The sequence below is a fragment of the Mixophyes fleayi genome, chromosome 12 (genome assembly GCF_038048845.1).
Source record: "Mixophyes fleayi isolate aMixFle1 chromosome 12, aMixFle1.hap1, whole genome shotgun sequence".
Taxonomy (NCBI): domain Eukaryota; kingdom Metazoa; phylum Chordata; class Amphibia; order Anura; family Limnodynastidae; genus Mixophyes; species Mixophyes fleayi.
This window is the reverse complement of record NC_134413.1, coordinates 11293657-11582014: the sequence shown is the minus strand read 5'-3', so window position 1 is coordinate 11582014 and position 288358 is coordinate 11293657. Positions and strand designations below refer to the sequence as shown.

At 38.1% G+C, this 288358-nt stretch overlaps 1 protein-coding gene and 1 pseudogene across 2 annotated transcripts; one reads left to right on the top strand and one right to left on the bottom strand.

The window, feature by feature from the left end:
* Positions 1 to 48161: 48161 nt before the first annotated feature.
* On the top strand, positions 48162 to 223586 carry LRFN5 (leucine rich repeat and fibronectin type III domain containing 5). Of its 2 annotated transcripts, none has more exons than XM_075193440.1 (4): positions 48162 to 50445; positions 159466 to 159536; positions 210850 to 212257; positions 222138 to 223586. In XM_075193440.1, the coding sequence occupies exons 3-4, from the start codon at positions 210870 to 210872 to the stop codon at positions 223072 to 223074; spliced, it is 2325 nt and encodes a 774-aa protein (XP_075049541.1). In that variant the 5' UTR covers positions 48162 to 50445; positions 159466 to 159536; positions 210850 to 210869; the 3' UTR covers positions 223075 to 223586. The 2 variants fall into 2 exon arrangements, with proteins under 2 accessions (XP_075049541.1, XP_075049539.1); XM_075193438.1 differs by having other exon boundaries at positions 159466 to 159568.
* Positions 223587 to 259774: 36188 nt separating this feature from the next.
* On the bottom strand, positions 259775 to 263414 carry LOC142108970 (protein kinase C iota type pseudogene; annotated as a pseudogene).
* Between the last annotated feature and the right edge of the window lie 24944 nt (positions 263415 to 288358).

Here is a 288358-nt window from a genome sequence, read left to right as displayed (position 1 = left end):
ATTTCTGGATAACCTCGCATGCATTGGATGTTTGCATCATGTCTTCAATATTTGCATTGGCCTTTTTTGAGCTCTCTGAGTTCTAATAACCCCGTACCATTCCACTGTGCTCAGCTTCGCAGGAACTTTAATATGGACTCGGAGAAATTTTCATCTTTTTGTCAGCAGACAATTTCAAATTTTCTCAAATAAATCTGCTGTGCTTTCCCTGAAGCCATCAGTTCACAAGGTCTAAGTGAGTCAGGTTCTATGGTATGGAAAATACCAACAAAATGAAGGGAAGCTAATAAAAAACCATATTTAATAATGTTACACATTACACTCCATCTTCAACTGTGAAATGAAGGCGTCCTTCTCATTTAAATGCCAAGCAGAATGGAGATATTTGCTTCAGCACAAATCAAATCTTACCATGCGTATTGCGATAATCCACATAGATATTATGTGTTAATTAAAAATGTTGTCATATTGATATCTCCAACGATCAATCTCATATAGAACTGACAAAGATAAGGTAGGACCGGTAGATAGTATAAGATTAGAAGCTGGTTAAGCAGCTTGTCAATATGTTTATCCTGAATTGCAAAGCAGCCCCTGCAGCTGTTGTTTTAATAATTATTATCATTATTAAAATATATATATTTTTTTATTTAACACTTTAAGGGTAGATTTAAAAAATCTTCTGAAAAGGAAAAGTGGAGGTGTTGCCCATAGCAACCAATCATATTCTAGGTATCATTCAATAGAATGTACAAGAAAAATGATAATTTTTTTAGATTTGTCATAAAGGAGATATTAAGGCTTATTTAGGAACCACTAAATACGTGCACTAACAATGCTTTTTATTTGTGCAACTGCCGCTACTCATCCGCCAAGAGCGATTAAGGCATACGCCGACATCACTGGGTTTGGAAATGTCCCTGTAAAAATATTCTAATTTTGTGGGTAGGTGGAGAAACCTGAGAATTTTGCAGAATGGGAACTGTGAACATGTGATGTCAACTTCCAGCTTCCCAACACTTTAATAGGAAGGTGAAGAGTGAAGAGTATACATTGCCTGGGCGTGCCCAAGCAATAATGACAGACAGTCAAGCAGCAATGTGTGAAGTACTATAAGTGGAGCTGCTTAGTTGGGAGGTGGGGAGTGAAGTGCTAGGACCTGATCAAGTCGCATCAGCACGGGGTTCCCAAGGGTGTCCAAGACTAGAGCCATGTGGCAGCATAAGATACTGCTTACTGCTCTACTGTAAAGTGAGACTTCAGTCACGTGACAAGTGAGAGAGGACAAGTAGAGGTATGTTATAGGTGAGAGGCAGACTGGGAGTGTGCAGAGGGACCTGATGGAGATCTTGAGACCATATAGAGAGACAGAGGTGGAACTAGTGAGTTTTGGGCCCCCGGTGAAGGGTGGCAGGGAGGTGGGAACTGGACCCTTATGCTCTGCATCTGCTCCATTATCTCCATGGGCCCCTTGCACAGCACTTGCTGCACCAATTTTAGTTCTGCCACTGCAGAGAGAGGGCATAGCTGACCGGCATCATAGTACAGAGAAACCACCCTTAGGGGTGGTGTAACTAGGGGCACAGGCAAAATAGAGAGACAGATTTGGTCTGGAAAAAGTCTGAATAATTGAGAGAGTTGTTCAACTACTGTTCCCATCCAAGAGACCTTGTGAGTCACATGTGATGCTGAATGAGTTAATCCTGTTTTATTAGCCATTGACCTATAAGAACTGTGCAGGATGAGTAATGAGAAAGAAATTTATATTCAACCACTAAGTTATGTGTTGGAGAAGGAAATTAAATTGACCTTATTCTATTTTGTGGTTAACTGTTGCTAAGTCATTCACTGGAGGAAGAGAATTGTAAATAAAGTTTCTTTGTTATTCATTTGAAAGATGGTTTGGTGCCCAGTTACTTGTGACATCTGTGATTCATACTGAGTTGCCACTGCTGTGTCCACAGGGTGAAACCACTTTCCACTTACACCCCTTGATCCTGAGGGGCTTAAAACAGAGCGAAGGTAGCTTGTGACGCATGCAGGGGGGGTTTCTGGGTCTCCAGAACCCCCCCCCCTCCGCTAACTAAGTGCCCACGATAGTGGCACTGTCCTATACAGCAGCCGCGGCGCTGTCAAAGAAGCGTCCGCGGCGGTGCTGTATACAATACAACTTTACAACTATTAATTCTGGAAGGATTACTTGTAAAATTATGTGTAAGTTAATAAACATGTTATAAAGATCACACAATCAGTTATGGATCGTCACACAAGACAAGGATGAGACAGCATAACATTCCTGCAGTCCAGGATATAGTAAATTATACATTTGCATAAAAGTTCTTGCTAATACAAAACTTCCTGATAATGCATTTATTTGCTCAACGATTACAATTCATTGCTCACACTTAAGAGCACATGTCCATGTCCCAAAGAAAATTTGATCCTATGCAGAATTGCTTGATTCTTACAAGTACGCCTGACTGAGTCTGAAGAGGTAGGATTGGCGGGGGAAGGGACGTGCTAATGCAGGCTGAGTACACTAATGAAGTGTTCACTATGGCTAATGTAGACCTGCAGAAGCACAGATATACGCCTGTTAGGAGGTATATATTTTGCACCTGCTATAGGACAAGTGCAAATATGCACTCATGATTATTTATCATAAACCGGGCGCATATGCTAGTAATGCAAAGGCGAATGGCTATTGAGATACATTCTGCTCTGCATATGTTCTACATGCTCTGTTTTTAAGAGGGTTTTACTCCCATTTTGCACCAGAGTGTATTAATAGTTATTTAATCAGGTATTTACCTTTTTCATCAACTTTTATGATTATGGCAGCCACTCAGGACAATGCAACTTCAATGCTAAAAAGTGCAGGTTTAAACAGTTTCATCTTCCAGATGCAGATTGTGATGGAAACTTTATGATAAGATTGCCTGAATTGTTTCTTCAAAAGCTTTTGATTTTCTCAGTCATATAAACTATAGTCCAGTTTTCCTAGCTATTTAGTTCATAGTTGATAAATCATTGGTTGCTGTGTGCTCGGTTTGGACTGACCACTCATTAGTTGTTATTCACTTGGTTCAGACTGACCAGTCTTTGGTTGCATTGTGCTCAGTTCAGACTATCTAGTCATTGGTTGCAGTGTGCTCGGTTTGAACTGACCAGTTATTGGTTACAGTGTGATTGGTTCAGACTAACCAGTCATTGGCTGTAGTGTGCTTGGTTTGGACTGACCAGTTATTGGTTGCAGTGTGCTTGGCTCAGACTGACCAGTTATTGGTTGCAGTGTGCACGGTTTGGATAGACCAGTTATTGGTTGCAGTGTGCTTGGCTCAGACCTACCAGTCATTGGATGCAGTGTGCTTGGTTCAGACTGAACAGTCATTGCTTGCAGTGTGCTCGGTTTGGATTGACCAGTTATTGCTTGCATTGTGCTTGGTTCAGACTGAACAGTCATCGGTTGCAGTGTGCTCAGTTCTGACTGTTTTGTTGAAGTGTGCTTGGTGACCAGTCATTGGTTGCAGTGTGCTTACTTTGGACTCACCATTTCATTGGTTACTGTTTGTTTGGTTTGGACTAGAGATGGGCGGGTCCGGTTCTCCGAGAACCGAACCCACCCGAACTTTGGGTATCCGAGTACCGAGCTGAGCAGCTCGGTACTCTCCCGCCCATTCCGAATCCAAATCGAGGCCGAACGTCATTGTGACGTCGTCGGATCTTGGGACTCGGTTCTCGCGATACTTCAACTTTATAAATACACGCCTCCACAGCAATCCATCGCCATTTGACAGAGGGAGAGAGCAGGGTGTAGTCATAGGCTAATTAGAGCAGGGACAGAGAATACCATATTGTTCTTGCAATTGCTCTAACCAAAATCGCTAGTGCAGAGAGGAGGATAGAGGTTTATTATTTTTTCTTCATATTTGGCACTCCCCAGCGCTTTTGGGGTGTCCCCCATAATTGTGCATTAATATTTCTGGCTGTCAAAAGTCATATCTGTCAGCAGTATCTACTAAATAATTTGTAGCACACCTCAGTGTTTTTGGGGTGTCCTCCCTAATTGTGCATTAATATTTCTGGCTGTCAAAAGTCATATCTGTCAGCAGTATCTACTCAATAATTTTTAGCACTCCTCAGTGTTTTTGGGGTGTCCTCCCTAATTGTGCATTAATATTTCTGGCTGTCAAAAGTCATATCTGTCAGCAGTATCTACTCAATAATTTGTAGCACTCCTCAGTGTTTTTGGGGTGTCCTCCCTAATTGTGCATTAATATTTCTGGCTGTCAAAAGTCATATCTGTCAGCAGTATCTACTCAATAATTTTTAGCACTCCTCAGTGTTTTTGGGGTGTCCTCCCTAATTGTGCATTAATATTTCTGGCTGTCAAAAGTCATATCTGTCAGCAGTATCTACTCAATAATTTTTAGCACTCCTCAGTGTTTTTGGGGTGTCCTCCCTAATTGTGCATTAATATTTCTGGCTGTCAAAAGTCATATCTGTCAGCAGTATCTACTCAATAATTTGTAGCACTCCTCAGTGTTTTTGGGGTGTCCTCCCTAATTGTGCATTAATATTTCTGGCTGTCAAAAGTCATATCTGTCAGCAGTATCTACTCAATAATTTTTAGCACTCCTCAGTGTTTTTGGGGTGTCCTCCCTAATTGTGCATTAATATTTCTGGCTGTCAAAAGTCATATCTGTCAGCAGTATCTACTCAATAATTTGTAGCACTCCTCAGTGTTTTTGGGGTGTCCTCCCTAATTGTGCATTAATATTTCTGGCTGTCAAAAGTCATATCTGTCAGCAGTATCTACTCAATAATTTTTAGCACTCCTCAGTGTTTTTGGGGTGTCCTCCCTAATTGTGCATTAATATTTCTGGCTGTCAAAAGTCATATCTGTCAGCAGTATCTACTCAATAATTTGTAGCACTCCTCAGTGTTTTTGGGGTGTCCTCCCTAATTGTGCATTAATATTTCTGGCTGTCAAAAGTCATATCTGTCAGCAGTATCTACTCAATAATTTTTAGCACTCCTCAGTGTTTTTGGGGTGTCCTCCCTAATTGTGCATTAATATTTCTGGCTGTCAAAAGTCATATCTGTCAGCAGTATCTACTCAATAATTTGTAGCACTCCTCAGTGTTTTTGGGGTGTCCTCCCTAATTGTGCATTAATATTTCTGGCTGTCAAAAGTCATATCTGTCAGCAGTATCTACTCAATAATTTGTAGCACTCCTCAGTGTTTTTGGGGTGTCCTCCCTAATTGTGCATTAATATTTCTGGCTGTCAAAAGTCATATCTGTCAGCAGTATCTACTCAATAATTTTTAGCACTCCTCAGTGTTTTTGGGGTGTCCTCCCTAATTGTGCATTAATATTTCTGGCTGTCAAAAGTCATATCTGTCAGCAGTATCTACTCAATAATTTGTAGCACTCCTCAGTGTTTTTGGGGTGTTCTCCCTAATTGTGCATTAATATTTCTGGCTGTCAAAAGTCATATCTGTCAGCAGTATCTACTCAATAATTTTTAGCACTCCTCAGTGTTTTTGGGGTGTCCTCCCTAATTGTGCATTAATATTTCTGGCTGTCAAAAGTCATATCTGTCAGCAGTATCTACTCAATAATTTTTAGCACTCCTCAGTGGTTTGCGCTCAGAATGGATTCAAAGCAGTCCACATATGATCTAAATGAGCAACCAGGTTCTGTCACCAGTCCTGATGTTAGTGTTCCCAGTACGTCATCTGGCCAAGGCGATGTCAAACAACAGAGTGTTTTCAAATTAGTGCAAAAAACAAAAACCAAAAAAAAATTTACTGTATTGAAGCGAAAAAGAAGTGTAACTGAGCAAAAGTTAAGTGACGATAAAAAAAAAATTGCAAGCATGCCATTCTACACACGCAGTGGCAAAGAGAGAATGAGGCCTTCACCTTTGGCTATTAGTGGCAGATCCCAAAAAGTTACCCAGGCTACAATTGGTGCACAACTACTGTTACGCGTCAAAGCTGAGCTGCAAGATATCAGTGAGGCATTACAGGAGAATATTTGCTCTGATTCACAAATGACAACAATCCCTGTGGAGAGTCCATCCAACAGTGGGATGTCTAATCGTGAGCATTCTGCTGATGTGTGCCTTAATAGCCCGAGTGTAGCCGGTGATACCCAAATTGAGGATGCCACTTTGGAATTAGAAGAGGATGAGGGGGAGATTTGTGTAGGCGACGAGGGCGCTAATGAGGATGTTGATGAGGATGAGGTTGTTTGTGTAAGTCCTGCACCAGTGGCAGCAGTTCTGGCACGTGACAAGAAAAAGGCCATTGTCATGCCTGGGCATAAAACAAAAAAATCCACTTCTTATGTGTGGAATTATTTCTACCCAAATCCAGACAACAATTGTATAGCCATTTGTAGTGTATGTGAAGCCACAGTCAGTCGAGGGAGGGACCTTAACCATCTTGGAACCTCGTCTATGTTACGCCATTTAACGAGAGTTCATGGCAAAGTGTTGGGAAAAGCTGAAAGTTCTTCCCAAAAGAATACAAGCACTCCCTCATCAGCTAAGACCCTCCGCTCACCGACATACCGACGGCTACAAAATACACCCACCACACCATCCTCATCAATATCCTCAGTAGCGCTCGGAGTTAGCCCGGCATCCCACTTAAGGCTGGATGACTCCGGCACTATTATTGATTCCTCTGAAGAAAGCGTTAGTCCTGCTGCTGCTGTTGCTGCTGCTGGGGGTGAATCGTCATCCCAGAGGCAGGTGAATAAAATGAGCAGTCCTACATTTCAGCAATTAACTGTGAAACAATCATTTGCGAGGGGAAGCAAATATGACAGCAGTCACCCAGTCGCCAAGCGAATCACAGACGCCATGGCTGCAATGTTAGTGTTAGATCTGCGTCCAATCTCCACAATAAACGCAGCTGGTTTTTCACAGTTAATTGAGGTTTTGTGTCCGCGTTACAGAATTCCATCGCGACACCATTTCTCCCGTAAAGCTATTCCACAACTATACCAAAAAGTGTGTAAAAATGTAGAGATTGCGCTGAAAAATGCCATTCTGCCCACTGTTCACTTAACCACAGATATGTGGACAAGTGGAAGTGGCCAAACCAAAGACTATATGACTGTGACAGCCCACTGGGTTGGTCATTCACCTTCACCAGCAGGAACAGCAGCAGCATGTACACCACTACGTAACATTTGTCACAGGCAGGCCACTCTTTGTATCACCGGCTTCACTAACAGGCATACGGCTGACAATTTGTTACGCAAACTGAGAGATGTGATTGATGCATGGCTTATACCACTCGGACTCTCCCCAGGGTATGTCATTTCAGATAACGCCAACAATATAGTGCGAGCATTACAGCTGGGTGATTTCCAACATATTCCCTGTTTTGCTCACACCATCAACTTGGTGGTGCAGAGCTTCCTACGAAATAACCGTGAGGTGCAGGAGATGCTTTCGGTGGCCCGTAAAATTTCAGGCCATTTCAGGCATTCAGCCACAGCATGTAGGAGATTACAGCAGCTCCAAGAGCAGTTTAACTTGCCCTGCCACCAACTTAAGCAAGAGGTGGTAACTCGGTGGAATTCCACCCTGTACATGCTTCAGAGGATGGAGGAACAGCGCAAAGCCATCCAAGCATATTGCACAAGTCATGACATTGGGAAAGGAGGGGGGATGTATTTCACTCTTGCACAGTGGGGAATCCTTTCAGTGCTGTGCAAGGTGCTGAAACCATTTGAAGTTGTGACATGTGAGGTCAGTGCAGACTCTGCTAGTTTGAGCCAAGTCATTCCTTTAATTAGACTATTGGAAAAGCAGCTTGAGAAAATGAAGGAGGAGCTGAAAGCAAGCAATTCAGCAAAGTATGTTGGCCTTGTCGATCAAGTACTTAATTCGCTTCACAATGATCCTCGAGTTATTAAGATCTTGAACTCGGATCAGTACGTTTTGGCCACTGTGCTTGATCCAAGGTTTAAAACCTACATTGAGTCTTTACTTGTAAATGAGCGAGATGTGAACTTTTGCAAGGAGCTATTGCTCAGCAAGTTGGCCGCTGAACTGGGCCTCGGCTTGACGACGTGTCCTCCTTCACTTTCTCAAGCTGTTGCTCGTAAAAAATTAAATTTCCAAAAAAGAAGCAGGGAAGACACAGGGGGCAGACGAGAACAATTTAACATCTGGGCTGGTTTGAAGGATTTTTCAAAAAAAAGTGTCACTTTGCCCATAAGTCCATCCAATATGAGTATAAACATGCAAAGGATGGTGGAGGATTACTTTCAAGAGGTAGTTGATATGGAAATGTCAGACAGTCCCTTTCCTTACTGGGAAGAAAAGCAAGCCATTTGGAAACCCATGTACAAACTTGCTTTGCAATACCTAAGCTGCCCACCCTCCAGTGTGTACTCTGAACGAGTGTTCAGCACAGCAGGGAACTTAGTCAGTGATCGCCGTAGAAGGTTACTTCCCAAAAATGTGGAGAAAATGATGTTTATAAAAATGAACTACATCTTCCACGAGGAAGGCCTTCACCATCCAAGACATCCAAGCACTGACTGTTCTCTAATGGCGGATTCAAGCGGCGATGAATTGATAGTCTGTGATGATGACGTACACACTGATGAGGGTGAGGATGAAGCTGAAGATGATGCCGATAACATCTTTTTAAAACTTTCTATGTAAGTGTAGGGTGCAATCTACCCCCAAAGAGGAAAGGGACTTGTGGCATTTCCATATCACATACCATCTTGAAAGGCTGCTGTTAGGGCAATTTATCCTTAAGGGTAGGGTGTCATAGACAGAGTGACCCTAAACTGGCTTTGTCCATTTTTCATAATATTGTACAGTCTATAATGGCTGAATTTTTTAGTATTTTATACAAGTGGAGGGGGGCCTAGAGAGACAGAAACCAAACTGGCTTTCTCCATGTCAATTAATATTGTACAGTCTATAATGGCTGAATTTTTTGGTATTTTATACAAGTGGAGGGGGGCCTAGAGAGACAGAGTGACCCCAAACTGTCTTTCTCCATGTCAATTAATATTGTACAGTCTATAATGGCTGAATTTTTTAGTATTTTATACAAGTGGAGGGGGGCCTAGAGAGACAGAAACCAAACTGGCTTTCTCCATGTCAATTAATATTGTACAGTCTATAATGGCTGAATTTTTTGGTATTTTATACAAGTGGAGGGGGGCCTAGAGAGACAGAGTGACCCCAAACTGTCTTTCTCCATGTCAATTAATATTGTACAGTCTATAATGGCTGAATTTTTTAGTATTTTATACAAGTGGAGGGGGGCCTAGAGAGACAGAAACCAAACTGGCTTTCTCCATGTCAATTAATATTGTACAGTCTATAATGGCTGAATTTTTTGCTATTTTATACAAGTGGAGGGGGGCCTTGAGAGACAGAAAGCAAACTGGCTTTTTCCATTTCTTTACATATTTAACTATAAGTGTAGGGTGTAATATACATTCAAAGACGATGGCTGCATTGCCAATATGCATAGATGGAGAGGAAGACAATCTGTTTTGTGTGTAGAATAGGCCTACCAACGAAGAATTAAACTGTTTTTTTGGATGATTTATTACCTCAACAATTAGATTACTTGTCTCTAAAACAGTTGGAGCACTAAATTGGGTTAATTTAGGCCCAAAAACATGGATTTTCCCAAAAAATAGCAAAACAAAACCAAACAAAACCAAAACCAAAACCAAAACACGCAATGGCGGTTTTGCAAAACCAAAACCAAAACCAAAACACGACGGTAATCCAGATCCAAAACCGAATCCAAAACCAAAACACGGGGGTCAGTGACCATCTCTAGTTTGGACTGACCAGTCATCGGTTGCCATGTGCTCGATTCAGACTCACACTACATGCAGTCACTGTGCAATCTTCTGTTGTTTTGATTCCCTATCCCTAAACCAAGAGTGAGCAGTACTTTTCTGTACGTACAGAAAGTAAAGAAAAGTCTATAAAACAGAAATTCTTTGTTTTATTAGAAATCATAATATCCAAAAAAGATTAAAGTATTGCTTCTTAGTAGGCAGTTAAAGTATTGATCCAGACTATTGACTTTAAAGGATATGGCCGTGAACAATTAGCAACTTTTCAATGTTTTTCTTTAAGCAAAACCTATTCTGGTAAATATGAATCACCTTCTACTGCAAGATATACTTTTTTTAAGTACTTAGTCACCATTTAAACGCATTGTTTTATTATGAAATGTTCCCTATACTGTTACTCTTGACATGTACTCCATGGCTTTCTTATGCTCCAAAACAAATAAATAGCTTGAGATTTTCATTCTTCTCCTAATAGCCTTTTAAAAAAATATAAAGGTAGAAGATGGATGAAAAGAAAGCGAGGAAATAAAACACGATACAAAGAGAACAAGCACAAAGAATGTCATAGATTGTTAAACTCTTCTAAAGTGTCTCTTGAATTCATTATTCTTCAAGCTAGTTAATGTCAAAAGCCTCCGATTCAACAGGGATAAAGACAGGTGGGGTGTGGAATGAATCAAATAAAACATTCGGAGCCGAGTCTGTCTCATCTATCTCCCAAACTCTGTATATAAACAATAAAGAATATCTTTCTGTGCTTTTATACTAGGAGAATAACCAAGGAAATATGTTGTTTTCAATAGATATTGTCATGTTTACGGTTTTAGCATAAGGCTAGATTTGATAACTGGACATTATGAATAGAGAATACGACTGACGGTGAGCTATAGTTTTTCCGAAAGTAAGATTGAGGTGTCTGCTGTACCTTTATTGAAAGATATTGTCCTGTTTTCTCTCCAGTTAAAAAAAGGAATTTAATAACTTCTGGGTTTATACTGCTGTAGGCTTTTGAATAGAAAACTGAAATTGCAATGTCGACTGTTATATTAGCTGTTTCATAATGTGGATCAAGGCTATTGCTTGTCGAGCTTTTGGGAAGCAGTGTTGAAAACCCGGAACTAATGAACCCCACAGAGGGGCGACCCGGGGGTGCCATAAATCTGCCTGCATGCACATGGGTGACAGAGCATGCTAGAGTTTGTGGAACTGCAAGCACCAGCATGCCCTGGCAGCCTGAGCTTGCTGTAACATGTAGTTCCACAGTAGTACCTAATGCTGGAAAAAACACAAACACAGCCATTTTCAGAGTTTAAATAAAATAAAAACTACCTTAAAATCTTTGTTTACCTCTTTGTTATATACTTAAATCAACAGGGAATATTCTGTCTTCTTTCCTGAAATAGCCCAAATGCATTTGCTCCTAGATTCTTGCATAGTCACGACAATAGGGTTAATGGGCAAACAGCCAATCAGAGCAGCTTGCTTCTGATTAGCTGACATTTGGATAAAGCACTCTGATTGGCAATCTGCATATTGAACCCTATAAGTTAAGGATGTTCCATCACTCTTGTTGCAGCTTTTACAAGTCTATATTATACGCGAGTGACATGCTATCAAACAGACTTGTTTAGAGGCACACAGTTCATGTGTGCCACAGAAATATGATTCTAATCTAAAGATATTTTGAATTATTCCACTCATCAATTTAACAGTTGAATCATCCTTTCTTTGAAGCTAGAAAAATATCACGATTACAGTTACAGGTCAACAGACTCTTATTAAAAAATCTTATTTTCCACAATTTTAAGACCAGGTTGAAGAGGTCTAGCAAATGTCTAGACTGTATTTGGATGACCTAATTAGAGGATATCTTTATATATCTACACAAACAAGTAAATGCATTGTTATTCATTTGTAGCTGAAACATTATAAACTTTTTGTAAGCAATGCTTAGTGCATATCTCATAGACTGAATTAATTCTATACAAACTGTTTAATAAATGCTACATATAGAACACATTTAACTGAGATGAGAGATTGGGTGCATGTGCTTAGGTGTGCCAATCATGCCACACTCTCATAAAATCATCATCATCAGCTGTTAATATATCGCTACTAATTCCGTAGTGCTGTACAGAGAACTCATGCACATTAGTCCCTGCCCATTGGAGCTTACAGTCTAAATCCCCTAACACATACAGACAGACACAGAGAGAGACTAAGGTCAATTTGATAGCAGCCAATTAACCTACCAGTATGTTTTTGAAGTGTAGGAGGAATCCGGAGCACCCGGAGGAAACCCACGCAAACACGGGGAGAACATACAATCTCCACACAGATAAGGTTATGGTCGGGAATTGAACTCATGACCCCACTGCTGTCAGAAGTGCTAACTACTAAGCCACCGCGCTGCCAGTAATCAATATATCAGGCAAATGGCCCAAATGTTGTACTCCCAAGATGAGAGCAATGTTAACTTATGAGTCACTTTTACCTTTGCAGTCTGGATGGGCCGAAATGCAAAATGTAGACTTAACCTCATGTATCAAACTCCCATTGTCCCATAGATTGTAAGCTTGCGAGCAGGGCCTTCTCACCTCTTTGTCCGTTTTACCCAGTTTGTTTACTAGTTTACTGTGTTTGTCCCGAATATGGAATATGTTGGCGCTATATAAATAAATGATGATGATGATGATGAATGTTAGATAATGATTCTATCGTACATATGAGTCGGTTAATCTATCTTCCTCCTCGGGCTCTGTAACTCTGTCATTGGTGACAAAAAGTATGATCTACCCACACAGACACAGATTCATGGAAGAAAAGCTTTTAGGTTTGTATTCATGCGTTAATAAATATTGCACTACACAGTATGTTAGTCTCTCCTCTTAAGCCTTTACAATCATGGGAGAATTGGGTAAACAATATCACCAATAAATACATAGATGGGCTATTAACTCCTGTGGCCTTGGTAGTATATGTACCAGGCATTACATACAAAAATAGTCCCACAAACTTTATCTGCAATTTCTAGTTAATTCTCCGGAGTGTTAGGTTTGAGTAGTCATGGTGACAATATTGTTCATCGTGCTTTGGTTCCTCTGAACACTCTCACGCTCAAAGTTCAAAAGGGTTAGAGAGGACAATAAACAGATCTTCCGAAAATGACATATCTTTGTCATCTTTACTTAACATGTCATTTAACAAATGATTCAGCTTTTTGCAATATAGCATTCAAAGAAGCTGGATTGGGAATAGTTTTGTTTCCTGTGTAGATTCTATTGTGACTCTTGACATGAGCTGAGATATGTCATAAAAATAAAACAAACTATTATTTTTAATATTCAGCTATTATTTTATGTTTAACACCACACAACAAATAATACACCATATTGAGGCTCACATCAACCATAAGCGAAAATTAACAATATAATAAAACAAAAGATAGCTTTACCCTTCGTTCTGTTCAAGTCCTTCCTAATGGGCCAACTCAGTCCCCATAACATACAGACACAACAATCAGAACTAACCAATAGTAGCAAATGACACACACATGGCTAATGGGGTAAAAACAAACTCCCTGTGACATTTTATTTCTGATCTTGTTTTGACACATCTAGTTATATCGAAGAGCAATTTGTTATTGGTCAGCTTTAAACTAGACTTTCTCAGGCTCGGTTCCCCGAGAACCAAACATACCCGAACTTAGCACATACGAATACCGAGCCGAACCAGCTCGGAACTTTCGCACGCCCTCGGATTTCAAAACGAGGCAAAACTTCATTGTTACGTTGTCGGATCTCGCGAGTTTTAGATTCCTTTTTAAGATCCAACATAACGGTGGGTGGGAGGGAGGTTGGTCCCAAGGATAGGTCCATCTTGGGAGGGAGGGTGGTCCCAAGGACAATTCCATCTTGCACCATTTTTCTTTTCTCCCACTGCTGTGTGCTAATGTGTCCTAGATGTGCTAGGAACTGCCATGTGTTTGTGTCATTGCTCTGTCGCTTACCATCCAGCCAGGTTGCTGCAGTATTTGTTTGAAAGTGTATGAAAATAATATTGTGATCTGTGAGGTGGTCAAAATTGACTGCAAATAACTGGAAATTAGTGTTATTGAGGCTGATAATAATGTAGGAACAAAAAAAGAGCAAAAATATGTGATTTTATCATATTTTAGGATTTATTCTAAAAAAAATACAAAACTAAAACCAAAACCAAAACACACGAGAGCAACAAAAAAATTGTGCATCATCTACAAAAGGCAATGAAAAATGAATGTGGAAACTGTCACAATACCAAGGCCCCTATGGATATTTTTACCTGGCAAACCAACAGGAAGTTTGTCTGTGGGTAATTGGCAATGACTCCCACACAAAGTCAGCGCTTACTAGACTATCCTCATCTCCTCACCCACCCGCCCCCAGTATCGTGGACGTGGAAACATATCGCTCACTTAGGCAAATAACCAGTAGTATCATATTTAAGATTTATTAATAAAAAGGATACCAAGAGTGAATAAAACACTATTAAGGATTGGAGTAAATAAAATTACAGCAATTATAGTACTTTCAAGGAAGGGGTTATGCAGTCATACTGCATTGAGTGTAAAAGTAACATATCAGACACTATACCTGTCTATCAGTGGCTACTGGGTACCCAAGATGGGCTTCAGTCAATGCTGTTGTGGCTCTTCCACTGGTGCTTCCAGCAAGACAGTGGTCCTGCTCCACTGCCACTCGGCTTTCGTTGCACATGCAGATCTACAAGACCCACAAAGACCGCAGTGAAGAAGGAAGACTTGCCAATTCTCACAGTCCTTCAGTAGCAATCTGATTCTCCAGTCAAGTCATAACCCCTCACCATCCCTGACAACCAGCTTACAAATAGCCAGGAGTACAAGATAGAACACACACTAGAGCAACGTGTGCTCCTTATATAGAGCTATAACTAGTCTCCACCCCTGCCATGATCTCAAATAAGCACTTGAAATGCTGCACAGATCCCAGTGGATGTTTGAACAGGGTAACCAATCTGGGAGAAGAGATGGACTGCTCCGAGTCAACCAATCAGGGCTTGGTTTGACTGAGGCAATGGGCTAGGCCTTTATGAGCATGTGCTTTAATTTTGTCCCTGGCTTTGCATTGAGATAAACCTCTTTACCTTAGAATATTCTAGCTTCAACACATAGCTTATTACATATTAATGTTTAGTGTCAGAGGGAAACTCTAGTCATAGGAAGCAATGAGTATCTAAAATCGGGATGCAAATAATATATAGCAATAGAATATAACAAATATACCATAATCTGTAATTTTTTTAAGAAATGCATCATTGGAACATTTCCACACTGCCTTTAACACAAACAGGAAAGCCCTTGATGTGAAAGAATGCAGTCATCCAGTTGATCCCCTCCCCCTAATTCTAACTTAGGCGAGATGCTAATTTACATATGACTTGTTGAGTACAAGCAGACTGCCCCTTACAATGCAGACCTTGAACTTGTGCAAACATGAATTACAGTTAACAACATAATATATATACATCCATGGTTAAAATATACACATAATACATGCATAGGTTTTAACAGGTAACTGGGGACCTAGGGGAACAGAAGGACTAAAAAGTATACTGCTCAGACTCTATACTGTATGCAAACTGTTTATTAGGAATAGGGTATGTGTTAAGTTTGTCAGTGTATGATTATATACTGATATGTGTAGATGCAGAGACAGTATTTTCTGCAGCTGAATGAAGAGTTATTTTATAAGCAGAAAAACCGAGGAGGTGTTGTTTCCGAATTTTGTCAGCAGTAGGCTAAAAAAAATCACTGGGGATTTCATAGGCAAGCATCCAGCCTAAAATTGATTAGTCTGCTGCAGCAGGGAAGACAACCTATATGTGAAATATTCTTCTTTTCACAACTAGAACAATCTTAAGCCTATAAAGATAGTTGTTATGTGTGCTGCTTAAGTGTTCTTACTGCTGATGTATTTGTTTATAACCATTTAATGACAGTATTTTAACTGTTTCCCACAAGCATTTTGCTGAATGGTTAGATGGGGTATATGTATTTACAAGTAAATGGAAAGAGTTTAATATATGCGTTATCATATAATATGTACACTTAACAAATATCATTGTGCATCCCTCCTTATTTCCTCAACCAACCCTAGTGCTAGACAACCTTGGATGATTCTCCTCTGTAAAAGGGAGATCCGTCTGGGTCCGTCTGTCCCATTTTAAGTCAGTGCAGGGCTGAAAATTTCAAATTATAAATGTGTCTTAATTTTTTACTTCTTTGGTATGACATGCAAAAGTCTTAGGCTGGGTACACACTACAGAAAACTTCTCCCGATGCAATGTGGTTAATGATTTTACCAATGACTGAAAGTCCCATTCAGCAGCTGATTCATGTGTACACACTAAACATGCTTGACAAGATTTACCTTCCGATCTGTGCTCTTCATTTGTCATAACCATCGGCTTAAAAGATCGTGGCTCTGTAAACTTCTTGGAGATCTGCCTACACTGCTGCTCCTGAGTGCATACACACTGCAGAATAGGAACGACATCTTTAGATCGCTGACCAAGATTTTTAACCTGTTTATAAAATCAAGTCAAACGATACAATGTGCTTTGAAACAATAATCGTTGATTGTGGGAGTGTACACACTAACACAATAAGGGACTGAACGGTCGTTTATCATGTGATTAGCCCGATAATCAAATAAAAAACCTGTAGTGTGTACCCAGCCTTAGCCCTTGGGAGAGAACACTAGGCGCACATTTTTTCACTGAGACACACTTTTAGCTTGCTGTGGAAAGTCCCAAGTGTGACTAAGAGGCAGTGCGTCTCTTCTTCATTCTGCGCTGGACAGTCCATCAACATGCAATGGCGCTAAATCAAAGGTATTTTGCTGGGCATCTTAGGAACGCTTCATAAATTGTCTCCAGTAGGTGTACATTATATACATTGCAGGATAGTAATATACATTGTTCAGTTGTTAACACACCAGGGGGTAAATGTATCAAGCTGAGAGTTTTCCGGCGGGTTTGAAAAGTGGAAATGTTGCCTATGGCAACCAATCATATTCTAGCTGTCATTTTGTAGAATGTACTAAATAAATGATAGCTAGAATCTGATTGGTTTTTCAAACCAGCCGGAAAACTCTCAGCTTGATACATTTTTATGTCTGATACAAAATATAAGGGAAAAAAATACAAGCAATAAAATACAACAATTAAAAAGAAAATGGAAAGACTAAACAATTGTTTACTTGTTATATAACTCTGCAACCAAGACAGCACCACTATACAGTAGATGCACAAAAAGATCTACTGACTAAGTCACATCTGATACTGAGAACCTATCATATCATACATTATATATCTAATAAACCTACAATGGAGATCAAATATCAGAGCACTTAGTGGGTTGTTATAGCATAGTATTTTACATTCTCTCTATGGAGACAATAAAGGTTATTTTACTAAGGGACCAAAACATTCTTGCAGATTCTCACAGTTTACAATACTGAGAGTGGGTCTAAGCAGCTTCATAAAGAATTATGATATCAGCAAAGGAATGGGACAGATTGTATTTAAGTGAAATATAAACACATTGGATATTTTGGGTATATTATTCATTCTAGTATTTCATAGGCATTCACAGATGTAAATATCCGATATGTTGCTTGGCATTTATAGAAATATTTTTAATCCGACTCAACCAATGTAATGAGAATCAAACTATTGAAACTTCACATTAATTTGAGCTGCTTTCTACCATGTGTTCCTCTCTAACTCTTGTACACAGTGGGTAGGCTTCGTTAAATTACCCATAATATACAAGGTGTCCATCTGCATGTGCTCATTCTTGAATTCTGATCTAGGCATTATTAAAAACTACTTTTCAGTTTATATTGTTATATTCATTCATTACAATATACAAGAAATGGACTTTTGGCGTTTCATAATCTTATTTTGAACCTTGCATGGTTACTTATTTATTATGAAAAGTACCTGTAAAGAAAAAAAATGAAAACTGGGGTACAAGAGGAGTGTGACCGGATTGTGCAAAGAAAAAAGCATTGATCCTTTGCACTCATCAAATACATTAGTATTGCTATTCTAGCTGCTTCAAGCTGTACTCTGTATTAAAAACAGGGAGTGTTAGTTCCACATATTGCAATACATACGTAGTCTTCACCATTCGAGCCATCCTACGTTGCAATCTTCAATCAAGTTTTACCTTAAGGCCACCTCCAGTGAAGTTGGCTACACTGCCATGGTCCTTAAACTACCTAACGGATGGTGGAAACAGGAATATCAAGGTCTCTGGAGATTAACTTGCAGCGTTGAGATTGTCCATGCTTGGCTAAAATCTTCTGTCTGACCTCCTCAGACAATTCTCTGTCTTTCTTTTCTCCATGCTCATTTCAGTACACACAGTGACACAAATCAGGAGAATGAGTCTTTTTCTCTAGTCAAGACTGTTTCTTTAGTGAGTTTTATATTGCAGACACCTGCTACACACCACAGGTGATTTCACTTCCAAAGTGAAGAAAAATCACCCGCTTGAAATCTAATTATTAATAGCCAATAATTTTGTTCGGCCTATTTAATGATTTTTGTGTGCAATAAGCAGACAATATTTTTCTGCTTATTTGGTGTTTTATTCCACTGCAAAGCAAGAAAAACATATGTGGATAGCAACATGTTTTTGAATTTCAACAATTTTATGCAAGAAATGGTGTATTATTAGAAAAAACATAAAGGCACCAATATTTTTGCATATTTTTCACGATGATGTACTCAAGCAGGTTTTTGACCATCTGCTTTAGTACATAATAGTGGTATATAACGTGTATATATATGTATATACCTTTCTTTTGTAATTAAATCCTATATCGATATAATATATTATTATTATTATTATTATCTTTGACTTATAAGGCGCCACAAAGGGTCCGCAGCGCCGTACATTACATATACAGAAAACAGAACCAAGACACAACATGATACACAAATATATACAAACACAGGTGCATGGGTAAAGCAAATCAGATTATATCTGACAGATAGTGAAAGGGATGGTAGAAATCAGCAGGAAGAAGGCCAAAGATAAATAAAACAGGTAAAACAGGGCTAGGGAAGCAGGCCAAGAGGTACAGAGGGTGAAGGAACAGTAGAAGGAGCACACAAGGAAAGAGGGCCCTGCTCATGAGAGCTAACAACCTAAAGGGAAGGGAGAAGACACAAAAAAGGGTGGTACTAACTAGGGGAGAGAGCCAGGACAAGAGAGTTAGGAGGACTGATAGACTTGAATAAAGAAATGAGTCTTAAGGGCACGCTTGAAGCCTTTGAGAGTAGATGCTAACCTGATGGAACGTGGAAGATCGTTCCACAGCAGGGGAGCAGCCTGGGCAAAGTCCTGAAGATGAGAGTGAGAGGAGGTGATCAGTGAAGTAGTGAGGCGGCGGTCAGAGGCAGAGCGGAGGGGGCGGGTAGGAGTGTAGGTAGAGATGAGATTGGAGATGTAGGGAGGGGAAGATTGACTAAGAGCTTTAAAGGTAAGGGTGAGGAGTTTAAATTTAATTCTGTAGGGTATGGGGAGCCAATGTAGTGACTGTTGGAGGGAGACCGCAGAGATAGAGCAGCGGGAGAGAAAAATGTAACTGTACCATTTGTAGGTTCTGTCCCATCTGAATCATTTTCAGGTTCATTTTGCTGTACAATATATGTCACAACATGGGTTTTTTCCATCAAAATCCAATCAATGCTAAACAAGAAACGGTGACTAGTGTCTGTTGAATATTAGTATATTTTTTATATGCAGTGATCAGAGCTGGCATATAATATTCACATGCATTATGTTATATATGCTATATTCTTATGTTAAAGCTAATATCATTTACATGTAGAAGTTATAACAGTTAGTGGTCAGGCACATTGATTTGTCTGGATCATTACAGTTCAGTTTTTGATTTTGCTGAAATGCAATTTACATAGAAGAAAATAAACCAGTGAATTATTGAATGCGTTATAACAGTTGAATTAGCAAAGGATTGGATTCAAGCAGTTTCCAGTTTCCGTGTTATAATATTTTACCTTTTTTTTTTTTTGTTCCTTTTTATGACATTAATTTATCATCTCAACTTTAAAAATATATTGAAATAGCAGCTAATGTCGGTGAATCTCTTCTTCACACTACTTATCCCTAAGCCTTAATTGCTATTTTACTTTTCATACAGTAACATAGATTTTTCCTCAGTAGAATTACTGTTTGAGCAGATAGGAACCTTATTAATCTATCAATTTGCTGATTTTAGAAGGGCAGCATAGTGGCTTAGTGGTTAGCACTTCTGCCTCACAGGACTGGGTTCAAGATTTCGATTCCTGACCATAGCCTTATCTGTGTGGAGTTTGTATGTTCTCCCCGTGTTTGTGTGGGTTTCCTCCGGGGGCTCTGGTTTCCTCCCACACTCCAAAAACATACTAGTAGGTTAACTGGATGCTATCAAAATTGACCCTAGTCTGTCTGTCTGTGTTTGTATATATTAGGGAATTTGGACTGTAAGCTCCAATGGGGCAGGGACTGATGTGAATGAGTTCTCTGTACAGCGCTGCAGAATTAGTGGCGCTATATAAATAACTGATGATGATGATAATGATAATTTAGAAGAGCTGGGTGTTCACATATAGATAATTGATATCTATGGAAAAATGAGTGCCCACACTGATTTATTAAAGAAGGCAATAGAGCCAGGCGAGGCTAAGTAATGCAAGTCCTATTTTATCTGCTCCACAGTCTGCTTTAGGAAATAACACTGGTACAGTTCAGTTATCTCCTTGGAGATCACAGTTCTCTTTGTGAATATCTGTCTCCCCTCCATTGTATTTTTTGACAGGTGAAAGGAGGAGACATGACTATAGATTAATGGATTCTCATGTGAACGTGCGGCTGTGTTTGTGGAAATCAGAAATATGCATTTGTCGCTGCATCCATATAGTTTCATTATGAGTTCCTATGAGCCTCATCTCACAAATGTAGGACTCCACTATGTCCTGAGGAGTTCTAAGTATTAAACGTTTTCCCTATAATTCATACACTCAATGTAGTGGGATTACTGCAATTAGTGGAAGAGATTTCTGTGATTGAATTATGGATTGTGGCACTAGTAGCATGTTGTCCAAGAACATAGAGAACTTTGCATCAATAGGGTGTCCTCCTTTTAAAAATGGGAGCCTATTATTAATTAGCATAAACTTTTGTCCTGAATAGTTTTTTTCTAATTTATGGATAAACTTCAAGACATTTGGTAAAAGTGTTTGTATTATTTTATAAGAACACCCAAAAGATTTTGTGAGTATACACAAATTGGTTTTTGTTTTTGGTAATTGGTTTTCACCCAATAATTGTGCCAATCACACAATAAACGACCGTTGGGGCCGATATTGCATTAGTGTGTACATCCCCACGATCATGTTTTATCATTCCAAAGCTCATCATATCATTTGATTTGATTTTATAAACGAACTAAAAATCAATATAAATGATGGAACAATGTCAGGCAAATCCTGCAGTGTGAATGCACTCATGACCAACAGTGTAGGCAGATCTCCATATAGTGTGCAGAGTCACCATCTCTTCAACAGATGGTTATGACAGGTGAAGAGCACAGATCTGAAGGTAAATCTTGCAAAACGTGTATAGTGCGTACACATAAATGGTGATACTAATCGGAACTTTCAGTCGTCGGTAAAATCGTTAATGATATTGCATCGGGAGAAATTTTCTGTAGTGTGTATCCAGCCTTAGCTGTTAAACTTTACTTTGATACCGTTTATATTTAAGTGTCCTTTTGTATCTCCTTTAAACAAATACTTATATTTTAGGTATCGTAATGAGTGTTATTACCTTCCAACATTTGCAGTACCTAGTTCATACTGCCAACATACACACAATATCATTTGTTGTCCTTATATTATTTATTACAGTTGCGCCTTGGACAATATATTTTTGTGTACATGACTGTTCTGCCAGCTACTGATGCCCAAAGTTCTCATCTCTCCAACTGGCCTTCAACATACCAACCCCCCTCCCTCCCCACCATTCCTTTGCTCTAGTCACCTCTGCTCATTGTAGTAGTGAGACACTGAGAGAAGTAAGGACACAAGAAGAAGATTGTCACTGTGCAGTGACAAAAGTGAGGGGGATGTGGAGAGAGGCAGCTTTAGAGGCACCACTGGACATGAGCCTGTCATCTCACCTTATAGGAGACAAAGTCCTGCAAATTTTATGGAAGGACAGGCCCTAAGCCTATGCACATCAAAAGTAATAGTATAAGAACACATTACACAACAGTGAAAGCAACATTTAGAATCTTAGAAAAACATCAGGAACACATCCCGAAACAGTGTTCACTCTAATAATTATTTACAGTACACACTAGTCACATATCTGTCATAATCAACATTTTGATAAAAGTTATAAGTATATATTTTAATGATGTTTCAGCTTTAATAAAGAAAAATGGTGCGGTGAGGCCAGTTTTGAAATTCATTGGATATTGGCCATTTTTGTCAAATAAACTTGCAACAGAAAATACAGGAAGTTTGCTCAAAGAGGATTATTCTAATAATGGAATTACTAAAACAAATGTTTCAGATTATGTTTTCTCACAATGCTGGAAAAAAGTTTTTTTTAACAAATTAAATTTTTTAAATGTTTTTCTTTATTTTTCCTGCTGAAACCTAAATAAAAATATATGTGATTTAATTTAACAGAAATAAATATATCCACTTTTATGAATTGTTCTGTAAAACCAACAGTTAACGGTTCACTAATTTTTGGGTAAAAAAAATGCTAATTTTTTACCCTTTAAGATCATTCAATTAAGATAAATTGGTTTATCTAAGCCCATTAAGGAACTGTAACCAATGGCTTAAATGTTGTGTCTGACTTTCATTTTTAACACAAATGCAAAGCATGTTAATAAAACCCATTCTATTCTATATTCCCATACCCATGTGTGTACCCAATTGAATTTGTGTGCATTTGCACTGTGGCACAAATTTTTGGAGGCTGATTCTTTAATTATAGCGCATTTAAAACATGACTCCAAACTTGAAAAAGGCCATTGTGTACATACCTGCTAGGGTATTTTTCCTTTCATGTCATTCCTATGGCCCATTCATTTCAATGCAGTTGTGTGGATGGGACATTGACATGTAAAGCCCTGGCAATTGTTTTTTACTTGCATCAATAAAGATCCAAATAATCTCTATTGATGTGTGACTGAAGCAGGGAGTACCCAGGACCCCCCTTACGTCTAGCCAATAACTTTGCAGTTAGCATGGGGAAATGATTGTAATTAGCTGAGCAGCTACTAAAAGTCCAGGTCAACTGATTCTTCTCTCAGGTTTATGTTGTTTCTTATGGTTTTCTTTTCCAGTGGATTAAAAAAGGATTAAGTGGCTTAAAAAAAGATTTTCCATTTGGATTAGAAAAGTTCATATAACAATTGGTTCTGTATTTTATTTACATTTTGATACTTTTTAGAATAATGGGGCATAGTGTTATGGGCCCCCTACCATACTATACTGGGACCCCCTGAGGTTGCCACTCCACTCTCAATATTTCTCACTAGCCCATTACGTATTGGGAAATGTATTTAAAGGTACACTTTTTATTTGACATTGCATTTTAATACATAAAATTCTTTCATTTAGCCACATACTCAAATTTATAATGCATTGCTATGCTGACTATTTAAAATAAATGCTATTCCAATCTCAATTCAAACAAATATAAAATATTTTCACAAACCAAGGGCTTTAGAGTAATATATTACTTTTGTATAGAAACATAGAATTTGACAGCAGATAAGAACCACTTGAAGCATCTAATCTGACCATTTTTTAACCTATGGTAACCTCAAACCCTATTTGATCCCTTATTCTTTATAAGGGTATCCTTATGTCTATCCTAAACATGTTTAAATTGCTCTACTGTATTAGCCTCTACCACCTCTGATGGGAGCTATTCCACTTATCTACTACCCTTTCTGTGGAGTAGTTTTTCCTCACATTTCCTCTGAACCTACTTCAGCCAGTGTCAGTGCATGTCCTCGTGTTCTAATACTTCTCTCCCCCCAGTGTCAGTACATATCCTCGTGTTCTAATACTTCTCTCCCCCCAGTGTCAGTGCATGTCCTCGTGTTCTAATACTTCTCTCCCCCCAGTGTCAGTACATGTCCTCGTGTTCTAATACTTCTCTTCCCCCCAGTGTCAGTACATGTCCTCGTGTTCTAATACTTCTCTTCCTCCCAGTGTCAGTACATGTCCTTGTGTTCTAATACTTCTCTTCCCCCCAGTGTCAGTGCATGTCCTCGTGTTCTAATACTTCTCTCCCCCCAGTGTCAGTGCATGTCCTCGTGTTCTAATACTTCTCTCCCCCCAGTGTCAGTACGTGTCCTCGTGTTCTAATACTTCTCTTCCCCCCAGTGTCAGTACATGTCCTTGTGTTCTAATACTTCTCTTCCTCCCAGTGTCAGTACATGTCCTTGTGTTCTAATACTTCTCATCCCTCCAGTGTCAGTACATGTCCTTGTGTTCTAATACTTCTCTTCCCTCCAGTGTCAGTACATGTCCTCATGTTCTAATACTTATCTTCCCTCCAGTGTCAGTACATGTCCTCGTGTTCTAATACTTCTCTTCCCCCCCAGTGTCAGTACATGTCCTCGTGTTCTAATACTTCTCTTCCCTCCAGTGTCAGTACATGTCCTGGTGTTCTAATACTTCTCTCCCCCCCAGTGTCAGTACATGTCCTCGTGTTCTAATACTTCTCTTCCCCCCAGTGACAGTGCATGTCCTCGTGTTCTAATACTTCTCTTCCCCCCCAGTGTCAGTACATGTCCTCGTGTTCTAATACTTCTCTTCCCTCCAGTGTCAGTACATGTCCTCGTGTTCTAATACTTCTCTTCCCCCCAGTGTCAGTACATGTCCTTGTGTTCTAATACTTCTCATCCCTCCAGTGTCAGTACATGTCCTCGTGTTCTAATACTTCTCTTCCCTCCAGTGTCAGTACATGTCCTCGTGTTCTAATACTTCTATTCCTTTGTAGAATGTTTCCCTCCTGCACCTTGTTATAACCCTTGATATTATGTATTAAATAGTTGGCTGGGATTGCTTTATCACTTGTATTTAAAAGTGACAAACATTGCTTTTAAATGAAAAGCGTTTCAAATCAATCCACTTTTGTTTGTATGTGCTCAACTCAGTTTACAATTCTGATTCAAAATTAAGGAACTAAGGGACTGATTCATTCAAAATTAAGGAACTTAGGCAAGAATTTAAGTAAGTTTTCTTACTTATGTTTTCTGGACAATAGCATGTTGCAATGCAAGGGGTGTAAATGAGTTTATTATTTTGCACATAAGTTAAATACTGGCTGTTTTTTCGTGTAACACACAAATACTTCATAGCTTATTTGTACACTGAAATTTAAAGTTGATATTTGTGTGCTATATGAAAAAACAGCCAGTATTTAACAAAATAATAAACTCAGTTACATCCCTTGCATTGTAACATGGTTTTGTCCAGAAACTTAAGTAAGACATCTTACTCAAATTCTTGCCTAAGTTCCTTAATAAATCAGGCCCTATGTGGTCTACCCCTTTAAAGAGAGGAAGTCATAGGTGGAGTCACATTAAAAGATTTGTCCACCTCCTAAACTCAGCCATTAGCAAGAAACTGGAAAATTCTCTTTTTAAGCTTTTGATATATACAAAATAACAAAACACATATTACAATGGATAAATACGGTTTACAGAGTTAACATAACAGAAAGGAATACCGTTCAAGTAAAGTAAGGGAGAATCTACTTAAAAGAACAGAAAGAAAGCAATATTTAAGAACGGTATAAAGTATTAAAACAGGTCACATACTGTACTATTTGAAACTCTTTGCTATGGATACATTGGTGTTAGAGTAATAAATCCAACAGCAGGATTAAATGCAAAAAGAGCATACAAGCTGTCTCATAACTAGAAAGGCAATCCAGCCCCCAAAGGGCCCCCAAAAATGAGGTTGACACTATGAATTAGACACTAAGGCATTCATTCTGCAGTGCGGGTGGGTTTTAATAACTCAGGTCAGCCGCTGACAACAGATGGGAATTAAATGCATTGATTTTAAAAATATTAATTAAATATATTGATTGGAAATTGAGTATTTTATAGCATAACACTCAATAATAGGAATAAAGAAATGAGTAAATAAGATTGCTGACTGCAGTACACTTAAACACGTGCATGCATAGACACGAAGACTGATAAATTACTCAGAACATTCAGCTTGATACTTAAAAATATACAAAAATATACAAAATATACAAAATTGTGGCAAGCTCTAGTTTAGTACAAGTTAAACAATAACAAATGTTTCGATGTCTAAATGTTTGCTATGGTTTACATGATATGTTATCTTCTAATAATATATCCTCATTTCCAATGGGCCATCCAGGTTTGTGGACTATTGTAACAAATAGAAAGGGAAGGTAAAATGGAGACACATAAATGCTTTACTGTAACTTGGAGTGATGTTTATGGCACCAGGTAAGTGGTTAGGTTCTTTTGACCATAGATCCACATTATAGTCACTTCTACCATGCAGACATTACAGACTTACAAGTGACACTAATAGACAACTACATTTCTGTTTATTAACGTTATATTGGTGCTGCAATCAATAATGAATGCTGATTTGAAACACATTTGTTACCCTTCTCTGTCAAACCCTACACTGGCTCCAATAAGATAAATTTCAAAGTGCTGACCATTGCCAAAAAATCCCTCCTCAACTCCTGTCAAACCTATATTTCTGTCATCATCCATAAATATTCTCCCAGTCAGCCCCTGTGCTCCTCAAATGACCTTCTAATCTCATAACCTCAATCCATTCCCGGCATCTATGGAACTATCACACCACATCAGACTCTGCTCAATCTGTACAATCCTTAAACAGTCCCTGAAGACTCATTTCTTTACAGACACTTATCCTTCTCTCTGCTTTCCATAATCAGTATCTATGTACCAAAACTTCCTTCAAGTGATACCAATGTTATTTCCCTCTATCGTATGTATATTGTTTCCCACACTTGTAACATGAAACCCTTAATGTAGTGCAAAATGTTAGCACTTCCGATGCTTCTTCTACAATGACCACTAACTGTAATAATAACAGTAGCAACAACAATGCTAATAAAAATAATAATAAAAAGCTACAAGTCAATTGAGAGGAAATGTAACAAATAACAATATGAGGAAGAAGAACAATAACATTGATAATAATAATAATAATAATAATAAGCAACAAATTAATTAAATAGAAATGTAACAAATAACAATACTAGCAAAAATGTTAATAATAATAATAATAATAAGAAGAAGAACAACAACAGCAGCAACAACAACAATACTACTACCACTACTACTACTACTACTACTACTACTACTACTACTACTACTACTGCAAATAATAATCATAAGAAGAAAAAGAAAAAGAAAAAGAAAAAGAACAACAACAACAACAACAACAACAGCAACAACAACAACAACAACAACAACACTACTACTAAGAAGAAGAAGAAGAAAAAAGAAAAAGAAGAACAGCAAAAACAGTAACAACAACACTATTACTACTTTGAAGAAGAACAACAACAAGAAGAAGAACAACAGCAACATCAACACTACTACTACTAAGAAGAAGAACAACAACAGCAACAAAAACAACACTACTACTACTACTACTAAGATGAAGAACAAACAACAACACTACTACTATCACAAAGAACAAGAATAAGAACAGCAACAACAAAACTACTACTACGAAGAACAACAAGTTCAGCAACAACACTACTACTAATACAAATAAGTTACCAATCAATTAAAAGGAAATGTAACAAATAAAATATGAATTTGGGTCCCATGTTTGAGACTGTGCCCCTATCTACATCCCTGATATGGACAGAGCCATAATACTGTAATTCATGCCCTAAGGCTACTTTTCTGTTGAATTAAACAAACCAAAAATGTTTATTGTATATTATTTAAGCCTTCTGTCATATCAGAAGTGTACAATGATTTGAAGACCGTTGAATTTTTGACTCTCTAACAGAATGATTTCCTCTGCTCTTTAATTATTGTTTGATTCTTTAATTTAGAAATCACAAAACTATTTCCCCACACATAAGGACAGGTACAATTAGCCGTAAGGTGTGGCCGGACATCGCCTCAATATCCAGCTGTGCACATTGCCAGCCAATACGGTACAGAACCTCCAGTAATTTGCTCCTCGCATCTCTATGGGACGCGAGGCGAAGTGTCTCCGCAAACTGTTCCAGAGTCCCGTGACAGCACCTGGCAGCTAATTGAATTCCCCTCTCCCCATATACTGCAGAAAATTAACAGGTGGTGCATGCATTGACAACCGTTGGTAGTCACTTCAGCGACTCCACAAAATCCGACAGCAGTTTCCCCGATAGGACAACTCCGATTTTCATGTTTCCTACCTTCAGGTGACATTGACAGCTTGAAATACCTCCAGCAAACAATTGCGCCCAATGAACATCCCGTTGTGTAATAATGACGTGATCTTCAACTGCGACACAGACATTCTTGCTATTAAGGTGGTCATTTAAGGTAGCACTGCGTGTACAATGTTTATTCTATGTTGTACACGCAGCGCTACCTTAAATGACCACCTTAATAGCAAGAATGTCTGTGTCGCAGTTGAAGATCATGTCATTATTACACAACGGCATGTTCATTGGGCGCAATTGTTTGCTGGAGGTATTCCAAGCTGTCGATGTCACCTGAAGGTAGGAAACATAGAAAATCAGAGTTGTCCTATCGGGGCAACTGCTGTCGGATTTTGTGGAGTCGATAATTAGTACCCAACACTTGACAACAATATAAAATACAAAAGCTCCCTACTTTACAGTTAACAAAAATACCAAAAGCTTTCTATTCTTCAAGAATATGTAGTTTCAATATAAAAACCTACACATATTTGTGCTACTCATGTCCATCCATCCTATGCTCCCACAATGCATTGCACTTCCTCCATTTTGTCCTCCTTGCTATTATTCTGCATTGATTTGGTCACCTTTATGCTGTTCATCTTGATTTACTTACAGGGATTCCTGTTGTATCATTAATCTCTCACTGCACATCTTTGCTCAGGGCAGAGGTTCTGTCTCACAATGTTTCCATTAGCATCAAGGTATTGATTTTTTTTTTTTATCCGTGTATATGTGTATTGCTATCAGTGTAGTACTATGTGTCCGGTGCTATATAAAAATAACTAGAAGCAAATTTATCGCAACAATGATGTAGTAGGAATAATTTATCTCAGATCAAGTATCAGAGTGATGAATGGGTCTATAATGAATGTGTGTACTTGTGAAATGTCACACACATTAAAGATTAGGTACATACTGGACTGCTCAATAATTCATTCCCCCTCTTCACGTTTCTGTTCACAATAGTAGGTGGCTGATGCTGTAGAGCCAGCATATAAACGAAGTAATATAACCTACATTTCCTGGAGTCTTTGGGGGTACTTTATTACTCCCCAAACCACAATCAGTGTTACTGTGATAAATTATAGTTGAGTGATTAAAATCTGTTGGGAGCTGTTCAACCTAAGGGGACTGTGGATTTATCAGCATGTCGGAGGATTGCAAGCTTCGTCTGTAGGGATAGGATGACTGGTGAATGAAGCTGGGATGTACAATTGCAGGCCAGACTAAATGGAAAGGCACATTAAAGAGGTGGACTGGAGTATAGCTGCATTATGCAAATGTGCAATATTGCTGTACAAGGGTAGTGTCGAGAGCAGCATTAAGCTTCATAGGGTTGTCTGGGGTCAGTGTGTGACATTACTGGATAGTGTGTGTCAGGTGCTGGTCAGCATTCATTTGGGAGTTCTTCAGATTGTGGGCTAGGGGCTAACTGGCAAATTTTAGCCCGGGGGTAGGGCAAGAGAGCTGAGTCTTGGTTCAGCAGCTTATTAGGAACAATTTTAAAGGATAATAATGCAGTCCAGTGACCCAGCCCAGGGTAACCCACTATGGCACAGGCTCTTGGGGCAGCTGTCCCTCTGGCCAGCAGCCCAGCCAGCCCCTGGTGTTTGCGGTGACAAAGTAAGTTAGATCTAGGTGCAGATTTTGACACATCAGGCTAATGCATCACTACAAATAACTTCAACATTTCGAATGCTGGCATTTTTCTGATTTATGCATAGTGTAAAGAGTGTCAAAGTCAGCAAATTGGATAAAGTCATTTCAATTAATATCGAGCAGATTTGGTTGTCTTTGTCTGAAATTATGCGTAGAGCACGCTACGGCGTATAAGGGCGTATCCAGCCACAACACGTGGCAATAACAAGTTTTACACTTTTACACACATGCACACGAACATATACATTTGTAATTAGTACACATTAATTGTAGTTGCAACACATAGTTATTTATGTGAAAATATAGCAGTATTTATGTTTAGTGTTATAAGTTATATGCATGTTAGTGAACTCAAAGGTTTAGGTTGCAGGTACAATGTCATGTTTGGTATCATTTAATCCCCTATTCATCAGCAGTTGTCCAGTTCGTTCACCGAAGAGATCGCAAATTGTGTTCTCTAGTTAGGGATGTTAGGGAGTAAATGTTTAAAGTGATTATGACTGTGAAATGCAAATAGACTAGTTGAAACTGGATTCTTGGCGGGAAAGTCGGAGCACATCCCCTGGAGAGTGGCACCTTTGGATATTTTGGTTTGAACTGGCCTATGACCTGCAGTACACTGGACCTTCCTGAAGCCTGGACCAAAAGAAGCAAGCCACACCATCTGCATTGTTTTACTGTATTTCTGAATGCATATAAGCAGGGACTCTGGAGCTAGTGACCAGTCTTCTTTGAACACAGCCTTCAGACCTGTATGACTGTTCACTCGATGCAGGGCGCCTGCGATAAGTAACGGCTGTACTTGTTTTATTTCGCATTATTATTCTGCTACTTTTGGATATTAAATTACTTTGTGCTTTGGAATCACAAATCGAGATACGACAATCGTTATTGAATAGAGACAAAACATGCATAACAAGAGATACGCTAGATTTATTTTAGGCAAGCAGGCAAAGCAAAAAAACAACTTTTGCATTCTTCCCACTAACTATTCCCAAGATTCCTTTACAATGGAAAAGGTTTTACTGCATTCATTTGTTGCACAAAATTCCAGTCTCCTGTGGCAACAATACAATTGGAGAAAATGTATTGCAGTGCAAGGAACTACATGACCATTGTTTAAGTTGATAATCTATGCTATTTTGTTACAGATCAGTGATTAGATTAGCTGTGAACAGCCTGGGTAATTTCAGTGAATTAAAAAAAAAGTGTTATAATGTCCTCCCTATTTATGTGACATTCAGTTATAATCAAATGGGCTGTCATTGGCAAGATATCTGGGTATTCCTTTATGCATTATTTTGCTTTGTGTATTGAACATTGAAGAAGAACACACCAATTGCATTTCTTACGTGAAAGCCTGTGTGCCTAATATATATACAGAACATGATACATTTTAACTATGCTCACAAGTATTACATTTCCCCAGTCTAAGGGTAGCGTCACGCAGGCCCTTTTCACGCTAGGTTTAAAGAGCAAGGTCTAATCGCTACATATTGAAGTAATTCATTCCTATGAGTAAATCAGAGAGGATGTCACGTGATCGCTGTAATTGCTCAAGTGGTTTTTAGAAAGCTGACCGCAGCATTACAGACAAGTGACCAGAGCGCAGTGCTGGATAAAAACGCTCTCCATTTAAACGCTATATACAAATACACTGGGCCTGAGCAGACCTTAGCAAACAGAGCATTTTAAGTGCTCATTATACACTGTGAAATTATAAGTATTGTGCTTTTCAAAGCTGTGATAAAATATTATAAGAATTAGGCATGGCCAATTCTAAAACCAGGAGAAGGGCATGCATGAAAAGTGCCCGCGTCTCTCCACCCCGTGGCTCACACAATAATTTGTTTTATGTCCTAAAGCAGGAGAAGGAGTGTGTGGGGCCATTGGAAAGCAGAGGAGTATCGTAGGTGAAACCGCTCTTCTTTGTTAAAGTGCACAAGTCAATACATTAACCACTTTATTGGAGAGGTCATATTGTAGTATTGTATGGTCTTAGTAAATGACCAAACATCAGACTTCTATGTGTAAATTCGGAGAGGAGGTCACATAAACACATTAATGGCTCAGGTGGTTTTTAAAACGCTGACCACAGCATTTTGAACAAGGGATTAAAGTGCAGTGTTCACCGAAAACGTTTTACTCCCAATCTACTGTCCCTTTGATCCTCATTCATTTGTGGGCAATGTGGCCTAGTGGTTAGCACTTCTGCCTCACAGCACTGGGGTCATGAGTTCAAATCCCAGACCATGGCCTTATCTGTGAGGCATTTGTATGTTCTCCCTGTGTTTGCGTGGGTTTCCTCTGGGTGCTCCGTTTTCCTCCCACACTCCAAAAACATACTGGTAGGTTAATTGGCTGCTAACAAAATTGACCCTAGTCTCTCCCTCTCTGTCTGTCTGTCTCCCTCTCTGTCTGTGTGCGTCTGTCTATATTAGGGAATTTAGACTGCAAGCTCCAATGGGGCAGGGATTGATGTGACTGAGTTCTCTGTACAGCGCTGCGGAATTAGTGGCGCTATATAAATAAATGATGATGATGATTCATGTTTCATACAACTGCCAATAGAAATATAGGAGATGTGTTTATTTCAATTCAAAACTTGTGTACTTGTGCCTCTGGGGTGTGTTGTTGCTTATATGTTGATCAGCGTGCAATATTCTAGGCCAAGATTTATATGCTGCAGAATTATGTGTCTGTATATGTTATATGTATGTGTGGCTCGCTAGCGATTTCTACAAGAACATAAGGACTCATCTGTTTACAAAAGGTGTTTGTGTGCGTTCTGTGACTGTAATGGCGTAGATTAATAAAGTATATATGTATTGCGACAGGCGAATAAATCCAACTCCAAGATTTATCCTACTACAACATGGAAGACAAGCATGCATTTTATTTCGGAGATAAGTAACTCGACACAGAGCATACACATGCATTTAATTATCCTGGGGTATGCGGCAGCGCCGTTGGGGTTGACATAACTAAGAAACTGTTCGCCCCAGACAGCGATTGAATTTGACAAAGAAGCGGAGAGAGTAGATTTATTATTCAAAAAACGCTGCTGCTCGATTAAAAGGACTTCCGCTCCTTAAAACTGACTGATATCGTGACCTCACTCAATGCAAATGTGGAAAAACGAGATGTGGCAGAAAAAGAAAAAAAAAATGATTTACAAACACATAAAAAAAGGTCATTATTAAATTGAGGCATTATCCTAACAAATGGAACCTAAGAAGTTACACGATATCAATAAACTTGCTGACTCGGCATCACCAAGAGGTAGAGAGAGAGAGGGGGGACTGCACTTAGCAGCCTTTAAGAAACAGAATACCGGGATTTGCTCTTTAATGGTTTTATCGGTTGGTTAAATGTCATGTGCATCTGAAACTGTGCAGAGAGCGGCAGAAAGCAAAGCTTTTTGTCTACAGAAGACACAGAACTCTTTCATAAAACCAGTTGTTTAGAAAATCCTCTTCTGCTTGCAGGTCACATGTAAAAGACAGACCTCCACTTTCTGCAGTAGTTGGTTATTTTACAGAAATTAGATGCTTTTATGTGCTTTCTTTTCCACCCCTCTGTGGAATGGATGAGAACGCTTAGACAGACGACCTTTATAATGTACTGTAGATAGCTGAGACTGATAATCTCTAGATCAATGAAGAATGGGGGTCTAATTAATCCGCCAAATTACTAACCTCCAATGGAGGGTGTCTTCACTTTTATTGATATGAATAGTCCCAGCCACCGAATTCATAATTTTTTTTAATGATCCTATAAAGGACAATTAAAGATTTTTTTACCTCCTGTTACCTCTCATTTTTTTGCACCCCCCTGCAACGTTCACTGATTATACAAAGCTTTATCCGGTTTATCAAGAGAACAGATGGTCTTATATTGACAGATAGCAAAGGTAAATATATTATCCTTCTGATGATAGAAATATATGTTTGAAAGGCACAGAAAAAATATATAGTCAAAGTTGGATGTCGTCTATAAAAAAAAATGATAGGAAAATGGAAGTTTTAGAAATGATCTGTTCAAGGCACATTGCTTGATAAGAGCGGGGAAGTAATTCTTCCATTTGGTCATTAGAAGCACTATTCTATTGGTGTATATTGCTAATATTATACGGTACATGATGTCAGTCCAACAAGAAATATGGAAGCTCCCCTTGATATTATAGGACTAAAATAAATAATGTGACAGAAATGCTGGAAACATTGTATGCAAATCCCAGGTTTCAGACCTATGTGTTTTGAACCCCAGGGAAAATTGTCGATGTTGGAAAGACAGTTTTTCAAAAACTTTGGGCTTAAGTAAGAGCAGGATCAAGGGTCCCTGGAGTGAATGTTCAGAGAGGGAGGGCCTCCATTCATTAGGTCCATTTCGGGTTAGACAGCAGGCTAAGTAATAATTGCACCTGCAAGCTGTAGTTTAAAAGAGTGTAAGTTTGCCTAGTCAGTCTCATTACCTGGAGAAAGAGGTTGGAATCCTAAATAAACAAATTTGTAATTTATTTGTAAGTGAACTAAGCTTGAAAACTGATATTTGTTACATTAGGTCCATCCAGACTTAGAGAGAGATTGTCTAATGTATTAGTAAGAGCCAGGCAGGCCAGGATATATTTTCTTGTTTTATTTTCCTTTAATAAAACTAGTTGAGGATAGTTGTTCCCTAACATTGGAAAGCTTTGACTTTTTATGACTACTGTGCGGAAAAGTGCTGAGTCTACCCGAGGAGATGGCTTCTGTACCCTGATCTTGTGACAATTGATAAATACAATTCTCTGTATATAGTTATTTTTATCCATATGATTTACTAAACAGCTATAGAAATTTAAATTGAAATGAACCCTTACCTATAACACACATGCATGGATTTACTGTTCTGTATCTTGTCATTTTAGGAAACATTTAAACATTCTAAATCTAAACACAAGTCAAATGCATCAATTAGTAAGGTGTGTTTGACCTGGTTAGAGGATGGTTGTAAGATGAGTTGACCTTATTATATTCAATTCTATATCGTTTACGAGTCCAGGATGTCCCTACTTTATTAGACTATCAGATCATCAGGGAGTCCACAGCAGCACATAGTATTTCAGCGGGTGGTTGTGCCTATCCTGTGGTCTACTTGTGTAACGTTGGGGTAGATTTACTAAACTTTTCTAAAAAGATAAAAGAACTCCAGAATCTGAATGGTTGATATTGGCAACACGTCAATTTTACCTTTTTAGAATATCTACCCCTAAGTGAGCATGTGACAGGGGCAGTGTAATTGTGGGAGGAGGGGGGATGTAGTCAAGCAGGAAGCCAACAGGCTGACAGAGATTTAGAAAGAGAAGGGTCTACCAATAGTGAATTGGAGGGATGTGAGACCCCTGTTAATTTATCATCATCAGCTATTTATATAGCCCCCCTAATTCCGCAGCGCTGTACAGAGAACTCACTCACATCAGTCCCTGCCCCATTGGAGCTTGCAGTCTAAACACATGGCAGCCAATTAACCTACTAGTTGAAGCCATGCTCAGGAATCAAACTCATGACCCCAGTGCTGTGAGGCAGAAGTGCTAACCACTAACCCACCGTGCAGCTCATTATCACTTCTATATCACATGAAGCTCATGCATACATTTTACTAAACAATTTGCATTCGGGGGAATGAGAGCTATGAATAATTTAACCACAAACAGATTTTTTTTTTTTTTTTTTCATAATCTGATGATTTTTAACAATCCAATCTTTTGTCAAAAAAAGAAATCCCTCCCACAAATAATAATTTTGACCTAGCACACACAGAGTTCTTGCAATTGGATATGACAATAGATAAGCTCAGGTATATACATTGTATCAAACTGTCTATTCAAAGCATTCTGTAAGACACTGCATAAGATGTTGGCACTAAGTAAATGATAAGAAAATTATTTAGCTATCTAGGTTTGATTGTATTGTATCAACTTTTATGTCATGCATACTTTAAAGAAGAATTAATTTAAAAAAAAAATATCATATTGTACAACAAAACTGATGTGTCCTCCGGTTCCATAGTAACTAGTATAGGGGATAAATCTAAAATGTTTTTAATCTAACAAAACAATTTTTTTTAAAGGTCATTTAACCAGGTCAAACATACCTTAAAATTTATGTATTTGACTTTTGTTTAGATGTAGCAGGTTCAAATAGCTCCTAAAACGACAAGATACCGTGCGGTAAATCCATGCATATGTCATTATAATAAGTTTAATTTAAATTTAAATTTCCATAACTGGCTAGTAAATCATGTGGATAGAAGTAACTATATACAGATAATTGTATTCATGTATTGTCAGGGTACAGACAATGTCCCCTGGGGTAGACTGGGCACTTATCCACACATCAGCCATGAAAAGTTTCTGCACATTAATACTTTTTTGAGGGTCGCTCTGGTAGGATTCCTGCAATGTGCTCAGAAGGCTCCTGGTACTTAGTGGTGATCTCTAGCATCTGTAGTCATATCTGAGGGACAGAGGTTGAATGCACAACTGGGAAGGATCGCTTGTTCAGATGTATTAGATGCCTTTCCAAGCAAGAGTAAGCTACCATTCCTAAACCTGTTTCAGACCCCTTCCCACTAATACAGGGACACTGAATCAAGTGGGAGTCCCAGGAAAGGACCCCACATTAAATTTGAGCCTCCGGCTCAGTTCACGACTGTAACGTTGACATTTGGGGCTAGATTTACTAACCTGCGGATTTGAAAAAGTGGGATGTTGCCTATAGCAACCAATCAGATTCTAGCTTTCATTTATTAAGTACCTTCTATAAAATGACAGCTAGAATCTGATTGGTTGCCATAGGAAACATCCCCACTTTTTGAAACCCGCAGCTTAGTAAATCTAGCCCTTGGTCTTTTTAAGCCATGGAGCATTTACAGAAGATCACAAAATATTTTAAACAGTTCCATCCTGGGACTAAAAAGCAGTCCTGGTATACAAAGAACATCTGTCCAAGATTAATGATGCTACAAAGGGCTCATCCATCACTCACTGAGTATCTCGCTCTTGGTGCCACTGCTGACTCAACACACCGGTAGGGTTGACTTGGCCTTTTTAATACACGTGAATAGGTCTGACAATAGAAACAAGTGTTTCTAGTGTAACCATACCCATTGGCATTTTATTTGACTATACCAAGAAGTAAATCCTCCTAACCAGTCCTGATATTTAATTAATAACATTCAAATTGTATAAATAGGCCTCATTTTCTCACTCAGTCCCAACATTAAATCAATAACACCCACATTTAATAAATACATCTATTTAGCCCCAGTCAGCCTTAACACTAATTTAGTAGCATTCACATTTAATAAATAGGTTTAACTCCCCCCAACCAGTCCCAATGTCAATTAATCAATGTAAATTAATAGAATTCTTTTTTTTTTATGACCCAGACATTAGAGGAGGGTGGGTCAAGCTGAGTTGAACGCAAATTGCGTTGTTTTGGTGTATAATATTAATTTTTACATCTGAACATTCGCACAAACCACCAGTTTCAGAATTTTGCATATTATATGCCAACAAGTGCAATTTGTGTTCAACTGTGCAAGAGCCCATTAATTGTTTGCTGTAACATTTGATACAGAGCACCCATCATTGCACTAATAGACCACAGAGTTTCTCAAAAGCCCAATGAACCCAACATTATATTAATAATACCCAATTGTAGTCAATATCCCATTGCATTAATTCTACCCCATATAACATTAATCGGCTAGGACCATACACACACCCCTGGGCTGTCCAGATTATGGTGCAGGGTCACCAGCATTTCCCCTTTATTCCTGGTTTATTGTTTTTGCTGTTAAACTAAAAAAACCTGGGACAGCAGAAATGTTTTAAAAAAATGAGTCAGGCAGCCCTATGACGTCATAGTGGGCGGCGACTTTATGGGGAAAATCCAGATAAGGCTCATGTCCGATCCACCACTATGCTCCAGATTCAATTTGTCCTAAATGACACAAGACTGATCTACCTCTCTTGTGGCTCCACATGAACAGCACCGCCCTGTAAATCCCTCTACCTCGTATCCTCCAGAATCTATTTCAAGTTACTTACGCTCACCTACAATGTCCCCAGCAACACCACCTCTTCAGACATATCAAATCTAATCCAATATACTTTCCCCCATGCCCTCTTTGCTTTTGATCAGGGCCTTGACTCCTCTTTGATAACCACCTTTCACTCCAGCTTACAATAATTCTGCACCATTTTCCAACTATAAGATACCGTAACACACAGCGATCAGACTGTTCCCCACCGTTGAAATCTTTAAACAGTCTCTTAAACACTCATCTCTTTAATATTACTCTTTATATTAGAGTTTACTGTACTCCTGACTATGCCACTCACACTAATGGGGAATTCAATTAGCCGAGAAGTGTCTCCGAAACGTCCAAGAGACACTTCGCTGCGGAGATTGAACAGAAATCTTCGCTCATTTGTCCGCACACCCCATAGAGATACGAGGAAAAATGAGCAGAGATTTGTACCGTAATGTTAATGGCACGATGCCAGCACGCCACACAGCCGGCAATTGAATTCCCTCCTAATACCATCACAACTGTCCCACTGTCACTCCTCTCATCTCTGCTCTACGCTAGATCGTAAGATCTCTCACAAATGGGAGGGGTACGGTTTCCCGATGTTTGGGATACTGACACCCACTATTCCTGCAAGAAAAAAATGAATAGTAAAATGACAAGATGATGAAAATATTCACTTAACTTCACAGCGGCAGCGTTGATTTCCGAAGAGTCTGTTCTGTGACGGCTGTGAATTCCGATGATGCTGCGGCGCTGGATTGTGACGTCAGATAAGTAACAGACGTTTGGCGCTGCCTATCCCTAATTCTAACCCTAAGATCAACATACCTCTTTAAATATCTTTGCTGACGGCACAATCCAACAAATTATTTTGTCTTCGTGTATGCCCTTTGTGGTATGCTTTTTTGCCCCCACTACCCGGCACCGCAATGCACTGTGGTGCCTTACAAATAAACAGCAATAATAATAATAATAATAATGTAATTATTTTTTCACATTGATTAATTAAGTGAAACAGTGGAACAGCTCAAGTTCTGTCTGAATCATTGCCATAAAAATTACTACACACTACAAAATTAACCAAACATATTTTTAAATATCTGCAGAACAGAAAGCACCTCTTCTAATAATATTTTAGTCTCCAAGCAAAAACAAATGTCGCCCTTACAGCTTCATAGTGGCGTTCTAGAGAAAGACACATCATTCATTGTGTCATACAACCATGACCTCACTGTGTTACATTATACGGCTAATGTGACCCCTGTTTCTGTACAGTGCTAGCTGACACCGATTCGGTAAGCTAATCACATTGCTGACTCTTGTTTTTCTCAGGGCATAAGTTAAGAGGAGACATCAGTTAATGATAAAATGCTGTACTTTGCAGCACTCCCCAATGAAACCTTCCCCTCAGGACGCCTCTGTCACTGCATAAACATAGACACATTAAATATTTAGCCAGTAAGAAAACAAAGGTCCATTCAAATTGAACATTTGCCCCGTTTAAAGTGAATCTAAATCCGGGAAACAAAAGTTCAAATAAAACAAAACATTTAGATATGTGGTGACGGAGAGATAAATTTATTCTCGATTTTGTTGAAAGTCAGAGCTTCATGATGTTTGCTCAGGCATGGATAAATTGCTTGCTAACCACTGCCATATTTCTTAGAAATTCTATCCCATATTCTAAGCAACCAACTCGGTTCAATAAAAACACTACCCTGTTAGTAGTATGTTATGCAATCAACATACTTTTTTAAACTAATTTGTTAAGCAATGTGTTTACATATTACTTATACATGCATAGAACAAAGCAGCGCCGTTATAGGATTGTCTTAGCTCTTGAAATACAACAAGCTGCTATCACTTTGAGAGAGATCAATTTAGAAGCCTACAGTAATTTCTTAGACTGTGGTGAGTATGTAATCATATGCAATTCAATACATTCTTTTGGCGTGTATAAAAATAGATGCAACTAACAGTACATTGAGTCTTGAAATAATGTGCAGGTTTCATTTTAAGTTAAAGAAATGTATCTACTTTTTATACAGAGTGGCCCAGAGCCATCTGAACAACATTATGGGCCCCCGGTCAAAGCAACGCACTGGGGCCCCAACACAACCACTCACAGGAATAAAAATTATCAATAAAATTAAGTTTATATTTATTGCTATCTGCTTAAAAAGTCAGTGTTTAAACATTAAAAAAACATGCACTACTACAGAGATTAATCCACATAAAGGGTTTTTTCTGTTTGCCCCCCTTCATTCTGGTTCTGGTCTATCCCTGTATTAGACACTGTGCCCTGCATTACGCTCCTGTTTGCCCCCCTTCATCCTGGTTCTGGTCTATCCCTGTATCAGACACTGTGCCCTGCATTACGCTCCTGTTTGCCCCCCTTCATCCTGGTTCTGGTCTATCCCTGTATCAGACACTGTGCCCTGCATTACGCTCCTGTTTGCCCCCCTTCATCCTGGTTCTGGTCTATCCCTGTATCAGACACTGTGCCCTGCATTACGCTCCTGTTTGCCCCCCTTCATCCTGGTTCTGGTCTATCCCTGTATCAGACACTGTGCCCTGCATTATGCTCCTGTTTGTCCCCTTTTATCCTGGTTCTGGTTTATATCTGTATCAGACACTATGCCCTGCATTACGCTCCTGTTTGTCCCCCTTCATCCTGGTTCTGGTCTATCCCTGTATCAGACACTGTGCCCTGCATTATGCTCCTGTTTGTCCCCTTTCATCCTGGTTCTGGTCTATATCTGTATCGGACACTGTGCCCTGCATTACGCTCCTGTTTGCCCCACTTCATCCTGGTTCTGGTCTATCCCTGTATCAGACACTGTGCCCTGCATTACGCTCCAGTTTGCCCCCTTTCATCCTGGTTCTGGTCTATCCCTGTATCAGACACTGTGCCCTGCATTACACTCCTGTTTGCCCCCCTTCATCCTGGTTCTGGTCTATCCCTGTATCAGACACTGTGCACTCCATTACGCTCCTGTTTGCCCCCCTTCATCCTGGTTCTGGTCTATCCCTGTATCAGACACTGTGCCATGCATTAGGCTACTGTTTGCCCCCCTTCATCCTGGTTCTGGTCTATCCCTGTATCAGACACTGTGCCCTGCATTACGCTCCTGTTTGCCCCCCTTCATCCTGGTTCTGGTCTATCCCTGTATCAGACACTGTGCACTCCACTATGCTCCTGTTTGTCCCCCCTTCACTTACCTCGCTATCGCCTTCTTCCCTACTTTTCTGTTTTCTTTCTTCCTCGCTTGCTTGTCCGTCGCATAGTGGCTCCTCTCGGAACGCTCCTTACTGAAAATGTCAGGCGTGATGACGTCACGGCCGACTTCAATGCGAGCGCAGAAGGAAGGAGCCGGATCGCCGCTGTGTGACCGTATAAAGGTACGTTTTTTTCTTTAATTACTTCAGAGCCCTGGCTATGGGGCTCCTATGCACGTGCACCTCCCCAGTGCAGTTTTATGGGAGAGCGCTTTCTAAACACATTTCATCATTTGTAGTAAAGACATTTAAGCACACAAAAACACCACATGTAATTAAGAAAGTTTTAATGTTCCCTGACTCTAATGGGCAATCTAAGGAAAAAAAAACATGCTAGACCTAGCAGATTTTAGGAAAAAAATGTAAAAGTTGAAATAAAGGAAAGGGGGCAGTGGGTTTTACTTAGTGGATTGTGATTTCCTGGGAGTCTTGCAAACAATTATACAGGCACTCGGCAGACAATTAGGTGCATTTGCACAGGTACAAAGCCTCAGCTCTTTTGCACTTTTATAAATGTTTGCTTTTCCAAAGATTCCAGCAAAGAAGTTACTATAAAAATAAAAACAAAAACTTCAGTACCACTTCTGACCACTAGAGGCAATGCAGAGACCTCGCATTAAAACCATATAATATACCAGGCAGAAATATTTAAAAACCCTTTAAAACTTGTGTGTATTTTATCTGTGTGCTTTGCATATATCAAACACGTAGAAACCCAGTTAGAGTGGAATGGCGTCTATGAAAATCATTTTGCTCAGCTGCTTTGCTCACTGGTTAATCCCTTATTTTATGGTTTTTCTAACTCATGATACACATAGTTGCTTGTATTATCGTCAAGTATGTTTTATTATTATTGCTGGGTACTGTTGTAATATTGCTGTATTGTAAACAGTTATGTAATTGGTTTTTTTTTGTAGTATGTGCATTGCTTATTTCATTTTAAAAGCAGAGCCCATGGGGTAAATTTATCGAGCTGCGGGTTTGAAAAAAAGTGGAGATGTTGCCAATAGCAGCCAATCAGATTCTAGCTGTCATTTTGCAGAATGTACTAAGTGAATGAGAACTAGACTCTGGTTGGTTGCTATAGGCAACATCTCCACTTTTTTTTCAAACCTGCAGCTTGATAAATATGCTCCCCATTGAAACTGTTTATTTGGGTAATGAACCAGTCCCACCAGCTAGCAGACCATGACTGGAACCAAGTAGCAGAACTACCATTGGTGAAGCAGATGCAATGCACAGGGGCCCATGTAGATAATGGGGCCCGCTGCATGAGCAACTATCGAGCTATGGGCTATGCTTCCCCGCACGGGACCCACAGCTCGCTAGCTCCACCCCCTGCAGTACCGGGAAAACTCCCCCTTACCGGCAACTGCTTTTCCCCAATCAAGCTGCGCTAACACAACTGCAGCAATTTCTTTTGCAAGAATTTGATCTTAATTATTCCCCAACCACACTACAAGGCAGAATAAATTAGCCATAGTAATCTCTTTTCATAGGCTATAAATTAGATTTTATGTCTTGTGATTCCCATATCTGAGCATGGCATCCATGGTTTCTTTTTCTACAAGAAAATGAGGAGTCTACCCCCCTCCCCTCCCCTCATTCTTCTGTGCTGAGTTTGTTTTCAACATCATCCTCATTTACGTATAAGATGCCACCGATCCCACAGCGCTGGTCATCGAACAGATACATGAATACAATATAACATATATACATATGAATACACATCAGCACAATAACAAAAACAATGAAGCATAATAGCAGACATGTGGTAAAAAACAAAACAAAACAATACAACTATGAGTAATGCTGGAGCAATTACAGATAGCACAAAAGCAAGTAGGAATTCCATTTGTATGAGTAATCAGCATAGCGGTCACATAAAGAACTCAGCGTAGTACATCACAGGAACAAAACATAGACAGACATGAGATAATACATTTGTAACATATCACTCCTGCACTTGAAACCATCATTCCACGCAAGGGTTTCTACTCTATTTTAAATATCTGAATTGCAGCAACCTGACCAAAACATTTTCGGCGCCAGAGGTCTACCCACTAAAAAAAATGATATTGGTAGGACTGATGCAATCCAGACGTTTTTTTTGAGAAACAGGATAATGTGCTACACAATTCTGCATCTTATGGACAGAAAATGATGGTACTTCCTCCTGATTGTCATCCCCTTGAAAAGTGTTAGAAAATGCTTCACTCTTGGGCAGAATTATCTAAATAAAATAATATTTCCTACCCATGTTCAAGTGTGAGTGCTGCTGGCTGAGTAGTTATGGAAACGAGTTTGGTTTTCATTCCAAAAATGTGAAAATGTTGACATTCCGAAAAATGATTCAAGAGCGTCAAGCCCTAAATTCACCGCCTGTGCTGTGCAGTTAACGGTAAACTATTGTTCCCTGTTCTCCACCATTTATTGCATAAAGAAGATAAAACAAACTTGCATTATAGACACAAACTAAGATGTGAATAGAAAAAGATCTTCCCCAATGACCAAATCTTTATTTTAAATATCTTCCATTTTCATACATAATGGAAATTGTTACATATATATTTGTGAATGTTCAAAGTATCTATTTTAAATGTAGGAACCTGTAGTTTGGTATTAGTTGCCTGAAAACCCCCTCCCCCTCCTCCGTGACCCAAAGCTTCACTTTCACATCTAACAGCAAGTGCTGGGCGCTGGGCGCTATACTGACTCAGAAAGAAACAGCTGCTTCTCTTCCAGGGCTGATCGGGGATGAGCAGCAATTGCCCCCCTAACCCAGTGCCTGGCTCCCCTCTCCTGCCTTCTCACTGACTGCCGGGCATGACATCATCACCACGTCCCGACACTGTCAGTGAGGAGCTGCGGTGGGAGGAACTGCAAACAGAAGAGGAGACCAAACCATACGAAGATAAGTAAAATGTTTTGTAATGAGGGGCACAGAGTAAAGAGGGGGACAGTGTGATGTAGAGGGACAGAGAAATGAGAGAGCAAAGGCATTGTAATTCAAAACAGAAACAATGAGGTAACATACTAGGGGGGAACCTCTACCAAAAAGTGATGGCGTTTGTTCTCTGGAAGAATTATAAGCTACCACTTATAAAAGAAATGGGGCTAGATTTACTAAACTTCGGTTTTGAAAAAGTGGAGATGTTGCCTATAGCAACCAATCATATTCTAGTTATCATGTATTTAGTAAATATATAGGGCAGCACGGTGGCTAAGTGGTTATCACCTCTGCTTCACAACACTGGGGTCCTGAGTTCAATTCCCGACCATGGCCTTATCTGTGAGGAGTTTGTATATTCTCCCTGTGTTTGTGTGGGTTTCCTCCGGGTGCTCCGGTTTCCTCCCACACTCCAAAAACATACTAGTAGGTTAATTGGCTGCTAACAAAATTGACCCTAGTGTGTGTGTCCATGTGTGTGTGTGTGTGTGTGTTAGGGAATTTAGACTGTAATTTAGACTCCAATGGGGCAGGGACTGATGTGAATGAGTTTTCTGTACAGCGCTGCAGAATCAGTGGCGCTATATAAATAAATGATGATGATGATGATGATGATGATGATATGCCCCCTGGTGTTTAATACCTGCCACTATTGTTTTGTATTATGTGCAGAGTTTGAAAGATACTGAAGGACCAGAAGCATACTGGGCCTGATTCATGAAGGCCGAATTTGAGCTTATCGTATACAAAATCAACCGGACAATACGCCAGTAAACGCAGCCATGTCTGCTCTGTCTTTGTACGCAAAGGATACTTGGTACTGCCTACGATTTCGGGGAGTCAAGGGAGCAGAGAAGAGGCGTTTGGCCGTAGTCAATTCGCTTAAGGGCGTGCCAAACTCAAGCACAAGCAAGCTAGTCCAAATTAATCTCCATCTCAAAGTTACTTGTTTTTCTGCTGTATCTCTTGCTCCAGCTACAGGGATAGTCTAAGTCCTGATTATTAGTGATGACGGTCTTATATGCTTGCTATAATATGTGTTTGCAATCAGGATCAAATGTAAAAATTTATTTTATGTTCAGTAGACATTAAGATCATCCTAATAAATGTATTTCATGGGAGTTTTGTTTTTTAACTGTTTTATCATTAATGCCTATATTATTAACAGGTGACATTAATTCAATAAATATTCATTTTTCTGTGCGTTCGTCCACAAATTTATAGTCCACATAGGTATTGGACGTATCCTGCAGTGTCTTGTGTAGTAGAGGAGAGCAGACCTACAGCTGAATTCAACAGTGCGCGTATCTTCATATCCGGTTCCTTGCTGAATTTACATGCGTTTTAAAACTAACGCAAGTTGCTCTCAGTGTGTGTTCTTTGATGAATCAGGATCACTGTATGGCCGATACTCTGCACTGCAATCTATGGCGCTGATGCAAAGTGGGCCGTGCATGCATGAAATCTCTCTGTGCATGCCCAGAAAGTTGGCGCACACATAGGCTCCTAATCAGACTTGCGTGATTCTGGCACTTATGCCGCCTGCCTACTCCTGGAGACGGTGGGGGTCGCTCAAATGCAGGCCCGAGTACACTAATGGCATGTTCACACAGCGGCACATGCAGACCTGCAGAGACACACACATATGCCTGTTAGGAGGTGTATGTTTTGCACCTGCTTTAGCTCTGCAAGTGGGTGGAAACATGCTTGGCTTTTGTCTTGTTTTTTAAGAATAAGTTACTCGGGTTTTTAATCCATATCTGCATCAGTCCCTATGTATACAGTGGGCCTGAGTCATTAGGCAAAGTAAAGCAAAAGAAATTAGTAACTTTGCAACTTGGCAAAACCATGTCGCTTTGGAGGGGGAGGTAAATTTAAAATGTGGGGACAGATTTATAGTTGGGGTAGGGCATGTCCTAGATCAACTTTAAATTTCAGTGTAAAAATAAAGCTATCAGGAATTTGTGTGCTACATGAAAAATCAGCCAGTATTTAACTTATGTGCAAAATAATAAACTAATTTGCACCCCTTGCATTGTAACATGGTTTTGTCCTTGAGAAATCTTCCTCATTTTTTTGCCTTACTTTCCTTAATTAATCAGGTCCAGTGACCATTTCACTGCAACACCTTTAAAAAGAAGGTACCTTATGACTCAATTCTGAACACAACAAAGTTAAACAGCAATAAATATATAGAAACTAAATCAACAAAATAAAGATTCAACTCTGATCATTGATTTATAGAACAATATGGCACAACAATAAGTTATTGATAATGTTTAGACAACCTGTGGTTCCCCAACTGGTATTGAACTACATGATTTAGCATAGAAAGGCATGTTGGAGTTTGTAGTTCCACAGCAACTGGAAAGCCACAAATGGCCTACTTTTGTATTAGATGAACACTCTAGCATTACCTCTGCAATTACAGAAATCATATAATAAACTGCAGACAATAATGTTGTGGAGCCAAGTATGATTCTGGTGCCACTTACATCTGTAGGAGAAGTATAAAAGTGCAGCCATTTAAGGATATTTGCTCTTATCAGTGTAACTTTAACTAGACCAATTAAATCCGATTTCACATTGTTGACATGTGTTAGAACACATTTGCAACTATGATATGTTAATAACCCATATCAAAGTGGGTGGAAATACTAAAGGATGCAAAGTGAGTGATGCAATTAATCTTAGAGTGTCTATTAGACAGCTGTTTTCAAAAGCCAGACAACAGTCTAATATACCTAGAGCCACAAAGTAACAAGTTCAAAAGTAAAATTAAACATGACTCGCAATCTCGGCTTACCAGCAGACTGGCATTTAAAGCTACTTTTTATCACAATAAACAAATACGGTACTAAAAAATGCAAACATCAATGACATAATTTATGGGGGGAAAATCTCATATAATACCTAAACAGACTCTATTGCATATCAATGCAGTAAAACCATAAATCTACCCATACACTGGAAACTTGTGTTTACATGTTTGTATGCTTTCACAGAACAATGTGTTTGCAAAGTAAAAGGAATGACAACCTGCACCATAGTTCACAAAATATACAATTATACTTCCAAGTCTAGCCCAAATTTGACAAAGCATAAACATGTAGCCACTTTCATAGATAAATATAAGAAATGAGTCAATATGTAGGTATATACATACAGGATTTTTAAAGGGAAAACATGATATCCTACCATGAGTTGTCAGATGTCTCTAAAACAAAGCACTTAGATGATATTAAAAAAAAAAAAACAATTCCTTTGGTTAAGAGGTTGTAGAAAAGAGGAGAAAAAATAATATTCCTCCACCTGCAGCTGCTGATCCATCCACTACATAGAAAAAAAAGGATAGATGCATTTTCAGCAAACACAAAAAATAAAGTTGGATCAAAGACGTCTGAAGTGCAGACCCAATGAGCATCCTTCCTTTTACATAGGATTTCAGAGTTCATGGGAGTCTAGTCTAATTGTCTCTGTAAGTGGCACAGTAGTCTAGGTGCACTGTTCGCTAGGAAGGAGGTTGGATACATGCATATAAGAGCACTCACTGCTTGTCATCCAAATACATACTGTATGTTACATTTTTCTCCACTGCCCTTTTTTCCTTCACTATGCACCAGTGCACACTTTTTTTTTCTGATTGGCTCCCTACCTAGGCATTAGCCCCGCCTGAGTAAGTCATCCGTGCGCACTGGTGCAGAGCTCAAGCCCGGCTGGCACAGGTGTTGTGTGACTTGCAAGGACTACGACTGGGTCAACGTGGTGCGCTCAGCATTGATTCTTTCTGCATTCATCTGCAAAGCGATGTTCCCAGTCGCCACCTTATTTTTATCTGCACACTAAGTTTTGGAATTGCCGCTTTTATTATGTGCTTCAGTAAATACCCTGATAATTCAGTTCAGCCAGGTGTTCTATTCTGCTCTCCCAGTCACTTTATGCTGACGCTTCCCCTGTGGCATTTTCCATGATTTTGTTTTCAACTTTGGAGACCCTTTGTTGCAGTTTGCACTTGGCGGTGTATATTCAGCTACACCAGGGAACCCTCTGATTTTTTTTGGAAGCTTGGCATTATACCGTGCGCATATAACATCAAGTGGACTCTACAATGTCCCAATATGTGATTATATACATCAAGAAGTGATTAAAAGTTTCCTACTGCGACAATTTGTATTTGGATGCAAAACGGATCAATAGACATTATCTAGACACTTAAGCATGCATCACCTCTATAGGTGTATTCAATTAATTGCAAACATAGGATGCATACGGGAATCTGCTACCCTCCCCATCTGCACCCTGAAGTTTTTGCATTGACAATCCAGCAATGGCATTGATTTATCAATGTGATTATTGGCCCATAATCCACATGTTGCTAAAGAGGTAAAAAAAAATATAAAAAAAAACGTTTGGAGATAGTCCCCCCTTTTTTTTTTTCCTCCCGGGGACTTGAGACACGTATGTGGCATTCAATCACTTTTAGGATTAACTCAGCGTGGAGGCTGTACTGGGGGAAGTACTAGGTGCAGCGGTGCAATTCTGCCTGCTGAGATCTGATCTGACTTTCCCATCTCAGCCACTTGATCGCTCTCACTGCAGAGACGTTGGCTGAGCCTTGCAGAGGAGGTTTTTTTTGCCTAATGCAGAGTGAAGCGCTCCCTCAATGCGCAGACATGGCTTTGTTACCGCTGAATGAGGGGGACCCACAGACCCGCATCCTACCCCAAGGGCTGCCGGAGCCTTGTGTGCAAGACTGACTTGCTCTGTCTACAGCATGTGTGTGTTGTTTTGCCGAGGCAGGGGGTGGAGGTCGGATGAGCTGCCTATGGGAAACGGATTTCTGCGTTTTATCCTCGACAAGTGGATCTGTCTCTGTGTCTAGTGGTGTCAGATCCTGGGAGAACAGCGGTGACTGGAATCTGATTCTGACAATTGCAGCCTTTAATTCTCCTCCCCAACATACATAGGAGAAGAGAGTGGTGGAATCGGGAGGGCTGGAAGCAGCTGGGATTGAACCTGCTGTTGACCTTCAGCACCTTGGACAGCGACATGGATAAGCGCATTGAATAGTGATCTGGGATCAGCACGTTGCACAGTGATCTGGATCAGTACCTTGAGCAAGGATCTAGCACAATAGGGATCGAGATCGTCACCCTCCCACAACAAAAAAAAAATCTGGATCAGAACCTCGGACAAGAATCTGGTTCAGCACCTTGGACGGGGGATCCGATTCAGCACCTCGCACAAACGCATCTGTCTCAGCAATCTCTACAGCATTCCGGGCGATTTCCAAGTTCCCATAATCTGATTCAGTACTGCTAATTGCATAAAGCAGATAACAAGCCCAGGATTACAAGTGCAAAACACCTAGGCTCAATGAATGGCTGCTAGTCCAGTGGGTGCTGTACTGGGCATGGGCATTTTGTTGCTTAACAAGGAAGCTTGCATTGAAGGAAGGGTTTAAGGATTAACCTGGATCAGGTACATTGCAAGGTCAAAGCCCAATCTTTTACCTATATACCGCCCACCACAGTCTCTGGGAAAAGTTAATTGTCTCTCTTGGATTTACTTCTGGATGGTGAGCCCTGAACGCCTTCTAAACTGTTGTTGTTGTTGCTTAATTATACATTATTATTATGTGTCATCCAGACCAAGTTGTTGGATTTGACCAGGTTGCGGGCTAAAGGTGTTTTGTCATGTGAACGAGCATACATACACAGGGTGTTCCCTGCCTTCATGTCTGTGTCGGGGATGGGTGTACCAACAGATTCTCATTGCAATTGCCCTCTTCCCCCTACGATTTCCACCAGACGTCGGTTTTAATGGAGCATTCTATTTGGATTACTTATAGTGAAAAATCAAGGCTAGAATTCTAGAATGCCAACGCTGGGTAATGGCAAAGGGCACCAAAGTTACCGGAAAACAATTGGCAAGGCTGTGAGATTCTCCCTAAGGCACCGTGTTATCATTTTATCTGCAGGTAAAAAGTCCGACTGCAATCGTCTTTACTCCAGAGGCGGCAGGTAAACACAAAGCTTAATCCTTCTATAAAATTTTTTGTTGTGATCTTGTGTCTTATGCCTGAGCTGCATTGCAGACTGCTTTACTTATTAATGCTTTTTCGCATTTGTTAGAGTGAGCTGAAATACCCAAGGGTTCCCGTTGTATGATGTACTAGTAGAATAATTTCTATTAAATGGAAAATAAATCTATACTCGGGCACTTAATCTATCCTTGGAATGGGAGATCAGTTACAAAGCTTCCTGGACTCTGGAAACCAAGTATCTAGCTGCAAAATACAAATCTGCTTTTGTAGAAAATCTGTTGTATTTTAATGTACATATTAGAAAAATAACAATATTAATGCAGTGCAATCCATGCTAGAGAATATGTTAAGGGGGGCATTTTCTTTCTGAAAACCCTATAGCACAATTTGGGTGGTGATCTATAGACTTGTATTGACCCACCACCTACACATATAGGGAATCATTGAGTCCACCATATTTTAAGCATCAACTAGCACTTATTGCCACTTTTAATGGAATGCATATGTGATTGCTCCAGTTATGTAATACAAGCAGATGACTTGGGGGTATCTGTGAAACCTTCAGCTATTGTACAGCACTATTGCATGTTTTTCTCATGGAATTGAGGTTGAGACTGTGTTGACTGACATAATCAAATAATCCATTTCATGTCTCTGAGATATATAATGGATAGCTCCCCAAGACAGCACGTTGGATATATTTTTATTTTTAATAGGCTAAAGTAAAGAAGATAATGCACTTGCCTTACAAAATGGATTCATCAATGTTTCATGTTTATGGAGAAGAACAGGTTAATAATTCAGAGGCATTATGCTTTATTTGTCTGGGTGTTTCACAGTAGTCAGATATTTAATATCCTCCCCCCCCCCCCTCGCTCTCTTGGCCTTGCACTCTTTCAGTCTACACTTTCCACGGCAGGGGAAAAACTGGGTGATTTTCTTTAATTTACAAGCAGCTGTTGGGGACAAAAAAAAAATTGTCTTTTTCATTTTCTTTAGTGGCTTGGTGCATTTTCACATATTTCCATGTGATGGCATGTTTTGGCAGTTGGATGTAGGAATGGAATGAGGCTATGCTGTTTCCAATTTTCGCAGGCTGGGGGTGCCAGTGGGCAACTTTTAAGGCTTCCCTGTACCTCTAAGCATTAACCTCTGATTTGCCAAGGGGGTAACACATGGTGGTGGAGAAAAATAACATTGGGGGTTGTTTTTTGCTCTTAAAATGCTGGTCTTCTTGAGCTATGATAGTCTTTATACTCTTGGCATCTCCTTTCAATAAATCTATCCTTGAGATATTCATTTTTTATTATTTTGTTTACTTGTTTTCCTGCTATTATGTCTGATATTGTAATGTTTGTTTGTTTTTTGGTTGTTTTTAATCTTCCTGAGTTTATTCCATAGTTCTATGTATTTGCCAGTGCACACAGTTTTATATAAGCCTTAGCCAGCAAGTTATAGGCTATAATTGAAGGGTGTGAACAACCCAGTTTTTAGGAAGCAACTCACAAATTATCACATTCACCAGCAGTTTTCTGACTGTAAATTCCAATATCAATGAAATGTAACTAGAGAAATAAAACGTAGCCTTTAGAACACATAATGAATGAATGTAATCTATTTTTGTTCTTAATTTGTGCTTTGTGCTTTGTGTATGTTGTAGCTAAAATATAAGGCAAACTAAAAATAAACTCTATTTTCCTTTTAGAATTTTACCAAGTGGCCTGAATACTGGAATCATGCCAGACACGTTGACTCTCACTTTATTTATTCTAAGTGAGGGAATGTAGAACTGTAGATACATACATATATATTAAGAACAGGACAATCCTTATCTAATGGATAGGGAATATAATAAGATGTGTTCTTTCCATTCTCTGTAAATAAACCATTTGGATCACTCACAGTTGCCAATTAGATGAAACTGTCTTTATGACATAATAACTGCTGCTGATTCTTAGTGCTATCCCCCCTTCCCCTTCAATTCTTATCACTCCGTTGTCCATGTGATTTGTTGCAAAATAAACTCACGCCATTTTGGGTGCCCTGTAGCTGCATTCAAAACAGGAATTTATATGGAATCAGAGCAGCCTGACATTTTTTTTATCCCTTGCCTCTAAAAAGGATTCCTGCAATATGCCAGTTATTCAGATTGTAGGATTCGCATTACACAGCTGCAGAGAGGAGGGAGAGAGAATGTAAGAGATAGTGATGAAGAGACGGGAAGGTGGAGTGTGAGAAAGAGGTAGAAGAACAGAGAGATAGAGAGTGAGAGAGATACAGTGATGGAAAGAAGAGCAAACTCTAAAATGTGCAGATGGGTGTACATTATTTTCTCCCTTGGCACATGGAAATATTTTAAGCAAACTTGTGACCTGTACACATTGTAGGCAGCCATTTTTGTGTGGGCTGAACCAATCTTAGCGAATGGGTAGGCAGCATTCTTATGAATGTTGGTTCAGCCCACAAAATGGTTGGCCAAAGATTCAACTGTAGATGTTATACCGTGCCCCCTCTTTATGCTTAAAGCACAGGACAAAACTTGAATTATATCAAGAAAGTCATTTTAAAAGGGTGATATATAATTAATAGAGATGCTCACTGACCCCGTGAACTGGATATGGTTTTGGATTTGGATCTGGATTAGCGTCGTGTTTTGGTTTTGACAAAACCGCCCTCGTGTGTTTTGGTTTTGGTTTTGGATTTTTTAGAAAAAAATCCTAAAATATGCTAAAATCACATAATTGTGCTCTTTTTTTGTTCCTACATTATTCTTAACCTCAATAACACTAATTTCAAGTCAATTGCAGTCAATTTTGACCACCTCACAGGTCACAATATTATTGTCATACACGTTCAAACAAAGACTGCAGCGACCTGGCTGGATGGTAAGCGACAGAGCAATGACACAAACACACGACAGTTCCTAGCACATCTAGGACACATTGGCACACAGCCACCGTTATGCTGGATCTTAAAAAGGAATCCAAAAATCGCGAGATCCAAGATCTGACGACGTAACAATGACGTTTTTCCCTCGTTTTCAAATCCAAAAAAGCGCGAAGGTACCGAGTCGGCTTGGTACTCGGATCTGCTAAGTTCGGGTATATTCGGTTCTCGGGAAACCGAGCCTGAGCATCTCTAATAATTAATACATATTAATGTACTTTAGAGCAGACAATGTATCTGGTGGGAAAAGAGGGTGGTGTTAAAAAATATATAGCACTGTAGTTATTAAAGACTTAATATTCTGCATGGTATTCCAATAACCAATGTGGAAACTTTTTTTTTTTGCCATCCTTAGAATTTAGATTGTTTACTAACTGAGATTACAACAGAATACACAAAACTATCATTTCTTTAACAGCTCTAATAAGATTTTTTTTTTCGTTTTACATTAAAAAAAAAATTCAATTAGTCCCTAAGCCAATGCTTTCATGAAATCAGCAATGGCTTGGAGTTAAGTTGGTCCATATTCCTCTTTTGTTGTTGAAGTAACCGCGGTATTGAAACATTTCTCAGGATTCACAAATTTCCAGGCCATTATTTCTGAGTAATAATTACGCTACAGACCTTGTAATAGATTTGTAACACACGTTGGTAATTTTTGAATTCTGCGTTGTGTGTTGTCTGAGACGGTGGAAGTCAATTTCCCGATGACTACATCTCCGACGTTACTTTAAACGACTCAAAATTTCCGATATCTGCAGTCTACACATGTTGTAAAGACAGACTTTCCTCTAAATACACAGCTAACATATCCGACAGGTGTGCTAAAATGTGCGACAGCACAAAGTGCTGGGAGTGAGGATTCATGGATTGCCTGTTTTAAAGTGGCAATGCCAGGACCCAGCGGATATTTAATCTAAAAAAAACGCTTAGGTTTAGGATTAGGGTTAGAATTAGGGTTGGGGTTAGGTTTAGGGTTGGGTTTAGGGTTCGGGTTAGGGATAAGGTTAGGCTTAGCATTAGGGTTTGCAGCCGGGTCCTGGTGTTGCCGCTTTAAAACCATAAATGTTAAGTGACGCAAATCCTCACTGCCAGCATTTTAGGCTGTCGAACATTTTGTCACACCTGTCGGATATGTAAGCTGTCTTTTTTGTGGCGAGTCTGTTTTTACAACATGTGTAGATTGTAAGCATCTGAATTTTCGAGTCGTTTAAAGCAATGTAGGAAACGTAGACCCCACCCGTCTGAGTAAAAAGGCACAGACAATTACTTATATAGGTTTTTCATTTAGTTAGTTAATTAACATGTTCCTATTGTGTGAGCTCATGAGGGGGGGGGACGTAATGGTAATAAGGGGACATTAAGGTTGCCAATGTGACCTAGGGGTGCAAAAATAATCTATTTATTGACGTGTTGCAGATATTTTGCAAGTTGTTGCGAAGCCATTTAGCTGAGCACGACGGTATTATGAGTCATGTCATGTGTTGATTTGTTTGATCAATTATTATAGGCAACTCAGCCCTCCAAGCAATATAATACCGTAGCATTAAATTGTAAGGCAAGCTATATTAATAATTACTGAGCTTCCCTTGTGCTCTGCTGAAAATTCACTTGGGTATATTTGTCAAATTGCAAGCAAAGGAATAAATGCTAAGTTGACATAATTTGCCTTTCTATTGTGGTTCTTAAATGATATATTGCTAATCAGCTCCGAATACATACGCCTAATGTCTCAAGCAGGAGATCATTACCCGATAACCGTATGTTATGTGTGTTGTTGGTAGGAATGTGATGGCTTCATTTGGACTTTATAATAGCCGCAGTAATTTAGGTTGACAGCAAGCCATTACGGCTACACCATGACAACTCATAGGTAGCGCAGATATGGTAAAGATAATTAGGAGACATAGCTTCATGTTTGTAACCTGTATCCATCGTGTTTCTGCTTTCATTGGTTGTTTTACATAAGGCTGATCAAGATAAACATCTGTACTCATATTAAGGGCTATTAAAGTGCATTAGTATCCTTTTCCGTTATCTGGTCTGCATGTTTTGAAATAAGCAGTGACATCTGAAAGATTTAGGTTGGAAAATCGTAAAATTAAATATTTATTGAAGGGTAACGCTTCAGTCTGCAGACGTTCTGCGGCTGTGTAGTAAATAGATAGAAATCCTTTATATTTTCCTTCCCAGCTTTGAATATTTTAGTTCCTCTTAGTGGAGATACATTTACCTGTCCATAGAGGAGGAAATAAAGAGAAAGTGGGAGAGAGGAACATACAAATATAAATACAAATCTGGGGTCTGATTCATTAAGGATCTTAACTTGAGAAACTTCTTATTTCAGTCTCCTGGACAAAAACATGTTACAATGCAAGGGGTGCAAATTAGTATTCTGTTTTGCACATAAGTTAAATACTGACTGTTTTTTTCATGGAGCACACAAATATCAACTTTCAATTTCAGTGTACAAATAAGCTATCAAGTATTTGTGTTCTACATGAAAAAGCAGTCAGTATTTAACGTATGTGCAAAACAGAAAACTAATTTGAACCCCTTGCATTGTAACATGGTTTTGTCCAGGAGACTGAAATAAGAAGTTTCTCAAATTAAGATCCTTAATGAATCAGGCCCCTGATGTTAGTGACAGAAAAGAAACATGGTAGTGTACGACTTTTAATGAAATACTTATAGAGAAAATCTATAGTATTTATTATCAGGGATAAATGTTAATTTGATCTATCTATCTATCTATCTATCTATCTATCTATCTATCTATCTATCTATCTATCTATATATATATTTATTTATTTTTTATTTTTTTTATTTCATTTTTTTTTGCTTTTACCAACATGAGTTTTAACCACTTTTTATACCATAAAGTCATAGGGGTAGATTTACTAAAGCCTTTAAAAGTGGAGGTGTTGCTCATAGCAACCAATCAGATTCTAGCTATCATTTATCTAGTACATTCCAAAACATGGGTGGGCAACAGGCAGCCTGCGGGCCGGTAGTGGCCCATTGAGCCTTCACCTGCGGCACCCAGCCGGCTACTCCCAATCTTATCAGAATGAAGGTAGCCAACTTCCTTGTCATGTGACCTCCTCTGCGCAGTCCGGAGGAAGAGGGAGCGCACTGTGCTTTCCCTCCTTTCTCTATATGGCCTCTTTGAAGGCTGGAAGGATGTACAAGCGGCACTTTTCCTCTTTCATGCTGCCCCTTACTGTTCTAGACAAATAGCAGTTAGAATCTCATTGTTGGCTTTGGACAACATCTCCAATTTGACTTTTTATAAATTTTAGTAAATATACTCCATTTATTTTGATTAAAAAGTGGAAGGCTTCATTACCATAAATATTGGTTCAAGCCAAAAAATGGCTGCTGTAACTTTGTGTAGGTAACCGGTACAGCTGTAAATGTTATACAGTGGGCAGCATGGTGGCTCAGTGGTTAGTATCTCTGCCTCATAGTGCTGAGGACCTTATCTGTGGGGAGTTTGTATGCAGGGCCATCTTAACAACATTATGGGCCCCCGGGCAAAGCAGTGCACCGGGGCCCCTACATATATAGATAGATATATATATATATAGATGTATAGAGATAGATGTATAGAGATACAGATATAGATATATAAAGAAAGAGATAGATAGCTGTACTTGCTCAGTGACCCTTGAAGGTTTTTTTGCAGGTGTTTTCTTTTGCAGGATTATTTATTCTAATTAAGAGCCCTGCCTATGGGGCCCCCGGGCACCTGCCCATCGAGCCCAATGGAAAAGATGGCCCTGTTTGTATGTTCTTCCCATGTATGCATGCATTCCCACCGGTTGCTCCGGTTTCCTTCCACATTTCAAAAACATACTATTAGGCTAATTTGCTGCTGACAAAATTAATTCTAGCTCTGCCTGTGTGTGTGGGTTAGGAAATGTAGACTGTACGTTCCAATAATTCAGGGAGTGATGTGAGTGGCAAATAATCCCTGTACAGTGCTGTGGATTTAGTGGCGCTATATAAATAAACAAAAATAACAGCCTGTGGCGAAACGCGTCAATTCAGAGATGGGTTTTTGATTTTAATCTCTAAACTTTTACTGCTGTAACAACTTATGCTAACAACATGCTCGACAAACAGAGAAGAGATTCAGCATAGCAGTAAGTGTATCATAGGACAGAACGTTCATTTAGGGATTCGACAGCTGACCAGGAAAACTCTCCCCTCTAGGGAACCAACCGCAGAGTAAGACAAGACAGTGCGCTTTATTATTCTACCTTAGCAGGACGAGTTGTCACTAAGGAACCACTTGTTTTCATTGCTCTGCTGGAGATTTGCATCTGCCTAAAGATTACAATCAGCGGAGAGTGAAGTGAGCTGGCCAGTAACCTCCTCTGTTTATTATTGATGCACCGAATACTATAATGATACTATGGATATTAGCTATACCAAGCTTCGAGTTACAAACAGCCAAAATATTTTATTGGTCCAATGTATTCTTATACATTTTGGACCATTTATCTGAGCACTAATAATATTTAACGGAAGCCCTCTTGTTTATACAACATTGCATTGAGGCTTTATAATATATACTGCGAGTGGTTTTAAATAAAATCTTGTTTGTACAGCTAGGAGCCTTTTATGTGTATTTCGTCCATATTCTACTATAATATATATACTTATAATTATTATTTTTAATCAGTTTACCTATGCTAGTTAGCGCTCTATTTCATTGGTTCATTAAAATAAATAAATGAAGATGATGATGATACAGTGCCCCCTTCTTTATATCAATAGCTTAAAACACAGGACACAATTGTCATTATATCAAGGGTGAAATTATAAAGAGAGTGAGATAATACAATTTAATGCACTTTAGTATAGAGAACCTTTGTGGTGGAATTTGAGCATGGCAGTAGTAGTCAAATTACAGTGCAAAATATATGTGTTTAATGTTTATATCTCTCTTTTTCGACAAATGTTTCTATGGAAAGTGCATCAAGGTGACATCATCTATGGCCACATAAGTATGTTCCCAGCTAAGTGCACACTGTGCCTGTTGAACACAAATGCAGGAAAAAGATTGTTTTTTTTGCAGGGTGTAGAGTCTGATTATCCAACAGGCTAACCAGGCTGCAGCCTAGGGTGGATGGCTTTTGGGGGAGCGGGCGCAAAATTTGGGGGGCTACAAAATTGTGGCAGTGAGAGATACAACCTGAAATTCATCTTAAAATATAAGAGAAAAGTTGTTCTCCAAAGTTAAAATAAATCAAGAAAAATATTTTTTTAAAAAATGGTTATAACTTGACGTATTCCCATGGTACAGGTTGAAGGCAATGAGTCATCCTTGGGCAGGCGCTTGAGGATAAGCGAGTGGGAGAGACACGGATGGCAACTGGCACAGGCGAGATAGCCCCCCCTTTTAACTTTCATATCCTCACCCTCAGTAGCACTCAGTCACGTCTCTGTTTCGCTATACAGTTGATTTTAATGAAAACAATTTTAATGACAAAGATTGCCATGACCCTTTTAAAAACCCAAATGGAGCTGACTTTTCAAAACACAGGGGGAAATATACATTGGTGGTTGCAGTGGGGGGGGGGGGTGAAGACATATGTGATTTTCAGTTAAGAAAGAGTTTGTTTTTTATCCACCACGTGTTAGCCTGACGTGGAAGGCAAGGAGCCGCAGTGACTACAATACAGCACCGCCGCAGACACTTCTTTGACAGCGCCGCGGCTGCTGTACAGTACAGTGCCACTATGTAGGGGAACTGTTTAGCCCCTGTTCTTTACGGAGGAGAGGAGTTCCTGGAGAACCAGAAACCCCCCCTGCGTGCACCCCTCTGTAGGGTGTCTTTCTCCCGACAAAGAGAGATGTTTTAGGAGGTGATGGGTTTTTGATCCATCCTATACTTTAAAAATAATGTCTTTTGTACCAGCCAATCACATTTTTGTAAGTAGACATGTTTACTGGCACAGAAATTGTCATGTAATAAAACATTTTAACACACAAGCGTGATATAGGTAATAGAGATATTCCTGATGTCCTCCCACACTTATGTACAATTTAATCAGTGAATGAGGTTTAATGAGAAAAATGAAGGCATTGAAATGAATAAAGGGTCTGGTTATTAAGCTGTCAACAGGTCTTTGAAGGGACATTCTTATAGTTTCCAGCGGATACAATTTTTATGCACCGAGGCAATCCAGCAAATGCAGATACATCCTCATTTCAAGGGATAGGGCCCAAAATAAATGTGGGCGGACACCTTCGTATGTGCTAGATGGACAAATAAGCACATTGGTGCATGAAATTATAATTAATAGCAAAGTTACTAGCAAAACAAGAAGAAAAACATTGTTTTTAATATGTGAATTATCAGTATAATGTACACGGACACATACCAAACTCTATAACACAATATAGTACTATAATCATTTGGTTCTTCTAAGGGCACTAATATAACCGATAAACTGACCCTTATCTCATGTCTAATAAATACAGTACTTTATTATAAACCACGCCTGTAAATCTAGCTTCTAATAGTACATATATTTGGTATACTTGCAATAGTAACAAATTGCAAAATAAAATGTTGGGTGTATTGCGGGGTTGAATCAATTGTGCAAACACTGTTAATTGTCTTTTTGCCTATCTTTCTCTGTATCATGTCTATAAAAAAAAACTCATCGACACTATCAAAATCAAGCCCAACCTGCCCCACAAAGAGCAATATAGAAGTGGAGGAAAAAAACTTAGGGGTATATTTACTAAACTGCGGGTTTGAAAAAGTGGAGATGTTGCCTATAGCAACCAATCATATTGTAGCTGTCATTTTGTAGAATGTACTAAATAAATGATAACTAGACTCTGATTGGTTGCTATAGGCAACATCTCCACTTCTTCAAACCCGCAGTTTAGTAAATATACCCCTAATAGTTGTTTCGGTCAACACCAACACAGCTATAACTAGTGAAAATTGTCCTCTTCCTGAGTGACATCAACTCAATCCTCTGGTGCTGGAACGGTTAATGTAAACAGGTTTTATTTCGGATTTTTTTTTCTTCTGAACGGTTCCTTTCCTGTAGAGTGACTCTGAATCTCAGTATTATAGCTGAAGGTCGCTGACCTTTATTCAACAAATAGCCAAGTTAGTGTTGTATAAACAGATTATATATTGATTGATTTGTCTAGTGTGAAATTCAAAGTTGAATCTCCGCTATAAATTTCTTGACTTTGTACTTCACGCTAAGAAAGGCTCTTCTTCCGTCGTGACCCGGCTAAACGATGCCTTTAACAGGGATGAACTTTTCACTTTGTGTAGTTGATACAATGTCATATATTGGGAAATAGGTCTTTGAAATACATTTTCAAAATGGAGCCATTGCTACATCTTGTAAAATACTGATGAAGGCCTCATACCTACTGGTGTTAGTAACGTGTGTTTTACTATCATTATTAATGGTAGAAGGTATATAAACTGGGGGTAACACTATAAATCCACTGCAACTGTTATTTGACTTTGCTAGCCTTGTGGTAGCTTCCCGTTTGCTCTCCAGTTTTTCGAAGGCATTTTGTTCCACCAGCCTATGAGGAACTCCAAGTGAGTTCCAATTGCCAGTAATATCAGTATTTAAAAAAAAAAAAAACCAATATATAGCATTTTTTCAGCCTAGCACTTTCCAGCTTCAAAAGGGGCTCATGCCTAAAAACTGAGCTTTTCTTGCAGCTGAATAACCGCAGACCCGTAATAACTCACAGCTTGTAATAAGCTCTTGAAGCACTTTGTGTGATGCGGGTTTGCTATAATATAATGGATTTTAATTGGAGAGCAGTTTTATCAAGCTCTTTGGACACTTTATTCATAGAAATCAATTTGGAGCAATTAGACGCTGAGTTTTTGACACCAACCGCATGATGCCCCCCTAAGTATTACCTTAGCTGTGCAATAAAGCATAATCGTCTATATATAGCCATTTATAAGGACACACATATATTTTTATGGTTCTTGTATGCTTTAGTTAAAGTTTTTCATTTCATTGTAATTTGAAGTTTTTACTGTGCCCATTGTCCATTAATGCTAAGGAATAATACATCATTTCAATGGGTATAACCATTGCTACACCCAATTGTTATGTTGTTATAACAATTGTTAGCTGTGATCAGTATGGTGTTACATTGTGAGTTGCCTTTTGACAATTTTCACCATGGTGTACCCACCTTCTGTTGAATTCTGTGCCCCACTCCCCACTATATTAAATATATTTTCAACCTTGCTACATATAAATTCTCTTCCATTCATGTTCGAATGCTCCAGGTATCAATACTTACAAGAACAAAAACAATACTTGTTCTGAGCATTAAAGAAATATATTGTATGCTCTTTGACTGACCCGCCCAGCTTAACAGTAAGTTATCAGTTAATGTCAAGACCATAAAAATTATCTTGACCTGATGCCTCAGATTTGGAAAATATCTCATTCTTTAAACCAGTGTTTCTCAACTCCAGTCATCAGGACCCCCTAGCAGTACATGTTTTCCATATCTCCTTGTTGGAGCACAGGTGTATTCATTACTGACTGATACATTGTAGCAGGTGGTATAATTATTTCATTGGTCACCTGGCAATCCTGCACTGTTAGTGGGTCCTGAGGACTGGAGTTGAGAAACACTGCTTTAAACTAATCTAACAGATGTTACTCTTGAGGCTTTACTAGATGTGTACTTCCACAACACAAAGTTTTGTCTGTTAATGCAAAATTTGTAGTGCTTATAAAAGGAGCCCTTAGCAAGGTCTAGCTCTGGCACAAAGCTTCTACTCCCAGTATTTGCCTGTAACTCAGCTGGCCTCAAAGTTATCTACCTATATTGCTAATATGACTCCTCATCCCCAAGTTTCAAGAATCTTTGTCCACTCTAAGCTGATCTGAAATGGTCTAACTCCTCCACCTACCAGCTTTTATCGTTTGGTGCCCGAAATGACGGTGTCACCAGATCAGCCCTGTCCCTGGCTACTCTGTTGCACTCACATCCTCTCTCCTACAGCTTGCGATCATCTACCGGCACCTCATCAAATACCTAAATGTAGAACAATCGCGGGTGTGCAAGACTTGTCATACACAGTCCCTAAATTCCTAAATATTGCAACTCAATCCCTCATTCGGTGTGTAAAGCAATCAGCCTTAAAATGTATAATCGAAAACATCTTCGCACTGCCAGTTATTACACCTAAACGAAACCTAAACTCATAACTCTAGTTGAATAATCATAAGTTATCTGTATCTATATCTATATCTTTCTTTGACCTGTTACGTCTCTTGCCCTTGTATACCATGCTGTTTCCTTAATCCTTATTTTTATATTTATATTGCATATTCCATTTTGTTTGTTGTTTTCATGTTTGTAAAAAACTGAAATTATTTTACTCTTTGACTGTTTCTCCCTGGGTCATGCCTATGTCTGATGCACCTAACCAGTGTGCAAAAGCAAATAATTTTAAACATACTACAACTTAAATAGATCTGATCCATAGAGTAGTCGCCAATTGTAAAGCGTTACAGAATATGCTGGCACTATATAAATAAATTATGATGATTAGGATGATTCTGAGTTCATTGACTCAAATATCTGTATGTGAATGGATCTTGTGCTTATACAATGCTAGTTGAATAGCTAGCCAATCATCCTTAACGAGTATTGATAAATACATGTACTTATTTATGCTGTAGATTTGTATATGAAATTACTTTCTTTTAGTGCAATTGCTGGAGAGTTCTATATTTGCACTCAGAAATCAATCAGCAAATTTAAATGTCATATTACACACCATGGGGTATATTTACTAAACTGCGGGTTTGAAAAAGAGGAGATGTTGCCTATAGCAACCAATCAGATTCTAGCTGTCATTTTGTAGAATGCAGTAAATAAATGACAGCTAGAATCTGGTTGGCTGCTATAGGCAACATCTCCAGTCTTTCTAACCCGCAGTTTAGTAAATATAGTCCCATATGTTAGTAAGGCTGGGTACACACTACAGAAAATTTCTCATGCTGCCATATCGTTAATGATTTTACAAATGACTGAAAGTCAAGATCAGCAGCTGATTCCTGTGTACACACTATACACGTTTTACAAGATTTACCTTCAGATCTGTGCTCTTCATCTGTCATAAACATCTGCTGAAAAGACTTTGACCTAGATTTACTTAACTGCGGGTTTGAAAAAGTGGAGATGTTGCCTATAGCAACCAATCAGATTCCAGATGTCATTTTGTAGAATGGGCTAAATAAATGGTAACTAGAATCTGATTGGTTGTTATAGGCAACATCTCCACTTTTTCAAATCCGCAGTTTAGTAAATATACCCCTTTGACTTTGTAAACTCTATGGAGATCTATGGACACTGCTGGTCCTTAGTTCATACGCACTGCAGAATTAGGACGACATCATTCCATCGTTGATATAGATCTTTATTCTGTATATAAAATCAAATTAAAAGATACAATGTGCTTTGGAATGATAAAACATGGTTATGGGAGCGTACACACACTAAAGTGATATCGGACTTAACGGTCAGTTGTCGTGTGATTGACAAGATAATTAGGTATAAAACCTGTACCTAGCCTAAGTTACTAAATCTGTTTCAAAAATTCTCGTAGTCTATCAAAACAACCTCACTTTAACCAGGCTGATATCATAAGTATTCAGTTGCTTTGAAAATCCTAGGAACAAATTCCCCAGCGCCACATGACTGTATTGTCAAATAACTGTAATTATTTCAACCCAAGTATTTGTACATAAGCCCTAATACAGCACCTTTTCTATAGCGGATAATAGTCACTTATTGACACAGTAATTTTGTCTGCAATGATTCATGTTACAGAAAAGTATTGTTAGCCCAGTAATATTTTCCACTAAAACAAAGCATTTGTTGTCTGCTGCCTGGCTATACTCATAAGTAATAATTGTATAATTCACAAGTGATATTAATATAACACAAATCACAAGTTTTGCCAGAAGAAAACGTGCATGGCAGCCGATACAAGGTGTGCATACATTTCTTGGTTTGTACTAATTGTACAAAATTAATTGTGAACATGTTATAAAATTTTCCCGAATGCAATAAATATTAAAAGTTATTCAGTTTAAGCAATGCATAAAAATGTAATATTGCTCTGTTGTGGAAGATTTAGAAGTCCCTAATGATGAAAGGGGTAAAGGAGTAAACAGATGTAAGCTTGATATTGATGTTGATATATGACTGTGCTGCCCGAGAATGATCAGATCAAAATGACTTGGATCCTCTTTTGGACTTGCCCATAAATGCAGTCAGCAAATGTGCGTGAAATCATTTTCTGAACACACTATCAGACCTTTGTGTCATGCAGCTGCTCAGAAACACTCTTGCCAAGCTGAACAATTAGTCTATGTTTGGTCATCTTAAGGGGGAACTAAACAAAAAAGAACAGAACTGTTGTTGTCAGTGCTTATCCTTACCAGGAGAACTGTGAATCGTCACAAAGATTGTAAGCTTGCGAGCAGAGTTCTCTTACCTCTCTGTCTGTATGTATTGCCCAGTATTGTCTTATTAATGTTTGTTCCCAATCGTAAAGCGCTACGGAACTTGCTGGCGCTATATAAATAAATGTTGATGAATAGAACAAGTCTGCACAATAGAAATAAGAAGTATTGGTTCCTATTTTGATCAAAACATTCCCCTAATTAGACTTATTGAAAAACAACAAGAGAATTTGAAGGAGGAAATGAAACAAAGCAATTATGTTGGACTTGTAGATTAAGTACTTTATTCACTTCGCCAGGATCCAAGAGTTATCATCATCTTGAAATCGGATCATTTCATTTTGGCAACTGTGCTTGATCCTAGGTTTAAGAGCTATGTCGTCTCTTTCTTTCCAACTGACCCAGATCTCAAGAGATGCAATGAGCTCCTGGTCAGCAAGCTGACAGGTCAAGTGGTACATGACACAATGACGTCTCCTCCTTCAATTTCTCTGGAAATAGCTGCTAGGAACAAAAATAGCTTTCCCAAGACACCCAGTGGTGATTCAGATGAGTCTGCAAAACATTTTGACATTTGGTTTGCTCTAAAAGAATTGCCCAAAACTCATGACAGTTATTCCGTAAAATGTACCACAAATTCCATGAGGAAGGCCATTAACAGCAATTACATCAAGTTTACACAGACTACTGTGATGGTTGATTCCAGCGGGGATGAATTAGTATTGTTTGAGGATGATGTACACACTGATGAGGGTGAATATGATGACAATGTAGATTGCAGCAATGACAAATAGCAATGGAGCAATGGAGCTCTCCTCTTTGTCTGTTACCTGTATAACACAGTACAATGTGACTGCAGATTCACACCTTGAAGGACACTGCCATCCCTTCTACTTCTTTTATACCTATGACACTGCCCAACTACACTAGAGACTGCCAAGAACAGTGCTACTCCTGCTGTGTCCCTCTGTGAAATGGCGCCGGATCACCATGGAGGGCCGTACTTGAAGTATCCAAAACTTGCGAGATCCGACGATGTCTCATTGCCTTGTTTTCAATTCTGAGGGCGCGCGAAAGTACCGAGCCAGCTCGGCTCATTACTCAGATCTGCTGAGTTCGGGTGTGTTCAGTTTTCAGGGAACCGAGCCCGAGCATTTAAATATGTGTGTGTATATATATATATATATATATATATATATATATATATATATATATATATATATATATATATATATATATATATTGGTTCCTTTATCCCCACGACTTCTAACCTGAAGTCTTAATGAATGACCAGGACATAAGGGTTAAACACAATAATGTATTCTGACCCTAGTCAAATGCACATTAAAAACAATGTGCTTTTGCAAATCGTGTAAGAAACTACTATGTACAGAATAAAGGGATACATCATATGAGTTAGGTTGCCTATAATATGAATGTAACACTGCAGCAGGGGTACTGTGAGATACACAGCATGATATATATGACTTCACAGACTGTGTCCAGTCCTCAAGGGCTGCACTACTGACAATGGTTCCAAATGTGTTTCATTAGCATTCAACAAACCAGCTAAAGTTGCTGTTTATATCATTAGCACAATGTTTAGATCCTATATGTGACCACAATACACCTGCCAGAATTTAAAATAGGTAATTATGGCTAAAGTCATCTTTCTGAAAGAAAAGTAGCAACTAAAATTTATATATACTGAGATCTGTACAATATATTTTGATTTGCTTGCAGCCGTTTTTCTACCTGAGTGATGCACTTTTTAATCTTAAACGTTAAATTATAACACTGGAAATTAAGACTACAGTTGAATTAATTGCATTTGTTTCTCATAAAAGACTACAGAATATTGTTAAAGAAAACATATAGAGGGAAATGTATCAAGCTGCGAGTTTCCGGCTGGTTTGAAAAGTGGAGATGTTGCCTATAGCAACCAATCAGATTCTAGGGCCTGATTCATTAAGGATCTTAATTTGAGAGACCACTTATTTCATTCTCCTGGACAAAACCATGTTACAATGCAAGTGGTGCAAATTAGTATTCTGTTTTGCACATAAGTTAAATACTGACTGTTTTTTCATGTAGCACACAAATACTTGATAGCTTATTTGTACACTGAAATTTAAAGTTGATATTTGTGTGCTACATGAAAAACCAGGCAGTATTATATACTGATTTGCACCCCTTGCATTGTAACATGGTTTTGCCCAGGAGACTGAAATAAGAAGTTTCTCAAGATAAGATCCTCAGTGAATCAGGCCCTAGTTATCATTTATTTAGTACATCCTACAAAATAAGAGCTACAATCCGATTGGTTGCTATAGGCAACATCTCCACTTTTCAAACCCGCCAGAAATTCTCAACTTGTCACATTCACCCCATAATATTTGTAAGAATCAAAATGGATCACTTCAAAGTAATTTACATTTTTCATGATTTACATATTAAATGCAGAACAATTGCACTTAAATCATATGACTCAGATACCCCGCACACTTTTACAAGAAGGAGAGATCATTTTTGTATGTGGAAGCCAACATTTCTTTTACTTTGAGATAATGTTCCGATTTCTACATGTTTAGTGGCCTTTGTAGCCCGTCAGTAGGACGATTGTTGCAGCAAGGGTTCAATGAATTCTGGTTAGAGGAATATTTGAGGTAACCTACTTGAGTGATGAAGATTAATTATTCAGAAATGAGGAAGTTAACAAGGGCTGTGATCTACCCACCATAATCTTTGTTGTGGGTGGTGAGTTTTTCCTTTAATTTTTACAGTTTTGTTGGCAGGTCCTCAGAGTTGAATTATATGAGCAGGATCGGGTAAGGATATAAATGGTGATGACGATGATGATGATTTCTATATTGTTCTGCTTGTCATCAATATCTTACTTCTGGGCACTACGCACATTGCGAGTTGTGTGTGTGTTGCTGAGCTGGCATTCTGGAATCTTTAATGCTGCTGGTTAATATGTTGGCGCTAGCTGCCAGCTTCAAGGACTTCTTCCCAAGTTGCCATTATTCTGTGAATTTAACTTAAATGATAAGATGACTTTGATGCGACATCCATGGGACATAACCTGTGCTGGCCACCCATTTATGTAGACAAAACCCCGGCGTTGGAAGGTAGTTAGTGTTGGTTGAAAATTATTATTATTGTTATCTTTCATTTATAAGGCACCACAAAGAGTTTGCAGCGCCGTACATGACATATACAAAAAACAGTGAGCCATGACACAATATGATACAGAAGGAATAAAAAATGAACAAAAATATATACACAGACACAGGTAACATGGTAATAGAAATCAAATTATTACTGGGACAATGAGTGAAAGTGATGGTAGAAATCAGCAAGAAGTAGGCTGAAGATTAAGAAAATAGGGCTAGGGAAGCCGGCCAAGAGGTACAGAGGGTGATGGAATAGTGGAAGGAGCACACAAGAAAAGAGGGCTCTACACCTGAGAGCTTACATTCTAAAGGAAAGGGGGAGACACAAATAGGGTGGTACTAACTGGGGGACAGAGCCGGGACAAGGGAGTTAGGAGGAGGACTGATAGACTTGAATAAAGAAATGATTCTTAAGGGCACGCTTGAAGCCTTTGAGAGTAGATGCTAACCTGATGGAACGTGGAAGATAGTTCCACAGCTGGGGAGCAGCCTGGGCAAAGTCCTGGAGACGGGAGTGGACAGAGGTGATCAGTGAAGCAATAAGGCGGTGGTCACAGGCAGAGCGAAGGGGGCAGCTAGGAGTGCAGGTAGAGATGAGATTGGAGATGTAGGGAGGGGAGGATTGATAAAGAGCTATAAAAGTCAGGGTGAGGAGTTTAAGATGCAGAAGCCTCAGCTAAAGATATTTTCTTCTTGCGTTTGTCTAGAGAGAATAAATTATATGTATGACCCTGATAATATACTTAGGATAATGCAATCGTATTCTATGTCTAAGTCTACAAGAAAAGAAAAGATAAAATGCTCAATCCCTCAAAGCACTTTAAATATAGTTCATAGATCATACAAAACAGAAGGACAGAGAGTCTCCAGGAAACCATCAGCTGAATGGAAAGATGAATGCGTAAGACAAAAGTTCTGGGCAGTGATTATTGCTGAATTACTATGTTTAGTTCTTTCATGTCACTTAGTAAACAGACACAAACATCATTTTAGCCATTTGATGACCAGAAGGTTTTCATCGATTCGGATCTAGACCAGTTGAAATGGGTCTATCTTATTTTTTGTACTTCTTCGTCTCCCAAATAAGTTTTAAATTGTTGTATTAAATCAAGAATATCAGATAGAGTTTTGAAGATGCACAATATATTTATACAAGTTAACCCGTGCATGATACTCATGCATTCTAGTCAAATCAAGCTACTTAAGGTGTTAAAAAGGTTTTTGTCATGCATTTGGGGCTAGGCCAGGCCTCCTCAGGGGAAGAGCGTTACTTCCCGACGTAAGCGCTCTTTTTAACGTGGTTTTGTCCACATGTCACCACCTCATCATTCTTTTCCATCACCTCATCCTTCATCTTCATCGCCACATCCTTAATCTCCATAGTCTTACTGTTCTAAAACCTCTCGATACACAACGTTTCTGCTAAACACCTTATCGCTGTGCTCAATCAGTCTTCCTTGAAGGGCAGTATTCATAACCTGCACTTTCACATCACTGCTTCTCCGTACTCATGAAAATGCGACATACAATTGTCCATGACCAAACACAGGCTCTGGTAAATAAATACCCACACGGTCAAGAGTTTGAGCCCTCAACTCGTAAATTTAGCCCTTACTACCCCTCCCACGGGAGGAAGGGGGGATGATGGAAGTTAACTGACTTCACTATTATAATTTTTTTGTCAAATAATGTCAGTATACCAAATTTCATGTCAATTTGATGAGCCCTTTCTGAGAAAATAGTTTTTTCCACACACACACACACACACACACACACACACTAACACACGCCGCTAGGCTTATATATATTAGATAGTAAATCTAGCCACTCATTTCCCTTTCTCCACAAACTACTAATTGACTCGTCTAGTAGATTACATGGACCTTACTAAAATTCAAGGACAAATGTAGAATTTTTATAGAAGGATCAACTGATTCAACTGGTACTTCTCATATGAAATGCTCCATATTTATGTATGAATATCATCTATATAATGTTCTCGCAAATATAGAAATAGAAAGAAACAGTACAATGTTCCATATATGTGTTTTGCCTAAAATATTATGCAACTTACTAAAGGGTCTGCAATTAATAACTAATAAATAAAATTGACTTTGCTCTACATGTCATAGATTGCCACATAATTTAGAAAGCTGTTTTTCCTACTTGGTTCATATTTATGATCCCCTCCCCCCCCATCCAGTCCCAAAGAGCCAAGAAAGCTCTTATCTTACGGTTTCCTTATCAAGATCAGATTCACCACTGTGCAATAAGCAATCTTAGAGGATACCTATCATCTTCTATCATCTTCCTTTTGGAAGCCAAAGTAAACAAAAATGATAAACACATCTATTTCTACCCAATGGCTGAACAAATGTCACAGTGTTCACGAAAAATGCAAAAAAGACAGAAAAATTTAGAGAACTTGTTTACTAAATTCATATTGTCCGACTGCTTCTGTCTAAACCTTGTTGGTAAAAACAAAATAAAAAAAATTATAGAAGCAATAATTGTGTTTTCAGTATATGTTACACAAATATAAATGTTTGTGTTAATTAAGATGAGGGAGTAATTACACCGTTCCACCGTGCTGTTACAAACAGTAGAATGCAAATGGTTATGTCAAATGTGTTTAAATATGGGGAAAATAAGCCTCTAAGTGAAAGATATCTAATGGCAAAAGTCAGGACTATCCTGAGAAAACCAGAACATATAGGAACCTATCTTATGGCACATCCTCTTCATCAAGGCCATATTTACTATTTACAGTTAGAGATGCTCACTGACCCCCGTGAACTGGTTTTGGTTTTCGTTCTGGATTTGAATAAGCTTCGTGTTTTGGTTTTGGCAAAACCGCCCTCGTGTGTTTTGGTTTTGGACTTTTTAGAAAAAATCCTAAAATATGCTAAAAATCACATAATGTTGACCTTTTTTTATTCCTACATTATTATTAACCTCAATAAAACTAATTTCGAGTCAATTGCAATGAGTTTTGACCACCTCAAAGATCACAATATTATTTTCATACACTTTCAGACATATACTGCAGCGACCTGGCTGGATGGTAAGCGACAGAGCAATGACACAAACACACGGCAGTTCCTAGCACATCTAGGAAACATTTCTACACAGTAGTGGCAGAAATGAAAAGTGGTACAATTAGCAATGGAGCTCTCCTCTTTGTGTGTTACCTATATAACACATCTAGAACAAATTGGCACACAGCAGTGGCAGAAAATATAAATGGGGTCCGCCCTCCCTCCCACCCTCTGTGATGTTGGATCTTTAAAAAGAATTCAAAACTCCCGAGATCCGACGACATCACAATGACGTTTTGCCTCGTTTACAATTCCTAGGGGGAGCGACAGTACCGAGTCGGCTCGGTACTCGGATCTCCTAAGTTCAGGTGTGTTCGGTTCTCGAGGAACCGAGCCTGAGCATCTCTATTTACAGTAAATTTTACAGACTCTTTCAGAAGGCAACACTTTACTACGGCTTTATGATAATTATCTCTGTTTTACTTCCACCCAACCATTCATCCAGTAATACTTATGTAGGGCAACATTTCTAAAGATAGCTCTGCTCTATATTCCAGTCTTAAGCAAGCATAGTTCAGCATTAAGGAGAAACTATTGTTAGAGCATTTCCATAAATCTGACAGAGTATATCCCGTATCACAAACCATCAGCTTGGATTAAATAAATAAACATCACTGTTTTGTGCATAAGACCCTAAAAACAATGGTCAGCTGCTCACCGGATTTTGGACATGCATGGCAAATATCCGTTCAAATTCATCCAATCGATTTTCAGGTATGTCAATCATTTTGGAGCAACGCGCTGCCAAGATCTGGCCAATGTGCTGATATCCGCGGTAATATTGGTGCACATGTGCCCAGCTTTAATTATTTCTGCAATATTCTATATTTCTTTCTGTGAAAGTCTAAATAGGTAGAATTAATAGTGATTGAAGTGATCATGAACATATATAAAAATGTTTATATTAAGGTGATGTAACCTTACTTTATTATCAATTAGATTAACCATTGTGTTTTGTGTGACACTGACTGAAATGATTTATATGTTATAGATGCAATATTAATAGCAAACGTTGCATGTACACCTTATAGTAGAATGTATATTGTTTTATTATTGTTATTATCATTATTGTTAATATTTTTGTTATTGCAGTATATATATATATATATATATATATATATATATATATATATATATATACATACAATTTTTAATGCATATTTTGGCATTGATTCAATATATCTTTATAATCTAATATTTACATTTACTATTTTTTATTTGCTATAGGGAAAACCTGCAAGTGATTTGTCTACAGTTTGTAATGAATTATTCTATGTGTGCTTAACTAGTTTGGGCATGGTCATATAATCCGCTTTTTTTTTTTACATCAGCATGCTCACAAACCACTGGCCTTGGAGCTATAACTTTATTCGCTTGCGTGTAAGTAGACAAACATATTATACGCCAGTACGCAATTTTCGTTCAACTCAACATGAGTCCTGTAATCTGTAGAGTAGTTTTGTTTAGTTTGGTTCCACCCGTTAAACTAGTGCATATAGGTCTGCAGGGATCGATGTTCAGAAGTGTTTTACTTGGCCAAGAGATTTGTTCGGCGACTATGACATTTGTAAGTGTTATTGAGTCAGATGATGGTACCACTTATCTGGTTGTTGAATCCAGAATTATCAGGATAACGTTGTTCGTTCGGATCCCCCTTCTGTTCTGTAAATTGGTAGCTGGTTCCTTTGTTTGAGACTAGACCGGCTGTCGCTGAAGTGTCTCCTGCACTTCTGGTGACTCATGCTGTCTGCCGCTCTCTCTGGATTTGTATCCTACCTTCTTCTATCAACTATACTTCACTCACTATTATTTGCTTTCACTTCAGCGATCCCTGCTCCTCCCTCTCATGCTTTCCCTCTATGTTACTTCGTCTGTCACTTCACTTTCATCTGAACTTCTTTTCTGACTTAAATCTCCAGTATCATGGAATCCTGTCACTATCACTTTTTTTTCTGACTACTATACTTGGTTTCAACGCATGCCCCTCAGAAGTTTATTAAATCATTTTCTCCTTTCTAATCTCTCTTTCTTGTACTTTCTATTTTTAATGGTTTTTGCTACTTTTCACTGTTTTATCTTTTCTTTGTATCTTTACTTTTACATTCTTTAAAACACTTATTTTACCAATCAGTAAACTATTTTCAGTTTATCTTCTAACAACTGTTAACTCTTGTTTATCTCACTGTACAGGTGTTCCTACCTGGACTGATTGATGGACTGATTAAATAACTATAGGTCTTTCTATTAATGTTGCCTCCTTTTCTCTCCCCTTTAACAACTTTTCTCTCACTTGTAACCACCTCTTGTGACTGCTCCTCACCTACTTTTTATAATGTCTCTAACTGCTCTTCCTTCCTTTCTTTCTGCTCCTAATTGCTTATTCCCTTCACTCAATGGCTCCTCAGGTTAACCCTGCTCTACCCACTCTTCACTCATTCTAATTGCTTTCCATTTTCTCAGTTACCGCTCTTCCCTCCTGTCTACTGGCTCCTCAGTCATCCCAGCTTCTCTCTCTCATTCGTTAGCTGGAGCTGGTCATTGTTCAAACTGCTTGCTCCCCATTGGCTATTCCAGGAAGGAGGTTTCCCCCAGGTCACATAGGATGAGTCTATCAGTAGGATACACATGGACGATGTTGGTTACTGTCTACCCAATCTATATGTTTGATTTTTTTATCACTCCTATATTATGGTATTTAAAAAGGGCTTCTAATTTTACTTTATTAAAAATAGTCAGTATTTCATAGGGCACTAGATATTTCACTTTATAATTTTGAACTGGGGGGGATAATTATACTTTGCTTTGCAGCACTTATATTAAAACTTTGTGTACAGTATTTGTCTAAGGGTAATATTAGTTTGTTTAAAGTGTGGGAAGGAGACAATATCAGTTGTTGCCTCAGGCAGCAGGACATATAGAGCCAATATTGATTAAATCCTTAATAAGAGCGATGCTTATAGCTTATCTTTGCCTGTTATTTATTTTATATCCCTAACAAATTACTTATACTGCCCTAGTGCTAGCAACATGCATGTTGATCTAACCAATTTTGACACCCATACTGTACCAATGCCATCAACTGCTGATCAGATTTTCCATGCCACCCAATAAGAGCAGATCAGATTGAATATTTAAGACACAATGGATCAAACCCTGTGCGAATGTTCTTGAATTCGAGAAATTTCGGCAAACATTTGAATTTTAGAACCGATTTGACAAACTGCTTCAAAAATCGATATACAGCTGCTTCGAGAATCACTAAAAATGACCGTAAAGGCAGTTTCATCAAAGGTAACACATTTTTTTTGTTTTGTTTCAGTATTTACGTTTAGAGCAATGTTTTGTGCATAATATTCATGAAAGGTACTTTAGCTCGTCAACACATTACTGTCATTTCAGCTGAACGACTAAGCATGATCAGTTAGTATTATTATGAAATGAGACATATCTGGGGAGGTGGCAGAAGGTAAAGCAGACAGGCAGAGTCAGATCTACATTAAAAACTACTTTATGGTGATAAAAGCTACATTTTAATGGACTGCATAGTGCAGACCAGATTCGTGGCGATAGGGAGATTGCATAATATTTCTGTCACATAGATTTCATTTGCATACACTGTAATTCTGTCGGGGAAATATCATCATTACAGAATGTACAATTTCCCATTTCCATAATTTCCTTAACAAGGTAGAAATTAGGTGTAAATGCAGGCAGTCTGAATCTAGAATTGTGTTAAGAATATTTGATGATCTGCAGAGTTCAAAAAAAAAATATTTATTATCATACAGCAATTCATGTTTGCAAATGTTACCACTAACTATGTAATGTATTATAGTGTTCCCATAATGAGTATTGGAATATTAAAGGCTCTGTCTATGTTTTATTTTTTACCTAATATAATAATTAATTTATCTAATATAATAATTATATAATTTATAATTTTAGCTAAAACATTTTTTAAATACATATAATATATAATATTAAAAAGGACATACTCTACAGTTTAGAAGGTTCTACTTTATCAGTGTTGCAGACTTCAGTTTTCCATCAAAGCAACCTCCAGGGTACATTGTCAGCTCATCTCCTCCCAATCCTGCAGCCCTGTCCTCACTAACACATCACTCATCTTCTGATATACTCTGTGCTGCTGTGGCACCCTGCTCATTCCACTATATAACTCTCAGTATGTGACTTCCTGCTGCCTCCATTCCCCTTCTCACATCATGTGACTATCCCTGTCACATGCAGCCCTGTCCTCACTAACACATCACTCATCTCCTGATATACTCTGTGCTGCACAGTGGCTTAGTGGTTAGCACTTCTGCCTCACAGCACTGAAGTCATGAGTTCAATTCCTGACCATGGCCTTATCTGTGTGGAGTTTGTATGTTCTCCCTGTGCTTCGGTTTCCTCCCACACCTCAAAAACATACTAGTAGGTTATTTGGCTGCTATCAAAATTGACATTAGTCTGTCTGTGTCTGTGTGTGTATGTTAGGGAATTTAGACTGTAAGCTCCAACGAGGCAGGGACTGATGTGAATGAGTTCTCTGTACAGCTCTGCAGAATTAGTGGTGCTATATAAATAACTGATGATGGTGATGATACTCTGTGCTACTGGAGGACCCTGCTCCTTCCACTATATAACTCTCAGTCTGTGGCTTACTGTTGCCTCCATTCCCCTCCTCATATCATGACACTGCCCCTGTCCTCACTAGCTAATCGGATGCACCTTTAAATTTAAGCAAATAAGACGCTACAACTGTATGGACCAATCAATGTATATTTTTACTATCAAATTCTATATTTGGTTTTTGATTGGGAAGAGAGAATATATAAATGATATACAAAATAAATTAATTCTTGCTAAAAGGGGTTTATCATTATTAAGTGTTTACATACAATGGATCATTGACTTCCAATGTATTTAGATGCAAAATGTGAACTGAAAGACATTAACCAATCAGTAATTAGCTTTTATCTGCCTAGTGCATGTTAGATAATGAAAGCAAGTGTCCGCCCGAATTGCTGCTATGGTTTATTGTAAAAAATGAGCCAGAGAAAAGGTTAGTAAAACTAGTATTTTTATTTGACACTGCGTTGACCTCTATATCCCATGTTTTCTGCACAAATATCTATTTTTGGCCAATATACGGGAGATTTGTAATGTGAGATGACTATTTTCTAAGACCTCAGAGTCATGATGCATCTGGAATTACTGCAGTGTTGAATTTCTGATAGAAAATGTACTTGGTTTCTTCATAAATAATTATCCACAAGACCTGACTGCTTATCAGCATGGCATGAATCACTGCTTAAAGGGGTCACCAACTTTTACAGAGATGCCCAAACAGATGTTGTTCATTGTCCCCAGATAGATAAACATAGGTCCTTACTTTGAATGCAATTGTTTCTACACAGCAGATCGGGGGTAGATGTATGTAACCTTCTAAAAAGAAAAAATTGGAGGTGTTGATCATAGGAACCAATCAGATTCTAGCAAACATTTTCTAGAATGTACTAGATAAATGTTAGCTAGATTCTGATTGGTTACTATGGGCAACACCTCCACTTTTCCTTTTACCTGGTTTGATAAATGTATTTTGTCTAAGCAAGCATCTTGCCATGGAAGATTGAATATTGTTGATTCTTTTATTTTTTATCTCTACATCAATACCATACAGTTACACGCCACATTTCACAATAATATTTCAATTGTATGTGAATTTAGATAAATATTACTGTCATTACCAACATATATGTGAGCATAGATTAGCAACAACAACATATTATTATTTTTATTATTATTATTATTATTATTATTATTATTATTATTATTATTATTATTATTATTATCATTATTATTATTATTTCTAAGTAAATACAGATATAAACATATTGGTGTATCACACTTCTTAAAAAGGAAAAATGCAGTTGTTGCCCATAGCAGCCAATCAAATTCTACCTATAATTTCCTACACTGTACTTGATCAATGATAGCTAGATTCTGATTGGTTGCTATGGGCAACATCTCCATTGTTCAAACCCACCGGAAACTCGTAGCTTGATACATTTACCCCCAGAACTCTGCTTTGCTTATCCGGTCTGGTTCCTTCCTTGCTATGGCCAACATCTCCACTTTTCCTTAGAAGGTTTGATATCCCATTACTGTACATCAAGATGTAAGAATATAAATTAAACCACACATTTGTCAGATAGAGCATTGACAAAAAATGTATTATTAGTATTACTCTGTAAATGTATTTAGGTTTCCTGTTACTTACACCGTTAACGTCATGTTTCTTTGGTTTACGAGAATTGATAGCGTAAGCTAAGAGATGAGCACAGCAATGGCACAAGAGGCCTCTCTCTGACCCCGGATAAACTGCATAATGATTCACTTACTTGTAATAAACACGTTTTAAATATCCTCTTAAAATTGTATCCCGGTTTTACTGTATATGAAATCAATTAATGAACAAGGGCACTGACATAAAACGCTTCCTGCATCCCCACTACCCAGCCTTCTTCCTTCCAAAGACAAACATTGTGTATAGATTTATAATAACTGACACTAGAGCCATTCATCACTAAGCTCTCCCTGCTGCACTTGATTTTACAGCTACTTATGAAAGCTATTGCTGAGAGTCCCTATCTCACGCTGCATTCTCATAAAGACTCGGATAGAGGCAATAACATATAAACTTACACCAGCCCAATCTGGAGCGGTCACGAGGTTCCAGAGATTGGGCGTCCTACATCCAGCATAATAATACGTGGAATCAATAGGCAGCATTCAGCCTCAGGTTTTCAATCCCATACATTTATATAGTATTTTTATATGTGACATGTAATTATAATCGTCATCATCAACATTTATTTATATAGCGCCAGCAAATTCCGTAGCACTTTACAATTGGGAGCAAACATTAATAAAACAATATTGGGAGTTTGAAACACAAGGGCACGTGCTACATCATATTGCAGTCCAGCTAGACAAATGTTTATATATGTGTCATACACAGCACAGCGATTGTGCAATATTTACAGCTATTGGGGTATAGTTTAAATAAATATACATTAGATCACAGCAGTGGTGGATCTTGTACCGGGTGTCATTTACGAAGACTAAGGGCTATAATTACTAAACTGTGGGTTTGAGAAAGTGGAGATGTTGCCTATAGCAACCAATCAAATTTTAGCTGTCATTTTGTAGAATGTACTAAATACTCAGTATGCTTAATGCGTGATTTCCTCAATAGCTCATAGGGCTGAATTAATATTTATAGGCTCTAATAACTTTGCAGGTACTTGCTAGCATGCGGACATGCCATATTACTTGAAAAACATGTATATATCAAGTAGGCTCATGAATCAGTGACATGAATTACAACACTCATAGTGGTTAGCACTTCTACCTTACAGCACTGGGGTCATGAGTTCATTTCCCGACCATAGCCTTATCTGTGTGGAGTTTGTATGTTCTCAGAACATACTCAAAACAGACTGGTAGGTTAATTGTCTGCTAACAAATTCACCCTAGTCTGTGTCTGCCTGTCTGTCTGTCTGTGTGTTAGGGAATTTAGACTGTAAGCCCCAATGGGACAGGGACTGATGTGAGCGAGTTCTCTGTACAGCGCTGCGGAATTAGTGGCGCTATATAAATAAATGGCGATGATGATGATTGCATTCTGCCCACTGTGCAATAAAAGTACAATGTTTAATAAAATATGCTTTATTTTCATCATTTTGCTCATGAAAAGTAAGTAACTTGCGTGGTATTATTATGTCATTGGTTTAACAATGGGATATACAAATATTACAGCATCTTTTATTGTATTATTATCAGGCTGTGATTGTTGTTACTATGCAAAACAGTGCGTGTGGCTGTAAAAGGATCCATGCATGTGCTAAAAACCTTACAATTATACCTAGCAATGACTAGCATGTTGTGTGTAAGAGTTGCGACACAGAATATGTCCTAAACATAGTGTCCAGCATAATATATAGCAGTGAGAATACATCACAGTAACATTACAACCTGAGTATATCATTTTCAGGATACTTTATCCAATAAAATACATAAATGTAGGAAGATGCGTATTTAATAATACTCCTAGTCATATCCCCAGTAGTAATAATATTGCCAGTAACATGACCAGTAGTATGGAGATCCACTGTAAAGTTGACTAAGAATAGAAATATGCATATGTCATATATTCAGTAATATATATGCCCATTACAAATCTTATGGCCAGTAGTATGCCCAGCAGTACCCAACCCTCAATGACATTGTGATCCATGTTATGATGAATAGTTTCAGAAGCCCTGAGTGATTGTGAGTATGGACCAATAAAAGACTGCCGATCCTGATCATCATCTGATGGGGAAACATTACATGTTGGTTGGGATAGATGGTTAATTCAATTGAACGATGACCACGTCTCATTATGATAGTTGTGCCCATTATGATCTATGTACGTATATGGCAAAATTTGACAGAGATCAGACAGTGGGGCTGACCAGTCGTATAGGCCAGAGTATGGCCAGCTTAAGTCTACCTCGAAACTAATTACCTTATGACCTCTGTTGCTACATAGGTCTTGATTTTTTTGCTCTTGCTAGCAGGGCCCCTTTTTCTTGTGATCTCCTTCTACTATTCCATCACCCTCTGCACATCTCGGCCTGCTTCACTAGCCCTGTTTTCATGAGCTCAGGCCTACTTCCCGCTGACCGTCACTCTCACTCACCGTATCCTAAATAATGTGATCTACATTAGCGTGTTATCTGTGTATGATTTGTTAATTCATCATACGGTCGCGCCGGCTTCTTCATTCATCGAGATTGCTTGCAGTTGGTGGACACATCAGTCATCCTGCAGCCTCGTCGGGAAGGAGCCCTTCGGTGTGAAGACGTCTGGGTAAATCTTGTCGAGATAGTCAACATCAATACGCTGACTACCATTGAGCCGTCATCACTAGTAGTCGACACTTAGACTAGACTTGTAGCTGATGCAAGTGATACGGATGAAAAACAAGTACCTGAGAGATGCCCAGAGCTTGAATCAGATTCTGCTTCATGTGAGCTTGGCACACCCTTACTGTACATTGACTACGGGTATATGCCCATTCCCTCCCTGAAATGGTAGGCGGTAGTAAGTGTCTTTTGCGCTCAAAGATGAATTAAATGTTGCTGCATTCTGTGGAGCATGATCAGGTTCTGTGCAAGAGCAGAAAAAATTGTGTGGATTATACGCACAAAATCGCCACTTGAATGCCATAATGAATCAGGCCCTATCAGTTAATTACCTTACTCCTATAATAAGTGCAATTGGAAGCTCATGGCAATATTTGTCACTGTGCACATCTTACTGCAACAATTTATTGATGATCATGGTGACTGACAATAGTAGGGGAGCGGCATAGAGATGTTGGGTGTAGAACAAGTTATTGGTGCTGTAAATACCGACACTGTTTAGTCCTACATAATTATTCTGGTAATGAACAGAGCGACATAGAAAAAATAACTACTTACCGGAAGAGAGACACAGAGGAAATCCGATGAGAGGAAATCGCAACACTTGTTTTTTTAAAGCAGCAATGCACGGACTATGGTAATATTAATTTTATTCCTAACCCGAACCCCTAACCCCTAACCCCTAACCCTAACCGCTAACCCCTAACCCCTAACCCTAACTGCTAACCCTAACCCTTAACCCTAACCCCTAACTAAAAGGTAATATTTATCTGGGTCCATGCGTTGCAGGTTTAAAAGTCAAAATGTCCAAGTCGCGCACGCAACTGACGTCATTTGGAAGTGTTGCAATGTCCTCTCATCGGATTTCCTCTATGTCTCTGTTTACTGGTAAGTAGTTATTTTTTCTATGTCGGTCTGTTTAATATCGGAATAATTATGTAGGAGTAAACAGTGTCTGTGTTTATAGCACCGATAACTCGATTACCACAGGAGATGTTAACATACAAAATAATCATAAAAGTTCAAGCAAGAAGATCTAACCACTCTCTAAGTGTTGTTCCAAGGTTTAGCAAAATGTCATTAAAGTACACTTGACTAAGGTTGGGGTGCGTTTTCATTTTCAATCTCCTGCTCATCCATAAAGTCCAAACATTGGAAAGCATTTGAAGAGACAACTCCCTGCAATAACCACATTAATGGTCGTTCTCAGCAGCAAACCTTATTTCATGATATTAGTGGAGTGATCTTGTGGGAGGCAATTTTCTGCCCACGACTATGTTAGTATGGCCAAGACTGCAGGTGTCAAGGGGGGCAGTGTTATGGTGTGAGTAGTGTATGGTGCAGAAAGTCAGACTAAGAGTTAGGCTGCGTACACACTGGAGAATTTTCTGACCGACGTGTTAACTACAACGACTTTACCTTCGACCGAAGGTCCGATCGCTTGGATTATTAATGCGTGCATAAAGTCATGTTTTAATGAAAGACTGATCGTCCGGGCAGCGACTTTTCACAGTCATATTGTCGTGAGCAAAGGTTTGAATTTTGTACACACTGAAGTGACTTATGAGGTCCATGTAACGATATCTCTAAGAAATTTAAATAAATGGCAGGGCATGTTCAGCAGTAATCACCCAAAACCTCATAAAAAAGTTAAGATAACTAATTTTCTTCATACATTCGTTAGCACATGTACAGTGTACGTTAGTTTGCAGCCGCACATCAACAAATCTTTTTACTAATATGGACACTGTTGAAGAACAACAAGCAACTGCTTGTTGTACTGGTACAGGCATCATAAATTAACATACACACGCCCCCAAAGTAGTCGCAGCTCGAGGAACTATCGGCAGTTGCTCGTGGATCGATCGGAAACTTATACGCACGACATGATCTTTAGGTGATTGGTCGAAAAATATTAAACAGTACGACCAACCAAATGAGCGGACAATCGACACTTTGGAATGACTTTTGTCTATCGTGTCACTATACACACCAACCCGACTTCCGACCGAACGGTGGTATGTCGGCTGATTTGCCCGATTATTGGACAAAAACTCTCCAGTGTGTACCTAGCCTTAGATAGTGCAAACAGCAAGGTCCTCTACAGCACAGAGTAGTGATGTAAGGCTCCTTTCAAACTGATGCAGAAATATCATACATCCAACTTGTCAAAAACATGAAATATGATCATCTCTGATAGGTAAATGATTGGGTTCTGGATAGCGTAAGTTTACAGATCAATAATTTTGGCTTCTGTAAGAAAACAAATCTACTTGTATCTCCAGGCGTTGATCAAATAAATGAATATCTTTTTTGAAACATTTTTAATTATCTTTGTCATCCGTGTTGTTTAGAAAGCTCCGGAAATTGGAATTTTACAGTATTGGTGCAATCAATTTCACAATATTGTGTTGTAACAGCATTGTTTAAATGAATCCTCTATCATAGCTAGGATCTTTATCTTCTATGCTCAATTTAATTAGGGTTCATGAATACAAATGGGGTCTGCTATCCGTGTGGAAAATCTGTATCTATTTTGCTCTGTCAATCGATCTCAAGAAATATGGATGTTTGTGTCGATCCAGGTTCTCTGCTCGGCTATATTTGCACATCCTGCATCTGCTGATTGCGCATCTTCAAAAGAAATATGTTTAATTGCACACTTGGGCTTCAGAGATATGGAGAGGCATAATTTTTAGCTTTGTCTTACCTGTGAATGTTTATTAAACAGTTTGCAAGGCAGAACTGTCTCCTAATGAGCCAGCATATCACCAAGCGACTCTGCTATTGATTAGCATCTAAATGAAGAGCAATGATCAATATGGGTACATTAGGAGAAAGATATAAATATACATAAAATGATGTCATGGCACAAACAGTAATGATCCATGTTCTTTACTGCCTTGAACAAATTTGGTCATATTTCAAGTGAAAGTTATGGATTTAATGGACGATTAGCCAGTGTAAACAGTGGAGACATTTCACTACTGTGCATAACTTTTTATGCATTTTTAATAAGGGTGCTGGAGAACTGCAACTGAATTACAAAATCACTTTAAAAAATAAAAAAGAAACTGTTTTAAATCTGATTATACTACACTTCAATTCACTATGCCAGTCATTTTGTTGCCTGAGAGGTCCCCTTGAATCCAATCCCCCATTTGTTCCTTTCTTCCTCCTTCTTTCCTTAACCAAAATTTAAAACTAAATGTCAAAATTGTTTTCTAAATTTACACTTTTGTTATTGGTTATATATTTGTTTGTTATTTTTTTTCACTTTGTTTTATTAGTTTATGTTTGAAGTTATTAAGAAAGCTATTTATAAAAAAAATAATAAATAAAAAAGCAAAACCTTTTGTTTTGCTGGTTGTGTTTTTCGGCTTCCCTTTGAAGATAGAGCCATGAGAGGACAAAAATAATCTATAGGAGATAATGGCTTACAATAATCTAGGTGGCCCTGTATCATAAGCAAATGAATTGGAGAAGAGCAAAATTAGGGGACCTTTCCCCATAACCTCTTTCTTGGGTTTCCTGCTTCCCAGACCCCCATCTTTACCTGACTGTATCCGCAGAAAGAGTAGAGAGTCGTCAGTGCAGCAGGAACCGGTGGCTCAGTGGTTAGCACTTCTGCCTTACAGCACTGGGGTCATGAGTTCAATTCCCAACCACGGCCTTATCTGTGAGGAGTTTGTATGTTCTCCCCGTGTTTGTGTGGGTTTCCTCCGGGTGCTCCGGTTTCCTCCCACACTCCAAAAACATACTGGTAGGTAAATTGGCTGCTAACAAATTGACCCTAGTCTGCCTGTCTCTGTCTCTCTGTCTGTCTGTCTCTCTCTGTCTGTGTGTGTGTGTGTTAAGGAAATTAGACTGTAAGCACTAATGGGGCAGGGACTGATGTGAGTGAGTTCTCTGTACAGTGCTGCGGAATCAGTGGCGCTATATAAATAAATGGTGATGATGATGATGAAATTAGTTCTTCTTTAAATCTCCAAACCAGTTCTCGCTGACAGCACACTTCTCCCCACTAGTCAGAGTTGTCAGCGAGTGACTATGAAAGGTGGAGGTTTTTTTGGGAGGTGTACCCCATGAAGATAATACAATGATGTACAACCCGTTCAAAGTAGAGTTGAACCAATTTAGAAGGCTTGGGGAGTTAAAAGAGGAAACTATGTCAGTATACGCAAATATAAGATCAGAGAATGCTAAACCTACTAAAAAAAAAAGCTGGGTGCACCATACAACACAGCTGACAAGTTGACAATCAGAGAACATTGGAAATAACTGAGATAATTTTTCCAAAAATTCCCCATGGCTTGCCTGAGCAAAAGTCTTAGTGGACACATATTGTCATGAAAACATGTTACATCTAGTGGTTTTCATTTGCCCACCTAGGATGCTGTGTTTAATGGGCACCCAGTATTCAAGGACTCCAAGCTATCTCCATGGATTCCAAGCTATCTCCAAGATCAAACCAAAGGTCAGGGTAGACAACACAGTAATGGAATCATAAATTCACCCCAATACGAGGATGACTGGAAATGCTAGCATGGTTTCAAGGCAAGCCAAATCCATATCAGAGACTATGAACACTATAACAAGGATACACTTGCTACTAGGGATAACACTGCAAAACCTGCTCTGGGTCAACAGACTGGGCAGGCCTCTACAGAGTGCCAGGACATTTGAGAGATGAATGCTGAAAGTATGAGAGGTGTGGATGAGTTGCCGGATTCTAAATCTAGCAGAACAGTGTGTTACAAGCAAGTTGGATGTATGAATGTGTTGTTTCACATAAAGGTGTGTTTGACACCATAATCTTCCTTCATCAGTGGTACAGAAACCTTACATCATTACTCTGTGCTGTTGGAGGACCCTGTTCCTTCCATTATATATCAGTCTGTGGCTTCCTGCTAACCTCCAACCCCACCTTGCATCATAACACTGCCCCTGTCACTTACATAAATCACAGTGTGTAGGTCACTGTGTCCCCCACTATGTTCACATTTACCTCCTGCTGCTGTTAAGGGAGTAGATATCACTACATAAAAATATGTCTTTAATGTGTGGGAAGTGAGAAATGCATAATAATGATAGTGATAAATGTAATGTAATGTTTGACTAGAGAAAAAGCACCCGGCATAAAATATTGTTTAAATATATTAAAATGTTTACTATATCCTTGGATGAATTGTAAACCGTGCTACACATTTTTGGAACATGCTTTGAAATGTCAGTTTGGTAACAACTCATACTGCTCAATTTGAAAGCAAAGTACAACATACTATATGCGTCTTCTTCCTTGTCTCTGCCACCGTGATTCATTTTAGATGCACTGTGGTTTCAGACATCTCCATAGGCACATGCACGCTGCTGGCTAGAAATTATAGCATTCCTAATTCATATATATACATATATATATATATATATATATATATATATATATATATATTCCTGTGCTGTTACCCACTTTATTCCCTACCACGCCCAATCAGACTTTTCAACACCCTTCAAATCTTTAGACACTCATCTCTTTCTTAGAAATTACCCTAAATGCACCTGTACTACTCACACTAATGCACTTTCACAATTGTCCAAATTCAACTCTGGACAACACTCATCATCATCATCTATTTATATATATAGCGCCATTAATTCTGCAGCGCTGTACAGAGAACTCACTCACATCAGTCCCTGCCCCATTGGAGCTTACAATCTAAATCAGCTAACATACATACACACACACACACAGACAGACCGAGAGAGACTAAGGGCAATTAAGTAGCAGCCAATTAACCTACCAGTATGTTTTTGGAGTGTGGGAGGAAACCAGAGCACCCAGAGGAAACCCACGCAAACACGGGGATAACATACAAACTCCACACGGATAAGAGCATGGTTGGGAATCGAACTCATGACCTCAGTGCTGTGAGGCAGAAGTGCTAACCACTAAGCCACCGTGCTGCCCACGCTCCTCTTGTTTCAGCTGTGCCCTCTTTAATCTCTTTCATGAGCGGGGCCCTCCCTACCCTTTGTTTTCATGTCTTTATTTATTTATTATTCATCTTATGTGTCCTGCTCTCCCTACTGTTCTTCGGATACCTCTATGGTAGTAATAATAGTAATAATAGGGTGCCTTAGTATGTCAGAAGCCAATTAAACTACCAGCTTGTTCTTGGACCGTGCAAGGAAACCAGAGCACCCGGAGGAAACCCACTAGGGAAGAACATACAAACTCCACACAAAGGGCCCGATATAGCATTGGATGCAGTTTACACTGAAATTGTAATTTACACAGGATTCCAAGTCGCACGGATCTGTACACTAAAGCACATCAATGAGGTCGGCCCTGTATAGCATATAAATTAATTCATAAATTAATGTAAATATATATATATATATATATATATATATATATATATATCTATGCGTGTATATATATATATATATATATATATATATATATATATATACATATATTATATTTCTCCCCCCCAGACAGCATTAGGGCTGGTTAAGCTGTTTGGAAGGGGGGTGCAAACATTTTTTTTTTAAAATAAATTAAATAATGTATTTCTTCTTTTAATACAGCAAGGTCTGTTGCACTAGCAGAAAGCACCCGCAAAAGATACGTCTCCTAAAGACCTATCTACAGCTCGCCCACTATCTTCCCCATTCCAACTCTCTAAGCGTGGAGAGGCGCAAGGGGGACAGACGTCTCAGTCTGAGTGCAAACTGAGAAGGATCCTTGGATAAAAGCGCTTTCTCGCTGATCAGTTGAACTTGCGTACGACCCTACGTCAGGCCCGGAGTTGGAATCGAACCCATGACCTCAGCGCTGTGAGACAGCAGTGCTTACCATTGTTATACCATGCTGCTATGCACATACAAAAAAGTTAAACTCAGTTTTGCAGAATATTATGAAGTGCAATTTCATACGAGAACTATAATAGGCATTAAAGCACTGGATGGGCTAAATAATTTTCATTAAATTGAAATTAGCCAAATTATATTTTAACAACTTCCCAGAGCCAAAAGCAAAATGAAAAGATCAATTAATATAGTGTATTGCAGCAGGAATAGTTTTACAGCTGTATAACTTCCAGTAGTACTTCACATGGTACTTCCTGGCCAAGTAATACGTTTTTAAAGATTTCATTTTTATGTTAAATAATTAAGGCTTTGTGTTTGTGCATAAAATAGTATAATTGAATGCCGGTGGGTGGATTTAATGAGGAGCATAATACATAGGTAGTGAAACATGATGCAAAGCCGTAATCTAAAGTTAAATGAGAAGGCTGGATTTTCTTTACCAGTATTATATGAATAAAATAATTATTCTCGGATTTACTACGTTACTAAACGTGACATCACAGCTCAGTGCCGCACTACAAGCGCAACAGTACCGTAGAGGAGAAGTAAGCCGGAACGTCACCGTTAAGAATCTGCTCCTCTGGCCTTTGGTTTGAAGAGCTGTCAAACGACAGTCAGCTATTTAGCCATGTGCCTCATATATTTTGATTAAAGCAGCAAGGAAGCAGGTCTGGGGATGACATGATTTGCATAATCATGGCTTTGCCCCGCAATGCAACGTCACAAATTGCGATGCATAGGCAGGGCATCGATAATGCGATTCGTGAAAAATTATTTCACCAAATAGCTGATCTAAGCAGTCAAGATTTACTAGAGATTCTCAATAACTCTTAGCAAGAGATTGGATAATCGATGCACCCGATTCTGACATCCTGCCAAATTTCAGAGATTCACGATTTACCATCTGCTAATGAATTTGCACATCAGTCCAGATATCACTCAGGACAGTTCTAGCGCATGAACTGTAAAGAACCCAATAAGCAAGGATCAACAAATGTGACGTGTATCTAGTAGAGATGCTCGGGTTTGGTCTTCTGAAAACCGAGCCCACCCGAACTCAGGGGAATCCGAGTAGGCTCGCGAGCCGGCTCAGTACTTTTGCGCGTCCTCGGATCTGAATTGAGGCAAAACGACATTAGTGTTGTCGGATCTTGCGGGTTTTGGATTCCCTAAGTACAAGTAGCCCACTAGGGGTTAATTGGCGCACACTAGAGAATCTAGCAGGGTGACTCTGGATATAGCTGTAAACCAGAAGGGACAATGTATAAAAAATTATTTAAATGTGCCTCAGCTGCTGCACGCCCGTAATGGTTTGCTGATAACCATCCGTGCTAATCAAAAGACACAAACAAACATAAAGTAAGGGCAGCGCTGCATGTGGATCACCAACTTAGTCTTGAATAGTGCTGGAATACTCTTGAGAGATAAACAGAACACTGGACAATTTTTAAAGCACAAATGACTTTATACAGTTTATAGTTCCAACACCAAGGTGGGGCATAGATATACAACATATAAATAAAACATTGAGAGAAGTCTCTCAAACACACAAATCCCACTAGGATACAAGGTCCAGTGGTATATTGATAGACAACCGCGGCTGTAGAGAAAAAATCAGTATACTGTTAAAATGTCCGATCAGAAAAAAAGTGTGGCCATCACTTATTTATCCGGTCCATAAAATATAACTGCATCGAGATTAAAAATGATGACGGTCAATTGCGTCTTGCTGTAGAGAAAATATATGGATACTAATAAGATAAAGGGGTACAGAGGCTGTGTTAGTTACAAGTGTATAAGAATTAATATAGCATAATTCTGAGTTATACAGTAGTTGAAAAGGAGATAAAATGAGGAGAAATCTCCACCTGATATCACTACTCCATTGAGCCCTGTTAATTTCCACCTCAAGCACCTGCCTTGGACACTCATTACTAATCTGCTAGCAGTGGTGATAAGATCACTTCTGTGAACCACTTGCAATCCTTGTTTCTCATTTAAATTGTCAGTATGTCCAGTCTGTTCATCTGTATTACCATATTGTTGTACCCATACTATGCTAACGGCTTGTCATGTCTATTTGTACCGCACCATCACTCCTCTCCTACCTCTCCTCCCTTGGTCCCCTCTTCCCCATTCTCCCAGCCCAATATCCTCACCTACTTAAACCTACTCTATCGCCACTATAACCCACCCTCCTGCCAGTGCGACTGTGTAGCCTCCACCTCCTCTGTTCCCCACCTGGACTGCTAAAACGAATGTTCCTTAATTTCCTGTTGTTTCTCACTACCCCCTCCCTCTAGAATGTAAGCTCTCACAGGCAGGGTCCTCTACCCAATGTCTTGCGTGCGGACAGTCTGTCTTGCTTTTTCATCCCTGTTATGTCTGATGCTGAATTGTTTCTGTATATCAGGATTTATTCCGTTAATTGCATGCATGCATTTATTATTCTTCTCCGCACCCATGTACTTGTTATGTCTGCTGTTTCCATGTGTGTCATATTTGTACTACTATGTCAGGCGCTGCGGAATCTTTGGCACCATACAAATAAATGATAGTAATAATACTTCACATGGGGACTAGAGAAGTGCTATGAAATTGCTTGGAATACGCTTGGAAATGGCTTTCTGTACGGAGTGTGTTTCATTAAAAGTATAGAATGATCTCCTTCTGTGGAAAAATGTTTTTCTATGATATTCCAAGCAAGGTAATTGTGACAAAGCTGCTATCCGAGATGGAATACAGTTGCCAGGGGTCAAGAATAAGCCAAGGTCAGTACAGCCTGGAGTGGAGAATAGTTAAACAAGCCAAAGTCATGTGCAATCATTGACGTAGCCAATCACAAGCCAGTATTCAGATAACAATAGCAGAAGCAGCACAGCAACATCACAGGTAGAAACCACAATAATCAGACCAGGGAAATAACAAGACACTGGGTATATAAATAGCCCATCGTTTCCTCTGCTTGGACACTGATTAGAAAAAGGTGAAGGCCTTTGAGTAATTAGATATCCCTGGAAACAGTCTCCCAAGAAAGGCGGCTTAGCAAACAACTGTTTCAGTGGCAGGCATGCAAGACATCAGACAAGTGGTGCAGAGACCAGGGTTCAAGGTTCAATTCCTGAAGGTAATAAGCTTTACATGCACAAAAGTAGCATATAATAAAAACAGTCCCCATGGCACACTCATGATTCATTCCAGCCATTAATAAGGCTAAACCGAGCAGCGTTTCAGTAGAATAAACTGAAAAGTTTATTCAATTGAAAGTGATAGTGTGTTAGGCTTTAATAATTTTGCACAGTGCCCCTCCTAAACATTGTCCTTCTCTCTGCACAGGGAGGCCCACCAGTACTTGGCGAAGGATGCTTCTCAGTACAGATAGGAGACGTACACCTTGATGTGTGCTGGGACCACCAAGTGCCAACCATAGATGACTGGTAGGAAGTGGGAGGGACAAATCAGAGTAAAATACAGACAATTGAAGCAATTAACAATTTGCAAGATGAGTAAAAAACATGAACACTCATGTGATTTGTGAATTTTAATCGAAAATCCATCCGAATCGTGGGGAATAAAATGTTTGGGGCTTCATAGTACCCTACTCTTAACCTCTGACAGAGTTTTAGGCTGGGTACACAATGCAGGTTTTTCAGCTGATTATCGGACCAATCACACGATAAACAAGCTTTCGGCCCGATATCGCATTACTGTATACACTGCAAAGATGAGTGATTATCATTCCAAAGCTCATCGTATCGTTTCATTTGATATTTAAACTCAACTAAAAATCTCGTTCAACTATGGAAAAATGTTGTTCCAATTCTGCAGTGTGTATGCACTCAGGACCGGCAGTGTCCATAGATCTCTATGGAGTGTGCAGAGTTTTTCAGCCAATGGTTATGACAGATGAAGAGCACAGATCTGAAGGTAAATGGTGTAAAACGTGTTTAGTGTGTGCACATCAATAGGCTGCTGATCGGGACTTTTTCTTTCTTTTCAGTCGTTGGTAAAATCGTTAACTATATCACATCGAGAGAAATTTTCTGTAGCGTGTACCCAGCCTTATTCCACATGTGCTATGTAAATAACATTGCTCATTGTTCTAAAAAATAATCTCTGTGAGACTTTTTTGTAAAAGCCCAGTTCAGTTCACATTGCTTTTATGGCCTTTAACAAATGTATTTCTGTCCTGGAGTTATGGTTGGCAAAAATTAATTTGCAAGATTGAAATTACTGAAATTACTGGCAAAGTAAGTTTTTTTAGAATCTATTTATAATACTCAGGAAATATCATGTTTCATGCGGTTGTCTGCTTGAAGGGTTATGCCTAGAGATGTTCTCTGACCCCCGTGTTCTGGTTTTGGTTTTGGTTTTGGATCTGGATTAGCTTCGTGTTTTGGTTTTGGTTATGGATCACAATTTTTTTTTTTATAAAATCCCTATTTTTTTATGCTATAATCACATATTTTTGCTTTTTCCCCCCCTACATTATTATTAACCTCAATAACACTAATTCAAGTCATTTGCAGTCAATTTTGACCACCTCACAGGTCACAATATTATTTTCATACATTTTCGGACAAATACTGCAGCGACCTGGCTGGATGGTAAGCGACAGAGCAATGACACAAACACACGGCAGTTCCTAGCACATCTAGGACACATTGGCACACAGCAGTGGCAAAAAATAAAAGTGGTGCAAGATGGAATTGTCCTTGGATCATGAAATGAGTTGTGGTTTATTTGATCGCTCCACCTATACCTTGGATAACTGCGGTAATTTTACAGCTAATACATGGCTACGAGTGCTGACCCCCCTGAGATGCGTGTTTTTATCAGACCCAGACCAATCCAGGGTGTCAGACAATGCACTAAAATGAGCCATTGTAATTCACAGAAAAAAGCAGGTTCATCACTGAGCTTCGAATCAGCCCCAATTCCCAAAACATTATAATATTGTTAGGTACCTTTGACGTGAAGTGCAGATTACAAACACTTTGTGCAATACAGTAAGGTAATACATATACACGTCTATTTAGACATCCATGCTTACATTACTGTGGATTTACAAACGCTACAAATGGTTAGACAACTGTTGTCAGGATTTGGGTAAAAATAATTCCACACATAAGAGGTGGATTTTTTGGTCTTATGCCCAAGCATGACAATGACCTTCTTATCATGTGCAGGAACTGCTTCCACTGGGGCAGGACTTACACAAATAACATCATCCTCATCAACATCCTCATTAGCGCCCTCGTCCGATACACAAATATCCCCCTTATCCTGTTGCAATTCCAAAGTGGCATCTTCAATTTGTGTTTCACCAGCTACACTTGGGCTAGTCATGTACACATCTGCAGAAATGCTGAAAGGGGCCTTCTTTATGGGTACACTATCATACAGGTCAGGATTACACATAGCACTCATGGATAGACTCTCCTTAGGGATTAGTGTCATTTCTGAATCTGAACATACATTTTCCTCTAATGCCTTACTGTTTTCTTCCAGCTCAACTTTTACATGTAAAAGTATTTTGGACACCACTTTTGGAGTCCGAATGACAAGGTCTTGTTTGGTCATCACTGACCTTACAAGAAGAAGCTTCTGTCAGGCGCCGTCCCGCACTCTTACCTGGTGCCGGGATGGACGCCTTCTCAATACCCGCTCGTCTCGTTGCTAGGCAACGGGACGTCACTTCCGGCCCCACAGGAAGTTCGGGCACAGACGCCCAAACATCGTGTTCCGTTGCTAGGCAACGGAGACGCTTAGCAGCAGTTCCTGTCGGCGGTCAGATCAGCTGACCGCCGACCTCCACTCCACCAATGGCAAGACTGGCGCTTCTATTTAAACTAGACTCTGGCATCACTAGGGTGCCAGAGTATCTAGTCTCATACCTTGTCTCTAGGCTCCCCTGTTTCTTCATATCTCTCCTGCCTGCATTCCCCAGATTTGACCTTTGCCTGTTTGACTACTCTTCGGATTCTCCCTGGTTCCTGTTTGGATTTCCTGGTTCTGACCCTCGACTTCCTGACGTTTCTTCTGTCTCATCCTTCTGTACTTCGTTGCCTGCACGGATTTGACCTCGGACTGTTCACTATGTTTGTTCATGTTACCTCACTGGTGGCTACCTGGGAGAACCGCGACCGACACGTCTCAGCAGCTGAGCCCAAAACTCCTTGCCGGGTTCCCTGGTGAAGACCTGGGGCGTGGTTAGACTCCGCGCCTCCTTGCGTAGCAGCGCTAATACCAGCAGGTAAGGCCTTCCAATTACTTAGTTCGTGACAGCTTCAGTGACAGTTGCAGAACTAGCACTCATAGAGAAAGGCAAAGGCCTCATTCTTTCCTTGTCACTGCGTATGTAGAATGGCATGTTGGCAATTTAATATTTTTCTGCAGATAACTTTGCCTAGATTACAGGTCTGCTTTTTTTTGACCTAGGTAAAAGGTGTTTTTTTACATTTTTGTTTTGCTGCTTGGTGCTCCTGGTGTTCTGTGTACTGCTGTGAATCCATTTTGATAACACAGTACAATGTGACTGCAGATTAAAAACAACACTGCCAGCCCTATTATTTCAATTTCAGCAATGGAGATCTCCTCTTTGTGTGTAACCCATCTAACACTGTACAATTTGAATGCAAATTCAGAAGACCAAGCCTGCCAGCTCTAGTATTTCTATTTCGGTACTCGGATCTGCTAAATTCGGGTGTGTTCGGTTTTCAGGGAACCGAGCCTGAGCATCTCTAGTTATGCCTAATTTGTGAGATAAACCTGTAACTTCATCTACACCCACTCTCTTGCCACTACAGCCCTGATTTTAGGTGTAGTTGCTCTTTAAATGTGAAATTTGTCTAGTGGATGCAATCCACCATTGCAAAGAGCCATAAAAAAAAACAAGCTAACAAACAACAATCATCTTAAAGGTTAAATAAGGATCTCTAAGAGCTTCAGTGGTAAATATAAACCAGCGCTCCATTTATATTATAACAATGTGCTTGCAAGGAAAATACTGTTAGACCTGATATAATTCAACCGGGTGTACTGAAAATGTCAGAAAATTTGGGCACCGAAAGGTCTTGTAGACCTGAATTCAGCCCATAGATCTCCAGTTACACAGCTGTGATAAAAACTAAAAGGGAATGATTATTTGCGACTGAATGCACACTGAGCGCCGTGCAGCACAAACTGCTACAATGGCCCTTTCTATAAGCAGTATTTATTCAGTATATATAATATTCTGGATGCTCGTGCCCAACAGTGCAGGTTAAAGAAGATAATATATTTTTTCTCAGCAGCAAAGGGCTGGGCCCCTGCTTTGCAAGCTGCCCACGTTTGTGCTTCCAGCTAACATCTGTTTGCTTTATGCAGGTTTAATCAGAAAATAGTTTGCCAGCCCAGCTCCATGTCATCCTGAGATTTAGAGTCCCCTGTATTCCTTTTTTTGCATACAGCATTTTGTTTTTCCTTTGTACTGGAAGAAAACCGAGCAGAGCCAGGATGACGGTGACAGCAGAACAGTTCACAAAATGCAGTGTGTGCTAATTGGAATAGTGGCTGGTGTGCAGCTGCTGGAGGAAAGTTACGGTTCTCTATGAAGTGCCGTACAACTACTAATGAGGGGTCATTTATAAGTTGCTTCTGTAGTAGTCAAAAAATAGCAACAGTCATAGTCTTAGGTGCAATAAATCTATAGGCTTGAAAGACATACATCTGTTGCACAATTGGTGGTTCAAAACACCCGCTGATCGAGACACAAGGCTCTGATCATATGTCGGTGCTTTCATTAGGGCCAAATCTTACCTGCGGGGTTCTATGGCAACATCATGGCTTATCCTGCCATGTTAAATGTTGACACACTCAAGGCTGATAAACCTTGCTATGTTTTTACAGACAGTGGATGTGATTTACAAAGAGCAAAATGGCCTTGGAGCTGATCAAAATCCTGTTTGGTAAGGCCGTAGACCTCAACATTTTCTTCAAAGGGCATTGGTTTAAAGGAGCAAGATGAGGCCGTTTGCAGAGGAGCAGGAGTTTGCACTGGTGGAAGGGAGGTGTGTTTTAATTAAAAGTAAGAAGTGGAGCACTAGTGTGTCTAATTTTGGGGAGCAGCACATAGACATGATTTCAATTTGTAGAGCAATATTATTGCAGTGGGATAAAGTAGCGTTACTAGTAGTGAAGTGGGGCGCAAAGCAATTGATGCTCAGCAAAATGACTTTTGCACCTTTTTGGAACAGACTAAGATAGGGTCTTTTTGCCTCGTCAAAGCTAATAGCGAAACGCGCGTCGGCGGACGCCGCATTCACTGCTCTTACACTATTACCCTGTTCTATGTTAACCCATTACAGTGACTAAGAAAGGAATGAGATAGGTTATTTACTACTATATACTTTAGGGCTGTTGAGGCTTAAAAGCGATATTTGATTAACCAGTGAATGCTGGCGGATACCAAGAAATCTTTTATCAGGCTACAATTGGGCTAACGATATTTCAGACCATCAGATTGAATAATAGGGACATTCTCTATTTAATAAGAAATGCCAGTAGATGATACAAGTAATCCGAACAGCTCTATTTGCCAATATTACAAACCACTATTTTGAAATCCACTTAGCCTGTCTATTATTTGGGTGCTGAATCAATGTTATCAAGAGGATAATTTAGGACTAAATTTTGAAAGGGTAAAAAAAAGGGAAATAAAAGGGGATTATATTATTCAAAGGCATAAACCATGATACATAATTCCAACCCAATTATTAATTAAGAGCAGTGAAGCGGCTAGACAATTGAATATTGTCTATCTTAACAGTGCTAACTCAACCTTACAGTATGTAATCCACATCATCATCATCATCATCATCATTTATTTATAGGCAAGATTTTGCCAATTTTAATATTTCGCTACTAGAATTTTTATTGATTTATTGAATAAAGGACAATTTTAGCTGAATCTAGAACAAATACTTTATGTAAATTTATCTATTCGGAGTGCCCCATATGATCATGCTTTTCTGTCCTCTTCAAAATTTTGTAATAAGATAGGGTATTGACCTGTACCTTTAACATATTTCTTCCAGTTGCACCTGAATGAAGAAGCGCACTTGTAGCTGCCCTGTGCCCAAATTAAAGTAAGGCTTCTCACACACAAGAGCCGTAAGAAAGACAACCACAAATTCCTCTCGTGATTAATTTAAACCATAGTTTATTTTTTAGTTTTGTAACTATAGTTTTAATTTATGAAAGGGGATTTTCTAAATAGGTGGGGTGCAGGACTTTTGATGTGTAATTTACACTTTATCATAGTACATCGTTTGGGATTATCCTTCTCTCCACACACCAAGGGGCACTTTAAGTTGGCGGGGGACTTTCCTAAAGGACAGATCATTTAGGTGCACAGGTACAAAACTAAGATACGTTACACTGAGCTTTATAAATAACCTCTAGATGATCATAAAATAACAGCTTCAAAACATTATTTTTATAAGTTTTATTACATTGTGAGATGGGATTAGAAGTTTTATTAGAAAATTTGTTTCTAATGAGTTCCCAACATGTAGAAAATAATTTAAACAAAACCCAAAAAGAACAGACAGTTTTTTTTTTATTTCTGTGCACTGGAGATTAAGATGGCGACCATTTGCATATAATCTGCATAAATCAGCCTATATTCATCCCTCTAGACCCGCACGCATAAACATAACATAATTACACGTTTACAATTCTCCATGTTGACGATGGTCATGTAGAGGCTTCACACTGAAAAAAAACATTTCATAGTCATTGTCTGAGACAGAGAACACATATTAGAACTACTTGGCTTGCACCCCTAAGGCCTAGTTGCACCCAAGGCAACTGCCTCTTTGGCTTACCATTTGGCCGAGCCCAGCAACTATAAATCAGGGCTGCTGTACTTACATAGAATCCTACATTGTGTGAGATTATGGCTAATGAGCAGGGAAGATTATGCAAACATTAAAAAAAAAACATTTTTAACAAAACTTTTGGGTTTCTGTGAATATTAGAAATTTACAGGCACCAAAATGGTTTGCAAAAGTCTACAAATTCTGTACATTTATAAAAAAAAATAATGTTATTCTGAAAGAAAAACTGTGTTCTTCAAACAGCAGTTACCCAACGGGCTGCATTCCATTCAACTAGCACTCAAAAACGCAGAAGAAAGTATAAATGGATAACAGTGCATTATGTTTCTATGTGCAATACGTGCACGGCCCTTGCGATCATCATTGCGATCAATGATCTCTTCTTTTAACTCCTTGCCTGAGATTCATTCTGCTGAATGTTAATTGAATAAAGCTCAGCGCACATGGAAGAGCTCAACAGAGATGTCAAACATACTTAAAATTGTATTTTTGAACAACAAATTAAAAATATATATATATAATTTTATATAAAATCTAAATATATAAAATTATATAATATTATTATAAAATATTATACTAGAGCGCAAAGGGAGATTGTCTCAGCAGAGGAGCCCACAGCTCTGAGGGATGTGCAGAGCCAGAATATAGTTGCTATCCCCGGGGCCCCCACAAAACAATCCCCCTTCTCATGCCCCTGCTTCCCCTGCCCAAAATATCAAATCATTCCTTGAGTTATGAATATCTGCAAACCGCTCTTGGGAAAAATATATCAAGCTGCGGGTTTGAAAAAGTGGAGATGTTGCCTATAGCAACCAATCAGATTCTAGTTATCATTTTGTAAAATTTACTAAACAAATGATACCTAGAAACTGATTGGTTGCTAAAAGCAACAACTCCACTTTTTCAAATCCGTAGGTTGATAAATTTACTCTTTGGACTTTAAATTAGACAAAAAATTGAGTGAATCTGAGGTGATTCGAACATGCTAAAGCTTAATACTTTATTGCATAGTATTTTTAAAGGTTTTCCATATGAGCTTTAAATTTCAACTGAACAGTCAGCACAGACTGCAAGCACCAACAGAGAAATGTAAACGCGTTTCGCCATTTGAGGTCATAGCACTTGAAGCTAGATTGAACTGGCCAATTATACTGCAAACAAGTTCAGGGCCCTCGACCTGGCCAAATTTAATCAGACATCAACTTGGTTCGAATTATTAGAGCCTAGGGACCCTCACCTACCCTGTACTGCATGGAGAAAAGCAGAAAGAAAGTCTGTGATGCGCCTTGTGGTGTACATTTGATATGTGATTGAGAATCACTTACATTTTTGTAACGACTACGGATATAAATGTAATGTTTCCCATACTCAATATCTCACATAGTATTTGTGTTTGTTATGCTATCAGGCAGAAACAGGCAAAAAAGAAGCCTTATTGCACTTTTAAGAAGCTAAAAGTGTGGAAGTCTGCTGTTATTATTATTATTATAATTTGTTTATAAGTCGTCACAAAGGTTTGGAGTGTCATAAAATAGGCAAAAAAACAATAACAAAATAAAAAAAAAAAAAAAAAGAGTTGCATTACCCGGGAGCATTGGTGGCAACAAACAGGGTATGAAATGCTATAGAGGGTGACGTAGAGAGCAGGTAGAAGATACATGAGGGGAGTGGGCATGATCAGGGTGGGAAGGAAAACAAGTGGCAAGACATCCCTTCCAGTGAGGGCTTACAATCTACAGGGTTGGTGGCAGACACAATAATGGGTGGGTAGGTCAGGGGGGGCCTTGGGAGGGGAGGTCAGAGGCAGTCGGATAGGCTATGGTTAAAAGATGAGTTTTTATTGAACGTTTGAAGCCTTGGCGACTGGCGGACGTCCCATTGGGTGTGAGAGAGAGTTTCTAGTTTCTAGAGAGAGTTCCAAAGCTGGACAGCAGCACGTGAGAAGTGTTGGAGGTAGAGTATAGGAAATAAAATCTTCAATCATGATCATGTCTGTATTTCAAAGAACTTTTACACATATACGTGAATGTTATTGGCAGCTGTTTTAAATAGATTTAAGTTAGACAGATGTTGTGAGCAAATGTGTCAATGGTGTTGTTCATGTCTATCCACGCAACTATTATTACTTATTGTAGTATGGTTGGTGCAGTGTGATCACATGTATGTCAATGACGTCTGAGTAGCCATATTCCGCAAATGGCTACTTTACTATAAATATTCTCCATCTCTATAATCCAACTTGCACTTTAAGTTTCCTGGTCTTTTTAAAACAATAAATATTGTATATGTTTTATGTCCTATTACAAAAAATAGAAATTAAAGATAGGCACACATTAAGAAATGCAAGTATGTGGTGACTATTTGTTCTCTTTGCAGAAGTACATCAGGCTACATCCATTACTGGATTTTTATAGGAAACAATTACACTACTCATAAATTGGGCATGTTTTCTCTGTAATATAGAACTGCTCATTTATGTGGAACTTCATCATCGTCGCTCTTGAATCCTTTCTTTTTTTTATGCCTGTTTTCCTGTAACACGCCCTGTAATATTAATCATTTAGAATAAACAGAACACTAAAACCACAAGCTATTACATCACCATGACTACATCTTTTGTGCAGTGATATATTGTTAATTGCTACACAATTTTAAATGTTGAGTTCTGTTAGCCTGGCGTAATGTATTGTTCGAGGTGTAAACAAAACATGGTCATTGTAAATGATTCAGGTGTAAATAAAAATACAAACGTTCAATGCATTCAGTTTGTTTTAAAACAGGGCAGTTATCAAGTTATATTTTTATAGATAGGTGCTATTTTTTTTTAATGTATTTTCTTATTTATAAGATCACATCTGTATGTGAAAAAGAAACACGGAATGTTATACATAGTAGCAAATGTGGAAACACCAGTTCTGGTTGTTCTGTGTGTTAGAAGGGCATACACATGTATAACTCTACTGACTTCGATACGACCGTCCTGAATCGAAGACCTCCATAGAGGCAGAGATTTTGGACAAATCAGGGATGAGATTTGGGCTGGTCTGGACTGGCCTATTTTGCATGTATGAATGTTGGGAGTTATGTACTTGTTATTATCTATGGCATACCCCCCCAACAATTGAAAATCCCAAATTAGGACACGAGCACTCCTCCTCCAAAAAGGGACTTGGCCGCGTCACATTATAGGCGAGACCACATCACAATCGGCATGGCAACGCTGCGGGGTAGTATCTAGCACTTGAAAAGCACTAAGCCAACACCCTTGAATTGCCATGCACTACAGGGGCCAAAGTTGGGATCAGGAAGCAAACCTTTTGCCTAAACACAGCATACATACAGTCAGTAATCCCATTAAATCACATTGCTTGTTTCAGATAGATAGATAAATGTTATTATGACTTTTCAGTAAGGATTTGTAAATAAGAAGAGTGCTATGTGAGCATAAAATAAGAATATATATTGCATGCTTAGATGGGAATATCTGAAGTTGTAATTGATTCTAGCAAATGTTATTCTCATGGTCAGTGATTGAAAAGGAAATTTAGAAGTGGCGGTATGAAAAATATAATAGGAATGTAAGTGAATGGAATAATATAGCGTAACAATGAAGGCGATTTTTATTGATGAAAACCAACTGAATACAATGGAACAGCCATAATCAACTCATATTACAACAAATGTCCAACTATTTACTAATTGGATACCGCCTTAAAAATTTCAATAGCAATATTTAAACAAAAAAAAAAACAAGATAAATGCACAACAAAAAAAACAAAAAACTGTAACTTAAGAGTTCATAGATGTTGGGGGAACCAGTGACCAGAAATATGGTCCTATTTGCCATTCTCTCTGAGCTTCCCTTAACTGCCCTATCATAGATAAGCGCGTCTCCTGTAAAATAAAACACATCTGCATCCAAATATTTCAGATTGTCATAGACTGCATGACTAGATTGCCTGACCTTAATGCTATTCACATTACTGGAGATCACTCGTGAAGAAAAATCTGCCATTACAGCAAGCAGCAAGGAAAAATGAGTCTCATCATTATAAGTCAGAGTCAGAGCCACCTTGCCGACCTCCCGTTTCCATATCGGACTCTATTTGCCCCTTCTCAGTAACAGACCTTCTGTTAGTTGGTGGGTCATCTTCTGACTCTACACCACATTCCTGTGCCACTCTTTGCATCTCCTGCTCCAATTCTAATGCATCCAACCACCAGGCATCATTATCCGACTCAGATAACAGCTCATATCTATTGGAAGTAACTGTTACTTCTACACCTACTCTTCCCTGAACCTTTTTCTTTTTCCCTGGTTTTTGAACAAGACTCCATTCACCTTCAGGCTTACGAGAGGATTTATCTTTTTTCCTCCTCCTATTCCCTATACCCTTACTCTCTTCACAAACAGACACTGTTGTAGAAGAAGATGGTTCAACTGGCTGTTGCTCAACCTGAAGAACCATTTCTGTTGGCTGTTAGGCACTTTCTGCTGGTGACGCTCTTGCCCTGTATCAGCCATCTCAAGCTGAACTTCCTGCTGTGTTACTATTGACCCTGACATTAATGCCTCCTCTTCCAAAGCCTCTTCTTCTACCACCAAACCCTCATCTGGAGAATCCTTACAAATGTTATGCCAGGCATCTGGACAATCCTTATGGGGGTGGCCAATTCTTCCACATAAACTGCATCTAACATTCACACATGTAGCACTTACATGGCCAACCTCACCGCACAGATTACACTTAAGGATTGTGCAAACATTGGCCACATGACCAGACTTCCCACATTTAAAACATGTCCTGGGCTGACCCGCATAAAAACATACCCCTCTTTCACGCCTAATAAAGAAAGAATTTGGCAGATGGTGGGTTACATGGTTATACTGCTGCAGTTTTACCAACACCCTCCAACCACCAGTCCAGACACCATCAGTATCTTTATTCTTTTGTCAAGTCTGACACTAGATCACAATGCCTCCTGAGCCAGATCACAATGTCCTGGGGAGTCACTGCTTCATTCCAAAAAAATATTGTTACACTGACTGTGTCTGGCTAGGAGATTGGAATAAAACTAAACTTAATCCAACCTTCTGCATCCCTAAATTTGCTGAAATTTGCCCAGAATCTATTCAGATCAGACATAAGTTTAAAACTCACATCATACCCCTGTCTATCTGGTAGGTTTATTACTGCCAATATGTTTTCTGGTACAAACCCCATCTGGTGACACAATAACTCTCGTAAGACATATCTTCTGTCCGGCAACTCCTCTCTGGTACCTTTGTTCCTGAATCTGACCACATTCCTCCTCCTAAAAGCCTGACCTGTATAGTTCGTATTAGGACTAAATGATGGTGCCCAGCGGCTCCATGCACTCCTAGGAGGAACCCGGCCAGATCCCCTATTTGTATTATTTCCTTGTGTACTATTCTGTGTATGATCCAGTACAGATTGACTACTCCCTGTTGTGGGTATATCTGCTGATACCTGAGACTGTCCCACTCCAGTTAAAGGGGGGAAATCTAGTGTAGTATTCTCTACTGAGACTTCCATCTCATCTATCTCAGTATTCTGATCCCCTGATTGCTCCACTGATTGTTCTATTTTTGTGGAGGGTTCAACATCCCATATTGATTGTATTCCTTCCTCATCCTCATTTACTACCACCTCTTGTAAACTACCATCTGTATATTCTATCTCATCGGTAGCAACACCATTATTGTCCACAATATATTCAGCACTATCACTATGTATAATAGGAGTCTCTTGTATACAATGCTCAGGTATTTCTCCTCTTTCCTGAGTCCCACTGGTTGCATCTCTCTGCTGGGATCCACTTTCCTGAGGTGTGCTGACATCTCCACTCAATGGTTGTTTAACAATGTCCCTCGGGACCGGAGGTGTTAGTACTTGATCTGCACTTTCTCTCTGCTGCTTTGCCACTGCCGTCTGTCCCATTTTGTACAAGTCTCCTTCCTTAAAGGAAAAACTGGCTTCCTGCAACACTGGTCTTTTCTGTAGCAGCTGCGCATCATCTGAGAGGTCTTCAGACTCAGATTCACATGAAGATCTGGACTCTGGCTCCATTTTCTGTCTGTACTTTGTCACCTCTTTATTTGCATCAAAACGCTCCTGATTTTTATATACTTCTCCAACAGGTCCCAGCTGCTCTAAGACAGAATCAATGTCTCTTACAACAATTGCAAGGTCTTTACCTAATGAATTGAGTTTACCATCATATAAAGCTTCTTTGCTTGGATCTGCAGCTTTTAGTTCATAAACATATTCAATCTGCTTTTGTATTGTCAGCTTTGTTTTCTTTAAAGCCTCCATTCTTTTTACAAGTGCAGGGATTTGATCTGCTAGTTGCAGCTCAGGTGCACGCTCTGCCCCTTTAAGACTCTGAGTCTGCCTTGAGATTTCTCTAAACTGTTTAAAACCACTCAGCCCCTTTGATGTTTCTGGCCTTGGAGAATGTCTTCCCTTAGTAATGTCCATTTTTCCTATATCACTGCTCTTTCCTGCCACATGTCTCTCAGTGACAGGTATACAAGAGTTTTGCAAGTTGTAACTGCTATCACTGCTGCTCCTGTATGGTTAGAATCTCCAGCTTGCAGCCTGGATCCTGGGTTTGTTGTAGCTGCAGCTTTACCAGCACTTTGCTTTACTGGCACCAAGTGCTTCTCTGCAGATTGCAGCTTAGGGGGGTCCACTGGCACAAGCTTTATCATTTTATTAGTGTTCCCAAGATCACCTCCACTTAACTGGGATCGAGTGCGACTTGGGTGCACCAGGCTGGTTACAAGTACTTGCTGTTGCAGATTTTCTTGCATAGTCTTTCCAAAGATGTTCTCCTTTGTCTCAGGGAGGGAGGCGCTGTTTGCACACCAGGTGAGTTTGCTGCACTTTGTTTGCCTCCTGTGCTCTTTGCAATTTTCGTTGTTTACTTTCCTTTGATTTATCCTGTATTTGTTGTATTTCTTCTTGAGGTTGCTTCATTCCCTTTGTTTGAAGCTGTTGCATTTGCTGTTGCATTTGTTTGCTACTAGTTTGACTTTCCAAACCTTTGTCTTATTTAGTAATTACATTTACTTTCTGTGTTACATTCTCTTTCTTTCCTTCATCTTTTCTTTTTTCCACAATCACTGCACTTGTACTGGTAACATTCACCACATTACCTGGCTGAGAAATAACTTGAGATTTTGAAAGCACAGCTGTTTGGGCCTGTGAGTTTTCTCCCAGAACAGGCCCAGAGGCCTGGGGCTTGCCTGGGGAGTTTCCCCGCCCAGGGTGGCCCAGCCCTGGGCTTGCACCAGACATCAGACAAGCACTAACCACACTTCCTCCCAGGAGCTAGAGGGAGGGGCTACAATGAAGGCAGTAGGAGAAGTGGCGGTATGGCGAACCACCTTATACACCCCCACTTTAACCACTGGTCCGGGTATAGCGGAGAGAAATAAAATAACTTGCAGAGGGTTTCATGCAAGGTCAGTCTTGATTGTAACAGAAAGGGAAAGTTAACCACAAAGGGAGGATAGGGATCAATTGTATCCATGCAGAAAATGTTTCTGATTATATAACAAACACAGAACTTTAAACACAGTGGTGAAAGGAGACAACTGGCTTATGTGGATTTATTATACTGAATCTAGGTGTGTACTTCAAAGTCTTTCTTGAATTTTGAAGGTTCTCAATCATGCCTGCCACATATTATACTGGCAAACAATAAGTCTTTGCGAATAAGTGGGGCATTTAGTAACTTAATCTGTCCCTGTTGAATTTTGCAGGGAGACAGTTTTCCTAGATACCTTCAGCATTTTCACTCCCGTTCCACACGAGAGCGGCTCGAACCTTAAGGCGACTCACCACAGTCATTGTTCTTAAATAATGAAGTTCTAGTGGAGACCTGAGAATATATATCACTGGCCATTGGCTGAACAAACCTGCCTGTATCTCTGTTTCTGTGACCCTAACTCATGATCACTAGGTATCTTGGTATCAAACAATACTTATAATTTTAGTTCCTTCTATACAACTGGTGAGGGTCGATTCACGGATATTTATAGCTGCTAGAATTTGCAAAGTGATCACAGGTTAAACTTCAGATTCTCCTTCCTAGTTATGCCTGGCTGCAGCTAGATAATTAGATCATTTCAGCAAGATTGAGCTGTGGTATTCCATCGATACAGACTGCTTAGCGTTGCATTATAGTAGATAGCAGAGGGGCAGATAACGTGACTCACATTGTAGTTAACTGTAGTAATATTCAGGGTGAAGTCAGTTTTTTTTCTATGAAAAAGAGGTGACTTTGTTCTTGAATAAGTCGGGACATAGATTGACGGTGTCTGATTGGTAAAAGAACAGTTTAGCCTGAGAATATATTCTATCAAAGTACAGATAGTGAGCTTTTTTGTAGAATATTGTGCAATCTTCATCATCATCAGCTGGTTATATAGCGCCACTAATTCTGCAGCACTGTACAGAGAACTCACTCACATCAGTCCCTACCCTATTGGAGATTACAGTATAAATTCCCTAACATACACATAGAACAAGAGAGACTAAGGGCAATTTAATAGCAACCAATTAACCTACCAGTATGTATTTGAAGTGTGGGAGAAAACAGGAGCACCCAGAGGAAACCCACTCAAACACGGGGAGAACATACAAACTCCACACAGATAAGGCCATGGTTGGGAGACAAACTCATGACCCCACTGCTGTGAGACAGAAGTGCTAACCACTGAGCCACCGTGCTGCCCTATATCTTGTACTAGTCACCTGGTGGGCAGATGTATCAGCAACAATTTGACAAATTTATTAACATTGACCGACTTCTATTTACTGATAGATTATTATGTTGTGTCAAAATGTGTCTAGAACTGAACATCGAGGCAGAATGTGCAATTATAATGGACTTAGGTATTTAAAATTGAAAACCTTACAAGCTTTTTACTCATCTGTGATTTTTGGAGCGACATGAGGGTGAAATCTGATTTTTACTGACAAGTATCTTATTTTATTGTGGGGGAAAATATGACTTTTCATTGACTGTGACAGTACTGACAGTTGGCAAATCTGTACACTGCTCGATATAGTATATTAATGCCCACTAAGGCTCAAAAAGATTGCGACCTTCATAGCAACAAATTACACAAAATAAACTAAATTTAATAAAAACTATCAACACAAAAACTTTTTTGAATGAATTAATGTTATGCAATATTATGCAATAATTGTTTTTGTTGATTATCATTCCTGGGGGCATATTCAATTAGCTTTCCAGTTCGCGGTAACGCGCATTACTGTGAATCCTGCGCACTATTGCCATTAATACGGTACCGCATTAACGCGGATTTTCGTACACAACCCTATGGGCTGCAAACGAAAATCCACGTTATTGCGGTACCGTGTATTGACTACGCGGCCCGTTTCGGCGCGATCCCGCGGACCGGAAAACTAATTGAATATGCCCCTTAAACTCATGCACATTGCAATAAATAATTCCTAACAGCTTGTAAAGGCAAAACGTAAATAAAAATAAGAAAATTATCTTTAGCTCACAGAGCTTACATTCTAATTTAGTACCGCGCCATCTGCAGTTGCAAGAATGTATGTAATATTTATTCCATGCTTTGCACTTTACAACAATGGTGAGAACTGCATGAAAAAAAAAAACCTTTTAACAATAATACTTGATGGAATAAAGGCAAGAAAGAAAAATAGAGTCAGCATTCATTTAACCTATTTTCTTTCACATGCTATATTTTCTATGCATTAAAAAAAAGAAAGAAAATATATGGCCCAGAAAGCGACTGATTTGCATTTGACTCGTCCTTTGTGTGTTTTGTATACAATAGATCGCTTGTGCAAATATATTTTCTCTTTAGCCTTCATAGATTTGTTTGCTCAGCTGGGTTCTTTTCAACATTTGTCAAAAGAATTCATTACAAAAATTGTGCATCATTTTAACCTGAATGTCTTATATTTAGGAGGCTGATGTACAACTTCCTATTGTAAAACGTTTTCACCTTGAATGAAGCCTGGTCAGTTTTTTTGGAATCTCAAATGCTAATTTTCAACTACAAATGTGAGTTGTTTCCTTCTTGAAGAAAATGCAATAAATGTTTACCTATGCGTTTACTTCCACCCCTAAATGAATCAAAATAAGGTTATAAAAAATACTATTCAGAAGATAAGCAGTGGACTCTATGACATGTCCTGGTCTGATATATTTGACATTTCTCGTAAGCCAATAAAAGAGCACATCCAAATGTTTTGTTCTATATAGTAAAGTACAGTACAAGCGGTAAGATCACCCTAAAAAGTCAAGTAATGAGTTTATTTTCATAAGACAGATGTGTGCATTCTTTGAGGGGGGGGGTATCCTTAAAAAGCACGGTGGCTAAGTGGTTAGCACTTCTGCCTCACAGCGCTGGGGTCATGAGTTCAATTCCTGACCATGGCCTTATCTGTGTGGAGTTTGTGTGTTCTCCCCGTGTTTGCCTGGGTTTCCTCCGTGTGCTCCGGTTTCCTCCCACACTCCAAAAACATACTAGTAGGTTAATTGGCTGCTATCAAAATTGACCCTAGTCTCTCTCTCTCTGTCTGTCTGCGTGTGTGTGTATATTAGGGAATTTAGATTGTAAGCTCCAATGGGGCAGGGACTGATGTGAGTGAGTTCTCTGTACAGCGCTGCGGAATCAGTGGCGCTATATAAATAAATGGTTATGATGATTCATCATCCCAACATATAACAAATTTTAATATAATATTGTCAATTGTTGAACATCCCCAAATGTATTTTTCTGTACTACAAGAGTGGAACAAAAGGCAGCTGGCAATTTGCACATCTCTTATAATTAAAGTTGATTCAGAAAGTTAAGTCACAAATGGAACGTTTGTTAATCAACACTTACTACATCTCCTTATACTTTGATCAAATGACATAGGTGACCTTGACAGCTACTCACATTTTACTGTAGTATAGAAATCGCAATCTTGTTTTATTTATTACTCACTAAGGGCCTGGTTCACCTTTGGACGTAAGTCCCATTGCCTGCCGTACCTTGGGTGAAATATCTCTGCGCATGCTCAGAAAATATTGCACCAGTGATCATAATTGCATGCAGTCCATGTCCAAACTCAAGGGACACTTCTGTCACTCCTTTAAGGTCGGAACGGGAGCGGAAAGGAGCGGATACGGGCGAGCCGAGGTCAAACACACGCACATTTGTCCTATTCAAGATATGGGCATCTCCTAGGAAGTTGTTTTTAGCCGTATCATATGCACCAGCTACAGGGCAGGTGTAAGTGCCGACTGATAGTGATGACTGACACACATGGGTGTCAGAACATGTATTTGCAAGCAAGAGAAACTATAAAAATTAATTTTATGCACAGTACGCATTAGGAACATCATGAACTATCTCTTTCATGTAAAACAATTTTATTTCTTTATATTTTTATTAATGATTATGATGATGATTATTACTGATGACAGTATTATAAGTGGTTAATTTATTTAGGAGATTTTTTTTTTGCATATGCTGTAATAGGACTTGATATTGCACATCTGAATGTGCACATCTTGCAGTCTGTTGTGTCTGTATGCATACAGCAATTAACATATAGCCAGAGCTTGCTTATACCCAAATTCAAATGGAAACGTTTATTGAGATCCGCTTGATTACGGGCGGACGTGCATGCAAGTTAATCCGACTATTTTAAATGCAAGTTGCGGTCACATTGCAATAAAATATGAATCAGTCCCTATTTCTCTTCCATTTTCTTGTTTAAGTGTGTATAATTTTCAGTACATATGGGAATATGTTCTGTCTTAATATCATCATCATCACAAACATAATATCATCATCATCATCGTTTATTTGTTAAGGCACCACAAACCTTGAATTGTCATACAGACAGATTGTAAAAAATATAAATCATACGTAAAAACGGAATAAATATATTTTATTTGGACAAAGGAGTTGCAGACGTGAAACAGAGATATGTATGCAATCAAACATTGTTTTTTCTATATATTAATATACTGTTATTTATGTTTTTCAGTTAACATAAATTGTATATTGCAGGAAAATAAATATTGTACATTGCAAAAGAATAAATATTTTATGATGTTATTATGATGTCTGTTGGTGTTTCCTGCTAAAACATAGTACTATTCTGTTTTGAAGCTATATTTTATACAGTTTAATTTGTGGGCAGCCTAGTCCATTATAAAAAAGGATCTACCTAAAGGATCATTTGGCTCCTCAGAATGGGGAAGGTCTTAATTGGCTTTCCTATTAATTGAGTCTGGTTATGGAAGACCTTAGAAGAGCAATCTGCAAAGTCAGGAGACCCCCTCCTGTTGCTAAAAGATTAATCCACATTTTCAGTTGCTGGATCAAAGTGATCTTAAGATCATGTGGCTGAATTAAACAAAATAATTTCCTCTGACTTGTAGTCACTGTACAAAACTTTACGAAGCCCAACTTCTAATACTGAACCTATCCCATCATTTCAGATTAACCAAGAACTGAAATAAGACCAAGCCATGATTCAAGCTTATGTACTCAGTTTAAATCTTAAGCCCTAAGATGATCATAAATCCTGCGAAAAATCCTCACACTGTGTTGCTTGTTGCAGTGGAAATGGTAAAGAAAACTATTATTATATATAGCTGTCATTAGACATCTTAATACACTATGGTTTTGGGATTCAGTTGCAAATTGCCCCTCATGTTTTGTAGACCAGTATAGGGGCTCTTTAATATGATCTTTTTCCTGATCCAACTTCAATCTTTTATGGTAGCAGTCCAAGGGTCATGCACAGCAGAAGTCTTAGGACTAGATTTACTAAGAATCGAGTTTGGTGGCGGTTTGAAATCGCCTCCAATCGCCGGTGGTTTATTGGTCCAAATCGCCACATTTACTTTAGGGTGGCTTGAGGCTTCAATTTAAAATGACTGGTGATGTATGGCGGATTGAAAAAGCTAAACCGGTTTTGTTCAAACCATCTTTGGTTTGGATGAAACCGCCATCCAAACCACCATCCATAAGACAGGACAGTTTTAATACCTGCTTCTGAATGGCTTCATAGCTCAAACATGCTGTTTGAACTAATTTGCCATTCTGAACATAAGAGAAAGCACCATTGACATTTAAATTATGTTGTCAATCAATATTTATTAATTAAGGGGCAAAATGAATTAAATATTAACTTATGAGGGGAAAAAACAAAATTCATTATATTAAGGGTATAAAATTATTTAATTATTATGTTATTCGGACAATATGTAATGACAAATTGTGCAACATAAATAATTATATCCACCATTAGCAATCAGTTAATAATATTATGTGTTCACATTTCCCACTTAATATAATGCTATAATAGTGTCCCTTTAAAAAAATATAAAAAATAAAAAATTCTCTCATAAGTTAATATTAAATTTATTTTGTTACGTTTATCAAAAAATCATGATTTTCCAAATAATTAAAATGTCAATGATGCTTTCTCTTATGTTCTGAATGGTAAAATAGCTCAAACAGCAGCAGTTTGATCAATTTCGCCATTGACAACCACCTCTTTCATTTTGGCCGTTTGGATGGCTGTTTTGCGGCGGCTTTGAAAAACCCAGCTTAGTAAATCCGGCTGTTTGCATGTTCATCATTGTTAAAATCGGGATGGCGGTTTGTAAAGTGGTGGTTTCGGAAAATGTCAATTATGTCCGTTTTAATGGTGGTTTGGGCTTTAGTAGATCTGACGGTTTAAAAAATGTCGGAAAAATAGCTGCAAACTGGCGGTTTGAGCAAACCGTCCTTTATTAAATCTAGCCTTTAGTGTTCCTAGAAGGAACAGTGGGCATAACAGAAGAATCTATACAAAAAAAAGTTTCATTATTTTGTATCTCTTTTTTAACTATTTGTTGTTTTATTAATTTTTTATGAATGAAACTAAAAGGCCACATCTGGGCTCTAAGTTCCATTGTGCATGCGCAAACTGGCTAGCCCGATTACACATGCGCATACCCGAGACTGGCTTGGCGAAGCAGTAAGTAGAGCCTTACCGCTACCACCCCAGTTTTGCCAGGGCACCTGATTATTGCTGAGATTCCCAATGATATTTTATTGATAAATGGAGGCGGTAATAGATTTAAATCATCATTATCTCCACTTTTTGATAAATAATTCCCTATTATACTGTGATTCTGACAATCTTGTTCCATAATATTCTGTTATCTGCTGTGCAAGTGTAATATAAGTATAATGGTTAGCACTGAGTGCATACGTTTTAATTGGGATCCTTAAAACTAACATGTAAAACCTCAGAGCCATCTGTCCTGTCATAGAACAGCATTTAGGAGATGTAAGAGAGGAGCGGACTGTCCAATCTACCTAGAGAATAATTAAAATGAATTTGATGTGTGGGCTAGAGGTCAGAACACAGGATAGAATTACTAGAACCAGCTAAACGTGGTTTTTACTTCTAGCAACCCCCATTACTTTAGAGCTTGTTGTGTTCACCAGTCCTTGGTTGCCCCAGGACTTAGTATAATCTTATCCTCTGTAGACCAAGTAGCACAACAGAGTATTAAAAGCACATAGAGACTGTATAGGTATATATACAAAAATAGAAAGACTTCTGGATATCCAGCAAGTGGTAAAGAGATTGTGGTCAGAATTCTATGCAGGGCCAGGAATCGAGAGACCATGAGTTAATAGTTAATTAGGTTATAGCCTTCTCCGTCAGTGTGACCGCTCAGCAGTGTGTCCCCATTTTCAGCATCTCACCCCCAGCCTGCTTAATACCACCGAGAAATTCTCCCTGTAACACCCTTGTGTGAAAATATGCCCATGTTGTTTGACTATTGCAGCCAGGATTCACAAGAGGCATAGGTAAGGCTGTGTGTAAATTTTGTACTGCCCCAAGCCTTTTCAAGTCAATTTACCCTAAATTAGTATTTCTGCACCTTACTGTGTCAGGACAAATCGCTTTCCTCCAACCAGGCACTCGGTTGGCTTAAACAGACTAAAGCACAAAAAAAACAACAAACACATAAAGACATGAATAAAGCAATATATAAACTTATTTGTTGCTGTTCACTATACAATGCAGCTCTAGACAAATGCATTTCTAGGCTAACATAGAACACAAGCACATTAATGTTCCCTCTAAGCTTAATCTGGAAATGAAAGAGTTAAATGGTTTAATCTATCATGGGCAGCACGGTGGCTTAGTGGCTAGCACTTCTGCCTCACAGCACTGGGGTCATGAGTTTGATTCCCAACCATAACCTTATCTGTGTGGAGTTTGTATGTTCTCCCCGTGTTTGCGTGGGTTTCCTCCAAGTGCTCTGGTGTCCTCCCTCACTCCAAAAACATACCAGTAGGTCAATTGGCTGCTATTAAATTGCCCTTAGTCCCTCTTGGTTTGTGTAAATTAGGGGTTTAGACTGTAAGCTCCAATGGGGCAGGGACTGATGTAAATGAGTTCTCTGTACAGCACTGCGGAATTATTGGCGCTATATAAATAAATAAATAGATGATGAAGATGATATTATGAGAACCAGACCTCGGAGTTTTGCCTTCAGACTCTGCTGGGCTGTTCATAAAAATTTATTTTTAACACTATAATTTCCAGATCGCTCAGCTTGGAGGAACTTGATCAGTATCCGGACTAATTTAAATAAAGAAATTTGTCAAGTTTAACAGGCGAGCGTTATCTGCAGCATGAAGACGTGTGAGATCTTCATCAGACCCTTTTAATCATTGCCTAGTCAATCTGTAAATCGTGTTCTCTCCAGGAAAGGAACTGGAATGAAAGTCACAGATGCCACTGACTCCTACATAGCTCTTCAAAAATAATCATGTTTATCTATGACCCATTCTTCCTACTGTTTTTCCCTTCCTGGATTGGCAACAGAACAAATCATCAGCTGAACATAAAAAGTAATGAAGTGGATCTTTAATTTGACTCGTACCATAAATTCATCTCAGCATAGCTTGATCATTTTTTTCTGTGCAGAAAGAAACTTTTCATCCTTTTCAACACTACATTAAAGACACAATTATATAGTAAAATGCTAAAGAAAAATACATTATTTGAAAGTGTGTGTTAGGCTGATACGTATACACTACTGGTTTTTCACCCAATTATCGTGCCAATTGCACGATAAACGACCGTTCGGCCCGATACCGCATTACTGTGTAGGCTCCAACGATAAACAATTATCGTTCCAAAGCACATCGTATTGTTTGCTTTTATAAATGGACTAAAAATCTCTATAAATGATGGAATAATGTCAGGCAAAATCTGCAGTGTGTATGCACTCAAGGCCGGCAGTGTCCATGGATCGTCATAGAGTTTACAGAGTCACGATCTTTTCAGCCAATGGTTATGACAGACGAAGAGCACAGATCTGACAGTAAATCTTGCAAAACGTGTATAGTGTGTACACATGAATCGGCTGCTGATCAGGACTTTCAATCATTGGTAAAATCATTACCGATATTGCATCAGGATAAAATTTCTGTAGTGTGTATCCAGCCTTACTGGCTCTCATTGTAACTGATAAATAACTTGTCTTTACTACTATAATAAATCTATACAAGTAATGGAAGCAATATTATATCCAAGATGGGGATGTGTACTGTGTATGGGACAATAAATATCTTCTTTTAGGTATGGTCATATAAAAGAAAAATGTTGTCCGGCGCTCAGAAACAAACAATATATAAAAATCACTATGGGCTAGATTTACTAAGCTGTGGGTTTGAAAAAGTGGGGATGTTGCCTATAGCAACCAATCAGATTCTAGCTTTCATTTATTTAGTACCTTCTACAAAATGACAGCTAGAATCTGATTGGTTGCCATAGGCAACATTCCCACTTTCTCAAACCCACATCTTAATAAATCTAGCCCTATGTGTCAGCATATGCATAAAAGAGAATCTTGTGCACAATATAACTATATTGGGGTTAAGCTCACCTGCCAGCATCAAGACATCTCCTGTAGGTGACTCCCTAAGCTAGTGATACAAATTTATATTCAGGGTGTCTCATTTAAAACCCTCCCCTGAACCTGTATCTTATAAGTTATGCAGCACCTGGAGGGAGTGGCCAACTCCCAAAAAACAAACTAGAAAATAGTGAAAGAGAAAAAGTGCGCTTCTTTAAATGAATGAAATGTGTACAAGGGAATAAAATAATTTGAGACGACCAGGGCCGGTGCTAGGGTCCACGGCGCCCTAGGCATTTTTAAAAAAGCGGCGCCCCCTCCCCCGCAAAAAATGCCGGCCCCCCCCGCAAAAATTGCCGCCCTCCTCTCCTTACCTTGTCTCACCACCGCCGCCTCTCTGCTCCATCTCCTCCCCTCCACTCACTGACACTAGTAAGTGGAGGGGAGGAGACGGAGCAGAGAGGCGGCGGTGGTGACAAAATAGCCTCTCCCCCCCCCCCCTCCCCGTCCATCTGAATGCTGTGCGGCGACCGTGACAGGTATGGTCAGCGGTCGCTGCACAGTTTTAAAGTATTTTAGAATTCTGTGGCGCCCTCCAGAGCCCGGTGCCCTAGGCAAGTGCCTAACCTTGCCTAATGGGAGCGCCGGGCCTGGAGACGACAGCCAAGGACAAATAAGACCGATATGCATGTGCAAATAAAATAAAAATGTTGTTTAGGCGTGGACACTCACCTTTAAGGGGACACTCCTTTCCACCCACCACCAGAAAAATGTCAATCTCAAAATAAACCAGGAGACAAACTACTAACTCTGTAGCTGAGGGGATTTCCTGATTGGATGTAAGCATCAGGTGATATCTTCACATCCAAAACATGTGACACTTTCTTTACCCAGGAAAGCTGCAAAGAGAGTGTAAATCTTCCCAGCTGATATTATTAAAATCAACTATTTTGGCCATGAGTTAGTTTATCTCCTTTGACTACAATTGCAAAATGAAGAAATTATTGCTTATTTATGTGTAACTGCACAAATGTGCAAAGTTGCATATATCTGCTACGTTAAAAACATAAATATTAGTAAAATATGAGTCATCAGTACTATATTGAGATAAAACAACGTAATCTTATGAGCCACATCAAGGCTTCTCAGAGTAGAACACTCACACTTTCAAACAACCAGTGGCTTCCCTCCCAGAAAGAGAGAAAGAGAATTGTCATCTCTTGAGGTCTGAACTAATCCAGCCATTCAAGCATCTACTAAGTGTCTGCAGTATCTGATTGGATTGGTTGCTGCTCCTGACCAATCAGGAACAATATTCCATACACACCTTCTGTCCCAAGATTTAGAAACGTGTAGCTTCTTGGTCCAAGCTCTGTTATTACAGACAGCATGAAGGAACTGTTGTTCAACTACTACACAAGAGATGGGAGCTAGCTTAGCAGAAGTTGCCCAAGTCCCCTTAGTATCATTCAAACATGGGATATTAATAAAAAAAACTGGTTAATTTCCTTTTCCCTGTGGACACCTCCTCGTGGTTCAGTATTACCCTTCTATTTCTCCATCATACTCCCTCTTATTTAATCTTACTTACTTGCCATTACTGTACTCAACCTATGCTTAACTGACCCTGTCAGCAACTGTTGCACCCTTCCAAAAAATGTAGATACGGAAACATCTTGGTGAGCAAGTGGAGTATGCAAATATGTATTGTTATAACAAAGTTTTACCAATCAATCTGAAGTCTCAAGTCATAAGCCAAAGATCCAAATGTGAGTCCCTTAATTCATGTTCTCTACCAAGAGTCTGAACATCAAACATTGCATTTACACAGACTTATATACCTTTCTTGTTTCTGGACAGATTTTAGTAGCACATCCTGGTTTAGGATTCCACAATACATCTGATTTCATCTGGTTTTCTTGTAGCTGGTACAGTCAAACACCAATAATGTGCTTTATCTCTTTCTTTGTAAGACCTTAGTCGAACAGATTCTTTTCCCCTGTAGGCTATTAACGTGTTTTAACTATTTAAAGCATAACCACATTAATAGATATATATATATATAACTTGAATTTATCCATTTAATTATTTCTACAAAGAATAATGGGATACTGAAAAATTCATTTTTTTCTGATTTCTCTGCTGTTAGATATACTGCAAATTACTTGATATGCCTAATCAGTCCTCTGGCGGGACTTTCATGGAAATGTAACTAATATTGCATGCTTGTTATTTATTTTAGCAATGTTTACTATTATATGATTTTGTTTTTTATTGTTTTGTCCTTCCAATTTTGGCATTCACTACTTTATTCCAGTGGCTTCACTATGTAAATGAGATGTAAAACAAGTCGGAGTAGATACATTTCATCTGTGTTTTAATAGTGTATAAGAAATATGTCTCTTACTGCTGTGATTTATGCAGCGGTGATAAAATGCAGTAAACTGCTTAAATCACGAGAGGTTGGAATTAAACCTTACAATGGATTGATGTTGTTAGTGACAGTGTTACTACAAGACCAGGGTTCTTTATATTTCACTAAAGGATATCTGATCGCATGATTATATATATAACACATACATTCTACTAGGGTTATAAAAATTCCAATTAAAATGGCTCATACTGTATCTTAGCTATATAAAAAAGAGATTGAAACCCTATCTCCCCACAAATGTGCCAATATCGGCATATATTGGTCCAATATTGGCACACATAAGGCTGCAAGGCAACTAACATGCCCAGTAATGATCCTGTAGACATTAGGCTGAAAATCTGGTTGATAGACGACTGCTGTTGGCTTTTGTTTGCAGTCATCTGCCAATTATACTAACAAACCCCCAGATGTTCGATCCAAGCACAGAACAGCCAGATCTCTCCAGTTTGTCCACCTACTTGCATGGCCAAACTGGAAACTGAACTGGCCTCTTGGATTGTAGTGAATGAAACATGTAAACTTCACATGTTATTTTACAAAATATTTCAGTGCTGTTTCATTTTATCTGATCATATAAAGGTTTTGTATTTTCTATGGTTTACATCGACATGTTGATGCCTTTGTGTAGTTGTTATGATTGAAACACATACGAAATTTGACTTTTCATAGTATTTCAATACAGAGTTCTGACCTTACACATAATGTACTTGCTGGTTTATTTCAAAAGTCAAGTTCTCCTCTCTGTTTCGTTTTATCAATTTAATGTAGAAAATTGCTTTTAACCAGATTAATTTGTAATTATGGAAATCATAAATAAAAATACTAAGATACCATTATTCTGAAAATATACATATTAACATAATACAACGTCATATCTTTATATCTATATAGTACTACTACCAATACTGCTACTACTGCTACTACTTCTAATAAAAATAATAATAATAATAATAATAATAATAATACTGCTACTCCTGCTACTGCGTTTACTACTAGTACTACTACTACTAGTACTTCTAAAAATAATCATAATAATACTGCTACTCCTGCTACTGCGTTTACTACTACTACTACTACCACCACTACTACTACTATTACTACCACTAATAATAATAATACTGCTACTACTGCTACTAAGTTTACTACTTTACTACTAGTATTACTACTACTACTACTACTACTACTACTACTACTACTACTACTACTACTACTACTATTACTAATAATAATACTGCTACTACGTTTACTACTATTAGTACTACTACTACTACTACTACTACTACTACTACTACTACTATTACTAATAATAATACTAATAATACTGCATTTACTACTACTACCACCACTACTACTACTACTACTACTACTAATAATAATAATAATAATACTGTTACTACTGCTACTACGTTTACTACTACTAGTACTACTTATTTAAGTCATTTTAACGCTTACCAATAAAACTTTGTCCAATGCGATTGTTGTGGTTTCAACACACAATGTATTTAACTGCAAAATATAGCAGGATTTTACAGCAAGCCATTGTTACACATTAAAGATGTTTAAAACAAAGCAGGAAAGTATAAAAATACAGAATACATTACATCTTCCTTATAGGGTTCACCCAGGTTCAATGAATGCAGCCATGCTCTCATGTTGCCAGGATAAAAGAGAGGCAGAACAAAAGCCAGCATGCTTTATATAGTGTACTGATAACACTTAGTGAGGTCTTCATTGGTCCAGGGTTAATGATATTCCAGTTCCTTGCAAGTTATAGGTCAGTTCATTTGATCCTTACAAGGGCAACTTCCCCAACCATTGTTCACGTTTTCACTCTGAATGACCAGTTCAAACTGACCCACACAAAAGTATTTTTGAGTATTAATCTCATATTGCTTGTTGTATCCTGCGATCGCGAGATGCGATCGCTACTCTGCTCACACCAGGTTAATGCTGGTGAAATAAGCTTTAATATGAGACCAAACTCTTTACCTTTTAAAAAAACTGAACCATAAATACCTTTACTACAGTATTATATATATATATGCATAAGTAAACAATCTAAAACATTTTACTAATAAATGATTGTGGATTGGAACCTTAATAAATATGAACTATATATAAGTGAATGTGTAAGTGCGAGTGTAAGCGTGCATTATTTATTGTGCGATTGCACCATGACACGTGGAGTACTGATCGCAATCGCTCGGTAAAACAATATTAATCGATATACTTTCTTTAATCCAATTATTCGACTTTGACATACTAATACTACCAATACTGCTGCTACTGCATTTGTGTTTACTACTACTACTACTACTAACAATAATAATAATAATAATAATAATAATAATAATACTGCTACTACTTCTAATACTACTTGTACTGTTAATTCTAATATTACTACAGCTACTACTACTGTTAATGCTACTGTGTTTATTACTACTACTACTACTACTACTACTACTACTACTACTAATAATAATAATAATAATAATAATACTGCTCCTCCTGATACTGCATTTACTACTACTACTACTACTACTACTACTACTACTACTACTACTACTACTAATAATAATAATAATAATAATAATAATGCTAATAATAATACTATGTTTACTACTACTGCTATTGTGTTTACTGCTACTACCACTACTACTACAACTACTAATACTGCTACTACTAATAATAATACTGCTACTTTTGCTACTTTGTTTACTACTACTAATACTACTACTGCTATTGTGTTTACTACTACTACTACTACTACTACTACTACTAATAATAATAATACTGCTACTACTACTTCTAATACTACTTATACTGTTACTTCTAATATTACTACAGCTACTACCACTGCTAATGCTGTTACTACTACTGCTACTACTGTGTTTACTACTACTACTACTACTACTACTACTACTACTAATAATAATAATAATAATAATAATACTGCTACTGTGTTTACTACTACAACTACTACTAATACTGCTACTAATAATAATAATACTGCTACTACTGCTACTCTGTTTACTACTACTAATACTACTACTGCTACTACTGCTATTGTGTTTACTACTACTACTACCACTACTACTACAACTACTACTACTACTACTACTACTAATAATAATAATAATAATAATAATAATAATAATAATACTGCTACTATATGTACTACTACTACTACTACTTCCAATACTGCTGCTACTGCTTTTGTGTTTACTACTATCACTACTAATACTACTACTAATAAAATAATAATAATGTTACTATTACTACTATGTTTAGTACTGCTACTACTAATACTGCTGCTACTGCTATTGTGTTTACTACTATTACTACTACTACTACTACTACTACTACTACTACTACTACTAATAATAATAATAATAATACTGCTACTACTGCTACGACTACTTCTGCTACTTCTAATACTACTTTTACTGTTACTTTTAATATTACCACAGCTACTACTACTGCTAATGCTACTACTACTACTAATACTGCTACTACTGCTATTATGTTTACTACTACTAATAAAAAGAATAATAATAATAATAATAATAATAATAATGCTACTTCATTTACTACTACAAGTACTACTATTACTACCAATACTGCTACTACTGCTATTGTGTTTACTACTACTACTACTATTACTGCCACTGCTACTTCTAATACTACTTCTAATGTTACTTATAATATTACTACTGCTACTACTACTATTGCTACTACTGCTACTACTACTATTACTACTACTAAAAAACTAAAAATAATAATAATACTGCTACTCCCTTCTACTGCATTCACTACTGCTACTACTTCTACTACCACTACTACTACTACTAATAATAATAATACTAATACTGCTACTACTGCTATTGTGTTTACTACTACTACTACTCCTACTACTAATACTGCTACTGCTTTTACTGCTACTACTGCAACTTCTAATACTACTTCTACTGTTACTTCTAATAACAGGCTCTGTTCTCGGCCCCCTACTATTCTCGCTCTACACTTCCTCACTCGGGACTCTCATCTCCTCCTACGGTCTTCAGTATCACCTCTATGCTGATGACATTCAGCTCTACGTATCTTCTCCTGATCTCTCTCCCACTCTCCTCTCTCGTGTATCTGACTGCCTCTCTGCCATCTCCTCCTGGATGACCTCGCGCTTTCTCAAAATTAATATCTCTAAAACTGAACTAATTGTCTTCCCTCCCCCCAGGCTCCTCTCTCACCACAACCTCTCTATCGTGGTTAATAATTCAACCATCTCCTCTGTCACCCAGCTCCGTTGCCTGGGTGTCACCCTTGACTCCTCTCTCTCCTTTGTCCCCCACATCCAATCTCTAGCCCAAACCTGCCGCTTCCAACTGCATAACATTGCCCGCATCCGGCCCTTCCTCTCACAAGATGCCACCAAAACCATCATACATGCTCTCATCATCTCCTGCCTCGACTACTGCAACCTTCTCCTTACTGGCCTCCCCCTCTCCCACCTCGCCCCCCTTCGCTCTGTTCTCAATGCGGCTGCCCGACTCATCTTTCTCTCACGCCGCTCCTCCTCCGCCTCCCCTCTCTGTCTTGCCTTCCACTGGCTCCCCTTCCCCTACAGGATCCTTTTCAAGCTCCTCACCACCACTTACAAAGCCCACTCCCAGTCGACTGCCCCCTATATCTCCAACCTCCTCACCATTCACACCCCTGCCCGCTCCCTGCGCTCGGCCAATGACCGTCGCCTCTCCTCCACTCTGATCACCTCTTCCCACTCCAGAATCCAAGACTTCCCCCGAGCTGCTCCCCTCCACTGGAACGACCTCCCTCGCTCCATCCTTCTCTCACCCAGTCTGTGCTCCTTCAAACGGGCACTCAAAACTCACCTGTTCCTCAAAGCCTACCAACAATCCACTTAACCCTTACCTTGTTGCACCTTCGCAAACATCCTTCTCTCGTTCTCCCCTCTCTCCACCAGCCCCGCCTTTCTCTCCCTTACTTTAATGGCTCCCTCCTGTGCCTGTTTGTCCACCCTCCCTTAGGATGTGAGCTCGTATGAGCAGGGCCCCTCTCCCCTCCTGTCTCCATACCTGTTCTTCTACTCCATCTTCGCTCATATGTCTGCCCGGAGTTCTGAAGTATTGGTACTTTGTGTTTATTGCTCTGTACTATGTCACCCTGTATGGTCTCCTGTTTGTATTATGTATGGCGCTGCGGAAACCTTGTGGCGCCTAACAAATAAATGAAAATAATAATATTACTATGGCAACTACCACTGCTAATGCTACTAATACAAATACTGAAACTACTGTTATAACTACTAATATTGCTATTACTACTAGCACTACTACTATTACTACTAGCACTAATACTACTACTACTACTACTACTAGCACTAATACTATTACTGCTTTTACTGCTACTACTTCTACCACTACTGCCAGTACTGATACTACTACCACTGCATTTACTACTACTACTACTGTTACTACTACTGCTTTTACTGGTACTACTAATACCAATACTGCTGCTACTACTACTGCGTTTACTACTAATACTACTACTACTACTACTAATACTACTACTACTAATACTGCTACTACTATTAATAATAATAATACTACTGCTACTGCTTTTACTACTACTACAACTGCTGCTACTACTACTGTCACTGCTACTTCTAATACTGTTTCTACTGTTACTTCTAATATTACTATAGCTACTGCTACTACTACCACCAATAATAATAGTAATAATAACACTACCACTAAAAATAATAATATGGGCTCTGCTGCTAGTGCTTTTACTAGTACTACTATTGCTGCTACTATTACTGCCACTGCTACTTCTGATACTACTACCGTTACTTCAAATATTGCTATTGCTACTACCACTGCTAATGATGTTACTACTACTAATACTGCTACTACCACTGCTAATGCTGCTACTACTACTAATAATACTGCTACTACTGCTACTACCACTGCTAATGCTACTACTAATACTACTACTACTGCTACTACTACTACTAATACTGCTACTACTATGACGACGACGACTACTACTACTACTAATAATAATAATAATAATAATAATAATAATAATAATAATAATAATAATAAATAGGAAACATAAACAATGATACATACAAGGTATCTTAGGTTTACTTTTAGCAATATCCTTATTTTATCAGACAGCTTTGTTAATGTTTGTTTCCCTGGGCAGAGAGGACCACCAGGTTATCAGGGAAATGTCAAGTGGGCCCACTGCCCTACCCAAGTCACAGCTCCTCCTGACCTCCTCCTCCGCTTGTGCTTAAGATCCCAACAGTTGAGCCTAACCAAACCCTGGTGCTCTCGGAACACACGGGTATGAGTCAGAGTGATTGGAGGGGAACTAGTTAAGGGCTCTTCTCTCCCTCTGTGGACTCAGCATGATCCATCCATGGACTGCCCATACTGGCTGGCTGCATGCTACTTTGTGGGCCCCTGCTTTCCCGTTGGGCCCTTCATATTACATTCTGACTCTGGCCCAGGGTCACTACACAAGGCTGCATTCAATGTATTTCTTTGTGGCATCCTGAAACAATTAAAATAAATGACAGAGTGATTATATAATAACTTGGCTGAAAATAGCAACCAGGTAATTGGATTTAATCTATTGAAATATTGTACATCTTTCTACATAAAACTATAGAAGTCAAAGGTTAAAGCAATATTTGTAAGAAATCCCAAACTGTTCATTATATTATAATCCTAGTAAATACACAATAGTACAACACAAGCTCATATATTTTATAATATAATTATCGTATGCCTAATGATGCAATAAAACATTATACAGTTCTTCTAGTCCAATAAGCATATTAATACATATAAGATTATATTTACTTTTACAAACTGTTGAAAACACATTCAGTTCATGCATGCTGATAAACAATACAGGCTACACAATATGACAATACATAATAATATATTAATAGTCATTAATGGCATCATACTAGATAAAAGCTCCTCCTGAAGTCACGAGTCTAGAAAGAGAAGAGAGGTACAATCTATATTATGGTACATATCATTGTGCACTAACATAGTCAACGCCAACTAGACTATTATTCTGGAGAGCATGAGATAAGTGTGGGCTGCATACTAATATAGATTGGTTTGCAATTTAATGGTGAAAGTGTATTGCATATAGTATTTACTGCTCAGTTGTTTCATCATCATCACCATTTATTTATATAGTGCCAATGATTCCGCAGCGCTGTACAGAGAACTCACTCACATCAGTCCCTGTCCCATTGGAGCTTACAGTCTAAATTCCCTAAAACGCACACACAGACGACAGAGAGAGAGAGAGAGAGAGACTAAGGTCAATTTTGATAGCTGCCAATTAAAATTACAGTATGTTTTTGGAGTATGGGAGGAAACCGGAGCACCCGGTGGAAACCCACGCAAACACGGGAAGAACATACAAACTCCACACAGATAAGGCCATGGTCGGGAATCGAACTCATGACTTGCCTTGAAAGCTATTTTTGCTTTAAGTTTCCCCCTGAAAAGTCACTGATATCCGGCAACTTGCATCAACCAATGCTTATTACATTTACCCCTATTCTGATAGGACATAATGAGTAGCAGCTGAGGCGAAGTCCTGAAGGTGGGAGTAGGAAGAGGTAATCATTGAAGCAGTGAGGTGGCGTTTCTTGGTGGAGCGTAGGGGGCAAGAAGGAGTGTGGGTAGAGATGAGGTTGGAGATGGGAGAAGAGTAGGTGAGAATTAGGAGTTTAAGCTTAATTTTTTAAGTCACAGGGAGCCAATATAGCTATTGGCAGAAAGAGACAGTAGAGATAGAGAGGTGGGAGAGAAAGGCAAGGCTAGCGGTAGAATATACTGAAGAGGAGCAAGGTGGAACTTGGCTAGGCCAGGTCGGAGGAGGTTACATTAATCAGGACAAGAGATTATCAGAGAGTGAAGAAGCATTTTGTTAGCTTCCATGGTCGGAAAGAGACAGATCTTGGATATATTCCAGGGGTGGAAGTGGCAGATTTTGGAGAAGGACTGAATGTGAAGTTTGAAGGAAGTGGAGGAGTCACGGATGACCCCTTGTCAGCGGACTTGAGGGAGAGAGAAGAGGTTTCTGTTATCAACAGAAAGAGAGAGGGGGGAAGTAAGAGGGCCCTGAAAGAGGGAAAGACAATGATTTCGGTCTTCAAAATGTTGTGAATTTGATTTTAGCTTGGCTGGAACACCCAAGGTGCCTTTCAGCAAAATATTGTATATTTTTACTTGTTAAATTATATCATAGAAAACTATAAAATTTATACTAAATTGTGAGCATTCATTTTGTAGGATATTCGCAGGTTTCTTGTGTTTTTATTGAGGGTGAAAAATCTAACAAGTGGCAGGAATACCAGTTGAGGGTAAGACAAAAATTACTTAAGTATAAATATTTTATATTGTCTTAAAAAATACATGAACAGCCAAAAAAACAGTAAATCAAAAATCTAGCATGTCTGCACACAACATATTGAATACATTGTTTTTGATCTATATAAAATCATGAAATGTTTATATGTGTTTAATGGATAGGACGAGTAGTCCACGTGGAAATTTAGAAATTGCTGTATGGAAATGTAGAAATGGTGGAATGGATTGATGATAGATAGATAGATAGATAGATAGATATGAGATAGATAGATATGAGATAGATAGATAGATAGATAGATAGATAGATAGATAAGTAGTTATAAGATAGATAGGAGACAAAAAGATAGATAGATAGATAAGTAGTTGTAAGATAGATAGGAGATAGATAGATAGAGATAGATAGATAGATAGATATGAGATAGATAGATAGAGATAGATATGAGATAGATAGATAGATAGATATAAAAGAGAGAAAGATATGAGATAGATAGATAAAAGAATTGAGACAGATAAATAGATAGATAGATAGATAGATATGAGATAGATAGATAGATAAATAGATATGAGACAGATAGATATGAGCTAGATAGATAGATAGATAGATAGATAGATAGACAATAGCTTCTAATGTAATCATTCAATTATATATGTTATTGAATGGTAAGTGGAGTTGAGTTGCAGGATTAATTAAATTATTGATTCAGTTTCATTGATATTTTGAATTAACTAATACTTGTATGTTTAATCCACTTTGCTGTATATATAGAAGAAATGAGGTGAAAATGACACAATACACCAAAAAATGCATACAAATATAACTGAATAAGATCATACACATTCCAATGTAACATTTTCCAGCTTAAAAAGCACCATGGAAATGCAGCCTCGCCTGGCCCTCTGTGAAGATTGCAATCACAGCTTCCCCGGGTAGCACTGATTAGCGCAGTGTGTGGTCTGATGAAACACCAACAACAAAAGGCTTTTTTTCTTGGACTCAAGGGGATATTTGGCTGTATCGGACTTGATGAGATATTGGACAACATGCGGTTAATGAAAGATCATCGTGCTGGTATTGAACTTAGCGGATTTGTAATGTATTTGTTTGCCTTTTATTTATAGAGAACTGTAGTAGGGTTAAAGAAAATCCTAAGATGTCCTTTGCCTTTATTTGAGAAAAAGGAAATAACACTGACATAAGGCATCGTTTTTTAGCATGTCTATTATATTTCATATGTATACTTAGAAGGGTTGTATAACAGCACCCTGACTTGTATTGTATCTAGTGGATTTGTGGCTTCTCAAGGGTGGTCACAAGTTTAACACTTTAAATTGAAAAGGGGACATTCTATAAAGGTGGAAAAATCTGAAAGTGTTATTGAAAAATGCCTTTGATGAAATAAGTATATATTTTTCTGCACCATGTTCTATTAAAAAGTCTTTATATGGGATATAATAAAGTATTTTTTCCATGCTTTCTTAGGAAAAAGAATGTATTTATTAATTTTTAATATAGAGATCTGAATCGGTCAGAAAATTATGTTAACATGACTATATTACATATGTTGTATAGAAGTGAAGATTTATTGTGGTGTTAAGTAAACCACATTCACTACTTAGTCCCTACTATAAGAAGATGTAAAAGTCGTGGAAAACATGCTGCTAAAATTATATACAACATGAAGTATAAAGATCAACATTACAAGTTAATGTAAAATTTCTCCTCTTGTTTAGACAAACATTTCATTTTCTTTAGACACAATTTACGGCTGCATTTTAGATGTAAATTCCGTCTACTCTGCATAAGACCCATAGTGGTATATTTACCAAACTGCGGGTTTGAAAAAGTAGAGATGTTGCCTATATCAACCAATCTGATTCTAGCTGTCGTTTATTTAGTACATTCTACAAATTGACATCTAGAACCTGATTGGTTGCTGCAGGCAACATCTCCCCTCTTTCAAAGCCGCAGTTTAGTAAATATACCCCATGTAGTGCAGGCAAGTACCACAATTGACATCACAAAATAACAAAATGATAATAGACTAACTTAATTCTAAATATTAGGAAAAAAACAGCAGGTTGGAAAAGTTCACTGCGCATAACTGAAATTGATATGTATTAGCACCTTGAATACTTTTAGAACCTCCTTTTTATTCTCAGAACTATGGTGACAATACACCAGATGCGCTATGACATCACTGCGCACAGATATGTAACTCGTCTCATCTCCGATGCTTCACCTGACAGTGGATGGAATTAATACCCTTTGTTCCACTGGTAATTGACGGTGAATATTTCCTCCTGCAGGACAAATCCCAGTCATCCTTAGCATATGAGGTTTTAAATGACTGAATTATTTGTAAATGCAATTGTTTATAAAAAATTATTGTCTGGTATTTGTAGTTGTGTTAAATTATTCTTATTGGCGTTTTTACCTTCAGATATCTTTAAATTATTGGTTTGTGCATGCCCTATTACAACATTTACAAAATGCATTAATTGCTTTACCAATTTCTTGTTCTCTTGTGTACATATTAGCCATTCATTTAGCTTCTCCGATTATATATACCGTGTTGTTCCTGAATGTGACAAAACTGTATTGTCCTCTTCTGTTTTGTACTCACTGCAATGGATACAATGTGCTGATTTCTCCATATATTGTATAGTATATATGAAGTGCCCTCTTTAATAGATAAAGGGGCTAAAATATCATCATCATCATCAACATTTATTTATATAGCGCCAGCAAATTCCGTAGCGCTTTACATTTGGGAACAAACATTGATAAGACAATACTGGGTAATACATACAGACAGAGAGGTAAGAGAACCCTGCTCGAAAGCTTACAATCTATAGGACAATGGGAGTTTGAAACACAAGGGCATGTGCTACATCATATTGCACACTGGACCAGCTAGACTGCAAAGGTAAAAGTACTGAGTGTGCTGTGTGTGTGGCAATGTTGGTCAGAGGGTTGTTGTCTTGTGTTAATAGTGTAGAGGATGATAATAGGGTAATCTAGGGAAATTAAGATGATGGTTGAGGAATATCATAGAATTAGACCTTTGATTTGAGTGTGTAAAATAAGCATTTCCATATTTTGCATGTGCATCAAAATGCACGCATAGGTTTATAGTTTTTTGCATACTGTTGACTAGCACCTTCTTATGTTTTGGTTCAAGTCTGATTTTGGGAAGCCCAGTAAGGAGGGAATTGCAATAGTCGATGCCGGATGAGTGCATCAATTATGGTTTTTGCAGTGTCTTGTGTCAGATATGTGCGTATTCTGGAAATGTTCTTTACATGTATGTAACATGATTTAGAAATAGAGTCGATGTGGAAAACAAAGCATAGTTGTGAGCGAGCTTGTTGGGTGGGATTTATGGTCATGTTATCAACAGGAATAGAAATATCAGGCAGGAAGCTTCTGTTTTTGGGTAGAAATATCATTAATTCAGTTTTTGAAAGATTGAGTTTGAGTTGGCGAGAAGAAATCCAAGATGAAATGACAGAAAGACAGTCAGTAACGCGAGACAACACAGATGGTGAAAGGTCAGGAGAGGATAGATAGATTTGTGTATCATCCGCATAGAGATGATACTGAAATCCAAAGGAGCTTATTAGTTTTCCAAGAGAAGCGGTATAGATAGAGAATAGCAGAGGACCTAGCACTGAGCCTTGCGGTACTCCAACTAATAAAGGAAGCGGAGCAGAGGTGGATCCAGAGAAATTAACAATGAAAGAGTGATTAGATAGGTAGGATGAGAACCAGGATAGGACAGTGTCTTCAAGACCTAGGGATTGTAGCTTTGTATGTGGAGAGAGTGGTCAACAGTGTCAAATGCAGCAGAGAGATCCAGAAGAAATAGAAAAGAGTCAGTTTTTGCTGTGATCAAATCATTGAAAACCTTTGTCAGCGCAGTCTCTGTGGAGTGTTGAGAGTGAAAGCCTGACTGAAGAAAATCCAGTAGGTTGCTTGCTGTAAGAAAGTGTGTGAGGTGAGCGTAGGCAATTTTCTCAAGAAGCTTGGAAGGGCACAGGAGCTGAGAGATGGGGCAGTAATTTGAGAGAGAGTTTGGGTCAGAATTTTGTTTTTTCCAAAAAGGAGTAATCATTGCGCGCTTGAATAGTGATGGAAAAATACCAGTAGAGAAAAAGAGATTATAGATTTTAGTTAGAGGTGGAATGAGCACATGAGACAGGGACCTACAAATTTGTCAGGGTATGGGATCAAGAGGACAGGAGGTAGAGTAGGAAGATGAAAAGAGAGTAGAAACTTCCTCTCCATTTATAGAGAAGAGAGAGTGTCAGAGGGTGCTACAAAAGAATTGACCTTGGCGAAGGAGATGATACCATTTCAAGTCTGATCTTATCTATTTTGTCCTTGAAATAGGAAGCAAGATCCTAGTCACTGATGGTACTTAATTAATTCGTTCCATGTCGTGCCCATATTATATCGAGTGGCGGCTGTCTATTCGCATGCCTGATAGAAAATTCTCATTTCATTCTTAAAGAGGGAAACAAAAGATGCCTTTATTCGTACTTATATTTTATTGTATTGTACTTTATTTTATTTGTATTCTGTTTGTTACATTTTATATTGAAAATGTTATATATTTCATTTTATTTTGAAAAGACATTATTCTCTCGTGTATTCTCTCTTGTGTATATATTTCATTACATTATTATATTGTGTGCAAACAGGGTAATGTGACTTTTACATTGCTACTAACACTGTCAACTCGTATCTCTTTGCTATTAGGCGACACCCTTATTACGCATTGCGTACACCACTACACCTGACGCCAATGCTGCCGTTTTTGAGCTGAACATATATGTAGATGCTTTATGTTCATGCGGTTTTGTCTATCTACGTTGGAGAAAAAATGCTGGCAATGAAATTAAATGACTCTACCCGATTATATAAATACATGAAGGAAAGCAGGGAAAGAAACTCAGAAACATTCTTTTTATTGTGGTTTGAGGCAAGCAGCTTATAGTATGTTAGATAAGACATGACTAAGTGCATACAGCAAAGATCATCATTATGCAGACACTAACTGTGCATTAATGGCTTGCAAAGAAAAATAGCAACTGAATAAGTGATTTTTTCTTTTTACTATTTATAAAATAAATGATTACGATGAGCCCATCTGAATGACCTACTTTAGTGTTTGCATATTATTTTGCAGAACAAAGGAAACACAAAGTCTAGATAAAGTCGTATATTTGCTATTTCACCACCCTGTGCGAGTTTCTGAGCTTTTATAATGCTAAAAATACATTGTTAATAGTTACGATTCATTGAAATGTAACTTTTCCTTTCCTCTAAATATATGTTCATAATGAAGTGCTGTAATCAACTTTACTGGGATGAATAATGAGTGGCGAGATTATTTTTCTAGTCCGCCTTTCTCTAATGTATTCCGGTTTTCTGCCTCTGAATATCTGCATCACTATTTTTTTTATTGTTGCGTTTTGTTATTCACTTTTCTTGTTTTATGTGCTGCGGAAACAGTATGAATATTACTTTCCATAAAACAGAAGATAAATTGTCTGGCAGGATTAAAGCAAAAATCATAGTCATAAAAAATGTGTAGGTGCTTTGTACTCCGAATGTGGAATACTAATGCATATAAAGCAGGGTACGGGAATTAGAGGAAACATACGGCAGAAGCAATCAGAGGGTACCTTTAGAAGCCGGATTTCCACCATTAAATGTTATTTATCAGCAAGGAAAGGTTTGCTCCAAGCACATCCTACATTTACAGACAACTAAAGAGACACTGCATGGCACTTAGAACATAGGCAGTATATATTGTTCATTCCTTTTTCATATGAATGGAATTCAGTATAATTAGTATGTATAGAAATAGTCTTCAGGCTGATATTTATACTTCTGGGCTACCATGGCAACCACAGTCCGATGGCACAGGATGTAGTAAGCAGAGATGCTTTGGAACACGCCCCCCTGCTGTTTGCACTGTGACATCCTCCTTTTGCCCCCTCTCCTTTGTAGTAGACTAACTGTGCCTGTGCCTGGCAGCCATTCTTGGTTGCCAAAAAGAGAGCTTTTAAAAAGGAGGTAGTGATTTATAGGAGGATGGCTAAAAAGAGATGCATGCTTAAAAGGTACTTCACTTGCTTTTTAAAGAAGAAAAAAATGTTGTATGTGGGATTGGCCATAAGGCCGCCTACGCGCACGAATGTTGAACGTTGGCCAAGGAGGGGAGGAGCATCCAGTCTGTCGGGAAAAGATCAGAAGATTCCACTCCAGCTAGACTTTTATTATAGGGGGAGAGCTGATAGCGCCATCTGACATGGCATTGGCTGCCGGCGTCAAGCTATGACAAGCTAAGCTTATGAGATGGGGAGGAGCTACAGGCAAACAAGCATGATCAGCTGCCCGATTGTTCTATGGGTTTTCAACAATGGCATTCTATCTGAAACTTTTCATATTGGATCCATATTATTGACCACTTAAAGCTTATTTAAAGTAATAATGATCAATACACACAATTCTGATCTTTGATACTCAAGTATCTTTGAATCATTAGGACAACTAGTACAACAGACACCCACATTCACGGTATTATATCTAAGCTAAACAATCTGCTTAATATACTGTGAAAATTCCCTATAAATCACTGTTCCAATGATTGTTGGGATTACTGTCACATAACGGAATGAGAGGCAATTTGTTGAACATGTGCATTGAAATGTGCAAAGAATTGTGACTGCTTCATTTATTTTGACAATATCGCTGTTAATTCTAATGAAAGCCTGCGTGGCTCAGTGAAGTTTTCAACACTCCTAAATGTCAAAACGGGAGACCTTTCTGATTTAGAAACATAGGCTGGAATGCAGAGGAGGCCGTATGAAAAAAAATCATGATGATCAAGAGCTTGACAAGGAGATTTAAAAATTACCCGTGGAAATGGTTTAACAATCTATAGCAGCAGTATATATATGTATGTGCATTGTAATGGAATTTTTACAGATCATCTGGAATGCGGTTTAATGCAGTGGTTGGCCCGAGTACCAGTGTCTGTAGTTATGTGATAATAACTATAATTGTTATAATAATAATAATAATAATAATAATAATAATAATAATAATAACACTTCAGAAATGAAGGAGATTTGGGAGGGGTGAATGATAAATAAATAATAATGTTATTTCTTTTTAATAGCGAACAATGAGGAAAATTATCCAATTTAATGTTGCCCACAGCATATTAATTTGCATTTTCACAATACTTTCATTTATATCGCATCTTTCTATGCAATGACACAAATATCACAATGTACAAAAGAAAAAAAAATCATATACATAGAGTCAGGTATAGTCTTATATAATCTAAATGCAAATCTTCCTTTAATTCCCTCTTGGTTGAAATGAGATGAAGATTTGGATCCATAATAAGGGCAGTCTATGTAAAATACTGACATTTTCCATGTGAACAGTGGATTTAAAATATTTGGTTATATCGGTTTCTAAATGTACTAATAGTTGATGATGGATAGTATAGGAATTGTAACCGCATTTCATTCTATTTCCCATAGGCTTTCTCTAATGGTACTATAGAGAAATATACATACAATAATATTCCTGCCACCAGACCTTTCTTATCTTTTATAATATAGTCATACACAAAAGCAGCCCCTTAGCTGTGTGAAAAATGTTCTATTACTTTCATTGTTGAGAGTAATGACAGTTCTCTTCTTGGGTTTCATTTCACAATTTATTGTATGTACAATAGTTCATTTTTTTATATTCCTTTATCAAAGACCTATAAATGAACACGGTAATGGCTACAAATTTAGTGTCAGAGCTTCATTATTTAACAGAAAGCTTTGCTGAACGTGAGAGTAAAGGCAGGATAATTGACCCACTGGGTTCTAATAAGACAAAAGCCTTAGGGTGCCAACCCATGCTGCGATTTTGATGACCACTAAAGCCCCTTAGACCTAATTGCTAGCAAATTACAAACAGCCAGTCCCATTGATCAGGAGTTGATCAGGACGGTCGATTAAACAATGAGTGTAGTCAGTCATTGTCTGGCAGCACAAATATTGCCCAATCTGATACTGGTAGTTGACATAAGCACCGCACTGTCTAATCTATAAAATATCATCATCATCATCATCATCATAAACATTTATTTATATAGCGCCAGCAGACTATGCAGCGCTTTACAATTGGGAGCAAACAGAAATAAATCAATGCTGGGTAATACATACATACAGAGAGGTAAGAGGGCCCTGCTCGCAAGCTTACAATCTATTGGACAATGGTTTGAAACACAAGGGTAAGTGCATCATCATATTGCGCATTTGTCCAGCTAGAATGCAAAAGTTAAAAAGTATTTAGTGGGCTGTATGCTCAGTCACACAGCTATGTTGGTCAGAGGGTTGTTGTCTTGTGTTAGCTGTTTAGAGGGTGGTAATAGGGTACCCTAGGAAGTTTAAGAGGGTGGTTGAGGAATATTATAAGCTTGTCTGAAGAGGTGGATTTTCAGAGAGCACTTGAAGGTTTGAAGAATAGAGGAAAGTCTTATTGTGTGAGGGAGGGAATTCTACAAAGTTGGTGCAGCCAGAAAAAAGTAACCGAGAATGGGAAGATGTGATGAGAGTGGAAGAGAGACGCAGATCTTGTGCAATATTTCCACACACGTGTATGGCCAAATGTGATAGACAACCGGACTCTTACTTAACATACCAAACTGGGTGTGTTGCTTCTGGGACAATTTCCATGAAAAATGCTGTATTTTTTAACATTGTTTGGTTTATTATGTACGAACCAAACAATTTATAAAAATATAAATCAAAGTAGACGTTGAATACCATAGATCAGAGAGAGAGTTCCATACGGCTCCCAAAACACACGTTCGACGTGCCTCTCTGTGCAGATCATGCAGATAAGTGAACAAAAATTACACAGTGAAATATAATAAGACACATAAATGTAATTTAGAAAATGTAGGCTGACTCATACAAAGCAGACAGGAGGACATAAATTTTATTTGGGGAAGTGTGACCATGAAAACGTTCGAAGGAATTAGAACTTCCTTAGAAATTCTAAACAATAAAAAAAGTTGATTTGCCTGTGTGTAACATCTTGTCAGTCTGACAATGCCGCGCACAGCGGATTGTTCAGTGATTAGTTCGGCAGATGCACTTCCAATGCCTTGTGCGGACTGATTTCCTCAGTGACAGACGAGAGTCATTGCTTTCAGTCCCAATTGCCATTTGCTCTACACTGACCCAGTTTTCTTTAATTTTCTTTTTCATCTACTTGTTAATTGACTTTCTATATGGTTCATCTTTCCTGTAATGAGTGTAATGTGCATTACATTTTCTTCTCACAGCTGGTACAGTCTTCCGCTTCTGCTACACATAACTTTTTATTTTGGCTTCTGTTGCCATTTCTTCAGCCAAAGAGAAAACAAAGGCAAAAAAAAAGTTAAAAAAGAAGATATTAAAAAAAAGTTAGATTGTTAGCGGTTCATGCACAGAGTAGTTGGCGTGACGGTCCTACCAGGCTCTCCCTGGCTTTAGCAAAGGCAGGCGCTGTGCACGCAGTCAAGGTGGGTGTGACCACATGGACCAATAGGAACCTCACAATCCAACTCTGATTGGGTTGCCCATTAGGTTGATGGGGTTCCATCCAAAAATAATCACCATTGCCAAGCCCCCACAGGTGGCCCCGCTACTTTGCACCCACCACCCTTTGGCTCTAGTAAAGAGGTGGTAAAATTAAGCCTCTCTAAACCGTTGCACAGACAATTATTGTCATTTGGATTATTTTTATGTATATAATAGATGTGTTTTTATTTATTAGTTACCATTAAAGGCTGTTAAGTCTCATTTGCTAACATTACATTTGCACGCAACATTTGCATTGAAATACAACAACTAATCAACTTTTACCGGTCTAGTGCAAATTGGACATTCAAAGTCATTGTCTGGTTGCTATGGTTCAAAGCAAAATTTGCTTGGAAACCCAATGTTAGTAGTTGTCTTATTATAGGAAGATCACTTACTATACAAAATAAACTCAATAATAATAACCATTATCAAACAAACAGCTGCCAACCCATTCCAAGTAATAAACATGTGATATCATGTCATTTTATTAATATAGTTGATAAAATACTTGTTCTACAAATAATTGTCTACTCCTCTCAATAAAATGCAGCAGAATATGTTAGCCCTGTATCACAATATAAAGTGTATTAATCCCTTATACTAAACAGCAACAAGAAAAAATATTGTTGTCTGAAACATTATTTATTAATTAGTTTTATACCTTAATGATCAGACCAAATTGTATTATTGTGATCTGAGTTGCTTAAACAAATATCATTTTTGATGCCAGAATGTAGTCAAGAGAATTTCTTTTTTTTTCTCCAGGACAGATAATCTGGTATCATAGCGAAATAATTGTTCAGCCCTTTATACACTGAAAAACACCAAAAAAAATATGTTTAAAAGAAATTTCAAACTGTCATGAACCTTCCTGTAAGTAATTACTCAAGTATGAATTTCACGTGCACTTTTCTATTTATTTAGTTTAGCTATTGTTTTACTTTAGCCATTAATAATGATTTTTTGTAACCTAAGGATTCCCTTAATGACAGCATTGATAGATTCAGTGCAAACTGCATCTAATATGCGATACATGTTACCCTGAATCTATCATTGCTGACAATTTGGGAGATCTGAGACAAATGTTATTACAACTATGACATCACAAAATTCGCTATTAATTAATGTAAATCTATTGGTAATGGCTACAAAGGGGTTAAGATGCCATTGAACTTTTGACACTGCAGCCAAATATCACAGTGAAAAAAGTTTAGTTGATAAGAATTATTTCTTAGCGTAGCTGGTCCTGCTATGATAGCAGGAGCAGCAGATCTTAAAGAACAGATTAAAGTAAGGTTAACTACCTGTGTTGAGATATCTTTACTGGAAAAGGGACATTTCATTCAAGTGTAAACAGCCTGACGTTTAAATTATGATATTTCTAGGACACCTGATACACACAATATATATTTTAGTGAAATAAATTCAGCGGTGAATGGAGAATGAATCAGTTTGCAGTCCCATCTCTTATCGCCATCTGTATGGAAGGCTGTGTATTCTATCACAGCAGAGCTGGTGATTCTTTGCTTTTGAAGTATGGAAATGACTGTAAACGCTGGCACAGCAGCAAGGCGTTCACCGCACTCACCTTGGCGTGTTGTAGCTTTACTGCGTGACATGTCATTTCATTTTTGGCTCCCCTGGAACATTCATGCTCAGTGATCCTTGTCATTACCTCTCCAGCTGTTTTCTGTCCACAAATCATGTTGAGCGAGCATCTCAAATAAATGGAAATAAATATCTTGACAGTTTTACTATTATTGACAAAAACTGCAAAAGAGAGAAAAAAAACACACGAGACTCACAGAACATGCAATAGGTGTAATAATGTTACGGTGTATACCTCCAATAGAGCCATAGTGAATATCTGTTTTACAGACTTCAGACACAAATCAAAATATTATTATTACTATTATTATTATTTATTATTGACAAAGTGCCAACACATGTAGTGCTGTACATTTAGACAATCACAATATATATAAACTAATACAGTATAAATTATATATATATATATATATATATATGTGTGTGTGTGTGTGATGTTAACTTAATTTTGTAGATATATGGGTGTTGTTAATTATCATATAGATCTCTATTTAAATTGCTACAATACCATGAAACAGAGGTTAAATATCGCCCCGGCCAAAAGAGCTAACAATCGAAGAGTTTTGTGGACATTTGATGCATAAGATAATGGAATAATAATAGCAGTTACTGTGAAAACTGTAAGTGGTTGCAGTAAGACAGAGGTGGTGTAAGGAATGTGAATATTATTATTATTATTATCGTAGATTTGTAAGGCACCACAGTGCTCCGCAGCGCCGCACTGTAAGGAAAACAGGACATACATAAAACAGGGACATACAAGGTAGACAAAATAATGCAGACATGAAAACAAAGGGTATGGAGGACCCTCCTCATTAGGGAGCTTACATTCTAAGTGTGAGAGGGCACAACAAGAGGAGCGAGTGTGGCTCAGAGTGGAGATTGGGACAGTTGTGAGGGTGCATTAGTGTGAATAGTGTTATCGGGAATAAAGTCACCTCTAAAAAAGAGATGGGTTTACAGAGAGCATCTAAAGATGTGAAGGATGTGGAAAATTCTGATTGGTGGTAGGGAATTCCATAAGTGGGGAGCAGCACGGGAGAAGTCTTGTAAGTGGGAGTGAGAGGTGGTTACCAGAGACAAGATCAGATATATATGTAAGAGGGCGGGAGGGAGTGTATTTTGAGGCTGTAGAACAAGTTATTGGTGCTGTAGACACCGACACTGTTTACTCCTACATAATTATTCCGATAATGAACAGAGCGACATAGAAAAAATAACTACTTACCAGTAAAAAGACACAGTGGAAATGCGATGAGAGGACATCGAAACTGTTCCAAATGACGTCAGTTGCGTGCGCGACTTTGTTTTTTGTTTTTTTAAAGCGGCAATGTACGTTCTATGGTAATGTTAATTTTATTCCTAACCCTAACTCCTAACCCTAACCCCTAACGTAAATGTAATACTTACCTGGGTGCATTGCTGCTTTAAAAGCCGAAATTTCCAAGTCGTGCACGCAACTGACATCATTTGGAAGTGTTGCGATGTCCTGTCATCGGATTACCTCTGTGTCTCTTTACTGGTAAGTAGTTATTTTTTCTATGTTGCTCTGTTCATTATCGGAATAATTATGTAGGAGTAAACAGTGTCGGTGTTTACAGCACCGATAACTCGATTACCACCGGTATTTTGATATGAGATTTGAAATGTTTGCAGGGTTAGTGATGTTGAGGGCTTAGTAGATAAGGGTGAGTAATTTGAATATGGTTCTGGAGGACACAGGGAGCCAGTGTAGAGATTTGCAAAGTGGTGCAGCAGATGTGGAGCGGTGAGAGAGGAAGATCAGTCTTGCAGCAGCATTTAGAATAGATTGAAGTGTGGATTTATGGCTGTCAGGAATGCCAGATAGCAGGAGGTTGCAATAGTCAAGACGGGAGATGATGAGAGAATGGATAAGAGTTTTGGAGATTATGGAGAAGGATAGTCTTCCTTGACAAAAAGAGTCTACAGGGTCCATTTATAAATTTTGCAGGTTGAGGAGATTGACTTAGGATGAGGGCGAAGTATGTGGGGAAGACATAAAAGGCCAACCTGGAACAGTTTGTATGGGTAAATATGAGTTATGTGAGCAAGGATCAGCAATGTGAATTTTGAATATGTATTATCAATTTTTTGGTGCTATCCTGTAGTCAAACTTGCAATTCAAACTCTATACAAAGATATAATATAAAGAGCCACAGCAAAATATCAATCAATATAAGTAAAGTCCCATTTATGTTATTATTTAGACAGTAGATCCCTTTTCCCCTCTTTGTGTGTGCACTCACTTGCCCAATGGGGGCACAAACTTTTCGGATACAGAAGTTGATGTTCTTTACTTCTCTCCTAGTTCCTGTTGTTTTCACTTTTTGATTGAGCCGACCTGATAACCGATTGCTGCAGGGAAGGTCTTGAAATCGCTAGGAATTCATAAAGATGAACAGAGAACGATACCGCAGTCCTATTATATTACCATTTGTATTTTAAACAAATTTAAAAATGAGCATAATTACACTTACAATAAAACCACACTATAAAAACATATATATAAAAAAAAATATTCTTTTTGATGTTAGAATGCTTTGAACAAATCCAATAAATTGCATAACCCCAGGTCTGTTGGTGTTCAGCTTGTTAGCGATGTTATTGCAATGAGGAAGTAGCAATAACATCCCTAACAAGCTGAACACCAATGAACCTGGGTTATGCAACTTATTGGATATGTTCAAAGCCTTCTAACATCTAAAAGAGGGTATTAAGACTGGCAGCATCTGTATCTGTGTCATTCTGATATTGTTTAATATATGTTTGTAAAGAGTGTTGTAATTGTAAGTGCAATTCTGCTCATTTTTAAATGTGTTTAAAATAAAAACTGTATCACGAGTAGCGAGGTATCGCTCTCTGTTCATCTTTCCCAGTCCCTATTGATTTCGAGACCTTCCCTACAGCAATCGGTTACTAGATGGGCTCAATTGAACAGTGAGAACAAAAAGAGAAATATAGAACATTGACTTCTATATCAGAAATGTTTGTGCCCTCATTGATTAAGTAAGTGCACACACAAAGAGGGGAACACGGATCTACAGTCTAGATAATAATAGATATGGGACTTTACTGATAGTTATTGATATTTTCTTGTGGCACTTTATAATTAGAGTTTATAAATTGCATATTTGACTACAGGGTAGCGCCAAAACATTGATCATATATGTTATAAATTGTTTATTAAAGTGTGGTGGTATTTGCAGTTTTTGTGTTATTCCCTCACAAATTAGTATGTCCCTGTCTCCTGTGCTCATTACCCCTCTAACTAAAATCTGTAATCTATCTCTTACTACTGGTATTTTTCCATCACTATTCAAGCACGCAGTGATTACTCCCATATAAAAAAAACAGAATTCTGACCCTAAGTGGGGTATTCAATTGTTAGCGAGTTCACTAAAATACTCACGCTCGAAAAATTTTACCGTTAATAATATCTCGCTGGATTTCAGCTCGCAGCTCCCTGAGCTGCGAGCTGAAATCCAGCGAGTAAATTACCGTATTAACGGTAATATTTTTCGAGCGCGAGTATTTTAACGAACTCGCAAACAATTGAATACCCCCCTAACTCTTTTGTAAATTACCGCCCCATATCCCAGCTCCAATGCCCCTCCAAGCTTCTCGAGAGAATTGCCTACACTCGCCTCACACACTTTCTTACAGCAAACAACCTATTCGATCCTCTTCAGTCAGGATTTCGCTCTCAACACTCCACAGAGACTGCGCTGACCAAAGTTGTCAATGATTTGATCACAGCCAAAAATAATAACCATTACTCTCTTATAATTCTCCAGGATCTCTCTGCTGCATTTGACACTGTTGACCACTCTCTCTTCATAAAAACGCTGCAATCCCTAGGTGTTGAAGACACTGTCCTATCCTGGTTCTCATCCTACCTATCTAATCGCTCTTTCAGTGTTAATTTCTCTGGATAAACCTTTGCCCCGCTTCCTTTATAAGTCGGAGTACCGCAAGGCTCAGTCCTAGGTCCTCTGCTATTCTCTATCTACACCACTTCTCTTGGAAAACTAATAAGCTCCTTTGGATTTCAGTATCATCTCTATGCGGAAGAAACACAAATCTATCTATCCTCTTCTGATCTTTCACCATCTGTGTTGTCTCGCGTTACTGACTGTCTTTCTGCCATTTCATCTTGGATGTCTTCTCACCAACTCAAACTCAATCTTTAAAAAACTGAATTAATAATATTCCTGCCTGACATTTCTATTTCTGTTGATAACATGACCATAAATCCCACCCCGCAAGCTCGTTGCCTAGGTGTAATCCTTGATTCACAACTGTCGTTTATTCCCCACATCAACTCTATATCTAAATCATGTTACATACACCTAAAGAACACTTCCAGAATACGCACATATCTGACACAAGACACTGCAAAAACATTAATTCATGCACTCATCATCTCCTGCATCGACTATTGCAATTCCCTCCTTACTGGTCTTCCCAAAGTCAGACTTAAACCCTTACAATCTATTTTGCATGCAGCGACTAGATTGATTTTCCTTGCAAACCGTTATTCCTCTGCTGAGCCACTCTGTCAGTCTCTACATTGGCTGCCTGTATTTCAACGAATCCAGTATAAAATTCTTCTACTAACATATAAGGCAATTGCACCGACATACATTTCCTCACTTGTCTCAAACTATCTCCCAACTCGACACCTCTGTTCTGCACAAGATCTGCGTCTCTCTTCCACTCTCATCACATCCTCCCATTCTCGGTTACAGGATTTTTTCCGGGCTGCACCCACGTTGTGGAATTCCCTCCCACTCACAGTAAGACTGTCCTCTAGTCTTCAAACCTTCAAACGTTCACCGAAAACCCACCTCTTCAAACAAGGTTATAATATTCCTCAACCACCATCTTAATTTCCCTAGATTACCCTATTACCATCCTCTAACGCAAGACAACAACTCCTTGACCAACATTGCAACACACACAGCCCACTCTTTACTTTTACCTTTGCATTCTAGCTGGTTCATTGTGCAATATGATGTAGCACATGCCCTTGTGTTTCAAACTCCCATTGTCCTATAGATTAAGTAAGTAAGCTATAGTAAGCTTGCGAGCAGGGTTCTCGTACCTCTCTGTCTGTATGTATTACCCAGTATTGTGGGCTATCTTTTAGTTTATTGTAAATACGTTGAACTTTGTTGTGTAGTTTCCTGTTTTACATACATTTTATTGGCTATTTTGTTGATCTTTACAGTATGATTGATGCAACTTTGTATCAATTTGTATCTTATCCTGTATGAATATACAGCTGCACACTTCTCGCCTTCTGTATGTCGGATGGGAGTCTTGAGGGGCCAAATTATAATGGGATAAAATGGAATTTTGACTTTCAATTTAATTCACTTTTTAACCCAACTAAAACCACCTTCTTAATTTCACCTATTTTTTTTTTTTTTAAAAACTTCAGTAGTTTATACATAATTGATGAAAATGATAAAAAAAAAATCCTCAGAAGAGTTTGGATTAAACACATTTTGTGACTTTCACTTTCAATGGTGTGAAGTTAGTTTTTGACAGCACTAACTGTTCGAAAACAGCAGGAAAAAGCAAAACTGAGGAGGACATTGCCAAAAAAATGACGCAGACAAACTAAATGAATAAAACTGTGAATACAGATAAATTAATGGCAGTTACTTTGCTGCTCTGAAAATGGTTCAGCTGACATAATTGACAGTCGTACGACACTGACAACAATAAAAATAGTTTTGTGATTAAAAAAAAAACAATGGCTCAACTGGCTTAATACTTACGTTAGGAAGTCATGGCTTGCGTCTCTCATGAGCAGACGAAAGTTTTCAAGGGAAAAGTGGTTTAAAAAGTAACATTAATGACACAGCAATAACTCTTAATTAGGTAGAAAATGGGCAAAGTGCAGGTGAAATACTGACTTTCTTGCGGTATTTGGGTTAAAACAAAAAACAGTGGTAACTGTGGTTGGTCTTTGCCAAATACACTACAAAGTGTTTTAATAAATAGATAAATAACGGTGATACAGTATTTGTTGAGGGTATGTAAAAAATTTACTTTGATGATTTTAACTATCATGATCATCATGTATTTATATAGCGCCACTAATTCCGCAGCGCTGTACAGAGAACTCACTCACATCAGTCCCTGTCCCATTAGAGCTTACGGTCTAAATTCCCTAACACACACAGACACACAGACGAGGGTCAATTTTTATAGCAGCCAATTAACCTACTAGTATGTTTTAGGAATGTGGGAGGAAACCGCATCCCTGGAAGAAACCCACACAAACACGGAGAGAACATACAAACTCCACACAGATAAGGACATGGTTGGGAATCAAATTCATGACCCCACTGCTGTGAGACAGACATGCTAACCACTGAGCCACCGTACTGCCCAACTAACTAGAATCCTTAGTATATAGTGATGGGCAACAGATGACCCTAGGGCCCCCCAAACCTTCCCCTTCAACCCCAGATCTTCCTGCTTCCTGATCAGATTTGTTTGTCATAGCTGGTAACATTTATTTAAATGACATACTGATATGTTATTTCAGATTCGTGTCTCCTTTTTTGATTAATTGCACTGTTTTAACGTATTGCAATTAAGGGTAACGTGCAGCCACATTTAAAGGTCAGAGATCCGCACAATACGGCCCCAAAGAGTATCAGGTTGCCCATCGCTGCTTTAGTATCTGTGATCTTGCTATATAGGGCCAACATTATTATTGAAGCTCAAGCCAGCCAGAAATTGCATGTGCATAAACTATATTCTCCATCACATAGAACCTTCCAACCATGTCCTAGAAAAATCAACTCTGCACATTCCCTTTCCTGATTTGTGCATTGACACACTGTGTGGGGAGCAGAAATATTACATTCTGACACTTTAGGACAAACTTGCAGCTGGTTAAAAAAGAAAATCCTATTTAGATATTCCTGAGCAAGTCGCTTTATGACGTTCTCTGGGGATGCGGCCCATATTTTCCATACTCTTCATTAACATTAACTGAGAGGTAAGTAAGGCAGCATGTGTGTCACCTGCTGAAATCCACCAGCGCATGTCTCCCATTCTTTACCACCATAGAAACACTTTCCTATTTCAATTCACAGCTTTGAAATATTAATAAACACTTATGAATGTGCTACATTGGCAAGATAATTAACTGTTATATGTTATATTGTCTGCTGAGCTCACTGCGTTTCCTCTGTTCCAGTCTAGGAATATGTACATCTGTACAGTGTTATCCAAACAAACCCACAATGGTTTCTTGTCTTTAAACTTTGTATTTAACATGCAGTTAGTAAGTACAATCTCACAGAACAGAGATGATAAAAGGCACATCTATAGGGGCTGATGGAGAGAGAGTGCCACTAAAGGTTTGCGTAGTGTATTGTGAAAAAGCTCTTCACATGCTCAGAAAGTAGGCGCGCTCATATGCGCCCATGCACACTTACGTCATCCTTACCGCTTACTCCGCCATGCACCTGGAGGAGTGGCGGGGGACTTCTAACTTAGGCAGAGCACAGTAAGGGCAATTGGGAAAGGATAGAAAGTGGATCACAGATGCACATGTTCCCAAGAAAGCCGTATTATTTGCAAATAGCAGATGTTAATGATGATGATGATCTCTGACACTAAATAAAGAAGTGGAAGTTGCTCAATCAATTTATAGACTATAGCAGATGCTTGAAAGGGTGGGGTTATCCTGAAAGGAACAAACACACAGAGAGACACCCCAGCACACTGCTATAGCCAGCAACATATCTGCCATTTCTACTGTAGATAAAAATGCAAAAGTCTCAGTTGCACACATTTGCAAATGTATGTTAAAGCCACCCGCCACTCCACGGAGCTTTTGCTAATAGGGTGGTCCTAACTCTAAACAATGAGATCTCTGACACTAGCAAGCCACTTGCAATTGTCTATTTGCTCATGCTGATTGGTGCTTTCTTCATCGCTCAAGCATATATTATGCTTTTGAGTGTGCGTTTAAGCAAAACTTAGTTTTTTATATTTTTTTTGTACACAAGACGGGGAGTTGTTTAAGGGAGGAATTTAAGATTTATTGATGCCTTATAGCGCATGCACATAAAACAAGTGGAGGAAACATGGCCGCAATTGGGACAAAAGTGTCTGTGATGTGTGTCTGGACTAAACCAGACGCACCGGCTGTTGGTGCCGACCTACATGGATCTTAAGAAGTGTACGACAACACAGCATGCGTGTAAATGCGCTGTTTTTATGTTTGTTTGTTTGTTTGTTTGTTTGTTTTTTTAATGAATTTTATTTCTGTTTTTTAATACAAAACAAAAATGAAACACAATTGCCAGAGACCAAAATAGTAGTCGTTGTCTAAAGTAGACAATGCACAGCTTTATTTAACGTAAACGACGCCCATTTTGTGGCCAACCCTGAATCAGCCCCATAGCGCTGATGGTATGGATTTCATTTAAGTAGCGCCATAAATCTCTGCAGCAATTTATATTTGGGACCATACACAGTAATAAAACAGACAAAGGATAGTAACAAACAGACCAAGAGGTACAAAATTCTGTTTTTACCTAAATACTATACTGGCTCTGCACAAGGCTACTACACAGTTAGGGCCTGAATCATCAACATGGGCAAACGCAGGATTTGTGGAGGGGGGGTTTCCACACCACGCCGCCAGTGGGCGTGACCAGCATGCATGGGGGCATAGCTATAATTTTAGTCAGTGCTTGGCTGCTCTCCAACTCTTCCTATCCCCATAATATACATGGGCAATGCTGCGTGCACTACTGTTAGGTACACGCAGCTTTCCCTTTTCAAGCAGAGCCGTGTGAAGTTGGGGCAGGGTCCAGCCACCTCAATTATACAGTGACCCAGGCTTTGAGGGGGGTTTCCAGGCACTAGGAACCCCGCCTCCCTCGGTTTGCCTATGATCAAGGAATGTAAATGTCAATATTTTGCATAAAAGTCCAGAATCAAACAGCCTGCCAGAGAAACGTTCAATTCATCTTTGAGTGTAAAGGACCCTTATGTATTGGACGTATCCTGCAGTGTCCTGTCTATTAGAGAAGAGTGATCCTAGACCTGTAGGACCTGATTCATTAAGGAACTTAGGCAAGAATTTGAGTAAGTTTTCTTACTTAAGTTTTCTGGACAAAACCATGTTGCAATGCAAGGGGTGTAAATTAGTTTATTATTTTGCACATAAGTTAAACACTGTCTGTTTTTTCATGTAGCATGCGAATATCAACTTTTAATATCAGTGTGCAAATAAGCTATCAAGTATTTTGTATAATTATTGAATTATGTTAATAAAGTAATTTAGTCAATACATTTCAGTTTAACAGAAGGCGGTTACCGTGGGGTTTCTCTAGTAATTTCTCTAGTAATTTTGAAAATGTTAAAATTGGTGGACTTCCATTTTTTTCTCCTAACTTCACAAATATGTATATTTGTATGAAAAGGTGTTTTTTTTATCTTTAATATAAACATTTTTATTTTTTTATTTGGAGTTGACACTACGTAAATACAAATATTTCTAATGGATAACTCTAATGGATCACATAAATAATGTTGGGGTAACTATTTACCTTGACCTAAGTGGAGGTTTAACAGTGAACTCTTGAACTCATTACTTGAAAACTGCTGTTTAATATGGATTATTTTCTAATACATTGTACAGGTATTTATATATATGGCTTATTTTTACTTTTGTTGACTTTATTTGTCTAGAAAATTTAAGTAGTATTTTCTGATGTGCACAAAACACGAGCAATATAGGCGTTTCCAAGGGGAATTTCTGATAACATCTCTTTAAATAATTACTTATAAATCATGACTTTGGGTAGTCTGACATTCTATAAACTAGAACTGCATTGTCAGTTCTGCATGACCTCACTGAAAATCATTCCGGGTAGGAGAGAGCAAAATCACAGCAAAATTCCATGTACATCGAGTTTTAAGGCAAAGTAATTTACGCCCATTTAGCCAACAACTTTGTATCAGCCCCAAAATGTTGAATGATTATTATAACAGTCCTTGAACAGTCCCAAACTGACACTGCACAGTGTTTAATAGACATTAGAAAGCAGCGGAACTTCTACATCGGATCAGCCCCATTAAGTACACTGGGAGGTCACTCTGTAGGAGCTTTATTGTAGTGCAAAATTAGATTGTTATTTACTTGATCTAATTGTAGCTGAGCCACAAGTACAATTAGTTTTTGCAGTTACAGTAAATTAAGGTCAGATTCCTTTGGAGTATAGAATACGAATGATGGAAAAACATTACCTGTGCATTTGAAAAAAGTAAGAACTGCATGCATATAGCCTCAATGAAATGTACACAACAGCAACGTCTATGGCACAGTGGACTTAAAGATGTACACACGCACTCACATACAGACATGCTTGTATTATATATATATATATATAGCCTAGGATTAAGATATAACTGAATTCACTTTAAAATGAATGGCAATAGTATACTATTTTTGACAAGGATATATATTGGGGACCATTTCAGCTCTCTTTACTTTGTGCACTTTGATATCATATGTTCCATAAGATCCCCATTTTGCCCCATCACTCATCTTGAAAGTGTTCCAATGTATGTAGAGTGGTAATAATTTAATTATGATGGATTGAGTGTATGATGAAATAATTGTATGACAGAATGAATGTAGGATGGAATGGATATATGATGGTATGATTGTATGATGGCATTATTGTATGGTCTATGATTATATGATGGAATGAATGTATGATGCAATGAATGTTTTATGGAGTAATTGTATGATGGAATTAATGTATGATGAAATGTATAACTATGTGTGAAGCTACTTGCTTTTTTCTGTGCACAGTATTAACTATTAACATTGTGTCTTATGCGTTTGATTGGTCTAAATTTTTAGGACTGTTATATTAAGCTTATGAATAAAATGTCCTTTCAGTAATCCATATGATTTTTAAATATTTAATTTTTTCATTATTTTCCTCCTGTAGTTATGATTGTGTGACGGAGTTATTGTATGTTGAAATTAATGTATGAGGCAATGATTGTATGATCGAATGATTGTATGATGGAATGAATGGATGATGGAATGATTGTATGATAGAATGATTGGATGATGGAATGAATGGATGATGAAATGTTTGTATGATGGAATGATTGCATGATGGAATAAATGTATGATGGAATAATTGTATGATAGAATGATTGTATGATGGAATGATTGTATGATAGAATGATTGTATGATGGAATGAATGGATGATGGAATGATTGCATGATGGAATGATTGCATGATGGAATAAATGTATGATGGAATAATTGTATGATAGAATGATTGTATGATGGAATGATTGTATGATGAACTGGATGTATGATGAAATGAATGTATGATGGAATGATTGTATGATGGAATGAATGGATGATGGAATGATTGTATGATGGAATGAATGTATGATGAAATGTTTGTATGATGGAATGATTGCATGATGGAATAAATGTATGATGGAATGATTGTATGACAGAATGATTGTATGATGGAATAAATGTATGATGGAATGATTGTATGATAGAATGATTGTATGATGGAATGACTGTATGATAGAATGATGGAATGATTGTATGATAGAATGATTGTATGATGGAATGATTGCATGATGGAATAAATGTATGATAGAATGATTGTATGATGGAATGATTGTATGATGGAATAAATGTATGAGGGAATGTATAACTATGTGTGAAGCTACTTGCTTTTTTCTGTGTATACTGTATCAATATTGTGTTTCATGTTATATTATGATTTTAGTGTTTTCCTCCTGTAGCTATGTAACAGTGATAACGGAAACTACTTATTTTATAAAAGGCTGAAATGTATACATAGTTTTAACATGCAATAGGAATTGTTATCACAGCAAAAACTCCAAAAATTAAGTTTCACGTTGAACAGGTAATTTCACAGAGGTGCAAAGTTCTGGGAATACAATCTTCAAGAGCGTTCGCTTCACCAATCTTCACTGTATTCATAAATTCTAATTTCACAGAATTTATAGTCTGTGAATAGACCTGAGGCAACAGTGTTTGGGTTAGGACTGGGATCGCTTAAGGTCAAAATCCAGCAGTAAAACGTAAACACACTTATGTCCATTTCATCTGACTTTCTGGTATAAGCCTGCACTATTTCTGAAAGAAAAAAAAGTTTCCGCTCGAAACTCTAAAAGGAACGTTACGGAGTGTTTAATAGTACTCAGATACAGTGTATGGGCATGCATTGGTACCTGTACAATTTTATTTTTAAATTTTCAATCACTTTAAGCCAAATTTTTTAAGACATATTTTTTGCCTAAAAATGAGGATGATGCCCGTGCCCTTATCCCATTAATGAAGCTTGTTAATAACACCCAGAGTGGCCAGGATGCATAGGTTCAACTTTAATGACATAAAATCTCTCTCATGTTGCTTCTTCATAAGCCAGGAAAATACTCTGTTGTCCAGGACCTGTCAGATTAATTTGTTGATGTCAGAGTAGATAGGACAGTAAAACGGACAGTCAAGGGGCTCAGCGATTCCTATGACGCCCCCTCACAATAGATCTTTGCCAATCTTTGGCATTCCTGTCCTGACTTCCAAAAACCCTTTAATGTGCTCTTTGCATAAATAACATATATTATTTTGTCATTAAATTCTGATGGATGGCTAATAAACATATCTGATTAAACTCTCCGATAGAATGGTGCTAACATTTACATGAGATATGTTCCTCGGAGAACACTAATCAGATTTCTGTTTTGTATAATTAATGAATGCATATTCACCGCCAATTATAGGATCAGCTAGGTGAGTAAACAGTAATATCTAAAGCGTCTTAGATTAAAACGTGGGTGGCTGAAATTGTTATGTCCAAACACAATGATGCATAACATGTATTATACTGTGTAACTCGTTTGGCAGTAAGATATATTTTCTTCATTTTTGCCTCTGAAAATGATCCGCGTTTATTTTACTTCTTCAAAATAAAATTTTCTATTTAATGAAAAATGTATCTGGATAATTATTATTATTATTAATATTTATTTATAAGGCGCTACAAGGCATCCGCAGCGCCGTACAGAGACAAACAAAATCACAATACAATGGGAGACAGCACAGTACAGTAAACACAGCAACTCAGTACGCTCAATGCACAGCTAGAGAGGGCGGGGAAGGGGGAGGGAGGATCCGAAAACGACGGGGCCCAAGAAGGGGGACGCGGAAGACAGGGAGACCCCCAGGGGGGAGGAGGGAGCGAAAGTGGACGTGGGGTGGAGGACCTTTGAGGAGGAGGGCTAAGTAGCTGGAGAGCAGAGTTAGAAGTGGTGGAAACAGGAGGAGAGATGGCCCTGCTCAGAGGAGCGTACAATCTAAGGGGAGGGGTGGATAATGTTAGCGTATTTGCTTTTTCTTGTGAACTGGATAAATAGGACAAAACATTGGTAAATCTGTGCTTGTAAACTACAAAGTGTAGGGAAAAAAATGGTTGTTTGTTAAATACGTTTATCAGTTTGTGCACTCGTGACCCCTATACTGCTGGTGTGAATGGGAATATATGTAAATGTGGGAGTCCTCAATCAAGTCTTACTTCTCCTTAGTAAGCTTGCACAGGTTTCAATAGAAGAGTTTAGACAGGAGCAGCAGTATTAACAGCCGTCCAGCACCAACAAACAGCTCTATCTGTACCTAGAAAAGGAAGGAATGAGACAGATAAGCTAAGCAGAGTTCTAGGGGTAAATGTATCAAGCTGAGAGTTTCCGACGGGTTTGAAAAGTGGAGATGTTTCTATAGCAACCAATCAGATTCTATTTATCATTTTGTAGAATGTACTAAATATATGATAGCTAGAATCTGATTGGTTGCTATAGGCAACATTTCCACTTTTTAAACCCACCGGAAACTCGCAGCTTGATACATTTACCCCTTTACCCCTTGAAATAATCTCTGCCACAGGACAGAGACATTAACCTTAACCCTAAGCAATCTATTTCTTGGAGACATTATCATTAATCCCAAACAACTTATTACAGTGGGATAACAATCTTTATTTCATACAAGCCACAATTATTTCCAAGACACTCTTCTTTTTTCTGCATTACGTATTATTCCTTGGGCAGTTGTACTGGGCGTGAACCAGCTAATCCGGGGAGTAACTAGACTTGTCAGGGCCCATAGCAAGATTTTCAAAGGGCCTCCTGTATTTCTATCTATACTGGTTTTATTCGATTAGAGGGCAGATTATTAATGAGCATTGCTTTGATCTACTTTACTGTAAAATTACAGCTCTTTTTCTTGATTATCATACTGTAGGTGCAATTTTATGCTTGTAGCTCCCTACAGCTACTTTCCCCTTTTGTAAAAACACCCTCTCAATGCCGTGTGCAACAGTAGCAGGTGCAGGACATCACAGGATATACCTTCCACAGTTCAAAGCTGTCCAGCTTGGGATGGAATGACCGAGCCCTCAAATTGGGACTGTCATAATCATCATCACCATTTATTTATATAGCGCCACTAATTCTGCAGCGCTGTACAGAGAACTCATTCACATCAGTCCCTGCCCCGTTGGAGCTTACAGTCTAAATTCCCTAACACACACACACACACACACACAGACAGAGACAGACACACAGACTAGGGTCAATTTAATAGCAGCCAATTAACCTACCATTATGTTTTTGGAGTGTGGGAGGAAACCGGAGTACCCGGAGGAAACCCACGCAAACACAGGGAGAACATCCAAACTCCACACAGATAAGGCCTTGGTTGGGAAACAAACTTATGATCCCAGTGCTGTGAGGCAGAAGTGCTAACCACTGAGCCATCGTGCTGCCCTATATCTTATACTAGTCACGTGATGGACAGATGTATCAGCTACAATTTAACAAATTCTTTAACCACTTAGCCACCATGCTAACTGTCCTGCCTAAATCAGGTTTGCTGGCATAACCAGAACCATCAGGTTATAAAGATTTCCATGAAGATGTTTAGCCTGTGAATAAAATCTCTGCACCACATATTAAAAACATAATAATCTTAAGGGAAAATATAACAGATATGATACATATACATTCATTAATATAAGAACTTTCCTTGCATCTGAATAATAGAGGGTTTTTTTTACCATTGGTCTGTTGCTGCTGCTGCTGCTGTTGTTGTTGTGATAATCAACCAAGCACTGACACACACTGTTACTATTGCTATTAGCATTTTATTATTTGAAACAAAAACATTCTATATTATACTTACGTTATGGCCTAGGATATTTCATCTTCCGCAGGCAGAAGGATAATTTCATACAGGACATATGAATGGTGCTTTCGGATTCATTGTTTTGTGCAGAGGCTAAACACAGATGTTACTAAGTCACTAAGCCTTTGTACATCAACGTCTACTCTCCAGTCCCTTTTCTCCAAGCTCAGCATCTGCAAGCACTGTAAGATTATTTGACACTAGCTTTTGAAGGGACCCAGAGTCAATACTAACCTGGGGCCAAATCAGGGGCAACACATTGCCATGCACACACCTTGAGGGCAAAACATGGGGGGGTGACTCAGCAGTGCCAGGCCACCCCTCCTCTGGGCCCCGCAGTGATTTCACCCTCCACCCCCGCTGTAGTTCTGCCATTGGGCCCAGTATATCTCTCTTACTGGCTGCTATAACTAAAGGTAAAACTATCCAGTCAGCAGGAAATGATAATATAATATAAACCAACCTTAGGACACTTGGCTGTTCATAAAATGGAAAACTACTCTCTCATCAGACCTGTAGCTGTGCATAAACAAGTTTGAAAAAACAGCAACAGTTGCCCTTGGATTTTCAGCCCTCTAATGCTAACAAAAGTATGAAGTAATCTTTATGTTGTTGAGCAGAAGAAATGACAAGTCAAAACTCCTATAACTAATTGTATCCTGATGGCCGTGTGTGTATGTGCAGTACTTAGGCAGGGTCAGAACCTGGTAGTAAAGTGATCACGATTGCAATCACTGTACTATAGACTCTTCATCACACAGTTTCCTGTTAGAGCCACTGTCCTGGCTGAACAATTTTAATAAATAGGTTTGTTAAATAATTTCTTATCGTTGCAATAATAAATGATAATTAACCTACAGAAAATGCATAGGGTCATAAATAAACCCCCTAAATGAGGCCCTTCATCTTTTAATGTATAAATATAAAATTTGAGTTATTGTTTAATCTTCTAATATTTCAAATCCAAATGAACACGATCTGAATATATACATAGTATTATTTTATTTTGATTGCAACATAAACCAGGAATCTAAATATACTAGACTGATTTAGGCAAACAAAAATATAATTAAAATAATAATTTTTCCCAGACGATTTTAATTTACACAGAAGAGAACATTATTCTTGGAAACCAATCAGGAGAAGTACAATACAATCTTTTTCTGACGAGTTATTTCAATGTTAATGGCCTGTAGAAATGAGAAAGTATATGGCAAAATTAACTTTTTATTTTAATGTAGCATTTAAGAAGCAAGAACAGTTTTCAGATGTATTAACACAATTGAATTGCGTAATTAGATAATGTTTTACTCTGCTAATATTTAGCAGTAGCTGTAATAAATGCAGAAGATGTGGTTGGCCTGCAAAAAATAATCAGATTTCTGCTTAATTGCTTTTCCAGATTTTCTTATAAGTTAAGTGCTAAAAGTTAACATTAGATATGTAAACGTATCTCTGTTCAGACATGACACCTGAAAAACATCCATATAGAAAATAATACACAATTTCAATCGGAAAAAAATTACATAATTTTCTAAAGCAAGAATCCTGGAATATATAATCAATAGAACTAAAAGGAAACACAAATTACTGATTTCAAGGCTGGTAAATGATTTATGTGCATTTGTTGTAATGTAAGTTTGAGCTCTAAGCCATTTAACTTCAATCCTAAATAATTAATAAGAAATAGTTGCAAAAAAAAGAGTTTTTTGCCTCGTGTTTTACATGCAAATCATTTCTAAAATAAGTTTTGTTTTATGTTAAAAATGTATTCAGGTTATTTCCAGAAACTAAAAATTAGTGATGTAAATAGGTGTTGTTTTTTTAGGTGTAATATATACTTATTTGCTGTGAGACAACAATACAAAACACTGAGCCACAGAGGGGCATAAAATGCTTTTCACATCAGGGGGTAAAAGTATTAAACTGTGATTTCTGCAAATCGATGAATATCGGCGGCTTTGACAGCTAAATTTAAAATGGCAATTTTAAATACTTCATCATCATCTATTTGTTTATATAGTGCCACTAATTCTGCAGCGCTGTACAGAGACCTCACTCACAGGCAGAAGTGCTAACCACTAAACCACCATGCTTTGTGGTCAGGGCCTGATTAAGGGTTCTGGCCGCCTAGGCTAATACACCTGTAGCGCGCCCCCCACATTTCCCCCAATCATTAAAGGAAAATTCAGGAGTATTTTCCAGCAAACAAATTTAGACTAGTTCTCTTACCTGTTCTTGCTGTTCTTTCTTGCTTGTTTTGGGAGCTTTGTTGTCGTTTATCTGCCTTCTGGAAAGTTTTGGTCCTGTTTTGAAGATGTGCAAATATTACAAACACTCAATGATTAGACATCCTCATGAACACCACACAATATAGAGATCATACCTCCCACAAGCGGCCAATTCATGACCCCTCAGTCATTTCATCGCACAGCAGCGGCCAATTCATGACTCCTCTACACTCTGTCACCCTCAAAACACACTATGTCCCCCTTTCTGTACACACTCTGCCCCCTTTTCTGCACAAACTCTGCCCCCCTTTCTGCACACAGTCTGCTCCCCGTTTTGCACACACTCTGCTCCCATTTCTACACACACTCTATCCCCCTTTCTACACACACCCTGCCCCCCTTTCTGCACACACTCTGCTCCCCTTTCTGCACACACTCTGCTCCCCTTTTTGCATACACTCTGTCCCCCTGCATAAACATAAATCTATTTACCTGTCCTCTTCCCTTCCGCCGGCAGTCAGCTCTTCTCAGTGCAGTTCCTCACTGACACAGTCGGAACGTAATGATGACATCACCACCATACTTGCCAACTCTCCCGGAATGTCCGGGAGACTCCCGCATTTTGCGAGAGTCTCCCGGACTCCTGGGCGAGTGTGGCAATCTCCCGAATTCTGCCCACTTCACTAGGAAGTGCCCCACTTTCTAGTGAAGTGGGCAGAATTAGATCCCAAACGGTGCGATTCTCAGTGAATCGCGGCATTTGGCCCAAATGACACGATTTTGACCGCCCCGCCCCCCTCACGCCCACCTCAAGCCCCCCTCCACTGCCTGGCTCCCGGAAGGGAGCTGAAGAAAGTAGGCAAGTATGATCACCACCGACAGGTAGTGAGTTAGGAGGGAGGAGGAAGGAGAGGGGTGGAGTGGGTAGGAGGAGAGGGGCGGAGGGAGCGACAGTGTGGAGGAGGGGGTGGAGTGCCTCCATGTGCACGAAAATCAAAAGTAAGAAAAAAATTATTATTTTTTTTTAAATGCTCTGGCGTTGCACCTTCCCAGGTCCCAGCACCCCAGGCTGCAGCCTGATCAGCCTATTGGTTGATCAGGCCCTGTTTGTGGTTAGCAATTTGTGGTTGCAGCGAAGTGCAGAAAGAGGATTAATATCGAGGAACAGGATTTAAATGAGATAAAGGGCTGGAGAGGGAAGTTTTACACGGATGCTTCCTACTTTGCAGAAGTCCTAGTATTCTACAACATATCTGTTATCTCAGGGATCAGTTTTTAGCCCTATATTTATAATAAGATGCATTTTGTACTTCCCAGCTGCACTTCTGCAGGAAAGCATACTCCATAGACGCACTTCGACAAATGTAATAAAAAGATTTTATCATGTAAAAAGTGACACATGTAATAAGGACAGTCCCCGTGCCCCCTCTTTCTCATGGTTAATGTAACACATACAGAATATGCAGCTACACTAAACAGTATTTTAGAAGAAAAATGGAAAAGTGTAAATGATAAAAGAGTTGGTCCTAAAGTATAGTATTTTGGACTTTATGTCATGCTTCTACTGTTTTCACCCTACGCATTTTACAGAGCATTAGCCAATCGACAACTCCAGGTGCCAACTGACTTTACATTGGTGACTCCAAGGACAGTGATATTAGCGTACACCTTGATGTGCGCTTAGGAGACATATAGGCACACTTGCACACATAAAGAAGCAGTGTGAGTATGCAGCTTGTTAATTAAATGATACATTCAGGTAACGATCAGATGTCCAGAAGCAGAACTGTGGAACTTTGTCACCACACAGAACAAATTGCTCCTGGGTGCCTACCACCATAGGATTCGTGGTGGTAACATTGAAAGGGTTACGTCTCTAAAATATTTTAAACAATTTTTTTTTTCTACTCTTGTTCCTCCAAAAATTGCAAACACTACCAGTCATGGAAATATATTCTCTGATATACTACCTCCAAATATGTTGGCTTTTACAGTATTTCTTATGCTTATGGAACAATTTTAGCTCATTGTCAAAGATATTATAATTGTGTTCGATGTGCATCTTGCAGATACACGAAGACTGCCGTAAAGGTATCTGGAGAGCGTACACACGTTCCTCCTGACTACTAGACAAGTGTTCCCAATTTCTGTTTTCCTGATTCAGCATCATTTCAAACACCATTCTCATGTTCCGCTGTAGAGCCATTCCTGGCAGCGTTGTAATCTGTCAGGCACAGCTGCCAATGGTTGTAATTCTTAAATAATCCTGAAAAGTCTGTAATTATCACAAAAAAGCCACATAGGCACACTTACTAGTAGTTATACTACATAAATCAGCTTGTATTTGAGGTCGTAGTAAAGGTCATTTGATTCTTTTAGCTTTAGTTCAACATTTAAATTAATCAGACATCCGACAAATCTTTCAGATGCAGTTATCCTTATTAAGAAGATATTGAAAGGCTTAAGTGAAATAAAACAAACACATAGAACCTATTTTTTTCAGACACTCAGCAAAACATCTCCCTCATTCAGAGCCTAGATAGATAGAATGTTGTCTTATCAGTGTATCAAAAAACACATTCCCTCTTCAATACATATTATCAGCCTTGCATGAAAGATTCATAATATAACATAACCCTTCCCTGGGATTAAAATCAATTCCTCCTGCAGTAATATGACATTTTGGATCTTACGAGGGCAGCAAGATGTAATTATCACAACTTCCATTAGAATAATGTCTGCTTTCATCTGTGCCGCAGTATGGATATGAAACGTAGGACCACTACAAAATGGCTGCTGATAACAGTAAATGGTAGCCATTATCAAAGCACATTACATAGAAAAATACATTTCAGAATTTGAATTATATGATAATTGTGAAATGCCATTTGCTACATACATAAGCCTATGATCTAGAAGGAAAGATGGCATCTGACAGACATTATTGGTTTCAAGCATAAACAGGTTTATTGAAATAGGATAACTGTGTACTTGGATTTCAAAAAGCAAACAAACCTTCTACTGCCAAGGAATTTGTTTGTTTTTTTGAAACATGTTATTTATGGTTTATTTTAGTTTACAAAGACAAAACAATTTATTACATTCATCTTTTATTATTATTTTTTGTGTAATAAAATTGTTACTTAAAAAAGTAGTTACAAACCTTTTTTGTGGAATTGTTTATGTACTGGAATAATAATAATAATAATAATAATAATAATAATAATAATAATAATAAGTTTGAAGTATAAATGTTTTGGGGGTTACTCTTTTTTGAGCAACTTTTGTGGGGAAGAAAACTATTGGCCAATAATGAACATTCTAAAGTACCGAACCACAGAAGATTTACTAACCTCTATGAATATTGCATTATAGTAATAGCTTTTTAGGGGAGATCAGTTGTTACGAAATAAAAATAATGTGCTAAAGCATCACTAAATACTAAGGGCCTGAGTCATTAAGGTAAGTAAGGCAGAAAAAGGAATAAATGTTCTCCGGGACAAACCATGTTACAATGCAAGGGGTGCAACTTAGTTTATTATTTTGCACATAAGTTAAATACTGGCTGTTTTTTCATGTAGCGTACAAATACTTGATAGCTTTATTGCTACACTGAAATATAAAGTTGATCTAGGACATGCTCTAGCCTAACTACAAATCTGTCCTCCAATTTTAAATTTGACTCCCCTCTAATGCAACATGGTTTTGCCCAGGTGCAAAGTTACTCATTTTTTATGCTTTGCTCTCCTTAATGACTCAGGACCTAAAAGTTACAAGGTGATATGTATATGCAAACACAAATTTATTTCAAGGTCGAACACTATTTTTATGTTAATATTTTGAAAAGCCACATATCTATATTTAGGGTTTAGAAAGGGAATTGTTGTTAGTCCTCATTTAAACATTAATGCTGGAAATCTCTAACATATATTCAGAATACATTATTTTGTGCGTTATCCCAGTATCCCTGCATTATCTAAGATTGGCAATATAATATTAACATTATCCACTTTTCAGTATGCATTGCATGCTTCTTATAAACATTTTATCTCCTCACGTAAAGTATTATCACTAAGAGGTCTATGACTAATATGATTTGTCCCTGTATTTTGATATTATGGAATAGATACTTGAATATTTTGCAAATTTGTCAATTAAATTTCATGGCCTGAGAAAACAGCACATTTTAAAGTGAGTAATCCTAATGTATTTCCCTTAGAACCCAATAAATTAAATACAAATTGCTTAATACTAAATAACTACCTATAACATTCACAATTATAGTATATATATATGTGCCTTTCTGGCTATTGTAGAACTACAATTCAACAATTCCTTGGCAGACATAGAGACTGTTTTACAACAGCCGATGAGCCAGGAAATGACGTCTACCTTTGCAGAGAGTTCCTGGGCCAAGTAAATCCACTATTTGTGTATTACTGGGCTTAAAAGGGGAACAGTTAATAAAGAACTTTTACTTAATAAAATGTGTACATCACATTTTCTTTGTCCATTCTGCATCAGATTGTCATTTTAGGATAGAAGTGTTTCTCTAGCAGAGCAAAGAAAGAGTGATTAGCAGACTTAGAGTATTGTCTGAAACAATAATCTGTGTGGACTGCTATATTTACCTAGGGGAGAGGGGGCTGGACCAGTGATGACACAGCAGCTCAAATAACTGCAATCTCAGCTTTTTGAACTGTATTACATCCCAGTAGGGAATTGTCCTAAAGATGCTGGAGGTATTTGAACCGTTTGTAATTGAGTGTAAAGGAAACATTTTATATTTTACGCAAGCTTTTGTGTGATGTATTTTACTCTAATCGTTGTTTACTAGTCAGGGGGGCAAAGCAATTTAGCCCATCAAAATAAGCAGGTAGTAAAAATTGACATTATAGAATAACTAAATTAAATGAAATCAATTACAAAACTCTATTAAATACTTATACAGGTTTTTGCAGCATGTGGGAGTACACCTTCCACCACACCCACACTAGAACATAGATGGGAGTTCAACCACTGCAAACCCCTATTTGTTTCTAGGAACAGAATATATTTTGAGTAGGTGCCTTTGTTAGAACTCTTCAGTTATGATTAAAGGGCGCTGGATGGAGAGGTAGGATTTGATGCACTGGTAAAAATGACAGTCAGTTCCTGATTCCATGGGGATCCTATGAGTTCTTAGACCATACAGTCACTTGCTGACAGTCATTTGTAGCTGTGCATTAGACGTTTTGGCACTTTCCCACTCTCCTGGATTGTCTGGGAGACTCCTGAATATTGTGGAGTCCTACAAGACTAGCGGGAGATTAGGCCACCCTCCGGATCACGCTTCTCTTCCTTGTGAATTGGGCCGGGGCCTCATAGATGCGTTTTCAGATATCAAGCCCCGCCTCAGCTGCCCGATGGTGCAAATTGCGAGGACAGGGGTGTGATGACGCGAATCACATCTTCACGGCCCCCACACTTCCCCCTTGACCTTCCCTTACACCCTTGACCTTCCAAAAAATAGCAAGTATGCTTTCAGCAGAAGACCTCACTAATAGTGAATGCAGGATTTGACTGCACTATGTGGCCCTAAGGGAATTAAACCCTCCTACTTCCCAATGATGTACTAGTGACCCCTTCACACTAATGTAGCAGTGCGAAGCGAGACTAGGCATCTAAACCCTACTAAAAGTGAGGTGGAACACATTTTGAAAAGGATTATAAAAGATATTTGACAATAGATTTTTACATAAAAAGTCAAAATAATACTGAAAATATGACATACTTACGTTATCTTGTCTAACTATATGTACAAAAACTGGAGAACTATAAAACCGCGTTATATAAATACTGTATATATTATAAGGGAAATACAGTTTTTGATATAGAAAGTAATGTTATGGTTATTTTCTTCCCTAGGTTGCTTGTGTCTCCATGTTATGCTGTTACCTATCAGAGGTTTGGACAAACTAATGTATTCAGATGACCAGGTGAATACCAAAGAGATGGTTTCCTAAGCAAGGTATCCCACAACGAAACTTTGTCAACTATTTTTATTTTTAGCTTGTTTTCCTTGCAATAATGATGCCATTATAATATATTGTGTTCATAGTTATAATTAGTACATTTGTATGTTGTATTATACACTTATTTTATGGCAGTCTTCTGCATATTGATTAACAAATCATTGCACAAAAGTACGAATGCACAGAAAACCATACCAGCCAATCAGACAGTTGCTCTCTGTGGCTTGAGGCCAATCAAAAACATTTCTGGTCTAATGCACATTTGTATCTCTTCTTGGGATAGTGAATTGTGTCGTACTAATGTATGTGATGCTTTTTTTTTTTTTTTTACTTTTTTTCCCCACTATATTATATTATTATACATTGTTTGATTTCTTGTATTTCCCCAATGCATTGTGTAAATAAAAACAGGATGATGTAGGATTTCTTTCACTTTTAACTTATATTTTAATTATTAAATAGGAGTTGTGCACCACAGGTGTGTTCAATGCTAGCACTTTTACAGCTTTAAAACTGGCAACATTGGTAAGGCTGAAATCGCTGTGCGTTGATAGACTGACATGAATGAGGAACGCTCATCTCATTTCGCATGAGAGCGATTGTGTGCATAAAATGTTGTATGCAACATCTCGCCACAAGAACCTCATACCAACCATCAAGCAGAGTGATGGAAGGGTGATGATTTGGTGCAGTTTTTCAGCCGCAGGGCCCTCACAATCACCAGCAGGAACTCTTTTTTATACCAGAATATTCTAGTGTTGACACAGCAGCTCAAATGACTGCAATCTCATCTTTTTAATTGCTGAGGCCGTCTATCCAAACAAGGTTTTGGAATTGTCAAGTCATAGACCAGACCTCTGTCTCAATTGAGATGCTGTGAAAGGACCATAAGAGGTTTGTACATTCATGAATGCCCACAAACATCAATGAACTGAGGGAGTAGAGGAGGAGTGAGCACACATTTAAAATGTGTAAAAGTCTTATAAATTACAGAAAACAATTACTACAAGTTATTGCTGCTACAGGTGGTTCTACAAGCCACCGAGTCACGGGGTGTACTTGGTTTTTCATAGATGGCTTATATTTATTGACTAAATAATGACAGAATAAAACCTATAAGGGGGGGAATTCAATTAGCCGCGAGGTATCTGTAGAAAGTCCGCTAAACACCTCGCCGTGAAGATTTGATAGAAATCTATGCTCATATTGGTGCAAGGAAAAATGAGCGGAGATTTCTACCGTTATCGCCCGGAATGTGCGCAACGCAATATTCGTGACCCACATCGCCGGCAATTGAATCTTCCCCATAATGTGTTATTTCTAACATACAATTAGATTGCCGAAATTTAGGACTTGGTAAGTACTAAATGATTATAAATTATCCCCTGAATCTAGAAGCTAGAATCTGATTGGTTGCTACAGGCAACATCTCCACTGTTGCAAACCCGCAGCTTGATAAAATTACCCCTTAATCTTTCTCATCTGAATTGCAACAAATTCTTGGAGACAAATACACCTTGCAAACATGAATACAAGTACAAACGCTTTGTAGCACACTGCTTAACACAGACTAAGATTGTATTTTTTTATGACCACATGGAGATAAAATAATGTGCTTACAGGAAAATCACTAGGAGTTTAAATAATATTTGTTTAAACATCTGCTAGGTTTAATTGTGGCTAAATTAGAATCTTGGGTTGATAAGTCTGTTAATTATAGAGAATCATTCAGCTATTGCGCAAGCAACAATCACAGTCCCATACTGCGTGAGGCAAAATGAATCATATTACATGATATTTTATTATGTTATGTTATGTTACAATTACATTATGTTAAATATTACACTGTTATGTTGATAAATACATGTATATAACATTTTAAATTGCCATTGGTACAACTGTTGAATCTTATTTACTTGGATATTAAGGTGTCCTCTTTAAACGTGGTAGGATTATGAGCACAGTCAATGCTTAAGTAAAGCCACGCTCCGACTAATCACCTTATAAGGTGCAGATGGCAGTGGATTTACTTGTCATATGTTTGTAAACTGTGTCATGACAGATAACGCAGAAAGGGTTCTGCCAGGCCACCGACAGTATGAACAATGTAAATGAAGACAGATGATATCCTGTTGCCTTCCTTCGTGTGACCAGAATGGAAGCAGCCATTTTGTGGGCTGAACCGACATTCTTTAGAAGACTGCCTATGAATTCACTAGGAACCAATGATGTCAGCCATTTTGTGGGCTGAACCGGTATTCCTGAGCATACAGCCTATCGACTCATTAGGAACCAATGACCTCACTGAGGTACAGGATGGCCATTTTGTGGGCTGGACCTACACCCGAACTTAGGGGATCGGAGTAGGCTTGCGAGCCGGCTTAGTACTTTCGGGCGTCTTTGGATCTGAATCGAGGCAAAAACGTCATTGTTGCGTTGTCGAATCTCGCACGTTTTGGATTCCATAAGTACCTCCCTCCCCAGGAGATCCAGCGCTATTGCTCACACAGAAACAGGGGGAGCAGTGTTCTTGTCACTCTCCAGTCTCCAGTGACATTTCTCAGTGCCATTGCTCAAACAGAAACAGGAGTAGAAGTGTTCTTGTCACTCTCCAGTCTCCAGTGACATTGCTCAGTGCCATTGCTCAAACAGAAACAGGAGTAGCAGTGTTCTTGTCACTCTCCAGTCTCCAGTGACATTGCTCAGTGCCATTGCTCATACAGAAACATGGGTAACAGTGCTCTTGTCACTCTCCAGTATCCAGTGACATTGCTCAGTGCCATTGCTCACACAGAAACAGGAGGGGTAGCAGTGTTCTTGTCACTTCACAAAAATTAACTGAAAATGACAGGAAATTAATGTTATTGACGATAATAATAATGTAAGAACAAAAAAAGAGCCAAATTATGTGATTTAAGCAATAAAAATAGGGATTTTAGAACAAAAACAGGGATCCAAAACCAATACACACAAGGGCGGTTTTGCCAAGACCAAAACCAAAACACGAAGTTAATTCAGATCCAAAACCAAAACTAAAACACGGGGGTCAGTGAACTAGGTCATTGATTTTCCCCAACTAGTGACAGCTGACTTTCTTTTTGCATGTAAACCTGTAACAATGGGCAAAGCGACTCATCCAGGAACTGATTTGTTGTAGGTTACTCTTCCCTACATTACCCGCCTGTCATACCTAGAAAGTCTTTTCAGTGTCACTTGCGGATTACTTTCACTGTTGTACCTCCAGTCACACTTCCCACAGTCTGTAATGCTTAAATGGAAAATAATTCTGTGTACAGGGAAAAATATATATAGGTCTGACATCATCTGTATGCCGTTGACCCAATTACTAACAGCATTTGTGGTGTGTGATACTCTTACAGTAATCCCCACCTAGATGAGCTTAAAAGCCAGATATGTTGTTGAATATTAGAAAGCAAACATTAAAAATAGAGACGAGGCATTATTCATAACATTGAATGAGAAGAAGTATTTTCTACACATTAATAATAAATGCCAAACGCTTTGGAAGTATAAAAAACGAAGATTAGACTCTCTAGTGGTATTACAGTCAAATAAACGCATATTGTTTTTATGTAACCCATGAAATATACCCCTAATATTATACTGTGGTTTATAACATATATAGCAGGCTATGATTTCATGGGCGCAACGGGGAGGGGAAGGCGCGCATGCAGGTAGTCAATTTACAGTACAAGCGTGCCTAGCTCGTGTGCACGTAGCGACGACCGATTCAAGCTTTCATGTGTTTTTCAGCCGTATCACTTGCACCAGCTACAGGTCGGGTGCAAGTGCTGAATGATAGTGATGACGGCTGTGTATACATGCTAGGACATGTGTTTGCAATCAGGAGCAAATGAAAAAATGCATTTTTATGTTCCGTGGACATTAATAACATCCTAATAAATGTATTTCATGTGGGGAAAAATGAAAAAAAAAACTTTTTTAATATTTTTTCTTTAATGACTATATCAAAAACAGATGACAATAATTAAATTCTTATTTATTCTGTGTGTTCTGTTAGGACTGTTTATTCCATATACTGTATGTATGGGACGTACCCTGCAGTGTATTGTCTGTTAGAGCAGAGTGTATCTAGACCCCTATTTAAGAAGAGACGTTTCTTCAGATCCTCTTGTACTTGAATACATATGCCTAATTTATGTGCATTTAAAAAATAAACAATCGCTCGCTCGCGCTCTTTCTCTCTCTCTTTAACACTTTATTGCATACTTGCCAACTCTCCCTGAATGTCAGGGAGACTCCCTGAAATAGGGGTGATTTCCCATCCTCCCTGAAGAGTCTGGCATTCTCCCTGCTGCTGAGCCAGTACAAGACGTGGTTGGCTTCGCCATCTGTGGCATGATGACACAGTTCAGAAATTGTGTCCTATGTCCATGTATTGATGCCTATGGAGGTGGTCATTTTCATGGAGACCAAGATTTAATCAAAGACTGACAGGTAAGACAACATGACTTCAGTAATGGAGACATAAATGTAAAAGACACCTCAGTCTCTAGAGATTCATAAGCTGCTTTTCTTTAATGCATGGTTGCCTACTCTCCCGGACTGTCCAGGAGACTCCCACATCTCTGGGAGACCTCCCGGGAGAGCAGGGCAACCTCCCGGTTCTCACCCCCGCAATAGATAAGTGGCCAAAATTGTGACAATTGTTTAGGGGACGGGGCCAAAATGATGCTATACATCAATCCCCGCCCCCGCACTCCCACCTCCCCCGGGATCTCCCAGAAGCCAACGAGGAAAAGTTGGCAAGTATGCTTAATTGTCTTTGCTATTGTATAGTATAGCATGTGTTAGCATTAGTTGTCTAGGATCTATATTTGTGACCACTTAAAAGTGGAACAATGTTGATCCTATGTTGTTGGCAGCAAACTGATTGAACAGCTGTTTGTTCATGTAGCAGCGCGGCCATTGTCTGACTTTGTGGACTCTCACCCTTGTACCTGCACACCTCTTTCTGAACTCTCCAGACCACCGTCCTTGGAGAATTTTGGATCAGAGGAAAATATTAAGCTAAAATACAGCATCTGTTCCAAAACACGTGGCAATATTGTTTGTGAGGCCCAACGTGTACAATATAGCTCTGCCACCAGCATAGAGAGCCTACAGGTCTACGTCCTCTCTTAGATTATATTATATTACAGTTGTGCAATGATGTCAAACTGGCAGCCTGCGGGCCCGACGTGCCTTTTCGAGCTGTCTTGTGGCCTCACATGCACATATAGATGGAGCACTAATATTTTGGATGATCGGTACAATGTAGTGCCTGTCAGTCATGCCAATTTCTTCTGAATGTGCCATAAGGCACTTATTTAAAAAACTGACGTACTTGCATGTGACTGTAAGGTCAGGGGGATTGAACTCTAACTACTAAGCTACTTTGCAGCCCCTTTAGCTAAAAGCACTGGGGGTTTGCCAACACCCTTGGTGGTTGGCTTATTAGTCTAAAATAGGGAAAAAATAGCCTTTTTGTATTTGGCACTACTGATCCCAGCAAGTCCTAGAAGCCATAAACTGCTCACGGCTTATATAACACCAAGTGCCAGCATGCCCTGGCATCCAAGGCTTGCTGTTACCTGTAGTGCTACATAAAAAAAATACTGTTAACAAAAACAACAGACAGCATGAAAGAATACCTAAAGACTCTCCCAATCCCACGTTCCCAAATGTATTACCTAAATCAATGGGCCTCCTAAATCCAAGCCACCTGGCATGTGTCAATCACGTGTGGGCAAATCGATGTCGTCCATATGATTTATTTATTTTTCTATGGATTGAAAGCCGGAGATAAATGTTTTCAACCGAGTTGACGTGCAACAGATTCACGGAAGTGGAACAAGAGATGTTAAAAAAAACACGTAAATACACGCAATAAAGCGAATATGCAACATCTCATTTGGTACAATTATTTTCATGGCCATTTAAATGCGCTTAACTTGGACTTTCGCATAACATATTTAGCTGCCACTTCTGATCTACAAAAATGTATTTAAAGAGCAGAATTTTAAAACCAGGGTATACCTAGCCTTAATACACCCATGTTTTTAAAATATTTAAATTCTCTCTCTGTTTCATCTTGGAGTGGAGAGGTTTATGTACAGTACTTGCTTGTTTTTTTTTAAAATAAATCTAAATGCATATACAGTATAGCCTACATGAAATGTGCTTCCTTCGAATAAAAAAAATATATATAGAGATCTTGGCTAAACATTCCAATTAGAGAAAATTGTTTAAGAATCCATTTTTTTCTGGATTAATCACATTATAAAGACATCTGTATGGTGAAAAGTCAAAATAAATTATCAGCAATCTGCTCCTTATGAAATGCAATTAATTTTTCCAAGTGCAATTAAGAGCAGAAGGAACAGATATGTATCTGAAACACTACTGTATCTTTCCCCTTTCCTTAAGATAATGCAGACTCCTTGTCACAACGCTGAAATAGGTCACAGGCAGCTTACAGAAAAAGCTAGCAGCCTTTTCTAGACATATGCTGGATACAGAATGTGGATGCAGCCAATCTGAGAAAGATGGGGCCATGCAATGATTAATAGGTTGAGTGACTAGCAAGCACGCTTATCCCTTATGTAAGGTCTGGGAAGAGGTAGGCTCCTATATAATCCTTCAAAACAAACACAAAACCTTTGTAGGAAGATCAAGCCAGTTCTCCTAATGCAACATCCATCCAGTTCATTCTGTGCATACAAAAAATGCATAGAATGAATAAGGATTATCTTTTCTCTACCATATGTCCCCAGTTGTAAAGAAAGAATTTAACACTACCTCAAAGTATTTCAGGACATGGGTGTGTTGGTCACATGGAAGGACCTGATCTTTATACTTATGACTGTATTAGTGAGAACAGGGCTGCTTTTCATAGGAGCAGTGTCATAATGTGAGGGCAATGGAGGCAGCAGGAAGTCACAGACTGAGAGTTACATGCAGCCCTGTCCTCACTAACACATTACTTATCTCCTGATATACTATGTGCTGCTGTGGGGCCCTGCTCCTTCGCCTATATAACTCTCAGTCTGTGACTTCCTGCTGCCTCCATTCCCCTCCTCACATCATGTCACTGCCCCTGTCACATGCAGCCCTGTCCTCACTAACACATTACTTATCTCCTGATATACTATGTGCTGCTGTGGGGCCCTGCTCCTTCGCCTATATGACAGGGGCAGTGACATGATGTGAGGAGGGGAATGGAGGCAGCAGGAAGCCACAGACTGAGAGTTATATAGTGGAAGGAGCAGGGTCCCCAGCAGCACAGAGTATATCAGGAGATGAGTGATGTGTTAGTGAGGACAGGACTGCATGTGACAGGAGCAGTGACATTATGTGAGGAGGGGAATGGAGACAGCAGGAAGCCACAGACTGAGAGTTATATAGTGGAAGGAGCAGGGTCCCCAGCAGCACATAGTATATCAGGAGATGAGTGATGTGTTAATGAGGACAGGGCTGCATGTGACAGGGGCAGTGTCTTGATATGAAGAGGGGAATGGAGGCAGCATGATGCCACAGACTGAAAAATGTATAGTGGAAGCAGCATTTCCCAGCAGTACAGAGTAGTGATATGACCCTACAGCCAAACTGATACTGAAATATTGTTGAGTCAAACATATGAAACAAAGTTCATATCCAATTGTTACTTATTATAGAGCAAATAAGACAGTAGCAAGTGTAAATAAAAACCCTATTGTAAAAAGTTGCATGGCTTGGTGGGACCCACAGGTCATATAAATGGAATGTTTGGGTATTTTCACATGTTGGCACCAAAGCTTTTCCAAAGTCTTCATGGTAATTTGTAGAATTATTCTATGTTTCGCTATATAGTGAATTTTAAAACCTGGTCCATGGCTGTATAAGCCTGTATTACAAATGATATGCAGATATTCTACAAAATGTCCTCTAAAATGATTTTACATGTCTTCTTCAATAAACATTAGCTTACAAGGCCTACGTAATAAGTAGAGTGATAATGACATTAAATATACAGGGAAAGAAGGATTGTTACGGTGCAAGTCAAAATCTGAAAACGGTGACACTTTAAGGAACAAAAGTATTCAGTGAAAAATTGCAAAAATGGAGACAACAAAAGTGTGTATATATTATATATATACAGGTATTGCTTTGATTCACATTTTTCCCCATATAAACATCTCTAAATCCGGGGTGAGTCTTAGAATCGCGGGTGTGGCTTAAGCGTTTTATTTTTCTCCCTTAGGACTCATTCTTAGGGGTATAATTACTAAACTGCGGGTTTGAAAAAGTGGAGATGCTGCCTATAGCAACCAATCAAATTCTAGCTGTCATTTATTTAGTACATTCTACAAAATGACATCTAGAATCTGATTGGTTGCTATAGGCACCCAGCAGATGACAGGCAAGACAACTTCTTACTTGGATAACTGTGTTTTTATTGTTGACATCACAACTAACACAACATTCTTTTGTCGGGATGACACCAGGTGACCCTATGTCACATGTGACAAGATGCAGTCCTTCTGCATAGTCACAACTAGTCCTTCTAGCCTGGCCAAGCTGGGATCAGTCACCTCACCCACAACCTTTTATACTCCACTCAAGCTCCCAAGCACAACTAACCAGTAAAGAAAATGGCAAACTGATTACACCCATGTGGTGCATCTGTGTGCCGTGGGACAGACTGAGTGTGAATTTAACCCTATCTCCAGGATATATTGATATAATGACAGTCGCACGCCCTGGACTCAACCCTTAACGTGCGGTTGATGATATACATTGCAGAACACTGTTAGAGAAGTCCTGCAGTGTAGGGGTCTTAGCCCTGCTTGGTAGACATCCTAACCTTGACGGGCTTCGGTCCATCAACACTATCAGCTTTCCAGCTGAAGATGGTCCCCTTGTTGTTGTGGAGAAACAATCGCCCCACAGAAGTGCTTCTCATATTTAAAGGAGAGGCGGCAGAGTCGTAATAGTCCTTTAAAGATGTCTATAGCTCTAGTTAATTAATTCAGGGAAAATTACTGTAAAACAAGTGCAAAAACTAGAAGTTGAATTAAAGGATGTTTGTATATAGATTTTATGTTGCATTATGCACGGAGATCACATTTCCATGTGTTAAGACATGACCTCCACTGAACCCGTCAGTTTTATATGCATTAAAACAGTTACAAGAATCTATCCCAGCAAATCCTCCTAATCCAGAGCATGCATTCTAAATTCAAGACATATGTTAACAAAGATGGGAGATGTCTTGGGAGAAACTTGACATCCAGGAACACTTAAAGCATAAGACAATGTGCTGTTTGTGTCACCTTGACATTGATCTGGATTATGAGTCTGGTGGATGTAGCTTTTTGGAATCCAATAACAATGTAAGACAGGTAAAACAGTAAGGCTGCTTCCACATAGTGTGAATTCATACTTTTCCCATGTGGTCTTTGGTAAGTTAAACATGCACTTACAAACATGAACGTTAAGGGACTTAGGTGTATATCCATTGAGACAGTGCAATTTTGCACATTGGCAAAACCATGTTGAACTACAGGGACTCATTAGGATAACGGACTGCACCAGAGAGAGGACTGTGTGCAAAGTACGGGTATAAGATCATTACCATCATCATCAGCTATTCATAAAACGCAACTAATTCCGCAGCGCTGTGCAGAGAACTCACTCTGCCCCATTGGAGCTTAGGACCTTGTTCATTAAGGAAAGTTAAGCAAAAGTAAGTAAGCTTGTCAACCATGTTGCATTGGAGGGGGAGGTAAATTTAAAATCTGATGGCAGATTTATATTTGGAATAGGGCATGTCCTAGATCAATTTTAAATTTCAGTGTACAAATAAGTTATCAACTATTTGTGTGCTATATGAAAAAACAACCAGAATTTTCCTTATGTGCAAAATAATAAATTAATTTGCATCCCTTGCATTGCAATATGGTTTTGTCCAGAAAACCTACTCAAATTTTTGCTTAACTTCCCTTAATGAATCAGGCCCTTAAAGTCTAAATTCCCTAACATACAGACTGAGAGAGACTAAGGACAATTTAAAAGCAGCCAATTAACCTACTAGTATATTTTTGGAGTGTGGGAGGAAACCAGAGCACCCAAAGGAAACTCATACAAACTCCACACAGATAAGGCCATGGTCGGGAATCGAACTCTTGACCCCAGTGCTGTGAGGCAGCAGTGTTAACCACTGAGCCACCATGCTGCCCATCTGTCCTTCTTTGACACAGGAGATAACAAACAGCAGGTAAGTAATCAGGAGGAGATGTCAAGTTGTGGCCACCCAGGCCTGCGGACATGATGGCAGCTGCCTGTAACGATATACTTGCGTACCTGCTATTGTTGGCACTACTCAGAGGAAAGTGCGGAATCTAACGTGCCCCTGGTATTCACCAGGGACCACTGCAAGGAGGTATGGACTCCGCTGCAGGAATACGCAGGTCGCGGTCCTTCCACAAGTCGAATAGCGAGATATAAGAGGAGAATTGTCAGACTGGCCAGGTCGGTAACGTTCTGGTAGGTAGAGGTACACAAGGAATATCCGGAGGGATGATGAGACAAGCCGGGTTGGTAACGTTCTGGAGGCGAGGTACAACATGGAGATCCAAATGGGTGGTCAAACGGTCCGGGTCAGAAGGGCCACAGGCAAACAAGAAAAGTCAGGAACAAAGCTTAGGAACTAGTAACACAGGAAACGCTGGAGGCAGGTTAGACCTGATACTCTGGCACAGGTGTGTGCTCAGGAAGCACCTTATAAAGGCTGAGGAGCCAATGGAATTATAGTGGGTGGCAGCGCTGTTCTCAGCTGCCGGCGAGACTTCTAAGTAGCGTCCCGTTACCTAGCAATGGGACGCGCATGCACAGACGGTCGCGCCGGGCGGCCGGAACTTACGCGTCTGGTTGCCAGGCTGGGAAGAGAAATTTTCTTTACCATCTGCATATACAGTGTAGCGCATAACACTTTGAGGGAGATTATCGTGACAGCTTCCAATCAGTCAAAGCTGAGACCTTATATTGAGTATACAGGAAGTCACAATCACTTTTACATTTTACATGTATTTGCAGAGGTTTCAAATGTATGTGCATTTGTAATTGTATACATTTCCATCAATCATATGTTTCAAAATAAAAACTATACGCACAGAATGTGCATCAATTCTGCATTCTGCTTGCATTCCAACTAGAGATCTTTAAAACTGTTCTGTGGAGAATTCACCTTTGAAGATTTTGCCAGTGGGTTCTGTCCTTAATATTCTGTAGGGAACAGAGAGGCCGCAGCAGATTGGCCTCTCAGATTTTGTCCTTAATGTGCCCCCCTAAGATTTTTGTTATGCCCGGACGTCTCCTGTATTATAGCCAAACCAGAATCAATTGACACTTTTTTCCCCAGCCCAATTTACAGACTTTAGATTAGGCTAATGTAGAAGTTTCCAATACATTGCAGAAAAGTGTCAACATTTCCCAGAGTACCTCTGGGAAACGGCCAATTCAGCAGGAAATTAAAATGGTACAAAATTTTGTAACTATTTAACTACATTCAAGCAACTGACCACAATATATTTTGCAGAGGGCTGAACATCTGTAGGTCCATACTCTCTGGTTGATATTCCATTGGATATGATAATCAATGAAAATATGCAGCAGGATCTATGTACTAAGGTATAGCTATAGGATACATTCAGTGAATATAAAGTGAACATTATCCCTGCCTCCTGTATAAATGGGGGAGGGATTATTTGCTCTTTCAAGGTTAATATATATTTATAATGGTTTGATGACCGATTCGGTATCAGAGTCGTACTTACCAGTGGTTTCGGCTGCCATCTGAATATCCCTTGCTAATCTGCAGACCACCCAATGCCTAAAATAATTAAACATACATTTAAAATAAAGATTAATGGCAAGAAGACCGGCTGATCTGAGTTTGCCCTCTCTGACTTAGGCGGAAAGAAGAGAAAAATGAATCAAGCTGAAATTGATTAAGATAAGTTGACTGTGCACAATGCAATATTGCTGGTGATATTAGAGATACGACCAAATCTTGCTGTGTGTAGCTCTGAAATGGGGAGCACCGTGGCTTAGTGGTTAGTACTTCTGCCTCACAGCACTGGGGTCATGAGATCAATTCCCAACCATGGCCTTATCTGTGTGGAGTTTGTATGTTCTCCCCGTGTTTACGTGGGTTTCCTCCGGGTGCTCCGGTTCCCTCCCACAAACCAAAAACATACTAGTAGGTTAATTGCCAGCTATTAAAAATTTTACCCTAGTCTCTCTCTCTCTGTCTGTGTGTGTACTAGGGAATTTAGACTGTAAGCTGCAATGAGGCAGGGACTGATGTGAGTGAGTTCTCGGTACAGCGCTGCGGAATTAGTTGCGCTATATAAATAAATGATGATGATGATGGTCACAATACCCGCTAATGATCTAATTCTAATCATTCAGACAGTTATCCGGCAAGCTTGCTCTGGTTGAAGGAAGACCACTTTCGGCCTTTTGTGATGGAACTAGGGGCATAACTAACATGGGTACTGCGGTTGCGGTAGCTTAGGACTGGAGGTGAGCTGGGCCTGGCAATGCCAGTTCGCCCCAACCTCCAAGACCCCTGCTCCCCCTCTTATCACCCAGCTTCCCTCTGATGACCCTGCCTTGCTCTCAAGTACCTTCGTCTGATAATGCACATGTGCACTGAGCGTATGCAATGAATTGCGCATGTCTAGAAGGTGCCGCTGCTCTAGTCTACTAAGAGCAGAGAGGAGAGCCCAGGAAGCAAGAACTGCATTGTTGTGCCTCTAGCCAAATATTGCTTTGGAGCTCAGCAATTCACAGTCCAACTTGTAGGGTCCAAGTTAGACATGGATCTTGTTGCTGCTGCATGGCCACATTTACACTCAAAAATCCATGTTCCGTTAACAAACAAATTAAAATCTATAATAAACAAATGTTTTCTGTAAAACATACTTTTTATCTATACTAGGACATGCCATGAAAAATAATTGATTTTCTATTTTGATTTTCGTCTGTAAGACTATGGTTTTTATTGACTAAAGTCTATTATGGGCTATGATGGGGAAAAAAACAAAACAGTTGCAGTAGCACATTAAGCCAACAGATGGCAGTACAGAGCCAAACTACTCTTCCAGTGTTTGTTGTGGGTTAGTCTCTACGTTAGCACATGATGAATAATGACTGTACACTAGTGTATATAATTGCAAAGTGTCGCTTATCTTTTCTCTTTTTATTCTGTCTATTTGTACAATCGCACAGTAACAATTCTTATTTTCTGTATGTTTAATAGAATTGCAGAGTTGCATAGTGAGGTTGAAAAGTTTAACCTTTGATAAATTCATATGAGGCTCATGCATTAGACGGCAAAGCAAAAATCCCAATGAGAAAGCTGAAAATTTAACCTCCGACGATGAAAACAAAATCCTTGCAATCCCCGTAAATGTCATTTAATCAATCACTCAAACTATTGTAGGTATGTTCTTATGCTACTAGAACTCCGGCATATAACCGCTTCTTTGTTTCTGTATAATAAATGCAATTTTCAGACACTTCACTTTACAATGCAGCGCAGCTTTAAATTTAAGCACTGAAGAGGCTGAACACGCCGGAGATGAAGAAGTGAATTAATTTAACTTTCCCATATATTAAACAAATTCTTCACCTGTTTCTCTTTATACATGGAAGCTTCTATCCAGTCCATCTTAAACACATAGGCCTGTAAATAACATTAAAGAAGGAGATTGAGAACTTCAGAGACCAGTCCTGTAGCACAGGAGTGATCCCGCACAACGGATCATCATCATCAATTTATATAGCGCCACTAATTCCGCAGCGCTGTACAGAGAACTCACTCACATCAGTCCCTGCCCCATTGCAGCTTACAGTCTAAATTCCCTAATATACATACACACACACAGACACAGACTAGGGCCAATTTAAAGCTGCCAATTAACCTATCAGTATGTTTTTGGGAGGAAACACCACACAAACACAGGGAGAACATACAAACTCCTCACAGATAAGGCCATGGTCGGTAATTGAACTCATGACCCCAAGTGCTGTAAGGCAGAAGTGCTAACCACTATGCCACCGTGCTGCCCTTGCTGAATGTGACAGTACATGGAAGGTACACCAAAACTGTTTACATTGTTTTGTCTAATATATTAAATTTAATATTAAATGTGGGAATTATGTAGCATTAGATTGAACATTGATTGTGCGCTAAATAGGTTTATTTAATGTGTCTAACATATACTTATCATTACCAGGGGGTCAGATATTAATTTTGAGGGGTTCCAATTCATGTGGGGTGCATTATAATGAATGCTGGGTTTACGTTTGGATTGTTTTGCCATTATTACGGGTTATATGTTTGTTCATATTTGGATTGTACTGATTTGACATTAACGAGAGGCTGGCTTGATATTTACAATGTTAAACCTTAAATCTAGGGGTATTGTTAGCGTCTGTCAGTAAAGTTACAGTTTTTTATTATTCAAAATAAAGAATACAGAAGATACAATCTATGCTTTAGAGACACATCGATTGATTTATTATTGATGTCCCCCTTGTAGTGATAAGTTGGATTTTTTTTATCACTGCTGATAAAAAGAAATCAGTTTAACAACAAAATCTCAAAACCAGGCAAACGATTCTGGCCAGGAGCATTAAGGGTTATTTTTACCGGTTTGCTGGGCCAGTCTTGTATGCCTCTTGGCCGAGGATTTTCTCCAATGTTAACCAGCCCAAACTGACTCTTCTATGGGGTATATTTACTAAACTGCGGGTTTGAAAAACTGGACGTGTTGCCTATATCAACCAATCAGATTCTAGATGTCAATTCTTTAGTACATTCTACAAAATGACAGCTAGAATCTGATTGGTTGATATAAGCCTCCTCATCACTTTTTCAAACCCGCAGTTTAGTAAATATACCCCTATGTGTGTGTAGCTTTGGTTGGAAACAAACAATTCAACTGCAAAAAAAATGTCTTTTGCAAGTTTACTGATTTGTACAAATAGCATTTAGAACCCCTCCCCCTTTTATAATTCCTGGGATTGTCTCTGGACCCCATTTACAAGAAAATAATTTACTTGTGAATGTTACCCAAACTTTATTCAAAAGATACTATTATTTCACATGGAACGATGTCTGGATTTATGGATCTCATTATTTAAAATTGTTGGCGAGCCGCTTATGCATATTTTGTTCCCTTTGTATTATCCCACAAGTCTACATGAACACCCTCCGTGTTTATTAGAAGTAATTGTGTAATTTCTTATCTACACTGCAACAGCCGGTGAGTCCTCGCATCTGCGGTGCTATCAACTGATGGATAGCTGTTCTTATGGTGACCTTTCTAATTCTTACAGAACTTGCAAATATCCCGCAGGCAGATAATATCTGATTTTAACAAAAAAAAAAAAATCTTTTCCTTAAAATAAAAGGTTAAAAGCTTCTTATGAGAAAGCAATCATTGTGTGGGTTGGATAGAATATGTGTTCTGCACTTCAAATGAGGAGGAATTAAACTTGAGCCTGAAATAGAACCTACAAAGAACTGTGCTCAGATATATGGTATCTTAATAAAGGTGCTATTTATATTCAATAAATATTCAGCGAGACATACGGGGAGCCTCTAAGTCCTTCTGAAAAGAAAGCTTTATTTGTTTACATATTGGCGTTTAATCCTATAATTGGCAACTGCTGGATTATTTGGAAGAATGTTTGACGTTATCAAGCATTAAACTTTTTAATGAAACAACTCTCATATATGAGGATGTCAGGACAGCAGCAGTGGCAATCACATCGGGGTGCAAAGTGTCTGGAGCGATTCAGGGCAGATTAACAACACAACCTGATTAGCAGCTGTTGAAGGTTTTGTAACCAGGAACACTAGGGGGTATATTTACTAAACTGCGAGTTTGAAAAAGTGTAAATGTTGCCTATAGCAACCAATCAGATTCTAGCCGTCACTTTGTAGAATGTACAAAATAAATGGACACTAGAATCTGATTGGTTGCTATAGGCAACATCTCCACTTTTTTCAAACCCGCCGTTTAGTAAACATACCCCAAAGTCATGGCACCATTATAGAAAGTCTATGATGTCTACTTAAAAGGCTGTACTGGTGCATTCATCAAGGCACGTACTCCAAGTGCAACCCATGTCTAGTATATATTTATTCTTCGCATACTCCAAAATTCATCAAGGCACCTCAAGATAGTTGAAATCGGGGACAAGTCTGCTGTGCTCTACAAGACAAGATGTTGCAGTAAACGTCTAATACCTATATGGATTGTAAATTTGCCAAAGAATGTACAGAAAAATATTAATGTCACCGGTTAATAACATAGGAATTAATGATAAAACAGTTAAAAAAAAATGTATTCCATGAAAGACATTTATTAGAATGTTGTTAAAGTCAACTGAACATAAAATACATTTATACCGTTGCTTGTGACTGCAAACACATGTTATAGCATGCATACGAGACTATCAACACAACTGATCAGGACTTAGACTAGTTCTTTAGCTGAAGCAAGAGATAAGGCAGAAAACAAGTAACTTTGAAATGCCCAGAGCTGGTTTTGGAAGTGGCTGCGTGCGCTTAAATTTGGCACATCCCTATCGTAAATTCACTACGGACAAAGTGCCCCTCCCCATCATATATAAATAAATGATGATGATGATACCCTGCCTTTATCACTCCCTTAAATCGTAGGCTGTAGCCTTTTCTTTTTTTCTTTTGCATTGCCACTTCTCTATTACTCTATAAAAAAAATTCAAAATAGGTGATGGTTCTGTTCCTTTACCCTTGTTACTATTTAAATGTGTGTATCCCTTAGATTGTACACTCCTTTGAGCAGGGTATTGTCTCCTCCTGTCTTCACCACTGTTAACTCTGCTCTCCAGCTACTTAGCCCTCCTCCTTGAGGACCCTCCTCCCCCCGTCCACTCTCGCTCCCTCCTCTCCCCTTGGGGGTCTCCCTGTCATCCGTGCCTTCCCTCTTGGACTCCGTTGTTGGCGAACCTTCCCCTCTCCCCTCCCCGCCCCTCTAGCTGTGCTTTGAGCTCACTGAGTTACTGTGCTTATTGTTTACTGTATTGTGCTGTCTCACCTCGTATTGTAATTTAGTTTGTCTCTGTATGGCGCTACGGACACCTAGTGGCGCCCTATAAATAAAAATTATTAATAATAATAATAATAATAATTATGCTGTAATGTTTAGTATAAATCTAATGCAAAAGGCCAATGAATGTCTCATGTATGGATAGGTGCAAAGTGTTCGTTTGCATTTCACCATTACAATCAAATGCTATAGGTGGTGCTCCTTGCTCTGCCTGCAAAATTTTGATAATAGGCGGCTTTGGGAGTTTTTCCAGTACTAACTGTTATTAGTATGTGGAATAACCTAAACTATGCATTGTGCGGAATCATACACAGAGTTATGCAACAGCCACTCAACATACTGAAATGTCAACCTGCATACCATTAGGATACTGTCCTAGAGATGTTTGAAGGGTTTGCAACCTCTGTAAATTAGGACGGAGGTATTGTTCTATTAAACTGTACTTTTTCATAGTGCTTCAGTGAGATGTCATGGTAACACTGAGTAATATGTTTTACACTAATGCTTCGTAAAAGGTGCGGTTTAGTGGTCCTCTTCTTACTTTAGCTGGCTTTGTGATGTAGCTGTAATATTAGGAGAGGGCAGGAAACAGGCTCAGAGAAACCTGTCAAGCCATTCTTCTTTCTTGGCCTGCTTCCATTTTGCAATTAGCACTCTGTCTACAGAACATCTATTTTGGACCTTGTGGCTGTTTACTTGGACCTCATTGACATTGCAGATACAAAGCAAATTTTTGCATCAGTGGATAAGTTGATAGAGTTTTTAAAGCCTTAAGATTCAATCACGTTTCTGATTTTCTGCTCTTGTCAGACATGTCTGGTGATTTATAATCGATGGCTGTCAAGTGAAGACTCGTTTACCACAAGAAATAATAATGTACAAGGCTAATGCATATATAGCTTTTAATAATAAATTCTAAGGTTTAGTGTACTCAGAGGGTGATTCTGTTTTAAAAAGAATTTCCACCAACTCTCACGACAGCTCCATGACAATATATGATCATAGTAGTTAACACTTCTGCCTCACAGCACTGGGGTCATGAGTTAAATTCTCGACCATGGCCTTATGTGTGAGGAGTTTGTATGTTCTCCCCGTGTTTGCGTGGGTTTCCTCCGGGTGCTCCTGTTTCCTCCCACACTTTAAAAACATACTGGTAGGTTAATTGGCTGCTAACAAATTGACCCTAGTCTGTGTGTCTGTGTGTGTGTGTGTGTCTGTGTGTGTGTGTGTTAGGGAATTTAGACTGTAAGCTCCAATGGGGCAGGGACTGATGTGAGTGAGTTCTCTGTACAGCGCTGCGGAATTAGTGGCGTTATATAAATAAATGATGATGATGATCGCTGGTCCACGCCATTTTATTTCTGAATTCTTCGCCGCCTAAGTAGATTTGTTTCCTGGCACAAACGATGGAGGCAAAGAGTGGATTTTATTGTAGGAAACTATGAATAATAAGTTTTGGATATTTTTCTTAAATAATACATTGAATGTCAGGATTGCATTATAAGAACTGGTTTATTGTTATGATTTTAGGTGCATATTTGATCTGTCAACAGGTTGAGAAGTAATCACAATAAAACATAAGGCTCGATCTTTTTAACCAACAGGGACCATGTTATTGGTTCTACCTCACTTCACACCTGTTAACCATGATATTCACAGCACCTTAAAGATCAGTGATATGCTCATTAACTTCGGAATTAAAGCTGTCTTGCACTCAATCTTCTTCAATGTCAGGTGAACACTCCTTAGCTTGGTTTTTGTCCCAGTATATATAGTACAGGCAAAGCTATCCATCTGCTTGGAGTTGTAGTACAATATTAAATTGTCATGTGTCGCTAATACCAAGACACATTAGCTGCTGGTTTTTTTTTTAACAAGCCCCCATTTTCAGACCCATGTGAAAAAAACAGACTGTTGTTGTAACCTACCTCCCAATAATTGAGAATCCAAAATTCAACATGGTTCAACATTTTATTGTGACTTTGTGTTTCATATATAATATTTTTTTTGGTTGATGAACAACTCAACGTTTCAATTCTTCCAGCTATTATGCTGGATACAATTCTTGGTAATTATTTTATATTGATTTATAATTTTGTTGCATTTTTATGTTTTTAAAACATGACATAGTAGGATAAATAAATATATTCTCTTTTACTAATTGCACAATACATCTATTAAAAAAGATACAATCAAACAATTATAGAGTTAACAATGATAATTTTAATTGTTTTCGTTTTTCTTGAACATTTTTAATTATTTTAATTCCATTAAAATGTATTTTTTGAACAACTTTTTTTTGTTTGCAACTTAGTGAAAAAGGTTTGCGAAGCGATTCATCATTTAAGTGAATTACGATTCTTAAATTCAATTTAGCGGGTCAAAAACACATTGGATGCTCTGCTGTCTCCCAACGAGCTTCCCATTTTTCATCATCATCATCATAATTTATTTATATAGCGCCACTAATTCCGCAGCGCTGTACAGAGAACTCACATCAGTCCCTGCCCCATTGGGGCTTACAGTCTAAATTCCATAACACACACACACACACACACAGACTAGGTTAAATTTGTTAGCAGCCAATTAACCTACTAGTATGTTTTTAGAGTGTGGGAGGAAACAGGAGCACCCAGAGGAAACCCACGCAAACACGGGGAGAACATACAAACTCCACACAGATAAGGCCATGCTAGGGAATTGAACTCATGACCCCAGTGCTGTAAGGCAGAAGTGCTAACCACTGAGCCACTGTGCTGCCCATTTTTGCAACATTCAACCCAAATTGCTTAAATCTGCCCCCTTCTGAAGTCTCTTAATACTTCTGTCATTCAGCTCTATAAACATGTTTGTAATTATAATGTGTGCGTTTGTAGTCACCAGTACAGGCTGTTAAATAATGTTTAAATTATTCCCGATCACAAATAAAATGAAAATTAAAAAATGAATGGTAGGTCTAAAACAATTGAAAGCAATTTACAATTGTTTTCAAACAGTTGTCAACATTTAACAGTTTGGTGTCCTCGGTCATTGAGATTTTCTGCCAGAAGAATTGTGTCATAAAGTGCAAAATATCAGTAATAGATTCACTGAACCTTGTACCTTATAAGCTCCATATATCTAATACAGTGCACCCTAATATGAACAGCTTGTGTGAACTGCTTCACCCCCTGACAACCTCAATTAATCACTCTAGCTACCCCATTATCTCATAGACAAAAAAACTGAATATTAAGGGCTAGATTTACTAAGCTGCGGGTTTGAAAAAGTGTTGATGTTGCCTATAGCAACCAATCAGATACTAGCTTTCATTTATTTAGTACCTTCTAGAAAATGACAGCTAGAATCTGATTGGTTGCTATAGGCAACATCCCCACTTTTTCAAACCCGCAGCTTAGTAAATCTAGCCCTAAGAGTGATAATCTAATCCGTTATCTAGTTTATTTTATTTGTACGTTATTTTTTCCTTTTATGTTTACTAACTTTCCCTTATACATGTTTCTCGCTAAATTGTTTATTATAACAATATAATACTACATGTGGTCAGTTTTGAGTCTTATGGTGACTAAGTAAATAAGAAGTATCAATTGAAAGATGACGGGATTGATTCATCCTAATGAGCGCAACCTGCATTTGGTACAGGTATTTTGGCTTTGTGCATTTCCGCATAGAAAAAAAATGATATATATAATTATTAACTTAGTAACTTTGAGATGCTCAGAGCCTGATTCAGACATGGCTGCGTGCGCTTGAGTTTGGCACCCTGTACTGTATATTGACTATGGAAAAACACCCCCCTCCCCGCCCTGTTGACGCCCCAAAATCGCAGCCTGAAGTAAGTGTCCATTGTGTCCACAGATGGAGCGGACAGAGTTGCGTTCACAGACGTTCTGTGCATGCGCAGAGCGATTTTGCGCATGATACGCTCAAAATCGGCAGACACATGCATCAGGTCTGACATATTTACTTTGTACATGGATTAACTCAAATGTGCCAACTTACTATGTCTTGCAAAGGGGAGGTGAATTGTGAGTGCGAGGGGGAGGGCCTATGCAAATAGCATCATTTTGAGGCATGGGGAGGGGCCAAAATCATGCAAGTGCACTATTTGCTGAGGGCACCATTTGATATCTACAGTATTGAACGATTTGTGCTCTCTCGTTGTCTATTTTATACCTATCAGGTGCATCATTTGTTTGTGGTTGCTTGGATGGAAAAGCATATCTGGATAAAGATCTGATATTATAATATTCTGATTATTATTATTATTATTATTATTAATATTATTGTTATTATTATTATTATTTTATATTTGTTCACATATTATGTGAATATTTTTTAGATTCATTCGATGTATGGAGACAATAGTGGAATGTTCAGGGCAAAAAAAAAAAACAGCCCCAGCAATTTGCCTGACCAATGTCTGTCACTCTATCAGAAATATCCGTCAGGGCAATACGCATCTCAGTCATTGATACTTTACATGTACAAGCACAGAACAGCTTGCTCATCGTTCCATGACATCTACCAAGCAGATCAAGATATCCTTGGGTTGAAAGCATGATAATAGTTTAATCTGTCAGATTTAATCACAGACATGTGTCCACTACCTCGACAAGCTGGCCTGCATAGGCCTTTCACTATGGACTTGGCAGGCAATTATATTAAGATCTGCAGTCAGTCTCTAACATCAATGGTTATATATCAGGATCCCCAATGCAACCACAAAGCTCTATCCAATTACCTACCATGCCTCCGGGCAAGCTAAGATATAGGATAGCCACTTATAGCTTTCTAACAGCTGTTAAACAAGCTCTTCCATTTCATAGTGTGACCATGCTGATAGCATTTATTCACCAGAAACTCAAGACTTATACTACATTATAATATACTACTATACTATACTTTGCATACTATATTTATAGCTATTTATTGCATTCAATCAACATATGCTGACAGGACCAATCTCAATTATGTATGTAGCAAGTCTAGCATTGTATTATGGCATCATACAATATTTATACCTGAATTTGACATTGACCCCTTCACATCCTGTAATAATAAATAACTTATTATAGTCATAACCACGCAAACACAGGCAAAAGCTATGAATAATTCATAGAAATTAAATAAATCGGTCCTGCTCAGCAAATGCATTAATAATACGTTGTATTATATTATACGTTGTATTGTATTTTATATATTATATTAGTAATATACAGTTTATATTGTTTACAATACTACCTTACACTTCCTTCTTCAACATACATTTTAGCAAATTAAAGTTTAATACTTTTTAAGTAATTATTTATCACACATACAGTACTGCGTAATTCTCCTAGAGAAATGTCAGGTGCTACCTTCTTGAAAATGAAAGAGTCAATTGGCCGTCAAAGAGATCTCAGAGGCTTTGATGTAGAAAAGAATGAAGTTTATTGATTGATGTGTACACAGACCACCTAATCATTTTAGAGCGTGAAGATTATACATTGTACTTAACTTTTATAGACCATAATCTTGGCACCCTATGCAGAGGGGCGTTAACCTTATCATTTGCATTGATTGGATAATTAACAAAGGCGTGCGTCTTCATCCATGAGTGAATAAACTGAAGCTTGTCAACAGAGTTCCTAATGAAACATGGGGACATAACGGACCTGATTCATTAAGGAACGCAAAAAAAACTTATTGTGAATTTTAAAAAAAAAAGAAATGCAAGTAAATTGGGCATATGAATGTCCATATTCAACAAAGATATGTCTGTTGATGAATACGGGTCTAGGTCCGCTCTGCTATAACAGACAATACTCTGCAGAATACGTCCAATATATATGCGGACTAAAAAGTCACAAAAGAACGCACAGAAGAAATAAAAAAACTATCCAATTAATGTCACCTGTTAATGATATAGGACCTGATTCATTAAGGGAAGTTAAGTAAAAAAATTGAGTAAGTAGTCTCCTGGACAAAACCATGTTATAATGCAAGGGGTGCAAATTAGTTTTCTATTTTGCACATAAGATAAATACTGTCTGTTTTGTCATGTAGCACACAAATACTTGATAGCTTATTTGTACACTGACATTTAAAGTTGATATTTGTGTGCTACATGAAAAACAGACAATATTTAACTTATGTGCAAAATAGAAAACTAATTTGCACCCCTTGCATTGTAACATGGTTTTGTCCAGGAGACTACTTACTCAATTTTTTTTACTTAACTGCCCTTAATGAATCAGGCCCATAGTCATTAACGACAAAACATAAAAAAATTAAAAAAAGGGTTTTCTTTAAAATTGTTCCCCCATAAAATACATTTATTAGGTTGTTATGAATGTTTACTGTACATAAAATGGGTATTTACAGTCGCTCCTGATTGCAGACACATGTTCTACCTTGCACACGCCACCGTGATCATTAGTAATCGGCACTTACACCAGACTTTTAGCTGGTGCAAGTGATACGACTGAAAAGCACGTGCCTTAGAGATACCCAATGCTTGAGTCAGATGCTACTGTGTGTGCTCGAGCTTGGCACACCCTTCATGTACCGTTCTGTCCCTGAAATCGTAGGCTGTAGTAAGGGTCCTTTGCGCTCGAAGATGAATTAGACGTTACTGCGTTCTCTGGCAAATAAAATTTCTGGGTATGCGCAGTGCAATTTTACGCAAAATATATTGTATCGGCATTTACGTGCCTTTATGAATCAGATCCTACTTCTCTTATCAATGTTTCTAGCTAAAACACTACTTGCATTAGCACATTCATAGAGGCATGAAGTACATTTTACAAAATTTCGGGGAGTCTTCCAGTTTCCTTTATCCCTCTCGCTTCACTATTGGAAGTAGGCGGGGCTTGATGACACAATTGCGTCATCATAGCCCCACCTCAGTAATGAATGGAGAAATTGTAAGGCAGGGGGAGGGGCCATGGGGAAGCGCTTTTTTTTCAACACGCCCGCTCCCGCATTTTCCACCCTATGTCCCCTCCAGGATCTCCAGAGGGGAGGTTTCAGATGTTGGCAATTATACAATAAAACAATACTATGCAGATCATGGCAGCTAGGCTTTTTGTCTTTGAACTCTCACAAGACCGGGTAAAACGTTAATAAAATTGTAGAATTACTATATAGACAGAGTAAATATTATCAGATGATACTCATTCTTTCTTCAGAAAACTAGTACCCACTGAGAAAATAAAAACATGCAAAAAAATTGTGAACGCAATGCCAGCGAGCAATTAACTATCTAAATATTACAAATGGTGTTATTACGGTCTAACTTCAATTTTCATGGCACCGATGCAACATTTGTTACTTGACCACCCCTTAGCTTTGGTTTAAAGTAACACAAAGGACAGTGAAATCAATAGTGCTTAATGGCATAGGCCAAAACGGGACAGCATATGGTCCAAGGACATTATAATGACTTGTGATGGACCCTGGGGGATGTTAGTGGCATTTAAATCCCAAGTATTCTTGGTAGTCTCATACCTACTTTTCTAGCTTGCATTAATGTAATGTAACTATACTTCCAACGATGGGACACTTTAAACAGCAAAGGTATCACAGTGTACTTGAGTAGAAAGCATAGAAAGCAGCCATTTTTGGACTGAACCAATATTCATGAGAATCCAGTCATCACTCAGCTTGGGTGGCCATTTTGTGGGCTGAAACAATTGAATATTGTTTCAGCTCACAAAATGGCCACCGAATCTGTGTGATAGTTAAACAGAACAATTTATCTTTGTGGTATATCCCTTTTTGCTGGATTTCTAATATTAGAAGTATAACTACTGTACCAAGGGTGTAAAATTAACTTATTTTCAGCAATCAAACGATACAGTACATTTGTGCATTTTCTGTTTCCTTAATGGTATTTTGCCACTGAACGTGGATATTTTTTGTTCTGATGCTTAAATAATTTATCAGGAAGCCTAAATTAAGCTGTGTGTTATAAATTTATATCTTCAGGAAAGCACATCATGATGAATAATTGATCAGGCTCATTGTGTTTATTCTGTCTGAGAGTCACATATGGAGAATAGCTCCACGACTTGCTATGAAAACTCATTGCTGAATTCGGCTAAGCTATTGCCAATAAACAGAAACAGATAAACACACAAACAGCAAAGGAGCCAGTTTATAGCCTACAAACAATGTGTCTGGTTACCTCATACTAAATTGTCTCTTTCCGTCATCTTACACCAGGTTTTAAGATAAATATTTTAGTTATTATTCCACCAGATTCTACAAATGCCTAAAATTTTACTTCAGGAAAAAAACCTTTCCGCTTGGTTTAAATAATTTCTCATCAAAGCAGCAATCCCACATAGATTTTTTTTCATTTAAATAGCAAGTTAAGTACCTTTTAAGCTTGCATCTGATCATTTTTCTTAGCTACCCTTCAAATCATTATCTCCTTTTCAAAAGCTCTCTGATTGGCAAACAAAAAAGGGCTGACAGACACAGACACAGCCTCTCAACATGTCACTTTATGGCAGAGGTGGGCAGGAGAATGTCACAGTGCAGACAGAGCTCAGACTGGCATCCCGAAGCATCTCTACTGAATACATCATGTGTTGTGTGACTGTGGTTGCTATGATATCCAGAATTATAAATCCTTACTAGAAGCCTGAAAGAAAAAACAACAACAATGGGGAATGATAAACACCAACATTGTTCTTAAAATATCCCACAGTGATTTATGTTAAAAGAAACAAACATGGGATTGTTGCTATAGTACTTTATTTATTCATGTAATGGCTTGTAAATATGCTTCTTGTACTAAATCTTTTCTTTATCTTTCTGTCAACTGTGTATTTTAGCCACATTTAATTAATATAGTGAATGTATTTATCTTATGTTACAGAGTTGTTTCATCTCTGTCCCCTGGGTAATGACACTGCTTCGCTGTGCTGTTTGCATTGGATGCAAATGTTCCCACAGAGCTCATCTGTGTCATATCCTCAGGCTACAAAAATAAATAACCTTTTCTGACGATATAAATATAGACCTTAAAACGAAAGGGGGGCAAAGATAAAGCAATATAATTAATACAAATTGCAGGAGGAGATGTAATAATCAATAAAGTCATGTCCAAGTGAAACCCCTTCAGTTTGGCTGCTCTACAATTCCCTAGGCCTATGTGACAACGAAACAGTTGTAGTGCTCCAAATTTGTCCATCAATTAATTTCTTTCTGGTTAACGCAGGTCTGGATGGAAGGCCTTCATTCTGTGTTCTATACTAGTTGCAATATCTTCAAATTACATAATTTGGGGACAGATTCTAGCAGATGGCGGTGATAGGCATCTCTGAAGTAAATTATTCAATGGTGGGTGCTTATTCATTGTTATGTTTACCAGAATAAAGTTAGTTTATCTACTGATTTGGATTGTCAAAGATGTTTTCTTGCTACACTTTGGGGTTCCAGGTACTCCACGACTTGTGTTCAGCACCTACTATCTCACATTTGTGCTATGCTCGTACCTTCCTGAAAAAAAAAATATATATTTGTACATATTGCATACTTGCCAACTTTTTGATGTTACCTTCCAGGAGTTTTGTGAGAGGAGGATGGGGAAATGGTGGAGGGGACGGGGCTTGGCAAATTGTGTAATTTTGGCCACGCCTCCATGACGTATTGCCTTGTATGCGTCATTTTACAATTAGGACGGGGCCAAAATGACACGGTTCCCAGAGAATCGAATCACTGCGTCTCTAATTCTGCCCACTTCCTTAGGAAGTGGGAGGGTGCCCTGCCCCTCCGGGAGTTCGGGAGCACTACCCAGATATTCCAGGAGAGTTGGCAAGTATTATATATTCTGCCTCCTTGTACTTCATATATACATGAGTTAACCTCATAAGATGTTACAGTATTTAAAAGTCCAATAAAAGTGTTTTACAGACTGAAATAACTTATTGGAACATGGAAACTCCTTGGGGTATATCTACTAAACTGCGGGTTTGAGAAAGTGGAGATGTTGCCTATAGCAACCAGTCAGATTCTAGCTGTCATTTTGTAGAGTGCCCTAAAGAAATGACAGCTAGAATCTGATTGGTTGCTATAGGCAACATCTCCACTTTTTCAAACCCGCAGTAAATCTAGCCCCTTGGGTCTGATTCCAACTATGAAGTTTGTGTATCGTATCTTACGGGAAATCGCACTGTGCATGCTCACAAAACAAACGTACGCAATTGCACAACATTCACACCGAACACATCTTACACTTACGACCCCCTATGACTTGAGAGACCCAACGGGGGAGTGAAGGGGCGGACTAACGTAGCTCGTGGACAGTAAGGGTGTAGCCTTATCGAAGCGGATCATTCGGAGATTTTTTGGCGTTATTATCCATGTGTTTTCAGCCGTAACAGGGAAGGTGTAAATCCCGGATAGTAAGGATAACCAAGACGGCATTGCCTCAGTCAGGTTTATGTTGTGAACACGGAATTGCACATGCATGTAGCTTACTAGCAAAGCGAGTTTCCGCAACTGTTTATTATTTGCTAATTACAGTGAAACTATTTTGTGCTTGACTTATGACATTGTTTGCAGCCGTGTACATTTTTATGCGCGCTCTGCTCTGACTTAAGTGTAAATACGTAAAAGTGGTCCATTTTCTTCCAAGTACGCTCTGTTTTCACTGAACGTAACAGTGGAAAAACAGGTGGATCCATTTCTGAATCAGGCTGATTGTGTCCAATGATGAATCGATCAATATGAATAAAAGAGACAAAACGCTTAGTGTGTACCCAACAATGTGTTATACAGAATACAAAGGAAAAGGAAACAGGTATGGATAGCTCGTCTTACTTATATATCTTAAACTGTGCTGCGCCAATCATATTTGTATCATCTCTACTCTTAAACAATTGAGAAACGATTATTTCTGTTGCACATGATAACAGTCTCTGTGACAGTTGTTATATTCATGTTTGTGGTTGCAGAGATTCTCATACAGCTGATTGTCCTTACACGCCCACTCGCTCACCCACCCACCCACTCACTCATCTCATGAGTGTTTTCAGATTTTTTTTCTACATGAAACAGATTTCAATGATCCTTGCAAAAGAGTTGGTGCGAATGGATTTGGAAATTCACTGGCAACCTGTCATGTAACGTCCAAACTGTGAAAGAAGTAGTTTTAAGAATGCATTTGTGGTTTTTTTTTCTTTTGTGTAAGAAACTGAATGTGAATAAGAAATGAATCACACTATTTCAGAAATACCACTGTCTATTACATCATAATTTAAAAAACAACACAATGGCTCAGTGGTTAGCACTTCTGCCTCACAGCTATGGGGTCATGATTCAATTCCCGACCATGGCCTTATCTGTGTAGAGTTTGTATGTTCTCCCCGTGTTTGCGTGGGTTTCCTCCGTTGCTCCGGTTTCCTCCCACTCTCCAAAAACATACTAGTTGGTTAATTGGCTGCTATCCAAATTGACCCTAGTCTCTCTCTCTTTGTCTGTCTGTGTGTGTATGTTAGGGAATTTAGACTGTAAGCTCCAATGGGGCAGGGACTGATGTGAGTGAGTTCTCTGTACAGCGCTGCGGAATCTGTGGTGCTATATAAATAAATGGTGATGATGATGATATTATGAAGTGATTGACTTCCCAGCATTTTAAATGATCCCTCTGTGCTGTATTTTGTAATAAATATTAAGAGAAAAAAGTAAATTTTTGGCATTATGTTAAAAATGAGCTACATTAGATGTTAGAAGTAAAATTTAAAGGCTATCACCTCTATTTTCAGATTTTTAGTGCAAATTTCTGCATAACCTAATTAACAATTCTTCAAACACAGATCTCTAACCTACCTCCTATCCTTCTCAAGTTACAGGTATTTGTAACAATAAGCTTAATCCTTACTTGCTTCTCCTCCTTCGCCGCATTGTTCACAACATCAGAGTATTGTCACAAGAATCCCTAATCTTCTAGTTTGGTAATTCACATCCTCAGTATCGTTCATCGGACATCAGGGAATTCGATGCACAAAAAAACAAATAGAGATTCAAGCTTGCAATTTGAGGTCTCAATATTGTCTCTGATGTGGTATTAGGCGATATTTTCGATAAGCTTACTGTTACCTGTCTGTACCTGTGACTTACAAATTAAAGGAATGCAGAATATAAATCTAACTAATAATAAAATAGTGAAGTTATCCTTGTATTAGTGAGTGTTAGTAGAAGTGTTGCTTGTCCAGTACGTTAATACAATACATAGGGGTCATAGGTATTTATCAATAGGCAATATGGAATTTTTCCGATTGCTTCGTATTGCTGCACTGTGATAGGAAATCTTCTCTCTCTAAATTTAACATTCATTTGATTGACATTCAAAAAGTCAACAACAGTGGGTTGACAATTGAAATGTCAACAGCATTATTGGATTGACAAGTCAACTGTCGACCGTATTGTTAGGTCAATAATTCCAAAGACGACAGTATTATTAGGTCAAAATTTTGAATATAGACAGTATTATTAGCCCAACAATTCAAATATAGACAGTGTTATATGGTTAGGGATAGATTAAGGGATAGTTTTAGGGATAGGGTTAGGCTTAGGGATAGGGTTAGGCTTAAGCTTAGGGATAGGGTTAATGTTAGGGATATTATTAATGACCTAATAATACTGTCTACATTTGAATTGTGGACCTAATAAAGCTGTCTACATTTGAATTGTCGACCTAATAATGCTGTCTACATTTGAATTGTTGACTTAATAATGCTGTCTACATTTAAATATTCCACCTAATAATGCTGTCTATATTTGAATTGTCGACCTAATAATGCTGTCTACATTTGAATTGTTGACCTAATAATGCTGTCTACATTTAAATATTCCACCTAATAATGCTGTCTACATTTGAATTGTCGACCTAATAATGCTGTCTACATTTGAATTGTTGACCTAATAATGCTGTCTACATTTGAATTGTTGACCTAATGATACTGTCTACATTTGAAGATTCAACCTAATAATCCTGTCTATATTATGGTGTCGACCTTAAAAATATCAATCATGTAACTGTTGAATATATGTATCGCACCCCTTCTGAGCTTGCCTAGCAATTGGGAGCCTCAGGTCTGGTTAGAATAGTTTCGGAACCATACATGTCAGGTTAGGTAGACTGGATACAAATTTTACTATAAAAGTCTTGTTTTTCATGGAAAATCTCTGTCTGTAACACATATAATCTTACATAGGGACGGGCTCACTGCTTATGGATTGTTGCTTCCTTGTTACAATGGCTTGTGACACAGTTCAGTATCGTATAGTGTATGTTTCTCCTGCTGTGTGGCAGACATGTTCACTACCAAGTTTATTTTACAAAGACAGCCTGTGAACAGTAGATATGGTTTTAAATACAGCCGTTTATTTATTTTATCACTTTAACTTTCCTTCGATTATTTTTATTAGCCTACTTGATGTTGCCAGCAGTGTTTGATATTCATTTTTGTTTCCTCTTCTGCTTCCCGAGTTTTTAATATATGATGTAACTGATCTTCAGTAGCCTGCATTAAGTGCTCGGTGCATTTCACCAGGGGAAGCTATGTAGCCATAACAGATCAGACTGAAAATCAGCTTTATTACTGCAGCAAACTCCAAACCAGCTTTCTTTAAGAATACGTCAATAAAGCAGATTGTCAATTTAAGCTCTAAGATAAGATGAAAAGCTTTTTGTCCGATTGTTAGACTCTGCGGGTTGTTTACAAATTCTTGGCTCTATTTCAGAAGAAGGTTGAATGTAGCTTTTACATATGTTAGGGCTGGTGCACAATCCACTTTCCTGCTTTACATGAAAAATTCATGCATTTTCCCTTTATACAATGGCATTATTTAAGGGTCCTAAACCCAACTGCTGTTGGGTGGTTACATGTTTGTTGCTGGGTTCTCAGAGGACCGGTGGTCACAATCAAGCTCGCCACACTCACTGTCACTACGACCATACACATGAGCACCTGATAAAGTTATAAGTGACACTATTAATAGATATTTTTCTGTTGAAAATATGCATACTATGCATTCACAAGAAGTTGCAATAAATGAATAGATACAAACTCACATTTAAACAGAACAGGAAAACATTCTTTCATCTCTGGTGTCTGACTTAGCACCACACTTGGGAAGATGAATCTGTACTAGTTTGCTGAAATATCTATATGACATTATTATTATTATCATCTTTAATTTATAAGGCGCCACAAAGGGTCCGCGGCGCCGTACATGACATATACAGAAAACAGTGACCCATGACACAACATGATACAGAAAGAACAAAAAATGAAGAACAAAAATATATACACACAGGCAACATGGTAATGCAAATCAAATTATTTCTGGGACAATGAGTGAAAGTGATGGAAGAAATCAGCGAGAAGTAGGCCGAAGCTTAAGAAAACAGGGCTAGGGAACCAGGCCAAGAGGTACAGGGGGTGATGGAATAGTAGAAGGAGCACACAAGGAAAGAGGACCCTGCTCCTGAGAGCTTGCATCCTAAAGGAAAGATGGAAACACAAATAGGGTGGTACTAACTGGGGGAGAGAGCCGGAACAAGGGAGTTAGGAGGCGAACTGATAGACTTGAATTAAGAAATGAGTCTTAAGGGCACGCTTAAAGCCTTTGAGAGTAGACATAGGACACTACACATGCTCTACATGACATGACATGATATTGGAATACTGGAATTGTATACTCTATAAAAATATAGGATGTCTCCCAATTGGATCTGATCACTGGAAATGATTATAATCTAATTCCATTACCTTCTATACTGACATAGGGCTCCCCTCCCATATGACCTGATCACTGGACTTGATCATTGTACACTTCTGTCAGTTCTGTTACTTCTGTTCTGTACAGACAAAGAACATGTGATAGATATGTCTTGAACCTCTTTGTTTACTACCTCCCTTATGGGAACCTATAGAGTGTTTGGAGAACAAGGACTCCTGGAGGTGTAATAATATTGTTCTGTAATAGGTTGGTTCTTCCTGAAGTATCAGAAAACATGACCTGAAACTTTGCAACCAAAATGTCTAAGATTACATCTCAGCGTTAGGTGATAGCTCCCAAGGGACCTTGGGCTCTGACATTGGGTTTACTGTAAATTGAGGGCCAAAACCATCATCACTCATAAATGGGTGTACAAATAAAGCTTTCTGCTCCCTCCAGACCTTTAAAAGGTTTACATGATACATTTTTTTTATCCCTTTCTGGATCCGTTTACAAAATTTCATACTCTCCTTTCCCAACTCTAAGTAAATGGACTGTCATTTACCCAACAGCTTGAGAAATAGGACTTTATCTCCTGGAACAAACACAGAAGGCGGCTTTCGGGTTATGCAACCACTCTTGTGTCTAGTGCATATTTTTTACATTTTTCTCAACTAAGAAACCAACCAAATTGCCTTGGTTGTGCATACTCAACACATACTGTAAAGCATTTTCCATAAAAAAGTTGCTCCTTTTCTCAAATTGTTGGGGATAAGTCAAGACTTTCTGACATACAACAGCTCAAGTGGCAAAAAGCCTGGGGAACCTCAAGAAGAACAGGGAGGAATTTGTCCCAATTCTTTTCTGAACAAACATCTTGATCATTGCCTTTAATGTACGATAAAATCACTCTACTAGACTGTCAGTCTGTGGATGGTTGACCAACGTCTAAACTGGGTGGATTTACAGTAGTCTCAGGACATCTTGCACTTGACAAGATATAAAGTTTGTGTCTTGGTCCGTGAGGTCTATGAGACAGTGCAGTAACATTAGTATATTGCTGTCAGTGGAGAACATTTTGTTACAAATAGACCACTTATAAATAAATATGTAGGTGATTCATTGCAGCAAATATGAACTATATTTATTAGAAGTTTCACACTTCGCCCCCTAATGTCTTTCCATCTCCGATGAACCCCCACAATTCTGAAACATGTCATTTGTGTGAACCCTTCTTATGAAAACAGTTCATATTTGCAGAAAGTAGTCTCTTCCAAGATTATGTCATTTTTTTACTTGGTGTAACATATGGTAGGATTGACAACAACAACAACATACCACCTGTCTCAGATGACATTGTGAATACAGGGCTAGACTAGATGAAATTTACAGATAATCTGACAGCCTTCTGTGAATTGACATCTGTAAGGCGTGAAATGCAGACTAACCAGTAAGCTGTGAAGTGGATGAACATCATAACAAAATATAATTTTTGTGCTTAGAAAAACTTTGAAGAGTTGAAAAATATTTAATACCGTACAACATATTGTGATAAGTTGATTGTAATAATTTTTCAATTAGGCTGGTATGCCACAAAATGATAATCCTACAAAAATGTCACTTAATACAAACATTTTGTTATTTATTTTGAAAGCACTAATAACACATTTGCGTGGCTATATGAAAATAAATTATCACAGGGTTTGACAAATCCTAGGAGCCAAGTAGTTAATGAGCCTATAAGAATTACTGCTGTCGCTTAACTTTTGAGAGACTTTTTTTGTTTGGTTTTTCTCTTAAATTACTGCTTTGTTTAGCCTCATTTATGGGTAAATAAATCATGACTGTAATGGGATATCGGCATTGCCCTGTATGCTTGAAGGTTTAATTTAACATCGGGCAAAGTGCATCTAGAAATACATTTCCATCAAAGTGCAACGGCAAGGCACATAATGCATCCTATTAGTTGGTCTTAGGATGAGACCCAATCTATGCCAACTCAGAGCTAGGGCAAAAATGCACCCTCTCTTAACCTTTATCTTATTTCAATAATATGGCTTTGGAAAATTAAATCTCATTGTTACACTGCTCCACAAAATTAGATGCTATGGTTGCACCTACCATGCACTTAGCAAGGAGAACTCTCACATTGCCCAATACCTCACATCAGCCGATGCAAACTACTTCTCCGCTGCAAATACTGATACCTTGGTGAAAATCTAGGTGAATTTGCATAAATTGAGGGACTCATCGCTACCAAGAGGACTTTGTGCTGTGACCAAGCCTTTGGCACATTACACCCTGAGATAAGCTGGTCTCCAATATTAATATGCAAGTCAAAGACCATCAAATACACTCTTCTGCAGACATTATTTATATGATGGCACTTAACAACCCATGAAAGTGTGAGTACCAACCTCCTGAAGACCACATGGAGTCTATTTCCCCACTAAAAAAATATATCTCTGTAATAGGTTAACTTCTCTAACTAAACCATGAATCATAGGTCCAATAAAAATTGTGGAGCTAGTGGGGATAACTAGAGGATCTCATCCACCAACCTTTTAATTTTAGACAAAAGGGATACGTGAGGGATTCAAGAGGATTTTGTTTGCATTTATAAAACGTAATCATAACATAAAATACATTTGTCTGAGAATTTAATAAAGTGGTTTCATGCTTTAATAAGCATTTGCTATGCTTCCCATTTTTAGCAAGTTAAAAACAGAAAATAAATCTTATTATTGTGGATTGTTGCTCTTTTTTCGCAACTCTCCACAATAATACCAACACACTTGCAAGATGTCATAAAAGCAGATTATGCTAGATTTTAATTTCCAGGAGAAAGTTTAAAATCAAGCATTTATTTTTTTTGTTGTCTATTTGTAGATCTACACACAGAGAAAAGCCAGGGATTGCTGTGTTCTGCTTTCAATAAGTAATAGCACAGAGTTTAAATAATAACAAAGTTAAATAATTGGTTCCGGCTTTTGATGATCACATAAATCAGGACGAGCACCGTTATTTTTTTCTGCTGTTCAACTATTGATGTTCTCAAATATACAAAAACCCAGAGAAAGTGTTTTGATATAATCTGCATTGTTTTTATATAGAGTGCAGTTTCTCTAATAGGAACATGTGTAGATGCAATTTCAGTCTTGTTCCTAGTGTTTAGTGCATCGATGATTGATTACAATAACCATCCATGTTTCTTCTTTTCTTATTTCAAACTGTTTTGCATTTTGGTGATATTCTCAGCTTAAAATAATAGTGTTGCACATTGATACACTGAAAGAAAGTATCCTTGTACAGGTGGAACGAGTTTAAGTCATATAACCACATAATACAGTGTCAGTGGCGTGGAGACCCAAGGCTGATCAAAAGCAGCCTTGGCATGTCAACCACACTCACCTGCATATTACATGTGAATGAATGGAAACAAAATGGTTTAATGTTGTACATTTAACTTAAACTCTGCATCCCCCAGTATGCTAAACATTTCTGTAGAAAAAATGTTGACCACATTTCTTGCATTCTAGCTGGTCCATTGTGCAATATGATGTAGCACATGCCCTTGTGTTTCAAACTCCCATTGTCCCATAGATTGTAAGCTTGTGAGCAGGGTTCTCTGTCTGTATGCATTACCCAGTATTGTCTTATTAATTCTTGTTCCCAATTGTAAAGCGCTACGGAATTTGCTGGCGCTATATAAATTAATGTTGATGCTGATGATGAAGTATTATATCTGGGTTAAGACATTTAATATCTGGGTTTAAAAGTTTCCTTAGACAATTTTCCAATAACTCCTTTCCCAAACTATCTGGCATTCTTTAATCTATTTATGTTTTACACAACTTCCCTATTCTGTTGACCAAAAGAATTCTGAGTTATATTGTAACACATGCCTAGAAAAACAGTTAACACTTTCCACATATTGGCCAGGTATGTTGTCCAGTTGCCAAAATGAGAGGTGTTCCTGGCCTCCTTGATTTATACTGTTGGGCCAGCTAATTGGAGTTTCTGATTGGCGGTTATATACCCAGTCGGACAACCTAGGGCTACTGCAGCTTGATCATCAGCATCCATTCCACACAGGTGTCGTGTTCCACTTGTGTCATAGTTTGATTTATGTGATCGATGTGTGTTGGGTAGAACATAGGTCCTCTGCCCTATTCCACTTCTAACTGGTCTTCAAGTACCCATTTATGGGAAGACTGAATTCTCCCCCAGTAGCTGTGGCCACATTCATTTGCCAACATGCCAATAATGACCTGATCTAATTTGATCCGATAAATTTTGGACATGGTGATTGCATTTTTGCTACAAAATGACAGGTCCACGTGAACAGCATTGATCTTCTTTTCCAATTAAACAGGGCCCTCTTCTGTCGTATTCCACACATGTACCCCATATCTGTTTGATGGGAGACCAGGTGCTTAGGTCTAATGAACAGGTTCCCACTATTACCAACTTGACTCAAGTTACATTCGGTCACAGAGCTATTTTGACACCTATCAGACTTTTTATATTTAAACGGCCTCAAATCCAATATGCCGTATGTCATACATGTCACACGGATAATAGAGAGGCAATAAAAAGCTAATTTAAAACTGTCCTTTCTTCCTGTCCTCTTTTCCTACTCACTCTATTGGTGAAGTATTTTAAATGTTGAAATAGTTTAACGAGTATCGTGACTTTGATTTTGATAAACAACTGCAGCAGTAGAAATGGTTTATATATATATATATATATATATATATATATATATATATATATATATAGGACAAGTCTTTCCTGCTGAGGCTGCAGTATATGGGCTGAATGACAAATGATTCTCAAAGGTTTGCTTTTGACTCCTGAACATGGTACAAGTATATTACATGAAAATGTTACAATGTAGCATACAGTGATTGCCACAGGACATATGTCAATAATGTCAGGGCTCTCTTTTCCCTAATGTACAGTCTTGTCGGTCAACACGAAATTTACCTGGATAATAATGCTACCAATATATATTGTAACAAAACTGCACCCTTCTCGTGGCACTTTTGTCATCTACTGTTGCAAGAACACCCAGCAGATATCAGCAACACGAACATTTCTTGTTTTAAATCAAATATATTTATTGTTTGCATCACAATAAATAACACTTCTTCTGTCAGGATGACACCAGCAAGCAATCCCTTTACTTGCACCTCCTGGTGACCCTACTGCTAAATATATATATATATATATATATATATATATATATATATATATATATACACACACACACACACACACACACACACACACACACACACACACACACACACACACACACACACACACACACACACACACACACACACACACACACACGTGATGTAGATAAGGGGCAGTAGCAGGTGGACCGAATAGCACAAGGGAGAGCACTTACAGTTGAAGCTGTGATATTGTTCCTGTTAGCAAAGTAAAGAAGTTTCCGTCCCCTAAATATACTGGAAGCAAATAAGCAAATTAGCACAACACCACTAAATGTTTTTGCATATCCAAAAAAAAAAGTGACACAGAAATGGACTTACTTCCAAACATGAATCACGCCCAATTTATTTAATTGCACACTTCTGTCGTTTATAAAAAAAATACAATTACCTTTATTTATGTTGGTGGTTTGGGCATACCTCATCATATACACAATAGGTTCCGCTTCCAGTGAACACAGTAGAAAGTGCTCATGTAACCATGGGGTAAATGTATCAAGCTGCGAGATTCTGCCGGGTTTGAAAAGAGATGTTGCCTATAACAACCAATCAGATTCTAGCTTTCATTTTGTAGAATGTTCTAAATAAATGATGTCTAGAATCTGATTGGTTGCTATAGGCAACATCTCCAGTTTTCAAACTCGCCGGAAACTTGCAACCTTGATACATTTGCCCCCAAGCATAATGTGTGCAGCAGGAACTAATTTTTAGTGGGTCTGATTGGGACCCAATATGAAATGACGAAAGATAAGAGTTCTGTATTCAAACGAGATTTGAGGTTTTGCTCATCTGTGATTCTAACATAGTAAATGAGTCGTAATTTAATATTGACTTACATAACAAAAATTACCCATTTATATGATGCATTTATAATATAAAAATTCCATTGTTATATATGATTTGTAAAATATATAGAAATGACATGGAAGACATCCGATGAATGCAATTTTCAAAGGAGCTGTTGCAGGACATTGTAATATATTTTCAGCCACCAGGTTGCATTGCAAAGCTGTGTATTTAAAAACCTGCAAATATATTTATGTGGTGTTCATTTATGTGTGCTGTTCATGTGTGCAGTGAATAATTTCACGGAATGTAAATTGCATTTTTGGTTTCATAGTGAATATTTTCTCATTTTGGATATAGTGTTGCTGGAGATAGCTTTTGCTCTATTGTGGTCTCAATGCAGGTAATAGCAAGGCCAAAGTGTATCTGATAACATCAAATAATAATACACATAATACACTGAGGCTCAGGTGTATATACTTAGACTGGGCCAAGTATTAAAAAGTACATTAAACTGTAAGAAACGGGTGATGAATAAAATGTCCTCAGTCTGGTAGTACCCAGTTTTGTAACATCCTCTCTCCCAGCCATGGACATTGCCTGGTGTTTTGCTGCCTGGTTCTATACATCTCTTTTCACTAAAATCTAAATAAACACTCTGTTTTCCAGTGTAATTGTAGGCATTTCTTAAAGATAATTGAATGACTTGCAGTGTAATTGCAGGCGTCTTTTAAAAGATAAATGGATACCTTGTTGCACTTGTTGTTTGATTGTATTTATCTTTTAAAAACAAGTAACTGTTTTGCAGCATTATTGATCTGTGTTGCTGGTTGTTTATTGCGCTCATCAATAGTGGAACTAAAAGAGGCGAAGGTTCAGGTTTTGAACACACGCTGACAATGGAAATCCAGTATAGGCTGAGGCCATTGTACTTTCCAATATGGTCATTTAAAAAAAAAGAACAATTGTCAAATTATTTTTTAAGATGCTTATCTGGGCTTTCTGGGTTTTCAAATAAATATATATATATATATATATATATATATATATATATATATATACAAGTTAACCCGTGCATGATACTCATGCATTCCAGTCAAATCAAGCTACTTAAGGTCTTAAAAAGGTTCTTGTCATGCATTTGGGCCTAGCCCAGGCCTCCTCAGGGGAAGAGCGTTACTTCCCGACGCAAGCGGCCTTTTTAATGTGTGTTCATGAGGTAAAATTACCTCACGAAAATGAGTTTGACCCCTCAACTCGTAAATTTAGCCTTTACTAACCCTCCCACGGGGGAAGGGGGGATGATGGAAGTTAACTGACTTGACTATTCTAATTTTTTTGTTAAATAATGTCAGTATACCAAATCTAAGGTCAATTGGATGAGCCCTTTCTGAAAAAATAGTTTTTTACACACACACACACACACACACACACACACACACACACACACACACTAACGCACGCCTCTACACATGTGTGTTCATGAGGTAAAATTACCTCACGAAAATGAGTTTGAGCCCTACCAAATTTCAACACTTTTTGAATTTTTTCCCCCACACACACTAAGAATTTAGTAGGTCAGTGTATAACTCTGCCCAGCAGGTGGCGCTGCAACTTGTTTTTTTTTTTTTCACGCACACACAGACAGACGCCACTAAGCATTTATATATATATATATATATATATACAAATATATAAACACAATGCGTTTCGCAGAGGTGTAAGTTCAATCTTATGTTTGTCTTTAAGCGGAATACCACACAGCACTGTATGTCTAGATCTGCATTTTGTATTATGATGAATTTACAGTCTATAAATAGTGCTGGGGTGTCAATTCATTCTGCCCTGTGATGTGGTCAGGTGGTTTTCCGTATGTAATAATTAATGCCATATTTCACCAAAGAAACATACAAAATTCCATACAGAAATGTGGCATGAGGCAAATATTCTGCGGAACAGTTGTGAAAATTTTGTTAATTTCTAACCCCATCCAATTTTGTGTCCTTCCACAAAGCCTATATGTTGCCTTACAAGAGCTCAGAGATCGACACATAATTTTGCTAAAGATAAAAAAAAAAAGAAATTTTCAGTTTTTGGGAAGGGCTGTTATTTTTTGCAAGGTACCAATGGCAAATGAGTAAAATTATGGGATGTTTGACACAAATTAAGCTTTGATACCAAACAGACCATTTTGCAGAGATAAGACGTTCCGAGCAGTGCGATTTCCAAGTTCCGCATTGATTTGTCATTCCACAGAATTCCATTCTGTACTGTATTTGTAGATTTCGATTTCACAGAATTTATAGTCTATGAGCACAGCTGGTATGACTATTCATTCTGCTGTGACTGGAGTAGGATTAGGAGAGGGCTGATAAATTTTAGCCTGAGGGTAAGACTCGACTCAGCAGCCTATTAGGGACATTTTAAAGGAAACAAAAAGCAGATGGCCCAGTGACCCAGCCCAAGTTTGCCCCTGAGGGGCAGATATTCCCCTGGCCCAAAGCCCAGCCTGTCCCTGAGTAAGACTTGGAGCACTTAAGGCTAAATTCTGTTTTCAAACACGTTGGCGCCAAATGTAGAATGAGGGGAATAAATTGTGAAACAGTTTTGAAAATGTTGCCTATTTTTAGTAGTTTCCCATTATAGAATGTACTGATTAGCAACTTTTCAAAGAGAAGGAGCATCTGTTCATCTAATATATCTTTATAATAGTACCTTGCAAAATGGTAAAAGAAGGAAGTGAATGTGTGTGTGTGTACATAACAGTGTAAATTAACTAAATTACTCAACAGCTTGTTTCAACTTAAATCCAGTATACACAGCAAAATAATCATTAGCACATTTGTGGTGACTTATACAGACTTGACAATTTCCTGCATTGTTAATTACAATAATCTAATATGAATAGACTTATTTCCCAAGGTGTCAATATTTAGGTTTGTCTACTACCCAAACTCAGTGGAATCATAACCATATTCACCCTGTGCATTACAGCACATTCTAGTGAATTATGTTTTAATTGTAACATTGTATTGTAAAATGTCTCTGACAGTAACAATTACTTTTTAAACATGCTATTCATCATATATATGCCTAATGTGGTTCATGGAAGAGACTGGGCCACCAAAAGCTTCCTCACACCTGCGTGTGGACATGTTCTACCCCAACCCTCCCAAGGCCCCCCTTCCCCTCTACAGAATTGGGAAAAGTCTGTGCTGCATGTGCAAGCTAGGACGTGTGTTACCACCGATAGGCTGAGATGCGGCTGTGAATGGGCAGATGTGGCTACAACTCCCTTCAACCCCACCATCATAGCCATCCCTGTGCCGAGAGATTTTGGTCTTTACTGGATCTTGGCTCTTTGTGCTGTTGTGGATACAGTGGACTGTGGGTTAAATTATTACAGCAACTGGGGACTAGGTTTTGGGTGTTCATTTCTGTAAGCATTATTAGTAAACTGATGATAGCAGGAATGTCTAGTTGCATACTGGTGACACTTTTTTATTTTTAAAGCTTTTGTTTGTGCAACCAATTCATAACAGGTAAGAGGAAGGAGATGAAAGTAATTTGTTGTATCTGGTCATTAAGCTGATACTTACACCACAGCTTTTGCAGTGCTTAAAGAGGTTTGTTTGCTCCCAAATTCCACTCTTTCTTAAGAGGAACAAAGACCTTCTATACATTAACAACAACAACAACAATAATAATAATTTGACTAGTCTTAATAGAATTAGTTACTTTGATCCCACCTAGTAACATTAAAAGCCATTGACTCCACAACAGAACACACACAAATCTGCTACTTTGTTATTACTCAGGACACATTTTTAATAATCAGCTTGAATTAAAAATTCAGAGAGAAATGCTAACAGACTGAAAATGAGACTTCTGTATGAATATATTGTTGCCATGGAGAGAAGTTTTAGCATAGCCAAGGACTGAAAATGAAGTCTGGAAACTGTTGTTAATAAGAAAAGCATAAAGGTTGTGTTTATTCTCTTTGTCACCAATGTGCCCCTGGATCTATTATTTTGATGTGATTGCAAGGGGCTAAACAGGATTTAAGCACTCAATCTAGCGCTCCTCTATCACACAGGTTAAAGGTGTGAGGGTTTCCCAATCCCAGTCCTCAGGGCTCCCCAACAGTGCAGGTTTTCCATATCTCCTTGCTGGAGCACAGGTGTATTCATTACTGACTGATACATTGTAACAGATCCACAGGTGGTCCTAATTATGTCACATGTGATCCAGAAAACCTGCACTGTTGGGGAGCCCTGAGGACTGGGTTTGGGAAACCCTGGGTTAAAGATTTAGCTGAATAACACTCCAAAGCACATCTCACATCCATGCAACCTAATCGCCACCACCACCTATTGTATTAGGGCAATAGAATAAAAACTCTGCTACACAAACTTACCCGCTGACACACACTATGCACCTTGTTAGCAAAACACATTAACAATTACATACCAGCATCCAATGATTTAACACATTTAAGTACTCAAAAAGTTAGCATCTTCATGGGAGTACTTCTCTTCATGAAAGGCTTATGGATTCCTTAAAATATTATTAAGCACAAACTTATTACATTTTAGATTTAATATAAAAAGATACATGACTTTGTATATAATAAAAACATAATAAAATGACATACTATTGAATGCAAAATAATAATATATAAAATTACAGAAATATAACACTTACATAGTTCATGTAGTCTGTATGCCTGGCATAAATCAGAATGAAGTGGACAGTCCTTAATTCTATTGATTCCCCATACTTGCAGTTTTCAATGACCTCCTGGGGTTTTATAAACATGTTCCACTAGAAGGTCCCTCAGAAGGACAATGTATATGCTTATATATGGAGGAGATCCCCCCCTGAGTGGGAATAATAGTCTGTTTAGAGGTAGTGCAAAATTCTTATGCCTAACATAGCTTTTCTCTGACACCTCATATTGAATTCTCCATTCAATAAGATATCTTATTGCACATTTGTGTATGAAATATGATATTATATATTATCATTTTGACATTATTTTGTCTCATTTTCTGAGGGTACATTATTCGTAATTAACATAATTATACATTTTTATAATACAGTTATAATCAGTTCAAATTGACACAAAGAAAAATATACAATATGAAGAAGTGTGTTTTGAAGTTTATATTTTCTATAGAAATGCATAGGCAATTGTCGTTTGAAGTTTTCTGGAGCCTCTTTGTCTAACCAGCATATGGATTTCATTGAATCAGATTATTTTGGTAATTAACAAATTTACCACCTTCAGATGCCCATATTCTCTGATTTTACAAAATAACTTTGAACTAGACGGTTATCAGATTGGATTTTGTGTCTTGGGAGACAGCTTACTCAGGTGTGAAAACCATTTCTTTCCAAAGGACATCTGCCCGGCAGGGTGTCTGTTGTAAGGAAGAAGGTCAGTTATATCAAATTAACTTCTTTCTTACAGACCATAGTAAGCTCAGAAATTACACACGATTAATACTTCAGATATTTTAATCCCTAACTATGACAATTCATATTTTATTTAACTCTGTCACTAAAGTTGTACTGACAAGAAAAGAGACTTGTATTGACTGTATGTTTGGAAGATAAATGTAATTAATTTAAGTATTTTCCTCAATCAACTCCTTGTTGAAAAGCAGATTGTCTCTTATATGATATCACTAAGTGTGATATATAGTATAGACTTAATTGCAATTTTTTTTTTTTTTTACTTAAATCTTATTTTTATATGATCTGGGTGGAAAATAATATTTAATTTTTAATTTACCTTCACAGGACAAGATACATTTTTTTAGTTTACATTACATTGCACAAGACAAATAACATTATACCTGAAACCACTCCTGAAAGACGTAAAGACATAAAGTGTCAATAAACCAAATAAGGTATACTGAAGCTTTTACAATGAGGCAGTGAAATAGTTGGGAGAGGTGCTACAGAAAACAAATGAAAGTATCAATCTAGAGGGATCTCAAATGCTTATTAGGGTTCTCATAGATCCAGGGCCTGTCCACTTGTAGTATTACTGAGAGGTTTTTTTGTGGAAAGTGAAATCAAGGACTAGCCCTATGAGTGCTTTCATTTGGGACCAAACGTGGTTGTCCACTGCGCGTGTCCAACAAATATGATGAGTTAATTAATTCACTAGGCATGTGTGGAATGTAACGACACTAAGTAAACTTGATTTTATAGTTTTCCCACCACTTTATGGGCTGTCTAAATCTAATCTCAGCACAGGACAGAATTCCCTGGGGGATTTGGCCCAAACAATGTGTGCACCCTCCTAGGGCAAAATCAAATAAAAATTATTTTTGAACGCGTTAAATTATTAAATATATATCTAAAGAAAAAAAGGAAAACTGTGTCTGAAGTATACGCAAAGATAAAATGTATCAGCAGTTAATACACTTATAAGTAAAACAATAACATTTGGACCTAATACTCTGCAAAGCCAGTATATAAAACATAAAGTTTGGAGCTACATATAATTAAACTTTACTGATATTATTTGTAAACAGAGTTTACTGTGGAAGTGCCAAAGAAATATAAAAATATTTCAGGTCTTTCATTAATGCATTTCCAGTCCCAGTGGGTATATATATCATCAACGTATCTTACAAGCTCCTCCTTGCTAATATTTGTTGCTCTCATCTTTACTGACAGCTACTTACTAGAGTATTTCAAACAATCTAAGAAACTGATTGGATGGTTTGCATCACAGGGATTGCATCATCAGACGGACACAAGCATCTGCATCTATGCAGAACACCTGCAGTATGTATGTTTTCTAACTATGTTTACGCGCTTTGCAAAGCTTTGCAATGGACACATCCAAACATAATGGTGGATTACAGATACCTTCACCAGCCTATATATGACTATCCATGTAGCAAATTAAAGCAAAAGGTATATAGCATGGCAAGGAGGAAGATATTTTAGCATCTTCACATAGAGAAATCCACAAGACAGGTCAGAAGGAAATGGTGTTGTAGGGTGTGGTGGTAGGCACGCATCATATGCAAGATTAGGCGTAAAACAACAAGAGAGGTCCAAGCTTCAGTAGCTACTGTGATCATTTCTGGTCCTCAGTTATGTTTTAATATTTTATCTGGAACACATGATTGGTTACTGTGTAATGTTATTTGATAAATAACATATATATTATATATATATATATATATATATATATATATATACACACATATATATATAAATATATATATATATATATACACATATATATATATAAATATATATATATATATATATATATATATATACACAATATATATATATATATATATATATATATATATGTATATATATATATATACCTTTGCCCCCACCTACCTTTCCCCCCACCCCTCTGGGGGTCTCCCTGTCATCCACGCCCTCCCTCTTGGGCTCCGGCGCCTGCTGGTCTTCCCTCCCCCCTCTCTCTAGCTGTGCTTTGAGCTTACTGAGTTACTGTGCTTATTGTTTACTGTACCATGCTGTCCCACCTTGCATTGTACTTGTTTGTCCCTGTACGGCACTACGGACACTGAGTGGCGCCTTATAAATAAAAATTAATAATAATAACAATAATACATATATATATACCGTATATAGTGTATAAGCCAAGTTTTTCAGCAAATTTTTTATGCTGAAAAAGCCTCCCCTCGGCTTATACTCCAGTCAATAAGTTTCCCCAGTTTTCTATGGTCCTCGGCTTATTTTCGGGTCGGCTTATACTCGAGTATATACGGTTATATATATATATATATATATATATATATATATATATATATATATATATTGTTTTCCTTGCACGTGATTTATTAATACATTTTTAACTTGTCCATTACTGTACAGATATTTTCATACACGCAGCAATCAATAGATGACAATTTATTTGCGGTTAATGAAAAGGTGAATATAAGACAAATGCCCAAATTATTTACCTACTTATTGCACTTATACAACATATACAGGAATAATATGCGCATATATTATGTTATACAGAATAGTTGGCAGTACAGGCAGCTGAACAAGAGGATGAGGCAAAGAAAAGATTCCAGCCCAAGAATAGGAATAAGCCGGGAGGAGAAGGCTCAGCTGGAAGAGGAGACCAGTAGGAGCATTAGGCAGGCACAAGAGCAGCAGTGGCTCCAAGCTGGTAGGTGAATATTCTATATAACCTATAGCGTATATCATAACAATAATTTTGCATGTTGCATTATGGCACTATATGCATTTGCTGAAAAAAATGTTGCACAATCTATATCTATGTATGTGCAACTTCAGATACTATATTATTGTGAATTTTAATTTTTCTCCAACATAAGCACCAAATTACTTGGCACCTGTTGCTGCCTTTACTTCCAAGTGTAAATGACCAAAAAACAGTTTACTGAACCATTTTAAAAAAAATTCATTATGCAAGATATTATACTGGACATGCTTAATACAAATACATATCACACAAATATAATTACAGATTTTGTGAAAATGCAATGTTATTCTTAGGACCAGTGCTCTGGAACATGTACAGTTTGTGCCTTTATAAAAATAATATTATTAAGCAATGCTGAAAGACTGAATTTCAATGTATATGATGCAAAAAATAGAACCATTTTGGCCAATTTGCTAATTTTATATTCTAAAATACAGACAATTTTAAAACAGTGCTCAAGGAAGTTTAAACATAGCCTCATGCCATCTAAGGAAAATAAATGAAATATGTTAATACTGTACATGGCATTCATTGTTACCCTAAATATTTGCTATCTTCTTATACATAGGTCCTGGATACGGCAGTGATGACATTTCGAAGCCAACAAAGAGTCCATACAGCATGAAACACATGCTCTTGAAGACGTGTGACATGCTCTTGAATATGAACAGAACATGCAAACTTTTTCCTGGCTTTCCATTTTATTTTTTATTTTGTTTGTTCTGGTCACATTTTTCTATTATTTTAATTTTATGATTGTCATTATTACTGTTCCTTATATTTTTTTGTTAATAAAAGTTGTTACTTTATTCAAAATCTGATTGCATTTTTAAACACTCACACACACACACACACACACACACACATATATATATATATATATATATATATATATATATATATATACACAAGTTAACCCGTGCATGATACTCATGCATTCTAGTCAAATCAAGCTACGTAAGGTGTTAAAAAGGTTCTTGTCATGCATTTGGGCCATAGTCCAGGCCTCAACCACCAACCACTCCCCACTGTCACCCCCGGCAACCACCAACCACTCCCAACTGTCACTTCTCCTTCAAGAAATATATATATTTTTTTAAAATCTTTATAAACACTTTTAACAATTAACAAATTAAATTAACAAATTAAAAACATCTTAGTATACAAAATTTTAGCCCTTTCTGAATTGTTTTTTCCACACACACTAAGAATTTAGTAGGTCAGTGTATAACTCCGCCCAGCAGGTGGCGCTGCGGTTTGGTTTTATTTTTTCCACACACACAGACAGACAGACTAACACACGCCACTAGACATTTATATTATAGATAGATATATATATATACATACATAATGAGCTAACAATATAATAGTACATATCTGCATAATAAAAATAATAGATATGGAATTGTCTAATATAGAATAATGGAGGTACAGTTTGGGCTATTTAGTGACCAATACAGCAACCTTATTTCTTTCCATTTAATTGAATTAGTTTACATGTTAATCATTAGCTAGGACATGGGAAAATAGTTTCAACAGAAAATCTAGGCAAGAATATTTGTGGTTGTATAGTATGTTTATATCACATACTATGCTTGTTTTGTTTTGTTTTTTAACATTTAAATCATGAACTAATGCAGACTGTACAACTCTAATCTCATATTAAATTGATAATCAATTGCCTATTTCTATTTCGTATTAAATGGCTTATTCTACACAGTTATATGTTTTTAAATAGAAAACACTGTCAGATCCAGTAGCTATGGAAAATGCATCATTCACATACATTCAGGTAAAGAAAAAAAAACCATATTGTAATATCATAATACATTGTACTATAGATGCTGGTGTATGGATTCATCCAGTGGAAAAAAAAGTGCCTGTCTCCCTTTTGTACACTCTTTGAATATTTTAGATAGTAACGATCTAGTTCTACCACCAGTTACAGTAGACTCTTGTTAATCTTTATTACTAAATATTTTTAGTATGAGCAGGTTTTAACACATTGATATGATATGAAGTGGGCTTTGGAAGAGAACAGTGAGAATTTAAATTATATTTGCAAACAAAGTAATATTTTTATAAATGCTTGGTAAATTAAAAATGTGTTTTTTTTAAACTTGTGTCTTTCCTTATCCTCTAAGTAAGCCTTGAATTAAAGCTAAATATATTTAGTCACCATGTCCCTCTATCCTCAATTATACAACATGAAATTTATTAAGGTGGCACTTCATCTCCAAATCTCCATCTGTTTGTTAACATTTGAGGTAGGTGAATGGGACAAAATATGGCATATCTGAATGGGGTACACTGCGCCCAAAAGTCAGGCTATACAGTTTAACACAGCAGCAGAAAAGAACAAGGTATCCCCTCCTTGTTACAATACAGACAAAATTAACAGACTTTGTTCATATTAAACTAGATGAAAATAAAGCTACACTAAATGAGACAGTCTTCTAAAGCTTATGTATATTAGCAATATCAGACTGCGGAGGAACCAAGGATTATTTACAGATTTTGTTTTGAATGTTACTTATGACCAACCTAATAATGCTGTTGAACAAATCAAACAACAGATCTATAAATCATTAGCATAATTGTTATTGTTGAAAGCACTGTAGAAGACTGTCTCAATCAGTGTAGCTTTATTTGGATCTAGTTTAATACGAGTGCAGTTAGTTTGTAGTTTTTGCCAAAATATGTTATAGTATTTTTACTAAATATGTATATTGGATTTCTTAGAAATAATATAAACAATTATTTAATCATATATTCAGAACTAGTTTAATAAATGTATGGTATTGTTACATAAAATTTATAGATGCTCATGTACAAAACTTATATGGAGTTAGCACATACTTAGTAATAGGATTATGTAATAACCCTTGAATTATGATCATGAATTTTTTTGATGTGAAGTTTTAACCTCATTAGATTGGAAAACCTATTCACTAAAGGTTAATAATCATAAGATAATTTTAAATTAATTTATGGTTCCAAGTTATTTTATTTAAAAAGCAATTTGATTTATTGAGAAAACAGAAAAAAATGAACAGTCAGAAAAAACAATGTATCAAACAGTAGCCAAAAATGTCAAATAGTTTATAGGAAAAATATAAATATATGTGATATTAAAAAACAAATTAATTAAATAATAAAATAGCAATAAATGACTACATTTTTTGCTGCTTTGTATGTAAAATATTGGTGGCAGTAATAAAAATAAATTGTAATTCAGAAATATATTATATACTTAAAGCATTAAATTCAACTGAGAAAATACTATGATGTTATAGTAGAAAAGTATTCCTGATTCAATTTCATGCTATGCACATGTATCATTAGATTAGGACACCATAATTTCCTGTTAAAGAATCATGGTATTCTAAAACCCAACTCTGATAATTTCCCCAAGCAAAAATAAAACATATAACATATTTAGGTGATTAAAAATGAGAAAATACAACATCTTCAATTTATTTTTTCACATAGTTCAAATTAATAAAGCATAATGTAGCACACTTTTCAGTAGTAATAATCTAAAAAAAATTAAATATATCGCATATGGCAAAAAAACAGGAAGTTCTGCAAAATTAAAATATTAAATTAAAAGATAAAACAAATACTCTGATTTTATGAGGAAAAACAAGAATTTCTTTTATATTAAACCTAGCAAATCAATTATTCGGTGAGCTAAGCATATTTTATTTAGTAGCAGTCAAAAGGCATAATAAATAAAACCTGGCTTTGACACAGTAATAGCATTGTTTGGCAAAATGTTTTAATATTTTTTGAAGAATGTAAATTTTGCATCAATGTCCATAAAGTGCTCTGTGCCTCTTTCACAAAGCCAATCATAATTACTATAAACAACATTTATTCTCATTTTGGTTTTATTTTGAATTGCTACCTGTTAAAAATATATCAAAATTCTATAGAAAATAAAATAACTTTACTTTAAGTACTGATAGTGGATGCCTCAGAATATAATTGTACCTTATTAAAAATAATGATTTAAATGAATTGAACCAGTTCCCTGCCTGCCACACATTCAGACTTCACTCATGGTAATTTCTATCTACATGTCTACCTAACAATTTGTCCATATGCGTTGCTGCATTACGACACAGCTCAATGAAACATTGTTATGTATAGAAAAGACTGTCAAATTGTTTTTAATGCACATGCTATTAAAAAAAAGAAGAGGTTACAAAATTCATCAATTTAGTCAAACTCTTGTACAAAACTTTACTACCATAAGAATGAACAATTGAAAATACTGGCTTGGTTCATTACTAATCTATTAATTTCAATCTTTATATTTATAAACATACTTTACTTTCACTTTAAGATTTTTGAAGTCCACATAATTATCTTAATGGAGAAATACCATTACCAGGACTATCATCATCATCATCATCATATGATGATGATAAAATACCATTACCAGGACTATGAGCTATAAGTAGCAATAATATGGCTTTAAGTGATTGATGATGTAACAAAAATGAATTAGTGTTAACATTAAAATGTTTTGTTTAATGTCTCTGTTTTCATTTACTTCTTAAAGGTTTTTTCCCCCACATCATATTGAATGTTATAGGAGATTGCCAAAACTCATTAAAATTTTACCTAACCAATCACAAACCAACATTTTTGAAACATAAAAAAGTCAGTTGGATCTTGCTTTTTGTAGCATTTTAGAATAAATAGTGCTTTATATTTTCTTCTTTATATTGCAAAAAAGGTTCAAATCGAAAAAATTCTATGTCAAATATTTTGTTTCCATAAATGCCTTCATGTAATTAGTGTGACCCAATTTTTTTCCAAAAACTTAACTGACTTGTTTTCCAAATATACCAAGTATTTGTACTTTACTCAGGCTATGAAGAATTTAGACAACCTTTAAACAAATGTATAAATGTAATGTTTCACATTTGTTAACCAGTGGAGTCCCTGATTAGTCCAAGGTCTCCTCTGTTTCGAGCACTATAAAGCTAAATTAAATACTATGAACTTTTGAACTGTGAATTGTTTTGCACATTAAGTAAAACCTAATATGTGGACCAATGTAAAAGGCACTAAAGGTATATCTTTCTGCTTTATTTTAGGCTTTTTAACCTGATCTACAATGGAAAAACTGTTCGGTTATCTGTTGTTCATTGGCATGGCGGTGAGAGCTGAGATCTGTCCTAAGCGCTGTGCCTGTCAAAATTTATCTCCAAATCTTGCAACCTTGTGTGACAAGAAAGGGTTGCTCTTCATCCCACCAAACATAAACCGAAAGACTGTAGAACTACGCCTAGCTGATAATTTTGTTACGAATATAAAAAGGAAGGATTTTGCTAATATGACAAGTCTAGTGGACCTGACACTGTCACGGAATACAATAAGTTACATTACACCTCACGCATTTGCCGACTTGCGCAATTTAAGAGCATTACATTTGAACAGCAATCGATTGACTAAAGTCACTAATGATATATTTAGTGGACTTTTGAATCTCCACCATTTGATACTCAACAACAACCAACTGACATTAATTTCATCTACAGCCTTTGATGATGTTTTAGCTCTTGAGGAGCTTGATCTGTCTTATAATAACCTTGAAACCATACCTTGGGAGGCGGTGGAAAAGATGGTCAGCTTGCATACGCTTAGTCTAGATCACAATATGATTGAACATATCCCAAAGGGGACTTTTTCCCACTTGCACAAACTAAATAGATTAGATGTGACATCAAACAAACTACAAAAATTGCCACCAGATCCTCTCTTTCAGCGAGCTCAGGTGCTAGCAACCTCAGGGATAATAAACCCTTCTACATTTGCATTGAGTTTTGGTGGAAATCCATTGCATTGCAATTGTGAATTATTATGGCTGAGGCGCCTTATAAGAGAGGATGACTTGGAGACGTGCGCTTCACCTCCCCTTCTATCGGGACGTTACTTCTGGTCCATCACAGAAGAAGACTTCTTATGCGAGCCTCCGCTGATCACTAGATACACACCAGATGTTGAAGTTTTAGAAGGACAGAGAGCCATTTTAAAATGCAAAGCCCTCGGAGACCCTGAGCCAGCAGTTCACTGGATATCCCCAGAAGGCAAGTTAATATCTAATGGAACGCGGATTCTGGTCTACGACAATGGAACGCTGGACATTCTTATCACGACAGTAAAAGATGGTGGTCCTTTTGCATGTATTGCTTCTAACCCTGCAGGAGAAACAACAAAAACAATCAATCTTCACATAATAAAACTTCCTCACCTAGTAAACAGCACAAACCATATTCATGAGACAGACCCGGGATCATCAGACATCTCAACGTCCACTAAATCTGGTTCAAATGCTAGTAGCAGCAATGGTGATACAAAAATAAGCCAAGATAAGAAGGTAGTAGTGGCAGAAGCAACATCATCGACTGTACTTATTAAATTCAATTTTCAAAGAAATATACCTGGAATACGGATGTTTCAAATCCAGTATAATGGCACATATGATGATTCTTTAGTTTACAGGTAAGATTTACTTTTTCTACAGTTACTGTTCTTTTGTTTGTGACACAGTTAACATCATTAGAACATTTCCATGATCAACCAACCAGTGAAGACTCATTTACGTATCGTCAGTTATCATAAAATGTATTTACAGAAACACTACACAGTAAATTGGTGTAAATGTATTGTTAAGCTGAAGTTTTATTTAAAGTTAAAATATATGTCCACTTTTGATGCATTTTTGTGGTTCATTTTACTAGAGTCTGATGGCCTTATTCTATATTATCTTTATCAAACGCGTGTCAATGTGTACCCTGCTTATTATCAGATTACTAAAATGTTCACAGCAGCAGGAGATGGCTGCATAGATCTTAAGGAAAGTAGTGACCTATCCACTTTTAGGCTAGTGCAGTGGTTCCCAAACTGTGCGCCTAGGCTCCTTGAGGTGCGATCTCACAGGGGTGCCTTGGCCAGGGCCGGTGGTAAGCGAGGCGGGGGACTACTTGGTAATTATTTTGGCTTAGGGGTGCCTTGCAAAAATTATGGAAACCCTAAGGGTGCCTTGAACTGAAAAAGTTTGGGATCTACTGGGTTAGTAAAACCAGGGCTGCATGTTTCAGGGCCATTATCACAACATGTGGAGAGCTATGGAGGCCAGCAGGAAACCACTGACTAAGAGATATAGAAGTAGCAATGTCCCCATCAACACAGAGTAGTAATATGAGGCTCCTGTCAAACTGATGTGGAAAACTTATGTTAAACATACCTCTGGATACATCAATTTTATTTTCATTAGAACTAGATGTAATAGACCCAAGATGCCTTACCCTTCTTAACTTTCATTTTAGTTAGCATCACTGTAGAATAGCATATGTAATGATAACTGAATAAAATATAGTGAAACAGCCATCTTTCTCTTTATAGGTATAGCCCTATGCAGACATATATACATGCCAGCCAAAACTGCCGTGGCATCAGCTGTCGATTTTTGAAATGTCTACATATACAGCTTTGTAGATACATATATTTACTTGCCCATTAAAAAGGCTAGGGGGTAGATGTATCAAGCTGGGAGTTTCCAGCGGGTTTGAAAAAGTGGAGATGTTGTCTATAGCAACCAATCAGATTCTAATTATTTATTTAGTATATTCCATAAAATGATAGTTAGAATCCAATTGGTTGCTATATGCAACATCTCCACTTTTGAAACCAGACGGAAACTCATAGCTTGATACATTTACCCTCAAGAGTCATATTTTGTAATAATAAAAAAGGCTGTTTTTCAATAGATTTATAAATTTGAAAATAAGGTAAGGTTCAATTTACTTCAAGTACACATTCAACAAGATCGTTATACACTCATCTGCCAGCCAAACACATATATTAGCTGTCCACTATTTACAAGGTGCTTCTGCCTATAGGATACTCCTAGCTCTAATTAATGAGAGTACCAACATATGGTCAAATATAGAGGCTTAAATTGCATCCAAAACTTCCCTGCACCCATTAGCCAGTCAACAAAAATAGCTAATTTCAAACCTTCCTCTGTTATTCGTATTATACTTCATACTTAAAGTCCCCTTATTTTCTTCAGCAAATTATTTTAAACCATTGATCCAATAGTTATGCAAGAACAACATAGATTAGGGTTACCAACCTTTCAGGATTATAGAGTCAGGATTATGTCGGGTGTGGCTGAATATCACTGTGTGTAAACGTCTCAATAATATAAAAATCTCTCAAAATCCTGCCCAAATCCTACAAATGAAGAAAGGGAAGATAATGGATTGTTTTCTCTACCTTATATTCTAGCAATATAAGAAGTAAAATGTACAGTTGAGTTTCTTTGGAGAGATATCAGAACACAGCCAGATGAGGTTGGGACATGTGAACTAAAGGTGTTAAGGTGCCCGCACACTCACCATATTTGCTGGCTAATAAGGGCATTTTAGGAATAATTGGCAACAGATTTCCGACCTCAACAGGAACTTGGACAATAATCACATCTGACAGTGTTCTATGACTTCTACAATCCAGCCATTTAGCCTAAACATCAAGGCAGATCATTGAAATTAGCACGCCAAAACCTATATGTAAATATTGGTCATATCTGACAGAAGACTGGCAATTGGGTGGTCGGACCACATCTAGGCATTGACCCATGTGCGGATACCTTTATATGCAGAGATTTGTAATAAGGAAAGTCTAATTCCATCCAGTCAAGTGTTGTTTAGAAATTGTAAACACATTAGACAAATGTTGGTCACCAAGCCTTTTGAGATGAGTTCCAACAATTATTGTTTTACAAACTATTGTGTATAGTTATTACTAGCTATATTTTAACTATAATATTTGTACTTCAATTCAGTTGTCACTTCACCTAACAATTATTTATTTACTGTATGCATTCAATTAAGTATTTAAATAGAATTGCATAATTAAATTAAAAACAAAACAGTTGCAATAGAGTAGATTGACACCGATTTTATGAGTCATGAACGAAAAAGTTTTCGGCCGCTTTTACTAGAATTCTGGGCCTATTTAAAAAAGCAGCTTATGCCGAACTAGAATTGGGCACAGAAAATTGTAATGGTTGGAGAGGTGGCGAACTTCATTGCCATCAACATTCAACAAGGATCACATTGCGTACAGTGTAATTAAGTAAGCGCCTGTACATAGAATTAAGTGTGATTCATGTTTCATCCTTTATTAAATGAGCATTATAACATATTAAGAAAAAATTAAATGTACGTACGGTACAGCCATTTTAGTAAAAATTTGGAATTTCTATTCAAATACTTTTACCCAACACAAACCTTCTTGTTTAAATATGTGTATGTGTTATTTGCATCTTCTACTTTGAAAATTATGCTCAATTCTTCGTCACTGTGTGTCTTCTTTGGAGACCATATATAGTTTCCCTTTGGTGAAATATGGACTGTCAAAATTAATATCCTGTGTTTGCCCCTTCAAACATGTTCATTACAGCAGCATGGCCCTTGGGGTTTGTGACGATGAGAGGGTGAAGAAATTGCGTAATACAGATCTCAGATCACAGGATAAAGGATTTTTCCAGTTCTTACAGCAAAAAATATGTTTTCATATACAGTACACTGAAAAATAAATTTGAATGAAATAAATATCAGTTGATACATATTGGTTGGTTATTTTTCTAAAAAAAATATTAGAGTTTCATAATAATGATGTTAAAAATGATTTATTTTTAGACAATACCAGGTACAGTCAAGAGAAATTATGAGTGGTTCCCTTTCCACGCTCCTAGTGAGATAAAAATATTGAAAAAGTGAATCTAGATATAGTCTAATTGATACACCTGCCTCTGCCTCTACTCCCTTGTCTGTGGAGGCTTTCACAAGGCTGACAGCATCACCTTGGGTCACCCTTTTCTGGATGGGTAGCAGAAAAGAGCCGAGCAGTTGTTATGGAGCCTGCAAAGCTATTAGCAAACACAAGCTACAGTGTGATAAATAACACATATTACATACATTGCAAGTAGAGCTTTTTATAGGGCATGGCCTTTTTTTATTCTTGGCCATAAACCAACATTTAATAGAAAGCAATATTTAACAGAAAGCTGTTTACAAACAATGGAACAGTAGCAAGCCTTTCTGACTCACAACGGGCACCAGCTCCACAGTACATGTGATCATATGCAGATGACTCTAGAACAATTACCAGGCAGTTCCCAGCCACAAAGGTTGGCTCACAAAAATCAAACTTGTCAAAGCTGTCACTGGTGTGGACAAACAGGTCCAACTTTTGCTTTGCATATTCAATCACATCTGGGTGAACTCCATGGTTAACGCCAAACGGTCTGATTCTGAGAGAAGGGGTATACTTCTGATATGAAACAGAACCATGTCTTCTAATTGCCTTTTGGGCATTTTTGGAAATTTGTATCTGGGCTATCAACCCTTCCAGATTCCCTGTAAATCGCCAGGTCCTAATGTAATGCTATATGACTGCTGACATACAGAAAGACATTGCATACAGTCTGAATAGATAGTGGATAAAGGATCCCGAAAAAAGATCAATATAGACAATGAAGAAGCAGAATTTCAGTTTTATGCAATTTGTTATCCTGTATTGTAGAGGATAGTAATAGACCATCAGAGGAATCCATAGCCTGAGCAAACTTAATGGAACCTTTCACATTGACTTACTTCGCCACTAGTGAATGGCATTTGCTATCCTGGGGCGTGGTGTTTAATGGGAACACTGGTCTCCACCACGGAACACCACAAGAAAGTGGTGGACCTCATGGAGGAAACCTACTGGTCACAGCTCCCAGGTTTATCTTGAAGGTCAGATTTAAAATCAGAACCCATTCCAAGGTCAGGGCGAGCAGCACAGATGCAAAATAGAAGAACACGACAGAGGTTCAAGGTCACGAGCAAAAATAATGTTGTCAAACAAGTCAGGTCAGGTCAATGTCAATAGTAGAATGTTCAGGAGCTCAAAGAACTAAGAAATACAGAACTTATCAGGCAGCAGGAATACAGGGTAAGCAGAAGCTTCTTAGGTGAGGGACACACTCTTGATGTGGAGTTTGCATGTTCTCCCCAGGTTTGCTTGGAATTGGAGACTTCTGTTTTCTTCCATAGCTCCCAGATTTAGAAGACATACTGCTAAGTTAATTGACATCTGACTAAATATTGGTGTATGTGGAAGGGCCATTAAGTTGTTCGATCCCATGGTGCAGTGTGTCTCAATTAAAGGGAAGTCATTCTGGCACTAGGCCCAAAATAATATAATGAAAAGTGACATGAGAAAAGAAAACTCAGTGTGAATACAACATAATTCAGGGTAAAAACATGAAAAGCATTCCCTTATGATATGCAAGGTGGCGGCTATCTCTCCATGCACGTGCTGTCTACCAGGATCTAAAATGATAGAGAAAAGAGGCGAACAGTGGTGTAACAAAACATGGCGAACTGTAAACGTAATATTGGGTGGCTGTGTAGCAGATGTCAAATAAATTTAAGGCTTATCTGTGTTACTCTTGAGTCATCAATGTTCCTCCATCATAGTACCGTATTTTTCGCTCCATAAGACGCACCTGACTATAAGATGCACCTAGTTTTAGAGAAGGAAAACATACACTGGCCCCTTCACTCACACAAAATACACTGGCCCCTTCACTCATACTCACCAACACACACACACACACACTATATTAACACACTGATCCCCACTCTTAGACACACATGCTATGTTAGCACACTGGCACACACACACTATAGCCTCCAGCGCACACACACACTATAGCCTCCAGCGCACACACACAGTATAGCCTCCAGCACACACACAAACAGTATAGTCTCCAGCACACACACAAACAGTATAGTCTCCAGCACACACACAGTATAGTCTCCAGCACACACACAGTATAGCCTCCAGCACACACACAGTATAGCCTCCAGCACACACACAGTATAGTCTCCAGCACACACACAGTATAGTCTCCAGCACACACACAGTATAGTCTCCAGCACACACACAGTATAGCCTCCAGCACACACACACAAACACTATAGCCTTATCTTATTCCCTCAGGTGTCTTCAGCGCTGCGGATCCTCCTGAAGGAAGGAAGAAAATAAAACTTACATGTCCAGCGTGGAGAAGCGGGTCCCGGCCAGGCTGCAGATCCTCCTGAGCGTCCGTCCCCCTGCCTATCTGTGAGGACCTAGCTATCACATGGGACGTCCCATGTGATAGCTAGGTCCTCACAGATAGGCACACACTTTTTCCCCCACTTTTTTGGGGGGAAAAAGTGCGTCTTATGGAGCGAAAAATACGGTAGATGTTTTGTCCCTTGTGATGGTCTTAGTGGGAATGAAAAGGAGGAAACATTGGAGGCTTCAAGAGTAATAAACATAAGCCATATATTAATTTCATATCAGATATACAGCTACCCAATATTACATTTATAGTACTAATATACTACACCATAAGGCACCTCCAATGGGACAGTGCCCAATATACCTGAACTAGCTAATTACCCAGCTCTGTGTACTATGTTACTGTTGTATTAAGGATATTTATTATTATTATTATTATTATTATTATTATTATTATTACCATTAATTACACATAGGTTAAGGATTGTGTAATCTGTTTACATTGTGGATCATGGAAATATTTTCTAATGAAGGGGTTAAGGGGTCTATTTATCAATAGGGAAATGTCTTAAATCTTGGAGTTTTTGCCAGATTTAGGACTTTTCCCTATATAAAGAAGTCTTTCCTCTGGATCAATGTTTCCCAACTCCAGTCCTTAGGGTCCTCTAACAGTGCAGATTTTCCAGATCACAAGTGAAATAATTATACCACCTGTGGATCTTTCAAAATGTGTCAGTTAGTAATGAATACACCTGTGCTCCAGCAAGGAGATATGGAAAACCTGCACTGTTAGGGAGCCCTGAGGACTGGAGTTGGGAAACACTGCTCTGAATGATAGCTTTCATCAACACAGGGAAGTCTGTTTATCATGTACATTGGCGGTAAAAGTATCGTCACTGTACTCTTATGGCAATCGTCATCTTAGGACGGCGATAGCCGAGAGTTACCACCTTTTCCTTTTTTTTAATAAAGTTATTTTCTTTTCTATTTTTTTTTTTTTAACTTTATTATTTTTTTTCTTCATTCTGGAACTGGAAGCCCAAATTTGAGCTTCCAGAACCAGTTTGCATGCGTACTAGGAAATTTTTCATATCACCTAACATTGATAAATAGACCCTTAAATGACAGTGGTGATAAGTGCCATTTATTACACCCCCTTTTTTCTTCTGGATTCAAATTATCCCTAATGTTTCCAAATATGTTTTAAAAAAAAGTATATACAATTTACTGACGTGCTATTAAATTCTATAGCGCTTCATCCATAAGAAATATGCTTGTTAATCTGTATCCTTAAATGTAGGTCAGAAGTGAATTTATTTCTAAATGCTGAAAGCTGCTTTGACATATTCACTGACTGTACATTTCCCAGATGCTCACTGGCACTATCTAGAAGTAAAAAATGTATTTTAAATGTGAAAAAATCCATAATACTCAAATGCATTTCCATACTTGACCCAATGTAAGTTTGAGAGACAGATTGCATTGTCAGAAACTTCCTGCACATTATAGAAGCAATGAACTCAATTTTGGAGTTACGCTCTTAATGTACAGTGGAAAAAAGTTTGAGTCTATTTCTGTGTACAGAGGTGTTCAGGATTTCCATAATGATTTCCTGGAAAAACAAATTTGCATACCGCAAATACCAGGCTAGAGTAATAAATACAATATAAAGGGGACTGATGACCAAATAATAGCCAACTATTTACCATCTCTTCCAACTCTCTAAAAGGGCTTTTTGACCATTGTTGACTGAGATCTATTTATAGGGTAAAAATTAGTGCAAGTTGGCATTCTATGGAATTGCAAAGCAAAAGTGGAACTTGAAGATTGTATCCCTATCACTTCACACGACTGTTAAATGGCCCCAAGATACTGGATTGTCTCCAAAGGTCACTGTGAATTAGTCTATAAGTACACTTGCTTGAATGATTGAACCCAAGTTCCTAAACTAAAACAGCAAGGTTATAGCTGGATGGCATAATTGTAATCAGGAATAAGTTGGGAATAAGTCCAGTTAGAAAAAATGATCATTACTATAATATAGTATCCTACAAAGTTTATCAAACTACATATATGGTAATACACACTTCCATATAGTGTAGAGCTGAAAATCTGCATACCCAGTATTGCAAATGATCAAATCTTCTTTTCTTTCTCTAAATTCCCGAATATTCATATTTTTTTTTTACAATTATTTTCACGGCTCTGTTGGAAGATTTTTTTGTAAATACTTATGCACATAATATATAACAAGCAGAGACAGAAAAATTCTCATTAGCTTGACAGTTTGAGACAAAAATTCAAACATGAAGTGAATGATCCAATGAAGTAGAATTGTTGGACCAGAACCATTATCTGGATCAATCTATCTATCTATCTATCTATCTATCTATCTATCTATCTATCTATCTTTATATTTGTATGTTTTCTGGGATGAGATTATTAAAATGAGCGAGGATGAAGGAGTATTAACCGAGATGTTTCCCATTTTGATGAATAGAACAAGAGTTAATCACATTAATAATTGTTCTTTCTATTCATCCTCTGACTATTAGTTAAATAGTAGCAGCTCTTTATTATTGCAGGTATAGCCTGACAATATAGGATCAAATTATTTAAAACTGGGAAGTAAACAGTTATAATTTTGCTACAGAAAGGACCTAGTGCAAAAGTATTTTCCCTCTTTTTTAATGTTTCCCAAGTGGGAGCACAGCCTTTTCATTCAATAATCAAATTAATGAATAAATAAATAAATGAAGGAATCAAATCGACTAAATAAATTCTTTATTTATCTATGCAAATACCATTGAGCAAACTCATTGACAAGGAAGAGCAATATTTGTGTCATTAAGCCCCCCCACCACCACTTATCTATTGCGGGGGCAAAAACCGAGAGGTTGCCCTGCTCTCCCGGGAGCCCAGGAGGTCTCCCAGAAATGCTGGAGTCTCCTGGACATTTCGGTAGAGTAGGCAACTATGCATCAAAGAAAAGCAGCTAAGGAATCTCTAGAGACTGAAGCGTCTTTAACATTTCTGTCTCCATTACTGAAGTCATGTTTTCTTATCTGTCCGTCTTTGATTAAATCTTGGTCTCCATGAAAAAGGCCACCTCCATAGGCATCAATACATGGACATAGGACACAATTTCTGAACTGTGTCATCATGCCACAGATGGCGAAGTTAACCACATTTTGTACTGGCTCAGAGGTGGTGTAAACCAGGCAAGGGAGAGAGAGTTGGTTGGGGGTTGGTTGGAGGTCAGCAGGTGAGGTGAGAACCTCTGACTACTGCCTACACATGAGCAAAATCAGAGCCACATTTCATGTGAATAGAGTTTTGCAGTAGAACAGAACATTGTGCAAAGGTGCTAAGCTCCAGCGATACAATGTTTGAGTGTCATATTTTCTTAGCTTTGTCATACAGTATCTGTATTTGTAAATTTGCATTTCTCAGAACTCATAGTCCAAGAATAGATCTAGGACAATAATGGCCAGTTGAGTCTGTCATATGGTGTGGTTATGGAAGGACTGGGAGCACTGAATACCAAATTTATTTGAAGAAACTTGCAACGTTTTGTGACCAAATGTGGAATGAGGCCAATATATTTTGTAAAAGTTTGGATCGTCTCTACTTCTGTCACTGTAATTTTTTGCCTGAGACAAGGTTGTAAACTTACTGTGGTTATTTTATGAGTAAAACTCCTTGATATCATTTGGAGTAATCATTCTCACCTCTTTGTCTGTTTTATCCAGTTTGTTTCTTACTGTATTTGTCCCCAATTGTAGAGCGCTACAGAATATGTTGGCGTTATATAAATAAATGATGATGATGATGATTCCACACATATGTTATTGACTGAGGTGTTTTAGTGGAATTGAATTAAAAGAAAAAAAAAACAGAAGTACGGATATGCTATATTTGTAATTCTGATTTCTGATCTCAGTTCAGTCTGTATAACTGCAGAATAGATCCTGTTGTATATGTGCTAAATGGATTTATTTACAAGTTCACTAATGTAACAGTCGCACCTTTCAAAACTAATACATCACAAATCAATTGCACTAGCAAGCAGTTTAATTAAAGTCATCAATGGAACCTACAGTAATTTTCAGGGCTTCATATTAATGTTACTTTGTAAAGTTTCTACAGCAATTCACACGAGCCAAAATTACATTTCTTTAAGGATATTTACTGTATTCGTTTATTTAATCATTTCTGCGCAATAAGCTAAAAGAAAAATATGTTTGTGTCTTTCTAGAATGATACCTCCGACAAGCAAGACATTCCGTGTTAATAACTTGGCTTCGGGTACTAAATACGACTTGTGTGTCCTGGCAATTTATGACGATGGCATCACATCCCTCACGGCTACAAGAGTTGTCGGTTGCATCCAATTTACAACCGATCAAGATTATGTCCGTTGTCATTTTATGCAGTCCCAGTTCTTGGGAGGGACCATGATAATTATAATAGGTGGAATTATTGTCGCGTCTGTCCTTGTTTTTATAATTATCTTGATGATTAGATATAGGGTTTGCAATGGCAACGGGCAGCACAAAGCAACAAAGGTCAGTAACGTGTATTCCCAAACAAATGGGTCCCAGGGTCAAGGCTGCAGTGCATCAATGCCACCATCAGCTTCCAAGCAGGTCGTTGGACACGATGAGCCTACACAATGTTGCAAGTCTACTGAAAGAGGGGCACCTTCTTCTGAGACATGCCCAAGCCAAGCCGCTGCCACTACTACCTCTGCGTTGCCTCATACGTGGACTCCAAATACTTCTGCTTCACTTAAGCAGAAAAGAAAAACTTCATCAAACCCCGCAGACTCACAAACTGAAACAGTTTTAGATATGGAATCTCAAAACACTAATAGAAATAATTCAACTGCCCTTCGGCTATCTAGTCGTCCCTCTGGATCTACAAAAGAGACACCGACATATAAAAGAGCACAATCGAGGCCAAGTAAGTTTCTTACGTTACCTGCAGAAACTTCCAGAGCAAAGCGAAGGTACTCTCTCAATGGTGAGATTATGGAGTACCATTGTTATGTAAACTCTCGGAACACAGGTGGACTGTGGTCTAAAAGAAGCATGTCTATGAATGGGATTCTGGTTCAATCAGACAATTCTGACATGGACAGTGGCAAAGCGACATTTTCAAGTTCTGAGTGGATATTAGAAAGCACTGTGTGATTAGCTCCTTTTCCTTCTAGTAAGAGAAAATACTCAACAGTTCGGAGCGCCTACTAAAAACAAAGGAAAATTAAAATGGGAATTTTTGTCTATGTTTTCTTTTCGGCTTTTACAAACAGGTTTGTGTCAAAGCCACCTGCACAGTTCTGTTTGCTTTTTAACGGTGATAAATATGAAACAAGATAAAATATCAAATTGTGACGTAAAATACACGACAAAACAGCACCAGTGCCTTCCCTTCCTATAGGACTGGCTTCCTGGTTCTGCCACAGCAGAAAAACAAGACTGAGTTCACAAAAAAAGCCTTTCATATGGGAAAAGTCCTTCAAGCTTTCAACATACTAAAAAAAGACCAATTATGGAAGAATTAGTAAAAAAAAAAATATTTTTTAAAGACCAGACTGCATTTATTTTTGAGTGACAATGGTGTTGCCTTTATTTTGAGGCAAATGCTGTACAGAACAACAACTTCTGTGTTGTTATGTTGTGTAAAATAAAATATTCAATATCTATATGGAGACATTGTGGAAATAATTATCCATTTTTTATTATTTTTTTTGATTATTTAGTTTTCTGAGGTGATTTAGAAAATTTACATTACATGTTTGATGTTGGAAGGAAAAAAAATTATACAAAGTGGTCAAACGTGGCACACTATGCACTAAGTAGACTGTGGCACGCCACATTCAAATACACATTGTATACACACTGTCAATAATATTTCGATATTTAGATATATTCTTTAAATATAATAGGTAAAAAAATTGAGTAAGTGTTCTCCTGGACAAAACCATGTTACAATGCAAGGGGTGCAAATTAGTTTTCTATTTTGCTCATAAGTTAAATACTTGTAAGACCAAAGAAATAAACAGGGTGCGTCCAATGAAGATATAAAATATTTATTGTATAATAAAAATATTTAGATAGCCGAACTTACATGTATATCATTCAAATAATGTAGCGGGTACTACCCGATAGAATAAACACATTACAAACAGATGGTTATAATGAGTATAATGAGTGTCTGGCCAGTACACAATTTTTAAAAGCATAATATATGAGCCAAGTCTTGGTGATCAACAGATAATAGCTGGATAGATCTCACCCAATATTCAAATGCAGCTGCAGCGCAAGGGTGCATGAACACAGATCCGTGATAGGATCCAGCGTAATCCAGAAAGTACTGTGTACATTTTCAAATAGTGCCACAATGAGCAATCAAAGTCTGAGGAATATACATTTTACCATTTAAAATCAACGTCCCAGAAAGGCAAATGATGAGCCGCTGGTAGATGTAGGTGGCGTGTATCGTAGGATATCGGGGTGAGTATACTCAGGCGCCGGAGTTCCGATGTGCCGAGGAGTAATGTCCCGTAGTAAAACTGCCTCAGATGTTAAGGCAGTTTGGCATACACACTGAGTGGATGTACTCGTCCTGAATCATCAAATTCACACAGAATGGTCTGCTTGAAAATAATGGAGATGTATTCTCCTTCCGATAGCGATCCAGGTGTAGGGGAATCCTGTCTTCTAGTTACTATAAGTTAAATACTGTCTGTTTTTTCATGTAGCACACAAATACTTGATAGCTTATTTGTACACTGCAATTTAAAGTTGATATTTGTGTGCTACATGAAAAAACAGACAGTATTTAACTTATGAGCAAAATAGAAAACCAATTTGCATTCCTTGCATTGTAACATGGTTTTGCCCAGGTGACTACTTACTCAATTTTTTTTACTTAACTTTGCTTAATGAATCAGGCCTAATATAATTTTCATACATTATTTTTATTTAAGGAAAAATAACAGCCCTATTACAACATATCGACTAAATTCTGAAAATTCTATATAAGTAATGAAAAATGTCTTCTCCTCTTATTATCAGCATATTATCCACTTTCATGAAATGAATTTCACTATTTTGAAACTAATTTAAACTTGTGAAAAGCGGTTTCACAATCTTTTGGCTGCTGTGGTTTTTGGGGGGGTCAGGGGTACAATGAAAAAAGGGCTATTGTGACATTCAGGGAATTCTAAAGCAGTATAGTTTATGTAGTTCAACATTTCGTAATTATGTTTTTTTTTAAGTCAAGGTTTAGCTAGTGAAGCCAGATAGCCTGTAGTTCTTACTATTAAATAAAAAGTCAATTTAGAATTACAATCAAAATTTAAATGACTGTAAACTGTACATCTAGCACACACATTCTGCAGAATGCGTTTAGTCATTTCAGGTCAAAATAGCATCTCTTAATAATATCAACATGACAGTTTATACAGGTACAGAAAAAAAAAAAGAAGCGTGTAGCGAAACGCGCGTTGGCGTCTGCCTCGCTACTTAATGTTGTCACTCCTTTTCATCATTAAACTCAATGGTTATTATAGGTAGCGCCTTATTCTGAATGGGCTTAATATATTAGTGGGCAAGAGTTAGATCGCTAATCTGTACGATCGAGATCTGTCAGTAGCTATCACTATAATACAAGGTGCTTTATAAAGATTCACCATATATTTATGGATAGCATTCTCACTTAGCTGGATAGTTCAGTGTTTATGTGTGATCAATCAACACGGGGGATTGAGACTCTGTAGCAGCTACAAACATTTTATTAGGTGCTCTACCTAACAGCCACAGACAGTGCCTAATCCCTATTGAGTTTGCTACAACAGAATGTATGTGTGAGACCACGCAAACAATAGGACTGAGATAATGCAGTTATGATTAACATAGTAGGTATTTCACAATCGCTATAATTAGTTACCATTTAAGATCACCTGGATAGGGTATTATTAGATTAAAGTAACAACAATCTTACTGCTAAAGAGTAGTCTTGTTAAGCTTATATTTAGGATTATCAATTACCTATTTAAGAAACTAACGAACTGCAGGAGTCAGTCTAGGTGGCATTAATTATAAAAACGATCATACCACCACAATTCCTAAATGTCACATTGATTAAGTAAGTCTCATAATGGAGTGGAACATAACAAAATATATTGTTAAGTATGATCAATTGATATAACAATTATTGAAATATATTAAGTAGCGGGGCATAGCAAATATTTTTGCTATTTTAATTCACCTTTGTTGCACTTTATTTATTTTATATTTCGCTATTATATCTGGAGGGATAATATTCTCTTTTCAAAGTAAAATTAATAAAGATTTACATGTTTTATAAGAAGATCGCTGTGTGCCTCTGCGAGCACATTTTCCCTCTTTCTCTTCTTTTCTGATATTAGAGTTTATACAGGTAATCAGGATATTGTAGTTAATTGTAAAATGTATGTTTTTGTCAAAACGGACAAACATGCTTCTAGATTGTGTCTTTCCATACGTAAGGTCATTGCCATTTACAGTTGAAATCTTCTTCCATGCAACATTTAACTCTCTTCGTTCACAATATAACACCAATAAGATACATTGGTATCACACGTTTCCATTGACGCATAATGGGGATCAGTGGTGACATGTTCTGAAATCTGCACCATTAACACCACAGAAATTACTACTATGTCTGCTCTGGCCAGTGATCTAATGAAATGTTGAAGTAAGGCTCAGATATATATTGTATAGATGCATTTCTGGTTTCACTAGAATGTTTTTAAATTTGTTTTTTTTTTTAAAAAAAAATAAGCATCAAACAGAAATTGACATTTAATTATTTTACAATGCCAACTAGCTTAAAATGTTTCCTATATCTGGAGTGCTATTACAATAAAGCTACAGGCCTTGATATTATCTAACTATTATCTCCAAATAAGCCTCTCCACTGGGAGAAAGGATTTCTTTCTACATTTTTACGACAGCCATGTGCTACGCCCATTGGATTTTAGAGCACAGCTTGGAATTCTACAGACAAAGAACATTCATCTGCAGACAGATCTGTTTTGGTGGGTATGATATTAACGGTGTTGAGAACACTGACAACGACTTCATAGACAAAATATGCCCGAACGTGACTTCAGCGACATTAAAAAAAATCCAGACTTACCTCTTTAATGACAAGAGAACTATCCGACTGTGTTCTCAATGATCCCGATCAGAAGTAATATATGGCACTGCGTTTTTACGTCATTGAAAATGGCGACCGCCATATTGGAAGTTTTTAAAGTGGCAATGTCGGCTATAATGTATGGTAAGTGTTACTGTTAGGGTTAGGGTAAGGGATCGGGTTAGGGATCGGGTTAGGGTTAGGCATCGGATTAGGGTAAGGCATCGGGTTAGGATTAGGGATTGTCAGCTGGAATTGTCGCTTTAAAAACTTCCAATATGGCGGTCACCATTTTCAGTCACGTAAAAACACAGTGCCGTTATTATTTCTGATCAGGATTTTTGAGGACACACTTGGATAGATCTTTTGTCACTAAAGAGGTAAGTCTGAATTTTTTTAATGCCGCTGAAGTCATGTTCGGCCATGTTTTGTCTATGAAGTCATTGTCGGTGTTATCAGCACCAATAATTGGTACCCCACCCACCTGTTTCAATCTGCTTTGAGCTCATCAGTGCAGGGCAAATTTTCCTAGCCATCAGTTTGGAGAGTGGTGGCAGCAGTGTTACTAGCACAATGAGTAGCAAAAGGGAGACTTTCAGGCAATGCTGTCTGGGAAAAATTATTCAAATAATTCCATTAACATTGCAGCATTATGAGTTAACACCAGGGGCAGGCTAGGCCGGGGACGCAGGGGGTGCATCTGTTCCCCAGGCCAGTCCCATAGTGGACTACCTTGGGCAGGGTACTGGGCCACCTGCATTTTGTGTCCTTTAAAATGTTCCCAATAGGCTGCTGAGCCAAGTGTTGCCCTCCGAGCTAAAATTTGGCAGCCCTCCCCTGGTTAACACCCCACCTACACTGCTAACCAGAACAACCTTCCATGCACTGATGAGGCAAGAGGAAAAGATATGTCTTGCTCTGAAAGCTTAGAAAGGGGGGCGTTAAGTCACATCAGTCAAACTTATTCCGTTGTTTCCCAGGCTATTTTAAAGATTATTAACTTTGACACAGTTTCATTGTTTGCTTATATAAAATTTCACATAAACACTGTTAAGAAAATATATTTAATTATGGCTGACACTTTCACACCATAGATAACTTATATCGTATTTACTGCTGCATTTGACACATCACAATTCAGCAGCAATCAATATAAATCCTATCACAATATCTATACACACCAGTTACGCTCAATAAATCTAAGTAACCATACGAAAAAGAAATAAGTGCCTGTGAAAAATGCTAGAATGACCAAATTCACTGTTCATAAATTATATTAGAAGATAAAATAGAATTATTCTGATTCTTTTCAAGAATACGGATTAGTGAAAATATAATGTTGAAGTAATGTAGATGAATGAGTGTCTACTGACTGGAGATTGCCTCATTTAAGCCTTTGGAGGATGGAGGAATATGGTAATGAACTTTAAAATACAGGACAAATGCGGAGCTTTATTTTCAAATATTCAATAGCGGTGTGGAAGAAACTATCATATAGTTAAAAGATGCATAAGAAGGAGATTGAATTTAATATAATGTATTAATGGATCTGTACTGTATATTCGGATGAATATTACGTTGTTTTTAATTTGATGATAGGTGCATTAGTAAAATGGAAAATATGACTCTACTCTGACACTGTGGTCATTTGAGTCAAAGGACATTACAAACAGTCAAAGAGATCCTCCTTACATTTGTATAAGATCATTAAAGCAAAAACAATGGTAAAGAAATAGTTTTAATATACATTACTTTATATATACATTTAAATTTGAAAATCATTAAATGAGAAAAAAAATCTATATTATGTATTGTAATGATGCTCCTATTTGAAGAAGATTCAAGGCAAATAAAATGTTTTATCTATAAACCTCCACAACAAAACAAGTAGGACTGCTCATCCCCAGCAACAGTGATACAGTTGTTTATCCAGGCATAAAAGCCTGGAGAAAAATGAAAGTATACAGTCTGCACTGAATGGTTGTCAACAAAGCAGAATGAATAGGATGCAGCTCCCAGGGTAAAAAAAAACATTTATTTCAAAATTATAAGGACAATACTCATTTATCTTTTAGGGCTGACATATTACTTTATTCTTCAATACCTTCAGCATTAATACGTCGTTTATTTTAAAGGGGACACTACTCCATATTTTTTTGAAATGGAGGCACTGCTTATAATTATATTAATAATGGGGCACTAATATTTATTTTCTCTATCTCCTATGTATAAAAATTGGGATGGCGGTTTTAAGCCTTGCAATTTAAAATCATGGGCTTTGATCATGTGGTTTGCCCTTTAGCACAGTGGCAGAAAACCTGTGACATCATTTGGTGATGTCAAATCCAATAAGTCTAATTTGATCAAGCAAAACAAAATAATCTGTGAGAGCACGGGTAACATTGGGAACACACTCCAGAAAATTTCTCCCAATGAGATATTTGTAACACTTTTACGAACGACTGAAAGTCCCGATAAGCATGTCGGTTCATGTGTACACACTTACGCAATTTACCTTCAGATCTGTGCTCTTCATCTGTCATAACCATCTGCTAAAAAGATTGTGACTCTGCACACTCCATAGAGGTCTATGGACACTGCTGGTGGTGAGGGCGTACACACTGCAGAATTTGCCCCGACATCGTTCCATCATTGATAGTGATTTTTAAGTAGTTTATAAAATCAAATCAAACAATACGATCTGCTTTGCAAAGATAAATCATGATGGTGAGAGAGTACACATTAATATGCTATCGGACCTAACGGTTGTTTATTGTGTAACTAACCCGATAATTGGGTGAAAAACTTGGAGGGTGCACCCAACTTAAGGCCATCAGCCGACCAATCATCATCACCACCATTTATTTATATAGCGCCATTGATTCCGCAGCGCTGTACAGAGAACTCACTCACATCAGTCCCTGCCCCATTGGAGCTTACAGTCTAAATTTTCTAATATACAAACACACACACAGACAGACAGACAGAGAGAGAGAGAGAGACTAGGGTCAATTTTGATAACAGCCAATTGAACTACTAATATGTTTTTGGAATGTGGGAGGAAACCAGAGCACCCGGAGCAAACCCACGCAAACACGGGGAGAACATACAAACTCCAAACAGATAAGGCCATGGTCGGGAAATGAACTCATGAGCCCAGCGCTGTGAGGCAGAAGTGCTAACCACTTAACCACTGTGCTGCCCATATTTAAAAGATAAGTCGAAAGATAACTATGTGACCTGATTGTTACACACACAATCAAAATGACCAGTTCTGTTTTATGTTGTTCTCCGTCTGGGTCCACATACCTGTAGCTAAATATTTGGCTTTTTGGCAATTTAGCTAAATGACTAGATTCACATAATGAATGGCCAACAATAAAAATCAGTATTTTAAAGACATTATAGTTTGAAACAATGTGTTACTATTCATGTGGCTGTGGGTGTTCTGTTGTTATTCACTATAAATGTCATGCTGAGATGTTTTCAAACAAACATATCTGACACATAGCATCTTGTGATTGTTTTTAATGAAGTTATCTTTTGTTTACAGAGAACAGAATTGTACTTGTTTTTGTTATGTAACGGTTATTTTTGTAAGCAATGTGATGAGTCACTCTTATGTGTGGGGAAACCATGGGTGATTCTATGCAAAAGGCAGACTATTATCTTTTTATATACCATCAGAATAATAAGACAATAAATAAATTATATAAAGAAATTACAATCAGAAGGATTGTACAAAGATCACAAATAATTAATTGCTAAACATGGTATTCTACTGCAACATGTTCAAGATAAGTAACAGTAAAATTTAGGATCACTCTTGTCATGCTGAGCAAGATGTAGTAATCAACAACTGAATTTTATTATACTTGAAATTGTCTTAGATTAATACGTTTTTATTATTTATTTTTTTGTTTCTTTTTATCTATTGTTTATTTATTTAAGTTCAGTTTTATATTATATAAAGAGGTTTTGAAACTTTTCTTGAGACACGGAACATTTTAAGATACTAGCTGAAGTATCCAGCGCTGCCCAAGTTTAAATCTTCAAGTTATTAAGTTATCAATGAGTTGGATGTAACTGTCAACCTTTAAAATATAATTAGCACCTCTTCCAACACACCCATGAGGTGGCTGGCCAGTGTCATTTTTGTTTTTATATTAAATGTCATCCAAATCCATCCAGTGGAAGGACCGGAACAGGCTCCCTGGGTCAAAGTTCTGCCCAGTGTACACTAACTGGAGGTCCAACCAGGACCCTAACTCCCCTAAAACCTGGCCAGGATCCAATTGGACCACCTTATGTTGGTTTCATCTTAATCGGTGAAGGACTGCATAAATCGGACAGACAATCAGACCATTGATTTGTATATATAAGATTCTATTATTGCATGGTGGCTAAGTGGTTAGCACTTCTGCCTCACAGCACTGTGGTCATAAGTTCAATTCCCGACCATGGCCTTATCTGTGAGGAGTTTGTATGTTCTCCCCGTGTTTGTGTGGGTTTCCTCCGGGTGCTCCAGTTTCCTCCCACACTCCAAAAACATACTGGTAGGATAATTGGCTGCTATCAAAATTGAAAATTGACCCTAGTCTCTGTCTGTGTGTGTGTGTGTATATTAGGGAATTTAGACTGTAAGCTCCAATGGGGCAGGGACTGATGTGAGTGAGATTCTCCGCACAGCGCTGCGGAATTAGTGGCGCTATATAAATAAATGGTAATAATAATAATAATAATAATAATAATACTTACTATTACGTATGGAATGAAGATAATGCAGGGTTTTTAAATATTCACTTAGGGCCTGATTGAAGTCTGAAAGCAAAAAAGGGTACTGAACTTGAGCATGTTTCCTTCAGCATTCTCGATCTCAAGATGCATTTCGATTGAAATCTGTTCTGCCTAAGCGTACGTGCAGACACAACAGAGTGCAGTGTACACACAAACATATGTGCAATATATAGTCACATCAGAATGCATACAAAAAACTATATTATAAAATTAATAAACAACTCAAAACAGTATAATCAGTAACAAAAATATGGGTGGTACAAATATATATTTTTTTACATTAAATACATAAATCAAGATTTTTGATGCATATATATAAATATATTTATATATATATATATGTGTGTATATATATATATATATACATATATATATATATATATATGTTTTTATGATATTTCTGATTTGCATACGAATGTTTTGTGCTAGATAGATACAAAGACTATGTCGTGACACACATCGCTATCAGTTGACACTAACACATGCTCTGTAGCTGCTGCAAATGATGCTGGTGAAGCAAGCGTAAGTGTCATTTGAGTTCGAACATAAATTGCATGCAACTGCATTCATTGGCTTGAGGTCTTTTTGAGAGCATGCTTAGATCGGTTTCGTGCACAAATGGGCTTTCGTCCAAACATGAATCAGACCCTTAGGGAACTTATGGAACAGCAAGAAAAATGGGACTGAGGAATCATCCGCTGTTTTAATTGTCCCTTTTTTTCTTTTGTTAACTAGCCACTTAGCATTGCTTTTAATTTCACTTATACATTATGTCTTATATCTCAACAATCAACATACCAACAAATGTAGGTTACATATGTTGTTTGTTACAGACATATAGCTTCTTTCAGTCCTCTAATAATAGATTCTTAAAATTGTCACAGGCTTTTCAGCCTCCCGGATAGCCACCAGACGTCAGACAGCATCTCAAAAGGTCAAGTGTTGTTTTGTGTTAATGCTAATTGTGTTCAAGAGCATTATCAAGTTTATTGTATTGACTATCAGTTACTTTGTAAGAAATACTGATTGCCGTCAAAAAAAGGAACATTTGTGGCCAAAAGTAACAACATTCGCTTAAATCAAGCAGTGGTTTTGCAGATATCAATCCAACAGTGGTCGAAGTGAGGCTGTAAACGGTGGTATGTCTTACAGCCACTTCTCATCAAATACCATTCACCTACATTTTCCATACTGCCATTTCTAAATTTTGACCTCTGCAGTCAAAAACATAAAAGTATGCATTGGCATGCGCATGTTGTCGTTTCAGACGATAACGACAATTTCTGAAAAAATGGCACAGAGCATTCTTTATTGCAGTCACACCTTTGTAAACTTCGAAGACAACATATCAGGTTCTATCTGCGATGAAAACAACTGAAATGACAGTAATTGCCCATAACTTTATACAGGAGTTTGATGGTGGCCTAATGGGAGAGTACTACCGGAAAGGTAGGTAGGTAGATAAGGATGGAAGTTTACCCCCAACCCATAAGCTTAACTCTGGCAAGGGCAAAAAGTGGACATTGTACAAGATAAGAAACAATGCTAGTGCCAGTGGTAATGAAGCAAAGTAAGATAGTGCTCATACATCTCTACCACTTATTTAGGATTCAGCAAATGTAATGGGTGGAATGGAAAATGCTTTTTAGTTGTGCACAATACAAAGCTCTATGTGATCTCTTATTGCTTATTAATAGTTCATATGGAATAAAGATAATACAGGGCTTAAAAATGTTCACTTAGGGTCAGATACTTGTCTGAATGCAATTTGCATGTAATTTGCGGTTATAAAAAGAGTATGGTATTTTGAGCCTGTATTCAAAGAGCTCAAAATGCATTTTGATTTGAATCTGGGTATTATACGCAATTGCCAAAACGTTATGTACCATATGTTACCAGACACAACAGAGTGGCAGTATATGCACAAGCATATGTGCAATAAATAAATATATATATATATATATATATATATATATATTTTTATATATCTTGTGACACAGGCAAGCTTCTGGCGATACACACACACACGAACACCTGTTTGTTTTTTTACTTTGCTTTTATTGTCAGGATGTAACCCTAATGCTAAAGTAACAGAGACTAGCTCCTAGACACCGTCCACTGTATGACATCGGTCACATTGAACAATAAAAACAGACATGATTAAATACTTTACACTCCTGCCACATCCCTAGCGTGACACTTCCACCTTGCTTTTTTAAATGGAGATCTCTTCAGGTGCTCTGCTTGATTAGCCTCAGTGCAGACACACCCTGTCAGGCTGCTGCATGTAAATCAGACTCTTTACTATAATGTTGTCACACATATGTCCTCCACCTCTGTCTCATTAATCTAGGTGCAGCTCTGTACAAATGTGTACCTCTGTTTGCTAAATACCTCGCTCCTCTCTTGGAAGCCTACGGCAAACCATTCCCTTTGTGTGTATATATATATATTTTTGATAAATATACAAAACTACAAGAGCATTATGCATTACATATAGTGGATTGCATTACTTACTCTCACAGATGAGGTCTCATTACACCGTGAAATAGAATCCACCCATCCACATGCGCCCAACCAATCAGAAGTCAGACAGGCCTCTGATGTCATTTGTCTGGCTAACTGGGCTGTAGCTCACTGTCTAGACAACCAATAATCATAACAAATTAGCGCTATTTAAGTACTTAGCAGTGTAGTAGTGTATTTTACAGATTGCTTGCAGAATAGCGATCAAAGGCTACAAACGTGTACTTAGCATATGCTCACATGTGTAAAATAAAGTTTACTATTAAATTCAAGATGTCTGAACAATACACAGCCATAACAGGTTATCAAATGACAGAAATAGGTAAATATCTAACCAGTGCAAAGGAGGAGTCTTTTGAGGCACCTTAAACTGATCTATATGTATAAAACCCATCAAATGTGTGCAAAGTACAAACTCATACACTACCGTTACCTAATACTAAATTTGATGTATATAAATTGACTATCACACTGCAATCAGTCTAAATCCAAAAGGAGTGCAATATGGCAAATATACATTTGTGAGTTTAATATCTAAACAGTTAAACCCTCTTATGTTGGGTCACGTATATGTAGCAGAGTCTGGAATCAAGTATAGTCCATTTATATTACTGACCACTACATAAAAATGTATAATTAGAATAAATACAATGTCACATTTTGTAAATCTAACAAATATTTAGTTAACACTATACTAATAAACATGATCAGATTTATCTAGTATATCCATTAGATGAAATTATAGCGAGAAAAGGAAGCACAAGACGACATCATATATCAACCTACACATTGAATTTAAATATTTCTTAAAGAGACATGTTGAGTACTTAAATCTGAGATAGTGGCCTAAGGTCTAAAGGAAACAATTTTGGGGGAAGATTCTCAATGAGACCCACATGGATCCATCGTATTGAGACGAGGGACCCATGTAGACTCATGTTTCCTCAACATGTTGGGCATGAGTCATTAAGGAGAGTAAGGCAAAAAAAAGGAGTAAGTGTTTTCCAGGACAAACCATGTTACAATGCAAGGGGTGCAAATTAGTTCATTATTTTGCATTTAAGGAAAATACTGTCTGCTTTTGTCATGTAGCACACAAATACTTAATAGCTTATTTGTACACTGAAATTTAAAGTTGATCTAGGTAATGCCCTATCCCAGCTATAAATAAGTCCCTACATTTTAAATATACCACCCCCCCCCCCTCCAATGCAACATGGTTTTGCCCAGGTGAAAAGTTGCTCCTTTCTCATGCTTTGCTCTCCTTAATTACATAGGCCCATTATCTCTATCTCCTCCCCTATAGGATGTAGGGACATGATCTATAATTTTGTATCTATCATTGCCATGTAATGTCTGGCCTTTACAAAATGTCAAGCCACAGGTTATTCATGCCCTGCTTCTCTAAAGCTATTCTAATGGCAGATCTGTGGAAGGCCATTCCTTCCTTGAATTGGCGTACTGTTTAGCCAACATTGTATTATTCGTCACGAGCCGCAGTGGTACGCCGCATCCTGGCGTGAGTTAGCAGCAGAACACGTGCATTGGCTACAATGCACTGTTATCTTTGTGGAATAGAGTAGGAGGGTGCAGGGACATCCTCCAACTCCAGGGGGAGCTCTCGCATGATTCTAATCTGTCATTTATATTTTCATACATGTTCCTGGTTTGTGATATGACCTATGCTAGTTCTAAGCTAGTAATTAATTAGCAGCTTCCTGATCCTGATTGTCAGCCCTGTCCTCCTCCTTTCTGATTTGTGCATCAAGGTATTTAAGGCAGTGAGGACTGTGCCTCACTGCCGGTTATAGTCCCTGCTTCGAAGCATACTTCCTGCTGTTGCGTTCCTGCTGTTTTCCATATTGCTGTTGCTGACCACTGGCCTGGATTTTGACGTTGCTGATTTGCCTGTGACCCTGACCCCTTGCTTGAATACTGACTCCGCTGATTTGCCTGTGACCCTGAAACCTTTGCCTTGATACTTGATTCCTCCTCTTTGTAATCACCTGCGCTACGATCTCCGGTTATCAGCTCCTACTACTAGAGAAAAAGACCTGGGGGCATCTGAGTACCTGTGAGTGTATCTAGCTCTACGGGAAAGGCGGCTGCTAAAGGCAAAGACACCTGAAGCGGTTCTAGGAGTTGATACCTGGGGCATGAGCCATAACACTATTGCAGGTTAAACCAAAGTTGATCTTATACTCTTTGCCCGCGTGAGGGGATATGTTAAGGTACTCCCTGTCTCTAAATAGTGCAATTTGGACAGTTGAAGCAGCCTTTTCTGGTATTAAGATCTTCTTCTTTCCTAGGAATTCTGATAAATACTGTGCGTGTAAACGAGGCCTTAGCAAAAAAAAAAAAAAAAGCATTCCAGGCAAAAAAAATGATTTACAACTTTAAAAGATAATGACTAAAGACGATTGAAATTGTAATAAGCAAACAATATAATAAAAAGTATCTGCATGATGTAAATAATCAGTATTTAGCTATGTTTATGGTAAACCAGTGGTCTAAGTGGGCTGGTACACGGTGTTATGCCATACCGCCACTTCTCCTACTGCCTTCATTGTAAACCTATCACATTCCATGCACTTATATTTTCCATATTTCCACTTGTAAATTTGCACTTACACCACTGGTTTAAAGACAATTTACTGAAAACAAAAGATACTATATATAACTCCCCTTGGATCTCTATTTCTGCAAGTGCATGCCTTCCAAAATGAATCATTTTAGCAATGTGATTATAGTTTAATACTGTTTTTCTCACTTATAACAGCTACAACAGGCATGAATCTGTCCATCTGAGTTCCGTGAATAAGTGCTTGTTATATGTGCTTTTGGTCATAAAGGTTATTGTCAATCAAATCACTGCCTGCATCCCTTTGGCCACCACAAAATTAAATAAAATATCCTTAGTATTTACATTTAACTACCTGTTTGACCTTTACTTTATTATTAATACATGTAAGGTAATGGAACAGAGAGGTTATGTTTCTTTTGTATATCAGATCAGTATTGGATTTAGCATTAGGACTTGTGCCTAGGGCCTGATCTTTGCCTGAAAAATATATAATTGAAACCTTTTTATGCTGCTCTGTGGCTGAACCAGGGAAGCTACACGGTGTGTAAATGATGTGTGGTCAATGGATAGGCCAATGCTTAAGGAAAATGTTCAGTTTTGCATGGAAAATCACAAGGTCCTAAAAATACTTAGGGCTAGATTTACTAAGCTGCGGGTTTGAAAAAGTGGGGATGTTGCCTATAGCAACCAATCAGATTCTAGCTTTCATTTATTTAGTGCATTCTACAAAATGACAGCTAGAATCTGATTGGTTGCTATAGGCAACATCCCCACTTTTTCAAACCTGCAGCTTAGTAAATCTAGCCCTTAAAGTTTATGCTTGAAGTTTACTTACATGACATTCAGAAGATTTGGCATTTTAAAGATTTTAAAGGTACCCAAACTTCTCATGCCCACATGGTGCCGCTTTGCTCTGCAGGCTCCTGTCGACAGCCTGTTGTTGGTGCCACCTTAACTGTTTGAAAAAAGCTCTGATTAAATTTAGTAACATAGAATTTGATGGCATATAACAATCACTTGGCCCATCTTGTCTGTCCATTGTTTTATTAACCTATGGTGACCTCAAACCCTATTTGATTCTTTGATATCCTTATGTCTATCCCAAGCATGTTTAAACTGCTCTACTGTATTAGCCTCAACCACCTCTGCTAGCAGGCTTTTCCACTTATACACTACCCTTTCAGTGAAGTAGTTTTTCCTCACATTTCTTCTGAACCTACTCCCCTCCCAGTGTCAGTGCATGTCCTCGTGTTCTAATACTTCTCTCCCCCCAGTGTCAGTACATGTCCTCGTGTTCTAATACTTCTCTTCCCCCCAGTGTCAGTACATGTCCTCGTGTTCTAATACTTCTCTTCCTTTGTAGAATGTTTCCCTCCTGTACCTTGTTATAACCCTTGATATATTTGAAAGTTTCTATCATGTCCCCCTTTCCCTTCTCTGCTCCAAACTATACATATTAAGATCTTATCATCCTTCTGGGTAAGTTTTGTGCTGTAGGCCATGCACCATTTTAGTTGCCCTTCTTTGTACAGTCTGTATTTATATCCTTCTGGAGATATGGCCTCCAGAACTGGACACAGTATTATAGATGAGGCCGTACCAATGACCTATACAGTGACATTATTACTTCTTTCTTTCTGCTACTGATTCCTCTCCCGATAAAACCAAGCATCTGACTTGCCTTCCTCATTGCTTTGTTGTATTTCTTACCTGCCTTTATGTCACCTGAAATAGTGACTCCTAGATCCGTTTCCTCCTCAGTAGTTTCCATTATAGTGCCATTAATACTATATTTAGCCTTTGGGTTTTGCAGGACAGAAGAGAGTGTGGGGATGTCTGTGCCCCACTCATTCCTTCATACCTAATCTTTTTTCAAAGCGGCAGTTGTGAGCCAAAACATACTGCATACAGGAGTATGCCGGTACTACGATGGGGTACTGACTAAGCTTCATAAATGTCAAACCCCAGAATTTTGGGGTGTTGTTTAACATGAGATTTCACTAAAAACTGAATTTTTCACCATGAACTTCTCATATACTCCTCTTACGTTGGACCCTGATAATTTCCTATTTCATGTCCAAACTAATCTCATTTTCCCATGAATTACAGCTATACATATAGGTATGCCTTTAAACCTTGTCCTAATACTGCACTGGCCTAGTTTATTGTGCTAATATTAAAAATAATAGACTATCCTTTACCTCACTTCTTAATTAAACCAGTTTGAATTTTCATTTCTCAACAATTCTTCTAATATTTCACCCTCGTGACCTTAAGGCCAGATATATTTTAAAGAAAAATAATTTGAAAAATCCAGGTTAAACAGTTTAATTAACCTTTCTTCGGTTGCATTGCAATCAATTACCAAAGTTTATTTTTAATTTATAAGTTCTATTAATTCTATCAGTGGCCGAATATTATATGGAAGGAAGCAGTCAAGTATTAAAAAACTGATTTTTATTCAAGTTGTTTATTTTAAGATAGAAAGGTTAATGGCGAAGTCAATTAGGTTGTAGCCTACAGATTTGGAAGCATGGGCAGACAAGAACTGGCCTGGTGATTTGAGGAAGGGGTTTAAGTGATTCAGGTATATGGCCAAAGTGTCCTGATTTCTAAATTAGGACTGTTGGGATTCATACATAATGAGCAGTTGCTGAGCATTTTTATTAATGTAGGCAGAAAATTTATTGTAAAATTAACTTAGGGTTGGGGATCTTACTGCTGTTATAAATAAAAGTCGCTGACATCTATCCATAGCTTGAAAAGTATATAAATTAATTAACTTATTTTGCACTCCAGTGCAACCAGCATTACTTAAGCCATTGCTACAAGAAAGTAGAACTGGTGTAGGTCCAGAATTTAGGAAGTCACAATTTAGATTCTACTCCAGCTGGTGGAGAGATGAACAGTGCATACCAACAGCAAAGTTTGGGTAGAGGCTCAGCGAAGCCACTCTAGACTCTGGGACCCCTGCTCTCAAAAAATTATTTAATAGAACAGGAAACAATATTTCATAGCTTTCACTATACTCACGAGGTGCAAGAAACTATGGTAATGTGATCAATATTTCTTTCCTACATGAGAGATAGGTGTAAGTCCCAAATCATGTCCCCATTGCTCAATCCCCTAGTTGTAGAGCATATGTTTACTGTAATGATTAGCAGAGAATTGCTGATTAATAACAGAGGGTTATGTAGTCCAAGAGCTGTATCCATGGGAACTAGCTTAAATGGATACAGAGTATATAATTGAATCTCATGCTTTATGAGACTAAGAGCCAGGGACATAATGGAGATAAGTGAAGAAGCCAGACAGGAGAGATATGAGTGAGGAGGAAGACAAAGGAAAGTTAAGTAGACAGGCCAAGAACCCAGTGTAGGCAGTCAGACAGGCAAGGGTCAAAACCAGAACAGATTGTCAGACAACACAGAAACAAGAACAACGCAAGGCTAGGGAGGGTGGGAGAATGACCTGACACCAAAATCATTGGGTGCAAATAGAGGTCCTGGTTTTGGCATCTGCTTGGGTCTACAGCAGCTGACTTTGCGCTCAGGATGAGACTATTAATACTCAGATTTCTCCAGGACTTAAAAATGCAACAAACTTCTATAAAACACCTAGGGGAATATACAATTCCAGGGCTTGGTAACAATGTCACAAAAGCAGACAATATAAGGTCTCATATTTTTTATTCTTATCATGGTCATTCAGACTTAGCTAAAACTCCAAATTAATAATTCAATATTTTGATATTCAGAATAGGCACTTAACAACTCTACACTATCGCTTCCTCTACTTTTAATATTAGCAATAAACCAACAAGACAGAATAGATTAAGTTTAGTACAATGTTTTGCCAAAATGTCTTCTTTCTGAAACATGTATCCTTGTGTCCCAAAATGTATCTTTAATGGAGCCTAAGGACTTTTTCTTTAGTTTTATTAAAAGCACAAAAGTGCTAATTTTGGTGCAACTTTTGCCTGGGTGTAAGATTTGCAGCTAAATGAATCGTGTTGCACTGCAAGGAGTGCAACTGCAAACATTTTCTGCATGCAGGGCAAATACTGGGTGTAAAATGTGCTTTTCCATACTGCGCATACACACCAAAAATGCGCACGCATACGTCTGCATATATTTTTTTGCATATCCTTGTCTTGCGTCCCCTTACGCCTGGAGAACTGGAACATGGAAGGGCAAGTATAGGACAAGTAGGGGCATGTTCACATAATTGCCACACCGTTGGCATTTCCATTTGGACTACTGCAGGAAAAAAGTTTGCCATTTGATTTTTAAAGGGAAAAACAACAAAGGTTTTAATTTAGTTTAGTTTATTGTGCATATTCAATTTTTTTTTAAATCCAGTATTTTTATTGGAATTTCTCAAGATATAAACATACCAAACAACAAAAAGAAAAGAAAAAAAAATCGCATACATATCAGAATTAAATGACGGAATTTACAAGATTTCAGTGAGGCATAATAACAGTAAATGTGCTATATTCATTCAGGATCATACATCGTGAATGCTCATACATAGGTATGTTACACATGCAGGGTTTACCATATGGACTTAGATACTTATTATAAGACCTGCGGGAGCCATACATTTAAGTATTCGGAGCATCTGAACTAGATGACACAGGATAAAGTGGAGACTCTAACCATCTGTGACATATACTCTCAAATTTCTTCAGAGCCTGTCTGCTAGTATAGACAAATCTCTCGTGCCTTATGGTGGTATTAACCAGTGCCTTCCAATTTTTAACCGCTGGACTCGTCGGGGCCAACCACAGCCTCGCTATACAGACCTTAGCCAACATCAATAACTGTGAAATGTACATTTTTGTCAGTTTATTAACTTTCACCTTCAAACGGAGCCCAAAGAGACAAGTGGCCGGTGAACTAAGAGACACTTCAATTCCAGTATCCTGAATACATCTCCTGATCCTTCGCCAGAAAATTCGTATACATGGACACTCCCATAGAAGGTGCCAAAAGTTAGCATTGACCGAATTGCATTTCGGACAGTTAGAGGTAACATCCTGACAAAATTTTGCCAGTCTAATAGGGGTAAAGTAGGCCCTGTGTAAGATAAACACCTGTATTTGTTGAAATTTTAATGAGGAAGTATAACCTTTAGTACTGTCTGTAACCATTCCCCACTCCTTGTCTGATAAAGGGCCAATATCTATTTCCCACTGATTCCTCAAACCATTCAAATTCAATTTTGGATTTGTACTTGTGTTTAATAACATTTTATATGGAAACTGCGACTTTTGCATATATTAGTAACTGGCTAACATTCTTGTGTATATGACGCTTCATTACATTATTATATTCTGTACAAATAGGGTAATTTGAACTTAACATTTACTATTAACTAGCCACATCCCTACGCGATGTCAACCCTATTGTTGGGTGTAAGTATACACACTTGTACGCCTGACTTAGGTGAAGCACAAACGTTACTGTTATAGAGCTGGACGAATCTTGAAATACTGGTGAGCTCATAAGCAAATAAAAACACTTTTTAATGTGTGACTTTTCCTATGTACATTCAGCGTGCAAACGCTTCCACATCCGAATGACGCCCATATTGGACAGCTCTATTTTTAGAGTTGAGCTAGGCCATACTTCGTGTTGTCTCCCTCCAGGAGATCCTGGAAGGGGGATGGGTGTGGTGGGAGGGTGGAAGGGGGCAGAACATATCAAATTGTGTCATTTTAGCCCAACCCCCGCAAAAAAAAATGCATTTTGTCACAGGGATGGGGCCAAAATGACGCGATTCGCCATGAATCGCTTCTTTGAGGCCCATCGGGGACAGGATGCGGGAGAAGTTCCTGCTCTCTTGGGAGTCCGGGAGACATACTCAGAATTCGGGTGTCTCTCGGACATCCCGGGAGAATAGACAAGTATGAACTAAGCCACACCACCCTCACAACTTTAAATCCGCCTGTGCACTTACATTTCCTCCCCTGCAGCACACAATGCTTTTTCCTGGTGCAAATTTTGCAACCAGTAATTGTATTTTCTCCTAAGTCTAGATCCAAATTACATCCTTCTGTCTGCTTATCATCCCGGTCTCTTTGTTTCCCTTCTCCCTCTCTTCTTCTGCACAGGCCTTAGTAGATCAATATTGCACATTACTTCATCACTTTTTACCTTGTCAAACACTTTCTTTTTTCCCTAGATGCCCTAACACTTCAAATTATTCAACAAATACTTGTTTTTCCGCTTCTGAGTAGAACGGAGGTGTCACAGAAGATACATGTTTTCTGGTATACCATTTACACCAGTTTAGATGCTACAACATCCAGCCTCCTAATACTTTAACAAACTTACTATAAATAAATTATTCTCGAGAATGCTAAAAACTAACTTCATGTAATGTAAATTGCTAACATTATCATTCCTGCAATGTTTTCGCCAAAAGAATAAAAATATATATTTTTTTCAAATTGTGATATATGGGTATGAAGTGATATATGGGTATGAAGTGATATATGGGTATGAAGAAATATATTGCTCACACACATATATATAGGAAAAAAAACAACTATATAATAGAATATGTCCTAAATATAGTTTATTGGATGATATAAAAAGAAAGTGACTACCCACAGTTTGGTGTCATCAAAACTGCTAGTTTTAACTGCCACTGACCTGCACAACGTAGCTAGCGAGCGCAGAAACACGCTAGCTGAGAACACATCATCAGTTATTTATATAGCGCCACTAATTCCGCAGCGCTGTACAGAGAACTCACTCACATCAGTCCCTGCCCCATTGGAGCTTACAGTCTAAATTCCCTAACATACACACACACACAGACTAGGGTCAATTTGTTAGCAGCCAATTAACTTGCCAGTATGTTTTTGGAATGTGGGAGGAAACCGGAGCACCCAGAGGAAACCCACGCAAACACGGGGAGAACATACAAACTCTTCACAGATAAGGCCATGGTCGGGAATTAAACTCAGGACTCCAGCGCTAACCACTGAGCCACCGTGCTGCCCAGCCTAATGGTCGATCAGGCCCTGTTTAGAAGCTAGCTGATATATAAAAAAAATGACATTGAGCCGTCTGAGTCATTAAGGAGAGTAAGGCAAGATAAAAAGGAATAAGTTTTCTCCTGGACAAAACCATGTTACAATGCAAGGGGTGCAAATTAGTTTATTAGTTTGCACATAAGTTAAATACAGTCTGTTTTTTCATGTAGCACACACATACTTGATGGCTTTATTTTTGCACTGAAATATTAAAGTTGATCTAGGACATTACTTACCCCAACTATAAATCTGTGATACCCCAAAACCTGAGTAACCTGGGGTGTATCTATATGTTTTTAATTTGTTAATTTAATTTGTTAATTGTTATAAGTGTTTATAAAGATTTAAACAAAAAAAAAAAGATTCCTGGATGGAGAAGTGACAGTTGGGAGTAGTTGGTGGTTGCTGGGGGTGACAGTTGGGGGTGGTTGGTGGTTGCCGGGGGTGACAGTTGGGAGTGATTGGTGGTTCCCGGGGGTGACAGTTGGGAGTGGTTGGTGGTTGCCGGGGGTGACAGTTGGGGGTGGTTGGTGGTTGCCGGGGGTGACAGTTGGGGGTGGTTGGTGGTTGCCGGGGATGACAGTTGGGAGTGGTTGGTGGTTGCCGGGGGTGACAGTTGGGGGTGGTTGGTGGTTGCCGGGGGTGACAGTTGTGAGTGGTTGGTGGTTGCCGGGGATGACAGTTGGGAGTGGTTGGTGGTTGCCGGGGGTGACAGGAGAGAGGAGTGTGATACTCAGGACCGCTGGGAGAGATCCCTGTGTCTGGATAGACTGAGAGAGAAAAATAGGGACAGCATGAAAATCAGACTAAGTGATATATAAACAGATTATTAGTGAAGAAAGCATAATAAGAGAAGTGAGCAAAACAGAGGCTGAGTAAAAAGGAAAGTGCTGATAATAAATAATCAGTATAGAGAGATCTGTGAATACACAACAGAGACTGAGCTATGTACTGAGGACAGTGTGAGAGGACAGAGACAAGTTGGAGTTGTACAATAACAGTTATACAGACACAGATCAGTATAACTCCACCATTACATCACTGACACTGAGAACATCAGCCGTTACATAGACACACGTTACTGATCCCTATATACTATATACTGATCCCTATATACTATATACTGATCCCTATATACTATATACACTGATCCCTATATACTATACACTGATCCCTATATACTATACACTGATCCCTATATACTATATACTGATCCCTATATACTATATACTGATCCCTATATACTATATACACTGATCCCTATATACTATACACTGATCCCTATATACTATACACTGATCCCTATATACTATATACTGGTACCTATATACTATATACTGGTACCTATATACTATATACTGATCCCTATATACGATATACTGATCCCTATATACTATATACTAATCCCTATATACTATATACTGATCCCTATATACTATATACTGGTACCTATATACTGATCCCTATATACTATATACTGATCCCTATATACTATATACTGGTACCTATATACTATATACTAGTACCTATATACTATATACTGATCCCTATATACTATATACTGGTACCTATATACTATATACTGATCCCTATATACTATATACTAATCCCTATATATTATATACTGATCCCTATATACTATATACTGGTACCTATATACTATATACTGATCCCTATATACTATATACTGGTACCTATATACTATATACTGATCCCTATATACCTGAACTGTTTACTATAAAGAATCAGTTTTTAAGGAAAAATACAGAAATAGTGTTTTACCAAAATCTTCTTGTGAAGGTCGACAACCACTTGATTAAGTGACTATTTATAAAGTACAACGGGACAAAAAAATAAATTTATGGGCCCCAACCACGTGCACCACTTCTACAAATAGTTATTGAAATATTTGATGTAGGTCTTAAAGTTGTATTGAGAAATTAAGTTATACACTAATGTTAGGTGTATATATATAGTAACAAAACCGCCCCCTTCTCGTGGCACTTTTGTCACCTTCTGTTACAAGAACACCCAGCAGATATCAGCAACACGAAAACTTTTTGCTTTAAATCACATATATTTATTGTTGGCATCACAATAAATAACACTTCTTCTGTCAGGATGACACCAGTAAGCATTCCTTTTGCTTGCACCTCCTGGTGACCCTACTGCTTACCAGACACAGACCAGCTCACTACTGACTGGCCAACTAGTCCAGCGTCAGTCACATCTAACAAGAGCACAACTCAAGGTTAAATGCACAAGGTCTCCTCCCACAGGCTTGGATGACTGACAGGTGACACTCCCACCTTGTCTTTAAAGGAAGTCTCCTCAGGTGATCTGTAACTCCTATTCAGTACAGCCACCCCTATCAGCTCTGCTGCTAGCTGTGGACACAAACACTTTAAAGCATGCAAGTAAATCACTTTTTACATCTACTTTATCACATGTCTCTGACCTGTACATAACTGAACTTAAGCACAATGCTACACCTGTATATAACTTGGTCTGCAGCCTTTTACCTGCAGACTGTTAGCACCATAGCTAATTCCACTCTGAGAGGCCTGTGGCAATCCACTCCCATTGCCACAATATATATATATATATATATATATATATATTTATATGATTAATAATTTATTCTGGCAGAGACATCCATGGATATAGAACTCCAATAAGATATCAGTGTTATTAGTATAGCGAATTTAAAGGTTTGTCAATTGTAAATAGTTTCAAAGTGATAAGATAATGTTTAAAAATAATTGTGCACTTCTAAAATAAATATCAGAATAATTGTTAATAATAAAAGGAAATTAGTTCCGAATACACTTGTGTCATTTTAAATCTCTGTGGATAAATCTCCTGACCTCTCTGGTGCATAGAAAATCTGAAGTGTTGAAACTAGAAAGAGAACTGTCTAATACTGGTAAGGTGCAACTTCAACATATTACTCTAAATAACACCACACAGGGTATTACAAGTCTATTTTCTGTCCCCACATGTTAAATTCACCTCCCCCTACAATGCAACATGGTTTTGCCCAGGTGCAAAATTACTCCTTTTTTTATGCTTTGCTCTCCTTAACGACTAAAGCCCATTATATAGATATAGCCATGACAATGGGATGAAAGAATGAATGTATACCTAAGCAGTCACTACAGAAGTATGTTATTTCATTCCTTTCTACAGTGACATCCACCAATTACAAAGCACCATGCCAGTAAGATTGAAAAGAGTCCACTTCTTTATCTTGTGTGTGTGTATCTATATATATGTGTATATATATATATATATATATATATATATATATATATATACAAGTTAACCCGTGCATGATACTCATGCATTCTAGTCAAATCAAGATACTTAAGGTCTTAAGGTCTTAAAAAGGTTCTTGTCATGCATTTGGGCCTAGCCCAGGCCTCCTCAGGGGAAGAGCGTTACTTCCCGACGCAAGCGCCCTTTTTAATGTGTGTTCATGAGGTAAAATTACCTCACGAAAATGAGTTTGACCCCTCAACTCGTAAATTTAGCCTTTACTACCCCTCCCACGGGGGGAAGGGGGGATGATGGAAGTTAACTGACTTGACTATTCTAATTTTTTTGTTAAATAATGTCAGTATACCAAATTTCAGGTCAATTGGATGAGCCCTTTCTGAGAAAATAGTTTTTTCCACACACACACACACACACACACAGTAGCTTGATTTGACTAGAATGCATGAGTATCATGCACGGGTTAACTTGTTATCATATAATTTCTAACACTATAATATTCACTATTATCACTCCCAACTTCACCCACCAGCAGTGACTTCCACAACGTCCTTGGAACCAGATTCCTGTCACACCATGCTAGTAGTCCCCCTAGCACTCCAATGCAATAAATGGATAAATGCTGTATATGCGTTAGAACTCTCACTTTGCTGAATAAAACAGTGTTACTCCCATGTATAAGATACGCTGTTCAAAAGTTATTGTTCGGCAAAGTTGTGAATGTATTTTCATGAAAGGCCCTGCGTCATTCAGGGTTTGTATTAAATTGCATTTAGGTAAAACAGACAAAGCTGTATAGGAAAAACTGCAGAAAAAAATTGCTATTTTTTCTAAGCACAATAATTTATATATATACTTTTGTTGTACTTTTACATAAAAAATGCGTGATACAGACTTTAATTATATAGAAGAGTATATTGCCTTTTAAGGTTACCGCATAAGGGAAGCATTGAAATACAGACGGATTAGTCATTATAAAATAAGCCTTTTCGATGTTTATGACTATGAAAAACTATTTCAGTTTCTTGCAGAAGTAACAGGAATAAATGGTAAAACCCCCAAAGGGTAGATGATTTTCTCAATTTCTTAGTGAATTTACAATAAAATGAAGGATAATGAAAGCCTCCGAGCGGGACACTTTGAGGATCATTGCTGGTCTCAATCTTTTACTCTGCTTAATAGTAGAACAGAGACAAGTCATTATCATTTTTAAGAAAGGGCTGCAGGGTTTGGCATACTGTAGATTGTACTGTTTAAATTCTGAAATAGATCTAAATATACACATCTACTTTGCAGAAGGAAGAAACTCACAAACGGATATACAATTTAAAAGCACCACTCAACTCCAAAATTGAAATTTCCAGATGTGAAATATGAATGCACTGTTCAGTTCTACTCTGACACATCTCTATCTATCATAGAACAATTGTATGCAACTAAGGTAGACTAAAATAATAATGTATTAAATCTACAGTATGTATTGAAAGCATCTTTATCTAATTAATGTAAAAATAAATAAAAAAATGAAAATACAAATATTTGAAAAAAAAAAATAATATATATATATATATATATATATATATATATATATATATATATATACATACATGATTATACTATTAAGAGTAGTTATTTTGTTCTACGATAAAAACATTTTTTGTGTGTGTTATAATGTGTCCTTTTATTGTACTTACACTTGTGCGTATAGTGTAATCCGATTTCTGCGTCTACAAATTGTCAACCCAGATTGAAATCGAAGCATGTCTTGAGATTTGAATACGGCCAGAATTACCCTCAAAGTGCATACTCTTTTTTTGAAAAAGCAACTTACGTGCAAGTTGCGTTCAGACATGAATCAGGCCCACAATGTGGGCGTGTGAAAGTAAAGTATAGGACCAGGCTCACAAAAGTGCCCCACAGCCTAAACCGCCATGCCCATTAATTAATATTCCAATCAATGATGCTAGTAGATCCCACTATTAATAGCACTTTTTTACATTATGATGTTCTCTAAGTTTAATCCTTTAACAGTCAGTAATGAAAAACATTTATTATTAAATATGACGCTTAGTATCAGCAGTATTCTGTGCTGAATATTGATGAGTGAATTGATCTGTCTATATATAAATTTCACATGATTTTTCTAAATGGAAATAACCTTTGACTTGGCCCACATTAAGGGGAGTAAGGGGGGAAGGAAACAATACATTCAGGCCACATACAGTTAATAAAAAAAAAGGAGTGGATCACACAGTAACAGCTACCATAACATGGCCATTAGCTGGTTTACACTCATTCTTCTTGGTTGTATGACACGTTAAACCTCTTTTTGCTATCTGCAATGCAAAGTCTGCACACTCTACTAATTTGTCAGTTTACACAATGTTTTTACACCTCCTGTAGTCCCATGGGGGAAAATAGCTTTGTAGATGTAATTTACATCATAACTGTCAGGATACTTATTGACAAAGTCATAGCCTAGAGGTTTTCTGCTATTATCGCTGTTATCTTGGGAGTTTCATATGTCCAGAGGGCCTTATTGTATGCATGGATCAGAAGCATCACTCTGCTGTCAGCTAGACATCACCTGGATGGTGTGGAATGTTACAATTCTATTTTAAGCTTTGGAACATGACTTATTGTTGGGCTACAGTTAGCTATCCATATTTCCATCCATCTGGGATGCTATATTGACACAAACCCAGCAGTAACATCCTATAGGGAGAACAAGGAGTCTGGGCCATTTAAAACCCCTTATACATCACAAAATTATGGGAAGCTCTCTTCATCAACAAGCATTAGGACAATCAGAGACTGATTTGAGCCACTATTGTTCTCCTTGGACCTGAGCCAGACTTCTGGGCTCCAACAACGTAGGTGTCAGGCGCCATCCCTCCGCTCCTTCGGGGCAGCCGCCTTCTGTTTCCTCCGCTCCATTGCCAGCTCCACTGAGCAGGAGCTAGCAATGGGACGCTACTCGGATCGCCGTCGGCGGCAGATTTCATCACGCCGCCAGCATTTCATTGGTACTCAGCAGTATATAGGGCAGACTCTGACACCATGCTGGTGCCAGAGTATTAGGTCTTCCTTGCTCCAGCATTTCCAGTGTGTTTTCCTCGGCTTGGCTTCTGACTATTCTCCGCTTCTCTGTGTTCCCATTGACTCGGCTTCTCTGACTACTCTCCTTGGATTCTCCCTGTGCATACCTATTACTGACCCGGCTTGCCTGACTATTCTATTGGACTCTTCCTGTGTACCGTTATCCTCTGCAAATCACTGACCCGGCTAGATTGACCATTCTTCTGGATTTTCTTGCATTATCCGCTGCCAGCATTTTACCAAACCAGCTTACCTGATTACCCTTCTTGTACCTTACTATACAGCTCCGTAAGGGACCACGACATGCGCGCCCCCAGCAGCAAAACCCATAACTCCTTGCGGGGGTTCCTGGAGAAGACCAGGGGATGCGTTAGACTCAGCACCCCCTACTTGAGCTGCATCAACGTTAGCAGGTACCCCTCATTCAGAATTGTGACAGTAGGAAGAGGTAAAGCATTCTCTTCACCTCTCACCTCCATTCCCTGTTATTTTGTTTGCCAATAGGATCCTAAGTGACCTTGGAATATTGTGGAATAGGGTGGGAATTTCCCTCCTGGGAATTTTGAACTGTTCAAAAAGACCCTGCAGGGGAATATCTGACTGTTCTGAATAACACCGAGACTGGTGTTAGAATGTTGAATCTCGCCAGCTTGACTGTGGTTCGTGGTTGAAGTACTGTGACTCAGACCCGTCTTCTGCCAGCAAGCTTGTCAGAAGGTAATGCTGCTCCTGGATCTGACCACCTGGTGTGTCTAAAGGAGTAGAGTGACTGGGGCTCATTTTATAACCATTTGGTACTCCAGGGCGGGCTACAATTACACTAACGCCACCTCTTCTACCAGACATAAAATGCTCTGATACCCAACTTTCTATATAATTTGCTGTTATACGTACTTAATTATGAATTCTTTCATGTCTCAAATAGATTTTTTTTTATCAATCAATTAATTCATCCCAGGTAACTACAATACTAAGGTAGGTGTAAGGGTTCTGAAGCAGATCATGTTGTGCTGGTGGAAGGGATCATGTTGGACGGTCTGTAACTAACCTTTCTGGTTGAATTCAGTAAAAGGGAAACACCTTTTATATTGGAGATACCCAATACATTTTCCACCAGCGCAGAATTTATACTAAATCTCACTGATCGAACACGTTTATTTACAACAAGCCTGAGAACAAGTCCTACCATGTAATATCCCCTTACCATATATAGATATTTATATACATAGATACATCAGCTGCTGAGGAGTGTGTTATGGTCCTGACCTTAGATGCATTTGAAATATGTTTCTATACAACATGAATTGGGCTGTAGACTCATAAATGAGACAGAAGGCATAATTTCAATCCATTAACCTACACTTCATTTTCCACTGTTCTGTCCGCGCAGTCCTAATTCAAGTCTGGCTGCCTCCCTGCAGCTATTTCCTTCCTTGTGCTGTGTCGACATTTGCAGCCAATTTTGTATCATCAGCAAATGTAATAAGCTTTCCAGTTACAGTGGATTTAACATCATTAATGCACAGTATTGAAAAGCACAGACCCCCAGGGATGCCATTAACGACCTTCTTTTTGTTCAGAACTCAGAGTTCTTTTTTTTTTATACACATAGCTATCTGCCTTTTTTTTTGTACTTATCAATCTCCCAGGGCACATATGAAGAGTATAGATATAACTTTCATGAGTTTCCTGGAGGTCTGCTTTGTATACTAGAAAGATTAGAGGTCTGCTTTATTCAAAAGCCAGTAAAAAAATGATAATACCCACTATGTATATTCTTTTTCAAAAAAAATTTTGCTATTGAATTAGGAGCAAATTTTATGCCTCATTTAAGAGCAAATCAAGGGTGAAAATTTGCACCTGGAAAAACCAAGCAAGGGTAAAAATGCATTTGTTTCCATGCAGGAAAAATACTGCATGCTTTATGCATGTAGCACATATTTCCCTACTTTTGAATAATAATTTCAAGGAGATAGAGCAAGTAACATCTTTTAAAGGGGGCGTGTTTTGCTCCACCCAGAGGATTTTTCTAGCCCCACCCATGGGTGTATCCAGTGCCAACAAGGGGCGTGTCCAGCACCACTAGATGGAACCTATAGTACTTTGCGCAGCTAGAGCTTGTATACAGCAGCAGGGCTGAAGGGCAGGTTATGTTTACTATTACTATAAAGATCTGGCAACAACGTGAAAAGCAGCGTAGCAGTGATAGTACTTCTGCAGTGTTCAATAAATTATATAAATGTAAAAAAATCTATTAAAGAACAATGAAAATGTATTTACTGATCAATTCATTTACCGTAGAGCACTGGTTCCCAACTCCAGTCCTCAGGGACCCCTAACAGTGCATGTTTTCCATATCTCTTTATTGGAGCACAGGTGTGTTCATTACTAACTGACACATTTTGAAAGATCCACAGGTGTTACTAATTATTTCACTTGTGATCTGGAAAATCTGCACTGTTAGGGGTCCCTGAGGACTGGAGTTGGGAAACACTGCTGTAAAGTATGCTCATAAAAATATCAAAATTAGCCACAAATCTGGTGAATTGTCTTAATGCCTTTTGGCATTTCTGGAGGGCGCAAGTGTATGTGTGGTCTATCATAAGCGATTACACAGAAACATAAACATAATATATATCATAAAATAGATAAAAAAACTAAAATAGTCAAGTTAAACTATTACAAATTATTTTTGCCAAGAATGGTTTCCACAATGTCCATCTTAATCAAAACATATGGGCAAAGATTCTTTAATTGGTTTGGTACAGAAGCAAAGGATTAGTGCCCCGCGCGGTCTGATGATGTGATCTGATCAGCATACTAAGGGGTAGATTAACTAAAGCTTCTAAATGGAAAAGTGGAGGCTTTGCCATAGCAACCAATCAGATTATAGCTATCATTTATATAGTTTATGCTAGTAAATGTAAGCTGGAACCTGACTGGTTGCTAGGGGCAACTCTTCCACTTTTTCTATTGGAAGATTTAGGTTGAGCATACCGGTTGTTTTTATTGATTCATGAACAGCTCTTAATCTGTGGCATCTAAATGGTTATTTGCAAACCACCGTTTAGTGCTATAAGAATAAAATACATCTTTAACAATATCCTTCTAAACCTTTGTTAGCATTAGGTTAAAACCTGGATATAGCCGAATGTTTTCTTGTTTATTTGTGAAGATTTATAGAACTAATGGAATTTTGAATTCTATATGATTTGTGTTGCGTACTTTGCTGTATGAATGTTTTAACCTTTAATAATATTTCTTCTAAAAGAGATTAAAGTAAGATGACCAAAAGTCCACTCCTGTGAATTATATATGCCCAGATTCTCCAGTGTATTTGAATGCTTAGCCTGCACAATTTTAAAGTGTTTTCATTTGCACAGGGTTTAAAATATGTATAATATCTAGATAGGATATATGGTAATATTATGGTACTTTATTACTTTTCTATTGTATTATTCAGTACTCTACGGTAAGGGCAACACACCTTTGCCTTATACACAAATACAGATTACTTCTGCAATGACATGTGGGCACTTTGGTATTGTAAAATACATTTACATTCGCTGCTAGAATCATGTTTTTCAACAAAGTCCACTGTGTGTCTGTAAAAAAGACTTGCTAATTTATATGAATATATACAGTCACTTACATATAGGGTGTGTTGACTGATCAAAAAGGAGAAGAAATAGCTGATCTGGTAAGGGAGCTGATCATACAACAGTGACACAGAGACAGTTTCTCTCGACCATGCCAGTGTGATGTCTCTATGACCTAGGAAAAACCACTTTATCTCCCCTTAGCACTAAAACTAGATAATTTGAGCTAAGTGAGTAAGCGGTGCTTGAGCTATTCTGTCTACAGCATGTTGTAAAAAAGTGTGCACTATATAAAAAAAAGAGTAAAAAAAAAATCTAAGATGAAACTTCTAGCCAAAGACTTGTCTCCATAGGCCTAGTTCATCAAGATATGTGTCTGCCGATTTTGTGCGTATTATCCGTGAAATCACTCTGCGCATGCCTAGAATCGGTAGATACATCAGTGAACGCAGCCCTCCCCGCCTTGTCCGCGAATGCAAAGGACACTTACTGCAGCCTACGATTTCGAGGAGTGAACTGGACCGAGAAGTGATGCTTTGCCATAGACAATGTACAGTAGGGGCGTGCCAAACTCAATTGGGCGCAGTCATGTCCGAATCCAGCTCTACATACCTCAAAGTTACTTGTTTTTCTGCCGTATCTCTTGCTCCATCTAAGGGGCTAGTCTAAGTCCTGATCAGTAGTGATGACGACTGTGTATGCATTCTACAATATGTATTTGCAATCACGAGCAACTGTAAAAATTTATTTTATTTTCAGTAGACATTAACAACATTCTAATAAATGTATTTCATGGAAAGAAAAAAAGAAAATACTTTGTTTTAATTAAACTGTTTTATCATTAATGCCTTTATTATCAACAGGGGACATTGATTCAATAATTTTGTATTTTTCTGTGCATTCTTTTGCAAATTTATAGTCCACATAGGTATTGGTCATGTCCTGCAGCGTCTTGTGTAATAGAGACCTACACTTGAATTCAACAGCACGCGGATCTTGAGATCCGTGCCGTGATGAATTTGGGCGTACGCAGATCCTAAATACGTGCGTACAATACTGACCGCAGGTTGCGCTCAGAATACTGGCGTGATGAATCGGGTCCCATATTTTCAACCCTCAATATAGAGTCACATGTAAAGTATCTGTTACGGATGTAGTCAGTGAGCTGAATGATGAGCACTTGGCCAATTCAGTCTTCAAATGGATTGAGATATATTAACTTGTTTTACTTTAAGACCCTAATGAATGATAGGAATATTACATCATTTACTAATCACAGAACATTGCATAGCGATGCACAAGTTCATAACCATAACAATCATATACTTGCTGGTGATTCAGAGCACTTCAGTGGGTAAATCTAATTCCCCAGTCTATGCAGAGAATGCGCAGTCTCTCTCTTTGTAGATACAAAGAAAATATATACATACATCAGGGGCTCACTAAATACAGCAGGGTAATCTTTCATCCTTCATTAAGAGGGGAGACACAGCTTCCAACAGACTTCTCATATGTGTCTTATGACGAACATTGTGTATCTGAGATCAACTCCTGATCATGACCTTATCTGTGTGGAGTTTGTATGTTCTACACGTGTTTGAGTGGGTTTCCTTCAGGCGCTCTGGTTTCCTCCCCACACACCAAATACTGGTAGGTTAATTGGCTGCTATTAAATTGACCCTAGTCTGTCTCATTCTGTCTGTGTGTGTATATGTTAGGGAATTTAGACTGTAAGCTCCAATGGGTCAGGGACTGATGTGAGTGAGTTCTTTGTACCGCGCTGCAGAATTAGTGGCGCCATATAAATAGCTGCGGATGATGATGGAGGCAGGTTAGTTAGAGAAAACAGCTTTGTAATGAGCCTAAATTAACTTTAATAATCACAATCCATTAGGCTAGATTTAGCAATCAGAACCTATTAACCCAGGTTTAGCAATTAGAGCCTTTTAGGCTAGCTTTAGCCATCAGCACGGACTGGCTGAGTTTTGCCCCACCCCCCTCCCCTCCCCCCCGGGCTAAAAATTGCCAGCCCTCACCTGGTCATCAAATCTCATTTGGCTATCTTTAGCAATCAAAACCCATTAGGCTAGCTTTAACCATCAGATCTCATTAGTCTAAAATATGCTAAAATTACATAATTTTGTTGTTTTTTTGTTCCTACATTATTATTTTCAACAACACTAAGTTCCAGTCATTTGCAGTCAATTTTGACCACCTCACAGGTCGCAATATTATGTTCATACACTTTCGGACAAATACTGCAGCGACCTGGCTGGATGGTAAGTGACAGAACAGCGACACAAACACACGGCAGTTCCTAGCACATCTAGGACACATTTCCACACAGCAGTGGCAGAAAGGAAAAGTGGTGCAAGATGGAATTGTCCTTGGGCCCTCCCACCTCCCACCCACCAGATTAACTTGTTTTAAGTCTCACAAGCTTAAAAATTGCTGTAAACCCTGGAGATATATAAAAGAATTCCTTACGGACTTCATTAGACTTCAATATATATATACATATTGAAACTACTAGTGTTTATTTATGTAAAATCTGAAATGAAGAGACCATTTCCATCTTTAATGTGAACTTGCAATCAAAAAAATTCAAGTGAAAACAAATCTAAATTTTTTAGTAAAAATAAAACAAATAAAAAAAACAACAATACCCAGCACATATCTTTATTTTTAATAATAAGGGGGGCAGTTTCTACATCTATTATACTAAGGGGGGGCATTTTTATTTGAATTACACTACGGGGACACAATTTTTTTTCACCTATAAGGGTGATCTTGTTTGACCTGGCGATTTGCACTGAACCGCATTCGTTTTGGCCTAAACCACATCTGATTTAATGGTTTTAAAACCAACACACATAGCCGGCGGTTTGGGTTTTTACCCTCCAAACAGTTTGCAGATTCAAACCGCCGGCGATGTGCAGCAATGTGCGCCAGTTTTAAAAACTTTTAGAATTTTTTTATTTTGCAAATTTCCCCCATAGTGTTCATTTTACTAAATGCACCTGAAACTGGATCCAAGTGCTAAATGTCTTTACCCAAATGTTTCACTGAACTGTTATAGAAAAATAAAGCGAGGATGAACCTTGATTCTTTTTCTTTCATCAGGTACTTTCAATGTCCTCGGGAAACATATACTTTTCTATAATTACTTCAATCCACAATCTCGCTTTGCTGTATTTACTGAGCGAGTGAAGCAGAAGAAGGTGCCTGTCTCTGTTCAGTTCTAGGGATACAAAGTTAATTTAGGGTGAACAACAGAGTATAAATCTGGTTTATTTATCCATCTTGTGGCTATTTCCTACAATATTCATAATAACTGGTGACATCTATAAACAGCTGGCATAGGCTTCATAGAGATCAACCAAACATAACGATGACGTTTTTCCTTGTTGTCAATTCAGAGGGCGTGCAAAATTTCCGAGCTGGCTCGGTTCGGTACTTGGATCTACTAAGTTTGGGTGGGCTGGGTTCTCGGAGAACTGAGGCTGAGCATCTCTAATCAGAACTCATTAGGCTAGCTTTAACAATCAGACCCCATTAGGTTAGAGTTACCCATCAGAAATCATTAGGCTAGCTTTACCCATCAGAGCTCATTATGCTAGCTTTAGCAATCAGTACCAATTAGGCTAGCTTTAACAATCAAAACCCATTTTAATAATTTTTTTAGCTCTGCTAGAAATTAGTGAAATTTTCACTACTGTTCCACAGAGAAGGTTTAATAATTTAGTGTGGGCACATGGGAGGACCAACGTCAAGCCACTGTTCTTGGGACTGAGTATAAAATTAAATGATACGTTACTGACAAATAAAAGGTCAAAAAAGTATGCTAATGGTTTTAACAGGAAAAAATATAAATATAATAACAATTTCAACACAAATTAGCCAGTGGATTTCTTTTTTTTTCATTTAAATTCAGTTAGTTAAATTCTAGTGGACATATTATTTTATTAAACATAGTACTGTAAGTGCTTGGAGCAAATTTGTAGTTACCAATAACTCTATTGGAAATACACATGGTATAAACACAGCTCTAAAATAAGGCACTCTAAATTGCCGAACGGCTTTGATCTGCTGCCAAAATTTCTAGAATATGCCTATCTAGAAAGAGGGTAGACCTTAACTTTACTACAGAGAAGATTTTTTTCTTAGATAGAATGTGATGTTTTAATCATTTTGTAGATTGTTGTCCTCATAGATTTTAGGGGCAAGTATAGGTCATTAACTGTACTGTACATCGAAGTGCTGCTATGTACACTTGGAGGTCCTATAGTAAATGTTCAATAACCAGCATTCCAGAAAATTATTTATAAAACTGGGCACTGTTCATTGTTTCTTCTGACAGAGTTCTGTTTCAGTGTATAGTGAACACATTACATTGTCAGGAACTTTGTATTTTCCAATATATTTTTATATCCCTATTGACTTAGACTTGACAAGTAAGATGAATATACCCGACTCACAATCAAAATTCAATATATTGAGAATGAAGAAACGGTTTCATTTTATTTATTCTATTTTTTTATTGCATGAAACAAACTAACGTCATTACATACCTTAAATGTGTAAACATATATACGTGTGACATATTGCATCACTAATCACTTTATGTAGGGACCATTTGTGGTTAATTTAAATATACCTAGTATAAGTATGAATGTATTAACCATATAATAGAATAACTAATTTCATAAACTGTTATTACAAAGAATTGTTGAACAGGTATCAAGTGCAACTGTAATTGTTGTATGAAGCCAAATTGTTACATTTCCCAAGATAATTATGTTTAAAACAGAGAAAAATGAATGTCATCATTTTTATTAGGCCCACGCGATGTTACTATATGTATAAACTCCAGTAAATATTATCATATAAACAGCAACTTCTAATTTCATTGAATGTAGAATGTAGTGTCATCATTGTTTATTGGGAAACAATTGTATTATAAGGAATAATTAAACCTCTACTGTTAATTTTTACAGATTCTACATGTCAGATTATGTCAATAATGTGGTATAGTTTGGCACATTTAAAGCATTTTATTTTCCTCCCTACAGAAGTCCTGTAACTGTTGCCTTGTGTGTCTCTGCCAGGCCTCAGTGTAGATCGCCCGTGTGCCAGGGCCATAAAGGTGGACTGCCCATGCCCATTGTCCCAGATCACCACCAGGAATAATGTTGTTTGGGCGCACACTGAGCAGCGTGGGCTCCTCTATAGGGAAGGGGTGAGCAGCTTCTATCTGGAGGGTGAAGTCTGGCAGTGTGATCTCGTCAGGTAATTACTGAGAGCCAATCTAATTACACCATACTACCACTGTGCCAGGCTGGGCGGAGGAGGAAGAGATGCCCGCCTGGAAGCACCCCTAGGGTCTGTGTCTGATCTACAGGTAATGGGTTCAATGTCTCTGGGAAATCAAATTACAACATAGATTTTATTACAAATCCGCTAGTATTCGCATATACTGTAAATATTGTTGGTATAATCATTCTGTAACCTGATAAAGGGAAGAAGAAAAAGATTTTCCTATTTCAACATAAAATGACACTCAAACGTTGCTTACAAATATTTATCTCAATCTATATAAATAAAGACATGTAAAAATACAAAAATGGACACAAGGTACTTTTAGTAAAGTGGTTTTTTTTTTGTTTCCCCAAACACGTAAAAGAGGCGGGCTAGGACAACCTAGCTCCTCTAGCATAGAATCTCCCATATCAAATAACCCATACATTTATTTAGACATGATAAATGTCTTCTGCTTTTGTTCTGGAAGATGGACCAGGAACGGACCTAATCCTCAAGCAGTTTTCTTTGCACCCATCAATAGGGGACTGATATAGTCGAATCCCTGGAATTCAGTCTGGATACACAATACATCCTCCTCATCAGGTGTTAGATGGATAGACTGGCTTATGTACTCGGTATAAAAGTTCTCCAATCCAAATTCTCCACAGACCTTGGGTTTAAATGGGGGAGCCAGTAGTTTTTGTTCCATGAGGTTCCAGTCAATGATGCTAAATAATGCATGACCCCGGATGTCCAAAAACCCAGTCTGTGGATTGCAGCCCAGACGCTCCTATGGCTCTTTGTTTAGGAATCTATTCAGTACACTAGCTGTTTTCACACCCAATGATTTGGGGATGCAAAGTTCTTGTTTTACGATAACTTGGAACAGAATATCGTTTGCGCTGTGGTCTGGCATGTCAGACTCCTCTGCAGAGTCAAAGGGCAAATGCCCCATCAGCATCTCAAATATGATGAATCCAGCGCCCACCAGTCAACGCTGAATTTATAGTCTTTGCCTTGCAACATATCCGGAGCGAGGTAATGGGGTGTGCCACAGAAAGAGCTAGTTGTTCCTCGAGGCTCCAAGTCTTCCTTGCACACACCGTAGTCCGTAAGCTTTATGTGGCCTTGGGAATCTACTAGGATGTTGTCTGGCTTTACGTCACGATGGATAATGCCTCGATTATGCAGGAAATTTAAGGCAAGACTGACTTCAGCTGAATAGAAGCTGGCATGTTTCTCAAAGAGCTTCCCTCGACACTGTATGTAAAAGCTTAGATCTACTCCGTTCACATAGTCGATGACAAAGAAGAGTCTGGTATTTGTCTGGAAGCAGGCGTGTAGTCCAACAAGGAATGGGTGCTCTGAGCCTAGCTGGAACACACTTTTCTCGGTCTCAGGAGTGCCGCAGAAGATGTAAATGGGCAACTCAGAGGCTTATATATTTCATACAACCGGAAAGCTTCTTCCAGCTCCAGTTGTGAGGACAGAGTACATGAATGTTGTTCTATATCAATCCATTTCATGGTGAATATCTGGTATCTGGTCCTTGTCAAAGGAGCACATGTCCTGTACCTCATTTCAGAGACCGTCAAAGTTCATGTTGGAGTCATGTTTGATGATATGGTCTCCATAATAATACACCTTGACTCTGATCTGGTGGAATTAATCTACTGTCTGCGACATGGTGCTGTCCTGTCGACAGGTTCTCCAGGAGCGAAGCTGCCTCAGGCTTCCTTCATAGCCCTGAGTGATGGCACTGCCTGGGTCATCCGAACGAATGGAGACCTGTACTAACAGACAGGTATTTACAAGCAGGGTGCTCTCTGTGTTCTATACATACAATCATAGTATGAGTGTGACTAGAGAATATCAGCAATTTTCCCTATTATAGTGGTTATGTTTCTATTTTCAACTGGGACTATTCCCACTAATTGAAACCAGTGTATTACCATCCCTATGTGATGCAGTGTTCTCAAGATTTCAGTATTGTTTTTAAATCATATGTTTTAAAATAATTGTAAAATGTGTAGGCATTACTGTCTCTACTTCTGTGTGTAAGTTAAAGAAGCAATCACATGAAAAAAAATAGTATTTTTGCATAAATCACTGTGGCAGGCTATAAGAAGAATGTTGGTATTTACCATTTCCCCTTGTTTATTTTCTCCAGGCTGCTATTAATGATTTATGATTCTAGACTACCATGGCAACCACAGTTAATTGGCACATGATGTAGTGAGCAGAGAGGCTTTGGAACACCCCTCTGAGCTTTTGTCTGAACTGTACATTGTGAGATCTTTCCTCTCCCTCTGCCATCACATGACATGACGACAGTCTGATCCTGTGTAACAGACTAACTGTGTCTGAGTTTGGCAGCCAGATAGTGTGTTTTGTGTCTGTCTTCACTGCAAGTCTTCTCCCCGTCTGCCATCATGACACACTGAGAGCTGTGACCCTGTGGCAGCCATACTTGCTTGCCATCCAGAGAGGAAGTGAAAAGGAGATAATGATCTGTAGGACGATGGCGAAGAACAAGAACTTGCTATTTAAAGGAACAAAAAGAACCATGTGGGATTGCTGCTTTAACTATATGCTAGTGCAGGCTTGATCAATCTGTGGCTCTCTGGGTGTTGTGAAACTACAAATCCCAGCATACCCTGCCAGCTACAGACTGGCTGTCTACTGGCAAAGCATGCTGGGGCTCGTAGTTTCACAACACCTGAAGAGACACAGGTTGGTCTAATGAATTCTGTACACAGCAATGACATTTAGAGGATAAAACGGGAACTGCATGCTATTAAAAATCATACGGAGAAGAAGCAAAAAGATCATAGTTTTAAATTGATGCATTTTTTTCTAATGCATAATATGCAAAGCTCAGATCAAGTTTAGGATCTTTAATGCTCCTGCGATTCAGCGGCATCCCCTCGGACTCTGGGAATGGCTAAAAAAAACAGATAAGAAGGGTCAATTTTTAAATGTAACAGAAAACCTTTAATCCAGAGCAATGAATCTCATATCTGTATATTTAATTGTATACCTGCAACCTTCATGCTTTTATAATAACATGGAACTACTGGGTGGATTTTAATAGTCTTATAATTTACAGTAAGGGGATCCATGATCCTATATATTTTACTATATATTTCCCAACACAAATAAACAGCGGGTGGCAGGCCATGCTTATTTTTAGCCCCTTGTTACAAGCTAACCTCAACTTGTACTTTACTCTGAGCATGATGTCTATAAAACTGAAGCTAAAGATGGCAGCCTTCCGGAGTTGACACTATCACTTAATTTCTTTGTTCATGACAGCCTAGAAGTTTATCGATAGGGCCAAGAACTGTTACGTCCAGTGACTCACATCCCAACGGCCCAATTGTTGCAAACAACATATATTTATTGTTTATTTAGTTCATACAATTTTTCCATGGCTAACATTACTATTAGGCGTACTAAGGAGGTTGACTAGAGAGGCAAGATTTTGGGGCACTTAAAACACTGTATGAGTGACATCCTGATACTCAATGTTTTGATTTTCCTCGCCAACTATGCACTGACTATTTTCTGCCCAGGAGATTTAAATTAAACACACTCACTTCCTCATTCACTATAATACTGTTATACTGACTGTCTGATTGAGATCTATAAAACACATAGGGATCAATTTCGGAGCTAGTCACCAGCTGTAATTAGTACTAAAAGAGTCGTAAGTGGCATCACTAGCGACACTCTGATTTGGGTTAGGGGAGGGAGTGGTTGCTTAGTTTTCCTATTTGGGAGGGTGTGGAATCTCAGCTATAGTATGTTCTAAGAGTAATGACCCTTGCTGAGTTTAATAGGCGCATGTGCAGGCCATGGTTACTAGCAAAACAATCTGAAGACTTACTCCGTGAAGAGTCAATGCTAAGGGGGTGGGGCATTTAGAAGAGAAATAAAAGTGAAATATTAAACCCAAAAAATACCAGTATGTCTTAAAAAATCTAAAGAACACATTCCAACGTGAGATATGTTTATTTTAAAAAGTGCCATTTTTCGATCGTACTGCACAGGCAATCATACCACAAGCATCTGTACTTCATAAGTAGGCATTTTGCAACCATCCTTGCAGTTCATGCCGATGAATACATTTTCATGAAAATTACACATGACCTGGTATAAATCAACATACATTATGAACATGAAGATATCCCAGCATGCAATAGCAATGATAAAATAAACTTTTAGCATTTGATAAAATAACAGTAAGACTGCACTCTTAGCTGGCAATCACTCGTATCTTGGAGCCGTGTCCAGCCCTGGCAGTATTTATATTTAGATCTACAGGTAAAAATCCTAAAACTGGCCAACAGCATGTACATTTACACATTAAATACAACATGAAGACAATAAAAGTTAGGACCTCAGGAAATTATACAATGGTAATGTGACCGTGACCTGATAAAATGAGGTAGCAGCAGGTTGTAATAAATACCATTATAACAATTGTTGCATAAAGATGCTTGGCTGCATTAAATAACTCCCCTATAGTGCATAATAACAATTATTTGGAATCCCATCTCTCAGGTTAAAACTCTCCTTTCTGGCAGCATATTCTCTGAAAATGGCAGCCCTCTCTGACAGCTTTCTTTCCGGCAGCTCTCTCTCTATCTGGGAGCTCTTTTTATGACCGTTCTTCCTCTGGCATCTTTTCTTCTGACAGCTCTGTCTCTGACAGACCTATCTGTAACAGATCTCTAATCAGCTTTCCCACTCTCTGACAGCTTTCTTTCTGGCAGCTCTCTATCTGGGAGCTCTTTTTCTGGCAGCTCTTTCTCTGGCAGCTTTCTTTCTGACAGTTCTCTCTCTGGCAGATCTATCTGTAACATATCCCTCTATGGCAGCTTTCTCTCTCTTTGACAGCTTTCTTTCTGGCAGCTCTCTATCTGGGAGCTCTTTTTCTGGCAGCTCTTCCTCTCACAGCTTTCCTTCTGACAGTTCTCTCTCTGGCAGATCTATCTGTAACAGATCTCTCTAATCAGCTTTCTCTCTCTCTGACAGCTTTCTTTCTGGCAGCTCTCTATTTGGGAGCTCTTTTTCTGGCAGCTCTTCCTCTCACAGCTTTCCTTCTGGCAGTTCTCTCTCTGGCAGATCTATCTGTAACAGATCTCTCTATGGCAGCTTCCCACGCTATCCTTGGTTAAACAGGACTCATGGCATGTTCCTGTTTCATTAGTGGGCTGCCTCTCATCCTCCAGCAGCTTTCACTGCAATGGCTGTTTGCACAGCAATGGCCCGCCTCCTTCCCCAGTCACACTCTCATGTTCCTATCTCATCCTTTGCACCAATCTGCTGCTGCAGGGAACATTCTGAAGTCACTTCCCCTCCAGCACCTAGAGGATGCTGGGGGACGTAGTGACCCAGAAAGGCATCACACCACTCCCATCCAGTGGCACCACCTCCCTTCGGGCCTGGGCTACCTATGCAGGTAAGCATCAGGAATGGGTGTGACATAAAGCATAACTTGAAAACTTTTTTTTTTTATTTTCCTAAAAAAAACTTTGAATTCTGCAGCTTCATAGATTAACAAATACATTTAAACAACGTTTTCAAATTATTCTATAAATCATCCATTGTGATATCTTTGGACAAAAATCTGCATAACAGGAATAAATTATAGTCTCAGCATTTTACAGTGTGGAGCAAAGTGTCAGGGATGTAATTTAACATAATTTATCATGTCCAGTGACAAATTGTCTCTGTCACTTATCTGTCTTGCCTTAGGTGATGACATTAAAATCTTCACTCATTTACAATAGCAGAAAACATATAAGGACAGAACTTCGTGATTCATATTTATCCATGTTGAAAATCTAATAAATAAAAAAAAATCCTTTTGCCCTTGACTAATTCTGCCTGTCTGTTCCCAAGGTACAGACCCTGCCCACGTGTGTTACATAACTCATTGAATAGTGATCGGTGATATAAGTAACTGCCAACGAAAGGAAACCAATCGCACATATGAAGATTTCCTTAAAAAAAAGCCCAATCTCTTGTGTGTTGACTAATTTCTGTCCAAATACTAATTGTTGAATTTAATTGGAGGCTGAAAATTGAATCATTCCAATGTACATTTAGAATGTGTATTAGCTCAAGGCTTTTATAAAGGGGATTAAAAAAAACTAATATAGGTCATTTTTAACTTTTGAAAGTATCTGTGAAATACTGTTTATCTATTTCAATAGATTAAAAAATGTAATGTATTTTATATAAGTAATGGAACATAATTTTGAAGCATTAATTATTTAAATTTAAACACATAGAGTCTGATTTAGAGTAGGCAGGAAAAATACTGGCCAATCCTATGTCCGCAAAATTGTGTTTTTACATGAGTACATTGTATTGCACGTGCAACTGAAAATGCAGCTTAGAGGTACAGCTGCATCAAAATTGCTATGGATGCAGCCGTTGTAAGATATGGCAGTCATCTTCATCATCATCTTCATCATCATCAACTTGACCGCTGTATCTTTAGTGCTTTAAAATATATTTAAAAATATAAGTTACCAGCACCAGGCTATGTAAGTCTGTGCTGGTCACACTAAAACAGGGAGTGCCTCAATCTGAGGTCTTCCTGTCCTGTGAATGCCTTTAGAGAAAGAGACAATCATCATCATCATCATTTATTTATATAGCCCCACTAATTCTGCAGCGATGTACAGAGAACTCACTCACATCAGTCCCTGCCCCATTGGGGCTTACAGTCTAAATCCCCTCATACACACACACAGACACACACACACACACACACAGACTAGGGTCAATTTAATAGCAGCCAATTAACCTACCAGTATGTTTTTGGAGTGTGGGAGGAAACCGGAGCACCGGGAGGAACCCCAGCAAACACGGGGAGAACATACAAACTCCACACAGATAAGGTCATGGTCGGGAATTGAACTCATGACCCCAGCGCTGTGAGGCAGAAGTGCTAACCACTTAGCCACCGTGCTGCCCCAATTAGCATGAATCTCACCGGTAGTTAAAGTGAAAATGATTAATGATTATGATGATTGATTACTATTGTGGAAACTACAAGCCATAACAATGCCTGGCAGTCATTGACTGCTTTGGCATTTTGACGCTTGTGGAACTACAAGCACCAGCATGCAGTGGTAGCCAAAAGAAACTCATACATGCACAGATTTAAAAACGTTTTAATTTAAACAAAAACTCCCCTTTCTTGTTTACCATTTGTATTGTATTCTTATGCACACTTAACAAAAATGAGAGTGCAAAACAATGATACCCCTCCCCCCCCCCCCCCCCCCCTCAGCCCATAAAGCCATCTCGGCTCATTATAATTTGTTGTAGGGGTGATTGACCAAATCATCTCAGGTTTGGCCCAATGGCTTCCACACTTCCCATCCGTCTGAATCCCTACGATAATGTGCATGTTATCAACCTTGTGCAAACTACTCTCGGACAGTACATACAGCAAGATGTTCCTCAATAATTTCCATTCCTATCTCTTCCCCATAGGAGTTTTTTGATCCAACAATTGCCTCAAATGCCATATGGTGAAAGCTCTAGAAGTGTATGTAAGGTGGACACACACACCTCTATATTTAGTGCGAAAATAGAGACATATCTACATTAATATACACAAAAATGGAGCTTTTGAATATATATATATATCTAGAATTATTTAAGAAGTCAATGGTCAGAAAACCGAGACATTGTAGTTGATTCTACAACTTTATATTCACTTGACTAATGTTGAGCACGAATAGAACACTCAGCCATGTTTATTTGAACTCATCATCAGCTATTTATATAGCGCCACTAATTCCGCAGCGCTGTACAGAGAACTGACTTACATTAGTCTCTGCTCCAACACACACACACACACACACACACACACACACACACACACACACACACACAGACTAGGGTTAATTTGATAGCAGCCAATTAACCTACTAGTATGTTTTTGGAATATGGGAGGAAATCGGAGCACGCGGAAACCCACGCAAACACATCTTTTTATTATTATGCTGGTAATTAGGGGTTGTATAAAAATTTTAATCAAGATAAATAATAAAGTTTGGATATTGTATTTACCTTTAAGCATTCCAGAGTGCTCCTTATAAACATACCCCTTTCGTTCTTTTCTCTTTATACCTTGGACTGCATTAAATTTACAAAAGAGAGCACCTCATAGCAAATAGTCTACTAAATTGACCTGGGTGACTTAATGAAATTATAATTCCTAGGGATGCAAAACTACCTGGTGTGGAGGGTACTGTTACTCTAAGGAACAAAGTTACAAGTCCTGTTTGCTAAATATTGTTTTCTACTTGCTATTACTTTTTACTCAAATTTGATACCTGTTTTATATATAATTATTTAATGTCATTTACCCAGTTCAGATGCAGTAATATGTCACTGCTACATTAGCCATGGAATACTAGTATCTGTTTCTTGTAACTGAATTTTAAAAGGTAACTAATTCTATTGTTATGATGGATAGTGCATCAATAAAAAAAAAAATATAAAAAAATTATTCCTTTAAAATGTGTTTAATATTTGTCATTTGGGGGATTGATGGCTTCAACAGAACCTTGGGGTAAATGTATCAAGCTGAGAGTTTTCCGGCAGGTTTGAAAAGTGCCTATAGCAACCAATCATATTAATGATAGCTAGAATCTAATTGGTTGCTATAGGCAACATCTCCACTTTTCAAACCTGCCGAAAAACTCTCAGCTTGATACATTTACCCCCTTGATAGCAAATATCTAGCCTGTATTATTTTTCAAACATAGCTTCTACCAGCTTTAGATGTGACACAAAAAAAACATGGATTTGACTATTTAACCACCCTGCGTAACTATCATTTGCTATATTGTGGTCCTTGCTGCTGTCAAGAGGATTGTAGAGGCCTGATAAGACTGAGAGTGGAGAATAATCAAGCAGAAGTTATGAAAAAAAAAAATTGTAACTATTTGCAAATTTTGATTTTGAGCCGTAATTCAGCAATAAACAGATATTTCAAGGATTCAAACTACCCTAGTCATGGTGTGACGGAGGAAATGGAGACATACGGGAAGCCACAAGCTAAAAGTTAGAGATTGGAATGAGCCGTTCCCAGGAATTCGAAATTTGCACATCTGCTTTGGTTCATTTGTAGCTGCGTGTAATTCTATATGTATATAGTATCTATTCATTTGGTTACCACTACAAATGTATGTGGCTTTTTATAGTAAATAAATGGTTACATAAAGTGCACCAATTAAGTAGAATACTGGAAAGGCAAAAAGTTTATAAAAACAGTATAAAGATAGCCAGGCGTTGGAGAGCAGTCCTGTAAGTTGTTGCTGTATCCCTGTCAAATGCCGCACAATTAGCATGAGAATTATACTTTGAATGGTTAGATTACACTCTGGAAAGCCTGAACGTCACAGCAGGACACCTTTTAGCTAAAATTACATCTATAAATAATTTATGCATTACTCTACCACAAATACCTTGTTCAGAACTTTTTTTAAAAGTTTCAAGAACTTATCAGAAGATATTTGAGAAAAAAACATTATCGCAAAGAAATACTTTTCTTTATCACCTTAAGCCATCTTACCTGTAAACTTATTGGTAGACACTGCAGTGACTTTTTTGTGCTAAATTGACTGATAATAGAGAACAATACCATAAAGTCTGGTAGATAATTGCAAATATTTTAACTCTCGTTGAATATTTGTACATACATTTGGATGTTACAAAATCACTTTAGAATTGTGCAAACGTTTGTGCTTATTCATATGCATGATTAGTATAGTACTTGTATTCACTAATGTCCTATGCATACTTGCCAACTTTAGTCCTCTCCCACCTGGGATATCCTTGGGAGGGGGGCATTGCAATTCACTTCATTTTAGCCAAAGGAGGGTGAGACCAAAATGATGTTATTCGTCATGAATAGTGTCATTGTGGTCACTATCCAGCCCTTCACTAGGAAGTGGATAGGGTGTAAGAGGATGGCCTGTTCTCTCATGAGTCCAGGAGAACTATCCAAAATTCATGAATCTCTTGGCCATTTTTGGAAGACTGCGGAAGTATGATTTTATGTTTTAGCTGTTTACTTTTTCAGGCTGTGCATATACGTCCAAGATAAATACAAACGGCTTAACTAGAGATAAGCAACATTTTCAAAACTGTTCTGCAAAATGTACGTCACAGCCCATATCTGGCCATGAAGTTTTGCCCATTGCGAGGGGGGCGTGGGCAGGCGTGGTGCTGCGTTAGACTCCGCCCCTCTCAATCTCAGGCAATTTTAGCCAATCGCAGCAGTGAGCGGGGTCACAATGGTGCATTTAGCCCCGCCCTCACCATCTTCAACAACGGCGACAGCTGGATCCGGGATTTTTGTCTGCTCTCTCGGGAGTCCGGGAGAACTCCCAAAAATTCGGGAGTCTCCTGGACATTCCGGGAAAGTAAGCAACTATGTACTATATATTTATCTATGACAATGAATAAGCAGTTAAAATGACATCCAACATACAGACAAAAAGATATTTATGCTGCTCATGTATCTTATGCACTATAAAAATCTAATATTGAAAATGACACAAAGCATACAGAATAAAAGAAGTGCTACTGAGTGATAGTTATATTCGGCTCCGTGCTCATCTACCTCAGCAGCGTTTGCGCTTACTGTTTACGGTCTACATTAGACTTCCCCTTCTCTAGCCAGTTCTACCTCTCTAATCATGTGGGGGGGGGGGCAAATGTCAGCTGCACATAACTTTGCGTACGCGAATATTCGTGTGTACTCTTTGTGGCCATGGGCAGCGCAAATTTTCGGAACTTACTCTACTCAAACTGCCATTTGTCCAATTCCACATCAGGCCCTAAGTGTCGTTGTGTATTTATCTGTACATAAAGAATAAACATTGTTACCTACAATTGCATATCACATCTCTACAGAAAAAAAAGAAGTGGTACTGTGGAGTTTTTAGCATAAATAGAATAAGAGTTTTTTTGCCAAAAGAAATCGCACTGTGTCGTTGATTAGTTTCAAAACAAAGGAGCAACAAAATAATTCAGTGGCAAGTATTTAAAATCTGTGACTATATATACAAATATCAACAATTGATCTTTAAAGCATATATATTTTTTGCAACGGATCTTAGATAGTTTTACAGCGACTTAATGTGCTTACATTTTTGTCTAAAATACCAATCAATCATTCGATAATGACCTCTTCCATCTATACTTGATCGCTAGACTCTCAAAAGTTGCAGCCGTAGCAATTTAACTGCAGTCTTGGTGACATTATGGCTTTTAGCATCCATCATATTGCCTACGCTGCAGAAATATTTTCACACAGTTTGGCCATTTCCTGATATACCACTGTCTGTGTGCATACCTATTACAATTCATGACTTGGATACCAGCCTAAAAGCTTTGGTCCGGTCCCAGACATTTATTTTCTGTTTGATTTTGTTGCTTTTGGTCTAACCACAGTCATTGAATTTCACAGTGCTGGAATTAGAGATGTAATTTCACCATCGTGTCTCTTGTGCAGTTCTGACTTTGGAACGGTCCCCAGAATAACCTGTCAGCTAGCAAAATACTGTATACCAGAGTTGTCTAAAGTCAGGCCTGTGTTTGCAGATCTATGAAACTGCAGAAATGCTGTTTGCATTGATTTGCCTCATTTCGGATGCAAATGTAATGGATTAGGCGAAACGCGGTGTATACCATTTGCTTAGAGTTGCCAATCCAAAACAGTGAATTGTAATTTATCACAAGCATTTTTCAAAATCCAATTTTTTTCTTTTTCCAGGGTGAAAATAGCTTTGTGCCCTTCCTTTAATCCATGAATGTTCCTTAACATGCAGACTTCTCACCCCTATAACTCATTCTAATAAGCTTACTCTACAAAAATGAATCCACATTTATGCAAGGGTCTGCAAAACCAGATAGACCTGGGCATCTAATCCACACTCCGCTGATCTCCTTCAGGTGCAAAGATAAATCCATTGGTGGAAAAACTAGACAGCAATCTACACTATGTGAAGTCACCAAGAAAGATGTTATAAACATTGGTAGAACTACCATTGGTGCAGTAGGTGCCATACACCGAGGCCCATGGAGATAAAGGGATCCACTGTGAAGGGAACTAGCGAGCTGTTGGGCCCGTGTCCCCTCTCCCAGTTTCCCTGAACCGGGGCCCATAGCTCGATAGTTTTGCACTGGTTACAAAATACCGTAAGACATTTCTGCAGAACAATTAAGCAATTATGATAAATCAAACTGTATCTGCAGTTTAATCTCTTTTGGAATCTAGTGTCTATTCATTGAATAATACTTTCTTTGTTCCAAATCAATATAATGCTACATATATCATTATACAGTAATATTTTTTTCCTAATCCACTTATAGTTCTGGAGAATGTTGAGAACATGAGAAGCCAGAGCCGGCTTAAGACCCCATACTGGTTTGTGCCCCCTTCCCCCTCAGTTTGTTAAAAATAAAAAATCCATAACAAATGGTTATCTGGGCTCCTCAGTTTCAACTGGTCCCTAGGTGGGAGCTTAGGTTGCCTAATGGATGTTCCAGCTATGGAAGGGGTTATCAGTTGTTGAATAATTTTTATAGATATTAGCATTTCCACTTTTTTGGGAGACAACTGGTTGCATTTTCGGTTACAATTCCACTTACATGACTGAATACACATTAGGCATTATACTAGAACATGGGCAGCAACTGTTTCAATACTAATCATCCCATGCACAAGTCAACCTCCCTCTGTCAATATTCCAGCAGATCATTGATTAGGCGGATATACTATAGGGCAAGATATGCCCCCAGCGCTTTCCGTAAGTTGGGAGAATCTTCATCTACTATTTTTTATAAAACAAAAATCTGCATCATTGCCATCAAAATAGATTTTTGGGTTGTTAATTAATTGTCTCTTTTCCTGCAATTGAGTTAAAGGGCCTCATTTAGAGTCGGACCCAAAGTCCGTTTTAGGCGCATCAACCAAAAAACCACTATCACGCATGTGCAGCAAGCACCGTATCCACCTGCATCTTATACGCAATTAACACTTGCGACAGCTTGTGGCTTACTACGAGGGAAAGGGTGTAACGTGGAATTGTGAGGGTGTGACCCGGTAAGTAAATCCTAGACGCAGTAAGGCGCAGACGCAACACAAGTCAAGAAAGGGCTAAAAATGTACGGCAGGAATTCGGTGGCGCAAGTAGTTAGCTAGGTGCACGAACTACTCGCAGTTCGGTAGGGTATTATGAGAGGGATGCAACTGGGGTTGCTTGCCACTCGTAATACCCTACCAAGCTGTGGCACACTCCCACTCCTACACGTCTTGGACGCACATTGCGTCCGACTCTAAATGAGGTCCTAAGTTTCAATAACATTTAAAGTTCACTTTATTTCCTTAGTTAATTAATGTTCTAAAATAAATGTTGATCACTGTATAACATGAAATGTTTCATTAGGATTCAAAAAATAAAGTCTAAATTTAGTTATAGAATGTAACGCGCAATTGGTAACAGACTGCAGTGACTTTAAAAAAAAAAAACCTGTGAGAGTGTTTGCTAATAATCTACGTAAGCAGATTTTCTCTGTTTCCTGATAATGTATGGAAGCAGAATGTCATCAGCATCATAAATGTGACACATTTTGAAGAATCATACACTGCGACACCTGATGTGATTGGAACCACTGCAATGTAAATGAAGCCGAGTGGGAAAAGCTGTTATCTCATTCTCCATCTGTGCTGTATAAAATGTCACAATCTTCTCAGGTTAACAATGTGTTGTCATGTTATTACTGCAAATCTGTACAGGGCATATATTCATGACCTCAGAATGAGCTTAATTTGCTGATAATTTCTTTCCATCCATAAAGTTACATTCTAAAAAGCTTCATTACATATCTACATTTGATGGCAAATGTTATTTAATAATGGCAGTTCACCCTCAAATCTGAAATTATATTTAGGAAAATAAATTCCTAAAAATGCTTTTCAGAGCAAGACATGGGAATTTTGCCCACCCGACTACTATATCCACTATGTCCATACATGGCTCATTAGTTCAAGATTACGAGTGTATGCTTTAAAGTTTTTGCAGCATATTATGTGAGATATGGGGCAGTACGGTGGCTTAGTGATTTCAGGTAATTAATTGCATTTCCTGGGCAAAGACAGAACTGGTGGCTCAGTGGTTAGCACTTCTCCCTCACAGCACTGGGGTCTTGAGTTTAATTCCCAACCATGGCCTTATTTGAGTGGAATTTGTATCTTTTCCCCGTGTTTGCGTGGATTTCCTCCGGGTGCTCCGGTTTCCACCCACACTCTAAAAACATACTGGTAGGTTAATTGGCTGCTATCAAATTGACCCTAGTCTGTGTGTGTGTGTGTGTGTGTGTGTGTGTGTGTGTGTTAGGGAATTTAGACTGTAAGCTCCAATGGGGCAGGGACTGATGTGAGTGAGTTCTCTGTACAGCACTGTGGAATTAGTGGTGCTCTATAAATGATGATGATACATTATGTAAAGGCCAATCACAGCTGCAAGGTGAATATCATGTTTTGCAATTGTTACCAGAGTAACATTGACAACACTGCAAGGGTCAAGAGCATAGTATGTGTCCAATGGGCTAGTCAAGCTCACCAGGGGAAAAGAATCTGAACATCAGCCCTGATTCTACATATGGAAAGATATCATAGTCTCTTTCGAGAGAATCATGCAACACCTAAAATACCAGATAGTACTTTACAAATAAGAGTGAACATGTTAATTGTACAATTAGCTTTGCTGTCCTTGCTGATGAGGGTGATGATAATGTTCTGGGACTGAAGCTGCACTTCATGACAATTGCGAAGGGTAAACTGTATGCTCTAGGGGGTATATTTACTAAACTGTTGGGTTGAAAACGTGGAAATGTTGCCTATAGCAACCAATCATACTCTAGTTGTCATTTTGTAGAATGTACTAAATAAATGATAACTAGAATCTGATTGGTTGCTATAGGCAACATCTCCACTTTTTCAATCCTGCAGTTTAGTAAATATACCCCACAGTCTTGTGTTGCTAATTAATGTTTACAATTATTGCATAGTAAAATTTCAAACCAGGCAACATCACTTGTGGAAATATTAGACAAAGAGGAAAAGTACAGCAGGGTGCACACTAGATCACTCTCCCTAAATTCGATGGCTTTTGCAGAACCAAAATAGTACATAATCTGTATTTTTTCATCAAACAAAGCTGCACCCACTTTATATGCATTCCATTGTCATGTAGATAATGGAAAGTACAAATGTTTTCTCTTTGGAGACTTTTAATAGACTTATTCGATTAGCAATGATAGTCATAACCTGTAATGTTATGGTTAAATACAAGAATTGATGGCAGTGACCAAAGACCGGGTCCTTTTGCCTATGTTCACCTATTTTCAATCAACAGAAAAATAATAAGAGTATGTATGTATGTATCTATAGATTGTAAGCTCCTCCAAGCAGGGCTGTCTTATCCTTGCGTCCTCCTCCTGCTGTGACCTCGGCCTTCGGCTCCCCAGCCTCCATTTTTCACCTCCACACTTGGTACCTGCTCTTGGTGTGGAGGTGGGGCAGCATGGTGGCTTTGTGGTTAGCACTTCTGACTCACACCACTGTGGTCATGAGTTTGATTCCCGACCATGGTCTTATGTGTGTGGAGTTTGTATTTTCTCCCCATGCTTGTGTGGGTTTCCTCCGGGTGCTCTGGTTTCCTCCCACACTCCAATTACATACAGGTAGGTTAATTGGCTGCTATCAAATTACCCTTAGTCTCTCTCAGTTTGTGTGTGTGTGTGTGTGTGTAAATTAGGGGATTTAGATTGTAAGCTCCAATGGTGCAGGGACTGATGTGAATGAGTTCTCTGTACTGCACTGCGAAATTAGTGGCGCTATATAAATAAATAGATGATGATGATGATGGTTCCCCCTCTCTCTTGCCTTTTCATCTCCATCATTGCTCTGATCCTGTTATTCCGCCCACACAGCTGGGCACAGGTCCAGCTTGCTTTAGTTCACTCTCCACCTATCCTCCTTCTCTTTCCTAGCTTCTAAGTGTTCTAGAAGTCACTTATACCTCTTTGCCCTGTGCACCCGTTCTCAGCTAAGATGGTTTTAATTGCACTTCGTTTTTGTACTGCCCTCTATGCCGCCTCTATTTTGTCCATGCGCTACGTATGGCGCTGCGGACCCTTTGCGGCGCCATATAAATAAAACATAATAATAATATTTGATATTATGGAAGGCATCTTCTTAAACAAGTTATAGACAAAAATGTCATTCTCACAAACTTTGCCTTTCATATAAAATGCTGCCTTTTTATGTATGAGTAATTCATCTTAGCAAGAAGTTCAATCACTGCTTAGGTCAGCAGGGATCACTTCTGCCTGGGTAGTAACATACCAAGAGAAAGCACTAAGGTGAACTGTCTATCAGTTTGTTATTATTTTCAGCTGTTGTCTTTTCTCATTCAGGATTTTTGAACAAAAAAAAAAAATGCAATAAAAGAAATGATTATTGAAAGTTTGCTAAGCAAAACACATTTCACTCTTGCATTTAATTAAGAAGCATACAGGTCTACGTGACACCACGAGAAAGCGGAATTTTGTATTGAATTGCAGCTGATGCAGTCTTGTCCTAGAGGGGATCTGATTTGCATGCCGCTGAGCAGCTTAGAGCCTTCAAGTGAAGCAGAGGAAAAATAAAAATCATGGCAAAGCTTATTATTACATATTGTAGGAAGGTTGAAAAAGGGAGCGAGAGAGAAAAAAAAGTCTGTTGTAATTTATATTGTAATAGATTCAGTAGCAAACCGCTTATGTTTTGTAGCAATGTATGAGTGAGAATTTTAAGTGCTTTGCATTCTAAAGTAGAATGGGTGGGAGGTTTCAATTTATTTTTAACTTCCTTTAAATTCTGGAGCCAATCATTTGACGATGATCATCGTCACCTCAAAATAAGACGATGCCACCATGTATGGTTTCATAGTAATGTTACCAGTAGGAAGACTTCTAGCATCTGTAAAGCAGTTGTTCCTGGTTCATCGCTGCACCACGTCATGCTCTGTAAGAATCTGTTTAATTAAATCCTCATCATCACCATTTATTTATATAGCGCCACTAATTCCGCAGTGCTGTACAGAAAACTCACTCACATCAGTCCCTGCCCCATTGGAGTTTACAGTCTAAATTTCCTAACATACACAGACAGACAGAGAGACTAGGGTCAATTTTGATGGCAGCCAATTAACCCACTAGTATGTTTTTTGGAGTGTGGGAGGAAACCGGAGCACCTGGAGGAAACCCACGCAAACACGGGGAGAACATACTAACTCCGCACAGATAAGGCCATGGTCGGGAATTGAACTCATGACCCCAGTGCTGTGAGGCAGAAGTGCTAACCACTTAGTCACCGTGCTGCACTACGTAACTATGCTGTGTATATTGTACTTGTACCTGGTTTATCTATGCATCTAAGGAAAAGATGTCAAAATTTGCACATCCCTCTCTGGTCTCAAGCATACTCATGACAATCTCACATGATCATGGCATTGTCAAATTGTGTGGTTCACATTCTGTGTAATCCAAGATCTAAAAGTTAATATAACTAACAAACTACTGAAAAGTGGATCATGTTTACAGCATTCAAAGGCAGATCAGATACGGATGAGGTCACTCTTTTACTTCTGCTTTGAATCAGTACATACACTGAGCTGAGGCAATTTACAAAGCTGTCCCTGTGCTCAGTGCATTCTACTAAGCCTAGATGATCGATCCTGCACACATCATGTTGGATGCTGTTTGAGGTGACTTGCAAAATCAAAAAACAGCTGAGGTAGAGTGTAAAATGAGCATTACTTCTCAATTTAGGTGGAGTTAGGGCATTCCTTGCTAAGTACGGAGTAGGAACAGGGGTATGGAGTTAGCATTCTGAGGCATCTACTTTGTGGCGCATTGCAAAAATCTAAATTAATGGCGTGAAAAGGATACATAGTTAGGGCTGTTGCTTTCTGTGCATAAGGGATCATGGCCAGTTTCACTCTGCAAAAGTGGTTTTTGAATTTTGCATTAGCTCAGAGCAGGCGTTTAATTTGGAAATCATTTTTCGCCTGTATGTTTAACTTCAGGGCATTTCTAGAGACACTCTGAGCAGTTTAATAAAAAGCTTCAGTCACATAAAAATATCACACATAATAAAAAAAAGTCCCAAATGCCCCTTTAGTCTTTAAATGTGGCGAAGGTAAAATGAAAGTGAGTGGTCCAAGCTGACCCTAGCAGACAACTAAGGATTAGTTTAGACAACTAGAGGATTAGTCTAGATTGGTTTAAGATACTGAGAGCTGGTTTACCCTTCCCCAGCACTGTTTGCGTAACATTTTAATGCAAAGGGTTGTAACATCTATACCTTCAAGTGTTGTGTTTGTGATGGAATAAATCTTATATGAGCACTATAACATCATGTATAGTGAGATACTGCTATGCTTTTGTGACCAACATATTAAAGTATATTCTTTAATCCATCTCCCAAATGTCCTGCATTAAGCCCAGCTTCTTGCCTCAGCACTCCACCGCCTATTCAGTGGTATTGATCCAAAAGGAACAGTCAGAAGGGTATAGCCAGAGCAACTAAACCAGAGGTGGTGCAACAGCCAGAAGTATAGGCAGCTCTAGATACTGGTGAAAAATACTGGTGGTGGCAGCGTTCTGCTCCTGCAACGGATATGCCTTTGTTGCACAGTTGATGCTTCCCATTCGGTGAGTGGCTGGTTTGGCCAATCGGCATCAGTAGAAACAGCCATTGATGACTTGTTGCCGACGATCCAGTGAAAACCTAAAAATCATGGAGGACCTGGGTGATGGAATATTCACATTATATCCCATATCTTTGTTCTGGGTTAAAGTAATACATTTGTATTTGCATAACAGCTGTAAGGTACAATACCACCTGGTGCCTAGTTACTGGTACTAAGTACATTTTTTTTATAAGGATGCACTAAAATGCAATAAAAAAAGGTTTAGGAAACTTGTTCTCAGTTGGCCTTTCTGTGAATTTCAATGAAAAATGTGGGTGTACAATAACAGTGCAACAATGTGTACTCATCACATTGGCTAAACTGATGTTTCCACATTTTTTCTGTGGTATTGTATATCTTACTGTTCATTATACAGTGTCATGTCTCATACACAGCTCAGCCATGTCTTGTGCAAAGTTGTATTTCCAGCATACAATACAACTCCATATTCAGAATGCAACTCCATGTCCAACTGTTCCATATCTAGTATACAACATAAAGCTGTGGTATATCAGTAGTATGTAAAGGTAATCTGACATACAGCTACAGGGACAGCATAATCATTAGCCAGACAGCTGTGGATCAGGCCACCAGATGGACTAAAGCTAGCAGCATATACTGCTGCTATCACATGCTACTGTCACAGGTCAATAGAACTGGTAGCTTCCCCTTCAATGCACTCCGACTGACTGAGAAATCAGCTTGGCCACATGGGTGATTGTATGGACAGACTACCTGATACAAGGATATGTCAATCTCCCTTGTGTTATTAACGTACTCTTACTCCTTACTTATGAACTACACATCAGATCACAACACAGTGATACACTCAGTGCAATAACTGATTGTAAATGGAGTATGAACTATGTGCAACTTCATCTCATATGCATGATAGTAAAAGTTAAACCTATGACTACTATCTCCAATCATAGCTGGGTCATCCATTTGGCAACTTGCCCAGTTGGCACTGGAGGGTCCACATTACCCGGACCCAATTTTATGTTATGTTTTTTTTTCTATTTTTAGAAATCGAAGATACAAGAGGGGCCAAACCAGTATGTTGCCTATTCATAGGTCCCCATGGGGTCTTAATGCCTCAAATGGGCATCCAATAGGGTAGTCATTGACATTGCGTTGAATTATATGTTTTAAACCTCAACATCATCAATAACCATACACCCCTAATTGCTCCTCCCTACCATTGTTATACAATGGAGTGGGCAGAGTAGACACTGTATAATGCACGGTTCACATGGTATCTGATAGGGCAAATAACCCATTTAACTATGTGCCATCATAACTTTAGTTTTCCGAATGTCTCTTTCATTGTAACCTCATGTCCTATCCTCAACAAATTAACTACATTACCGAATCAGATAAGGATGCAATAACAATAGTAATATTTTATCAAGTATTTTTTTTTAACATGAGTAAAGATAAATGAAGTATGTAAATCCAAAATTACAAGCACAATCAATTAACACATTACAAAGCAAAATTACTGACATAGTTCAGCATTGTTAAAGTATCCTCATAAGTACCTTGTAAAACAGATTAATTAACTAGCAAATTAATTTCCATGAGATTCTTGCCATAGCTACTGTATAGCTATGGGCTCAGTATTTAACCAAACAAATTAAACGCAGTCACAGTTCTGCTAAATATTTTATTTATGCTTTCTGAGCAAGCATTCTATATCCTGGGAAACTTCTCTGTTACATAGTTACATGGTTAGTAAAAAGAAGATGCAGGTCCATCGCGTTCAACATTTCATAAATTCTAATTGCATTAAAAGTTTTCACACGATCCTTAACTCTGGGTCACTTTTAGAATTATATGTACCATAGACTATCTAAAGACAGTTTTTCACAATTTAAAGTTGAAAAGGAAAAAAACTGCAGACTTTCCTCTTTCTGTTATGTTTCTTCCTAATAATAACATTAGAACCAAGTTCCATTTTCAACAGTTATCTGGAACCCTAGTCTAAGGGAATGTGCCTGACGGAACTCCGTTTGTCCTAGGCCTACTATTTTTCTCTTCTTGTTTCAGTTTTGAGCGGGTGTTAAGGCCTTTAATTGGCTAAACGGCATTTACAGTAAGCTTGTTAACTATTCATGTGGAATTGAACTAATAGAAAGAAGAGAAGTTCTTTCCACAGACTTGTCCCAGACTTATGAGTCTATCACAAAGTTTGATCTAAGAGAAAGCTCTAGAGGCTGTGATGAACTTTCAGAGCTATATTTACTAAACTACGGGTTTGAAAAGGTGGAGATGTTGCTTATAGCAACCAATCAGATTCTAGCTGTCATTTATTTAGTACATTCTACAAAATGACAACTAGAATCTGATTGGTTGCTATAGGCAACATCTCCACCTTTTCAAACCCGTAGTTTAGTAAATATACCCCTCAGTCTTTTCCAAGAGGGCCTACCATTCTCCACCATTCATTTACACTCCAGCTTGTTCCAAAATAATTTATCTTTAAGACAGACCTTATCTAATATTCAGTGCTATACTTCATCTGATGAATCCACCAAAAGGTCTTTGAGTGATCACTTCTACAGCTGCTAACAAAATTCCCAATTTAAAAAGAGCACAATTCAGTCTTTTTCCACTAGCAGAAATGACCAGGCGGGATTTTCCACCCATAGTTTCAGGCAGGCATTTTTTATTAGCTAGCTGAACTATTATGAGCTAATCTTTGGAACAGCCAATAGTACCAGTAGGCTGTGTAGTCCATTTTCAGACTAAATGTAACATGCGTAATCTATGTTGTTCTTTAACACTTTATAGTGCTTAGTAATAAAATGCACAAGAGCTGGTATGAGCTTAATGGATGTTTAACTAAAAATTAGATTTATGTTAGGGTTTTACATACTACATAAAGTAGTAAAAAGATAAAATTACAATACAAGAAGAAAGATATGAGGAAAGTACACAATATTCTTTAAAATTACAGTAAGAATAGTCCATTAGTAGCACCTGGATAATTGTTATTAATTATTGTGGTGAGATCTGTCTCTATAGAAGAACATTCTATAGTTCAGATATAGTCATTAGGCTTTGCAATAGGGAGATAACATCCATGGCTCCTAGACCCATACTGATAGTTGAGATGTTCAATGTATGTATCTACAAATTGTTCCATTATGCATTCTTTGTTATTTTGAGTCAAAACAGCTGATCGTGGCGACCACTGAGAACTAATCACTAAGCGACAAGTCTTGGCAACATTTCTAAATGAGGCATTTAGAATAAGAATGAAACTTCCTAACGAGTTAGGATATTAGATACTCAATTTCTGCCCTAAGGCACAACAGAACTTTCCCTCGTGGATTAAGAATCAAATTTATTTTCCTGGACTACAAAATTAATCTATTTTGTTAATGATCTACTCCATCAAAGCCAACTCTTAAAAAATACAAGGAACACATTCTCCCTTCCATTGTATGGTGGAAGTAATACCACTATAATTCCCAACAAGTAAGACAATATCCAACATGGGTGCAGCCTCTGTCCCATGATGAAACGTGTGAAGGATGAGATGGGCAAGCGTTAACACTCATCCACCTGTCAAAGTAAATCATTTATTTGTGCTTTTAACTGAGTGAAGGACTTGAATTTGTTTTAAACCCATGGACTATGCTATGGTCTGCCTGCAAGGACATTATTTCCCGGCTATATGTGGATTCATTGATGTGGCTCTGGAATAAGAGACAACTGACTGACCCAAAATGTTTTTAAATGTAACCGGGTGGAATGCAAATGGTTTATTTCCCGCGTGCTATTTTATGGCCAGCTATTTCCTCCCATTGTGAAAACAGGAAGTCGAAACTCTCTGGAGCCCATTTACAAGTCACAAAAGCATGTAAGAGGTTAAAACAGGGAGTTGCTCTTAATCAACTTGGAATCTTCTAGACTCCTGAGCCCCATCCCAGCAAGGGAGAACCCCACGTGGGGCTGACCATCTTCTCCACCCATCTACTGCCCCTAGCCATCTCCCAGCCAATCCCAATACAGCTGACCTTTGAATAATCTTGCAAGGTGAGATTTCTCCCGTGGGAGTTCTGGACTAATTGAAAAATGCCCTGCAAGGGATAATCTGGTTGTTTTTGCTTGTTAATTTACCACAACTGGTGTTGACGAGGGCTTCACCTATAGCAGTGGTCAGAGAACAGGGGTAAATTACCCTAAATGGGGTAAAAATGAAATTCCTGGAGGTAATGCTGCCGATTCATGATGTTAGTTGGATTGTAGACCCGTTTAAATGTGAAATTGCTGTTGTACCAGAAGAGCCTCCAGGGTTGGCAGAGGCACTTCTTGAGCTTTGATACAATAATGAAGCACCTATTGCATTTGAAAACAAAGCAGATCTGTCATATTTTTGGATGTCAACAGCTGCAAAGGCATTCAAAATTGCACATGAGGAGGCAGTGAAAAAGTTGCTGCCTTTTGCAACAACCTACCTTTGCAAATAAGGATGTTCCACTCTAACGAACATAAAAACAAAGCAAAGAAATCGATTGTATGCTAAAGACTGTATCCAAATTGCTGACATCAAAATGCCCCAATATTGATGCTCTCGTATCAAAAATGAAGCAACATCATTTCTCCAAAACCTGAAGTTTTGAAGTTAAAGCTTTTAAAGAAATTTTGAATAGATTCAATAAAATTTTGAATTCCAAGGGGCATATTCAATTGACGGCGGGATCGCCGAAAATCCCGCGCTCGCAGCACTTCTGCCTCACACCACTGGAGTCATGAGTTTGATTTCCAGCCATGGTCTTATCTGTGTGGAGTTTGCATGTTCTCACTTTGTTTGCGTGGGTTTCCTCTGGGTGCTCTGGTTTCCTCCCACACTCCAAAAATATATTAGTAGGTTAATTTGCTGCTACTAAATTGCCCTTAGTCTCTCTCGGTCTGTGTATGTAAGGGAATTTAGATTGTAAGCTCCAATGGGGCAGGGACTGATGTGAATGAGTTCGCTGTACAGCGCTGCAGAATTAGTGGTGCTATATAAATTGATGATAATGATAATACAATCTTCATGTTCCACCCCTATTTCACCATTCTGCAGTATAGCATTCCACAATGGATTGGTAAATTCCACATTGGGACAAAAATGGTGTCGAATCACTCTTTTCTACTCTCTGGTTGGGCTAGAAGTTCTTGTGGAAAAAAATAATAAGAGAATTCCAGGTGGAACAAAATGGAACACTAAAGGCCAAATTCCAACAGCGAAAGGTATAAAAGTTTGTGGGTTAATGCCGAAAGAGGATAATATTCTGCAGAACTGTTTTGAAAATGTTGTTGTAATTACAAAGATGTGAAAAATGATTTGCTAACATCAACTTTCTGGCTCTGCTCTTAACTCCAGAATATAACGGTGTCATGTATGTAAAACCTACATAAAATTTGAATTAATTTTGGATACCCTTAATACACCTTGTACATGTTGCATTTGGTTAATAAGTGGAAATTGTTGCTTAGTGAGGTATAATTGGAAAGAAGAAAAAGATTCTGGCAGGGAAACATAACCAGATGTCTGCCTATAGCAGCACTACCTGAAGCAACGTTAATATGTCATTGTTAGAATTAATTACATTGTAAAAGAGAACTTCAAAGTATATCTGTAAATCCTTTAATTATCAGGAAATAGCACAAAATGCAGCATTTGAAGATCTGTGATGTCTCCGACTACTAGAAAAGAAAGACATTATAACCGTCTCTCGTTCCAGATTGCAGCCGTTTTGTAAGAATCACATAACTGCGTGGATGTTATAAACCTTTAATGTAATTCTAGAGAACTCTCAATTATTAACACTGGCTTCTAATTTGCTTAATAAAACCAGGAAGGGAAATTGTTTTTGATCTAAAGCTCCAGCAGCAGCTGAAATGTAAACTCAGCGGAACATAATGGTATTTTATTCTGATAGTTTGTCAAACGCGTCATTCTTTCTGGGAATCGGCTAATGAGATAGAATCGTGTCACAGAATATGTGAATGACATAGTTGTACACATATACAGTGAACTTTTCATGGTCTCACATATGGATATGCAAAGCAGTAAATATATATTTAAATTACATTCATTCAGCCACAGACAGAAGAAAATATCAGCTGTAGTCAGTTTGTTTTAATTATTTCAATGTTAAATTCTGTTTTAGTCTACAAAGTTAATTCTAGAATTGCATTAACACTATATGAGTTAAGTTCTTTTGTACAGAAAATTTTACTGCATTGTTTTCACTCTGAGGAAAGTGCTGGTGGTGGGTGGAGAAACGCGTTAGGTTGCTATTACATTGTCTGAGAAAGATTTGCCATGATGACTCAAGGCTTCTTACTTCTCATTGTGATTCTCCTGGATGCTAAATTCATCTTGCACACTCTGAAAGCTATGCCCTGGATTAAGCTATGTCCTGTATATTGTTTGCTATATAGGTACATTTCTATTTTTCTATTTCTTTATGTGTACAAGACAGGCAGACAGAAGAGTCTGCCTCTACAACACAGCACGACTGAAAGAAGTGTGAGGGAAGGTGGATGAGAAGTGGCCTATTCATTTAATGGTGGACTGTGGATGGGGGCTAATTATTTAATGGTGGGTGCTATTAATTTATTTGTGGGATGATGGTGGAGTATTAAATTTAGTAGTGGAACCTATTCCTTTGAGGTGGAGTAATGGCACCTTTCATTTAATGCATCACTGGAATGGGGGCTGTTGGTTGGGGCTGAGTTTGGGGGGAAAAAAAGCTATTTATTAAATGTGAATATGAAATATTTAACTAACAAATATGGTTGTGGGAATTAGGTATATTTAATAAACGTAAATGCTATTAATTTATAACCAGGGATGTTTGGGAGCGAGGGAAATAGATTTATTTATTACATGAAAATAATATTAATTTAATTTTGTGGCTGGTTGGGGGGAATTAGAGCTACTTATTAAGTGAATACTATTCTATTTAATTTAAAAGTTGAGGCTGGTTACAGGGAGGGAGACCTAATTACTAAATGTACATGATATTGATTTAAGGCTGAGGCTTGTTGAGGCTTTCTTTTTTGTATGTCCCTGTCTTTTTTTCGAAATAAGGCACCAACATTCCAGGATCAAGCAACTGAGTTTCAGGCCCCAGCAGTCGCAGGCAGGAAGGAGCAGGGCAACCAGCCAAGGTAGATAAGAGCTAATTTAAGTATGACTTATGTATGGAGAGAGGGGCACATGGGCAGTATGAACATATAACAGATAATGGAAAGCTGAGGGGCCCCAAGGAAGACATAAGGGAGAGGTGAAGAAACACTGGAGGGTTGGTGGACACAGGGTGAACAGTCTTGCATTATGTAATATGTGTACATTATACTATATACTGCAAAAAATATATTTAGAAATCAAAATCTCCAAAAGCTTCATAAGGTTCCAGACATCAGTACACAAGAGATGGAACAGTCAACTCAAGCAAATTGGAACTTGCATTTACAATACACTTTCCCGGGCTTCAGTGCATGTATGCAATCATCTGATCCAACCAAAGATCTCCAAACATGTCTTTTCAATAAAACCAAACATGGGGCACTTGTTCAATAAACAGTATTTCATTAAAGGGTGCCACCTAGACCATTGTATGTGCTTCAATAATACTGCCACTCTTACATTAGCCCAAGCTTCCTCTTAACTACTGCAATTAGACGCTGCCTGACTGTGACAGGAGACGACAGGAGCCAAGAATGACAGTCCGTTCTGCTAGATTACTTACACCATGGTTAGACAGAGTAAGTACATTAGACAGGGTCATCTCTCAGTGATACAAGGGCAGACTGCACAGCTCTCACCCCTCAACCAGGTCATCGTTTTTTTTTTTCAGTTAAACACTTAAGATGAGTGAATCTCCAAGGGTTCGGTTCACCCAACAATTCATTTTATTGGAACAAGAAAAACATTTTCACTGAATCAACTCACAAAACTTTTGCTGCAGTATACTCAGACTTTCAAAGTTGGTTAATTTGTCACTAAGGGTAGAAAAGTAATTTACAATTTTTTTTTTTTTGTTATTTTATTTTTTTATATAATTTTTAACAGTTTGTTCTGAATTCTATTTTCAGATTGTGCTTTGCAAACTCATACTCTGGCAGCAGAACACTGAATACACTTCTTCACTGAGTTGTTTTGCTTAATCTATTTGAAATTGTCATGTAGTTCTACTAAAAACACAGTTAACCCTGCTTGTATTTTATGCTGAAAGCCGGTGGGTCTGGTGCGCAGACAAGAGTTTAGTTCATCAACTTACGTTCAACTTGTAATTGTAAAAAGGGATTTTTACCACTGTGCATGTGCACGTAGAAAACCTTACGTCCCAGTCGTCTCTTAAATTTGGAAGGATCCCTCATTTGCACCTCTCTTTGCTTAACAGGGAAGTAGTGGGCAGGCAGCCGTAGGGATAGAGCAGTACATTTGTGTTGATGCGTGTTAACACTTATTTTGTCTAGGGAGAAGCAGCCGCTGGTATGTCCTAGGATCTGTATCTTTTGATGCTGCTTTCCCCATGGTTTAAGATCCATACTAATGATTATAAGCAGATATGTGTGGCTTGGAACAGTTGTCGAAGTGGGGGCGTATACGGTGGTACGCCATACCGCCACTTCTCCTACTGCCTTCATTGTAAAACTATCAAATATCACTCACTTACATTTCCATTACATTTTCCATACCGCCACTTCTAAATTTCCACTTTGACCCCTGGCTTGGAATACAAGGTAAAGTACGGGACGGAATTGACACTTACGTCCAACTCTACAAAGGGCCGTTATGCAAACAGAAAAATGTTCCCTGTTATTGCATCTTGGAGAGTCCAACAGGGATTTTCCATATTTTGTTTTACACACAATCATCAATGCAAATCATATCACAATTTAAAATACATGAGAAAATAACGGACCTATTTAAAGAGCATATACTACCCCCAAAAAAATTCCATGGGAGTTGTGAATTAGAGATTGCAAGTTTAAATGCTAATTCCGCTGTAACAATATTTTTAATGTTCCCCTCGCTACAGATAGCAGAACTGTGAGTATTACATGCCAGGGAAGAGGGGCTTTAAATAGAAACAATGCTGTGTTAGTGTCTAATACAGCGCTGCCTGCATTGCTCTCATTGACTGCTGGATTGCGCAATCTGTGGCATATCACCCTGTTTCCAGTTCCATATCTCCCAACAGTCTTGATTCTCAGACCCAGAAAGGGGTGTGGCTAATCAGAATGTGGGTGTGACTTAGAGGGAACATGGGCATGATTGGGCACCACTTTGACATTTGGCAGAGAAGGGTGTTGTTTGGATAGGGTCTATTCTGTCACAATTTTAATTTTTAAATGTGTGCAGTATGTGGGGGAAGGGGGGTATCTGTTAAAAAATATCTGGGAGAATTAGTGTTGGACATTTCAATTCAGAATGTCTGGGCTTTATTTACAAATTTCATTTGACTTGATTAAAAAAGCCTTGCTTGCAACCATACAACCATCTGCGGTCTGTATCTCTTTTTCTGTGTCACCGAGCCAACCAGGCTGAATTTGATCCATGGATTCATGGATTTAGTAGTCAGCACCAGATGCAGCAAACAGTTGGTGAAAAAATAGTGCAATGTCTGGAACAGTGTTCCCAAAGTCTTTATGTGTATATTTTCTACGTGCCTCGCAAAAGAAATATGTATTGCAATGTATTTCTGGAAGTGTTTACGGGCTCTTTCTGAGATATTTGGCTTCTAGAAAGGCAAATAAATTAGGAAATCTATTCAGAGGTTCAATGCCCTTGCATAGGTCATGCACTTATTTGAAAAATGCATGTACCTCTGTCGGTTGGGGATGAGTGAAGCTGCGTGATTTCATGCAAGTCGAGATTTGTGGAAGAACGAGATGTTTCCAAAATGTCGGTGATACAATCTGCGTTTTAAAAAGAAAACATGGAGCTGGAGCATAGATGGGATCGTATTCAAATCCAAATGGATCTCAACGTTCGAACTGCAATCTGACAAAACAATGCTAGCCGTACGTAAACAGACACAACAAACTGCAGTGTAGGCAGGTGCATAAAAGGTCACATCCAAACACAGAAAAAAAATGTATAATATAGAATAAAAAAACAACTCTTATAGTAAAATTGTTTATAGAAAGATTATTTTGTCAATTTTTTATTTTTTTTATTTTTAATACATAAATAAAGAAGTT

What these genes read in the sequence shown, in the direction of transcription:
- LRFN5 (XM_075193440.1), top strand. Translation starts at nt 210,870, where the DNA reads ATGGAAAAACTGTTCGGTTATCTGTTGTTCATTGGCATGGCGGTGAGA. An exon ending in GATGATTCTTTAGTTTACAG is followed by an intron (nt 212,258 to 222,137) that starts GTAAGATTTACT and finishes GTGTCTTTCTAG; the next exon opens with AATGATACCTCCGACAAGCA.